The following is a 288,358-nucleotide window of genomic DNA, read 5'->3' as shown; positions in this document are numbered from 1 at the left end:
TGCGCATTTATATCTGTGGCGTTTCGTTACGGAGGCCCAAGAAAACATTAACCGTGGTCCGTGACTAATCTAGAGAGGTGCGACAATGCCGTGGGGGTGTAATTCATTTAACTGGAAGCTTTACCTCAATTGACATAATAGGCTTAAAACTGTAACACTAAGAGGGCTCTACCCAATTACCCATATCTCCATACCAAGAGAGACAGAAAGGTGGCCATACTTCAAGCTAAACGCTTCAGGTGGACAGGTCTCAGGTTCATTTGAGATGATGCTGTTTTGTGATGCTGTCACAAGGAGGGACAGACAGACATACAGGCATGCAAGCAGGCAGGCAGACAGGCAGACAATATGAAGTCCCCATGCAGTGAAGTGGAGCAAACAAAGAATCAATTACAAACTCAAGATAAAATTGTTGGTAGTGTTATATGACCTTGAATAAAAAAGTTTACCTTCCCATATTATTCAATTAATTTCAAGTGAACTGGATGTCTGAGGAAACATCCATTATATATGAATGTTTGACAACTTATCACAGTGTCTTTTTTCAGTCTCTTTTGACCTTTAATAGAAAAGAAAAGTGATATCCAAGACCCGCTCAGAGACAATAGATTTGCGTATATAATATTTTCCTATTCGGCATTGAGAGTTCCCAAAACTCTATAAAAATTATTTTGATGAGTTTAGTCATCTCATCCACAGGATTGAATGGTTTACATCGTTGCACAAGTTGTTCTGACATACTTGTAATGAAGCATATCGATTGACACTAGTTACTGCTGGCTTGTTGCATCTATCTAACTCACTCTGGATCCCTGTCAATGAAGATGCAGTGATGATATCCTCCTCTTTTCTCTTATTTTTGTATTCTCTACTCTACTCTTTTTATCTCTTCTTTTCCTCTCCTCCTCACACCTGTACTCATTATAACCATAAATAGATACTCAGTAAGAGTTTTTGTTTCTCTCACTCTCTTTGTCACAAACATTCTTCTATTTATCCAACCAGTATCAATCAAGAAGTCATAAAAACATGTTTTTTTTTACATAAAATACTGTACCTTGAAACTATGAACATGTATTGAGATCGCCAGATGGCTCTCATATAGAGTACCACAGTATGAGTCATAATACCTGTAAAAAAAAGTCTGTTCTCCCTTCTACCCAACTTTCCCTCACAGTCTCTTCAGTTTCCCTTAAGTCCCGTTAGTTTGGCTGCTCAGCCCACCTAAATTATCCCTCACCCATCATAGCCCTGCCATTCCCAACCAATCAGAGTGCTTGGAAATGTGCATCTGGACACTGCACCTGCCCACTCAGGTCAGAGTGCTATTGTCGTCCGAAGGAAGAAGATGCATGTTTCTGAGGACTTTTTATTTGTATTTGTAATCAACAATTGCGGAAGAGAGGGTCCAGATTGTCTAGCCCAGCTGATCTGTAGGGATCCAGATTTGGCAGCTCTTTCAGAACATCAGCTGTGGAGAAGTGGGGTGGGGGGGGGGGTGGGGGGGGGGGTGGGGGGGGGGCTAGTACTCTTATTCTCCATGGACTTCACTGTGTCCTAAAACTTTTTGGAATTAGTGCTGCAGGATGCACATTTCTGCTTGAAAAAGCTAGCCTTTGCTTTCCTAACTGACTGTGTGTATTGGTTCCTGACTTCCCTGAAAAGTTGCATATAGCGGGGACTATTCGAAGCTAGTGTAGTACGCCACAATGTGTTTTGGTGCTGGTCAAGGGCAGTCAAGTCTGGAGTGAACCAAGGGATGTATCTGTTCTTAGTTCTACATTGTTTGCAAGGGACATGCTTATTTAAGATGGTGAGAAAAGCACTTTTAAAGAACAACCAGGAATCCTCTACTGACGGGATGAGGTCAATATCCTTCCAGGATACCCTGGCCAGGTCAATTAGAAAGCCTGTTCGCAGAAGTGTTTTAGGGCGTGTTAAGCATATCCCAGTTTAGGTCACCTAGCAGTATGAACTCTGATGATAGATGTGGGGCAATCAATTCACATATGGTGTCCAGATCACAGCTAGGAGCTGAGGGGGGTCTATAACAAGCGGCAACAGTGAGGGACTTATTTCTGGAGAGATGGATCTTTAAAAGTGGAAGCTCGAACTGTTTGGACGTAGACCTGGATAGTATATCTCTACAGTAGATTGCAATTCCGCCCCCTTTACAAGTTCTGTCTTGACCGGAAAATGTTGTAATTGGGGATGGAAATTTCAGAGTTTTTGGTGGCCTTCCTAAGCCAGAATTTAGACATGGCTAGCACATCAGGGTTGGTGGAGTGTGCTAAAGCAGTGAATAAAGCAAACTTAGGGAGGAGGCTTCTGATGTTAACATGCATGAACCCAAGGCTTTTACGGTTACAGAAGTCAACAAATGAGAGCCAGGGCCTGGGTTAACCTCTACATCACCCGAGGAACCGAAGAACCGAAGAGGAGTAGGGTGAGGGTACGGCTAAAGGCTATAAGAACTGGTTGTCTAGTGCGTTGGGAACAGAGAATAAAAGGGGCAGATTTCTGGGTATGGTAGCATAGATTCAGGGCATGGTGTACAGACAAGGGTAAGGTAGGGTGCGAGTACTGTGGGGGTAAACCTAGGCATTGAGTGATGATGAGAGAGGTTGCATCTCAGGACGCGCCAGTTAAGCTGGGTTCGGTCTACGCATGTGTGGGGGGTGGGACACAGGAGCTATCTGAGGCATGATGAGCAGGACTAGGGGCTACGTAGTAAAATAAAACAATGAGAGATGCCCTAAACAACAGTATACAAGGCATATTGACATTAGAGAAAGGCATAAGCAATCACAGGTGTTGATTGGGAGAGCTAAGACAACAACTGGTGAGATAACAACAGGTAAAATGATAGGACAACAACAACGGGTATATGGCGATGAATGGGCAGAGAGGGTCAGTTAGCTACACACAGGGCCTGAGTTTGTGGCTGGGGCAGACAGATAAACAAAATTAAGTACAGTGTTAATGGACAGTCCAGCAGGCATCGGCTGTGTAGCAGAGTGATCATAGCAGCAATAGATGAAACAAGGAACCGTTTGGTAGTCGATTACTACGTTGAGTGAGCGGGAGACACGGCGTTCACGGAGCTAGCATGCCGGAGCTAGCAGATGGATCCTCACCAAAGATCAACAACGCAGAGGCCGGTTGAGATCACACCGGCCGAGTTATGACAGCAGACCAACAGACCAGTTGTGATGGATCTCGGGGCTCCGTGTCGAGAAAGGGTCCAGGCCAATTGGCAAGAGAAATGTTGTTGTTGGTATACTTTATTTGCTAGCCGGGAGATGGGCCTAGCTCGAGGCTAACTGGTGCATGCTTCTGGACAAGGGCGTTAGCCACTTGGTAGCAACTAGCTAGCTGCGAAGATCTGGTGTAATGGTCCAGAGCTTGCGGCAGGAATCCGGTGATGTAGTGGAAAAAAGCAGTCCGATATGCTCAGGGCTGGTATCACGCTGTGCAGACTGGCAGGTATTATCCGGGCTATCCAGGCTAAAGCGGCAGGAGTCCGAGATAAGGGTGAAGACCACTAGCAGAGGCTAACAATGACTAAATAGCTAGTAGCTAATTAGCTGGATAGCTGCTGAAGGAGGTTCTAGTTATAAGGTAAAAAAAAAAAAAATGGCTGATCCGTACCACATTGGGTGAGGCGGGTAGCAGAAAGCTATATTTAATTTCGAAAATTGAAAAAAAGGGATTGAGATGTATACAAACCCCCCCAAAAAAGACAATATTTACATGGGACGAAAACAAAACACGTCTTACTGCTGCACCATCTTGGATTGTCGACAGTGAAATTGAATTTTTGTCCACCCAGTTTTATCATTGGAATGTGATACAAAATGAGGAAATGGGGGGTTCTTTATTTAGCCATCTTACATATACAATTGTGAATAACTCACCACAGGTGAGCTTAATGAGAAGGGTGTGTTTGAAAGGATGCATATAACTCTGCAATGTTGGGTTGTATTGGAGAGAGTCTCAGTCTTAAATAATTTTCCACACAGTCTGTGCCTGTATTTAGTTTTCATGCTAGTGAGGGCTGAGGATCCACTCTCACATAGGTACGTGGTTGCAAAGGGCATCAGTGTCTTAACAGTGTGATTTGCCAAGGCAGGAGCTTGTGATTAGGGACATGGACGTTACATTATGACTGTTGGTGAAGAAAATGTATAAAGGAAGACAATAAAAATAGAACAAAACCCAATTTTATTTTATAAGAGAGTTGTTATAATTTTGTTAAGAAAGACTTAGTAAAGACTGAAGCTACCGTCTCATCGTGGAGGTATTTGGCAGCCTTGAGGATAGCCTAGCATCGTGCGACACAGAGAGAGAATTGCTTGGGAAAGATTAACGAGTTCATGTTCCCATGGGATATTGGTTACTGCTAAAGAGTACTGTCTGCATTGATAGCTGTGCTTGCTGTGGATCTTGTGAGGAAACCTGCAAGGAACTGCTATACTTCGCCGTCATAACGCTCAGGAAGGAGACACGTTCCGTCTCCTAGAGAGGAACGTACTTTGGGGCGAAAAGTGCAAATCGATCCCAGAAGAAACGGCAAAGGACCTTGTGAAGATCCTGGAGGAAACAGTTGCAAAAGTATCTATAACCACAGTCAAACGAGTCCTATATAGACACAACTGAAAGGCCACTCAGCAAGGAAGAAGCCGCTGCTCCAAAACTCCAATAAAAAATACAGACTACGGTTTGCAACTGCACATGGGAACAAAGATTGTACAATTTGGAGAAACGTCCTCTGGTCTGATGAAACAAAAATAGAACTGTTTGGTCATAAAGACCATCATTATGTTTGGAGGAGTAAAGGGAATGCTTGCAAGCCGGAGAACACCATCCCAACCGTGAAGCACGGGGGTGGCAGCATCATGTTGTGGGGGTGGCAGCACCATGTTGTGGGGGTGCTTTACTGCAAGAGGGACTGGTGCACTTCACAAAATAGATGGCATCATGAGGCAGGGAAATTATGTGGATATATTGAGGCAACATCTCAAGACATCAGTAAGGGAGTTAAAGCTTGGTCGCAAATGGATCTTCCAAATGGACAATGACCCCAAGCATACTTCCAAAGTTGTGGCAAAATGGCTTAAGGACAACAAAGTCAAGGTATTAGAGTGGCCATCACAAAGCCCTGACCTCAATCCTATAAAAAAATTGTGGGCAGAACTGAAAAAGCATGTGCTAGCAAGGAGGCCTACAAATCTGAGTCAGTTACACCAGCCCTGTCAGGAGGAATTGGCCAACTTATTGTGGCAAGCTTGTGGAAGGCTACCCGAAAACAATTTTTCATTTAAAAAAATGTTTTATTTACCTTTATTTAACCAGGTAGGCAAGTTGAGAGCAAGTTCTCATTTACAATTGCGACCTGGCCAATATAAAGCAAAGCAGTTCGACACATACATGTAACGCTCAATGAGTGTATAGGTGTGGAGTCAGGCGCAGAGAGCAAAAGGATGCGGGAAAAACACGCTTTAATGTCCAGAATAAATCACAGGAACAAAATAGAAAACAATAATGTGAAAAAATAAAGGACAGCGAGAAACCCGAAATGCAAACACAAACCACTCGAACACATACATACGAAAAAGCCCGCACAAACAGAAGCGGACTGAACGAACTTATATAACCCCACCCTAATAACCAAACAAGAAACAGGTGAAACCAATTAGACAAAACCAAACGAACACAGAACAAAGGATTGGTGGCAGCTAGTAGACCGGCGACGACGACCGCCGAGCGCCACCCGAACAAGAAGGGGAGTCACCTTCGGTAATATTCGTGACAATACAACAACACAGAGTTACACATGGAGTAAAACAAACAGACAGTAGAAAAATAAGTCTATATACAATGTGAGCAAATGAGGTGAGATAAGGGAGGTAAAGGCAAAAAAAGGCCATGGTGGCAAAGGAAATACAATATAGCAAGTAAAAACACTGGAATGGTAGATTTGCAGTGGAAGAATGTGCAAAGTAGAAATATAAATAATGGGGTGCAAAGGAGCAAAATAAATACATAAATAAATACAGTAGGGGAAGAGGTAGTTGTTTGGGCTAAATTATAGATGGGCTATGACAGCTGGTACTGACAGCTGGTACTTAAAGCTAGTGAGGGAGATAAGTGTTTCCAGTTTTAGAGATTTTTGTAGTTCGTTCCAGTCATTGGCAGCAGAGAACTGGAAGGAGAGGCGGCCAAAGGAGGAATTGGTTTTGGGGGTGACCAGAGAGATATACCTGCTGGAGCGCATGCTACAGGTGGGTGCTGCTATGGTGACCAGCGAGCTGAGATAAGGGGGGACTTTACCAAGCAGGGTCTTGTAGATGACCTGGAGCCAGTGGGTTTGGCGACGAGTATGAAGCGAGGGCCAGCCAACGAGAGCGTACAGGTCGCAGTGGTGGGTAGTATATGGGGCTTTGGGGACAAAACGGCTGGCACTGTGATAGACTGCATCCAATTTATTGAGTAGGGTTTTGGAGGCTAATTTGTAAATGACATTGCCCGAAGTTGAGGATCGGTAAGGATGGTCAGTTTTACAAGGGTATGTTTGGCAGCATGAGTGAAGGACGCTTTGTTTGCAAAATAGGAAGCCAATTCTAGATTTAACTTTGGATTGGAGATGTTTGGTGTGAGTCTGGAAGGAGAGTTTACAGTCTAACCAGACACCTAGGTATTTGTAGTTGTCCACATATTCTAAGTCAGAACCGTCCAGAGTAGTGGTGCGAGACAGGCGGGCAGGTGCAGGCAGCGATCGGTTGAATAGCATGCATTTAGTTTTACTTGTATTTAAGAGCAGTTGGAGGCCACGGAAGGAGAGTTGCATGGCATTGAAGCTCTACTGGGGGTTTGTTAACAAAGTGTCCAAAAAAGGGCCAGAAGTATACAGAATGGTGTCGTCTGTGTAGAGGTGGATCAGAGACTCACCAGCAGCAAGAGCGACATCATTGTGATGTGTACAGAGAAGAGAGTCGGCCTGAGAATTGAACCCTGTGGCGCCCCCATAGAGACTGCCAGAGGCTCGGACAACGGGCCCTCCGATTTGACACACTGAACTGTACCAGATAAGTAGTTGGTGAACCAGGCGAGGCAATCATTTGAGAAACCAAGGCTATCGAGTCTGCCGAGGAGGATGTGGTGATTGACAGAGTCTAAAGCCTTGGCAAGGTCAATGAATACTGCTGCACAGTATTGTTTCTTATCGATGGCGATTAAGATATCGTTTAGGACCTTGAGTGTGGCTGAGGTGCACCCATGACCACCTCTGAAACCAGATTGCATAGCGGAGAAGGTGTGGTGGGTTTCGGAATTTCTTTGACCCAAGTTTAACAATTTAAAGACAATGCCACCAAATACTAATTGAGTTTATGTCACTTCTGACCTACTGGGAATGGGATGAAAGAAATAAAAGCTGAGATAAATAATTCTCTCTACTATTATTCTGACATTTCACATTCTCAAAATAAAGTGGTGATCCTAACTTACCTAAGACAGGGCATTTATGTTACTATTAAATGTCAGGAATTGTGAAAAACTGAGTTTAAATGTATTTGGCTAAGGTGTATGACCGACTTCAACTGTAAGGTTCAAGGAGTTTCTCCTTTTCAGAGCTCTTTGGTAGTCATTTTTAAGAGCTTTTTGAGCAGAGCCTTTCTTTTTCCACATGGAAGGTTTATATGTCAGCCATCTCGACGTGTCGTATAGAGATCGAGGCTCATCCTCTGATTGTGCGGTTCCTGAAAGCCGTGCGTCGGCTCTAAGCCTATGGCACCGACCTGGCTTTGGTTCTAGACGCTCTGTGTGAACCCTCCGTTTGAACCATTGCAGTTTGTGGACCTGAAGGTCCTTTCCTACAAGACTGCCCTGCTCATGGCTTTGGCCAAGCATGTTGAGGATCTCCACTCGCTATCAGCGCACCCTTCCTGTTTGGAAACTCCAAAGGGATGTTATTACATCCGAATGCAGCTTTTGCTCCCAAGGTTATGCCTACTGTATGTCTGACATGCCCCTGGATTTCGAGCTGTTCCCTTTCTCACATCCTCTGTTTTCCAGTGAACAACGGAGGTTACTTGGCCTCGGTCCGGTGGGTGCTTTGCGCACGGCATCCATTTTTTAAATATATTTTTTAAATTTAACCTTTATTTTTCTAGGCAAGTCAGTTAAGAACAAATTATTATTTACAATGACGGCCTACCATCATTGTAAACTTCTTGAGTGTAGGTGGCAGGATTTTAGTTTTTGGCAAAAAAAATGTACCCATTTGAAACGGCCTATTTCTCAGGCCCAGAAACTAGAATATGCATATAATTGTCAGATTAGGATAGAAAACACTCTAAAGTTTCCAAAACTGTCAAAATATTGTCTGTGAACTGATATTGAGAACTGATATTGAGAACTGATATTGCAGTCGAAAACCTGAGGAAAATCAAACCAGGAAGTGCTGTTTTTCCTGAAAGCTCTCTGTTCCATTTGATGCCTTGCCTCCATTTAAAGGGAAATCAACCAGATTCCTTTTCCTATGGCTTCCTCAAGGTGTCAACAGTCTTTAGACATAGTTTCAAGCTTTTATTTTGAAAAATGAGGGAGAAAGATAACATCGCGTCAGTGGATAGCTGGGTGTTCGCAGAGTTTTGCTTGTGCAACAGAGTGGGGCAGCCATTGTCTCTCCCTCTCCTATTGAAAACCAACAGTCCCGGTTGATATATTATTGATTATATATTTTAAAAACAACCTGAGGATTGATTATAAAAAACGTTTGACATGTTTCTGTGGACATTACGGATACTATGTGGAATTTTCGTCTGCGATGTCGTGACCGCTCGAGCCTGTGGATTTCTGAACAGAACGCGCCAAACAAATGGAGGTATTTTGGATATAAAAATCATCTTTATGGAACAAAAGGAACATTTAATGTGTAACTGGGAGTCTCGTGAGTGCAAACATTTGAAGATCATCAAAGGTAAGCGATTTCATCTATTGCTTTTCTGACTTTCGTGACCAATCTACTTGGCTGCTAGTGTTTGTATTATTTTGTCTACTGAGAGAGATGTTCTTACATGCTTTCCCTGAAAAGCTGTATTGAAATCTGACACGCCAGGTGGATTAACAACAAGCTAAACTGTGTTTTGCTATATTGCACTTGTGATTTCATGAAAATTTAATATTTTTAGTATTCAGCGGGTGTTGATGAAAATGATCCCGCTAAAGGGATGGGTGCGTCAAGAAGTTAACTGCCTTGTTCAGGGGCAGAACGACCATTGTCAGCTCAGGGATTTTTTACCTTGTCAGCTCGGGGATTTGATCCAGCATCCTTTCGGTTACTGGCCCAACGCTCTAACCACTAGGCTACCTACCGCCCCATTGACCCGTTGGGCATGATTTTAGTTCTTCAGGTTCAGAACTGTATGTTCAAAAGCTGTAGTAATTTTGAAAGGAAAATGAAACACATGATTAGATAAATCCGGATTATATCCTGAAATGATTCCCATGGTAATTACCATTTGAAAGTCGACACATCATTGTTTCCAATTTTGATGAAACACTGAGATTAACGTTCATGTTGATTCATAATATAATATTATTATCACATACATTTTAATGTTTATTGCAAATGATCACACCTAATGTTTACCGAATCAACTCTGTTCTGAGGGCAGACTTGCCCTGGGACAGAGAGAGAGACTTCAGCCATTTTCATTTGCCAGGTGCTACATTCGATAGTCCAATATGATAAATGGTTTTAAGGAAAGTGTAAAACCATTTCAAACTCCTGAAAAGTTCTTTATAACCAGATGCCCTGAGACTTAAGTAAATTTGGGATGATAGCTCCTTGTGCCAAGTGGCTGGTGAAATGTCAATTAGTCCCCCTCCATCTCCAACCTGTGTGCCCCACATCCAAGGCAGTGGGAGGAGGGAGTAATTGGGCTAATCGCTCATCATTTGCCCTTGGTCTCTTTTCTCACTGGGGTAGTGTGTGAGTGTCCTCTTGGGTGTGTGTAGGGTTGTTTGGAACAAGCCTCTAGCCTCTAGACACCTAAATGCACGTCACATGCAGGCAGGCATTAATATGCACTCAAAAACACGCACGCACGCACACATGCATGCAAACGCACACACACCCACCCACCCACAAACTTACAAAAATGTATAACTGTCACCTACAGTAGACAGACTCAGTTGTCGTCGTAAGCGCTTAGACAAAAAACGTCAATATGTTACAGGTTGTATTTTACAGTGTAAATCACAGTCATGTTAATATATTACAGTACTGTCAGAAAGTATTTAAACCCCTTAACGTTTTCCACAATTAGTTGTGTTACAAAGTGAGATTAAAATTGATTTGTCTTTTTTTCCAATTATCTACACAAAATACTCTGCAAGTCAAAGTGGAAGAACAATTCTAACATCTGTAAAAAATTAATTAAAAGAATGTATGAAAAATAAAACACTAATATACAGTTGAAGTTGGAATATACATACACCTCAGCTAAATACATTTAAACTCAGTTTTTCACAATTCCTGACATTCAATCCTAGTAAAAATTCCCTGTCTTAGGTCAATTAGGATCACCACTTTATTTTAAGAATGTGAAATGTCAGAATAATAGTAGAAAGAATTATTTCTTTCAGCCTTTATTTCTTTCATCACATTCCCAGTGGGTCGGAAGTTTACATACACTATTTTTTCTGAGGTGTTGGCTGATTTTCTTTTGATTTTCCCATGATGTCAAGCAAGTCAAGTTTGAAGGTAGGCCTTGAAATACATCCACAGGTACACAGACTCAAATTATGTCAATTAGCCTATCAGAAGCTTCTAAAGCCATGACATCATTTTCTCCAGTTTTCCAAGCTGTATGTAAACTTCTGACCCACTGGAATTGTGATACAGTGAATTATAAGTGAAATTATCTGTCTGTAAACAATTGTTGTTAAAATGACTGGTATCCCGCTAAAGGGATGGGTGCGTCAAGAAGTGAACTGCCTTGTTCAGGGGCAGAACAACCATTGTCAGCTCAGGGATTTTGTTATGCACAAAGTAGATGTCCTAACCGACTTGCGAAAACTATAGTTTGTTTGAGTGGTTGAAAAACTAGTTTTAATGACTCCAACCTAAATGTATGTAAACTTCCGACTTCAACTGTATCTTGATTAGATAAGTATTCAACACCGTAAGTTAATACATGTTACCTTTGGCAGCGATTACAGCTGTGAGTCTTTCTGGGTAAATTCCTAAGAGCTTTGCACACCTGGATTGTACAATATTTGCACATTTTCAAAATTTGTCAAGCTCTGTCAAGTTGGTTATTGATCATTGCTAGATAGCCATTTTCAAGTCTTGCCATAGCTTTTCTCTAAGTCAAAACTGTAACTAGGCCACTCAGGAACATTCAATGTCATCTTGGTAAGCAACTCCAGTGTACATTTGGCCTTCATGTTATTGTCCTGCTGAAAGGTGACTTTGTCTCCCAGTGTCTTTTGGAAAGCAGACTGAACCAGGTTTTCCTCTAGGATTTTGCCTGTGCTTAGCTCTGTTCTGTATATTTTTATCCTAAAAAACTCCCTAGTCCTTGCCGATGACAAGCATGCCCATAATATGATACAGCCTCCATCCACCATGCTTAAAAATATGAAGAATCGTACTCAGTGATGTGTTGTGTTGGATTGCCCCAAACATAACGCTTTGTATTAAGGACATGAAGTTAATTACTTTGCCACATTTTTTGCAGTTGTGCCTTTTTGCAAACAGGATGCATGTTTTTGAATATTTTTATTCTGTGCAGGCTTCCTTGTTTTCACTCTGTCAATTAGGTTAGTATTGTAGAGTAACTTCAATGTTGTTGTCCTTATGGTGAAATCCCTCCGCAATTTCCTTCCTCTCTGGCTGCTGAGTTAGGAAGGACGCCTGTATCTTTGTAGTGACTGGGTGTATTTATGCACCATCCAAAGTGTAATGAACAACTTCACCATATTCAAAGGGATATTCATTGTTTTTGTTTTACCAATCTACCAATAGGTGCCCTGTTTTGTGAGGCTTTGGAAAACCTTCCTGGTCTTTTTAGTTTAATCTGTTTTTGGAATTCACTGCTTGACTGAGGGACCTTACAAATAATTGTGTGTGTGGGCTACAGAGATGAGGTAGTCATTAAAAAAATCATGTTATATACTATTATTGCACACAGAGTGAGTTCATGCAACTTATTATGTGACTTGTTAAGCATTTTTTTCTCCTTAAATTAGTTAGTTTTGCCATAACAATGTGGTTGAGCACTTATTGACTGAAGACATTTCAGATTTTCATTTTTAGTGAATTTGTAAAACAATTCTAAAAACATAATTCCATTTTGACATTATGGGGTATTGTGTGTAGGCCAGTGACAAATTTTATCAATTTTAAATTCAGCCTGTAACACACAAAAAAAGTCAAGGGGTGTGAATACTTTCTGAAGGCACTATAGCTATGAGAGATGATAGTGAACATTGATAACGAATCATTGATGATGATGACTATTACAACGACACTAACCATCCACCCGCTCCAACACTTGAATTATATCTATCTACATCATATCTGTGTGACAGAATGAGTCGAGAATTTGTCACCCGATTAGGGACAGGGCGAGGGGGACGAGGGACAGCCACCAAACCACAGATGTTGTCAACTAACCCAGACTGTCAGCACTGTCCTCCCACCCCTCCGACACACACTGATTACCTTATCATAGAGACATTGCTAAAGCGTAGCAAACTCACTATCCCTGATTCACTGCATGCATCCCAAATGCCACCCTATTCCCTATATAGTGCACTACGTTTGACCAGGGCCCATAAGGATTAGGAATAGGGTGGCATTTAGGACACAACCACTGTCTTTCGAATCCCTAGCCACCCCCACTTCCATATCCCCTTTAACCAATCATTAATGTCAATGCTAAAAATACCTGGCGAAACCTGACTTTTCAAAGACATTTAAGGTAATCTGGATGACTTTTTAACAGTGCGTCATCGGCAGGACATTGAAGACATTATCCGTGTTATTTTTGGCTATGAACTGTGGGTATTGCTCATGGCGCAGATGTGTGTAATGATTGATTCACCAGTGGGGGATCATTAGCATGGCTGTTGAGGGGTTTTGGTGAATGGTGAAGTGTGTGTGTGTGTGTGTGTGTGTGTGTGTGTGTGTGTGTGTGTGTGTGTGTGTGTGTGTGTACAGGGTGTGTGTATGTCATAAAAACCTGACTACGCCACCTGGTGGTGGTTTGGAGCACCAGGACTCAACTGTAAAATGATTGAGTGCTAGTGACCAGTTAAAAACCACAGTAACCATGAAACACAAGGAGGAAAGATTTCAGAAAGGATTAACATTTATTAATAAAAAACATGTAGATTGGAAATGTATCTAAAATTATGTGGGCCACCCACTAAAGGTATTAAGGTGGAATCGATTCCACAAAAATGAAAAATGGAAATGGGAATTTTTTTTCCTCTTTTAGGGGGTGGGGGAAAACCGGCAGCTGCCCGATCCGCTCTGCTCCGCATTTTACTCCTGCTCTGTCCAGTCTCTTCCGAATGGACCTGAGGCACAATGAAACAGTGAAAATATGTCTCAAACTGTTTGGTTCAATATTCACAAGGTTGAGGAATTGTTGCTCTCACCAAACTTTTCAGCCATTAGCTTTCAGCAACAAGGATCCACCATGCCTCTGTCATAAGGGTAACTAAGAAACCAGTGTCCATTAAAAATGTTGCTCGTCTCCTGTTAATGGAGACTTCGACATTGGGGGCATGTCCCAACTAGATTAGTTGTGTCGCTTCCTGTGCCCCCTGTTGTTTTGTTTTGTTTGTATGTGTCTGGTTTTAAGTAGCATGGTTTTTAAAGTAAAGGTATCGAGAAAATTAATTGCCGAAATAAACATTCTAACTGAATTGTGAAAACAAATTTACAATGTGCCCGAACTAAGAATGTGCTGAGACTGATTGAAAACCATGTCTTACAAAATAAATGTTGAAAACGGTCTTTTGTGTTCTGCCTCTGCTTCACGCTGCCTGCTCAATCCTAGACCTAGAACCTGTCACTTATCCACCTTGTGACATGTACGTGTGCATGTGTGCACATGTGTGTCTGTGCGTGCATGTGTGTGGCTAGCCTCTGAAAGGCCAGGGAGAGAGAGGTGTGTGCACTGACCTCATAATGGAATGACATTTGCAGGGCAGGAGACACGACAAGGACTCAAATGACAGGCATTTGTTTGACATATCATATCAAAACATGAGAAAATGCAAACATATCCTCTAGATTTGAATATGAATAGAGTGATTAATACTCAAGACTTAAGGCCATGTGACTTGACAAGGAAAAACTCTGGGTCCTAAGAATATCAACATTGTGCAACATAACACTGTAACATTTTCATACTGATTCTCATGAGCAACCATTGTAAATCTCATCTCATATCATGTTACCTCATGTCATGTCATCTCATTACTTTTCAATTTGTCCAATTGCGTCAATATACTAAGGTTGGCTTCAGGCACACACCACAGGCATGATGGATGTTAGTTAGGACATATCCAAACTGGTTTCACATACTGTTTGAAATCTTTCAGATTCTTGCTTTAGCCTGCCTGCACTTTTGGGACGTTTCTATTGGTTCAATTGCAACAGGCAAGTCCAGTCAAGACCAGCTAAAGTATGATTTCAACCCAGGTCTGCAATGGACCATGCATAGTTGGCTTCAGTCACACGCCACATGGATGATGTTCATTAGAGTTCGAACATATAGGCCTATGTACTCATTAGCCCCGCCCCTATAGCCACCCTAGCCTGCACTCCCAGTCCCAAATGATTACATCACAGCCCATGGTTCCATGAGGAATCTAAGGCCTGCTGCACTCCCTTCAAGCTACGGAAGGCCCTACATAACCGTGTGCTGAGTGTGACCTCTCTAGAGCCACCTTTTACAGAGATAAGGCTATTTTAACATGACAGAGACCTCCTTCAGTGTTAGTTCATGCTATTTTTATCGTATGTCTCTTAAAAAAGCCAAGTGGAGCTTTCAAAATTGCAAAGAAGTTCTCGTAATGTGAAATATATGCTACTGTATATTTGGATGCGTAGATTCAAATTTCCTATTCCTCCGAGAATTCCTGTTACAAGATTTTGAGGATTCTTCTGCTGAGAAAATGTCATAACCAATCTGATTTCCAACAATTCATTGAGAATTTCAACAAATAAATAAATAATAACCCGTTGATATTTGAACAATATCAAAACTACCTTGTCCTGGAATGTACCTTGAAATATTGGCAGGCCCACTCTTTGATGGTAAACACATATTTCAGAGTGTGGCTCAACCACCCAACAAAAACAACAACATAAAATATACATTTCAATGTACCACTTTTACAGTCGGTAACTTAAGACATTCTGCACCGGTGCACAAATCAAAAAAGAGCTACAGTAGCTTTACAACATAATTAAAATCTCTTTAGTGTCCAATTTATTCCCAAACTTGTAGCTCTCTGACAGATATCAATAACGTTACCCCAGGCAACAAGGGCCCTTGCCGTGTCTACTCACACCCCAGTGGTACTTTCAGACTTTTCAGGGGAGGGCTTTCTCCTTGGAGAGGGGATTCAGGGACAGTTGCGACAGACAGTTTGTGTGTTCCTGTAGTAACACATTGGGGTCTGGTATTAAGTAAACTTTTGTATTATGTAACCATACCAAACGTAACATATAGTAATTTGAGTGTCCCGGATTTTCGTTTACTATGTTACATCAAGTCTATGAGACCAGTTCCTGTGTTGGCACCCTGAGGCAGAGGCAGGGTGGTGTTTCGGCTCGCCCTATCTGCACCGCACCACTTCCATTTTTGGGGTGGAATGCTTCTGGCCCCTTTGTGCCAGAACGTCACACATGGAGCCTAGTGACTGGCAGGGCAGGGCAGGGCCGTCGATACATATGAGGACACAGAGGTCTGGACCTCTGCAATCTTTTCAAATGTCAAAATATTATAATAATACAATTGGGAACTCAGTCGGGATCTTACTGTTGAGAGTTAGAATAGTAGAATACACAGTGTGACATTTAAAAACTTGGTTGTGCATCAGTAGTTTTCCTCTTGCTATATTTCACTCACTGACAGTCAATCAATTTGCCCATGTCAGTAGAACATTTTAGATTGGCAAATTAGTTCGTCTAGCTAGCTATCTAAACTTTTAGTAATCATGGCCGAATTACCGACCAGTCACGTGCCCAGGGGCCATGATCTCCAGTGTGCCCCTCACTCAGATATCATATTATCATATTATCAACGTCATAAAACAACGTTGCCGCAGGAGAGGTAGACGGAGCAGCCTTCTAAGACATGCACACCACCCACCGCTTCTGAGCATATTACTGTCCAGTCTCTAATCAACAAGGTGGACAAAATTAGGGCAAGTGTTGCCTTCCAGAGAGACGTCAGAGATTGTAACATTCTCTGTTTCACAGAAACCTGGTTCTCTCGGGATATGTTGTCGGAGTCAGTACAGCCACCGGATTTCTTCATGCGTCGTGCCGACAGAAACAAACATCTCTCTGGTAAGAAGACAGGCGGGGGTGTATGCTTCATGATTAACGAGTCATTGTGTAACCATAACAACATACAGGAACTCAAATCCTTTTGTTCACCTGACCTAGAATTCCTTACAATCAAATGCCGACCACATTATCTCCCAAGAGAATTATGTTCGATTATAGTCATAGCCATGTCACAGCCATAACCCCCCACCAAAGCTAATTTGAGGGTACCTAAATTCTACCAGCACATTGACTGTAGCACCCGTGCGGGCAATACACTGGACCACTGCGACTCTAACTTTCGCAATGCATACAAGGCCCTCTCCTGCTCCCCCTTCTGCAAATCCGACCACGACTCCAATCTTGCTCCTACCGTCCTATAGGCAGAAACTCAAACAGGATGTACCCGTGACTAGAACCATTCAACGCTGGTCTGATCAATCGGAATCCCCGCATCAAGATTGTTTTAATAACGCAGACAGGGAAATGTTCTGGGAAGCATCAAAGAATAACATAGATTTATACGCTGACTCGGTGAGGGAGTTTATAAGGAAGTGCATTGGAGATGTTGTACCCACTGTGACTATTAAAACCTACCCTAACCAGAAACCGTGGATAGATGGCAGCATTCGCGCAAAACTGAAAGCACGAACCACCCTATTCAACCATGGAAAGATGTTGGGGAATATGAATATAAACAGTGTAGTTATTTCTTCCGCAAGGCAATCAAACAAGTAATATGTCGCAATTCAACAGCTCAGACACGAGACGTACATGTATGTGGCAGGGTCTACAGGCAATTATGGACTATAAAAAGAAAACCAGCCACACCACGGACACCAACATCTTGCTTCCAGACAAACTCAACACCTTCTTTGCCCGCTTTGAGGATAATACAGTGCCACTGACACGGACACTACTAAGGACTGCGGGCCCCCCCTCTCCTTCTCCGTGGCCAACGTGAGTAAGACATCTAAACGTGTTAACCCTCGCAAGGCTGCTGGCCGAGACGGCATCCCTAGCCGCGTCCTCAGAGCATGCGCAGACCAGCTGGCTGGTGTGTTAACAGACATATTCAATCACTCCCTATCCCAGTCTGCTGACCCCACATGCTTCAAGATGGCCACCATTGTTCCTGTACCAACTAAGGCAAAGATAACTGAACTAAATGACTATCGCCCCATAGCACTCACTTCTGTCATCATGAAGTGCTTTGAGAGACTAGTCAAGGATCATATCACCTCCACCATACCTGCCCTCCTAGACCCACTTAAGTTTGCTTACTGTCCCAATAGATCCACAGACGATGCAATCACCGTCACACTGCACACTGTCCTATCCTATCTGGACAAGAGGAATACCTATGTAAGAATGCTGTTCATTGACTACAGCTCATCACTCAACACCATAGTACCATCCAAGCTCATCATTAAGCTTAAGGCCCTGGGTCTCGACCCCGCCCTGTGCAATTGGGTCCTGGACTTTCTGACGTGCCGCCCCCAGGTGGTGAAGGTAGGAAACAACATCTCCACTTCGCTGATCCTCAACACTGCATGCTCAGCCCCTTCCTGTAATCCCTGTTCACCCATGACTGCGTGGCCAAGCACGCCTCCAACTCAATCATCAAGTTTGCAGATGACACAACAGTAGTGGACCTGATTACCAACAACGCGTAGACAGCCTACAGGGAGCTGGTGAGGGCACTCGGAGTATGGTGTCAGGAAAATAACCTCTCACTCAACGTCAACAAAACAAAGGAGATGATTGTGGACTTCAGAAAACAGCAGAGGGAGCACCCCCCTATCCACATTGACGGGATAGTAGTGGAGAAGGTGGAAAGTTTTAAGTTCCTTGGCGTACACATCACGGACAAACTGAAATGATCCACCCACACAGACGGTATGGTGAAGAAGGCACAACAGCGCCTCTTCAACCTTAGGACGCTGAAGAAATTTGACTTGTCACCTAAAACCCTCACAAACTTTTACAGATGCACAATTGAGAGCAACTTGCTAGGCTGTATCACCGCCTGGTATGCAACTGCACCGCCATCAACCGCAAGGCTCTCCAGAGGGTGGTGCGGTCTGCACAATGCATTACTGGGGGCAAACTACCTACCCTCCAGGACACCTACACCACCCGATGTCACAGGAGGGCCAAAAAGACCATCAAGGACAACAACCACCTGAGCCACTTCCTGTTCTCGTCGCTACCATGCAGGTCAGTACAGGTGCATCAAAGCTGGGCCCGAGAGACTGAAAAAGAGCTTTTATCTCAAGACCATCAGACTATTAAACAGCCATCACTAACACAGAGAGGCTGCTGCCTACATACAGACTCAAATCATTGGCCACGTTAATAAATGGATCACTACTCACTTTAAATAATGCCACTTTAATAATGTTTACATATCTTACATTACTCTTCTCAAATGTATATACTGTATTTTATACCATCTATTGCATCTTGCCTATGCCGCTCGACCATCACTCATCCATATATTTATATGTACATATTCCTATTCCATCCCTTTACATTTGTGTGTACAAGGTAGTTGTTGTGGAATTGTTAGATTACTTGTTAGATATTACTGTACTGTCGAAACTAGAAGCACAAGCATTTCTCTACGCTCGCATTAACATCTGCTAACCATGTGTATGTGACCAATACAATTTGATTTGATTTGATGTTAACACAAGTCATGGCAAAATGTGTAGAATTGCAGGAAATGTGCTTTTAAAACTGCAAACATGTCTCCCCAACCCATGGCAAAATGTGTCATATTGCAGGAAATTAGCTGTAAAGCAAACATTTGTTTACCTTTTGTTAATAAAATACTTTTTCTGCCAACAGGTCCCTCTGTACGTATTTGATTATAGTGTTTAAACCCGGTGCTGAGTTAATGTGTAGCGGCTAATTGTATAGCTAATAGGCTGTGTTTGTAGGTCGTCTGAGGTGAGTGAAGCTACAGCAACCAATGTGATAATGGCAGGAGTCATTTTTGTTTATTTTTTACTGTTCTCCAAATAGCATTTTTGAGTTTTTAAATTGAATAGAAATTCAGTAAATTATCTTGAACTTTCTTAACTGACCTCACTAAAACTCTGACCCTGGCTATGGCCCTGGTGACTGAAACAGAGGTCTGGGAAGGGAAAATAATACAACACTTCTGACACGTTTCTGACGTTTAGAAGAACAACTCCATTTTCAGAAGTAGAGAACCACTGAGATATGTATGCAGGGCATGGAGCACTGAGCATTGAGAAATTACACTGACATCCCCTGAACATGTAATACCTTCTCAAAAGTATCTAATGCTGGTTTAAGAAAACAAGACTCTCCTTTCTGATTGGACCCGTTTTCGAGAATGTACATGAAACAATATTATATCATGTAATATAAGAGTCATAGAATAATATTGCACAGGGGTGTGCATATGACTAGATGGCAGCGAGTTCTCTCTGAGTCAGTGCCAGGGGTTGAGAAAGAGAGACAAAGAGAGAGAGAGAGAGAGAGAGGCAAAGAGAGAGAATGACAAAGAGAGAGAGAGACAAAGAAAGTGAGAGAGAGAGACAGTACGACAAAGAGAGCACAGGAGGATGCTGAGGCGAGGGCGGAAGCCATGTGTTTGATGTGTTCGATACCATTCCATTGATTCTGTGCCAGCCATTACTATGAGCCCGTCCTCCCCATTTAAGCTGCCTCTGGCTGCCTGTGGTATAGAGGTAGTAATAGAGAGAGCAGAGAGAAGGCAGCACCTATTCATTGCTGTGCCGTCATCCCATTGTCCCCTTGTGACAGCGTTATTATCAGGGGAGGAATGCACAAGAGTCATTTCCACAAATGATCCCACCTGCTTCCACACCTCACGACAAGTGAGTGTGGCATGACATCCAGGCTCTCCATGGGAGTGTGTGTGTGATGTGTGAGAGAGAGAATGTGTGTGTTTGTGGAGGTGGATTGAGGGGGTGTAAGAGGGGGGGTGGGGGTGACTAGAGATGGGAAGGTAAAGGCCTATCTTGACCTTTTCTATCAAATGGCTTCATTATTCAAGTTGATCATTGGGACATGTTATTGTGGTATGAAGTAGTAGCATAATAAATAATAATAATAGGTGAACGTTTAGAAGAGCATGGATTGGATCATTTTTCTCTTCATCAACAGCAGCCGACATTACTCTCTGAAAGGCTGGTTGACACCCCTCCTAATCACTTATTTGTTTGCATGAAGAACGCAGCAGGTATGTTGACTGCTGTCTGTGATAAAGAACAAACTGTGGCATTTAAGTCATCTCCACTACTTCAGAGCAGGTGATAAGCGTTCCATATTATTTATCAACATTTTTGTCCACTGAAGCAGCATCCTAAGCTAAGCTGTGGAAGCACAAACAATCGTCCCCTTCCTCTATCCCATCACGTCACTACTGATTCACAACTGTTATTAACTCGTCACTAACCGCAGTCAAACAGCTTTCCCAGATAGAAGATACATGTATTATCTTTCAATATCTGTGACTGTGTCCAAATGTTTAACATATTAATACAAAATGTTTCACAAAGTTCCCAAAATGTCATACTATAAATCATTCACAAAAAAATGATTGCCAAAATCTTTTAGTCAACAATTTTGGATCAACATGTTAAATGATACTAACACTAAACTCCGACAGATCCCTATATGTCGCCATTTGGCAGGTTCCGTCAGCTATTGTCAGGCGTGGTGTTGTTCATACACCCCGCTCAATTACAGAGGTCAGAGGTCAAGTCTCTGACTGCTGCTAGCAGTAATTGAAGTAAATGACAAGCTTGGCATTCAAAATGGCCCCAATAGCTGCCAATTCACTGTTGGGCCATAGGACAAGAGCTTCTTGTAAATATTACCTCTCATCAGTAGGAGCGGCAAGTGTAGGACCAAAAGGCTCCTTAATTAAGGATCGGACCCTTTTCTTTCAATTTTCGCCTAAAATGACATACACAAATCTAACTGCCTGTAGCTTAGGTCCTGAAGCAAGGATATGCATATTATTGGTACCATTTGAAAGGAAACACTTTGAAGATTTGTGGACATACTTTTGGTCATGTAGTGACTAACATAATTTCACCCATGCTGTGGTGTTTTAAGGTAGGGGAAGTTATTAATCAATGATTAATTATTAGGGACACACATGGTCAGGTGATAAGGTAAAGTGGAACTCCTGGCCCTAATCATTACAAATGGGGACGTATGTATCCTATGTCCCCATCTTTGTTAACCCAACATTAACAGTGTCACTTATGGCTGGCCTAGACTGGATTGGTGCTACTGTGCCTCCGTGTGTGTGTTATGTGTGTAATTGTCAATAGGTGGTCTCTTGCCATTCCGGGCACAGTCAAAGTCACACGTCTCCCATCTCTCTATCTCTCTCTCTCTCTGGGTGTCACTCCATGGACGTGGCGAACACTTTCAAGTGTTTACTGCAGCACCAGTCATATGATGCCCCAGTCCCAGAAGCCTCTGGTAGACCTGACAAAGATAGCAGGGTCATATTCATTAGGAAGCAAACGGTCCTGAACAGTGAGGTACTATCTGAACTTGTCCAATATTCAACACTTGTTTATGTTTTCGGTTACACGCCAGTTGTAAATGCTTTGCTACTGTGTGCTCAAATGAATACCACCCAGGTAATTTTCCCTGAAACCAGCTAGCTCCAATAAATGACTCACCCTACAACATATTCTTAACCGACACAAGGCATCTTGGATGTTGAGCTCAAACATGCAAGGAGTATCCAATGAATGATATAACCAGTCCGTTTTCACTGTAGTCATTTTTTAATAATAGATATATAATATAATACATTCAAGTTCTTGACAACTTAGCTCCGAGTTTTAGACTTCTGTATGCAAAACTGTAGTCAGGATTGCTTGAACATGATGAGGTGTTAATGTGCACATGTAAATAAAAGTGTATTTCCATGTTGAACCCAAAATAATACTCTCGCATTCCTACTTTTATTTTGTTATTTTGTTATCTCTGAAAGTTTTCGCTTCAGGGCTGCTAAGGCCAGAATTTTGATAGAACACTGGGCTGCGGGCCAGAAGGTTGTGGGTTCGCAGACCACCATGGACAAGAGTAGGGGTGGAAAGATCTCCTTTATAGTAAAAGCATTGCATGAATCTATCATCATATTTCCAGGTCAGAGAAAAAATTGCCTTCTTTAAACATTTCATCCAATTCTACGTCATTTTACATATTAGCAGAATATTTTTTAATACCACACAAATTCTTAATGCATTTGACAGTTGTGTTGTGACAAGGTATAGTTGGTATCCAGAAGATAGCCTTATCTGGTAAAAGACCCAGTCCATATTATGGCAATAACAGCTCAACAGCTCATATAAGCAAATAAAAAGTACAGTCGACCAAAACTTCAAGACATGAAGGTCAGTCAAACCAGAAAATGTCAAGAACTTTTCTGTGAAGTTTTTGTGCAGCAAAAACCATCAAGCGCTATGATGAAACTGGTGCTCATGAGGACCACCACAGGAAAGTTACCTCTGCTGCAGAGGACAAGTTCATTAGAGTTACTAACTTCATAAATTGCAGTCCAAATAAATGCTTCACAGAGTTCAAGTAACAGACACATCTCAACATCAATTGTTCAGAGGAGACTGCGTGAATCAGGCCTTCATGGTCGAATTGCTGCAAAGAAAATATTGAAAATAAAGAGTAATATACAGTAGGGGTACTGTATATATATTACTTTTTCATTCTGCAGATTTTTAAGGGGTTGCTGCAGAACCCTCAGCACTCCTACTTCCCGTGGCTATTGTTCAAATTTCATCCTTGAAATTAGGCACTGGTCAAGGAGAACGTTTAGTATTTTTTTTTAAATCTAGTCCAGGGGAGGGTCATGTAATTTAATTTGTAATTGATAACATTTGTAGAGTTAGTTGCTTATTAGGCTATATCGAAGTGTGCCTGATGCCGCCCCTTATCTCTGCTTCTCCGCAATATCAAGTGTGCCTATAGGCTATTTAGTGTGGGCTCAAGCAAAGGATCAAATTAAATCAAATTGTATTTTTCACATGCGCTGAATACAACAATGTAGTTGAAAGAAAAATAAAATATATAACAAATAGTTAAGGAGCAACAATAAAATAACAGTAGTGAGGCTATATACAGAGGGTTCCGGTAGGCTACCAAGTGCATGCTCTGAGAAGCACAAAGCAAAGTTATATATTTTTAAGATAGCTGATGGGGTTGTGGGTTTGATTTCCATGTGAAAAAAGTATGACAATGTATGCCATCACTACTGTCAGTTGCTCTGGATCAGAGCGTCTACTAAACAGGAATGAATAGACCACTCCACTTTTCACATAGAAATAAGTTACATTTAAAAGTATTTCAAGAAACTGGAAAACATATATCAAGCAAGTATTTTTATATTCCACAAGTATTATCAGATTAAATGTTTTGTACAGATCACTATCAGACTCAAGTTACAAATGCTGGTAAGCACGGGGCCTTTACTAGTCCTGTTTTAGCAGACCAATATAGATGTTTTTTACTTTTTTAAATTCTGCAAATCGCAGCACCCCCGACCCCCAAAAGACTTCCCGCGGCTATGCCCCCTGCAGCCCTTGACTAGTGAAGCAGTGCACAGTAAACTTGTACATCAGCAAGGGGCTGACGTTTGATCAAATTGTGCCCCCTTGTGGCATATTGACAGAACACCTTACACTTGACAAGCTACATGATCCATACACAGTACCATTATTAAATGGTCCACCGACACGATTTCTGAACTCCAAATCCGCCCTTGGCCACTACCTGAAGCACTGCTGTAGATCTTTGGTTTAAGCTGGAGTATTCGCTCTGCCGTGATTTCTGACAGCGAGGGTGGACTTCTGGCCATTTAACAAGACAATACATACAATACAACTTTATTTTCCATGTTACAGCGAACAACCCCTGATAGCACGGTCTCTGGACAGCACACATCACATACAGTTGAGACAAGCATGGGGTTAAGCTGCTGTGCAGTGCCCCTGGATGGAGAGCATGTTGTGGGGGTAGCCCTTTACACTTGCACCCGATTTGGGCAGTTGTGTAAAGTACTTAAGTAAAAATACATTAAATTACTACTTAAGTCGTTTTTGGGGTATATATACTTTACTTTACTATTTATATTTTTGACAACTTTTACTTCTACTTCATTATATTCCTATAGAAAAGAATACTTTTTACTCCATACATTTTCCCTGACACCCAAAATTACATTTTGAATGCATAGCAGGACAGGAAAATGGTCAATTTCACTCACTTATCAAGAGAACATCCCTGGTCATCTCTACTGCCTCTGATCTGCTTCATTTGTAAAGTGTTGGAGTGATGGAGTGTGCCCCTGGCTATCCATCAATAAAAAATGAAATAAAAAAATGGTGCTGTCTGGTTTGCTTAATATAAGGGATTTGAAATTATTTTTACTTTTGATACTTAAAAAACCTCTACAGGATCGGTGGGTCCCCCTGCGGGACGGTTGAGCTAAAAAAGGCTAATGTGATTAGCATGAGGTTGTAAGTAACAAGAAAATGTCCCAGGACATAGACATATCTGTTATTGGCAGAAAGCTTAAATTGTTGTTATTCTAACTGCACTGTCCAATTTACAGTAGCTATTACAGTGAAAGAATACAAGGCTATTGTTTGAGGAGAGTGCATAGTTATGAATTTGAAAATGTATTAATATACCAATCAGGCACATTTGGGCAGTCTTGATACAAGAGTTTGAACAGAAATACAATAGTTCATTGTATCAGTCTAAAAGTTTGCACATACACTGCTGCCATCTAGTGGCCTAAATTGCGCCTGGGCTGGAATAATACATTATTGCCTTTCTCTTGCATTTCAAAGATGATGGTACAAAAAAATACAAAGAAGCCATGTTTTTTTTGTATTATCTTTTTCCAGATCTAATGTGTTATATTCTCCTACATTCATTTCACATTTCCACAAACTTCAAAGTGTTTCCTTTCAAATGGTATCAAGAATATGCTTATCCTTGCTTCGGGTCCTTAGCTACAGGCAGTTAGATTTGGGTATGTCGTTTTAGGCGCTGTATGGGTTTTGACTGACAGGCGTTCTGAACTTGAGCACTTTGTGTGACAAGAAGTTGCTCCCATCCCTCCTGCTAATCAGGCAACTTTTGCACATTATTTGTTATCTGAGTGAGGAAAATGTTGTAAATGAAGAGGACTCTATATATTTTGAAAGATAAGACGTTGAAGATTATAATAAATACAGCTTTATTTCCTGAGTCCAAATGTGCACTTCGCATATCCATAGCATAAAACTCATGTCATATACAGTGTCAACTTTTATGATCACTGTGTTTAATGTATTGTTACAAGATGACTTGGCGTCATACGCTTGGTTGTTCTGAAAATAATGAGCCTATGTTTGTCCGTTGTGAAGAAAATTCTCTGCAGCACACGCACCTGAATCCATTAATGACTCCTTTCTAGCATGCCAAAATTCAGTTTCTTTGAATTGAATTGTGAAAGCCTAACACTGTAATATAGAAATATATATTATAACGTATCTATAATGTTGGCAAAAGAACAAGCTTTCAAATGATTCCCACCTGACACAGATTGTGATTTATAATGGACCATTTTTGGATTGCTTAAACAACAACAGTAATTGTGTGATGGCGGGGATGCAACTTTCACAAAAGTTGTTTTAAAAAAAACAAGGCCACTGACTGTTAGAGATTTTTATAGTTCCATCCAAAACAACTACAAGTGTTCTCCTCAACAGCGCAGGTAGGAGAGCTCAAAAAAGCACTTTACAGTTGAAGACTCTTCTCTGAGTCATAAAAATCCATTGAAATGACTTAGGAACTATGCACACTTTGGAGAGCTGTGGCCACACCAGTTAGTCCTCTCACTCAAATATTGTTATCATGTTACTGAATGTATCCAGAGTATTTTCAGATTTCATTCTCACAAATGCATCGAAAAGTACACTAAATGCACTTAAAATCAACAGTGTAATGTTTGGTTTCAGTCTTGTGTTTAGTCTAATAATTTTCTCCAATTGTTACCATGGTTATACATACAGTGGAAGTCGGAAGTTTACATACACTTAGGTTGGAGTCATTAAAACTAGTTTTTCAACCACTCCACAAATTTCTTGTTAACAAACTATAGTTTTGGCAAGTCGGTTAGGACATCTATTTTGTGCATGACACAAGTAATTTTTCCAACAATTGTTTACAGACAGATTAATAAACGTATAATTCACTGTATCACAAATCTAGTGGGTCAGAACTTTACATACACTAAGTTGACTGGGCCTTTAAACAGCTTGGAAAATTCCAGAAAACAATGTCATGGCTTTAGAAGCTTCTGATAGGCTAATTGACATCATTTGAGTCAATTGGAGGTGTACCTGTGGATGTATTTCAAGGCCAACCTTCAAACTCAGTGCCTCTTTGCTTGACATCATGGGAAAATCAAAAGAAATCAGCCAAGACCTCAGAAATAAATTCTAGACATCCACAAGTCTGGTTCATCCTTGGGAGCAATTTTCAAACACCGGAAGGTACCACATTCTGAGTTTAAGTGTGTTTGGCTAAGGTGTATGTACACTTCTGACTTCAACTGTATGCTATTTATATTTCTTCTGTAAGAAACATTTCCATTTAGTTCTATCTGTGTATAAGCCAATTCCCACACGTGTAAAGGGCCTTGCTCATGGGCCAAAAGGTAGGGGAATATCTTTAGGATTTGATCCCAGCAGCCCTCCAGTTGCCAGATCAATTCCCGTTTTTCTCAGCTCCCGGCCCTGGATTCGAACTGGCCACATTTCGGCTACAGGTCCAACTACTGGGCTAATCATTTCTAATTTACAACGCCTGCATTCAGGAGCGCTGATCTCGGATGATTTTGAGATATAATGGATATCATTATATGGACAGTAAGGACCTGAGCCTAGATCAGCACTCCCAATCTGAGACACAGGAGTGTCTAGCCGGTATCCTCTAGAGATCCAGTTGGCATGTAATAACCCAGGCCTTAATACAGCAGCATGGCAAAAGCCTATTAGACTATTGAGATGTACTCTTCAAGAAGAGCGTGTCTGTCTTCTCCTTTGAGCAGTCTGTAATTGGTTGCGTTACCCTGCTCAGACGTTGCATGCGTTAACCAATGGTTGCATGCCACGTCATCGACTTGCTTTAACATATGTGGTTAGCTGATATGTAAAATACCTATCCAGGCATTGTAAGATCTGGCAGGCGTCAGCAACGCTTGAGCAAAGGAAAATGCCCTATATCTTCATTTGATGTCCGGGGTTTTTTACCCTTTGGAACGCTGCACCAATCAGGGCCTGTCTAACCAGAATGACCCCGCCCACAGATCTGCATATAATTGCACCCACTTCAACTAATTCGGCTATGGCGGTTGTGCCTTTGAAGACTGAACATTAAAAAGAATTCGCTGCTCATTTTAAAGGAGCTTTTATTCATCCACAGACGGTTTGATCTTAATAAAAAGATGGACAATGACAACACAATCTGTCCAAGGTTGATACAAAAACGTTTACTCTGTATATAAAAACACACACACACACACCCGCACACACACCCACACCAGATATCAGAGTAACAGTCTTTCTTTTATTCATTGCGGTTCTTTCACACATCCCTAAATATACTGTATTTACATCATCATTAAAATCAACTGAATCTCCACTCAAACAGCCAGAGGAAAAAACCATAGCAATATAGTTTTAGAGAAGTTTCTTGTCCCAGTCCATCCTACCATCCCAGCCCTCCATCACATATGAGGGATGGTTCCAGATCCAGGCAGCAGATCCGGTTTGTCTCCTCCCGTCCCCCCACAGGCTTTCCCCTCCCTGGGGCTCTCTAGTCCCTGGAGGCCCCCGATCATGGATCCCAGGGTGCCGAAGCTGCTGGCACAGGGCTCCACCTGGGCTGACACGGACACACACAGGGCCCCCTGCTGGGCCTTGGAGCCCTGAGGCACGGGAGTGGTAGCATTCTCACTGATGCTCTGCACTGTCACACAGGACTGAGTACAAGAGAAGGAAGGGGTAGAAGGATGGAAGGTAGGAAGGGAGGAAGGAGAGATGGAAGTGGGAGGAAGGGAGAGTGGCAGAGAGAGAGAGGGGAGGAGAAAGAAAGAAAGATAGGGGAGGAAAAAGTTGAGAGAGCTAGTTCCAATTTTGGGCTGATAATCAACAGGTGTAATACATTAATGTACAAATGCAGTTTGCCTAGGGTGTAATGCACTCACGTTCGCCATAGAAATGTCGCTCCCCACCAATGTCTTCTTTTTTCTGGCTAGATTGGGGTTCCAGTGGCACACAAGACTGTCGTTCTGAACACTGTAGTTCTTGTGTCCGATCAGCCAATATGTGTTCATTTTCCCTTTACCCTGGGAGAGAGGTGGATATAATACTTTAGATGATTTAGTATGCTCGCTTTATTTTAAGATTGCGCAGTAATGTATACTGAATCTTGAAATCAGCTTTAAGCACAACTTTTGGCTATTCATAGCCTTTAATATCCCTCCAGAAAAGTGGAGTAGCTCAGATAATGACTGTTGAACAACTCATTTACAATCCGACAGGATATCAGGATAATGAGGAAGTCAACTGTCATCACACCAACATAGAAGAGAGAAGTGGTGTGTAATGAACTGTAAATAGAATCATTTTCATTGAGTGCTGGTGAAGTGTTTAATTATGTGGAGTCGATCCAGACTCTAATTAACTAACAAGTTAAAAGTGACTCAAAGCCCTCAGTGTGACTCATTGACCCATTAGAGCAGGGGTGTCAAACTTATTCCAGGGAGGGCCTAATGTCTGCTGGTTTTTGTTTTTTCCCTTTCAATTAAGACCTAGACAACCAGGTGAGGGGAGGTCCTTACTAATCAGTGACCTTAATTCATCAATCAAGGACAAGGGAGGGGCAAAACCCTCAGCCTGCCGTGGAATGAGTTTGAGAAAAGGAGGATATACACTGAGTGTACAAAACATTAGGAACACCTTCCTAGTATTGAGTTGCACCCCCTTTTGTTCTCAGAGCCTCAATTCGTCGGAGCATGGATTCTACAAGGTGTTGAAAGCATTCCACAGGGATGTTTGCCCATGTTGACTCCAATGCTTCCCACAGTTGTGTCAAGTTGGCTGGATGTCCTTTGGGTGGTGGACTATACTTGATACACACAGGAAATTGTTGAGCGTGAGAAACCCAGAAGCGTTTTTAGTTTTAGATTTAACCTTTATATAACTAGGCAAGTCAGTTAAGAACAAATTCTTATTTACAATGACGGCCTATCCCAGCTAAACCCGGACGACGCTGGGCCAATTGTGCGCCGCCCTATGGGACTCCCAATCACGGCCGGATGTGAAACAGCCTGGATCACAGTTCTTGACACACTCAAACTGGTGCGCTTGGCACCTACTACCTACTACCATACCCTGTTCAAAGGCACTTTAATATTTTGTCTTGCCCATTCACCCTCTGAATTGCACACATACACAAACCATGTCTCAATTTTCTCAAGGCATACAATGATTGAAGTGGATTTAACAGGTGACATCAACAAGGGATCATATTTTTCACCTGGATTCACCTGGTCAGTCTGTCATGGAAGGAGCAGCTGTTCCTAATGTTTGTACACTCAGTGTAAGTGGTATGTATCAATCTGAGTGGTCATAACTTCAAAATCATATCTTATTAAACTGTCAAGAGGAGTGAAACAAGGTTGTTCACTATCGGCATATATATTTATTATGGCCATCGAAAAGGTGTCATTGTATGCTGATGACTCATGTTTTCTTTTAAATCCGCAATTTGGATCCCTGCACAGCCTCATAGAAGATCTAGATTATTTTTTATAAACTCTCTTAATTACCATCAAACTACGAAAAGTATTATAACTATGACAATAATATTATCATAGTTATCATACATATCATATTTACTTATGCTTACAACATTTTTTTAAAATTATACGGGCAAAACATATTCCACTTTATTTGGAACAGCAAGCCAAACTAAATTAAATGGGACTATTTATATAATGAATATGAATTCGGAAGGCTGACATTATTAGAAGCATTAGATCACTTGTTTTGGTACTGTAGCTTTGTATTGGTTGCAGGTTCAGGAATGGCTGAAGAATTGCAACATTTACCTGGAGCTAAGTCTGCAAATAGCACTGCTGGGTGACTTGAAAAGCCATTGTCAATCGATCAATAATATAATAATACTCCTAATAAACATGTTTATCTTTAATTTACAATCTGTAGAAACTATGAAAATACAAACTTTCTGAACTTTTCTTAACCATTACAGTACAGTTGAAAAATATATAGCAATTAGAAATCAAAACTGGATGGTTTTCAGAGATAGATGGGAGGGGTTGAGGGGAGCTGGAGGGCGATGGAGTAAAATTAAATAAAAACAAATAAAAAAAGGTAACTAATTTAAAATATACTGCGTCCGTAAAATGTATATAGTATGTACAGTGCATTCGGAAGGTATTCAGACCCCTTCCCTATTCCACATTCTGTTACATTGCAGCCTTATTCTAAAATGGATTAGCTAGAATTTGTAACATATTGTACGTCTTGCAAATACATAACATATAATGAACAAAAAAAGAAAGGTCCCTTTTTCAGGACCCTGTCTTTCAAAGATAATTCATAAAAATCCAAATAACTTCACAGATCTTCATTGTAAAGGGTTTAAACACTGTTTCCCATGCTTGTTCAATGAACCATAAACAATTAATGAACATGCACCTGTGGAACGGTCGTTAAGACACTAACAGTTTACAGACGGTAGGCAATTAAGGTCACAGTTAGGAAAACTTAGGACACTAAAGAGGCCGTTCTACTTACTCTGAAAAACACCAAAAGAAAGATGCCCAGGGTCCCTGCTCATCTTCGTGGATGTGCTTTAGGCATGCTGCAAGGAGGCATGAGGACTGCACATGTGGCCAGGGTAATAAATTGCAATGTCCGTACTGTGAGACGCCTAAGACAGCGCTACAGGGAGACAGGACGAACAGCCGATCGTCCTCACAGTGGCAGACCACGTGTAACAACACCTTCACAGGATCGGTACTTCCGAACATCACACCTGCGGGACAGGTACAGGATGGCAACAACAACTGCCCGAGTTACACCAGGAACGCACAATCTGTCCATCAGTGCTCAGACTGTCTCCAATAGGTTGAGAGAGGCTGGATTGAGGGCTTGTAGGCCTGTTGTAAGGCCGGTCCTCACCAGAAATAACAGGCAACAACGTCGCCTATGGGCACAAACCCACCGTCGCTGGACCAGACAGAACTGGCAAAATTGCTCTTCACTGACTAGTCTCGGTTTTGTCTCATCGGGGGTGATGGTCGGATTCGCGTTTATCGTCGAAGGAATGAGCATTACATGGAGGCCTGTACTCTGGAGCGGGATCGATTTGAAGGTGCAGGGTCCGTCATGGTCTGGGGTGGTGTGTCACAGCATCATCGGACTCAGCTTGTTGTCATTGCAGGCAATCTCAACACTGTGCGTTTACAGGGAAGACATCCTCCTCCCTCATGTGGTACCCTTCCTGCAGGCTCATCCTGACATGACCCTCCAGTATGACAATGCCACCAGCCATACTGCTCGTTCTGTGCCTGATTTCCTACAAGACAGGAATGTCAGTGTTCTGCCATAGCCAGCAAAGAGCCCGGATCTCAATCCCATTGAGCACGTCTGGGACCTGTTGGATCGGAGGGTGAGGGCTAGGGCCATTCCCCTCAGAAATTTCCGGGAACTTGCAGGTGCCTTGGTGGAAGAGTGGGGAACCACCTCACAGCAAGAACTGGCAAATCTGGTGCAGTCCATGAGGAGGAGATGCACTGCAGTACTTAATGCAGCTGGTAGCCACACCAGACTGTTACTTTTGATTTTGACCCCCCCTTTGTTCAGGGACACATTATTCCATTTCTGTTAGTCACATGTCTGTGGAACTTGTTCAGTTTATGTCTCAGTTGTTGAATCTTGTTATGTTCATACAAATAATTACACATGTTAAGTTTGCTGAAAATAAATGCAGTTGACAGTGAAAGGACGTTTCTTTTTTAAATTGTATCATATGAAATGGGTGATAGACATCTCAAATGTGTACATACCATACAAAACGTAACATATCATACTAAAAGGAGTGTCTTGGATTTACATAAAGAACAATACGAAATACTCTGAGACCAGATTGAGATAGATCATCCACTACTGGAGTGCTATTGTGAATTGGCAAGGATACATCGTAAAAGGTTATCTATCAATGGAGCTTCCTTCCCTTCATGTCCAATATGGAACAACTCCTTGTTTGCCACAGGTGGAAAGACACTGGCTAATATTACCTGGCAACGCCAAAACATCAGTCAGGTGGGGCAGTTTGTAAGGGACGGAAATATTATACCATTCCAACAGCTTATATCAGAGTTTAGCCTGAATAATATAGCATTTCTACATTATTTACAGCTCAATGCTGTGTATTTCCTCAATGGTTACTGATGTGGGATCTAAAAATGCTTAAGACAACAAACGGAGGGATGTTGCTATTGGTAAAGGACAATTGCCTAGATGTTCACTGGGACACTATCAGAACATGTAATCCATAGAACATAACCTAAATATATCAGTTCATAACCTAATGAATCAATAGTTTTTTATGTTGTAGATGCATGTATGCTGGTCCTGGTGTTTGTGGATGCACTCGCTTCCATGCCGACCGGGCGTCCGGTGGGGCCTGGTCCATTCCGTCTGTGGAAAATCGCTTTGGGCTTCACCCGGCCGACGACTCGGCACGGGTGGGGGGCATGTGCACCCACTGATAAGAGCAGCCATTCGTATTGAGACATCTTATCGAGCGTGCATAAATATGTCAGAGTCTAGATATGAAGTCATTGTTTTAGCAGTATCCAAATAGTTTTTAAACTACAGGAACAATAAACTATGGAACAATAAATCAGCACAATCTACTTTCTCGGTTTTTCAAATTGCTGTCGTCTTGGGAGCTAGAATTGGGATCAAGTGCAGTGCCTTCAGAAAGTATTCACACCCCTTGACTTTTTCCACATTTTGTTGTATTATGGCCTGAATTAAAAATTGATTAAATAGAAATTGTGTGTCACTGGCCTACACACAATACCCCATAATGTCTGAAATGTCTTGAGTCAATAAGTATTCAACCCCTTTGTTATGGCAAGTTTTAATTTGTTCAGGGGTAAGAATATGCTGAACAAGTCACATAATAAGTTGCATGGACTCTGTAAGTCAAGCAGTGAATTTCAATCATAAAGACCAGGGAGGTTTTCCTATGCCTCACAAAGAAGGGCACCTATTGGTAGATGGGTCAAAATAAAATAAAAATCCCTTTGAGCATGGAGAAGTTATTAATTACACTTTGGATGGTGTATCATTTCACCCAGTCACTACAAAGATATAGGTGTCCTTCCTATCTCAGTTGCCGGAGAGGAAGGAAACCGCTCAAAGATTTCAACATGAGGCCAATTGTGACTTTAAAACAGTTACAGAGTTTATTGGCTGTGACAGGACAAAGCTGAAAATGGATCAACAACATTGTAGTTACTCCAAAATACTAACCTAAATGACAAAGTGAAAATAAGGAAGCCTGTACTGTCACAACCTCCGCCGAAGTCGGCTCCTCTTCCTGTTCGGGCGGCGTTCGGCGATCGATGTCACCGGCTTTCTAGCCATCGCCGCTCCATTTTTCATATATCCATTTGTCTTGTCTTGTTTTCATACACACCTGGTTTTCATTTCCCCAATCAATCTAATTGTATTTAACCCTCTGTTTTCCATCATGTTTTGTGTGTAATTGTTTTCATGTCAAGCGATGTTCTTTAGAGCTTTACTTTATTTGTTACGTTTTTTTGAGCAAGTTTGTTTTGTTGTGCTCCCGGTTTGGAACTAAATAAAGTGCACTTTATTTATCATACTCTGCTCTCCTGCACTTGACTTCGCCTTCATACACACCTTGACATGTACAGAATATGCATATTGTTTGCAATAAGGCACTAAAGTAAAACTGCAAAAACGTGGCAAAGAAATTAACTTTATGTCCTGATGCAGCAAATCCAACACATCACTGAGTACCAATCTTAATATTTTCAAGAAATGCTGGTGGCTGCATCATGTTATGGGTATGGTGGTCATCGGCAAGGACTAGAACATTTTTTTAGGCTAAAAAGAAACAGAATCGAGCTAAGCACAAGCAAAATCCTAGAGGAAAACCTGGTTCAGTCTGCTTCCAACTTACACTGGGAGACAAATTCACAATAATATCTATGTGTGTTAAGCTCTTAGAGACTCAGCCAAAAAGACTCACAGCTGTAACCGCTGCCAAAGGGGATTCTAACATGTGGTGTGAATACTTATGTAAATGAGATATTTCTGTATTTTCAATAAATTTGCTAAAATGTCTAAAAACATGTTTTCACTTTGTCATTATGGGGTATTGTGTGTAGATGGGTGAGAAAAAATATAAATGTAATCTATTTTGAATTCAGGCTGTAACACAACAAAATGTTTAAGTCGAATACAGATACAAAAAAGTATTATGTTGGGCAATGTACAATATGGAAACTTTGTAAACAAGGAATTTGTGGAAAGTGCATGGAGGAAGCCATCTTTATGGCTGTCTAAACACAACCTTTCTCTCTATACAATAAGGCCAGTGTTTCTTAATCCCTGTCCTGGGGACACACATCTTTGTTTTTGCCCTAACACTACACACATGATTTCACTAATCAACTCATCATCAAACATTTGATTAGTAGAATAAGGTAGTGCTAGAGCAGCATTTCCCTAACTCGGTCATGGGGACCCGAAGGGGTGCACGTTCGATGTTTAGTTGATTATTTGAATCAGCTGTGTAGTGCTAGGGCGAAAGCCAAAATGTGCACCCTTTGGGGTCCCCAGGTGAGGATAAAGAACTACTGCAATAAGGCATTCTCAGCAGTTTCCTTATAGGATGTCACTTCTTGCAGCTGGGGGGGAAGTAATACATAAGGTGATGGGTCAGGTCATAGGTTAGGTTAGCCCTTTCATGTAGCATTGGAGTCATTCCACGTCCCTTTTGATTAGCTAAGGTGCAGTGGTGAAAGTAAGCCGGTACTGTCCGGGATGGAATACTGTCAAAATAAATAATGACGGTACACCGTACCGATTAAAGATGAGCCAATAGCAATAATAAGACCAAAGATTTCAATGAATCCGAAGGCTTCTACACTGGAATTTATCATTACGCATGCCGGCTGCATAAAAAGTTAGCTAATGGACGTGTGGGCTCGTCTCTGCCCGAGGACAGCAGTGGAAACATCAACCTATACTCAAGCCAGGTTACAAGTGTCTCAATCGCCAAACCTCATTACAATTTCTGGTGTTTTTCTAGCATTTGTATTTTTCCATTCATCAAATGGCTGGTGCGCTGTTGGACGCTGGAATTATTTTAGTGGATGAATGTGTGCAGGTAGCCTACGGAGCCTTCGAAGTGATTTGTTTGACAGTCAGATGAAAATGTTATGACTGGTTCTGCTTAACGGGATGCCACATATAAGCTGAGACCCCGATAGTCAATACACGGACGCAGAGCCCCCTCCTTCTTCTTCACAAAAAATAAACTCGAGGAGGCGGGTGAAGTGGAGGACCGAATGTAGCCCTGACGCAGGGATTCGGAGACATATGTTTCCATAGCCTCCGTCTCTGCCTGTGAGAGGGGATACACATGACTCCTGGGAAGTGCAGCGTCTACCAGGAGGTCTATCGCCCCGTCGATGATGTGGTAAATGAGTCGCCTTCTTTTTGGAGAAGGCGAGAGCCAAATCGGCATATCGGCCAAATCGGCACCAACGGAAACCCCTATACACCTACCTGAGTACTCTCGCGACCACACCGTGAGAGCCCTCTGTGACCAAGAAACAGTGGGGTAATGACAAGCTAACCAGGATAGGCCCAGCACCACGGGAAACGCAGGAGTCAATGAGGAAGAGACTAATTCTCTCTGTATGACTCCCCTGCGTCACCATGCCCAAAGGTGCGGTGACCTCCCTAATCAACCCTGACCTTAATGGTTGACTATCTAAGGCGTGAACGGGGAAGGGCACATCCACGGGAACGATGGGGATCCCTAAACTATAGGCTAAAGCGCTATCAATAAAATTCCCAGCCGCGCCTGAATCGATGAGTGCCTTATGCTGGGAATGCGTGGAAAACTCAGGGAACGTGACAGACACAAACATATGAACAACAGAGGACTCTGGGTGAGAGTGGTGCCGGCTCACCTGGGGTGGCGCCAGAGCGCCCTGCCTGCTCTTTCACTTCCCAGAGGAACCAACCCGGCACCGAACAGCAGTGTGACCTCTGCGGCCACAGATGGTACACGAATGTGAACCCCCTCCGGTCTCCCTGCGCACCTTCCCTCCCAGCTCCATGGGTATCGGAGAGGGAGTGTGGGAGGGTGGAAATAGATCAGTGATGGCTAGAAGGTCGGTGACGTCGACCGCCGAACACCGCCCGAACAAGGAGGAGACCGACTTCGGCGGAAATCGTGACAAGAGCACTCATGACCTCAGACTGGGGCGAAGGTTCACCTTCCAACAGGACAACGACCCTAAGCACACAACCAAGACAACGCAAGAGTGGCTTCCGTACAAGTCTCTGAATGTCCTTGAGTGGCCCAGCCAGAGCCCGGACTTGAACATCTCTGGACCTGAAAATAGCTGTGCAGCGACACTGCCCATACAACCTGACAGAGCTTGAGCGGTTCTGTAGAGAACAATGGGAGAAATTACCCAAATAAAAGTGTGCCAAGCTTGTAGTGTCATAACCAAGAAGACTCGAGGCTATAATTGCTGCCAAAGGTGCTTCAACAAAGTACTGAATAAAGGATCTGAATACTTATGTAAATTTGATTTCAGATTTTTATATTTAATACATTTGCGAAAACGTCTAAAAAACAGTTTTTGCTTCGTCATTATGGGGTATTGTGTGTAGGTGGATGAGAGGAAAAACCAATTTAATCAATTTTAGAATAAGATGTCATGTTAAAAAAATAATAATTTAAAGTCAAGGGGTCTGAATACTTTCTGAATGCACTTTATAGGACAGAGACTTCAACACTCCCACAAGTGTCATGGGACTCATCTGAAGGTAACCAGTACCGGTTTAAAAAAAACAAATGGATGTATGAAGGTAGTTTTGTGCCTACCCCCCAAAAAAGAGGTTAAATATGAATATAATATTAATATCAAAACGATAAAATAACACATATGGAATCATGTAGTTACCAAAAAATTGATAAACAAATAAAAATGTATTCCACATATTAACTTTTAACAAGGAGCACCTGTTAATTGAAATGCATTCCAGGTGATTACCTCTTGAATCTGGTTGAGAGAATGCCAAGAATGTGCAAAGCTGTCATCAAGGCAAAGGGTGGCTACTTTGAAGAATCTGTTTAACACTTGGTTACTTTGGTTACTACATGATTCCATATGTGTTATTTCATAGTTTTGATGTTTTCACTATTATTCTACAACGTAGAAAATAGTACAAATAAAGAAAAACCATTGAATAGGTGTGTCCAAACATTTGACTGGTATTGTATATCATTCACAAGTGATAGGCTAATATTGTCACTCATTACAGTATTCTTGATTTAATCGTGTCTTAATATATACTAAATAATATATGTGTGAAATTTGCTTTTGATTTAGAATGGACCATCATTATGCACCTGTCTCGAAACAGGGGCAGCGGAAAAAAATACTTGCACTTAAATAGCGAATGAAGAACAATTTTCCAGTGGGTTCATTTTCATGCTAGCCAGGTAGCCTATACTCCTGTTGTAAAGAGAAGCAATGTGCTTAATATTAGGAAAGATGAGAAATAAATAGGATATAGTAGGGCTAGTCTATAGAAAGTTGATGGGACTCTCCTCTTTTTCATAGAGGCCATCACTCTGTTCTCACGCAATTGCATAGCATGTAGAAATGTTGCGCAACATGAGCTCATGCTCTCATGAAGTGTTTGATTCGATTTTTGATTACATTTGCATTGATGTCAGAGTGATTAGAGGGACAATAGAATGCTGAGTGTCAGGCAGTTAGCAAGTTTGGTAGACTACTAATGACCATCAGCAGCATAAGAGCTTGGAGAAGCCTAATTACCGTGACTAAATGAATTTGACTGCCATCATGACTCGTGACCGCTGGTGTGGTAATACGATCACCGTAAAAGCCCTACTGACGACTCATACTAAATTCTTCCACTGCTCTGCCGTTTGCTACATACCTTAGTCCGAAACTGCCATCATCGTCTTTTGTGGAGGGGTATTGCACAAAAAGTCTTCAGCAATTGGATCGTCTCTAACCAATCAATGCCAATGACGATTTTTCAAACTAATGCTTTACCCATGTGTGTTCTGGCTCTGGCCTAACCCGTCGGTTTCTGGACCAAATGTATTCATACTCTGTGAAGTGCTCAGATCCAGACTCATTCCGGAGAAGAAACCGTGGGCATGGCGTAGTGTTTGGACAGATGAAGATGAAGCCTATTCCAGGACTAAAAATGGAAGTATATTTCCCTCTTAGAGAACTTCAGGGGTATGCTATATTCCCCAGTGTCAATAGAAGAGCCTTACCTTCACCTCGATCTCTCCTCTCAGCTGGAGCTCGTAGGCACCGTCCTTCATCAGAGCCAGGTATACGGCTGAGCTGGCGTGGATCCTCTGAGCTGACACACACACACACACACACAGAGAAAAGTGGAATGCTTGTACGAAAAGAGAGGAGAGTGTGTGTGTGTGTGCACGCATGCCGTACACCTACGCAGGCTGGTGGACTCCATTCTAGAGGCTGTGTTGACAGTATCTCCAAACAGGCAGTACCTGGGCATCTTGTAGCCGACAATACCTGCCACACATGGACCTGGGGCAAGGAGAGCAAATGAAGAGAAAGACAAGCCTGCTACACCATAATATACTCACTGATATTTACTTTGGTAATAACCCTAGGTTATAGATAGATAATCAGGTTATAGACTGAAATCAAACCTACCACAGCAATAAGTATGCAATATATAGTATATACACTGAGTGTACAAAGCATTAGGAACACTTTCCTAAAATTGAGTTGCACCCCCTTTAGCCCTCAGAACAGCCTCAATTGTTCGGACGATGGAATCCACAAGGTGTTGAAAGTGTTCCACAGGGATGCTGGCCCATGTTGACTCCAGTGCTTCCCACAGTTGTGTCAAGTTGGCTGGATGTCCTTTGGGTGGTGGACCATTCTTGATACACACAGGAAACAGTTGAGCGTGAAAAACCCAACAGCATTGTAGTTCTTGACACACTCAACCCAGTGAGCCTGGCACCTACTACCATACCCCGTTCAAAGGCACTTAAATATTTTGTCTTGCCCATTCACCCGCTGAATGGCACACATAAACAATCCATGTCTCAATTGTCTCAAGACTTAAAAATCCTTCTTTAATTAACCTGTCTCCTCCCCTTCATTTACACTGATTCAAGTGGATTTAACATCAATAAGGGTTCATAACTTTCACCTGGATTCACCTGGTCAGAGGCTATGTCATGGAAAGAGCAGATGTTCCTAATGTTTTGTACACTCAGTGTATATTACCACACATAAAGTTCCCTCTCAGGAAATGAAAATGTTTGAATTGAATGAAATATTGCTTGCGTACCCATGTCTGAAAACTCAAAGCATCAGCCTGTTAGGTGAGTTTATCAGGTACTTTTCCAGCACCTAAAACTATTATGTGATTTGAACATGGGTAAGAAAGGTGAGTGTGGGTGTGTGGTGTGTGTGTGCATGCGTAATGTGTGTGACCTCTCACCTGTGTGTATGCCTGCGCGAAGCTGCAGTCTCTTGTTGGGCATGTGGGGGATTGCCACCTGTCGAACTGCTGCCACCAGGTCCAGCGACATCTTGGCGATCTCATCAGCGTGCTTGTCCCCATTCCTTTCAGGCAGCCCACTCACCACCATGTAGGCATCACCTATCGTCTCCACCTGGGGGACCAAATAAAATGGGTCCACTCATGATAAGTGAATTTCAGATAGGTCGGAAACATCGCAATACTCACCACTATTTAGTATGAAGTGACTTATTGGCCATGCATACTAAATAACATGCTAGTATGTAGATTGGGACATAGGCCGTATCCGATTACACATAATTGTGTTTTAAATAGTAGGCGCTTTGAGTATGCAAAAATAGAACGTTTTACAGCTTTAAATGCCAGGATATCACACTTTGTGGTGGCTTATTTCTGTATTTACCAAATGAGGAGAAACAAATTTCACACACCAGTCAGAGTTATACTTAAACTACATTTTTAATAATAAGAGCTTTGCAATAGCATTTGACTTTCAATGATGCGCTATCTCTAATGAACCATTGAAAGTGACAACAGAAAATTACAAAGATCTTTTATAGCCAAGATACACCCCTCTCAACCTACATGACGAACCAAAGATCTTAGGAACAGTTCACAAACAAAGACTTTTACTTGAGAGAGAGGAGTATCCCATAGCCAGATAGCATTCACTATAAATTATCGTTCAGTTTGGTCCCTAAGACAAGGTTCTAATCTCGTTCCTGGTACTTCATAGCACAAAAACATTACCTCATGTTATCTGGAATGCTCTTTAGGTTTTATCACCCAAAGACATCGTAAATCTCCTCTGTCAGTTCTCTCATAGAGGGTCTTCCTCAGTGGAACACACACACAATAGTTAACAGAATACTCTATTCTGTCGAATAAAACAACCATTATAATGCAATACAAGCATTATAACATAATCTTGCAATTTTCCACGACAACTTACTTTGGCTTTTTGTCTAGTATGAATTCGCTGCACACTATTGAGTGGTCTTATCAGACCCACAGCTAGTAATCAGATAAGGGTATGGGCTGTATCAAAATTAAGGAATGGGGGGGGAACAACACCATTGCCAATTAGATGATGCCTTCTCAGTATGGATGAGCTTAGTATGTTGATATTTGTTCCGTTTTTGTTAAAAATAGTATGTAGTATGGGTAGTACAAAGTATTTAGTTTTAGTAAGTATTAGGCAATAAAGATTTTGGTCCAATCCAATCTCCATGTAGGCTACCCCAATTCAGTCTTACCTTGTAGACATCATAGGAGTCGATGCGAGTGTCGAAGCACATGTACAGGTTGTTCAGCATCTCCACGACTTGCAGAGGGGTGCAGGAGGCCGAGATAGTGGTGAAACCAACGATATCAGAAAAGAAAATAGTCACCTGTACAGAAAAACATTTTTAAGATGTCTCTCTTGGCCTCATTATATGTTAAATTGCAATTGCTAGTCAGTACATTGTAATTTTAGTAATTTCTCTCTTATTTATGCCCATAGGAGGATCATGTGCAAATGCCTCCTCAGATTTGTCTTGTTAATAACTTTTCAGATGTTAAATTAATTACTAAACAAGTCATAATTATTTATAAAAAGTTGTGTCAGGTGCGGAGGGGGAACACTAACTGGACCAGGCAAAGAGTACCCCCCCTATTCTCCCTAGTAAGATGGGCAGGACTCACAGGACGTGTGCTTGTAAATGAATTTGATCAAGCTATGTATGTTGACTGTTGATTCCTTCTTGATGAATAAATCAAATGAAAATCTTTTGTTGTTTCTCTGTAATACTAGCCACCTAGCAATTTTATGAAGTAACTACCTTCCAAGCCATTTCAGGCTATCAATCAAGTTAGACCAGCTTGTCTAACTACACTATATATACAAAAGTATGTGGACACCCATTCAAATGAGTGGTTTCGGCAATTTCAGCCACACCCGTTGCTGACAGCTGTATGAAATTGAGCATACAGCCATGCAATCTCCATAGACACACATTGGCAGAATAATTACCTTACTGAAGAGCTCAGTGACTTTCAACGTGGCACCGTCATAGGATGTCACCTTTCCAAGAAGTCAGTTCATCAAATTTCTGCCCTGCTGGAGTTGCCCCGGTCAACTGTAAGTGCTGTTATTGTGAAGTGGAAACGTCTAGAATCAACAATGGCTCAGCCACGAAGTTCACAGAACGGGGCTTCCGTGTGCTGAAGTGCATAAAAATTGTTTATCCCCGGTTGCAACACTCACTACTGAGTTCCAAACTGCCTCTGGAAGCAATGTCAGCACAAGGACTGTTCGTCGGGAGCTACATGAAATGGGTTTCCATGGCTGAGCAGCCGCACACAAGCCTAAGATCACCATGTGCAATGCCAAGCGTCGGCTGGAGTGGTGTGAAGCTCGCCACCATTGGACTCTGGAGCAGTGGAAATAGGTTTTCTGGTGTGATGAATCACGCTTTGCCATCTGGCAGTCTGACGGATGATTCTGGGTTTGGCAGATGCCAGGTGAACTTTACCTGCCCAAATGCATAGTGCCAATTGTAAAGCTTGGTGGAAGAGGAATAATGGTCTGGGGATGTTTTTCATGGTTCGGGCTAGGCTGCTTAGTTCCAGTGAAGGGAAATATTAATGCTACAGCATACAATAACATTCTAGACGATTCTGTGCTTCCAACTTTGTGGCAACAGTTTGGGGAAGGCCCTTTCCTGTTTCAGAATGACAATGCCCCGTGCACAAAGGGAGGTCCATGCCGAAATGGTTTGTTGAGATTGGTGTGAAAGTACTTGACTCTCCTGCACAGAGCCCTGGCCTCAACCCCATCGAACACCTTTGAGATTAATTGGAATGCAGAGTGCGAGCCAGGCCTAATCGCCCAACATCCAGTGCCCGACCTCACGAATGCTCTTGTGGCTGAATGGAAGCAAGTCTCTGCAGCAATGTTCCAACATCTAGTGGAAGGCCTTCCCAGAAGAGTGGAGCAAAGGTGGGACCAACTCCATTTTAATGCCCATGATTTTGGAATGACATGTTCGACGAGATTTTGGTTCGACATAATTTTGGTCATGTAGTGTATCTTAGCTGGCATGCTTGCTAGCAAGGATGTTATACTTTAGAAATGACTGAAATTGCTTTAATTATTTTGTTAGGATACTATATACCAGGGCGGCAGTTGTACTAATCTCATAAGGTATAAAAGTTCTTAAGGAATCAATGTAGGGCGGAGGTCAGAGACCTGGCCGGGTGGTGCCAGAATAACAACATATCCCTCAACGTATTCAAGACAAAGGAGATAATTGTGGACTATCATCGACGGGGCTGTAATGGAGCAGATTGAGAGCTTCAAGTTCCTCGGTGTCCACATCACCAACAAACTAGAATGGTCCAAACACACCAAGACAGTCGTGAAGATAGCACAACAAAGCTTATTCCCCCTCAGGAAATGAAAAAGATTTGGCATATGTCCTCAAATCCTCAAAAGGTTCTACAGCTGCAACATCGAGAGCATCCTGACTGGTTGCATCACTGCCTGGTATGGCAACTGCTCAGCCTCTGACCGCAAGGCACTACAGAGAGTAGTGCGTAAGGCCCAGTTCATCACTGGGGCTAAGCTGCCTGCCATCCAGGACCTCTACACCACCCCAGTCATAGACTGTTGTCTCTGCTACCGTATGGCAAGCGGTACCGGAGCGTCAAGTCTAGGACCAAAAGTCTTCTCAACAGTTTTTACCCCAAAGCCCCAAAGACTCCTGAACAGCTAATCAAATGGCTTACCGGACTATACATTGTGTCTCGCCCAAACCCCTCCAGCCCCCCGCTAACCCCTCTTTTACGCTGCTAATACTCTCTGTTTATCATCTATGCATAGTCACTTTAACTAATCCTACATTGACATATTACCTCAAATAGCCCGACTAACTGGTGCACCCGCACATTGACTCTGTAGCGGTACCACCTGTATATAGCCTTGCTACTGTTATTTTTTTACATTTAAAAACAAAAATACATATTTCTTTACTTATCTATTGTTACCTATTTTTTACTTAAAAACTGCACTGTTGGTTAAGGGCTTGTAAGTAAGAATTTCACTGCCAGGTCTACCTACACCTGTTGTATTCGGCGCACATGACAAATAAACTTTGATTTGATTTTGTGCATAATGTGCATAATTAATTAAATTGATAATTGAACTGTTAAAGAGGTATGCTTAGATAACTTATGTAAAAAAAAAAATAGACATATTTTTTACATAGAATTAGGCATTATGATTATGGCTCTAGATTTCAAGAAAAAGCTGTTTCAGGTGTTTAAAAAAATTCTAAATTCTACGACTTCCGATAACCCCCACTCCAAAATAATAGCTGCATGATGCCATTAGTTCACGCCATTGTGATTTCAATCTACAGTATTTTACAAAAGAGACAGTGATCCACGGTAAACATGAGCAAACCAATGGCGTGTCATTTGTAAGTGTACTGCAGTTATATTGTATACTTATAGTGTCTTTGTTAAGCACAATGAGGGTTCCCCAGGAATCTGTCTTATGGCCTTCACTGTTTAGCTTATATGACCTAAGACAGTATGACCTTCCTCACGTGTCATGATGTTGATACACAAATGTATGCAGATTATACTCTTGTGCCAATATTGTGTTCCATTTTCAGAATGTTCCATTGCTGGAACTCAAAGAAGCCTGTGTAAAAACGGACCACGTCCCCTTTGGTAGCTAATAGCCCTGAGCAGAGTGCTTTTGGCCCAGCTGCTTCAAGCACCTCAATGAGCTGGATGCAATTTACACCTGCGTAACCCGTTTTATCTCCTAATGAATATGGAACACCGTAATTATAGGCAATTACAACAACAATAAGAACAAAGAAACCAAATGCAGGGATCATTCAGCGCGTTGGTTTGGTGATCTTGCCAAAGTATTGCACCAATACGGTCCTCACACTAATTTGTTTCAATGCTAAAAGTGATGAGGAAGAGGGGGGGGGGGGGGGGGGGGGCATGAAAATAAACCTTGTGCCAGTGTCACAGAGAAAGTGTATAATCTTGCTGATATTTAAGTTGGTTATAGACATTTTAAAGAGTTTCTTCAACTTAAAAGTTGTGGTTAGAGTGTGCTATAAAGAAAACAGGATTCTTGAGAGGTTATTTGTTCTACACAAATAACCCTTTTCTCTTCCAAATGGTTCTTTATAATGTTGAGAGGGATTCACTGAAGGGTTGTGGCTCATTTTGAATTCCTAACTCTCCAGCATAACCAGATAGTGATGACCATGGGACATGGAAATGAAGACGCAGCAAGAAATGGAATTGATCGACATGATGGAACTGAAATCCCAAATCTGCTCAGATCAATCAAACCCACCTTCTCATAGCTCTCCGCCTCCACGTGCTTCTGCTGTCTCAGCTGCTTGGCTACGGTCTTGGGCAGCATCTGGTGCAGGAGGTCCTCGGCCAGCTGTCTCTGGCGCTTTAGGTCCTCTGTCCTATCCTGCAGGCTGCATGCATAGTTCTGGATCCACTCTGTCATCTGCTTGAAGGACACCAGCACCAGCGGATAGATCAGGCAGGCCAATGTCAACAGGGAGATCCGCATGCTGAGCCCTGAGAACATGGCCCTGGATCGGAGCTTCAGAGCTGGCAACGCCCCAGCCAGCAGGCACGCCTGGGTATCCCTCAGAGCCTGGATGCCAGTCTGAGAGCCTGTGAGGATGCCATCTGTTCCCACCGTGTCAACCGCTGGGATCTGCCAGGGGGTGGAGTCAAAGATGTATGGGTCGACTTTGAGGCTGTTGGTCAGGTTGAGCTTTAGGTGAACGTTCTCCACCCAGCAGTCCTCTAGCATTTCTGACAAGAGCTGGGCAAAGGCTAGACGGCTGAGGGCGTGGATCCACTTCTTGTGAAAGTCAGCTTGGGTTCCTACGGAAGGGAGTTCACTGAACTGGTGGTTGAGTTCCAGGAATGTGACCATCAATCTCAGTGAGAGGACATCTTTCCAGTCTGAAAACTGCTTGACCTGACTAATGTCCTGTTCCATGTCCCCCCAAATGTCCAGGAGTCTGACAATGGTCAAAGAGAACACGGACATGTCATTGTTGTCCTCAACTCCCCATGTTGTGTTCAGAAATTCTGTCAAATTTTCCCTAAGTTTCTGGGAGAATTCCACCAACTCCTCGCTGCATGGGTGACCCTGATTGTTTCTGTGGCCCTCCATATCAGTGCAAAGTCTAATAATCACTGGTAAAATGCTAGTCAGTGGACTTGTACACTTTTCTTGGTGTGTCTCGTTACTCCTGTACTTTCTGCATAGACTTCTGCTGTTTTGGAGTTCCCCTATGAGTTGGAGAATAGCAGTAGTCCTGCATGAAGTCAGCTCGGTGACAGCGGCCTCTGTGGCGCGCAGCAGGTCCAAGTTGGAGCTGAGGTCGACGGAGACTGAGCCGAGCAGAGCCAGAAACGAGAGCAGACAAGCAGTCAAGATGCGACGAACAGTGCGGTTACTGCCAAGACACACAGAGAGAGAGAAACTGCAATATATATATATACATACACACAGAAATAAGGATCTGATTAAATAATAGAAATTATAAAATGGATTTTCAATATGAAATATTATAAAAGTATACCATTATCATATAAAAACCTTGGAATCAAGGCTGAGTTGCTATTTATTGGTGAATTAATAGATACGTGTAGGATGTAAATGTTTGATTACACTTAGAAAAAAAGTTTCTGGACAGAACCAAAAAGGGTTCTATTGCTTGCTTCATACACTGAGTGTACAAAACATTAAGAACATATGCTCGTTCCATGACATAGCTTTCACCTGGTCAGTCTATGATTCCTTATTGATGTCACTTGTTAAATCCACTTCAATCAGTGTAGATAAAGTGGAGGAGACAGAAATCCCTTTTTAACCTTCACACAATTAAGACATGGATTGTATATGTGTGTCATTCAGAGTGTGAACGGGCAAAACAATATATTTGAATGGGTACGTTAGTAGATGCCAGGCACCGCGGTTTGTGTCAAGAACTGCAATGCTGCTGGGTTTTTCACACTCAATAATATCCCATATGTATCAAGAATGGTCCACCACCCAAATGACACCCAGTGCAAATCAGTACTAGGAAGGCATTGCTAATATTTGGTATACTCAGTGTATATGACATTTGTAGGGTTATTTGATCAGAACCCCATGGGTTCTCCACTGAACCAAAATGTGTTCCACATAGAACCTTTGGGCTCCATATAGGGTTCTGTATGGAATCAATTTCCTTTTTGTTTCTATCCAGAACCTTTCTTTCAAAGAATGTAGGCTAATAAATTAGTCCACTTACTCTATCAAATAGGCTATCTTTCTGCGAAAAGGCTCAAATAACGTAGCACTTTATAGGATAGGCCTACAAAAGTAAACTAAGATGTTCGGTTTGTAGGCTATTAACATTTATAAAACAATACACACAATTGACATACACACCTGCAAATATTGCAGCCGCTGTCTGTCTCTTCCTGTGTCTTTGGTGCGACTCTTCGTTTACGTCTGCTTTTCTGAATTTTGGTAAATGTTCCTTTCAGAGAAGCCGAGGACAGAGTCCCAGATGCGAAGCATTCCTTTTTCATGTACTCCAAAGATGACATGGACTCGTCGTTCGAAAGTAAATCGCGAATAAATAAAAAATAATAATTATGAAGAAATGTCAAGAGAATAAAATGTGAACATTGTGACCTATTATTTACAAAAATGTCTGTCATTTGGACCTGGAATATCGCATGTTCCAGCTATCAGATAGGACTCATAGAATGGTCGCAACTAGTGACGTGCGTTGGATAATTGTGAGGTTTAATTTCTGCCAAGGGAGGGAATACATGCCAATCAAATCTCACCTCGTTTCATCCAGGCTTTTAAACAGAAAAAAAGTAATACGTTATATTCAAATTTTATCATGCTTCTCTTTTAAATATTTTATTACATTTTCATATTGACATTTTTATTTGATGGCAATTTATAACAAGCACAATCAACAATTGCCCATCATCTTAAAATAGTTAAAATATCCTGTATTATTACACTCATTAACAATATTAATTCGTTTCATGTTTAACACGAATGGTTGAGGTAACAAAGTAAGCAGGCTTCTGTGCTCAAACTCCAAAATGATGGGCAAATCCTTATTAGTGTACAAAAATATCCTATGGACTCCAATTGTGTTGAATTTAATTATTTGATTTTCACTCATATCTATAATTGAGAGATTTTCCTTTATCGGAAGAGTTTGTTGAAAAATATGCGTTTCCACGAACGGGGGAATGAATTCATATTGCGTAATTGGTTTTGTTTATGGGACTCCATGACAGCTGTGTCCGTCCACCTTTGAGCATAGGCTTAGCCTATCGATATTTGAGACAGTCTAAATAAAGGGAAATACGGTCAATCTTTGTATGCAGAATAAGGACTGCAACAATAAGGGAACAAGGGAAATTGTAGGCATCCAGTTATTGATTTGCCAAATTCGGTGTCTGCTCCATAATAATATGAAAAAATAAGAAATACTTCTTGCCATGCGTTTAAACTCTGTTTGAATTACTGTTCATGGCTTATGTGAGTTTTCATCCTTTCTTGGAATTTGTTTTGGTGGGGTGAGAAAACGCAGGACATTACCTTAGCTTGGAACCAAAAACGAACGTATTTAAGGTTGATTACCAGTGCTTGACTTCCGATGAAAGAAGCGCAGGAACTGTCTTTTTCCAAGTCGGTTCATTAGACTATGTTCACCGAAATTCACAAACGACATTATGCTACCTCTGATTAGTCACTGTAAATGGTTCATACACATTTTCCATGACTTTTAACAACATTTTCATTATTATTATTATAGCCTACATGAAAAAGTAAGCATTATTGACACTGGAAAGCTGCTGTGTCTAATCCCATGTAGACCTACCACCTCCTGCCGTTGACCCTTTGATCAAGGCACTTAGTCCATGCATAGAACTGCACTGTCAGTCACATGTTGTCATAGCCATGGGAAGTAGTTTGGGGGTGGTGCAAATTGCAGAAAAAAAATGTTGCCTGGACTGAAGACATCTACACTACCAGTTTTAAACACCTACTCATTCAAGGGTTTTAAACAAATCAAAATATTTTTTTTATTTGCGATTCTTTAAATAGCCACCCTTTGCCTTGATGAAAGCTTTGCACACGCTTGACATTCTCTCAACCAGCTTCACCTGGAATGCTTTTCAACAGTCTTGAAAGAGTTCCCACATATGCTGAGCACTTGTTGGCTGCTTTTCCTTCACTCTGCGGTCCGACTCATCCCAAACCATCTTAATTTGGTTGAGGTCGAGGAATTGGGGAGGCCAGGTCATGCAAATGCAAACCAGATGAGATGGCATATCGCTCCAGAATGCTGTGGTAGCCATGCTGGTTAAGTGTGCCTTGAATTCTAAATAAATCACAGACAGTGTCACCAGCAAATCACCCCCACACCATAACACCTCCTCCTCCATGCTTTACGGTGGGAAATACAAATGCGGAGATCATCCGTTCACCCACACCATGTCTCACAAAGACATTGTAACCAAAGATCTCAAATTTGGACTCCAGACCAGAGGACAAATTTCCACCGGTCTAATGTCAATTGCTTATGCTTCTTGGCCCAAGCAAGTCTCTTCTTATTGGTGTCCTTGAGTAGTGTTTTCTTTACAGCAATTCGACCATTCACACGGTCTCTGAACAGTTGATGTTGAGATGTGTCTGTTACTTGAACTCTGTGAAGCATTTATTTGGGCTGCAATCTGAGGTGCTGGTAACTAATGAACTTGTCCTCTGCTGCAGAGGTAACTCTGGGTCTTCCTTTCCTGTGCCGGTCCTCATGACAGCCAGTTTCATCATAGCGTTTGATGTTTTTTGCGACTGCACTTGAAGAAACAATCTACAATGTAGAAAATAGTAAAAATAAAGAAAAACCCTTGAATGATTTAGGTGTCCAAACTTTTGACTGGTACTGTATATTTTTTTTCTCCAGATTTTTCAGGGGATTACCCCTACTTCCCGCGGCTATGCATGTTGTCAACCCTCCACCTGGAGAGCTCCTTGGAAATAATTTCATCATTCAATAAATCAAAGATCAAATGGATAAGGTAGGCTACATCAAAGCAGTAGAAGTAAGTGGATAAAAATCACATGGTAAAGCCAAGCCCACCCCTCCCCTCGAAAAAATAAAAGCCATATTACAACCTTTGTTGTGATAATTGTGTTGTTTGCTCTATAACCTATTAATTAATATGCTTTGTGACCATGATATATAGGCCTAAAGGCCGAGACAATAAGAAGACACAGTGGCAGAATAAATTCAAAACATATTTGTTTTATCACAAAACCAGACAGTGAAGTCCACAAAGCATATTGCAGGTACAGTAACAGATAGTTATTGTTTGACATTTTCGGACCACTAAACAACTATTGATTTAGAACCACAGGGAGATGTCGCAAAGAAAACAGGAGCTGCCTCCACTATTCCAGGACCATTTCAACTTAATCTAATACAGTGACAACTAAAAGATTACAAAAACTATGTAGTCCAATCAACGCAAGCTAAATATGACATGGCTGTCCATGGTTCTGATTTGTGTGTGTGTGTGTCAGCGGCGATTTTAGCATGTAAATCTTGGTGGGGCAAAAAATATATATATGTGGGATGCATGCCAGCAAAGCCACTACCCAACACTAAACAATACATTCATTCCACTATACCACTGCTACACCTGGCTATCAGCAGAGCCTTGTCTGGCAGTGAAACAGTTCATTCAGCCTCATTTACAGGCTTTAAAAAAACCATAGCCATATTAGCTGAATTGCTGAAACAAATGTGGTTTATACTGACAATTGAGATGTACAAACTATGGCATAAGGGGACGATAAGCGGATAAGAGGCAATCCGTCATTTCAATTAAGACATTAATGTGTGAGCTAGGAAGGACATAAGCAGACAATGAACGCTCTTACAATATTCAATGATGACAATTCTCAGAAAAAGGTTATAGGCTACATATGCGCCACCAAGTCAGAACAGTAGGTGAAATTAAGAGGTGAAAATAGACCAAATTATTAGCGCGAGGCACATGGGCCACTAACAGCTTACTACACAACATACACTTCATATTACTTTCTTTGCTACAGTATAAATATCTCCCTGGCATATTACATCATGTATGCAGTAGCATACAATACATTTTTGGACTCAACGTGATGAGCTCACTTGAACAGGAAGGTGGCACGACGGTCCTTCGTGGGCAAATTTTGTCATTAAAGTCTGGCATTCTCTGGATTTATGGTGCTTTCAAGACAACAGCACTGTAAAACCTTTCCCTGAAAGGGACCACAGTGGCCAGCTTAATACTATAATTTTGCTTTACAGCAGAGATGCTGTAATATGTTTTACAGTACTATTTTCCTTACTGTAAAAACATATTACAGCATCCTTGCTGTAAATGTACAGGGATGCTGTAATGTTTTACAGTAAGGAAAATAGTATTGTAAAGCAAAATTACAGTATTAAGCTGGCAACTCTGATGCCAGGATAATGCTGTAAATTTACAGTGATATTCTACCTGAAATCTAAATGAAAGAAAAATACATTTGTACATAAAAATACATTTATTCAAATTGGTAACATTAAACAATGAATTAACAGAATTGACAATAGAAGGAACAAGAAGTTAACACATATGTAACCAAATAAGAGAATCATTACAACACTAATGTAAAAACTATATTGTGTGCCTATGGGCTGTGGGGGAGAGAGAGACAAAGAGAGAGAGGGAGACGGAGTTAAAATTGGGATTGGGTACAATCCTAGATCTTCCGATTCAGAACTCCAACATGCAGAACTAAGTGAAATAAAACAATGAAAATGGTAATAAGAAAAATAGAAATAGTACTATATACATAATAACTGCAGCAGTGATAACTAAATGAATATCCATTGTGGCTAAATGTCCATTGAAGGGGGTGTGGGTGGGCCAAGTGAAATAAAACAATAATAATACAAATATACAGTACATACTGTATTAACTGCAGCAGTGTTGAATGTCATTGGGGTGTGGGGGGGCAGGTAGTGGTGGCTATTCTGCAGCCTGATGATCTAGGGGTAGAAATTGTTGGCCAGTCTTCGCCATAATACTCCTGTGCTACCCGCGTCTGATGAATAGAAACGGGGAGAACAGGCCATGGCTTGGATGGCTGAGGTCCCTGATGTTCTTCTTCGCCTTCCTGCGACACCTGGTATTTTAGGTGTCCTGGATGGCAGGCAGTGTGGACCCTGGACCCAATGGTGCGTTCGGCTGCGTGTATCGCCCTCTAAAGCGCCTTGCTGTCTGCGGTGGTGGAGTTGCCTTTACCAGGCTGTGATGCAGCCCGTTCTATGATCAGGGGCAACTCTGTTGGGTTAAGTGGGTCCAGAGGAGGTGAAACACACAACAGGACAGTTTGGGCCAGAGAGCATCCAGGAGAGAGAAGTCAGCGCAGCATCAGTTGTTCATGATGGGGCTCTTTAACAAACCTCCTCAATTATGATTTGTGTGGTGGCATTTTTCTGCTTTACCAAATGAGAAGAGTTAAACTTCACAACACCAGTCAGAGTTACACTTAAATTACATATTTTTTATTAAGAGCTTTGCAATAGCCTTTTTGACTTTCAATGATGCGCTATCTCTAATGAACCATTGAAAAGCACCAGAAAGTACAAAGATCTTTTAGAGCCAAGATACACCCCTCTCAACTTATATGATGAACCACAGATCTTAGGAACAGTTCACAAAGGTTAAGATTTGTATGAAATATACCTAGAAAACATAGCAGACAGTTACTGCTGTGTCAACAGTTCTCATTATAAAGACCAGTGTCTGGCCCTCTTCTACTCCAAACTGGAATCTGTCTTACCCTGGTACGGTATAGCACGAAAACATTACCTCATGTTATCTGGATTGCTCTTTAGGCTTTATTACCCAAAGACATCGTAAATCTCCTCTGTCAGTGCTATCTCAGAGGCCCATCCTCAGTGGAACACACACACACAATAGTTAACAGAACACTCTATTCTCTCGAATAAAACAACCATTCTAATGCAATACAAAGATTATAATATAATCTTACAAGCATTATAACATAATCTTGCAATTTCCCACGACATTTGTTAGCTCTTCTCACCCCTAGGACAAGCGTAGAAAAATAAAGAATAGACAGAGACAGAGAGCACCAGGGCTGTTACACTGTGGGTAAAAAGACAGGGGACAATGGACATATCAGGCTGGAGTTGTGAGTATCTGTACTTACCTCACTTGAGGTTTTCATTCAAACTCAGTGAGCTCTTGGAAGAATGGGGCAAGGTAGGGATTGAGAACAAAAAGCTGGCTTCCTCTGGACCACATTGTTATGCACATTGTTCCATCTTCAGGATGTATCCTCTTGAGTTGATTGAACATACAGCATATATCCAATCAGTGGTGGAAAAGGTATCCAATTGTCATACTTGGGTAAAAGTAAAGATACCTTAATAGAAAATGACTCAAGTAAAAGTGAAAGTCACCCAGTAAAATACTACTTGAGTAAAAGTCTAAATGTATTTGGTTTTAAATATACTTAAGTATCAAAAGTAAATGTAATTGCTAAAATGTACTTAAGTATCAAAAGTTTCAAATTGCTTATATTAAGCAAACAGCACCATTTATATACATATATATATTTTTACAGATAGCCAGGGGAACATAATTTACAAATTAAGCATATGTGTGAAATGAATGTGCCAGATCAGAGGCAGAAGGGATGACCAGAGATGTTCTCTTGATAAGTATGTGAATTTGACCATTTTCCTCTCCTGCTAAGCATTGAAAATGTAACATGTACTTTTGGGTGTCAGGGAAAATGTATGGAGTAAAAAGTACATGAAGTAGAAGTCAAAGTTGTCAAAATATAAATAGTAAATTACAGATACCACAAAAAACTACTTAAGTAGTACTTTAAAGTATTTTTACTTAAGTGCTTTACACCACAGTATCCAATATAGTTTATGAAATCAATTGAGGCATTGAACAAATACAAATAAGACAGCTAGATACACCTACTTCAAACCCTAGCAAACTAATACAACATTGCTATAGCCTACAAAATATCACAGATTATCTTACCAGACTCATAACATTTTCCTTTCTAGCTGTGCCACCAAATGGTTAGTCGGAGAGGCAATATTGACAATCCTGCCCCACAAAAATATGATTTATGTCGCGCAGATGAGTCAAGTGAACCGAATCACACAGGGTTGTGACAGCTAAAGGTTGTGACACCCAGTGTTTTTGCCATTTATGCTCTCCCCATTGAGTAGAATCGGTGACATCTAGATGGCTACCAAAATGACTTGAAATACTGTATAATCCTAGGAGGGGAAAATTCACCGCGTTACTAGTTTCCACCGCCGACACTGTGTTAGGCTACAGCTGACCAGCACTTTAGGTTGGCAGGCACCTCTATACTAAGGTGACCAGATTTCTGAAATGACAACCGGGGACATTTCCAGTTCGGCGGTCAATATATCATTAAAATATCCAATGTTACTTTCTATGAAATAAAAAAGGGGGACAATTCCGGTTTCATGTATTTAGTCTAACAGGCACATTGTGATAGAGAAAATAACTATACTATAGAAACACTACAGACAAGACAGAACTGATCTGAACAGCCATTCAGTGGTCCTGCTAGAATAAGAGCAGACGAAAACATGAGCAAAATTGAAAAAAACAGACAATAGTATATGTGAAGTACTTATCATAATAAAGAAATAAGATGCTGATGAGATTGGTAACCACATAATATACTTATACCAACCTAATCTGTATATTTCTCAGAAGAATGTATTTTCTTCAGGATTGCTCTGTCTTTGGCCAGCTTCTCCATGAACTCCTGGCAGTGGAGGTTAAAGTTTGTCTTCACAATAAGCATGGCCTTGATGGTAGGAACAGTGAACCTATTTCTTGCTGCTGTCCATATATCATTCATTTGGGAGAACACTCTCGACTGGTGCATTACTTCTAGGTAAGCACATGACAACAGACGCTAATCTAGCCAGGTTAGTGTGTGGGATGTCGTTCTCTTTGAAGTGGTTAACCACCGTGCTCCATCTCTGACTAAGCCGCGTCTCAGATGTTTTCCATTCTTCAAGCGATCCCCCCCTTTAGGAACTCTTGCAGGCCAGTAACCTCGTCAAACAATGCATCCTCATTGATGTTCACATTGGGGCATTTTTCCTGCAGTGTGTCTGCTGCCTTCTGGATGTCTTCACACAGAGGTTGCCTTTTTAAAAGGAGACAATGTGAATCTTTTAGATTATCTGTGTGCTTTCCCCATGCTTGCAAGTAGTTCACAGCCATAGTGAAGAACGATTGGGATGTTTTGAGAAAGCTCTCTTTAGACATGACTCCATTTCCCTCTAGCTCTCTCAGAAGTCCTCTGACCAAAACTGGAATGAAGTTGTCATCACGTCTTGCAGTCAATTTTGCCTCAACGTTTCTCAGAATTGCAGCGGAGTCCACAGCACAGTGGTCCTGGCCTTCAACCATCTTGATCGTGTCACTGAATACAGTCACGTTTCCATGGTCAAAGGCCAGCCAAAGTTCAGTCAGATCCTTCAAACATTGTTTGCAGGACAACAGGGCATTTGTCTTCAGAAATAAAAAAGGATTTCAATGGCACATTTTCAGCACTCTTTCTAGAACAGGGAGCATGGACATCCAGCGAACATTGCTGTGTCCTAAAATATTATGGTACTCCTGGCCAACAAACTCACAAAAGCCCTTTGGTCTTTCTACTCTGACAGTGAAAATAAGAACATATTCAAATATCTTTGTGAGCAGATACTCAACATCATATCCAAAGCTGTTCTGGCCATGTTATGAATGATGTGGGCAGGAAAACCTAAGACCTCCCCAGCCTATTCAGTCCTCCAAAGTTGGTATTTGTTGTCGGCAGAGAATGTTATACAGGTTATATTTTTGGATGACCACCAGGACCTCAGCTGCAATTTCCTCTGCTGTTTCTCCATTCAATTCAACAAAATCAGGCAGTTTTGTTTCCACAGATGTGCTGCTATCATTTATATCTGACTACTTTTGGCAGCAGCTTTACATGTCCATGATTGGATGCATCAATGGACAGGGACACAAATTCAACCTGGTCTAGGTCCTGTGTTACCAAAGTAGTTGCCCATGTTACTAACACGTTACTCACTATGGCGTCACATTTTGTCCTAGCACATGTCAACTTTGGCTCATAAAGGTTCCGTGTCAGTTGTGCTGTGCAGTCCATAGATCTGTAACTATGATTGTGTCGCATAGTGTGGTATGCAAAGACAACCTCCTGCACAGCTAAACCATATTCTTCTTGGGAAGGCTCTACCTTCTTGAAGAATGTGGTGACAGAGGACATACCAACACGGGCAATCAGAGAGGTTTTATGCTTTTTCGTCTGCTGATGTTCTACCACTGCCGTTCTTCACCGGCTGCCAATTGAAAGAGAGGATGCAATGAACCATTCTATCGTCTTGACCTGAGCGTATGAAATGAAAATTCTCTCATCATGTCTGCTCTTCTTCACTCTCCTTGTGCCACTCTTAATTACTCTCTTAACTTTTTATTCTCGTCCAATCTTTCTCCTCCTCTTTTCTTCACTCGTCTTCCTTTCCTTCTCTTCACCTTTCCACCTAACTCTTCTACACTCTCCTTGCTTCACTCTTTTTACTCCCTTCATTTTTCCTTCTCCTTCCTCTCCAATCTGTATTAATAAATAGCATACTATTAGATCACCAAAGTATTTTAACTTGTTGGGGACAGGGGGCAGTATTTTCACTTTGGATTAATTGCGTGCCCATAGTGAACTGCATCCTACTCTGTCCTAGATCGCTAATATATGCATATTATTATTAGTATTGGATAGAAAACACTCTGAAGTTTCTAAAACTGTTTGAATTATGTATGTGAGTATAATAGAACTCATAGGGCAGGCAATCTTCCAAACAGGATGTGAAATTCTGAATGCGGGTCTAATTTTAAGGCATCGCCTCTTCACTTCCAAACAAGATATGGTTCTGTTAGCACTTCCTACGCCTTCCACTAGATGTCCTCATTCAGTAGAACGTGGAATGGAGCCACTGGTGTGAACTTTGACTGAATGGGAGGGGAATGAGTTACTGTCCTGGCAGAATGCATTTTCCCTGTTGCGCATTTGTCTGTTGATATCACCATCGTTCCATTTGGCTGCAGATGAAAACGTGCGCTCCGGTTGGAACGTTATTGGATATACACTGCTCAGAAAAATAAAGGGAACACTAAAATAACACATCCTAGATCTGAATGAATGAAATATTCTTATTAAATACTTTTTTCTTTACATAGTTGAATGTGCTGACAACAAAATCACACAAAAATTATCAATGGAAATCAAATTTATCAACCCATGGAGGTCTGGATTTGGAGTCACACTCAAAATTAAAGTGGAAAACCACACTACAGGCTGATCCAACGTTGATGTAATGTCCTTAAAACAAGTCAAAATGAGGCTCAGTACTGTGTGTGGCCTCCACGTACCTGTATGACCTCCCTACAACGCCTGGGCATGCTCCTGATAAGGTGGCGGATGGTCTCCTAAGGGATCTCCTCCCAGACCTGGACTAAAGCATCCCCCAACTCCTGGACAGTCTGTGGTGCAACGTTGGTGGATGGAGCGAGACATGATGTCCCAGATGTGCTCAATTGGATTCAGGTCTGGGGAAGGGGCGGGCCAGTCCATAGCATCAATGCCTTCCTCTTGCAGGAACTGCTGACACACTCCAGCCACATGAGGTCTAGCATTGTCTTGCATTAGGAGGAACCCAGGGCCAACCGCACCAGCAATGGTCTCACAAAGGGTCTGAGGATCTCATCTCGGTACCTAATGGCAGTCAGCCTCTGGCGAGCACATGGAGGGCTGTGCGACCCCCATCTGTGGACGTCGGGCCCTCATACCACCCTCATGGAGTCTGTTCCTGACCGTTTGAGCAAACACATGCACATTTGTGGCCTGCTGGAGGTCATTTTGCAGGGCTCTGGCAGTGCTCCTCCTGCTCCTCCTTGCACAAAGGCGGAGGTAGCGGTCCTGCTGCTGGGTTGTTGCCCTCCTACGGCCTCCTCCACGTCTCCTGATGTACTGGCCTGTCTCCTGGTAGCGCCTCCATGCTCTGGAAACTACGCTGACAGACACAAACCTTCTTGCTACAGCTCGCATTGATGTGCCATCCTGGATGAGCTGCACTACCTGAGCCACTTGTGTGGGTTGTAGACTCCGTCTCATGCTACCACTAGAGTGAAAGCACCGCCAGCATTCAAAAGTGACCAAAACATCGGCCAGGAAGCATAGGAACTCAGAAGTGGTCTGTGGTCACCACTTGCAGAACCACTCCTTTATTGGGGGTGTCTTGCTAATTGCCTATAATTTCCACCTGTTGTCTAATCCATTTGCACAACAGCATGTGACATTTATTGTCAATCAGTGTTGCTTCCTAAGTGGACAGTTTGATTTCACAAAAGTGTGATTGACTTGGAGTTACATCGGACATATGATGGGTAGATTAACAAGATGTTTATCTTTCAGTTGCTGTATTGGACTGGTTAATGTGTGAAAGTTAAATATTTCTAAATAATATTTTATTGAATTTCCCATGCCACCTTTTCAGCTGAATGGTTAACAGATTCCCGTTGCTTGCCTCATGTTTGTATTAAATCTCAAAAACATTGTTTGGAATAATAAATTGGCAAGCTCTGTAACCATTACTTTTCCTCCTCCGTCTCCTTCTTCCTATCCAGTCTTCCTCCTCTCCTTCCTCTCCACTGCTAATGTTATCCATGAACACTTCTAACAATATTTCCAAACTACTTATTATAATGCCAAACCGTTAAAATTGTAATCTACAAAAATATTCTCAATTAATTGTGCATTCATTTAATACAATCATATTTTCAAAATAGCCCGTTCTCTGCATGTTTACATGTGAACGTTTTTTTAACCTATAACAGTAGCTAGCTAACTTTAGCAAGCATAAACTATTTAAAACCTTATACAGTGGGGCAAAAAAGTATTTAGTCAGCCACCAATTGTGCAAGTTCTCCCACTTAAAAAGATGAGAGAGGCCTGTAATTTTAAATCATAGGTACACTTCAACTATGACAGACGAACTGAGAAAAAAAATCCAGAAAATCACATTGTAGGATTTTTAATGAATTTATTTGCAAATTATGGTGGATTCTTTTTTTTTAAACGGGGACATTTCCAGCCGGGGACAGGCCACCAAAAATGGGGACTGTCCCCGGAAAACGGGGACGTCTGGTAACCCTACTCTATACAATATGGTGCACTGGTCATTTGCATCAGCTTTAGCGGCTCTCGAGTACGGCCCACAATGCGGTCCGTCAATCCCAACAATATGGGTCTACTTTTGAACTGCCAGAAACAAGCCCTTTTCTCTGTAGTAATGGTGGAAACATAACAGTCACGAATCTGCGTTCAGTTTATTCTCTATGGCACTCAGAGGCTGCGATACAGCTTATAATCACAATATTCTCTGGGTGATGTTTTTCTAGGTCGCACAGCTAGATATTTACGAGCAATTTAGAGCAGACCGAAATGGCTTTTGTCAACTTGAGCTAACGTTAGCTTGCTAGCAAACGTTAGCCAGCTATCTAGCTAGGTTAGCTAAGGAAACATGCAGTTATTCAACGTTGGCTAGCAATAAATATGCTTAGAAACCAGGCAAGGTAACGTTACCTACCCAGCAGTTGTTGAAAATATTATTCCACTTCAAAGCCGCTTCAAGAAGATATTTCCTAAAATAGTCTGAGCTTTATGTGTCTCACCCAACAGCATTAAGTTGGCGCCTGAAACTTATCATTTGAATCTACAGTAGGCATAAGCTATTACTGTAAAGCAATACAGTATGTTAGAGTAATTTTTACTGGAGGCTTTTGAATTAGGTAACAGAATTTTCCCGCATTTGACCCATAATGCAGTGCAATCTACAGCATGAAGGCTGTAAAACACATTCATGGTATTATACAGTAATGACCTGACTAGATCATAAAGGAACAATTGTCCAGACAGAGGATTGCGTTTACAAATGTACTGTTTATTAATCCAACTTCACATAGGCTACTGGTTGGCTGTAGCCCACGCCAAATAAAAGGATACCCTATAAAACAACTGTGACCTCTTGTGAAGTCCAGACGTAAGAGAGAGAAATGGCTAAACCTGGTCTTGACTTCCAATACTCCATCCCCCTGTCCAACCCCCCTCCACGCCACTCCGCCAACCACCAGGATGCCCGGCATCAGAACATTCCAGGCATTCCTGTGATTGGCAGATAGCAGGTTGGTTGGCATGTCGAACCCCGCGAACACTGGGTACTGGTAAGTACAACACAACCAACTAATACCCTAAAAAATAACACATAGCTGTCTGTGTGGGTCGCTGGGTGCATCCTACAGTGTTTTCCTGTTGAAATTACAGAAAGGTCTTAGTGTGGGAACTCGACAAAAAAAGGTATAATCATGACGTCAGTGATCTTCAGGTCGTAGCTCTAGGAAGAGGCCCGATTTCCTGATTTACAATTTCGAGGTGGATGAAAGTTCAAAACTTATTTTCCCAGTCATAGCTCGTTTTTCCAGAGTTCCCAGTTGTCAGATTTTGCAGTTAACAGTTGTTTTGAGCATGGCACAAATCATGCTTCATTGACATCATTGCCAATGTTGAATGTTTAGAATTTTAAACTAGGAAAAGAGACCCTTAATCTTAGAATTGGAACCACACAGCCACAGCCACTCCACTGAATAGGAGGCCAATGATTGGTTTGCTATGCTTCCAAACCACTCATTGTTGAATTTGCGATTTCCAACTTGTTGTGTAATGTTTATGTCCAATGGCCGATGAGCACCGATACGTTTTTTAAAATCTATAATTTGTCTTCGTTATTTCTCTTCATATGACAAGCATTGACGTTTTATAACTAGGGGGCAGTATTTTCATTTTTGGATAAAAATCGTTCCCGTTTTAAACGGGATATTTTGTCATGACAAGATGCTCAACTATGCATATAATTGACAGCTTTGGATAGAAAACACTCTGACATTTCCAAAACTGCAAAGATATTGTCTGTGAGTGCAACAGAACTGATGTTACAGGCGAAACCCAGATAAAAATCCAACCAGGAAGTGCCCCATTTTTTGAAAGCCTTGCATGCCAATGACTCCTTATATGGCTGTGAATGCGCTACGAATGAGCTTACGCTTTCTACGTATTCCCCAAGGTGTCTACAGCACCGTCTTTTTACGCATTTTTGTTGAAGAATAGTTGTAAGGGACCACATTGAGCAAGTGGTCACATGATGTCTCCCGCAGAAAATCTTGCGTAAAGTACACAAGTAGCCATTTTTCCAATCGCTTCTTATGAGAAACCAATTGTCCCGGTGGATATTTTATCGAATAGAGATGTGAAAAACACCTTGAGGATTGATTCTAAACAACGTTTGCCATGTTTCTGTCGATATTATGGAGCTAATTTGGAAAAAAGTTTGGTGTTGTAGTGACTACATTTTCCGGTCAATTTCTCAGCCAAACGTGAAGAACAAACAGAGCTATTTCGCCTACAAAAATACTATTTTTAGAAAAAAGGAACATTTGCTATCTAACTGGGAGTCTCCTGAGTGAAAACATCCGAAGTTCTTCAAAGGTAAATTATTTCATTTGATTGCTTTTCTTATTTTCGTGAAAATGTTGGCTGCTGGTAGCAGAGCCTAGCATAGCATTATGCCATGATAAACTTACACAAATGCTTGTCTAGCGTTGGCTGTAAAGCATATTTTGAAAATCTGAGATGACCGTGTGATTAACAAAAGGCTAAGCTGTGTCTCAATATATTTAATTTGTGATATCCATGAATAGGAACATTTTCTAGGAAGATTTATGTCCTGTGCGTTATGCTAATTAGTTTGAGGCAATGATTACAATCCCGCATGCGGGATGGGTAGTTTAACAAGGATTTGCCAGTAGATTGTTGACTTGATTCATGATGATGACTACTAGCTATGATTTTGAAAGTATAATGTTGACAAAATCAGTCCAATCAAAGCTACTGTACATATAACTTGATTTGACGTCATTTTATCTGTGGCCAATGACCTTGAGCCTTCTTGGATGGGCACTTCTAATGTAACTCTATGGCAGCACCAGAGGCAATAATTTTCACGGTCTACCCTTAGACTTGGCGGTGACGTAAAGTCCCCATGAGTGACAGAAAACTGAGCCAATCACAGAGCAACGTTGCTTATTTTCTGTTGGCTTGCCCCACCACCACAGAAAGCACTGAACTCAGCTGAAACACCTTTCATTTTGTAGCTGACTTACTCAAGAAAACAAAAAAAGAGACCATGTTTGTATGCAGCTTTATTAACTCAATATATATATATTTTGTACATTGTTTGCAAACTGATGTGACGCATATTAATACCAAAATAACTATACAAAAATGTGGGGCTCTGTCCCACCTGCCCTGAATGACAGGTCGCCACTGGTGTGCGCTTGCGCGTTCCTGTAAGTAGAAAAACATGTTTGACTCACCCTACTTGTAGAGAAACGCCAATGCCGCCATCCTCTCTTTCATGTTGACGAAACGGTCTATCACTCTGTCATACAGTACACGCTTTTAATTTTTGTTGTCCTTGACCACCTGGCTAAAATGCTTGCTTGCTAGCCTAACTGTCATTCATGAGCAACGTTAGCTAGTTAACATTAGCCTTCTACATCTAGCTAGGTATTGAATTTCCATCCTCTCAGGCCAGGGGCACAACAATGTACGAATTAATCATTGGATCAGAATCGCTGTTATTATGCTCATTGGCCTGTATGGAGAATTAAGTCAAAAGTCAAAATCCCTATCTCCATCCATGGATAATTTAGGAAAGGGACAATTTTAGCCACCAGAAGAAAAAAAACAATATACAATGAGATGCAACAATTCAAGTTTTTCCTATCAATTATTTATGCTCTTCAAAATCCAAGCTGGCTTCCCTTGACACTTTTTTTTGGTGTGCCAGTTTAAACTCAAAGCAGATCTTTTTATACTTTTTAAAATGATTATCAAGTGAGGCAAAATGCTCGCTGGCTTTCCTTGCCTTCAACGCTACCATACTCGTTTGGACCAGACAGCATCAGATAGATGACGTAGAGACAAAGGGGGCTCTGTTTCAATGCTCAGGAATCTTTCTCCTGAGAAATACATTCAGCTTCTTGCGAATTGAAGGGAAATTATGAAAACAGAAAGATGAAAGCAAAGTTATTTTATCTAAAAATAAAAAATTAGGATGTCTGGCTTCCCTTGGCGTCCATGAATACAAGCCACTGCTTTCAAATCAAGCTAACTAGACATGTTTTTATATGTAATGTTTCGGGGGAGATCTATGGACAGAAAGTTATTTGTCAATTACGCTATTCTTATATTTTTAACGTTGCAATTACATTACTATTTAATAGAGGGGAATCCCAGCTTTCCAACGGTGCATATTTATTTAGGCTCTACAGTGCCGGTGGAAAGGCAACCATTCAATGAATACTTAGTTCGCTATAATTAACTAGCGAGATAACTGCTACAATTACGTTTTGAATTGGTGATCTAGTTAGGTCTGTCATTATTTTCTACCTGCTGCTGAAACGTCGCGCTCCCTCTCCTCGACAGACATACACTGAAGGGCCATACCGAGAATGGCTGATATGTAGTTTATATTTATCATATTTAAAAGTGTGCTTTCATGAACTACATTAAAAACTATTATTTAACTCATGACCTTGCAAACCCTCATTTGACAACTTGGAACAGCGCGTCATGTCATTCAGTCTGGCACATTTTCAATATGCGTAATCTCGAACAACATACTGTCTTTCACAGATTCACATACTAGCGGCAAATACACCGGAACAAAGCGGAATGAGGAAATGAATGACCACTCTCCATTGCTATTCATTCAGCTCTGATCAGATTTTTTTTGCCTCGGTGTGTGAATCTGGACCAGCGATAGGCTACGTTGTGTTTACAGAGGAGCAGGTACTCAATTCCCCCAAAACTAGAAGTGAAGGTACAGCGTTCCGGGCAGCTCCGGCCCAAGTAAATCACTGTTGAATACAAATAGAACTTCATAGATTTGACAAAATAGTTTAACAATTTATCTGACAGCATACTTTAATTGAACAAATGTATAATTCAAAGTCTTTATGTATACATTTGTAATTTATCCAAATCAATTTACAATAACTTACACATTTTTATTTTCTCTCAAATTACATTATATTCAAGTACAATCCAACCAAACTGTAGGTGTAATCAGAATAAATTAATTTAAAAAAGGCACACTCAGTAGTTCCTTACAATCAAAATAACAGATTAAAAAAAGCCCTTAAATTCTATATGAACAAAGATGAAATACATGAGAACAATAAAACAATTCACACTTCACAACAAATCAGATTGGTAGACTCAGTTTATCTAGTAATTTTGGAGTATTTAAAACAACATTAAGCGCATAAATTCACTCAATCATGGTAGATTAATTTGCATAAGAGTCTAGAGCTTGATATCCTTTGTCTACTCTTATGGACTGCCCTCTTCAATTCATACCACAGGTTTTCAATGGGGTCCAGAGACTGCGATGGCCATTGCAATAAAACATTTTTGTGTTCAATTAAACATTTCTTTGTGTAATTTGATGTGTACTTGGGGTTATTGTTTTGCTGGAAGATCCACTTGAGGCCAAGTTTTAGCCTCCTGGCAGAGGAAACCAGGTTTTTGGCTAAAATGTCCTGATACTGGGTAAAGTTCATGATGCCGTTGGCCCTAACCAGTTGAAGCAAAATAGGCCCATAAAAAACACCCACCACCGTATTTTACAGTAGGTATGAGTTTTTTTCTGCTCATCACAGCCTTCTTTTGACACCAAACCCACCACTGGTGTGCGTGACCAAAGAGCTCTATTTTCATGTCATTCAATAAATGTAAATGCCTGGAGTTTGTTAAACGGCATTGGCACTGACTTGGATTGGAACCAGTGCTATGTTCAGATGACATGCAAATAAAGCTCTTTGGCCACACACACCAGTGGTGGGTTTGGTATTGAAAGGAGGATGTGATAAGCAGAAAATAACCCAGTACCTAAAAAGGCTCAGTGCTGTTATCCTCACAAGGGGAGGGTAACGGAGTATTGAAAACGGGTGCCAAAAATTGACCCATCTTTTATATATTTTGTATTACTTATTAAAAAACAAAAAATTCAGAGAAATTGTATTAGTATAAAATATAATTTCAACAACAAAAAATGCAAACACAATATACCATCTTTATGAAGGGTGGCAATCATTTCAGTCATGAGATGTCATGAAAAAAAGGGAAGGGAAAACTCACATATTCCAGAATTCTATATGGTAGAAACAGCACAAAGCAGTGACTAGAACCATATAAATTATATCCCTATTCTAGGATTCTACTTCTATGACTACTACATCTCCTGTAAAGGGACAGGAAAAGATCAGGAAGTAAATATATTTTGGTCACCGTAGCAATGTTTGGTGTTCAGAAGCAGAGGTCTTGAAGAAGTGCATTGAGTGGCAGACTCGAGCAATTCACCAATAAGACTCACTTTTTCCACTAGGAAATTAAGACCCAATGCACACTGCCGGACGGACCTGATAATTTAGCATCAGTTTGATATCAATGGGTCTTTAGACTAAATTGACACTTGCTCGGCACAAGCTGATCCTCAGATTTTTTTAATACTTAATTTTGACTATATTAAGCTTGGCAGAAAATAGACTACAGGGGTATTGGACATTGACCTGTTTAAATAATTAGAAAATCCATCCCCTGTAACAACAACACTGGTGAAAGCTAGATAGTGGAACCCTTTACCAATGCAATCATTTTAGACCATGTTAGACTTCCAAGTAAGAAAGCAAGGATGGATATTAACATTTACCAACAGGACCAATAATGTGAATGATGATGGTATTCATTCAAACCGACAGGTCGCCCTGCCAAAATGAATGGAAGCACTGTAAAGAATGACACTTTCACTTGCCTTGCCAATGAAAGACCTCATCAGGCAATGTGAGCTTTTTTCTCTGAATTCAGCTCCAACATGTCGAAAGTCAAATCAACACGTTGACCATCTCAACACAAATATCATTATCAAATAATGACCCCAATCAGATGACAAGAACAGTAACACACTTTATGGCAATGTAATTCACTGGCTGCTACTCTGCACCTGTGATGTCATGGCTGCTTCCTAAGCTTCCATTTCCTCACTTGGCTTCGTCACCTGGTGAGTTTAAAGGGGAGGGTTATAAACAGGAAGAGCAAATAGGAAATGCAAGACAAATCCATTTGAATTAAATCACTTTTTGATAGCACCTCTTTTGATTTGAACAAAACCTTCCATACATATTGGCCCATTGTAGAAGTGATCAGAGAGTGACCTTTCGGATATGAATACCAAAACATTCAAGAGATAAAGTGGCTCAAAGTTGACTGATTTCACATACCATAAGACATCCATGTCATTATCACTGGAAAAGATAAATGGTTGAGATGTATGTCATTTAAAAACGTACAAATAGGTGGTCAAACTGTTTCATAATTTATTTAAGAAAAATAATAAAAAAATAACAACCTTAAAAGTCAATTATCCAATAATGTGCAAACTCAGATTTTTGTCCTATTTGCATAGGTTGTAGCTTAGAGCCCATTTGACATCTGAGGTCTTTGTGTTGTTTCCGCCATCGGTTGAGACACAACATGCTCTTGAATACTATCTCCTGAATGTTTTGGCATTCAGGTCCAAAAAGTCACTTTCTGACCATTTTTCCATGGGCCAGAATGAATCAGTTGGACGGGCATTTGATTTCCATAGGCTCGCCCACTTTTTCCCAGGACCTCCTGTGTGTGCATGCGCTTGCACACATGTTCGAAATAAGTGTAATAATAAAGACCATACGCAGCTCGGGAGTTTCAAGTTTGAGGAAGCTTACAATTTATCCTACAATTTCTACCGATCTACATGCCAGTAATTAATGTGTGCACATTTTCGTGGAACAGTTTAATTTCCTTATACCTTTGTCTACAGTAGGTATGCACATGTGTGATGCACACTCAGGCATTACACAGGAACAATGTTAACAACAACCCTCTCTCTCTCTCCCCTCCCCCAATCATAAATTGATACAAATCTAAAAAGTTCAAACTCAACTATGGCTAGAGCACTAGCCTCTCTCTACCATATGGACACATCGTTACACTGTGATCCACTGGCGGCTAAATGGGCACTTTCCTACTGATGCATGCATTCTGGAGACGCACCATATCGTCGCCACACCCCTCTCCGCTTCTTCATGATGCAACATTTTAAATTAAATTACAGTGCCTTGCGAAAGTATTCGGCCCCCTTGAACTTTGCGACCTTTTTCCACATTTCAGGCTTCAAACATAAAGATATAAAACTGTATTTTTTTGTGAAGAATCAACAACAAGTGGGACACAGTCATGAAGTGGAACGACATTTATTGGATATTTCAAACTTTTTTAACAAATCAAAAACTGAAAAATTGGGCGTGCAAAATTATTCAGCCCCTTTACTTTCAGTGCAGCAAACTCTCTCCAGAAGTTCAGTGAGGATCTCTGAATGATCCAATGTTGACCTAAATGACTAATGATGATAAATACAATCCATCTGTGTGTAATCAAGTCTCCGTATAAATGCACCTGCACTGTGATAGTCTCAGAGGTCCGTTAAAAGCGCAGAGCATCATGAAGAACAAGGAACACACCAGGCAGGTCCGAGATACTGTTGTGAAGAAGTTTAAAGCCGGATTTGGATACAAAAAGATTTCCCAAGCTTTAAACATCCCAAGGAGCACTGTGCAAGCGATAATATTGAAATGGAAGGATTATCAGACCACTGCAAATCTTCCAAGACCTGGCCGTCCCTCTAAACTTTCAGCTCATACAAGGAGAAGACTGATCAGAGATGCAGCCAAGAGGCCCATGATCACTCTGGATGAACTGCAGAGATCTACAGCTGAGGTGGGAGACTCTGTCCATAGGACAACAATCAGTCGTATATTGCACAAATCTGGCCTTTATGGAAGAGTGGCAAGAAGAAAGCCATTTCTTAAAGATAGCCATAAAAAGTGTAGTTTAAAGTTTGCCACAAGCCACCTGGGAGACACACCAAACATGTGGAAGAAGGTGCTCTGGTCAGATGAAACCAAAATTGAACTTTTTGGCAACAATGCAAAACGTTATGTTTGGCGTAAAAGCAACACAGCTGAACACACCATCCCCACTGTCAAACATGGTGGTGGCAGCATCATGGTTTGGGCCTGCTTTTCTTCAGCAGGGACAGGGAAGATGGTTAAAATTGATGGGAAGATGGATGGAGCCAAATACAGGACCATTCTGGAAGAAAACCTGATGGAGTCTGCAAAAGACCTGAGACTGGGATGGAGATTTGTCTTCCAACAAGACAATGATCCAAAACATAAAGCAAAATCTACAATGGAATGGTTCAAAAATAAACATATCCAGGTGTTAGAATGGCCAAGTCAAAGTCCAGACCTGAATCCAATCGAGAATCTGTGGAAAGAACTGAAAACTGCTGTTCACAAATGCTCTCCATCCAACCTCACTGAGCTCGAGCTGTTTTTCAAGGAGGAATGGGAAAAATTTCAGTCTCTCGATGTGCAAAACTGATAGACATACCCCAAGCGACTTACAGCTGTAATCGCAGCAAAAGGTGGCGCTACAAAGTATTAACTTAAGGGGGCTGAATAATTTTGCACGCCCAATTTTTCAGTTTTTGATTTGTTAAAAAAGTTTGAAATATCCAATATCCACTTCATGATTGTGTCCCGCTTGTTGTTGATTCTTCACAAAAAAATACAGTTTTATATCTTTATGTTTGAAGCCTGAGATGTGGCAAAAGGTCGCAAAGTTCAAGGGGGCCGAATACTTTCGCAAGGCACTGTATATATGTGTGAAGACACATTATCTTCACACATATTTTAGACGCTTTTCACCGACAGCCGCAACTCAATCAACTAGACCTATTGCCATGCACCCTACCCAAATGGATGGCTAAGTCAAGCTCCTTGGTGAATTATTTAAAAAATATATTTTTAGACAGGAATAATTACATAATTTTGGCAAAACATCACTTTACTTTAGGGCAATCCAGCATCCTAACAGTGCCCTATGCACCCGCCAACTTTCCTTTCAAATTTGCAAGAGGCTGAAATCAGAGCTCTGTATATAATGATGAGATGCTCGTATCTCCGCCCTAACAATGGGAGTCTTTGTCCCAAAGTTGGGAAAGCTGGCGACAAGCTTAGGTCTGCATATTATTCCCATAGAAACGCATTGGACAGATTTTGTCAAGAGTGAGCCCTCTCACTTTGCCTCTCTCTCTGCTGAAACTACATCACTGGAGAAAGCATCCAAGCGAGTGAAACAGCGCCCCCCTGTCCCAGTATGTGTAGCCCGTGTATCTGATGCTTTCTGGACCAAAATAGTATGACATGCCATACTCTTTTGGTCCAGAAACCATCAGATACAAGGGCTACACATACTGGGACAGGGGGCTTTAACTGAGATTGATGCGTCTTTCTGTCTGAGCGCGTCTCGGTCAGATAAATGATCAATATTTCAATATTGAATTTGGACGGTTGAGGAGGTATAACGCCCAGCACTGCCATGGGCAAACATATATGCAAAGTTTTGTTTAAATCAAAAAGGATGCTGTCAAAAAGTGATTGAATTCATATTCAGAAGAGGACTGGCCACCCCACATAGCCTGGTTTCTAGGTTTCTTCCTAGGTTTTGGCCTTTCTAGGGAGTTTTTCCTAGCCACCGTGCTTCTACACCTGCATTGCTTGCTGTTTGGGGTTTTAGGCTGAGTTTCTGTACAGTACTTTGAGATATCAGCTGATGTACGAAGGGCTATATAAATAAATTTGATTTGATTTACCCCAATCCCAAATCGACCCAAGCTTGAGCTTCTAACCCCAGGGCAAATGTGATCTAAGAAGATTGGAAAGGTGTAAGAAATATGGCAGAAATTCCACCTGGCCTATCAGAAGACAATGTGGAGCTACTGGAACGGTCATCGAAATCTCTACAAGTGCCTAGGAGCTAGAAGTCGGTTGGGGATAGGATGAGTGCCTATACACACATAGATATGAGTAAACAGCAAGCTTATTGTTATATTGGTTATCAAAGAGAGAACAATTGAATTCCTTAATTTAATCAGTGAATCAAAAGAAAACACCATCCAAAAACTAAAAAAAATACACACAAACCAAAACGATGCCACACGGCGAAAAGGGATTAGTTGGCGGCGCTCAGTCATAGTTAATCAAAGCACAACCACTTACAGTAGAAATGTCCATCCTTCGTAGTGCCCATTATTTCAAACACACATCTAATTTTGCAACAAATACTGTAGATAGATGAGTATCAAGAAGCTTTTGGAAAATTCCCGGATTAGAACCACCTCGTTTAACCCCGTTAGCGTTTTCCAGTTTATGTCTCTCTTTGGCTAAATGCCCGATGGGCATATTTTCTTTCTCATTTTGAAACAAAGTCTAGAATTTCAGACCCCACTATATTTTACAATGACTAGCGTTTTAGGCCTGTAGTCTAAAATGAGACATGTACATTTGATTAGAACACTTGTGTGTCATTGAACGTATTAGGAGTCCTCATTTAAGATGGCGGACCACAAGAAGCTCAACCTTGGGTCGATCTGGGTTCAGTAATTTCTTGCTGAAATTATTATGCCGCGTGTCAAATCGAGGTGGTAGAAATTAGGATAGTACTGAAGCGAACAGAACTGAAAAGATTCAAAACCCACATTCGTACACTTGTTGATTGAGAGAAGACTTGAAGGCACCAGTAAAGGGATTGAACAAAGGGGGACAAAACACATCATTGGCTATACCAGAGGCTTAAGGTTGGGGGGAAACCTTGTTTGCATCCACACGGACAGGAAAAGCAGCTTACATTTGGAAATACGTATAAGGTCAAAGATAATGGATAAAATGACGAGATGCTTGTGTCTCCACTAACAATGGGATTCATTGTCCACAGAGGGAAACGGCAGGCTGTCAAGCTCCCGCCTACTCCCGTCTTTGGATTGGTGGATACATCTTATTTTATTTTTTTAACACCCGCAATAACACCGGCTAAATATGTGTATGTGACCGATAAAATTTGATTTCGATTTGATGAGGTGTGTTGACGTCAACCGCTTTTATTCAATGGAGAGTGAGATTCTATGCTTGCCTCGAATTTCAACCGGGACAACTCCGATTTAAAGTGTATTTTCTCAAAAAGTCACGTTATCACATTGATATCAGTACACTTGTAACAACCTAAGCATTACGAAACCTTATTAGATAAAATAAGATTCACACATGAATTTTAACTAGACTAAATTTGACACTGATTAGCCCTCATACAAAAACTCCACTTGATTAATAAATAATGATCTGCTTGACGTGGACAGATTTTGGGTGGAGTAAACCCACTCACGTCGCCTCATCCTCTCTGATAAGGTACAACAAAAGGAGGTTGCTTGCACTGTTTCTGAAATCGATGGACTAAAACAACTTGCGTCAGGAAACAAGTAAGACTATATTATTGATGCATTAGTGCGTGTTAGGGTTGTCACAACACCAGTATCCCGACACTACGATACCAGATCCATGGCAAAAAAGAAAACATGAAAAATATGAAACTATGGTCTTGAAAAACCTACTTATTTTGTGTTTTTTCAACATTAGGACAGTTATTCTGGAGAAATTAAGTCCGCTTCATGTTTTGTTTTTTCCTTAACACGATACTAGTATTATGACAACGCTAGTGCATATAGTTAAATGTTCAGTAATAGAACTGGGATTTTGTGGTCCGACATCTTAAATGAGGACTCCTTATACTGCTGTGATCAATGACATAGACGTTTTCTAATCAAATGTACATATCTCATATATAGGCTTAAATTAAAAGGCTAGTCATTGCAAAATATAGTGGGGTCCGAAATTGTTGACATCCTTGATGTAGATGAGCAATAATGACTGTATAAAATAAATAATTCAAATACTGAGTTATATTGGGGGGATTATATTATACGAATGCAACTTCTCTTACTCTGAGCAAATGTTTAACAAGTACAATTTTTTTTCGTTTCAAAGAGGTAGGGGTCAAAATGACACCCCTAATTATTCATAGAATTTTTTATTTGTAAAATATTTTTTACCTTTATTTAAGGTAACTAGGCAAGTCAGTTAAGAACAAATTCTTATTTTCAATGACGGCCTAGGAACAGAGCGACAGATTTGTACCTTGTCAGCTCGGGGATTTGAACATGAAACCTTTCGTTTACTAGTCCAAAGCTCTAACCACTAGGCTACCCTGCCGCCCCAAATAATAAATAAGTAGTCAAAAGTTTAGTATTTGGTCCCATATTCCTAGCACGCAATGATTACATCAAGCTTGTGACTCTACAAACTTGTTGGATGCATTTGCAGTTCGTTTTGGTTGCGTTTCAGATTGTTTTCAACAGAAATGAATAATAAATTATGTATTGTGTCATTTTGGAGTCACTTTTATTGTAAATAAGAATATGTTTCTAAACACTTCTACATTAATGTGGATGCTACCATGATTACGGATACTCCTGAATTAATCGTGAATAATGTTGAGTGAGAAAGTTAGAGGGTTAAAGATCATGCCCCAAACACGCTAACCTCCAGTTATTGGTGAGAGGTTAGCATGTCTTGGGGGTATGATCTTTGACCCTCTGTAACTTCATTATTCAATCAGGATTATCCGTAATCATCCACATTAATGTAGAAGTGTTCAGAAACATTATATTCTTATTTATAATAGTGACTCCAAAATGACACAATACATTATTTACCATTCATATTCTATTGGGCACAAAATAATCTGCAACACAACCAAAAAACAAACTTCAAATGCATCCAACAAGTTTGTAGATTCACAAGCTTGATGTAGTCATTGCGTGCTCGGAATATGGGACCAAATTCGAAACTTTTGACTACTTTATTTATAAGAATCTTTAGGGAAGTCAATAATTTTGCACTCATTTTGAGAGACTTGTGAAACAAAATCTCAGAGCAACTGTATTAATATAAAAATAATACAACCTCCCAAAGCTCCGTATTGGGAGTTATTTATTTTATACAGTGATTATTCCTTTAACGAGGGTTATCTTTAACAAGGGTGTCAATAATTTCAGACCCCACTAAATATTGTGCTTTACTTTCCAATTAGATAATTTGTCGTCAAATGACTTCTCAAAAATATTGCTTTCATCCATAGAAAAGACAACACACCAAATAATTTCTGGTTTGTACAGAGGAGAGCAGGAAAATGGGCGAGGGGGTGCACAGCAATTATGCAAATCCACTCCAAAGACAAAATCCCACACACACATCCAAACTATATCTCTGCTAAGACAGACAGATAGACACCCGAAAAGGCATTGAAGAAAAAGGGAATTCTCGCCACCACACAGAAAAAACAAATCGAGAAGAGAACAACTGACAGTTTAGTTGTTAATCAGTTCAAATCAGTTTGCTGTGGATAGCTTTTTGTTCATCAGTTCAAAGTAGTTGTGTTTGTGTTTTTATACCTTGCTCCTGAAGAGGGGCTTGGCGCCGGGGCCACAGTACTCATTGTAGATGAGCTTGAAGAGAAAGAGGTGGAAGAGGGTGATGAGCGAAGCCACGCTGAACCAGAAGAGGAAGGGCAGGCCCGGGTACTGCTTGGCCATGTGCTCCTCGTGTGCCAGGATGGCCTTGAGGTGCAGCGTGTGCCGCAGGTCCTGCAGGTGGCGAAGGTCCGTGGAGATGTAGAGCAGCGGCGTGATGGGCTGCGTCACCATCACAGGGAACACGTGGCCCTTGGCCTCCACCAGCGACGACGTCAGCTCCACCGGCTCGTTGAGGCAGCCCGCCTCGCAGGCGTACAGTGCCACGGGCTTCTCCTGGGGCTTGACTGACACGTGCAGAAATGGTTTGCCCTCGGAGTCCAGCAGCACAGCCAGGTTGATCAGGTCCTGGTTGTAGTGGATTCCCCGCAGCGCGTAGCTGTTGTGCAGCACGTCCGGGTCTGCCTGGAACTGAAGGTGGTTTTCGTTGAATGAGAGGCCTCCGAAGCTGAGCACGGCACCCTGCATAACGCCGTGGGCGCCCGCCGCCACCAGCACCTTGCAGCCCCTCTTCTGCAGGGTGAGGGTCCACAGGTTGACCAGCTGCAGGACTTGGGCCACGCTGCTGACCCGCTCCGGCCACAGGTTCTCAGCGTGCATTGTGGCATGCCCGCTGAAGCAGTGGTCGGCGTAGTTGAGGCTGGACTCCAGACGGGCGCGCTCCTCAGTGCCAAGACGGCGGTCCAGCAGGGGAGCCGGTGAGGCCGAGAGGACGTAGTAGAGCGTGGTGTTGACTGTGGCGCTGGATGGCGTGTGTGCGTCGGTGATCTTACGCATCTCCACCCCTGCAGGACAGATACACACACAGCAGATGTGGGAACAGAATATGTCAACATAGTAGAGCTGGGATGATCAACTGAAAAGTACCGACGTTCCAGAACATCTCACGGAATTGCGGGGACTGTGAAGGGGATACACACACAGAAACAAACACACACACAGACACACACAATTGTTGTAGTTGTAATATTTTTTGTTGTATTATTTGTATTTTGTATATCGTTGTATTTCAAATGTGTGGCTGTCCTTATCTATCAGTGTTTAATTACGTGTCATGTTTGGTGTTTTCTTTTTTTTGCACAACCCCCATCTACAGTGGAGAAGGTGGAAAGCTTCAAGTTCCTTGGCGTACACGTCACTGACAAACTGAAATCGACTGAAGAAGGCGCAACAGAGACTCTTCAACCTCAGGAGGCTAAAGAAATTTGGCTTGTCACCTAAAACCCTCACAAACTTTTACAGATTCACAATTGAATGCATCCTGTCGTGCTGTACCACCTGCAACGGCAACTGCTCCGCCTGCAACCGCAAGGCTTTCCAGAGGGTGATGCGGTCTGCCCAACACATTACCGGGGGCAAACTACCCACCCTCCAGGACACCTACAGCACCCGATGTCACAGGAAGGCCAAAAAGATCATCAAGGACATCAACCACCCGAGCCGCTGCCTGTTCACCACGCTATCATCCAGAAGGTGAGGTCAGTACAGGTGCATCAAAGCTGGGACTGAGAGACTGAAAAACAGCTTCTATCTCAAGGCCATCAGACTGTTAAACAGCAATCACGACCACTTTGGAGGCTGCTGCCTATAGGCATAGACTAGAAATCACTGGCCCCTTTCAGGAATGGAACACTAGTCACTAACAATGTTTATATATCTGGCATTACTCATATGTATGTACTGTTTTCTATACTATTCTACGGTATCTCATTCACTTAATAATGTTTACATTTCTGGCATTACTCATCTCATATGTATGTACTGTTTAGGACACCAATAAAATGTTATTTGATGCGCCCGATGAGCAGAGCAAAGTAGCCTAGGTCTAGCGCTGGAAAGTTTTTGTAGGACATCAGTCTAGACTTCCTGATATAGTCGGGATGTGGATTCGATACGAATCATCTAGATAAAATGGGCTCCGTTCCGACACAGGAACAATATGTTTTAGTTTAAACGATTCCGTTTGATTAGCGAACGAATCGGTGCAATTCGGTTCGATGCACTACCATTTGTTGCATAAACATATTAATGTTCCATTATAAATTCAAATCTGCTGATGGAGCTCATGGCCTCTCTGTGCTGACGTGTGTACGTGTTTGTGCGTGGGTATAAATAATGTATGTACTATGTAGGCCGCTTAAGGGAGACAAGGTATCTACCACCCCACTAACACTATCAGATTGTAGCCTATGGTTTTTGTCCCCGCACTTTGGTTCTGAAATCACCATCACCTACGAATTAACTTGCAATTTTGCAGATTAAGTGTTAGCTAGTAATGTATCAATATTTGTTTACAAATTAGCTATGACATAGGCAATGAATATATAGCACAACTTTGGATTTCACCACCCCAACTCAAAATCGAATGGTTTTGAACGTTTGGATGTTTTTACAGATTGATCTTCTCTTCGGCCAAGCAGTGCACCTTGCAAAAGTGACTTTTGTCCTTGCTATGACATTTTAAACTTGTACTTGTAACCTGTACATCTAAAAATGAACATATATTATTTCAAGCAAAACTACCAAAGCTATTGCTGGTGGAGAATCTAAATATATTGTAAGCCCCATTCAGCAGGTATAGCCAGATGAGAGTTGTCTCCGGTAGCTTACTTTTATTTTGCTGTTAGATTCTAGCTTGAAATGTACTTATTCATGTCACCATTCTCAAACTCATTAATACATTTACATGTGTAAGGAATGTACACTACCGGTCAAAAGTTTTAGAATACCTACTCATTCAAGGGTTTTTCTATATTGTAGAATAATAGTGAAGACATCAAAACTATGAAATAATGCATATGGAATCATGTAGTAACCAAAAAAAGTGTTAAACAAATCAAAATACATTTTATATTTGAGATTCTTCAAATAGCCACCCTTTGCACACTCTGGGCATTATCTCAACCAGCTTCATGAGGTAGTCACATGGAATGCATTTCATTTAATAGCCGTGCCATGTTAAAAGTTAATTTGTGGAATTTCTTTCCTTCATAATGCATTTGAGCCAATCAGTTGTGTTGTGACAAGGTAGTGGGGTAGTGATAAGGTACAGAAGATAGCCCTATTTGGTAAAAGACCACGTCCATAGTATGGCAAGAACAGCTCAAATAAGCAAAGAGAAACGACAGTCCATCATTACTTTAAGACATAAAGGTCAGTCAATACGGTTTTTGCAGTCACAAAAACCATCAAGGACTATGATGAAACTGGCTCTCATGAGGACCGCCACAGGAATGGAAGACCCAGAGTTACCTCTGCTGCAGAGGATAAGTTCATTACAGAGTTACCAGCCTCAGAAATTGCAGCCAAATAAATTCTTCACAGAGTTCAAGTAACAAACACATCTCAACATAAACTGTTCAGAGGAGACTGTGTGAATCAGGCCTTCATGGTCAAATTGCTGCAAAGAAACTGCTACTGGACACCAATAAGAAGAAGAGACTTGCTTGGGCCAAGAAACACAAGCAATGGACATTTAGAAAATGTGAGATTTTCTGTCTTTTTCAAACACGCATTGCAGAGCTGGCTACAATTTCATCCCCCTGAAAAGATAGAACAAATATTACCACAAATATTATGGCTGAACTCAAATTGATAAAATACCTGTATTTATGGGAAAGATGTTTGAAATTATTAAATTATATTGTAAATTGTAATGGTAAAGTTATGTCCTTCATGGAGTTATCAGAATTGTACGGGAAGGTCTGCTCAATCCAAGAGTACAACCAATTGATTACAACATTGCCCCAAAAATGGAGGAGGCGGGTGGCAGCGGGAGGAGGTGGGGAACTGGTCTGTCTGCCCAATATAAAGAATCAAAACTGGCGGAGGAATAAAAATAACATAATTAGGAAAGTTTCATTTGAGGACCAGGATGTTGACAACTGTGCCATACAGATTTTAAAATAGTTGGGAAGAGATTTTTGATGTACCGATTCCATGGTATGATTTGATATATGAAACAACGCAAGATTTAAAGACTTGCTTTTCAGCTAAAATTATTATATAGAATTCTTGCCACCAACAAAATGTTGAATATTTGGGGCATAAAATCATCGAAGTTCTGCAGATTTTGTTGTGAGGATACAGAATCAAGCATTTATTTTGGTATTGCCCTCAGGTAGCCTGTTTCTGGTCTCAGGTTCAGGAATGGCTGAAAATGCATAGCATTGATTTAAAATTGACCCTAGAAATAGTACTGTTAGGAGATCTGGAGAGACCGGGTCAGTCAATTACTAATACTCTTAGTAAAAGTATTTATCTTCAACACGCAATCTGTAGATTCTATTCGATTAGATAGATTGAAATTGTACGTTAAACATCATAGCATAGTTGAAAGATATGTGTTGCATAGAAACCGAAGTGGATGGCCAGCAGAGATAGATGGGATGGGCTGAGGGTTGGTATGTGGAATTGGAGACAAGTGGGAGTGGAGGTGCTGTGTGTGAGAGAGAATGATGGTCAAAGGGAAAAAAATATAAGATAAAGATAAAGGGAAAAAAAAGCTAAATAAAACAAAGTACATTTGAATGACACTAAGTGGCAGTGTTTTTACAACTAATGCCGGTTTGAGGCTGATGCCGTGCAGGTGTTTGTACACATGATTATACACACACTCTCATTCAAATAAACACATACAAGAACACACACATACATGTAATAGTGCCAGACATGCACACAAACATATACAGTTGGCATTGCTGTTATGATTTCAGTTGTCCTTCATGTCCTTTGTTTAAAATGTATTATTTTGTTTAATTTTTTTTTGCATTGTTGTTTGCTGTTTTCTTCTGTCTTTTCCTTTTTTCTCTTTAGTTCCTTATCTTGGTTGTTGGTGCATTGGGGGGTTCTTGGGGGTGGGGAATGGAATTAATTGTATTGGGGGGCCGTGCATTATCATGCTGAAACATGAGTTGATGGCGGCAGATGAATGGCACAACAATGGGCCTCAGGATCTCGTCACGGTATCTCTGTGCATTCAAATTGCCATCGATAAAATGCAATTCTGTTCATTTTCCGTAGCTCATGCCTGCCCATACCATAACCCCACCGCCACCATAGGGGTACTCTGTTCACAACGTTGACATAAGCTAACCACTCGCCCACATGCCGCCATACACGTGGTCTGCGGTTGTGAGGCCGGTTGGACAAATTCTCTAAAATGACGCTGGAGGCAACAGCTCGGGTGGACATTCCTGCAGTCAGCATGCCAATAGCACGCTCCCTCAAAACTTGAGACATAAGTGGCATTATGTTGTGTGACAAAACTGCACATTTTAGAGTGGCCTTTAATTGTCCCCAGCACAAGGTGCATCTTTGTAATGATCATGCTGTTTAATCAGCTTCTTGATGTGCCACATTTGTCAGGTCGATGGAATATCTTGGCAAATGAGAAATGCTCACAAATTATTTTATTTTAGAGAAATAAGCTTTTTGTGCGTATGGAAGATTTATGAGATCTTTTATTTCAGTCCATAAAACATGGGATCAACACTTGTATCGCATCGCAAATTTTTTCTTCTTTGATTTACCACGATATGGAATTTTGTCTATATCTCCCAGCTCTATTGTAATTTGATCTAGAACTACATCATTCATTAGCCTAGTCATTCATCATAATCAGGTAGCATGCAAATACCATCCAATAATTGTTTCATCCTGTAGTCTATGAGAAAGCATGTGAGAGTTATCTAAATACCACAACATCATTCTGCACTGCAATGCAAAAGGCATGGCATCTCAGCCTCGACTTTGTATTCACTCACCAGAGATGAAGAGGTCCATCCAGGCCTGTTGGTGGTCCTGGACCAGATCTTCTACGTTGGCCCTCAGCAGCTCTCCCAGTTCTTTCTTGGCTCCGTATCGGAGCCTGGTGAAGGTCTCCTCCAGCTTGGCCGACTCGATGGGCTCTGACATCCACACCACCGACAACACATTCTCGGAAAACTCTGACTTGGCAGCCGCCTGGATGCGGCTGCCCAGCTTATTGGTGGCCACCACCACCAGCACTATCTGGTTCTTCTCCGGCAGAACCACGCGGCCCGATGACAGCACAACCTCCTTGTCCTCCACCTTCTCTACACTGGCTGAGAACTTGCTCCCGAATGAGGGCATTTCGGTGGACACCTCCAGGGTGGCGGCCCGCTCAGAGGGGTTGTTGATGTGGATCCTCTGGAGGAAGACATTGGGCCGGCTGCGGTGGGCGATGAACTCTTCTCGGATGGTGAGGCAGTCACGGGCTGATCCGGAGCTGCCGGCTCCCCCTGGGAGGACGCAGCGGACGGACAGGACAGCCCCTTTGCGGAACCAGAGCATGGTGGCCCTCGCCTTGGCCCGCATCCCCGGGACGTGGATGCCCACTATGGGTGAGTACTCAGTCTGGTAAACTGGGGCCGAGCCGGGCTGGGAGGATGAGGCCACCCACAGTCTGTTGGAGTCAATGTCCACCAGGAAATGGCCGTTACCTGAGACGAAAGGCGTGACCGCTTTCTCCTGGGGAGTAGTGTAGATTCCCTCGCCCCGGTCCACCAGTGACTTCCACCTGTGGATCTCAGTCTGGAGGCATTGTCCAGCTGGCCCACCCGACTGGCCTAAGCCACTGAACAACCTCAAAGCGCCGTCTGAGCTAAGGTACCAGTAGAAGATTAGGAAAAACAGCAGTCCAATGAGCATTCTTCTAGCCCAGCTGCTTGACAGCAGACCTGGTAGGCCCTTTAGTCTTTGCTGGAGCCACATTGTATTTATGCTTTAGAGTCACTATAACTCAAGTTTGCAATTTGAGTAGTTAGCAATAGTACCTAATTACCAGTATAACAAAAAAAACAGGACCGTCAAAGGTGGTTCTCCATTCTCTCTAACCAATATCAACGTTAGATCAGGAGATGACTGCTTAAGTTTTGAGTTATTAGTGTAGGAAGTCTTTCCTGTTGACAACTATAGTAGCTAGCAATGCACACGGTAGTTAAGCTAACTTTACCTAGCTAGATAACGTTAACTAGCGATGCTAATAACCTGGTACTCAAATATTATATAGCTACTGTATGTTGCTATCCAAATAACAGCACCTTAGCTAAAATGTCCATGTCAAATCTTGATTGCTGTCAAACCTAACCAGTTAGCATGCTAACAAGCTAACCAAAACAAGTTAAGTGAGCTAACGTACCTAGCAAGCTAGCTAAGTTATGGCGGTTGCAAACTAGCATTGCGCTGCTAGTTAGGCGACACTTTGCATTTGTTTCTCACATCGTGGCAATAAATCCATTGAGTGCAATTGTTGCTCATTTGTCGCTTATGTCTAGCAGTTGGGATTTCATTCCTTTTTGAGCTGGAATACTTTTCAAGCAACTCACCAATCTATCGTTGACACTTCTGCATGGGTTTACTGAAATTACCGCAAATCACGTTGGATGATAGCACCGGAAGTGTCGGAATTAGTTGGGAATTTTTACGACACTGTGTTTTTTATTAGCTAGAAAGTTTGTGACTGAACTGATGGAAAAGTGAGAGAGAAGAGGTCTAAGAGATTGAGGGACGAAGAGGGTGAGCTTGAGTCGGATAGAAATTGTGGGGAAAAAGGGAGATGGTTTGTCAAAGAAGAATGGTAGACAGGGGAAGAAATGGAAGTGAATGAGGGTGAAGTATCGGAGGTGGTAGATGTGGTAAAGTTATCGGAGACCGTGGTATGCACCGAGGATCAGGATGAAGAAGAGTATGTGACAGTAGGAGTGAAGTGGAAAAGGTGGACTCTTACCTTTTGGCTGATCCTATTGTGGTTTCACTGTGGGGGTGTTGGGTCAGGTGGAATCGGTGAGGGTAACTAGAAGTTGGTCTAGTGATAATTGTTTGTGTTTCTGTTGGGCAGTGGAAGAATGCGCTCGAAGTAAAACGAATGGGGGCAAGGAAAGTGAATTGTTTCCTTCTCAAGAAAAGGGCACCAATGAAAGGAGTGGTACCTGGGGTAGCAGTAGATATAAACGTTGACTAGCTGTGGGAAAATATTCCCGGTGTATGTGATGCTCGTCGTTTGATGCAACACAGACAGGGGGGTGAGAGGGAGGAAACAGACGAGTCATTGTCTGTTCTTTTGAGTTTTAAAGTTGAGTTGCCTGGCAAAGTGAAGTTAGGATATATAAGTTATCCATTAAGATGTTACAGGTATCAAGCTTATGGGCGTGTGGGAGAGAGGGCCCAAGGTGTGAGACAAAGGAATGGTTCCTGTTTTTTTTTTGTGGCTAAACCAACTCGTAATTTTAGCAATTTATTCGTATTTATGGATTGAATACAAATTTGTTATTAAGGCACATGAATATTCACACTGTCGACTTTTTCCACATTTTCTTGTTAGTCTGAATTTAAATTGCATTAAAAAAATGTCACTGGCCTACAAACAATACCCCATAATGTCAAAGTGGAATTATGTTTTTTGAAATTGTAATAATTAATTCAAAATGAAAAGCTGAAATGTCTTGAGTCTAGGTATTCAACCTCTTTGTTATGGCAAAACTAAATAGGTTCAGGAGTTGAAATTTGCTAATCAGTCACATAAGTTGCATGGACTCACTCTGTGTGCAATAATAATGTTTAACATGATTTTTTAAATGAATACCTCATCTCTATCCCACACATACAATTATCTGTAAGGTCCCTCAGTCCAGCAGTGAATTTCAAGCACCGACTTAACCACAAAGACCTGAGAGGTTTTCCAATGCCTCACTAGGAAAGGCACCTAACTGGTCGATGGGTTAAAAAAAAAGATTGTCTGAAGTGGTGGCATTTACAATATACAGTGCCTTCGGAAAGTATTCAGACCCCCTTTTCTGCATTTTGTTAAGTTACAGCCTTATTCTAAAATTGATTAAATATGATCATTTTTTTGTCATTAATTTACACACAATACCCTATAATAACAAAGCGAAAACAGGTTTTTAGAAATGTTTGCACATTTATTACATATAAAAACAGAAATACATGATTTACTTAAGTATTCAGACCCTTTGCTATGAGACTCGAAATTGAGCTCGGGTGCATTGGACATGACATGATGGACATGATTTGGAAAGGCACACTCCTGTCTATGTAAGGTCCCACCGTTGACAGTGCATGTCAGAGCAAAAACCAAGCCATGAGGTTGATGGAATTGTCCGTCGAGCTCAGAGACAGGATTGTGTCGAGGTACACGTGCGCAAGGGTACCACAAAATGTCTGCAGCATTGAAGGTCCCCAAGAACACAGTGGCCTCATCATTCTTAAATGGAAGAAGTTTGGAACCACTGAGACTCTTCCTAGAGCTGGTCGCCCGGCCAAGCTGAGCAATCGGGGGAGAAGGGCCTTGGTCAGGGAGGTGACTAAGAACCCAATGGTCACTCTGACAGAGCTCTAGAGTTTCTCTGTTGAGATGGGAGAACCTTCCAGAAAGACAACCATCTCTGCAGCACTCCACCAATCAGGCCTTTATGGTAGAGTGGCCAGACGGAAGCCACTCCTCAGTAAAAGGCACATGACAGCCCGCTTAGAGTTTGCCAAAAGGCACCTAAAGACTCTCAGACCATGAGAAACTAGATTCTCTGGTCTAATAAAACCAAGATTGACCTCTTTAGCCTGAATGCCAAGTGTCACGTCTGGAGAAAACCTGGCACCATCCCTACTGTGAAGCGTGGTGGCAGCATCATGATGTGGGGGTGTTTTTCAGCGGCAGGGACTGGGAGACTAGTCAGGATGAATGGAGAAAAGTACCGAGAGATCCTTGATGAAAACCTTCTCCAGAGCGCTCAGGACCTCAGACTGGGGCGAAAGTTCACTTTCCAACAGGACAACGACCATAAGCACACAGCCAAGACAACACAGAAGTGGCTTCAGGACAAGGCTCTGAATGTCCTTGAGCAGCCAGAGCCTGGACTTTAAGCCAATCGAACATCTCTGGAGAGACCATAAAATAGCAGTTCAGCAATGCTTCTCAACTAACCTGACAGAGCTTGAGAGGATCTGTAGAGAAGAATCGGAGAAACTCCCCATATACTGGTTTGCCAAGCTTGTAGCGTCATACCCAAGAAGACTCCAGGCTGTAATCGCTGCCAAATGTGTTTCAACAAAGTACTGAGTAAATGGTCTGAATGCTTATTTATTTATAAAAAACTGTTTTTGTTTTGTCATTATGGGGTATTGTGGTAGATTGATGAGGATTTTAAATACATTTTAAAGTAAGGCTGTAACGTTAAAAAACATGTGGGAAAAGTCTAGGGGTCTGAATACTTTCCGAAGGCACTGTAACATGCATGAGTCTCATCACCAAGACCTTTTGGTAATGTCCATGTGGGCTGTGTTATGTAGGTAAAACCTCTTGTTCGCTCAAACAGAGAATTAGTGACCATAAAAGTTAAATCAGGAGAAATGACAGAGATTATCCAGTTGTAGAACATTTTAATGACCAAAAACATGACAATTCTACCTTTTTTTTTTGTGATTTTTGTGGCATAGAGAAAGTCAAGATATCAGATAGGGGAGGTGATATAATTAATGCTCTGAGCAAAAGAGAATGTTTTGGGATTTTCACCCTCCAGACATTGTTCCCAGAAGGTCTTAACATGCATGGGCATTTCATCATTATGTTGTAAATGGGAACATGAGTTAATGCTGCAACTTCAGATTACTCTGTTTTTTTCTTGTACTGTACCCAATGATTTATGAAAACTTATTTGAAAACAAAGGAGCTGATCGTGGACTACAGGAAAGTCGGGCCGAACAGGCCCTCATTAACATTGACGGGCTGTAGTGTTGCGGGTCGAGAGTTTCAAGTTCCTTGGTGTCTTCATCACCAACGAACTATCATGGTCCAAACATATCGAGACAGTTGTGAAGAGGGCATGACAAAACCTTTCCCCCCTCAGGAGACTGAAAAGATTTGGCATGTTTCCCCAGATCCTCAAAAACGTATACTGCTGCACCATCGAGAGCATGACTGGTTGCATCACTGCCTGGTATGGCAACTTCTTGGCATCTGACCGAAAGGCACTACAGAGGGTAGTGCGTACGGCCCAGTACATCACTGGGGCCAAGCATCCAGCTTCCAGTGTCAAAGGAAAGCCCATGAAATTGTCACACGCCAGTCACACAAGTCAGACTGTTTTCTCTGCTACAGCACGACAAGCGGTACCGGAGCGCCAAGTCTAGGACCAAAAGGCTCCTTAACAGCTTTTACCCCAAATCCATAAGACTGCTTAACAATTAATCAAATGGCCACCCGACTATATGCATAGTCACTTCAGCCCTACCTACATGTACAAATTACCTCAACTAACCTGTACCTCTGCACACTGACTCAGTACCGGTACCCTGTGTATATAGCCTCGTTATTGTGTTACTTTTGATAATTTGTATTTATTTTTTACCTTAGTTTATTTGGTAAATATGAACTCTTCTTGAACTGCACTGTTGGTTACGGGCTTGTAAGTAAGTATTTCACGGTAAGGTCTACGCTTGTTGTATTCGGCGCATGTGACAAAGTTTGATTTGATAGGTCGATGTCCTCATTGTGGTTTCACAGACATGTTTGATGTACACACTTTATTAGAATACTTTTGAAATGCACATTGTTATATTTGGTAACACTTGCTTATTTTCCCTCAACTCCAACACCCCTTGATGCATTGAATGGATGTGGGTGGAGCAATGTCTACATAAGGGTGCAAATTATAAACACTCACAAAAGCTCTGTACAGAAGACTTGAGGCCGATACGTAAAGCTTAATAAAGAGCAGTGATACTAGCAAGAGCAGTATGCAGGTTTCTTATTTTTTCTCTCTTCTTATTCAACTGTTCCCATGCACCTGCAGCAAAGATCGCTTGGATGTGCGAGTGCCTTTTTGAATATGAAATTACTCAAATGTAAAATGAGAAAATTGAGGATGGATCAAAAACATTATAGTTCATCCACAATACTAACCTAATTTACAGAGTAAAAAGAAAGAAGACTGTACAGAATAAAAATATTCCTAAATCCTGTTTGCAACAATGCACTAAAGTAACACTGCAAAAAATGTGGCAAAGCGATTAACCTGTTGTCCGGAATACAAAGTGATATGTTTGTGGCAAATCAAATACAACACATTAAGTACCACTTTCCACATTTTCAAGCTTATGATGCAGCCACCACTGTTATGGATACTGTGATGATCATCCTTATGTCCTCTGTCACCTCATCTAAAGCCAGGCCTTATTCTAAATAACCAAACATTGCAAACGGTTAATGATTTATGAGAAGCACATTTATTAATTGTATTTGTGTGGTTAGCAATGTCCTTTTGATTGAAGATCATCTGTGAAAGAGAGAAGAAATGTGTGTTCGAGTTTGTCGCACGCCCACAGTTGGTTTGTGTGTGCAAAACCTCTTGTTGTGCAGTGCCCAGTATGATGCTTGTTCTAATCATGTGTATATACTGGTCAAAATTTACAGCTACAATGTTTAACTATCATATCGTTAAGGCTAAGCAAAATAAATGTATATGTTTACCTTGTTTTCCTTGTTAATTGAAGAGTGTTATCTGTTCATTTCCAGGTCTGAGTTTTCACAGGCGAACAGTGGATGTGTTTGAGTGCTTTGTTCAAGGTATCGGTAATGCAGTAGTAGCTTATGCCAGGGGGACATACATGTTTAAATCCCTGGTTGTAGTAATGCGAAGATCAGGCCGAAGCACCTTTTTATTGATATGTGTGCTGGTATGAATACATACGGTGCCTTGCGAAAGTATTCGGCCCCCTTGAACTTTGCGACCTTTTGCCACATTTCAGGCTTCAAACATAAAGATATAAAACTGTATTTTTTTGTGAAGAATCAACAACATGTGGGACACAATCATGAAATGGAACGACATTTATTGGATATTTCAATTTTTTTTAACAAATCAAAAACTGAAAAATTGGGCGTGCAAAATTATTCAGCCCCTTTACTTTCAGTGCAGCAAACTCTCTCCAGAAATTCAGTGAGGATCTCTGAATGATCCAATGTTGACCTAAATGACTAATGATGATAAATACAATCCACCTGTGTGTAATCAAGTCTCCGTATAAATGCACCTGCACTGTGATAGTCTCAGAGGTCCGTTAAAAGCGCAGAGAGCATCATGAAGAACAAGGAACACACCAGGCAGGTCCGAGATACTGTTGTGAAGAAGTTTAAAGCCGGATTTGGATACAAAAATATTTCCCAAGCTTTAAACATCCCAAGGAGCACTGTGCAAGCGATAATATTGAAATGGAAGGAGTATCAGACCACTGCAAATCTACCAAGACCTGGCCGTCCCTCTAAACTTTCAGCTCATACAAGGAGAAGACTGATCAGAGATGCAGCCAAGAGGCCCATGATCACTCTGGATGAACTGCAGAGATCTACAGCTGAGGTGGGAGACTCTGTCCATAGGACAACAATCAGTCATATATTGCACAAATCTGGCCTTTATGGAAGAGTGGCAAGAAGAAAGCCATTTCTTAAAGATATCCATAAAAAGTGTAGTTTAAAGTTTGCCACAAGCCACCTGGGAGACACACCAAACATGTGGAAGCAAGTGCTCTGGTCAGATGAAACCAAAATTGAACTTTTTGGCAACAATGCAAAACGTTATGTTTGGCGTAAAAGCAACACAGCTGAACACACCATCCCCACTGTCAAACATGGTGGTGGCAGCATCATGGTTTGGGCCTGCTTTTCTTCAGCAGGGACAGGGAAGATGGTTAAAAATTAATGGGAAGATGTATGGAGCAAAATACAGGACCATTCTGGAAGAAAACCTGATGGAGTCTGCAAAAGACCTGAGACTGGGACGGAGATTTGTCTTCCAACAAGACAATGATCCAAAACATAAAGCAAAATCTACAATGGAATGGTTCAAAAATAAACATATCCAGGTGTTAGAATGGCCAAGTCAAAGTCCAGACCTGAATCCAATCGAGAATCTGTGGAAAGAACTGAAAACTGCTGTTCACAAATGCTCTCCATCCAACCTCACTGAGCTCGAGCTGTTTTGCAAGGAGGAATGGAAAAAAATTTCAGTCTCTCGATGTGCAAAACTGATAGAGACATACTCCAAGCGACTTACAGCTGTAATCGCAGTAAAAGGTGGCGCTACAAAGTATTAACTTAAGGGGGCTGAATAATTTTGCACGCCCAATTTTTCAGTTTTTGATTTGTTAAAAAAGTTTGAAATATCCAATAAATGTTGTTCCACTTCATGATTGTGTCCCACTTGTTGTTGATTCTTCACAAAAAAATACAGTTTTATATCTTTATGTTTGAAGCCTGAAATGTGGCAAAAGGTCGCAAAGTTCAAGGGGGCCGAATACTTTCGCAAGGCACTGTATGTTTATGAACTGAACATGTTGAGTTTCTTGCATTGTGAAGGTTAATTAATCATTGTGTCAGGTCGTCCTCCTATTGGCTGATGCATTGTGGGTATGTGTATTTAAACCCTGTTATTGTTTGGTGGACACGACTGAAACAGACAGGATAAGAGTGGCATGCTTCCGGGTTAACAGGCAGCATTGAGCCTGGGTTTTCCTTTGGGTTTATTAGGCCTACTTTTTGTTCATTGCGCAATCCACGTGTAGAAAGCTCTTAGAGACTTAGCCAGAAAGACGCACAGCTGTAATTGCTGCCAAATATTCTTCTACAAAGTATTGACTCAGGTGTGTGAATGCTTATGTTAATGTAATATTTCTGTATTTAATTTTCAATAAATTTGCTAAATATATATAAAACATTTTCACTGTCATTATAGGATATTGTATGGGTGTCTTAAAAAAAATGCAGGCTGTAGCACAACAAAATGTGGAGTAAGTCAAGGAGTATGAGTTCTTTCTGAAGGCACTAGATAATGCATTGATATATATATAGCTTGCTAAAATGAGAATAGCGAGAACAAACAATATAGCTGTTTGATAATGTACGTGTGCTTGTCCATCTGGAATCCGACACTGTTTCACTCAAATAATTTTGTATTTTTTTATTTCACCTTTTATTTAACCAGGTAGGCCAGTTGAGAACAAGTTCTCATTTACAACTGTGACCTGGCCAAGATAAAGCAAAGCAGTGCAACACAAACAACAACACAGAGTTACACATGGAATAAACAAACGTACAGTCAATCACACAAATAGAAAAAACATCTATGGCTGCTCTCACAAGATGCTGAACCTGGCTAAAACAAAGTCCACAAGGTGGTAGTGTAGCCTTGAGTATGTATTTTGTGAGAGCAGCCGTAGACTGGGCAATTTAGAGTTCCAGAGGATCTATTCAGTCTTATATTATTAAAATTTATCCTGCTTTATTTAGTTTTCATTACATCATACTGTCTCTCTCTTTGCTTTGCACGTGTGTGTGTGTGTGTGTGTGTGTGTGTGTGAGAGAGAGAGAAAATAGAGTGCAGTGGGATATGCTATTCTCACAGCAGCAGTTGATTGGCATTATCATTTCGAGGCCAGGTTATGGCCAGTATAAACTCCTAGCCCTAACATGAGCCCATAATACAATTCACATCCACCATCACATTAAAGTATGCTTCAACTGATTTTGTAATGTTTCTATGCTGACACTGATCTATAGGACCTAAATTAAATGGTGTGTGTACTTATGGGTCAGTGTGTGTATGTCCTCATGAAAGATAGTGGAGTATAAAATAATTTTGCAAAAAATGTGCTAAATCTATCGAATGTAAATGCTACGAGATATGATTGAGAGCACATTCATTAATTGGTAAGGTGACTAAAAATCTAGTCTAACTCTGAACACCTACATGTAATGCTTTAGTGGTTTTTTCTTTTTCTTCCACCCAGGGTGGTAAACTCAATACAAAAATGAAATGTAAAATCAATTATTTGGGTTCGTGCCCCTCCACCTCTCTTCCTCCTCCCAAAACCTACAGTGCCTTGCGAAAGTATTCGGCCCCCTTGAACTTTGCGACCTTTTGCCACATTTCAGGCTTCAAACATAAAGATATAAAACTGTATTTTTTTGTGAAGAATCTTTTGAAATATCCAATAAATGTCGTTCCACTTCATGATTGTGTCCCACTTGTTGTTGATTCTTCACAAAAAAATACAGTTTTATATCTTTATGTTTGAAGCCTGAAATGTGGCAAAAGGTCGCAAAGTTCATTTTTTTCCAGTAGTTTACACATCAACTAATCCTCCAAGTCAAAAAGTTGTAGGCTAGGTGCTTTTGGAGGTGGCGCACGGCACAACAGTGCACCTGGAAAACCTCTGCAATAGTGCAAATACGCAAACGTAGTATTTTTAAGGTTGGGTAAACTTTTGGACATTTGTTAGTTTGGACAATATCATGGCCACTACCGTTCAATGCATCGAATGGGGTATCAGTCGAGGGAAAATAAGCAAGTGTTACCAAATATAACAATGTGCATTTCATAAGTATTCTAATAAAGTGTGTACATCAAACGCATTAAACAAGTCTGTAAAACATCAATGAGGACATTGACCTATCAAGTAAGTTTTCATAAATCATTGGGTTTAGGAAAACGCCAGAGTTGTCTGAAGTGGCAGCCTTAACTCATGTTCACATTTACAACATAACATGCATGGGCATTTAATCAATCAAATGTATTTATAATGCCCTTTTTACATCGGCCAATGTCACAAAGTGCTGTACAGAAACCCAGCCTAAAACCCCAAACAGCAAGCAATGCTGATGTAGAACAACGATGGCTAGGAAAAACTCCCTAGAAAAGCCAGAACCTAGAAAGAAACCTAGACAGGAACCAGGCTATGAGGGGTGGCCAGTCCTCCTCTAGCTGTGCCGGGTGGAGATTATAACAAAACATGGCCAAGATGTTCAAATGTTCATAGATGACCAGCAGGGTCAGATAATAATAATCACAGTAGTTGTAGAGGGTGCAACAGGTCAGCACCTCAGGAGTAAATGTCAGTTGACTTTTCATAGCCAACAGCAGGTGCGATAGAGAGAGAGTCGAAAACAGCAGTTCCGGGACAAGGTAGCATATCCAATGACCAGGGCAGGGTTCCATAGCCACAGGCAGAACAGTTGAAACTGGAGCAGCAGCATGGCCAGGTGGACTGGGGACAGCAAGGAGTCATCAGGCCAGGTAGTCCTGAGGCATGGTCCTAGGGCTCAGGTCCTGCGAGAGAATTAGAGGGAGCATACTTAAATTCATACAGGACACCGGATAAGACATGAGAAATACTCCAGATATGAGAATACCCTAGCCCCCCGACAAACTATTGCAGCATATTGTGTCTTAATCATTAAGACCTTCTGGGAATGTCTGGAGGGTGAAAATCTCAAAATACATTTTGCTCAGAGTATTATTTATATCACCTCCCCTGTCTGATATCTTTACTTTCTTTTTGCCACATCTAAAGGTAGAAATTTCATGTTTTTGGTCATTGAAATGTACTGCAACTGTATAATCTCTGTCGTTTCTCCTGATTTGAACTTTTATGTTCCTTAATTCTGTTTGAGAGAACGAGAGGTTTTACCTACATAACATAGCCCACATAGACATTTATTAATGTAGATAACATAGATGGTCAGAAATTAATTTTGGACCTAGACCTGGCCGTTTGCCGTGTGGTAGCAGAGAGAACAGTCTATGACTTGGGTGACTGGAGTCTTTTGACAAGAAAGTTCAAATGGGAATACAATGTCAGATATGTTGTATTTATACAGCAACTTAAAATGTATGCGAAACAAAAACCATTGATTTGAAAGTTTAGCAAACCACAGAATGACTACTTTGAACAATTTACACAGAATACTTTACAAAAATACATTTACTGGATGAACTGTGCAGGTGCAAAGTTTGGTAACAGAATCATTTTTTATGCTACCATGTTTCCCAAAAACGGTTAAATATCTGTTCCAATTTAATATTCAAAGATGTCTGCAGAAGGAATGGGGTGTCAGCTATGACATGAAACCTAGGGGAAGTAGATTTACATCTAGCAACTGAATTAGGGTAATGAAATTGCATTATGGGTATAATATCCTTTTTCATATTTGGGTATTATACTACACACTGGCTAGTATTCTATTGAGCTTCGCCCCCAAACATGACCACACTTGGTTGATCCAGACCAAATCTGAATCAGTCATAGACATCACAGTACAGTAGATATGTTCAGTACTGTACAGTAGAGTAAATTAGAGTTCAGTACAGCAGAGTAAATTAGAGTACAGTACAGTACAGTACAGTACAGCTGAAGAGTACGGCAGTGGAAGGGAGGACAGTAGCAGGTGACACTATGAGCTGAACATAACAGTATACCAGTGGAAGGGAGGACAGTAACAGGAGACACTATGAGCTGAACATAACAGTACGCCAGTGGAAGGGAGGACAGTAGCAGGAGACACTATGAGCTGAACATAACAGTATACCAGTGGAAGGGAGGACAGTAGCAGGTGACACTATGAGCTGAACATAACAGTATACCAGTGGAAGGGAGGACAGTAACAGGAGACACTATGAGCTGAACATAACAGTACGCCAGTGGAAGGGAGGACAGTAGCAGGAGACACTGAGCTGAACATAACAGTACGCCAGTGGAAGGGAGGACAGTAGCAGGAGACACTATGAGCTGAACATAACAGTATACCAGTGGAAGGGAGGACAGTAGCAGGAGACACTATGAGCTGAACATAACAGTATACCAATGGAAGGGAGGACAGTAGCAGGAGACAAAGTGCATTTAAAGTTTAATTCAATTTATTCCTATTCTTTCATTTAAGTTTTTGTTTGAGTTGGATATTTAAATGATTCACATGTTGACAAACTGGATATTTAATTGAACGTGTATGTGAGAGTCTCACCTTTCCACAAAATGGTCACATTAGTGTGTAGCCCAAACTGTTGGGATGCTATACACAGAAGAGGCTGCACCAACTTCAGACGAGGAAAACGGAGAACACTATCGTGTTTGTGAGCGCCATCTTTCCGGAGTGGTTAGGTTATAGGCCAATTGAGAAGGCCGATTTTCGGGATGTCTCATGGTCAGACTAACGCCGCTCTAGCTCTGTCACCTTTCCACCCAGATGCAGAAGGGCCATATTGGTGGATGAGGTGGATTTGAGACGTAGCCCATACACAAAAACATACATCTCTAGCTTAAACAGACAGAATTAGATTTTCGTGGGGCCACGGAAATTGTAGGCTAAGGGTTCAAGTGAGAAATATGAGTGAAAGCATAATTCTGTTATCGTGGAATTGCCCAGAAGTAATAGTGACCAGTAGCAGGTTAAATACATAGATAGTAATTGCAAACAATATTCAAATTACAGCAGTGTAATGGTAATAATGAATTGAACCAATAACATTTTTAGCAGCATCATAGGTGTGAGGGTGTGTGTGAGAAATAATGACGGTGAAGGTGTGTGTTCTGAGTGGGTAGAGATGTGGATGGGCATAAAGTCAGTGTGGATAGTCTGGGGGAAAGCAGAGAGGGGAGCAGTAGTTATTAGCAATTTAACAGTCATGTTTTGAGAAGGAAAATACATTTTTAAAACACATTTACTGTTTTACAAAAGGCCACAGAGTTCTGTCTTGTGCACTGTATTCTGAAAATCGATAGCGTTGTTCCAGAAAATGCTTTTACGCGATTGAGAAGAACTGTAATGTTTCTGGACACACAATGTAGAAGCAACGTTTCAGTTAATGTGCCACCGTATTGGCATCCCAACCTATAGCTCACCCAGTGTGTGTTTTGTGTGTGTGTATGTCTTCAGGCCCAACATGTGTGTGTGGAGAGGGAGCTGACCCTAGTAGTAGACAGGCAGCCTTGTTAGTTTGTAAGGGTCCTTATCAAAAGACACTGCATAAACATCACTATAACAAGGCTGATTGAATTTCAGCCAGAGTTCTTCCAGTAGTTCATGTCATAAGAACTTGTGCACTCACCACATCCAGATTGTCCTTTCCTTCCTTTGCAGAGAGACAGCCACACAGGACGGTCAGACCCAGGCCACAGCTTCAAAACAATTTGGCACCCCTGAAATAGTCTTCCTTGTCAAGTCTATTGGAGAAACTTACTCCATGTTGGCAGTGCAAGTCTTATTGTGGAAGGAGATGCTAGGATTGCGTGGGCTGTTGTATCAACAGAACTGGCTATTGTTGACATACTCGGTTAGGAAACCAAAGCCCTTGGATTCTGTGAGATGAGACGGAGAGAAGGGTCTTATGTTTGTTGTGTGTTTTTTGCAAAACATTTGACCTTTTGGAGAAACATGTATTGAAAGTATAGGGAGCGTTACTTTTTTCAGAGCGACTGGCGATCAGAGTTTTTCCACCAATTTTCTTTTTTTACCACTACATCGCTGGGTGTGTCTGTGTGTTTGTCTCTGTGTGCGTCTGTGTGTGTGTGTGTGTGTGTGTGTGTGTGTGGTGGGGGACAGTGGTTTGAAACTGATCCCCTTGCTGTGGGATGGAAGGTTATTGGAGATCTCAGTATAGCTCTGAGTAGGGCTTCCAGAGCCGTGATCAGCGCCCAGGCCCCATAATGGCTCTCCTGCTAGGATGAAACACATTAAACTAGAAGAGAAAGTGCACAAGGAGGGAACAAAAGCTAAACTATTTGAGTACTGTGCCAGTAGTGCAGGACACTGTGTCGAGCATTTTGAAACTGCATAATGAAGCAATAAGGCAAGGACCTGGCAGTTGAGTTTCATGGGCAAAAAAACAGTGGAATGTATTTACAGTGCAGGCAGTGATGAAGAAGACTGGATCCAGAGAGGTATTTGCAAAATATACAGGGGATGAAAAATACACAACATACAACATTTTCAAAGATAAGTTACAGTTCATATAAGGAAATCTGTCAATTGAAATCAATTAATTTGGCCCTAATCTATGGATTTCACATGACTGGGCAGGGGTGGGCCTTGGAGGGCATAGGCCCACCCACTTGGGAGCCAGGCCCAGCCAATCAGAATTAGTTTTTCCCCACAAAATGGCTTTGTTACAGACAGAAATTCTCCTCAGCTGCACATTTTAAAGTGGCCTTTTATTGTCCACCTGTGTAATGATCATGCTGTTTAATCTGCTTCTTGATATGCCACACCTGTCAGGTGGGTGGATTCTCTTGGCTAAGGAGAAATGCTCACTAACTAAATTTGTGCACAGAATTTGAGAGAAATAAGTGTATTTAACTTTTGAAAAATAAAACGTGCCTCAAACATAGGGCAAAACACCCAGAAACTCACATCTGAGTAACAACAAGTAAATCTCCCTGAATGAGGATCCTGAAAGGACCCGCCACCCCTAACCTGGCATAGACAATTCACACCTTTAAACAGGTAGGCTACATTTTCAATAAACAGTAGGCTAGTTAACACACTTGACTGGCAATCCAATTCCACAATTTACATTCACCAACAATGGCCAATAGTTAACTTGTTAATTACCACAAAGGGATCATTTGCATAAGTTTATGCATTATGTTTCCATGAGTGTTTCTGATAAACAATGAAAACACCCCTTAACCAGGATAAACCAAATAGCCTACAGAGGGGCATGCAACATTTACCTAAAGCCGTGAACACAACCGCACACGCCTAGGAAACCAGTTCACAACTAAGGAGGTGAGTAGGAGGTTGACGATTCCAAACCAAATAAACAGGGACATTTCTAGGCATATGTGGGAAAAAAAGAATTTGATAATTTTAAGAACAAGGATGTAACGTAACAAAATGTGGAAAAGGGGCAGGGGTCTGAATATTTCCGAATGCACTGTATACAGTATATATAAATATTTATTAGACAAAAGCGATGTTGCCAAAAACAACATTGTAATGTGTAATGGAAACGGGAGATATAGGAGACATTTTCGAAAGATCAACATTTTTATCCTTTCAACAACGGTGGATTTTTATTTAGTCAAACTTTATTTATTGCGACAAATGATGATGGAAACAAGTGTTTTTCAAATAAATTATGATTGCAGAATAATTCTGAAGGTACATGATGTCATCACATAACTATAAAGCTAAGCATTTTTTTATTGGTAGTTAGACTAGCCAGCTAAACTTGTAGTAATCTTGGCCAAATACCGACCAGGCACATGCCCAGAGGCCCTGACCTCCAGGGGGCCCCCATTTGATTCTCACTCGGATACCATAATAACATGGCATAAGTCATTACAAAATGTGTAGAATTTCAGGAAATTTGCTTTAAAATGTCAAAAATATATCTCCACCCAATGACCAAATGGGTAGAATTGCTGCAAATTAGCTGTAAAACATACTTTATATCTCTTTGGCCCTTGGCAAAATGAGTAGAATTGCGGAGAACTTGTTTAAAAACTGCAACATTTTCTCCACGCCTCATGGCAAAAATGTGTAGATTTGCGGGACGTTCGTGTTTTTTACATGATTATAGCAAAGGGTTAAAAGGGATTAGCGAAAGCAAATAATCCGTCTGTTTTTGCGGGGAGACATTTCCTGGCTCACAGGCGCAGTCGTACAAAGGAGACCTTCATTCATATAGATATCACGGTTCAGGGGCCTGTTGTGCCTTATTGTTTCATAATGGGCAGTCACTGCAGCTATGCGATGCATACAGTAGATGCTTCAGAACATCTCCGTACATCATATCTTGGATTCACCTAGTCGTTTGAACATTAATATTGTTCTTTGTTACAGGATGGCCAACTAACACAGCCTACAGACTGACCTACAGACAGACCTACATACAGGACTAATGTCCTGGATGGACCCAGCTCCATGGAGAGGCAGGCTACCTGTATTGTAATTGTCCTATCAACTAACACACAGCTAGAAACAATAGCAAGACGGATTCAAGTTGATACTCCACCCACACCCATATGCACACATACTGTACACACATAGATGTACACATACAGACGTACACACACACACTTTGTTTCAACCAGAGGATTTAAGGCATTACACAAAACAGCAGATTCGACAGGCCACCCGCAAAGTTACTCTTTGGTCACCTCCCAAATTCCTGTCAGAAAGTGCCTGCCAGAAAAGAGAAGAGTTTTCCAACGATATTTGGAAATATTGTCATTACGGCTGATGCTCTTCTTTACTTTGGTCTCTGTCCATTTAGTATCTGTCAATCTCCCCATCATACACACATACACACATGTGCAGGCGTGCCACACACACACACACACACACACACACACACACACAGGAAAAGTATCCTACTGTGTTACTAACAGATCGACAAGGAATACACGCCAAATAGATTGTCAAGATGCGTTGGTCTGTGTGTGTCTGTGTATCAGGAATGCAGAAGACTCAATTCTCAAACGAGTGCATCATGTCTTGTATAACTACATGAGTCTATATGCTGTCTCCCACACATGTTTTGGTCTTTAAAGGCCTTTGCAGTCTGTGCTTCTGAAGCGGACCAATACAGGGCTTCGAGAGAGTGAAAGGGCCTGGTAAGCTGTCTGACCGTCTGTCTCTGTATATTGGTACAACCTGTTTGACAGGGCTCCTTTGGCAGAGTAGAGGGCAATCCATTAGAAAGCTGGGCAGGGGGGTGTTTGTTGAGCCCCTTGAGCTGGCTATGCCCATGGACCTGTGGAGAAAGTGTGTAAATTCAGACAGCTCTTTGGTGTTTTCCACACTTGTAACAAGTCTCTTAACACGCCCACACAGCTGCATTTTGATGACAGTTTAGATGGACCTTTTTTCTAAAGTGGAATGATGAAGTGGTGCGAAGAGAAGACCTTGAATGAATGTGCCAAACAAATTGGCTAACCAGGCCAGTTTTGTGCGTGGCATTGAGAAAATGGTGGGCGGTGGCAGGGATTGAGGGCTCCAGACAGTAGTAGAAAGAAAATTATACTTTTTCAACAAAGTAGAATAGTGAAATTGGATGCTTTCATAGGACATCGTGGAAAGGCATAATCTTATAAATCCCATCAGCAAGTAATAAAACCTGATCACAGCACAATACGTTTTTGTCTCATATATCAGGATTTTTGGGTGTTACATGGGTGCATGCCAACAAGCCTAAATGAGGCCAAGAGGACTTAAGTCTGCCATTGCCAGATAGTTCTTGAGGATGTTTCACTACATGTGGAAGCTTATGTGGCTAACACTGAACATTGCCAGCCAAACTCTTTCTATGATGTGATTGTTTTTTAAATGGATATTCTGTTTTTTTATCCTTCTCGAGTTGTAATTTTCCCATGATATCTTCACAAACACCTCTTTGTGAATGATAATTTCGCATGAAGCGACCAAATACAACAAATGTAAATATTGGTTGAGGAGAGTAAAGGGCTTTCCCGGTTTCCCCCTCAACACGGGATTCTCTGGATGTTACAAAGCTCTCTTGTTGCAACTCTCTTCAATGTTAAAGGACAACTATTGTACCAAATTGTCTCTATTTTGAACTATATAAGGACAAACTGTCTAAAAAATAATATTCCTGATATTTTGTTTGTTTGGTCTTATTCAATCAAAACTAGTGTTCAGATTTCCCTCCACTTAGTGAATACTGACTAGACCATACCTCTCTCTTAACATTCATTTCTAATATCAAGAGCCACATGGTGGTCTTTACAGCAATCCTCTTCTGGACATGCTTCCTGCATGTTCCACAGAGCATATTATGTTTCATGGATTGGATCAGGACTTGGCACACTGATCTGCATTGGTTCCTTTCATAACATTATGGCTAGTTTATGTGTGTGTCTCTGTATGTGTTCCAGGTGGTCCAGGTGGTACGTGGGTCACCTGGATTAGCAGTCAGATGAGAATCACACACACACACAGATTATGCGTCACAGATCAGAGGGATGGATTCTCATTGTCCCTGAACAGGACATCCTTGAAAACACCATAACAAACCTCTTCTCCTCTCTTTATTCTCCTCACCCTGTGACAAAGGGCAGTGTGTGTGTTTGTATGTACTGTATGTGTGCACGTGCATGCACGTGTCTATTATCTGATGCAGTGGCAAGCAAATTCAAATAATGGCTAGTTTCAAACAAGACTTCAATTAGTATTTTTACAACAGTTAAAGCAGAATATATTTAAAAATTCAAGACTGACAATGAATGCTTTCAGCCACATGACACTCCATTACAAACTGTAAAAATATGACCGCTTTTTAACATTTTCTAAATGTTACCCATCTGTTTGATTTGAGTCCAAGTCTTTCATTTCGGCTGGGGTCTGCTTCTGTATTGTAAATACACTGTTTAACTGTGTAAATCTATTTATAAACAGTACAAACAGGAAACCCTCATTAGTGATGGATTGTGTTTACGTTGAATGTTCATTGTTCAGAAGATGTGTTTAGGCAGCTGTGGATGGCCTCCCATTTGTTCTGGCCAAGAGCCTGGAAAGAGAAAAACTAACGATTAAATGTGGTTCAAAAAGCTGTACCTGCTGCCATGGCTCTGTCTATTCTAAAGTAGAGAATCGTGTTTTGCCCATAAGTCATAGTAAGAGCCTTGAGTTTTTCCTGGCCATGTTTCTGACCAGAACGTGAAAAACTCTGTGTCGTAGTTAGTTATGGAGTCAGCAGGAGAAAGTGCCCCGACCATTGAGGTGGAGGAGCGCGTCCAGGAGCATGCGGTTATGCTTCACCATTTTGGCACCGCCATGGATCGCGTTGTCCAGAAAATGGACCGCTGGGAGAGACAGGGAGTTCTTCCAGCGCCTCCACCAGCACAACCGGGGTCTCCCCTGGGTGCCCCTTTCCCGCCTGAACCCAGTGGGATCTGTCTCTCCTTTCCCCAGGAGTATGACGGGAGGGCTGCGAACTGCCAGGGGTTCTATTACAATTAGACCTCTATCTGGCCACCGTTCACCCGGCTCCATCGGGCGGTGAGAGGGTGTCCGCCCTCGTCTCGTACCTCACAGGGAGAGCCCTGGAGTGGGCCAATGCCGTGTGGAGAGAGGGAGATGCGGCGTTGGACCAGTTTGAGGAGTTCACCCGCCGTTTCCGGGCAGTCTTCGACCACCCGCCCGAGGGTAGAGCGGCGTGTGAGCGCCTCTACCATCTGAGGCAGGAGACGAGGAGCACCCAGGAGTTCGCCCTGGAGTTTAGGACCATGGCTGCCAGCGCGGGATGGAACAACAGGGCCCTGATCGACCACTGCTGCTGCAGTCTGCGCGAGGACGTCCGCCGGGAGCTGGCCTGCAGAGACACCACCCTCATGTTTGGGGGGGTTCCCGCTCTTGCACCATCTGTGGCCGCAGAGGTCACACTGCCGGTCGGTGCCGGGTTGGTTCCTCTGAGAATCGAGGCGGCAGGCAGGGCGCTCTGGCCATGTGAGCCGGGACCAATCTCACCCGGAGCCATCTGTTGCACATATGTTTGTGTTTGTCACGTACCCTGAGTTTTCCCCGCATTCACAGCATAAGGCGCTCGTCGATTCAGGCGCGGCTGGGAATTTTATTGATAACGCTTTAGCCCATAGTTTAGGGATCCCCATCATTCCCGTGGATGTGCCTTTTCCCGTTCACGCCTTAGATAGTCAACCATTAGGGTCAGGGTTGATTAGGGAGGTCACCGCGCATTTGGGCATGGTGACGCAGGGGGGATCATACAGAGAAAATTAGTCTCTTCCTTATTGACTCTCCTGCATTTCCTGTGGTGCTGGGGCTACCCTGGTTAGCTTGTCATAACCCCACTGTTTCTTGGCCACAGAGGGTTCTCACGGGGTGGTCGCGAGAGTGCTCAGGTAGGTTTTCCGTTGGTGCGCATTCCCATGCCTTCTCCATAAAGAAAGCGACTCAATTACCACCTCATCGACGGGGTGATTGTGCGATAGATCTCCTGGTAGCCGCTGCACTTCCCAGGAGTCATGTGTATCCCCTCTCACAGGTGGAGACAGAGGCTATGGAAACATATGTCTCTGAATCTCTGGAGCAGGGGTACATTCGAACCCTCCACTTCACCTGCCTCAAGTTTATTTTTCGTGAAGAAGAAGGATGGAGGTCTGCACCCGTGTATTGACTATTGAGGCATCAACCAAATCACTGTGAGGTACAGTTACCCTCTACCTCTCATAGCCAGTGCGATCGAGTCAAAGCACAGGGCGCGCTTCTTCACAAAGTTGGATCTCAGGAGCGCTTACAACCTGGTGCGTATCCGGGAGGGGGACAAGTGGAAGACAGCATTTAGAACCACCCCAGGGCACTATGAGTACCTCGTCATGCCGTACGGGTTGATGAATGCTCCATCAGTCTTCCAAGCCGTTGTAGACAAGATTTTCCAGGATCTGCATGGGCAGGGTGTAGTGGTGTATATCGACAACATTCTGTTATACTCCGCTATGCGCACCGAGCATAGCATAGTGTCCCTGGTGCGCAGGGTGCTTGGTCGACTGTTGGAGCATGACCTGTACGTCAAGGCTGAGAAATGTCTGTTTTTCCAACAGTCTGTCTCCTTCCTAGGGCACTGCATTTCCACTTCAGGGGGGGAGATGGAGAGTGACCGCATTTCAGCCGTGCGTAATTGGCCGACTCCCACCTCGGTAAAGGAGGTGCAGCGGTTTCTAGGGTTTTCCAACTACTATCGGATAAGGGGCTTTGGTCAGGTAGCGGCTCCCAATACCTCACTGCTGAAGAGGGGACAGGTGCGTTTGCAGTGGTCGGCTGAGGCGGACAGGGCTTTTGGTCAGCTGATGGCTCTGTTTACCTCGGCTCCCGTGCTGGCTCATTCAGATCCCTCTTTGGCGTTCATAGTGGAGGTAGACGCGTCCGAGGCTGGGATAGGAGCCGTGCTCTCTCAGCGCTCGGGTACTCCACCAAAGCTCCACCCCTGTTCCTTCTTTTCGAAGAAGCTCAGCCCGGCGGAGTGAAACTATGACTTGGGGGACTGGGACTTGTTGGCTGTTGTCAAGGCTTTGAAGGCGTGGAGACATTGGCTTGAGGGGGCTAAACACTCTTTTATCATTTGGACTGACCACCGCAATCTGGAGTACTTCCGGGCGGCGTGGAGACTGAATTCTTGCCAGGCAAGGTGGGCCATGTTTTTTTTTACACGTTTTGTTTTCACCCTATCCTACAGACCAGGTTCCCAGAACGCAAAGGCAGACGCAATGTCCTGGATATATGACACAGAGGAGCAGCCCATGGATCCCACTCCCATATTCCCGGCCTCTTGCCTGGTGGCACCGGAAGCGCGGGTGCTGGATGCGGACGTTGAGCAGGCGTTGCGTACAGAGCTCGCTCCCCTGCAGTGTCCGGCTGGGCGTCTGTACGTTCCGTCTGCTGGCCGCGATCGGCTGATCTATTGGGCCCATACGTCACCCTCCTCTGGTCATCCTGGTATCGGTCGGATGGTGCGCTGTCTTAGTGGGAAGTACTGGTGGCCCACTTTAGCTAAGGATGTGAGGTGGTGGTCGCACCTGTCGGTGGATTTCCTGACTGATCTTCCTCCTTCACAGGGTAACACCACGATCCTGGTCGTTGTGGATCGTTTTTCTAAGTCCTGTTGTCTCCTCCCTTTGCCCGGTCTCCCTACGGCCCTACAGACTGCTGAGGCTCTGTTTACACACGTCTTCCGGCACTACGGAGTGCCTGAGGATATAGTGTCTGATCGGGTTCCCCAGTTCACGTCGAGGGTCTGGAGAGTGTTCATGGAACGTCTGGGTGTCTCGGTCAGCCTTACCTCAGGTTTACACCCCGAGAGTAACGGGCAGGTGGAGATTAACCCCTCATTCCATGTGTCTCTCCTCAGGCCGGTGGGGGGGGGGTACTGTAAGTCGGTCCCTCTCCCTGTTCGGGCGGTGTTCGGCGGTGTTCGACCTTCTAGCCATCACTGATCTATTTTTCATTTTCCATAGGTTTTGTCTTGTCTTCCATCACACCTGGTTCCAATCCCATCAATTACATGTTGTGTATTTAACCCTCTGTTTCCCCTCATGTCCTTGCTGGTGATTGTTTGATTGTATGTTATGTGCAAGTTATGTTCTGGTGTGTGACGGGTTTTGTACCCACTTTTATTATTTTGTATATGTTGGTTTTCGGAGTTTGTGAGCACTTATTAAACGACTCCATTCATACCAAGTTCTTTCTCCTACGCCTGACTTCCCTGCCACCAGCACGCACCCATTACAATGTAATGGGTGCAACCCATTCTGTCAGCCTACCACTGAAGAAATACATTGAGTATACCAAACATTAGGAACACCTTCCTAATATTGAGTTGCAACTGCCCTTTTTGCCTTCAGAACAGCCTCAATTCGTCTGAGCATGGACTGTACAAATTGTGAAAAGCGTTCCACAAGGATGCTTCATCCTCAATGGTACACATACATAATCCATGTCTCATTTGTCTCAAGGCTTAAAAATCCTCCTTTAACCTGTCCCCCCCTTCATCTACACTGTTTGAAGTGTATTTAACAAGTGACATCAATAAGGGATCAAAGCTTTCACCTGGATTCACCTCGTCAGTCTGCCATGGAAAGAGAAGGTGTTAATGTATTATATATTCAGTGTATACAGTATGTTCCCCTTAGATTGGGATGTTCGGTTTGATAACATCAAAATTGTCAGTGCTTAGGACTTGGTTAGTGCTTTCAAAGTCAGGCATCCTCATAGGTCCTTTTACCAGTGACACGCCCTGGAACTTGACCTATCAAGGATTGATCATCAAACTCCCTTGTCAGCTTACAGAGGCCGATATCAGTTCTGCATCAAGCTAACAATGTTATCACTGTGAATGGTGGCAGATTTCTGTCCCCAACCAAGGTCAGAGAATGGATTCTGGAATACCGGGAATGTTGGAACAATGGAAGACACTGTCAGAAGTTCCGATGGCAAAGGCTTCGGAATGTTCTAGTTCCATTTATTGAGATGCCAAAATAAATCAGCTGAACCCTTAACGCCCACATTTTTACTTCCTTGATGTTCTGTCTCTGACCGTGGGTCTTCTTTGTAGATGGGACTGCTTATTGCTGTTAGCATGGGCCATTGCTTCCAGTCATCTTTTAGCTAATAATTTCTAAATTCTTCCACTTTGTCTCTTTTTCACTTTTTCACTTAGTCTTCCATTGACGTCAATACATGACAAAGTTCAAATTGGATACTAAGTGGGTGGACAGGCTGTTTCTTTTAAGTGGGATCTCACAGCTGTAAAGCATCTGTCGCCCTGAAAAATTATATTCTTATTCAGACAAATTCTTAACATACAGAAATTGAAAAGTTTAAACTGATTTATTATTTTTCAGGAAAACACATACACACACACACACACAATCTTGTTTCAGTAGAATGTTACTCAAACCATTGATCTATTATTGTTCAGCTAAGTACACATGGAGATAACAACATGCACTGATCCCAATAGTTCACCTCTTGACTCAGGGCAATTTATTTGTATTTTTTTATATATTGTTTCACCTTTATTTAACCAGGTAGGCTAGTTGAGAACAAGTTCTCATTTACAACTGCGACCTGGCCAAAATAAATCAAAGCAGTGCGACACAAAGAACAACACAGAGTTACACATGGAATAAACAAGCGTACAGTCAATAACACAATAGAAAAAATAAATTCTATATAGAGTGTGTGCAAATAGCGTGAGGAGGTAAGGCAATAAATAGGCCATAGTAGCGAAGTAATTACAATTTAGCAGATTAACACTGGAGTGATAAATGAGCAGATACTGATGTGCAAGTAGAGATACTGGTTTGCAAAAGAGGAGGATTAGAACGGTTGAAAAGCATGTATTTGGTTTTACTAGCGTTTAAGAGCAGTTGGAGGCCATGGAAGGAGTGTTGTATGGCATTGAAGCTCGTTTGGAGGTTAGTTAACACAGTGTCCAAAGAAAGACTTCTGGAACACCCCGAGATGTCTTTCCCAGCTCCGCCTGAAGCTGTTGCTTTCACTCAGTAGCTTACCTCAGGTCTGATATTTGCCTAAGACTTACTCTGTCAGACAAACAACTCCCTTCAATGTGTTTACCTGGAGCGTAACAAAATCAAATCAAATCACATTTATATAGCCCTTCGTACATCAGCTGATATCTCAAAGTGCTGTACAGAAACCCAGCCTAAAACCCCAAACAGCAAGCAATGCAGGTGTAGAAGCACGGTGGCTAGGAAAAACTCCCTAGAAAGGCCAAAACCTAGGAAGAAACCTAGAGAGGAACCAGGCTATGTGGGGTGGCCAGTCCTCTTCTGGCTGTGCTGGGTGGAGATTATAACAGAACATGGCCAAGATGTTCAAATGTTCATAAATGACCAGCATGGTCGAATAATAATAAGGCAGAACAGTTGAAACCGGAGCAGCAGCACGGTCAGGTGGACTGGGGACAGCAAGGAGTCATCATGTCAGGTAGTCCTGGGGCATGGTCCTAGGGCTCAGGTCAGTTGAAACTGGAGTAGCAGCACGGCCAGGTGGACTGGGGACAGCAAGGAGTCATCATGTCAGGTAGTCCTGGGGCATGGTCCTAGGGCTCAGGTCCTCCGAGAGAGAGAAAGAAAGAGAGAACGAGAGAATTAGAGAACGCACACTTAGATTCACACATGACACCGAATAGGACAGGAGAAGTACTCCAGATATAACAAACTGACCCTAGCCCCTCCGACACATAAACTACTGCAGCATAAATACTGGAGGCTGAGACAGGAGGGGTCAGGAGACACTGTGGCCCCATCCGAGGACACCCCCGGACAGGGCTAAACAGGAAGGATATAACCCCACCCACTTTGCCAAAGCACAGCCCCCACACCACTAGAGGGATATCTTCAACCACCAACTTACCATCCTGAGACAAGGCTGAGTATAGCCCACAAAGACCTCCTCCACGGCACAACCCAAGGGGGGGGGGGGCAACCCAGACAGGATTACCACATCAGTGAATCAACCCACTCAGGTGACGCACCCCCTCCAGGGACGGCATGAGAGAGCCCCAGTAAGCCAGTGACTCAGCCCCTGTAATAGGGTTAGAGGCAGAGAATCCCAGTGGAAAGAGGGGAACCGGCCAGGCAGAGACAGCAAGGGCGGTTCGTTGCTCCAGAGCCTTTCCGTTCACCTTCCCACTCCTGGGCCAGACTACACTCAATCATATGACCCACTGAAGAGATGAGTCTTCAGTAAAGACTTAAAGGTTGAGACCGAGTTTGCAAAATATATGAGAAAGCCCTGCCTCCAGCTGTTTGCTTAGAAATTCTAGGGACAATTAGGAGGCCTGCGTCTTGTGACCGTAGCGTACGTGTAGGTATGTACGGCAGGACCAAATCAGAGAGATAGGTAGGAGCAAGCCCATGTAATGCTTTGTAGGTTAGCAGTAAAACCTTGAAATCATCCCTTGCTTTGACAGGAAGCCAGTGTAGAGAGGCTAGCACTGGAGTAATATGATCACATTTTTTGGTTCTAGTCAGGATTCTAGCAGCCGTATTTAGCACTAACTGAAGTTTATTTAGTGCTTTATCCGGGTAGCCGGAAAGTAGAGCATTGCAGTAGTCTAACCTAGAAATGACAAAAGCATGGATTAATTTTTCTGCATCATTTTTGGACAGAAAGTTTCTGATTTTTGCAATGTTACGTAGATGGAAAAAAGCTGTCCTTGAAATGGTCTTGATATGTTCTTCAAAAGAGAGATCAGGGTCCAGAGTAACGCCGAGGTCCTTCACAGTTTTATTTGAGACGACTGTACAACCATTAAGATTAATTGTCAGATTCAACAGAAGATCTCTTTGTTTCTTGGGACCTAGAACAAGCATCTCTGTTTTGTCCGAGTTTAAAAGTAGAACGTTTGCAGCCATCCACTTCCTTATGCCTGAAACACATGCTTCTAGCAAGGGCAATTTTGGGGCTTCACCATGTTTCATTGAAATGTACAGCTGTGTGTCATCCGCATAGCAGTGAAAGTTAACATTATGTTTTCGAATAACATCCCCAAGAGGTAAAATATATAGTGAAAACAATAGTGGTCCTAAAACGGAACCTTGAGGAACACCGAAATTTACAGTTGATTTGTCAGAGGACAAACCATTCACAGAGACAAACTAATATCGTTCCGACAGATAAGATCTAAACCAGGCCAGAACTTGTCCGTGTAGACCAATTTGGGTTTCCAATCTCTCCAAAAGAATGTGGTGATCGATGGTATCAAAAGCAGCACTAAGGTCTAGGAGCACGAGGACAGATGCAGAGCCTCGGTCCGATGCCATTAAAATGTCATTTACCACCTTCACAAGTGCCGTCTCAGTGCTATGATGGGGTCTAAAACCAGACTGAAGCATTTCGTATACATTGTTTGTCTTCAGGAAGGCAGTGAGTTGCTGTGCAACAGCCTTTTCTAAAAATGTTGAGAGGAATGGAAGATTCGATATAGGCCAATAGTTTTTTATATTTTCTGGGTCAAGGTTTGGCTTTTTCAAGAGAGGTTTTATTACTGCCACTTTTAGTGAGTTTGGTACACATCCGGTGGATAGAGAGCCGTTTATTATGTTCAACATAGGAGGGCCAAGCACAGGAAGCAGCTCTTTCAGTAGTTTAGTTGGAATAGGGTCCAGTATGCAGCTTGAAGGTTTAGAGGCCATGATTATTTTCATCATTGTGTCAAGAGATATAGTACTAAAACACTTGAGCGTCTCTCTTGATCCTAGGTCCTGGCAGAGTTGTGCAGACTCAGGACAACTGAGCTTTGAAGGAATACGCAGATTTAAAGAGGAGTCCGTAATTTGCTTTCTAATAATCATAATCTTTTCCTCAAAGAAGTTCATGAATTTATCACTGCTAAAGTGAAAGTCATCCTCTCTTGGGGAATGCTGCTTTTTAGTTAGCTTTGCGACAGTATCAAAAAGGAATTTCGGATTGTTCTTATTTTCCTCAATTAAGTTAGAAAAATAGGATGATCGAGCAGCAGTAAGGGCTCTTCGGTACTGCACAGTACTGTCTTTCCAAGCTAGTCGGAAGACTTCCAGTTTGGTGTGGCGCCATTTCCGTTCCAATTTTCTGGAAGCTTGCTTCAGAGCTCGGGTATTTTCTGTGTACCAGGGAGCTAGTTTCTTATGAGAAATGTTTTTTATTTTTAGGGGTGCAACTGCATCTAGGGTATTGCGCAAGGTTAAATTGAGTTCCTCAGTTAGGTGGTTAACTGATTTTTGTCCTCTGGCGTCCTTGGGTAGACAGAGGGAATCTGGAAGGACATCAAGGAATCTTTGTGTTGTCTGTGAATTTATAGCACGACTTTTGATGTTCCTTGGTTGGGGTCTGAGCAGATTATTTGTTGCAATTGCAAACGTAATAAAATGGTGGTCCGATAGTCCAGGATTATGAGGAAAGACATTAAGATCCACAACATTTATTCCATGGGACAAAACTAGGTCCAGCGTATGACTGTGACAGTGAGTGGACAAAACCCACTGAGTCGATGATGGCTCCGAAAGCCTTTTGGAGTGGGTCTGTGGACTTTTCCATGTGAATATTAAAGTCACCAAAGATTAGAATATTATCTGCTATGACTACAAGGTCCGATAGGAATTCAGGGAACTCAGTGAGGAACGCTGTATATGGCCCAGGAGGCCTGTAAACAGTAGCTATAAAAAGTGATTGAGTAGGCTGCATAGATTTCATGACTAGAAGCTCAAAAGACGAAAACGTCATTTTTTTTTTTTTGTAAATTGAAATTTGCTATCGTAAATGTTAGCAACACCTCCGCCTTTGCGGGATGCACGGGGGATATGGTCACTAGTGTAGCCAGGAGGTGAGGCCTCATTTAACACAGTAAATTCATCAGGCTTAAGCCATGTTTCAGTCAGGCCAATCACATCAAGATTATGATCAGTGATTAGTTCATTGACTATAATTGCCTATGAAGTAAGGGATCTAACATTAAGTAGCCCTATTTTGAGATGTGAGGTATCATGATCTCTTTCAGTAATGACAGGAATGGAGGTGGTCTTTATCCTAGTGAGATTGCTAAGGCGAACACCGCCATGTTTAGTTTTGCCCAACGTAGGTCGAGGCACAGACACGGTCTCAATGGTGATAGCTGAGCTGACTACACTGACTGTGCTAGTGGCTAACAGCCTGCTGCCTGGCCTGCACCCTATTTCATTGTGGAGCTAGAGGAGTTAGAGCCCTGTCTATGTTGGTAGATAAAATGAGAGCACCCCTCCAGCTAGGATGGAGTCCGTCACTCCTCAGCAGGTCAGGCTTGGTCCTGTTTGTGGGTGAGTCCCAGAAAGAGGGCCAATTATCTACAAATTCTATCTTTTGGGAGGGGCAGAAAACAGTTTTCAAGAGGAGGATTCCACCTCTGGGAAATCCAATGGATTTGACATGATCTGTAAATATATATAAGGTTCCACAGTTGACGGTGCATGTCAGAGCAAAAAACCAAGACGAAGGAATTGTCTGTCGAGCTCCGAGACATGATTGTGTCGAGGCACAGATCTGGGAAAGGGTACACATTTTATTTTGGCAGCAGTGAAGGTCCCCAAGAACACAGTGGCCTCCATCATTCTTAAATGGAAGAAGTTTGGAACCACCAAGACTTTTCGTAAAGCTGTCCGCTGGGGCAAGCTGAGCAATCAGGGGAGAAGGACCTTGGTCAGGGAGGTGACCAAGAACCTGATGGCCACTCTGACAGAGCTCTAGAGTTCCTCTGTGGAGATGGGAGAACCTTCCAGAAGGACAACCATCTCTGTAGCACTCCACCAATCAAGAGTTTGTGGTAGTGGCCAGACGGAAGCCACTTCTCAGTAAAAGGCACATCACAGCCCGCTTGGAGTTTGCCAAAAGGCACCTAAAGACTCTGACCATGAGAAACAAGATTCTCTGGTTGGATGAAACCAATATTGAAGTCTTTGGCCTGAATGCCAAGCATCACTTCTGGAGTAAACCTGGCACCATCCCTACGGTGAAGCATGGTGGTGGCAGAATCATGCTGTGGAGGTGTTTTTTAGCGGCAGGGACTGGGAGACTAGTCAGGATCAAGGCAAAGATGAATGGAGCGAAGTACAGAGAGATCCTTGATGAAAACCGGCTCCAGAGTGCTCAGGACCTTAGACTGAGGAGATGGTTCATCTTCCAACAGGATAACGACCCTAAGCACACAGCCAAGACAATGCAGGAGTGGCTTCAGGACAAGTCTCTGAATGTCCTTGAGTGGCCCACCTAGAGCCAGCCTTGAACCTAATCGAGCATCTCTGGAGAGACCTGAAAATAGCTGTGCAGAAACGATCCCCATCCAACCTGACAGAGCTTGAGAGGATCTACACAGAAGAATGGGAGAAACTCCCCAAATACAAGCTTGTAGCGTCATACCCAAGAAGACCCGAGGTTGTAATCGCTGCCAAAGGTGCTTCAACAAAGAGTAAAGGGTCTGAATACTTGTGATATTGAATGTGATATTTGCTAACATTTCTATAAACTTGTTTTGCTTTGTCATTATGGGGTATTGTGTCTAGATTGATGTGGATTTCCATTTTTTTTTTTTTTTAGAATAAGGCTAAATGTCAAAAATATCAAAGGGGTCTGAATACGTTCCGAAGGCACTGTATACTGTATCTTATACTAGCATTCAAAATCCAACCTGTAAAATTCATGCCAGCAGTAGTTGGGCCGTGGTTAAGTAAATATCATTGTAAAAGACAATCACTTTGAAGACTTAATTAAAGCGATATTTTGGCTTTTAAGCCCTTTTTCTACTTAACCAGAGTCAGATTAACTCATGGATACAATTTCTCTGTCTCTACGTGCAGTTTGAAGGAAGTTGAAGGTAGAATCTTCGTTTGAGCCAGTTTACAGCAGAAAAATGTTGCTGCAGCAACAGGAAATGTGGATTATAATTTAATAGATATTTTTGTAGACGTCGATACATTATTCATAAGGGAAAATCAAGTCTGAAATGTCAAAGTGGAAATTAAATTTCAAAAGCCTTTTTAAACCTCAAATACACTACACATTTTACATTTCCTGCAAGAGGGCAATCAAATTAAGATCCTACATCTGTAGTTTAGCGAGCCATTGCTACCTAGCGTTAGCGCAATGACTGGAGGTTTACCAGTCATTGCACTAACGCTAGTTAGCAACTTCCTTCAAACTGCAATTGGTAATATCTAACACTATCCTTTTAAAAATCTTTTCGTGGAGATGAGGACCTCTAAAATCTTTCCAAAAAGCTTTTAGAAAGTGTGACTGTTGGAAGATGCATAGCCTACAACTTTGGTGTTCTGGCTTTAATTCTACACAAATCTAGTCTTCACATGGAGTGGAGAATCCTATTGAAGAAACTACTCTAGTCACTCAACCAATCACCATCAGCATGCGCATTTAGCGGACCGTCAATTATCAAAAGGTCCATTAGTAGACTAGCGTTCCATCAAATCTGAAAGCAGTTCAATTCAATTAAAATGTTATTGTCCCTGCAGGGGAATTCATTTTGCAGTCCAAGACATAATAAATACAGTATACATAACTCTAGAAAATATGGATCTCTGCACCATATTGAAACTCTCGAAAAGAAGCAAACTGAACAAATGTGTACCACATATGTTCTGTAAGGTTCCCTTGCAGCAGGCTTTGCGTGTACTCCGGATAGGTTTTAATGGGGTTATAAGGGTCAGCCTCCTTAGAGGACGCTGGTCTGTGTTTTCCCTGATGGGCTCTCTCTAAGAAAGGACAGCAGTGTGAGAAAGTGGTCCTGGTATGAAGCCAGGGTCTGAAGAGACAGCTTACTTAGCTCTTGGCTCTTGAAGTGCCGCCCTTTTATACTAGATAGGGGGGGGGGGGGGGGGGGGGGCGTTCTTTTATTCCACAGCTGCAAATCCTCACCAGATAGAGGGCGATGTGTGGGTGGGGGGGTGGATGGCTGATGGTGTGGCTGATGGATGGCTGATGGATTGTGTGTGTGTGGGTGGGTGGGGTTATGTTTGTGTGTGCACATGCGCGTTTGTGTGTACAATATAGTAAGGGGGTCGATGACACTACTGCACATGTGGAAAGGATGTGTTCTGTCAGTGTTCAATAGTAGTTACTGGCCTCAGATTCCAGCTTTAATGGAGTTACTCCATTGTTGCCCAAAACGGTCCTTGGGGACCCACCCAACCCACCCCCAGCGGTCCACATATTTGAACTGATCCAACACTAGCACATTTGATTAAACTAATCAAGCATTTGATATGTTGATTACTTGAATCAGTTTGTGCTGGTGCTGGAATAGTTCACATATGTGGAAAGGCTGGGGTCCAGAGGATTCACTTCGAGGTTAATCTTTCACTCTCTCTGATCCTGCTATATAGGGGACAGGATTTTTTTCCATGCACCATCTTCCAGGAATACAGGGACTACTCTGACATGGATCTCACCAGCTGCAGTCAGCTATCTCTGTCTGGTGCCATTGAATATAACTGACCCCATATTACCTTATTTTGGGGTAAACAAGTGGCATTTTGAAGTTGTGTGAAGCTGGACAGCACACAGTAAGATACACAGCCAGGCAGACAGACAGCGGTGCCACATTTCCGCTGTCACATCCGGGCCAGTAAGACTGTGACCAATGAGAGAACTCTTAAGGGGACTGGTAGGTTGTAATCAACAGCAATATTGAGAGAGCAGCTCAAGTAACTATAATCAGGTTTTTGGTTTAGCAACAAAACCAATGCATTCTCAACTTCGTGGCAAAACAGACAGGGTTGGCTTAGATTGTTGACAACAAACTATATTGCGTCTTCAATGTTTATTGAAAACATAAATACATTTGCACAATGAGCACTTGTCTCTGAAATACATTGTTACAGTTGTTTGTTCACTAGCTAGCGTATTTGAGCCATATTTGCATAACCGTGCCATCAATCCAAACACCTCAAAACAATACATGGTATCAAGAACAAGATAAAACTAATAACTCAGCTGCAAATGTATGGTTGGCATGGGGAATGGAGTGTGTCACAGTTTGTGAGGATTGAACAAGGATGCAGTGAACGACCCAGGGTCGTATTCTCAAGGCAACAAAACGTAACAACACAGCCTGAAACAGGGACTACCTGAGATAATTGTTTTCCTCTTCCTGTACAAAACATTTTGTTTTGGTGTGTGCTAATGAAGAGGGGTCCAATAGACATGAGTATGTTAGTGCCTCATGAGCATATTTCTGTCACGAGACCTTCCTCTGGTCTTCAAGGGTGTCAGTTGTTTATGGCGTATCATTTAATTAAAGTCTGCGAGGAAACTGATTTGATGCTCAGGAGCATAAACAATTTCCCACGACTTGTAATATTTCTTAGATGCTGCACACATTATATTTCACAGTATGTATCGGCCAAGTTGAACAGATTCACTGGATCTAGGTACCACTCGGAACAGATTTACAAGCATTTCCATACTATACGTCGTAGAGTTTTCGCTTTGGACTTGTGTCTGGCCACGTGAACTTGGCTCAACCTGAATCAGAATCAGAAGCAAGCATAAAGAGAACAAATCATTTTCGGGAATGTTTTGTATTGGGGTCTGAAATTATTGACACCCTTGATAAAGATTAGCAAAGTACGTGAGGATGGCTCGGTGGCTGGTCCGAAGGGGGGCTAGGCCCCCCAACCAGAAGTTGGAGAATTTTGCAACAGCTTTTTCCTGCAATCACTAGAATTAAGCATAATGATTATGGCTATGTAAACAAAATGATTGAAAGGAATGCAAGTCTTATTCAGTACATTTGAGGAGTTTATTTCCCCCCAAAATGTAAGTGTTTTTTCAGCAGAAATTATTGCTTATGGGTCATTTTAAGGATAGGACCCTTTTTTTCAATTTCCGCCTAAAATGACATACCCAAATCTAACTGCCTGTAGCTCAGGACCTAAAATGACATACTCAAATCTAACTGCCTGTAGCTCAGGACCTAAAATGACATACTGAAATCTAACTGCCTATAGCTCAGGACCTGAAGCAAGGATACACATATTCTAGATACCATTTGAAAGGAAACACTTTGAAGTTTGTGGAAATGTAAAATTAATGTAGGAGAATATAACACATTAGATCTGGTAGAAGATAATATGAGGAAAAAGTTGATGTCCTAACCGACTTGCCAAAACTATAGTTTGTTATCAAGACATTTATGGAGTGGTTGAAAAACGAGTTTTAATGACTTCAAACTAAGTGTATGTAAACTTCCGACTTCAATTGTATATGCATACAATCAGGGGTAAAGTGGCTGAGCAGCAGGATAAAAAAAAAAATAGTAGCAGCAACGTGTGTGTGTGTGTGAGGAGAGAGTCATTTGAATATAGGCACTGCAGATAGTGCTGATGACCGGTCCATCCTGGCTGCATAGGGTCAGAAGGATAGTAGATGGACCTGGCTGCATAGGGTCAGAAGGATAGTAGATGGGACCTGGGTCAGAAGGATAGTAGATGGGACCTGGCTGCATAGGGTCAGAAGGATAGTAGATGGGACCTGGCTACATAGGGTCAGAAGGATAGTAGATGGGACCTGGCTGCATAGGGTCAGAAGGATAGTAGATGGACCTTGGTCAGAAGGATAGTAGATGGGACCTGGCTGCATAGGGTCAGAAGGATAGTAGATGGGACCTGGGTCAGAAGGATAGTAGATGGGACCTGGCTGCATAGGGTCAGAAGGATAGTAGATGGGACCTGGCTACATAGGGTCAGAAGGATAGTAAATGGGACCTGGCTACATAGGGATAAAAGGATAGTAGATGGGACCTGGCTACATAGGGTCAGAAGGATAGTAGATGGGACCTGGCTACATAGGGTTAGAAGGATAGTAGATGGGACCTGGCTGCATAGGGTCAGAAGGATAGTAGATTGACTTGCTACATAGGGTCAGAAGGATAGTAGATGGACCTGGGTCAGAAGGATAGTAGATGGGACCTGGCTGCATAGGGTCAGAAGGATAGTAGATGGGACCTGGCTACTTAGGGTCAGAAGGATAGTAGATGGGACCTGACTGCTTAGGGTCAGAAGGATAGTAGATGGACCTGGCTACATAGGGTCAGAAGGATAGTAGAGATGGGACCTGGCTGCATAGGGTCAGAAGGATAGTAGATGGGACCTGGCTGCATAGGGTCAGAAGGATAGTAGATGGGACCTGGCTACATAGGGTCAGAAGGATAGTAGATGGACCTGGCTACATAGGGTCAGAAGGATAGTAGATGGGACCTGGCTGCATAGGGTTAGAAGGATAGTAGATGGGACCTGGCTGCATAGGGTCAGAAGGATAGTAGATGGACTTGCTACATAGGGTCAGAAGGATAGTAGATGGGACCTGGCTGCATAGGGTCAGAAGGACAGTGGATGGGACCTGGCTACTTAGGGTCAGAAGGATAGTAGATGGGACCTGACTGCATAGGGTCAGAAGGATAGTAGATGGACCTGGCTACATAGGGTCAGAAGGATAGTAGATGGGACCTGGCTACATAGGGTCAGAAGGATAGTAGATGGACCTGGCTACATAGGGTCAGAAGGATAGTAGATGGGACCTGGCTACATAGGGTCAGAAGGATAGTAGATGGGACCTGGCTGCATAGGGTCAGAAGGATAGTAGATGGGACCTGGCTACATAGGTTCAGAAGGATAGTAGACGGGACCTGGCTACATAGGGTCAGAAGGATAGTAGATGGGACCTGGCTACATAGGGTCAGAAGGATAGTAGATGGGACCTGACTGCATAGGGTCAGAAGGATAGTAGATGGGACATGGCTGCACACTCAGACAAGACAGTTGTTGCAGTGATGTTCTATTGAAATGGATACTTGCATACTGGAGTCTTTCGTTATGTTTTAATATGCGATACATTGCAAAAAAAAGCAGCGTTACACAGGTTACCCTACACATACTGACCAGCTCCAATAGACAGATGCATGCTATATGGCAGACCAATCCAAACTCATTTCTCGGCATGTCCAACCCACTCATTATCTCAGCCAATCATGGGTATTGGGAAGGTTGATTTCTTTTTCTGTGGCTTAACCAACTAGACTCTAGCGACTCCTTGTGGTGGGCCGGGCTCCTGCAGGCTGACCCCGGTCGTCAGTTGAATGGTGTTTCCCCCAACACATTGGTGCGGCTGGCTTCTGGGTTAAGAGGGTGGGTGTTAAGAAGCATGGTTTGGTGGGTCATGTTTAGGAGGACGCATTACTCGACCTTCACCTCCCGATCCCGTTTGATTGTAAACACTTCATGAGAGCTCATGTTGCACAATATTTCTATTGGCTATGCAATTGAGCGAGGAAACAGAGTGATGGCCTCTATTAAAAACAGGAGGATCCCATCAGCACCCTATAGGCTAGGCCTACTATGTTTATTTCTCAACTTTCCTAATATTAAGCACATTGCTGATCTTTACAACAGGAGTATAGCTGTTGTGGAAATTCTTACACAGGGACACTCAAAGTCAATCTTAAATGAATCATTGTTTATTATCAGCGCACTGGAGAGGTTCAAACAAACTCGATGCACCATAGTGAATGTCTGTCAGGAGCTCTAACCGGGCAGTCCCGTTAATTCCCTTTTATACTGCAGACAAGTCATATTTGCATGATGAACGTTTTGCTTCATTCATGTGACCGACCAATAGCTCATGAGGCTTCTTCTCTCTAAGCTGAGACCTTGAAACTGAGATATCTTTCGTTCTCAAAACAAGGTCTGGGCGTACTGCCAAATTATAGATAGCAATAAGTGACGATTTGTTCAATCAGTCACTTGCATGAACACATAAATTGGTTATTAGAACAGCACATAAATAGAACACAGAAATTAGTTATTAGAAAACAACAAGAATAACATTTCCATCACAGCCTACCTGGCTGGCATAAAAATTATCCACGGGAAAAGCATCCTCCGTTTGCTATTTAAGTTCATAGATGAGGTATTTTTTCCTCCTGACCCTGTTTCGAGACAGCTGCATGATAATGGTCCATTCTGAGTCAAAACAAATTCCACACATGTATTACATGTATTATTTAGTAAGGTGGTCAAGATCACTTTCTGAGTAAAAATGCAAGCTGAGATCTACCGCACTGATTTTTTATTAACATGACTTAAAAAATGTAAGCCTATGCAACATTAACCAATTAAAAACAGTTCTGTAGCAATGAGGCTTGTGCAGTAAGCTATAGGTCCAATACATTATTTTTATTTATTTCACCTTCATTTAACCAGGTAGGCAAGTTGAGAACAAGTTCTCATTTACAATTGCGACCTGGCCAAGATAAAGCAAAGCAGTTTGACACATACAACGACACAGTGTTACACATGGAGTAAAACAAACATACAGTCAATAATACAGCATAAACAAGTCTATATGCGATGTGAGCAAATGAGGTGAGATATGGGAGGTAAAGGCAAAAAAAGGCCATGGTGGCAAAGTAAATACAATATAGCAAGTAAAACACTGGAATGGTAGATTTGCAATGGAAGAATGTGCAAAGTAGAAATAAAAATAATGGGGTGCAAAGGAGCAAAATAAATAAATAAATTAAATACAGTAGGGAAAGAGGTAGTTGTTTGGGCTAAATTATAGGTGGGCTATGTACAGGTGCAGTAATCTGTGAGCTGCTCTGACAGTTGGTGCTTAAAGCTAGTGAGGGAGATAAGTGTTTCCAGTTTCAGAGATTTTTGTAGTTCGCTCCAGTCATTGGCAGCAGAGAACTGGAAGGAGAGGCGGCCAAAGAAAGAATTGGTTTTGGGGGTGACTAGAGAGATATACCTGCTGGAGCGTGTGCTACAGGTGGGAGATGCTATGGTGACCAGCGAGCTGAGATAAGGGGGGACTTTACCTAGCAGGGTCTTGTAGAAGACATGGAGCCAGTGGGTTTGGCGACGAGTATGAAGCGAGGGCCAACCAACGAGAGCGTACAGGTCGCAATGGTGGGTAGTATATGGGGCTTTGGTGACAAAACGGATTGCACTGTGATAGACTGCATCCAATTTGTTGAGTAGGGTATTGGAGGCTATTTTGTAAATGACATCGCCAAAGTCGAGGATTGGTAGGATGGTCAGTTTTACAAGGGTATGTTTGGCAGCATGAGTGAAGGATGCTTTGTTGCGAAATAGGAAGCCAATTCTAGATTTCACTTTGGTTTGGAGATGTTTGATATGGGTCTGGAAGGAGAGTTTACAGTCTAACCAGACACCTAAGTATTTGTAGTTGTCCACGTATTCTAAGTCAGAGCCGTCCAGAGTAGTGATGTTGGACAGGCGGGTAGGTGCAGGTAGCGATCGGTTGAAGAGCATGCATTTAGTTTTACTTGTATTTAAGAGCAATTGGAGGCCACGGAAGGAGAGTTGTATGGCATTGAAGCTTGCCTGGAGGGTTGTTAACACAGTGTCCAAACAAGGGCCAGAAGTATACAGAATGGTGTCGTCTGCGTAGAGGTGGATCAGAGACTCACCAGCAGCAAGAGCGACCTCATTGATGTATACAGAGAAGAGAGTCGGTCCAAGAATTGAACCCTGTGGCACCCCCATAGAGACTGCCAGAGGTCCGGACAGCAGACCCTCCGATTTGACACACTGAACTCTATCAGAGAAGTAGTTGGTGAACCAGGCGAGGCAATCATTTGAGAAACCAAGGCTGTCGAGTCTGCCGATGAGGATGTGGTGATTGACAGAGTCGAAGGCCTTGGCCAGATCAATGAATACGGCTGCACAGTAATGTTTCTTATCGATGGCGGTTAAGATATCGTTTAGGACCTTGAGCGTGGCTGAGGTGCACCCATGACCAGCTCTGAAACCAGATTGCATAGCAGAGAAGGTATGGTGAGATTCGAAATGGTCGGTAATCTGTTTGTTGACTTGGCTTTCGAAGACCTTAGAAAGGCATGGTAGGATAGATATAGGTCTGTAGCAGTTTGGGTCAAGAGTGTCCCCCCCTTTTGAAGAGGGGGATGACCGCAGCTGCTTTCCAATCTTTGGGAATCTCAGACGACACGAAAGAGAGGTTGAACAGGCTAGTAATAGGGGTGGCAACAATTTCGGCAGATAATTTTAGAAAGAAAGGGTCCAGATTGTCTAGCCCGGCTGATTTGTAGGGGTCCAGATTTTGCAGCTCTTTCAGAACATCAGCTGAACGGATTTGGGAGAAGGAGAAATGGGGAAGGCTTGGGCGAGTTGCTGTGGGGGGTGCAGTGCTGTTGACCTGGGTAGGAGTAGCCAGGTGGAAAGCATGGCCAGCCGTAGAAAAATGCTTATTGAAATTCTCAATTATGGTGGATTTATCAGTGGTGACAGTGTTTCCTATCTTCAGTGCAGTAGGCAGCTGGGAGGAGGTGTTCTTATTCTCCATGGACTTTACATTGTCCCAGAACTTTTTTGAGTTAGTGTTGCAGGAAGCAAATTTCTGCTTGAAAAAGCTAGCCTTGGCTTTTCTAACTGCCTGTGTATAATGGTTTCTAGCTTCCTTGAACAGCTGCATATCACGAGGGCTGTTCGATCCTAATGCAGAACGCCATAGGATGTTTTTGTGTTGGTTAAGGGCAGTCAGGTCTGGGGAGAACCAAGGGCTATATCTGTTCCTGGTTCTAAATTTCTTGAATGGGGCATGTTTATTTAAGATGGTTAGGAAGGCATTTAAAAAAAAATATCCAGGCATCCTCTACTGACGGGATGAGATCAATATCCTTCCAGGATACCCCGGCCAGGTCGATTAGAAAGGCCTGCTTGCTGAAGTGTTTCAGGGAGCGTTTTACAGTGATGAGTGGAGGTCGTTTGACTGCTGACCCATTACGGATGCAGGCAATGAGGCAGTGATCGCTGAGATCTTGGTTGAAGACAGCAGAGGTGTATTTAGAGGGCAAGTTGGTTAGGATGATATCTTTGAGGGTGCCCGTGTTTAAGGCTTTGGGGAGGTACCTGGTAGGTTCATTGATAATTTGTGTGAGATTGAGGGCATCAAGTTTAGATTGTAGGATGGCTGGGGTGTTAAGCATGTTCCAGTTTAGGTCGCCTAGCAGCACGAGCTCTGAAGATAGATGGGGGGCAATCAGTTCGCATATGGTGTCCAGAGCACAGCTGGGGGCAGAGGGTGGTCTATAGCAGGCGTCAACGGTGAGAGACTTGTTTTTAAAGTTCAAATTGTTTGGGTACAGACCTGGATAGTAGGACAGAACTCTGCAGGCTATCTTTGCAGTAGATTGCAACACCGCCCCCTTTGGCAGTTCTATCTTGTCTGAAAATGTTGTAGTTTGGAATTAAAATTTCAGAATTTTTGGTGGTCTTCCTAAGCCAGGATTCAGACATAGCTAGAACATCTGGGTTGGCAGAGTGTGCTAAAGCAGTGAATAGAACAAACTTAGGGAGGAGGCTTCTAATGTTAACATGCATGAAACCAAGGCTATTACGGTTACAGAAGTCGTCAAAAGAGAGCGCCTGGGGAATAGGAGTGGAGCTAGGCACTGCAGGGCCTGGATTCACCTCTACATCGCCAGAGGAACAGAGGAGGAGTAGAATAAGGGTGCGGCTAAAAGCAATAAGAATTGGTCGTCTAGAACGTCTGGAACAGAGAGTAAAAGGAGGTTTCTGGGGGCGATAAAATAGCATCAAGGTATAATGTACAGACAAAGGTATGGTAGGATGTGAATACAGTGGAGGTAAACCTAGGTATTGAGTGATGAAGAGAGAGATATTGTCTCTAGAAACTTCATTGAAACCTGGAGATGTCATTGCATGTGTGGGTGGTGGAACTAATAGGTTGGATAAGGTATAGTGAGCAGGACTAGAGGCTCTACAGTGAAATAAGCCAATAAACACTAACCAGAACAGCAATGGACAAGGCATATTGACATTAAGGAGAGGCATGCTTAGTCGAGTGATCAAAAGGGTCCGGTGAGTGGAGAGGTTGGTTGGGTGTCACGGCGATTTAGACAGCTAGCCAGGCCATCGGTAGCAAGCTAGCATAGGATGGAGGTCTGTTATTAGCCACCTCTTGCGTTCCGTCAGTAGATTAGTGGGATTCCGTGTGGTAGAGGGGATTAATCCAAATCACACAACAACAAAAATAAAAACAATAGATATAGTTATAGAGGCCCAAGAAGAAAAAAAAGAAAAAATAATAATAAAAATAAATAAAGAAATTGTCCGATTGTCTATTCAGATAGCAGCCGATAAGACAGCTAACGGTTAGCAGGCCGCAGATGGGCGTTCAGGTAACGTCGCGACGGAGGAGCCAGCCGGATAACTCCTTCAGGTAGATAACGTCGGCAGTCCAGTTGTGAAGGCCCGGTGGGGCTCCGCGTAGGCAGTAAAACGGGTCCGGATAGGTGACTGCAGCCCAGGAGTGATTGATGGAACTCTTCAGCTGGCTAGCTCCGGAATAATTGATGTTTGCTCCGGAATCGACGAAAGCCGATAGTCACACGGATAGCAGCTAGCTAGCTGTGAGATCCAGGTATGAATGTCCAGAGTTAGCGGTTGAAATCCAGGGACATGGAGAGAAAAATTGGTCCGGTATGTTCCGTTCCGAGCCGCGCTGCGCCGTACAAAACTGCCGATAGATTTTCGAGCTAAAGGATAGCTGATGACCACAAACCGTGGTTAGCTGAATACTAACGATTTGCCAGTAAAGAAGCTAACTAGCTTCTGAACTAGCTTCTGAACTAGCTTCTGGATTAGCTTCTGGCTAGCTTCTGGCTAGCTCCTGACTAGCTTCTGGCTAGTTTTTGGCTAGCTTCTTGGAGTTTCTGGCTAGCTTCTTGGAGGATTACAGATTTGAGGTAAATAATACTTTTTTATAAATATAAATTGGTAAGGCGGGTTGCAGGAGAGTGTTTTGAAGATGAGTTGATGGAAAATTTAAAAAATGTATGTGAAAAAAGTTGTAAATATATATATATATAATATATATATACGGGACACGACAAGACGAGGACAAAATACGTCTGAACTGCTATGCCATCTTCATATGGTCATTATCACCACATACCGGCTTTGCTTGAATTGACCTGCCAATGCATTGTTGTTTGGGACATTTTTTAAAATTATATTTCAAAATTTGAGGTAGGCTATATGATCACACTGGTAATAGATCCATTGTTTTATTACTTGTGAGGCACAACTGAGTGAGCATACATGTGCTTTTTATTTTACTGGGCTGATGGTTCCTGTCAGTCTTAGCGGAGAGAGAGAGAGAGCAGAAGACCAAGGGTCCTTCCCACTGACACTGACCAAAAAGGGGCACCGTCTTCCAGCGAAACTCAAGTTACACCGCATTATTTCTGCCCCATGCACACATTCATGTTGTTACTCCTATGAACAGAGAAAGTGAAATATTCCTTGATTTAAAAAAGACCAAGCCACTAATAATAGCAACAACGCAAGACGAAACATACTCTTTTCTACTCATTCAGTACTGCTGCACTGCTTGTTGTAGCGCTGAGTGGAAATAGGAAGAATGCGCATTTTATGGCTCATAAAAGTGTTCAAAACAAAGTTTTGACAGTGCTGAGTAAGAATTTAAACATGAACTCAGCTCTTTGCTGTATTCGTTGACAGTCACTCTCTGGTCGTGTTTTTAAACATTTAGAAATCTCATAGTACAGTGCCTTGCGAAAGTATTCGGCCCCCTTGAACTTTGCGACCTTTTGCCACATTTCAGGCTTCAAACATAAAGATATAAAACTGTATTTTTTTGTGAAGAATCAACAACAAGTGGGACACAATCATGAAGTGGAACGACATTTATTGGATATTTCAAACTTTTTTTACAAATCAAAAACTGAAAAATTGGGCGTGCAACATTATTCAGCCCCCTTAAGTTAATACTTTGTAGCGCCACCTTTTGCTGCGATTACAGCTGTAAGTCGCTTGGGGTATGTTTCTATCAGTTTTGCACATCGAGAGACTGAAATGTTTTCCCATTCTTCCTTGCAAAACAGCTCGAGCTCAGTGAGGTTGGATGGAGAGCATTTGTGAACAGCAGTTTTCAGTTCTTTCCACAGATTCTCGATTGGATTCAGGTCTGAACTTTGACTTGGCCATTCTAACACCTGGATATGTTTATTTTTGAACCATTCCATTGTAGATTTTGCTTTATGTTTTGAATCATTGTCTTGTTGGAAGACAAATCTCCGTCCCAGTCTCAGGTCTTTTGCAGACTCCATCAGGTTTTCTTCCAGAATGGTCCTGTATTTGGCTCCATCCATCTTCCCATCAATTTTAACCATCTTCCCTGTCCCTGCTGAAGAAAAGCAGGCCCAAACCATGATGCTGCCACCACCATGTTTGACAGTGGGGATGGTGTGTTCAGCTGTGTTGCTTTTACGCCAAACATAACGTTTTGCATTGTTGCCAAAAAGTTCAATTTTTGTTTCATCTGACCAGAGCACCTTCTTCCACATGTTTGGTGTGTCTCCCAGGTGGCTTGTGGCAAACTTTAAACAACACTTTTTATGGATATCTTTAAGAAATGGCTTTCTTCTTGCCACTCTTCCATAAAGGCCAGATTTGTGCAATATACGACTGATTGTTGTCCTATGGACAGAGTCTCCCACCTCAGCTGTAGATCTCTGCAGTTCATCCAGAGTGATCATGGGCCTCTTGGCTGCATCTCTGATCAGTCTTCTCCTTGTATGAGCTGAAAGTTTAGAGATACGGCCAGGTCTTGGTAGATTTGCAGTGGTCTGATACTCCTTCCATTTCAATATTATCGCTTGCACAGTGCTCCTTGGGATGTTTAAAGCTTGGTAAATCTTTTTGTATCCAAATCCGGCTTTAAACTTCTTCACAGCAGTATCTCGGACCTGCCTGGTGTGTTCCTTGTTCTTCATGATGCTCTCTGCGCTTTTAACGGAACTCTGAGACTATCACAGTGCAGGTGCATTTATACGGAGACTTGATTACACACAGGTGGATTGTATTTATCATCATTAGTCATTTATCTCATTTAGAGATCCTCGCTGAGCTTCTGGAGAGAGTTTGCTGCACTGAAAGTAAAGGGGCTGAATAATTTTGCACGCCCAATTTTTCAGTTTTTGATTTGTTAAAATTTTTTGAAATATCCAATAAATGTCGTTCCACTTCATGATTGTGTCCCACTTGTTGTTGATTCTTCACAAAAAAAATACAGTTTTATATCTTTATGTTTGAAGCCTGTAATGTGGCAAAAGTTCAAGGGGGCCGAATACTTTCGCAAGGCACTGTATCAATTTTGTTGTAGCTTTCTTTTATGCCTGCTACGTTACTGCAGACTCTGTCATCTGAGCAATCTGATTGGCCAGCGGTGGCATAGTGCACTTGATTTCCTCTCCATATATATCTTCTGGAGTTTAATTAGGGAGATTGTAACTTGTTAATCAACTTTTTCCGTGGTGCCCCAAATCCTAAATCCTAATCCTAATTGTTACATGATTCATTTAATCGACTAACAATTAAAAATAGTTAGTTGATTCGATACATAAATCATCAGATTAATGAAAGTCATGTCACGACAACCCCACGTAAAGCTGATTTAATGTGCTTAATTTTAAGAAGTTATTTGGCCACTTTAGTTGTGATACAACCCTTATCAATACATACAGATCTATAGGCTACAAAAGGCATTGTTTCTTGCCTTATGCCGGGTATCATTCACAAGTGATAATATATAATTCACAACTGATAGGCTAATATTTTCACCCATCAGACTATTGATTTATCTATCAAGACTATTGATTTAATCTTGTCTTTACATACAGTTGATGTTGGAAGTTTACATACACTTAGGTTGAAGTCATTTAAACTCATTTTCGAACCACTCCACAAATTTCTTGTTAACTAACTATAGTTTTGTGTTAGGTGGAGCAGCACAGGGAAACCCAAGAGCAAACTCAGACCAGGAAACATGGATGAATGATGGGATGAATGAACCAAGATATTTATTGCAACACAGGGAGAGAGGACTGCAGGCCAGACTAAGCTTGTGTGGGTTGTAGGAAACCAGATGTAGTGGCTGAGGTTGGAGTGAGCTGGGTTGAGACAGAGTAAACAGGTCTGGAGGGAAATCCAAGGGAGTGATGGTGAGCTGAATCCAGAACAGGGTAGCAGGGTGGTGAGATGTGGAACAGGAGACCGGTACCAGAGTCGGTGGCAAAACTGCAGTGAGAGGATAACAGAGTCAGGCAGGGAAACAGGCACAGCAGGGTAACAGAATCTTGAATAATAATAAAAAAGCTAGAAGCATAATTATGATCTGCCAGAGTGGAAGTGGCAGGACTGAGTATTTGTAGAGCTCGTGATTATGGAACGGGTTGCAGCTGTTGGGTACTGCAATGACTCCAGCACACCTGTCTCCAACCACACAATCACACACACAGAGAGAGGGAGAGGGAACTTGGGGAATGGCTGCAGGGCAATGAGACACCGGATGTCCACTAGGGGGGGTGGCAGGAGCAGATGTGACAGTTTTGTATTAAAAAAACTGTTGACCTACACAAGTCTGGTTCATCCTTGGGAGCAATTTCCAAACGCCTGAAGGTACCACGTTCATCGGTACAAACAATAGTACACAAGTATAAACACCATAGGACCACGCAGCCGTCATACCGCTCAGGAAGGAGACGCGCTCTGGTTCCTAGAGATTAACGTACTTTGGTGCGAAAAGTGCAAATCAATCACAGAACAACAGCAAAGGACCTTGTGACAATCCTGGAGGAAACAGGTACAAAAGTATCTATATCCACAGTAAAACGAGTCCTATATCGACATAACCTGAAAGGCCGCTCAGCAAGGAAGAAGCAACTGCTCCAAAACCGCCATAAAAATGCCAGTCTACGGTTTGCAACTACACATGGGGACAAAGATTGTACTTTTTGGAGAAATGTCCTCTGGTCTGAAGAAACAAAAATAGAACTGTTTGGCCATAATGACCATCGTTATGTTTGAAGGAGAAAGGGGGAGGCTTGCAAGCCGAAGAACACCATCCCAACCGTGAAGCACAGGGGTGTCAGCATCATGTTGTGAGGGTGCTTTGCTGCAAGAGGGACTGGTGCACTTCACAAAATAAATGGCATCATGAGGAGTGAAAATTATGTGGATATATTGAAGCAACATCTCAAGACATCAGTCAGGAAGGTAAAGCTTGGTTCCAAATGGGTCTTCCAAATGGACAATGACCCCAAGCGTACTTCCAAAGTTGTGGCAAAATGGCTTAAGGACAGCTAAGTCAAGGTATTGGAGTGGCCATCACAAAGCCCTGACCTCAATCCTATAGAACATTTGTGGGCAGAACTGAAAAAGTGTGTGTGAGCGAGGAGGCCTAGAATCCTGACTTGGTTACACCAGCTCTGTCAGGAAGAATGGGCCAAAATTCACCCAATTTGTTGTGGGAAGTTTGTGGAAGGCTACCCAAGTTAAACAATTTAAAGGCAATACTACCAAATACTAATTGAGTGTATGTAAACTTCTGACCCACTGGGAATGTGATAAAAGCTGAAATAAATCATTCTTTCTAATATTATTCATTCTTAAAATAAAGTGGTGATCCTACCTGACCTAAGACAGGGAATCTTTACTAGGATTAAATGTCAGGAATTGTGAAAAACTGAGTTTAAATATATTTGGCTATGTGTTCAACTGTAATTAACGGTCAATTACCGTGAGACCAACAGTTATTTACTTGACAATCACCGGCTGACAATTTTGTGACCGTCTCAGCTCTAGTTGTGGTCAGTTGTTATGTGGTCAGTAGTTGTATGGTTGTGGTCAGTAGTTGTTCCGCAGCAATGTTCCAACATCTTGTGAAAAGCCTTCCAAGAATAGTAGAGGCTGTAATAGCAGCAAAGGGGGGACCAACTCCATATTAATGTCCATGATTTTGGAATTAGATTTTTCGACAAGCAGCTGCCCACATACTTTTGGTACTGTAGTGTACACACACACACACACACACACACACACACACACACACACACACACACACACACACACACACACACACACACACACACACACACACACACACACACACACACAAAGTTTGTATTTATTAGGTTTAACAAAAGGGGAAAAGTTAAGGTAATTGTTGAAAGAAATAGGTTGCAACTTGAAATACGTTTATTAGTAATGAAATATAACAGTTGTAATTGAATCATACTGTATATTTGGTATCAACAACTGAGAAAACCTTAATTTTTACAGTGCAGGGAGACCAACATTGTATTAATTAAACATAGGGAGTCAGCCTGCACCTACAGTGCCTTCAGAAGATATTCACACCACTTGAATTTTTCCACATTTTGTTGTTAGAAAGTGAGATTAAAATGGATATAATTGCCATTTTTTTGTCAACAATCTACACAAAATATTTTGTCAAAGTGGAAGAAAAATTCTAACATTGGTAAAAAAAACAACAACTACTGAGTCAATACATATTAGAAGTGACTTTGGCAGCGATTTAAAGCTGTGAGTCTTTCTGGGTAAGTCTCTAAGAGCACAAAAAGGGAATTACTTTGCCAATTATTTTTGCAGTATTACTTTAGTGCTTTGCTGCAAACAGGATGCATGTTTTTGACTATTTTTATTCTGTACAAGCTTCCTTCTTTTCACTCTGGCAGTTAGGTTAGTTTTTATCAGATAGGTGTGGAGCCCGGTCTGGTCAGCTGCTGCAATAACCATCTGTGACAAGGACCGATTTAGTTATGCGTGCTAAGATGCAGTTCTGCACGCTACTGTTGTACTGCACCGTTATTTGAACCGGTAAAGGAATTGGGCCACCCCATGGCACTACAAACACTGAGGTAAAACAAGCTGCTTGTCGTGAGGTGAGGAAGGGAGAGGAATGGTGATTATCAGAGTGAGTTCAGGTGTGGTGAGTTGGCAGGAGAGGGGGCATGTCCAGAAAGTAATTATGGAATTCATGAGATGGCATGATCCTTCAGAACACTCTGTATCTTGGCCCCTAACACAGACACACGTGCACACATATCGGGAAGCACGTACATACACACACAGACTTTTTTCTCATCACTACAAGTGGATGTAAGTGTATGGCTTCAAACGAACTCCGTGCTGTGCTATTACTATACAATGATCACTTTGAGAGTATCACTTAAAAGGGATAGGAATGGATGACATGTATCAGTGTTAACAATGTTCTTTATGTCATTGAACATTTGTTTTATGTTGTTGAAATTGCTGAAGGATCATAGTTGTTGAGCTTTCCAGCTACCATATTATTTATATTACCATAGACTTACACGAAACAGACCAATCTGTGGATGACTCTTATACACTTACAGCTACAATGAGTCTGTCTAATGTTGGCTTGCTACGTCGGGTCTGGGAAAGCTAGCCATGATACATGTACAGCGAATCAATACCAGACTCCCCTGTGGACTTTCCGGTCCTGGAGCTCTTGGCTGTCGGCTAGTCTGTATCGTTTATCGCCTGCTTGAGCAGCTACAGAATGTAATTAGGAGAAATTGAGGAAGATGGCGCCTATAGGAAATATACCAGCGATTTGTCATGACATTAAGTCTGTATAGGCTAAGTTACTTCTAAAGAGTAGTCAACTGCTCTGTGGAGTCTAAAATACATTTTAGCTGACTTTCTTAGGTATGTCCCTGTTGCCAATGCCATATAGCATACTATAGCTGTGACATGATGGCAAAGTCACAGTACAGGAACATGTCGATTCAGAGTTTACTTCAAACAGTCCACTGAGACACCCAACACTCTCTTCCCACTCTTCTGCATTCACTCCATTTCCTCCTCATATCTGGTCCATGACTGTGCATGCAAGTCTGCCTCAGTTGTGCAATGGCCGACCACAGAGCTAACTACAGCCATCTCTGAGTTCCTGAGGGCCAGAGAAGACCAATGAGCCATGGAGGGGAACGTGTACAGAATCCATATGAGGAACTTCATTATTCCTCCTCCTCAGACCTCACCCCTCATCTAGTCAAGTCTCAAAACTGTACTAGTCAAGTAGGGTTTGAACTAGTGCGGAGATCTGAGGAGGAAGAATGAAAACATTCCTCATATAGATTCCCTAAAAGTGGAATGTTCGCTCACCTGTGGATACAGGCAGCACTAGGCATAGATATAAAATGTACAGCACAGACAATGAAAGTATAAGGGTAGCTGGTTATTTTGTGTCGTTTCATGGATTCAAATATGACCAATGAATTTAGCACTACTTTCGCAATGGAAATTGCAGTCTTCTATCTCCATCAAGGCTGTGCTCAATTCAGAATTTTGGAACTCATGAGTTGAAATTCAAAGTGCCACCCCACAGGATGTAGAATTTAAGTTTCTGTGCAATTCAAAGAAATTCCACTGAGTCATAGAACATAGAGTTTCATTGAATCTGACGTCACACTTCCAGATCCCAAAGAATAAATATAAATTTTCTCTGGTAACAATGTTCATAATCTTTAACCTTAGTGTTTAGAATAGCCAATTATATTTCCACTTCTCATTTAATTTGTTTGGCTACTTTTTGAAGGCTTTAGGGTAAACTTGAGAGTTAAGCTAATGCATTCTGGGAAATGTATCCATATTGAACTAAATGTAAGTGATTCATTAAATATAATTAACAATATACGCATACAGGTTCTGTTTTCCTTGATCATTCATTTTAAGAGTTTGTCCTGAAAATCAATCAGTTGATCAATATTTTATATGCATGTAACATGTTTTCTGTTTTATGTACAAAATGTACTGTATATTTATATTAGCTACAACTAAGATATACTAAATCAAAATATGAACGCAACATGCAACAATTTAATTGATTTTACAGAGTTAAAGTTCATATGAGGAAATCAGTCAATTGAAATAAATAAATTAGGCCATAATCTATAGATTTTACATGACTGGGAATAAAGATATGCATCTGTTGGTCACAGATACCTTTAAAAAAAATGGCCCTCACTATGGACCTCAGGATCTGGTCACTGTATTTTTGTGCATTCAAATTGCTACTGATAAAATGCAATTGTGTTTGTTGTCCGTAGCTCATGCCTCCCCATACCATAACCCCACTGCCATCATGAGGCACTTCACAAAGTTGACAAACCGCTTGCCTACACGACGCCATACTGCCAAATTCTCTAAAACAATGTTGAAGTTTGTTTATGGTAGAGATATTAACATTACATTCTCTGTCAACAGCTCTGGTGGACATTCCTGTAGTCAGCATGCCAATTGCATGCTCCCTCAAAACTTGAGACATCTGTAGCATTGTGTCACGTGACAAAACTACACATTTGTAAGTGGCCTTTTGTCCCCAGCACAAGGTGCACCTGTGTAATGATCATGCCATTTAGTCAGCTTCTTGATATGCCACACCTGTCAGGTGGATGGATTATCTTGGCAAAGGAGAAATGCTCACTAACATGGATGTAAACACATTTTTGCACACAATTGGATAGAAATAACACTTTATGCATATGAAAAATATTTTATTTCAGCTCATGAAACATAGGGCCAACACTTTACATTTTGCACTGCACTGCCTGTCAGTAGTGTCTTGTATCCTGAAGGGCAGACACGGACCTCCGGTGTTGCCACTATTGGGCTGTCAATGCAGCGTCAGTTTGACAGGAAGCAGAACACTTGTTTGATGAGATAGAGAGAGACTTGCTCGCTGAAGCATGTAAAGGGTGTGTGGGTGCTGTATGTAGTGTAAAATGTGTACATGATATGTATAAGTGTAAAGGAAAAGGTAATATACTGTAGGTGACACAATTGTATGCAATGCGCTGCAGAAAAATGCAATTTTAAAATGTGATGTTTAGCTCTCTCTAGTGGTCATGTTGAAACTTTGGAATTTCACAAATGTATTGTAGTGTATTGTGGGTTAATAAGAGACAATATGGCTAACAGCTAACCGCTTACAGTAATTTGGAAAACAGACAACCACAGAACTAAACTGAATATGATTGTTGAATTTATCAAGTTCCTCTCATCTCCTGTAATTTTGGCTACACCAGCATTTGTGGCTATTTAGTTTCAAGCAGCATGTGATTTATTATATGCATACTTGCAATGGGTGTTCTGCAAATAACCTACATCTTCCATTGGTTTTATATTACACAGTTACAACAGTTTCGAAATGAACTACATTAGTTGGAAAAATGTGATATATTTTTGCAATACATCACAAATGGAAAAAGCACATCAACTGAAGCTTAGTTTAAACCTGACTCTTGATCAATCAAATGTATGTATTTATACAACCCCACAGAGCAAGCAATGCAGATGTCGAAATGTTCCCACACTATGGTGACAAAGAGCAAGCAACGCAGATGTAGAAGCACCTCCACAAAACGGTGACAAATCCATCCTCTTGGTTGGATGAGAGCAGAATGGGCGGAGCTGCTATGTGTTGCCTTGGAGGCAGGGACAGGCTGCTTCCCAGTCCTTGATGAAGGAACAAAGGTCTTTTGTGCGTTCAATTAATAAAGCCTTTCTGCAGAAAGATTCAATTGCTTGACTTTTCAGCGCTCTGATGCTCATCTACAAAGTTGACATTCTATATTCACTCAAGCAGTGGCGGTTGAAATCCAAACCAACTGTCCTCTATCTCACAGCAGTCCAGTCCTTTGAGACCATGAAGGACTCTGAGCCACAGCAACTCCTCTTGGCCAAATCCTGACTCTGACATACAAAGGGAAACTGATTAATCGGCTTCGCTTGAAGGCCTAGTTGAGTGCTGATTGCCATCATTACGGCAATTGCCAGATCCCATTTCACTCTATTATAGCGCTTCCACTGGCTGAGCCCACTGGCAGTGCCCACAGTCCCCTTCATGGGACACTTACCAACAGGAAGCGTGCGTCAGGGTTGATTTGAGGTACAGGGAGAGAGGCGATACTTGGGATTTTAGCTGTGCCTGGGACAGGACTCCCCCCCCCCCCCCCCTTCCCAAAGTGGAGATGGCTCAGTTCAGCTTTCGATTGGTTGTAATTAAAAAATACCAAACAAACAACAAAAGGAATAGTTACATACTAAAATCATCTACTCAATTACTCACTACTTAAAATCTGTATTAATCATCGCTGCCATCTAATGCAAAAGGAGGGTTGGGAATAATTCCAGCTGCAAGAACAGTAGGTCTATTGTGATACAGTCAGGGTTGAAGGTACTGGCATATGGTATGGTACGACATGACTGCATATCAGCCCATGGAAAAAAATAGAGAATTGACTGGAAACCGGGTGGTATACGCTCCAAATTGCTTTGTGGTTTGAGGAGAACACTTTTTTGTCAAGGCGGGGATGATTGGCCTAGACGCTCACGGACAAGGCAGAGATGAGTTGCCGAGACAGAGCTCGTATGTGTTTTGTAACTGATGTCTCTTCCCATTCATCAAATTGCTGTTGCACAGTGCAGTGTTGGGGTTTGGATTACAGACCTCTACATGCTTTGTAAGTAGGAAAACCTGCAAAATCTTGTTCTCCCCACTGTATGTATATGGATATATGTATTTACCAAAAAAATATATGGGGGATTGGAAATGATGCAGACAAATACATTGATGGAAGCAACAATCTTTCTGCAATATTAAGGTGATCTACCCCTAATAGAAAAAAAAGGAAAAAAGAAACCCCTTAGCCCCTTCTCCCAGTATAACCTGAAGGAGACAAAATAAGCACCAGTTTAATGAATGTCAGTCTTTCCGCTTCAGTTTAATAACATTGAACCTAATGGTGATGTATTTACTCTCAATTGAATTAAATCATTTTAGAATTTTGTAATATTATTTAAATCTTGTATTTAAACGCATAGACTGTAGGGGAAACTGCTGGTTAGAAGAACAAAGCTTACCCCACTGATCCGTTTCTTGGATGATGGGGAAAACAAAATAATGAACAACATTACATTCCATAATGGGGGGAGCAAGATTGGCAGCCAAATATAAAACAATGTATGTCAGTATTACTGCTCCCATGCAACTTACATACTCGATACATTTGAGAAGGAGGCGAGGAGAAATGATGCACGGAATCAAGGAAAGATTCATTGGGATTGCATGTCTTCTCTCTCCGTTTTTTTCCAGTTACCTCTCCTTTCCCTTTTTTTTTACCTGGTTTTCTCCCAGGCTCACTGAATAAAATGAAAATGTGGTAAACATGGATGATTATGGGCCAGTTCTTTGGGCCAGCTATATACAATCAATGCATGGATCACACCCAGACAAACCTAGCTACTGTGTTTCAATACTATTCCATTGTATTTCTAATTTTAAATGGTTAGTTGAGTGTCAATTGCAAATGCAAGCAACTGCTTTTTGGGTGATGCACATACAGCTTGTTTCGTTGGGCCTGTGAAATAAGTTCCAAGTGTGGAACACTGTGAAACAGGATAAAACACACTGAATGTACAAAACATTGCCGCATTTAGACCCTTCTCAGCTAGTTAGCAAACGTTACATTAGTGAATAAGGGGGAAACACTAGCTAGCTTTACCACACTGTGTTAGTAGCTACATTTTACTTACTAAAATAGATATAGCTTGTTATGAGAAATGTGGAATTTAGTTTGAATGTTTTGAATATAAATCTTTGCTAAATCTATTCACGAAAACTCAAACGAAAAATGTAAATAGTAGGTGTCTGTGGTGATGTCCTTTGCAATAGTTTTCTGTGCTAGCTAGCTAACATTACATCTGGAAAATGTACGTAAATTATTCATATTTCCTTTTACATTCTGTGTTGTCTGTATTTCTCATAAGTGAGGTATGTTTGTAAATGCTTTATACATGGAACAATAGAAATGACAGTACATTGACTGCATATAATTTATATATAGATCTTTAATGTTAGTGTTATAGATCAGCGACAAACTGCACAGTTAATTACCATGAAGTCCTTAGGTATAAATGCTTTAAGAATGGAAAATGGAACGCTATAGGCTATATATAAGCCTAGTTTTCTAAATGCGGTTTGACCTTTTGGCATATTCACTAACACTGGTATGGCAGTGCAGAACAGCCATAATGATGAATACGCTGTCATTTTTATCTATTAAGATACCTAAATATGAGCTCTTGCATAGCATGACATGAATGCATTATGTAGATATGCTATGTATATGTTTCATTAACTTTTAAAAATGCGGTTGGGACCTGTTATAACAAGTTCATGAAATGCTTATAGACGTATAATAAATGCGTTATGGATATGTGGTCAACGTAAATCGTTACCAGAATTTCTCCAGAGCCTTGATATCATTGGTTTGCACTTACAGACTGCCCTCTTCAATTCAAACCACAGGTTTTTAATGGGGTTCAAGTGCCAATGCTGTTTAACTCCAGGCGGTGATATGGTCAGTCAGTGATATGGTCAGTTATGGGGTCATCTCAGTCTCAGGACTTGAACCCTATTTTATTGAGCATCCAATATAGCTTGAATTATTTATTTTACACATCATTTTTTGATCATCTTTATCATGGGTGCCAATCATTTTTTCGACCTGACTGTATATATTGTAAAACTATTTTGTATCTAGGACTAGTTCAGACTTTTTTTTGTTGTCAAATTAGCACCTTTGAAAGCCCCTTTAATATGATTTTAGAGCGAGACAACAATCTTGATAAATGTGATCGTCTGATAGGTTGAAACTTTGAAGTGAACCCAGGTTGTCTGGACACGACAAAACTGTGTTAGCCTGCTTTGTGTGTTTGCATGTACGTATTTCAGTCAATATTTTGGCGTGTGATTTGGCTTGGCTCTGCTTAACCTTGCACCGACCTGATAATGTGACACTGCTTTCCCCACTGGACTGGAGGAATATATTTTTGCCGGTCTTGGCCGGCATATGAGGTACATTCTGTTCCATTTGATTTGTGTGTGTGTCGAACACATGCGCGTATGTGGCTGTGTGTACGTGTGTTTGCATGCCAGGACTTGAAGACCTGTAAAGACAGCATACCAACATAACCCTGTCTCATTACATGTGTCCACCACTATCGGCCTGGGTCCTGAAGAACTGGCCGTAAGATTCACTTGTTCCCTTCTACAATGGCATTGTGGAATCTTTTATAGTTCAATGAAGAAGCAGCAGACTGACTAACAGAATGGTTTGGCCTGAATTGTCTGTGAACAGTTTACGCTTTAATCCAGTGAGTGTTGATGGACCTCATTCCTTATTGACTGTCTATAGTGATACCAAAGGGACCTTTGCTAGAAGCAGGGATACACAATGCCTTCAGAAAGTATTCACACCCCTTGACTTTTTCCATATTTTGTTGTTACAAAGTGGGGTTAAAATGGGTTCAATTGTCATTGTTGGTCAACAATCTACCAAAATATTCTAATGTAATGAAACATTTGAAAATTGTGAAAGATTTATGAAAAGAAAAACACTAATATATCTTGATTAGGTAAGTATTCGCCCCCTGAGACAATACATGTTAGAAATACCTTTTGTAGCGATTGCAGTTGTGAGTCTCTAAGAGCTTTGCACACCTGGATTGTACAATATTTGGCCATTATTCTTTAAGAAATTCAGGTTAGTTGTTGATCATTGCTATAAAGCCATTTTCATGTCTTGCCATAGATTTTCAAGCTGATTTAAGTCAAAACATTTAAGTCAGGAACATTCAATATTGTCTTAGTAAGCAACTCCAGTGTAGATGAGGCCTTGTGTTTTAGGTTATTGTCCTGCTGAAAGGTGAATTGGTCTCCCAGTGTCTGTTGGAAAGAGGACTGAACCAGGTTTTCCTCTAGAATGTAGCATGTGCTTAGCTGTATTCCATTTATCAATATCCTAAAAAAACTCCCTAGTCCTTGGCAATGACAAGCATACCCATAACATGATGCAGCCACCATGCTTGAAAATATGAAGAGTGATGTGATGTGATGGATTTGCTCCAAACATAACGCTTTGTATTGTTGCAAACCGGATGTTCAAAATGTTCTGGAATATTTTATTCTGAACAGGATTCCTTCTTTTCACGCAATCATTTAGGTAAGTATTCTGGCGTAACTACAATGTTGTTGATCCATCCACATTTTTATCACAACCATTCAACACTGTTTAAAATCACAATTGGCCTCATGGTGAAATCCCTGAGCAGTTTCCTTCCTCTCCAGCAACTGAGCCTGTATTTTTGTAGTGACTGGGTGTATTAATACATCATCCAAAGCCTAATTAATAACTTCACCATTCTTTACACATCTACCAATTGGTGCCCTTTCTTTGTGAAGCATTGTCTTTGTGGTTGAATGTGTGCTTGAAATTCACTATCTGACTAAGGGACCATACAATTATCTGTATGTGTGGGGTACAGAGATGGGCTAGAGTCGATACAACTTACAGTGAGCTCCAAAAGGATTGGGACAGTGTCATGTTTTGTTGTTTTGGCTCTGTATTCCAACACTTTCGATTTGAAATAATACAATGACCATGAGATTAAAGTGCAGACTGTCACTGTAACGGCCGTTGGCGGCGGAAGAAGGTGAGGACCAAGGTGCAGCGTGGTATGTGTCCATATTTATTAAATGAACACGGAAATAACAAAATAACAAAGAGAAACGACCGAAAACAGTTCTGGCTGGTGCAGACACACAGCAGAAAACAGAAAACAATCACCCACGAAACACAATAGAAAACAGGCTACCTAAATATGGTTCTCAATCAGGGACAACGATTGACAGCTGCCTCTGATTGAGAACCACACCAGGCCAAACACAGAAACAGCAAATCATAGAAAAACTAACATAGACAACCCGCCCAACTCACGCCCTGACCATACTAAAACAAAGACATAACAAAATAACTAAGGTCAGAACATGACAGTCACCTTTAATTTGAGGGTATTTTCATCCATATCTGGTGAATCGTTTAGAGATTTTTGTACATAGTCCCCCCATTTTAGGGGACCAAAAGTATTGGGACAAATTCACTTATGTGTGTTAAAGTAGTCAAAGATTTTGTATTTGGTCCCATATTCCTAGCAGGAAATGATTACATCAAACTTGTGACTACAAACTTGTTGGATGCATTTGCTGTTTGTTTTGGTTGTGTTTCAGAATTTTTTTCCCCAATATAAATGATTGGTAAATAATGTATTGTGTCATTTTGGAGTCACTGTCATTGTAAATAAGAATAGAGTATGGTAGCATGTGAATGTACCATGATTACGGATAGTCCTGAATGAATCGTGAATAATGATGAGTGAGAAAGTAACAGACGCACAAATATCATACCCCCAAGATATGCTAACCTCTAACCATTGCAATAACTGGGCAGGTTAGCATTTTTCGGGGTATGTTATTTGTGCATCTGTAACTTACTCAATTATCTAAACTTTTGACTACTTTAATACACATACGTGCATTTGTCCCAATACTTTTGGTCCCATCAAATGGGGGGACTACAGTTGTAAGTTTACATACACCTTAGCCAAATACATTTAAACTCAGTTTTTCACAATTCCTGACATTTAATCCAAGTAAAAATGCCCTGTCTTAGGTCAGTTAGGATCTCTACTTTATTTTAAGAATGTGAAATGTCAGAATAATAGTAGAGAGAATGATTTATTTCAGCTTTTATTTCTTTCATCACATTCCCAGTGGGTCAGAAGTTTACATACACTCAATTAGTATTTGGTAGCATTGCCTTTAAATTGTTTTACTTGGGTCAAATGTTTTGGGTAGCCTCCCACAAGCATCCCACAATAAGTTGGGTGAATTTTGGCCCATTCCTCCTGACAGAGCTGGTGTAAAGCTGAGTCAGGTTTGTAGGCCTCCTTGCTCACACACGCTTTTTCAGTTCTGCCCACACATTTTCTATGGGATTGAGGTCAGGACTTTGTGATGGCCACTCCAATACCTTGACTTTGTTGTCCTTAAGCCATTTTGCCACAACTTTGGAAGTATGCTTAGGGTTATTGTCTATTTGGTAGACCCATTTGCAACCAAGCTTTAACTTCCTGACTGATGTCTTGAGATGTTCCTTCAATATATCCACATAATATTCCTTCCTCATGATGCCATCTATTTTGTGAAGTGCACCAGACCCTCCTGCAGCAAGCACCCCCACAACATGATGCTGCCACCCCCGTGCTTCACGTTTAGGATGGTGTTCTTCGGTTTGCAAGCCTCCCCATTTTCTCTCCAAACATAACGATGGTCATTATGGCCAAACAGTTCTATTTTTGTTTCATCAGACCAGAGGACATTTCTCCAAAAAGTACGGTCTTTGTCCCCATATGCAGTCGCAAAACATAGTCTGTCTTTTTTATGGCGGTTTTGGAGCAGTGGCCTTACTAAGCGGCCTTTCAGGTTATGCCAATATAGGACTCGTTTTTCTCTGGATATAGATACTTTTGTACCTGTTTCCTCCAGCATCTTCACAAGGTCCTTTGCTGTTGTTCTGTACCCAAGTACATTCATCTCTAGGAGACAGAACACATCTCTTTCCTGAGCGGTATGACGACTGCGTTGTCCCATGGTGTTTATACTTGCATATTATTGTTTGTACAGATGAACGTGGTACATTCAGGCATTTGTAAATTGCTCCCATGGATGAACCAGAATTGTGGAGGTCATGGCTGATTTCTTTTGATTTTCCCATGATGTCAAGCAAAGAGGCACTGAGTTTGAAGGTAGGCCTTGAAATATATCCACAGGCACACCTCCAATTGACTCAAATTATGTCAATTAGCCTATCAGAAGCTTCTAAAGCCATGACATCATTTTCTGGAATTTTCCAAGCTGTTTAAAGGCACATTCAACTTAAGTGTATGTAAACTTCTGACCCGCTGGAATTGTGATACAGTAAATTTTAAGTGAAATAATCTATCTGTTAAAAATGGTTGGAAAAATTACTTGTATTTAATACCAGAGCTATTGATGTGATCCTTTCTGATTAGGCAGCTTAGACAAGTGGCAGAATGCACTGATTGAAGCGAACAGTTGCACTAATGTTTTAACTAACGGTTCAAAAAGACGAGCTGGAAAATGTTTGCTCCTAATGTTGGAAAGTTGGATGTGCACCGTGCAGCCATTTCGCTGTCATCTACTTTGAAAAGGTCAGGAGTTGGAGCCAGCGAAACTGGAGGTTGTGGTTTTTCAGATCTCTGTTTGTGTTTTCCATTGGCAATGATACGATTCTTGAAATATAATGAAAAAAAGGTTGAAGTAATTTGCCATGTTTGGAAGTTGTTTATGGAAGATGTTTCGTCCGTTATTTTCTGGCATTGGGCTGTTCGTGGTTACAGTACAAGATGTATCTGTTTGAACTAATCCATTTTCAAAATGGCCTCCAGGGATGTAGCAAATTTCCCTGTGAAATCTGCGGTAGGAAAGCCAGTGAACAAGGTTGAAGGCAGAGGAGTTGACCTGATGCACCATGACCACATGACTCAGCATAAAAATCCAATTAAAACATTTTGTCAGAAGTCTTATGGCCCATATAATGTATCCATTTTCCTAGTCAGGTCACATGGTTATAAAAGCTCTGGGCCCTACTTACAAACCCCTAAACCCCTCTTTCCCTCTCAGATATGAATGAGTGTGAGGAGACCAACGGTGGCTGTGAGACTTTGCGCTGCAACACCATTGGCAGCTTCTACTGCAAGTGTCCACTCGGCCAGGTGCTCAGGGAGGACGGCAAGACCTGCCAAGGTGAGTGCTGTCACGCGGTGATGTCACCTGTCACCTCACACTGGTCCCAGAAGCATCTGTGAATTCAAGCCTGCAGTATGACTTAAAGGAATAGTTCACCCAAATTGCAAAATTACATATCGATTTCCTCACCCTGTAAGCAGTTTGTAATTTTGCAATTTGGGTGATCTTTCCCTTTAAAACAGAATGGTAAGGGTTCACAGAATTAACAAAGAATACTGTATGGCAGGGGTAGGCAAGTAAATTCAGCCTCAGGCCTCTATTTGTCAGATGCGGATGATCGGGGGGCCGGAACGTAATTATAATAATATGTTCAAGATGAAAGGTTCTCCTCACCATAGCTTTAGCCACGTCATTAGTGCTTAGTTGTGGTGGTCTGTCTGATCTCAGCCAACCTTTTTGACGAATAGGAAGTGATTGCACAAAGCAGTGTTATTACAAGGGGATCTCTGTAATTAGTGTGTAGCGTTAATCTGCCATACATGCATGGTTGTCTTTGTGCCCTGATTCATTGCATACATGTATACTAAAAAGGATGCAAAGTTGATGTTGTTGAATCTTTTCAGGGATTCTGAAATTTTTTGACTCAAAAACATTTGCCAGGTAAAATCTATGGAGAATATCCTTTAGTCCTTTGGCGTATCTAGCAACATGGTAGTTTAGTGTCTAGCTAGCTACCTTCAAACCACACTAATTAACTCACCGACACACAGAGCCCCACAGTGAGTAGAGCTGGAGCAGAGGATCACACATGTACACTGTCTGATGCAACACATTTTGTTAGTCATTTTACCCTCACAAATATTTCCTCTTCGTCTTCAGTGTCAAATCCAGAGGCACTCGACAACGCTAATAAAACAACATTCCAGAGGACATTTAATTCATGCCTTGGAGAGAGTCCTCAAGTTAGTTTGTAATTTAATAAAGTATATATTCAACCTCTCACATATCCATCGGAAATAAATGAATGACTCTTTTAATCCTTTGAATGTTTATCGCACAACTTCTTGACACAAAGAATTCACTGTTGTTTTTACTTTTTGTCCAAAAGTGTTGGTCCCCTTGGGAGCTACATATTCTTCGGTCATGGCAATGATAGCTATTTTCTCTATTACACTAGGAATCCCAACAGCCGCCTATTGAAATGAAAAGAAGAGGCAGATGTTTGGAAAGTCATTAAGAATGAAGAATGTCCTGTCCGGTTTACATTAAGTCTTGGCTTTTCCCGGGTTGAAAGAACTGCTATGTTTTCTTTCCTTGGCCTCATTATTCATAAGAAGCCTCCAGGAGCTGTGTCCATGCCGTGCTGTATTACAGTAAGCAGGAGTGTAGGTGTGTAGATGTGTAACGTATGCACGAGCATGTTGGGAAAAATCTATGCTGAGCCGCAGAAATGTAGTGGTGCTACAATGATTCTGTGTGTGTATGTGTGTGTTTGCGTGCATGTTTGTGTGTGTTTGCATGTCCATGTGTGTGTTTGTGCTTGGTGCTCATGTGTGTCCTATTTAAGTCCAGACCTTTTGGCCTGAGGACAGTACCTATAAAAGACAGGAACAATTCATCCCAAGAGTCTCACTGCCATGGAAAAGACAGAGGATCCCTGAGGCAAAGCCAACATAAAATGCTCTCACTTCAAAGCAGGCCTTTAGCCTAGTCAATGGAGGTGCGTTCAGGAAAGTATGAACCACTGTAATGTGAACAGCCCAATCTCTTTCTAATCATGTCCGACTGGCTGCTGAACAATGTCTAAGGTGTCGCAGAGTGTCTGGTTTGTATCATAGACTTATGGCACAGGTACACGAGCCAAGTATTTTTTGTGGTACTGTACGGTATCCATATTAGGACAGCCTCAGGATGTGAGACATGACTGATACACCCCCACTGTGGTGGATGCTGCCTGCATGCTACATACGCAGCATCATCAACACAGCAACGTTTGAGGCTTGTGTGCCTGGATCGTCTTTTTACAGAGGTTATAATAGCCTTATAAAAATATATATTTTGTACACAATAAAGAAAATGTATTACGGGTAAACATCTAAATATTTCTCCCAGTGTTTATGAAAGCTCAGAATGCTTATATTCTTGATCTGACAGTTTTAATCGTATGTGACTATTTGTGAATGAGTGGAATCATCAACGGTGGTTTATTCGTAATGATTTCCTCTGTCCCCCGGATTTGCCTCACATATGTTATTTTTTAGCAGCACATTCACCACTCACTCAAACAGCAAAGTCCACCCTCTTGCAGTTCATGCCGAGGGCCTGATACGTGAAATGAACTACCCCAGAATTACCCCAGGTTGAGACTAGAGTGCAGTGTGTTCGCAAGATGCCGGACAAAAGGCAATTTTAGAACCGTCCCACAACTCCTGCTTTGTCTACAGACATCCCCCAAACAAACAATGCAGGAGGAATGTAGGAGGAAGCATATAGGAGGATGCAGAGGAGACAGATAGAGAAGCATCATTATTAATGCCTCGGAATACAAATTTGAATGGTATGGAATTTGAAGAAAAGAGATATCTATGTAAAGAGATTATGATTTTATGCAATTCATCGTTACAACTGACTGAACAAAAATCAAATTGTATTGGTTGCATACACATATTTTGCAGATGTTATTGCGGGTGTAGCAAAATGCTTGTGTTTCTAGCTCCAACAGTGCAGTAATATCTTATAATACACAACGATATACAGTCGCTACACAGTAGCGACTATACAGTGTCTTTTTTGATTGTTTTTTTCTGTTCTCCACATGACATTTTAAAGTGTTTTAAATGTATAGAAATGCAGTAAATGAGCTTCAACTTTAAAATTGTTTTACTTCAGGCTCTGTCATTCTATAGATGAGCTCACGTATGGCTTGCTTGGCACATCACTTGACCACACTATTACCGTGCTATTTCCCTCACTCAGCTGAAGTTGGCTATTCCCTCGCTGCTCCCATCCATGCACAGCAGTAGATGATTTAAATACATCAAGAACAGCCCTTGCAAATCCCACAATGCCTTTAATGTCCAAAATGACATTAACGTGTTGATTTATGTTGGGCTTATATCAATATACTTTGGATAAAGTTGATCGAGTCCATCATGTGAATAAATATGAGTTTTTAACAGTTTCATGTGTTGAAATGCTTTTATTGTGGTGTAATTCAATATCTTATGAACGTTCCTGTGTGGTTCAGTTGTTCGTGTTTCTCCGCTTCGAACTGTGCTTCTGTCATTGCATCTGAGGATGGAAGAAGGAGGGAGGGACATGGAGGAGGAGTGTGGACCTGTGTTCGGTGAATGGAGAGAGAGGAAGGGAGAATGAGAACAAGAGGAGGAGGAGGGATGAGGGAGGGTCTCCAACTAAAAGAGAGAAACATGCAGCATGTCTGTCAAAGCTGAGAGGAGAGAGTTAGATAGAGGAAATGCTGCCTGAAATAACAAAGAAAATTACTTACTATACTTAAACCCAGAGAGTCAACTGGTGCGGTCATCATACCTCCTTTGGGATACTATCAACAGCTTGGTACAAGTTCTACTATTCTATCTACAAATCTTCTAACTTCCAAGCTTAGTTATCTGTAGATACTTATCTCACACTTTCAGTGCTGTTAAGACCATGGCATCCCTAGGATGGGTCGTGGTGGTTCTAGTGGGCTTTTGGAGCCAGCTAAGCCCAGGTCAGGGAGCTAATAACGGGCCTGGCAGATACCGCTACCAGCGCAGGAACTGCTACACCTGCTTCTATGGATACAATGGCTACAACACGGGGCACATGAAAGGTGCAGGTGAGTGAGAAGTATGTGCTGTGTGCACAGTGCTCTACCATAGTACAGTATATCAGTCCCCGTTGTGAGCAAGATCATGTCATATCTGTCATCGTGTGTAGAATATGACATTCGACTTTGTCACTTGAACGTCCTGGAATGCAAGGGAACCTGTAGTTTTTATTGATTATATCTAAGAGATTATAATTCTGAATCAAGGCTTCTGTGTCTACTGACATCTGACATGTAGACACATTACCTCTGTGTGTGTGTGTGTGTGTGTGTGTGTGTGTGTGTGTGTGTGTGTGTGTGTGTGTGTGTGTGTGTGTGTGTGTGTGTTTGTTTGTTACAAATACAATGCAATGCAACTTCATTGTCCTATATAGGGCTGTAACCTACATTAATGGCTTAACCTGCATTTATTTGCATGTTTAAAATGGTAATGTGTGAGTGGAGTAATGGGACACGTATAAAGTACTTTGAAAGCAGTAGGGATCAGGATACACTGGTGCTGCAGTTAAGGGGAATATACTGGAAGATGAGCTCTATGAGCCCTGTGTAGAAATGAAAGCGAGCGGGACAGAGAGAGCGAGAGAGACCATGCAAGTCTATATCGAGGTTGGCCATCTTGATTACAGAGAGAATTACAAAATACAGGTACAGTGAAATGGTTACTTGCATAGTGGAGTCTTCTATTTAGACATGTAGCTAACTAACTAGCTAGCTAAACAATGAACCATAATCTTAACTCATAACTTTTCTACCCTGTTTGAATCTACAGGTAGCTAAAGCTAACCAACCAGGTTTAATGTTAGCTAGCTAGCTAACATTAGGCTATAACTAGCAATGCAAGTGGTTCTGAGATACAAATAATATTACTACACAGATGATACACATAACTTTAGCCAGTGAGCCAGCCAGCTAACGTTAGCTAGCTAGCTAACAGTATGCTTTAACTTGAAATGAAAATAACTTTCTGACAAAATTAGAAACGTATGATATCTGAAAATATAGCTAGCTAGACTCTCTTAACGGTATACATGGATGAACGCTTCTCCCTCTCTGTCACGGATGCCATGGTTGCCTTTAGTTTGAAGATGTAATCCAGAGACAGGAGTTCTTTACAACAGCCTTCTCTGTGTTCTCTTTTCAACTCCCTCCACATATTTGCAATCAAAATGCCTGAATTTTCTCCATCTCCTTAGCTATCATACTCTGCTTCTACCGGGCATTCCACAGATTTCAAAACTCGGTCCTCCAGAAAGTGGAGAGCATTAGCAACACTTTTGCAGTTCTTCATGATATCGTTAAAAAAGGCTGCTTTAGAAAGAATTACCAACATATACTGAGCAGCTCATGTTATAGACAGAAGCGTGCTACATAGCACACCAATTCAAACTCATCTCTCGGCATGTCCAGCCCATCCCCATCCATTCTCAGCCAATCATGGCTAGCGGGAAGGTTCCTGTCTTTTCTGCTAAACCATCTCGGCTCGTAATTTAACAATTTTATTCGGATTTACAGATGGCATACAAGTTTGCTATTACGGCACATTGAAGTTCATACGTTCCAGAAGGCATTTCTACCAAATGACGCATTTTGATTAAAAAAAATAGCTCATTCAAATACCTCTCCTGTGAAGTAGTGACGCTCGACATATGCCTAGTTTCCTGAAATGAGTCACATATACAGTGCCTTGCGAAAGTATTCGGCCCCCTTGAACTTTGCGACCTTTTGCCACATTTCAGGCTTCAAACATAAAGATATAAAACTGTATTTTTTTGTGAAGAATCAACAACAAGTGGGACACAATCATGAAGTGGAACGACATTTATTGGATATTTCAAACTTTTTTAACAAATCAAAAACTGAAAAATTGGGCGTGCAAAATTATTCAGCCCCTTTACTTTCAGTGCAGCAAACTCTCTCCAGAAGTTCAGTGAGGATCTCTGAATGATCCAATGTTGACATAAATGACTAATGATGATAAATACAATCCACCTGTGTGTAATCAAGTCTCCATATAAATGCACCTGCACTGTGATAGTCTCAGAGGTCCGTTAAAAGTGCAGAGAGCATCATGAAGAACAAGGAACACACCAGGCAGGTCCGAGATACTGTTGTGAAGAAGTTTTGGATACAAAAAGATTTCCCAAGCTTTAAACATCCCAAGGAGCACTGTGCAAGCGATAATATTGTAATGGAAGGAGTATCAGACCACTGCAAATCTACCAAGGCCTGACCGTCCCTCTAAACTTTCAGCTCATACAAGGAGAAGACTGATCAGATATGCAGCCAAGAGGCCCATGATCACTCTGGATGAACTGCAGAGATCTACAGCTGAGGTGGGAGACTCTGTCCATAGGACAACAATCAGTCGTATATTGCACAAATCTGGCCTTTATGGAAGAGTGGCAAGAAGAAAGCCATTTCTTAAAGATATCCATAAAAAGTGTCGTTTAAAGTTTGCCACAAGCCATCTGGGAGACACACCAAACATGTGGAAGAAGGTGCACTGGTCAGATGAAACCAAAATGGAACTTTTTGGCAACAATGCAAAACGTTATGTTTGGCGTAAAAGCAACACAGCTGAACACACCATCCCCACTGTCAAACATGGTGGTGGCAGCATCATGGTTTGGGCCTGCTTTTCTTCAGCAGGGACAGGGAAGATGGTTAACATTGATGGGGAGATGGATGGAGCCAAATACAGGACCATTCTGGAAGAAAACCTGATGGAGTCTGCAAAAGACCTGAGACTGGGACGGAGATTTGTCTTCCAACAAGACAATGATCCAAAACATAAAGCAAAATCTACAATGGAATGGTTCAAAAATAAACATATCCAGGTGTTAGAATGGCCAAGTCAAAGTCCAGACCTGAATCCATTCGAGAATCTGTGGAAATAACTGAAAACTGCTGTTCACAAATGCTCTCCATCCAACCTCACTGAGCTCGAGCTGTTTTGCAAGGAGGAATGGGAAAAAATGTCAGTCTCTCGATGTGCCAAACTGATAGAGACATACCCCAAGCGACTTACAGCTGTAATCGCAGCAAAAGGTGGCGCTACAAAGTATTAACTTAAGGGGGCTGAATAATTTTGCACGCCCAATTTTTCAGTTTTTGATTTGTTCAAAAAGTTTGAAATATCCAATAAATGTCGTTCCACTTCATGATTGTGTCCCACTTGTTGTTGATTCTTCACAAAAAAATACAGTTTTATATCTTTATGTTTGAAGCCTGAAATGTGGCAAAAGGTCGCAAAGTTCAATGGGGCCGAATACTTTCGCAAGGCACTGTAATTCCATTTACTGACACCTGAAGCCTCCACTCTTCAACTCAATATTTTATAACAATAAAACAAGGAAGTGAATTGTTGGAGCCAAATTCCCTTACTTTCAGTCTCATGATAAATGTTAACTAGAATCACGAAATATTGACGTATTGAATATAATTATGAATATTGCATTTAGAATTATGGAGTATGATTGATGGAATCATGTTTTTGAGTTTTCTATTACGTTATCATGGGTATTTGAAAGCAGTATGGAGCCTCACCTGGGCACACCCCTTTTTCCCTTGTTCCCCTTCCCTATACCTATTTAGTGGTATGGTATTATGGCTAAGCTAGGCCCCAGTTATGGAGGGGTGACATACAGTTTTTGACTACTACTACTACTACTACATGTTTAAATCAGATTGCTTATGCTTTGATCATGGATCGACTATAGCCTATGAAATTACCGTTGTTTGGAAACGTGAAACCTTTTGTTTGGAGAATCATTTTTTGTTTTTATACAATCAAGGCTTGTGAGACTCTCCTTTTTTGGTTGCTTTGGAAGCGGGTCTGACTGTGGCATCACATACCTGTAGCCTCAAGGCAAGTTTTGAATTGGATTACATATTGCCTTTATAACAATGTTTTACAGCTGTCAAAGCTTCATCCTCCTAAATTGGAAAAATCAACGGATACATTTTGGGAAGGTGATGGGATGGCCGTCATGGAAAAAAGGAAAGGAAAAACCATGTCCTTGGATGCTTTAAGCAAGTATGGTGTGTTTTTTGCTACGGCCACACTCAGAATACAGAGGAAATCGTATGACTTACATGAAAAAGCAAATTCTCCGACACAAAATCCCAGTGTCGGCACCCTAACTCTAGATGGTGTAACCCGCGTCAGCATCAGGGGAGGGTGATGCGAGAGTGTGAGCTGTATGTCTTAGATTAGAGATTATAAACTTCCTGGCATAGTCAATCTGCAGATGCAGCAGTTTCTCTGTTGTTTCTTTGACTTGATGAATTCCTGGGATCCTCCTGATTTATGACAGTTGGACTTTGTTGCTTTTTTTATGTGTCTTATCATTGTCCAGTAAGAGTATGGCAAGCACAGGAAGATCCTGGCATCAGATCACACATGCCGATGCATGGACACAGGCAAGAACACACGCACCCATGCACACACATTTATGTGCAAACGTACACACACACACAAACACATGCACACACGTACACATACATTCACACACACATATGCCAATATTACTTCCCAAAACCAAGGTTCTGCTGCACTCCATACTCCTAATCTTTAAACACTGAGTGATTGAACCACAGAAGACCACAGTCTTGTAACCACCAAGATACATACTCTATCATCTCAGCCAAGTGTGTTCATGGTTCCAGTTTCAATCATGTTGATGCTGGCTGGAAGTGTGAGAGCGACCCTAAGGCAGCTGTTTAGGACATTACAATTGTGTTTTGTTGTGCTAGTCTGTGTGAATTTCATGGCTGTTAATGAGAGTTCAATGAGCAGTGAATGACTGTGAGGTCAGGGAGAGAAGTTGGTCAGAGCAACAGGGGCCAGAGGCTGATTTCCTTGACGGATTGCTCACTTGCTGCAGTTGTTCTTTCTCAATTCAATAAAAAAAAAGGCTTTTATTGGCTTGGGAAACATATACATTGCCAAAGCAGGTGAAATAAACAATCAGAAATTAACAGTAAACATTACACTCATGAAAGTTTCAAAGGAATAGAGACATTTTAAATGTTATATTATGGCTATGTACAGTACAGTGCTGTAACAATGTGCAAATAGTTGAAGTACAAAAGGTTCTTGTGCTGACGTTGCTTCCAGAGGCAGTTTGGAACTCGGTAGTGAGTGTTGCAACCGGCCTACGCGCTTCAGCACTCAGTGGTCCAGTTCTGTGAGCTTGTGTGGACTGCCACTTCGTGGTTGAGCCGTTGTTGCTCCTTGACATTTCCACTTCACAATAACAACACTTACAGTTGACTGAAGCAGCTCTAGCAGGGCAGAAATTTGACAAACTGACTTGTTGGAAAGGCGGTGCCACGTTGAAAGTCACTGAGCTCTTCAGTACGGCCATTCTACTGCTAATGTTTGTCTATAGAGATTGCATGGCTGTGTGGTCGATTTTACACATCTGACAGCAATGGGGGTGGCTGAAATATCCAAATCCATTCATTTGAAGGGTGTCCACATACTTTTTTGTGTATTTTCCTTTTTCATCTGTGCTATGACTAAAGTACTGGGTTTTTTCATGTCGGGTCATGTGAATTGGAAACACTCGGTACTGCTTGCCATGCGGTAGCAGAGAGAACAGTCTATGACTTGGGTGGCTGGAGTTTTTTTTTAACCATTTTTAGGGTCTTCCTATGACACCGCCTGGTATAAAATTCCTGGATAGTAGGTAGCTCGGCCCCAGTGATGTACTGGGCCGTAAGCAATACTCTCTGTAGCGCCTTGCGGTCGGATGCCAAGCAGTTGCCATACCAAGATGTGATGCAGCCAGTCAAGATGCTCTCAATGGTGCAGCTGTAGAACTTTGAGGATCTGAGGCCCATAACAAATCCTTTCAGCTTCCTAAGCGAGAAGAGGTGTTGTCGTGCCCTCTTCACAACTGTGTTGGTGTGTGTAGATCATGATGGATCCTTAGTGATGTCGACACTGAGGAACTTGAAGCTTTTGACCCGTTCCACTACAGCCCCGTCGATGTGAATGGGTGCGTGCTCTGCCCTTTGTTTCCTATAGTCCGCGATCATTTCCTTTGTCGTAATGACATTGAGGTAGAGGTTTTTGAGAGGTTGTTGGCCCACCAGAGGTTGGTTCAACCTGAGCACTCACCGTAGGAACTGATTGCCTGTAAAATCCATATATTCAATCACTAAATCAAGTACTTTCAAAATGTTAATTGAAAATAATACCCCCCTTTTCATGAAGTAGATTTTACGGCATGTCACTCATTCTACTGCGCTCTATTCTAACCAAACCTGCATTACCAGTTCATATCAGTAGGTATCACTATGCACTGGCTTGTAGAAAAAAACTGATGATAGCTGCCTCTCTCTGTATTTGTGAACATTATGGTCAATTCTCTCTTTCTGCATTAGCCATCCATCTGTTATGGTTGAACAAATGTGTTCATATTGTTTGTGTAAACTGCTCTGTGGCAGAATTGGTAGGTTTTTTACTTTTAAGACAGTGACATGTGCGCCACCAACGATAGTGATTAATCACCTGTAGTGGAAATACAATTATATTACTGGAACATTACTGGACTAACATTTTTACATTTTCATTTTTAGACATTTAGCAGGTCTTATCCATACATTTTCATGCTTTCTTCATACTAGTCCCCCATGTTGACTGACTAACCTCTTCAGGAACTTCAGTCTCCCTTGACCTTGGGTAGCAGCAGGAGATCATTTCATCTTCTTTATCCTGTGCCAAACACATTTATTCAAGTCTAAATTGTGAACGTTAGCGGCTGGCTGCATGATTGCATCAACCTAGTTAGCTAATGTTAGCTCGCTAGCTAGCTATTTAGCTAGGCTACTCTAAAGCTAATGTTAGTCGTTTTCTTAGCTAGCTATAGATTAGAACATTCTAGCTAGTTTTAGAGGATGACTGCTTTTATTAACTGCTTTTATTAACACACCTTGTTTTCCATGAACATGTGTGTTCACTCTCTCATGAGGCAAGCAAACAAGCAGACAGGAGAGGAGGGTTTCCACTAAATCACAGCCACAAAGTCAGATTCTACTGACGGGAGAGGAGTGTGAGCGAAGAAAGAAATCAAGTTAAACAACAAGGTGTTTGTGCAGCTAAACTAGTTGTTAAGAGGTGTGGTTGATGAGGCTCTGTAGGCTGTAGCTAGGAGACCACTGTGACTGACAAGTGAATTCACCTGTCGCAGTGAGCGTGGGGGTTACCACGTGAAATGACAGGGAGAGGGTTGCATCCACTAGGCAAAACTGAGGCGAACAAGCTAAAATTGGGAGAGATGCTGTATGTAACTTGTCCAGTAAGAAAAACCTGCTTTCTTTTCCATTGCAAAATGTTTTTCAAAGTTTTTCTATGACCTGAAATTAAGTAGTATGTCTGGTAAACGCGTTCAGTGTTTTGAAAGTAGTGTGACAGCGCCACACCAGATGAAAAAGCATTGGGGCAAATGCTGTCTCACCACATGTTTTCCGGCTGCTCTGGTGTCAAGTATTTGTCTTTTGGTTTTTTCATGATTTGGTTAGGTCTAATTGTGTTGCTGTCCTGGGACTCTGTAGGATCTGTTTGGGGACTCTTCTCTACGTTAATCTCTCTGTAGGTGAGGGCTTTGTTATGGAAGGTTTGGGAAACACTTCCTTTTAGGTGGTTGTAGACACACAGTGTGTCAATTGAGCCTCTTGTCAAGATTCTTTGCAGATCTGTCAGGGGGGTCCTCATCAGCCTGTAGTGTCTGCATGTGTTCGATTAGTACGCTGTTTGGGAGGCTCACTTTGTATACACTGTAAATGTAAATGTGTAGACTATGTACTGTATACAGTGTAAAATAATGTTCTTTAATGTACTGAAACTGGAGGCTATTCTGCACAGACACAGATAAGCAAATACACAGTGTGTTACTGTAGCGCCCAGAGAGAACAGATTTTGATGGAAATGGGCTGTTTTCTGTTCCTTATTCTCCTGCTTTATTAACAATTCTGAGGTTGGATTGTGTGTGTGTGTGTGTGTGTGTGTGTGTGCGCACGCACCTGAGTGTGCGTGCTTGTGAGAGCTTGCCAGTGTGTCAAAGCAGCATGATTGATGAAACAATGATTATTTTTCAAATTGAAATGCATACTCCCCACTTTGTTGTGGAGTCAACGTTCACGACCCGTGAACGGCCATTTTGTCTGCCATCGTTTCATACGAGAGTAATCTTCACCTTCATGCTTCACCCTGTAATTATCAAGAGGATATAAGGTTGTGGAGCTGATGCTTAGACCAGATTCTGTTCAGTTGTAATGTGAATGAAAAAGTTAACGCTGTTAACCTCCCTCTTAAAAAAATTACGGATGCCTTTGACCGTTGGGGTAAGAAACATATCGTATGTCAAAGTGCCTACCCCCTTAAGACAATGATTTGCAACCCAGATATCTTGCCAACAGAATGTTAATATGGTTGCCAGCGCAGTGAGAAATACATTAGTAGCGCCTATTGTACAGTATTTAATCACAGAGAGGCTGCTGGCCATTTAAGTTTGGTGGCCAACCGGGGGTCAGACATAATTATTTATCTCATGGAGGAGAATAGGCAGGCCTTTAATCATCATCACAGGAGTACTACCAAGTCCTGAGTGCAATCAGGCCCTTTTATCATGGGCAGCCTCAGAGAGTGTGCCAGACTGTCTGATGAGCTGTCTGGACAAGTCTGCCTTCCTTCTTCAGAGAGAGACTGACCTCTAATCAATGCTGCAGTCAAGTGCTCTTACACCCTACCTTACCCTCTACCTTACAGCACCCCATGGGGTGGTCTGGCACTGCTTTGTGTTTATCAAGAAAGGCCACCCATTCCATCACTGTTAAAGGGCAATATTTCAGCACTTTTCAACCTCATAGTTTCTATCTCCAGCGCCATAGCATTATCTACATATGTGAAAACAGTCATTTGGGAAGAACCATGATGTTATTTGGTTATTTTTTTTCTTAACCATAATTGGTTTCTGTATACTGTACATATACAGTTGGTAATGTGTCATTCACTTGAAATATGAGTGTTTCACTTTGAGTAATGCTGCTTTTACATGGTACGAGGTAGACGGTAGACGGCAAACCAGATGTCATTGTTTTCAATGAGAGAACGATTGTAAATGCCATTGAGGCTGGCTGGCGGTGAATGCCGTCAGCCACCACGGTAGATGGGACTTGCCACCAGAGTTAAAATATTTCAACTTTTGCCCTCTGCCATAGTGTTGTCCTCTACCGGATGTGTGTTTACTGAAATCACCATAGCAACGCATACTGTAGTGCTGGCTTGCTTTTGCCATCATTTTCTTTCTTGCTTTCTTGTCCTGATATCCCGACTGGTAGGACGTTTTTTTGCATCCCTCATCTAAACGCAGCATGACTCTTTGTTTGGCTCCTGGCTGTTAAAGCAATGAAACTAAGACCCCTGCACCCTTAATTTCTAAGCTTCATCGTGGCGTCCTTCTGCTTACATCTCTTGTTGTTCCACAAATTTCTGTGTTTTTGCTTTCACTCTCTTCATCCAGTCAGACCCTCCAGCAGTAAATTGTCCCTTGGCTGTGAGAAGTAGTAACATTTTCAAATCCTTATAGCATTTACATGCTGCATATGGGAACAGCTGCGTCTGGGAACAGCTGCGTTTGGGAACAGCTGCGTCTAGGAACATGGAATGTGTCTGGGAACAGCTGCATCTGGGAACAGCTGCGCCTGGGAACAGCTGCGTTTGGGAACAGCTGCATCTGGGAACATGGAATGTGTCTGGGAACAGCTGCATCTGGGAACAGCTGCGTCTGGGAACAGCTGGGTCTGGGAACAGCTGCGTTTGGGAACAGCTGCGTCTGGGAACATGGAATGTGTCTGGGAACAGCTGCATCTGGGAACAGCTGCGTCTGGGAACAGCTGCGTTTGGGAACAGCTGCGTCTGGGAACATGGAATGTGTCTGGGAACAGCTGCGTCTGGGAACAGCTGCGTCTGGGAACAGCTGCGTTTGGGAACAGCTGCGTCTGGGAACATGGAATGTGTCTGGGAACAACTGCATCTGGGAACAGCTGCGTCTGGGAACAGCTGCGTCTGGGAACAGCTGCGTCTGGGAACAGCTGCGTCTGGGAACAGCTGCGTTTGGGAACAGCTGCGTCTGGGAACATGGAATGTGTCTGGGAACAGCTGCATCTGGGAACAGCTGCGTCTGGGAACAGCTGCGTTTGGGAACAGCTGCGACTAGGAACAGCTGCGTTTGGGAACAGCTGCGTCTGGGAACATGGAATGTGTCTAGGAACAGCTGCATCTGGGAACAGCTGCGTCTGGGAACAGCTGTCTCTGTGAACAGCTGCGTCTGTGAACAGCTGCGTCTGTGAACAGCTGCGTCTGGGAAAGCTGCGTCTGGGAACATGGAATGTGTCTGGGAACAGCTGCGTCTGGGAACAGCTGCGTCTGGGAACAGCTGCGTTTGGGAACAGCTGCGTCTGGGAACATGGAATGTGTCTGGGAACAACTGCATCTGGGAACAGCTGCGTCTGGGAACAGCTGCGTCTGGGAACAGCTGCATTTGGGAACAGCTACGTCTGGGAACAGCTGCGTTTGGGAACAGCTGCGTTTGGGAACAGCTGCGTCTGGGAACATGGAATGTGTCTGGGAACAGCTGCATCTGGGAACAGCTGCGCCTGGGAACAGCTGCGCTTGGGAACAGCTGCGTCTGGGAACAGCTGCGTTTGGGAACAGCTGCGACTAGGAACAGCTGCGTTTGGGAACAGCTGCGTCTGGGAACATGGAATGTGTCTAGGAACAGCTGCATCTGGGAACAGCTGCGTCTGGGAACAGCTGTCTCTGGGAACAGCTGCGTCTGTGAACAGCTGCGTCTGTGAACAGCTGCGTCTGGGAAAGCTGCGTCTGGGAACATGGAATGTGTCTGGGAACAGCTGCGTCTGGGAACAGCTGCGTTTGGGAACAGCTGCTTCTGGGAACGTGGAATGTGTCTGGGGTTCATACAATTTGAGGATGAAAATACAATTTGAGGATGAAAGGGACAGCTTCGTAAATAAAGACATTTGATTTACAAACAGTTTGTTTTGTCTGTTAATGGACTTTCAGATCATTTGAACTGACGACCTTGACCTCACCCAGACACAACACTTGATTAGGCTATTTGGCCCAGTGCCTCATGAAGTGCAGTTATTCCCGCATATGTACATTATATAAATACCGCTGGCCAACTCTCTGCTCTGACACACAAACAAAATCTTCAAATGTTTCCCTCCTCTCAATAAATAAATTGAGTGTTGCTGTAACACTCCAAACCCCTCATGCTACTGAGATAAATCCACTGGTACGATCAACAATACAATACACACTAAATCCCCGGCTGATTACCAGGCATTTACTGCTTATCACACAGCCCAGTTTTAATGGCCACTGGGCCACTCTCCACTCCTGGGCCAAAGCCAGACCCTTCCTTTTGCCTTTTATAAATTCCTCTGGTGGCTCATTCAGGCGCATGCCCCCACATGGACCCTAATATAGCACCAGATGCAAAAACAACAGAGGACATCTGAGTTTAACAACGTTTGTGTCAAAAGCCAAATACCTTCTATTTCTTGTTCTGGCTTTCATGGTTTTGTTTTGGTGCTCTCTGGTCATGTTGACGTTGGAAGTTTAGTGGATGTCTGCATGTCAGATGGTTTTTCATAGGCTTGAAATGCAAGCCTCGTGACCACAGTGTCTTGAAATGATAACAGTAATGCGTGTCAGTGTCGTTATGGAATGCTGCTTGACATTGTGGAACAATGTCTGTTTATCAAAGAAACTGAGGAAAACATGTTTGTTCTTCAGAAACCCCACATGGAGAATAAGCTTTCGTCTTACTTAGAAAATGTCACTTGATGGTTTTGATAAAGTCAACAACAGAGACATACTGTACTTGTCGTGACTGCTGTTTGCTGCCACGTGTGTCTTGTTGATTGTATATATGTGGCTCCTTAAAGGTTAGCTTATAGAGCAATATCCACTGTGCTGGGAAGAAACTGTTATGTTGTTGATAGGCTCAGGTTTGTGCTGAGCATGTACATGGTAGTGCTTTTTGAAGAAGTATTATCCAAAATAGAGGACCTTCATACGGGTCCCTGACGGACACCTAATGTCATAGAGGCCCCTGGATAAAGTATAGAGGCATAGAGAATCATTGACCTTTAACCTGTTAAGGATAGATCAAGCTTATGAAGAGGAACTGGATGACATGTTTACAGCCTTTGAGGAGGCTTGGATGGGCCCTATGTTCATTTTCCATTGCCATTCCTGATCCAGGGAGTAATGCTAACTTTTGTTGAAATAAATGGGATAGATATACTCCATTGTAGTGGTTGGTTGTCAAGATGCCATAAGCTTTCTAACTTTTGATGGAATTTTCTCAGGTTGTCTGTCGTTAGACTGGCTGGTTTTGTGTGTGTGTGTGTGTGTGTGTGCGTGTGCGTGTGCGTGTGTGTGTGTGTGTGTTTACTGGCCCTCCAGTGCTTGCTTTGCTAATTGTTCTGGCCTTTGTCCATCTGTCTCCTGTTACCACCTGGCCCCGATGAGATTGGCATGCGACTGTATTTCTTGCTGATTCCTCTGTGTGTCTAAGGCTTCTCTATAAGAAGCTTGTAGGGCTTCTGGGGCTTAGGCAGAGCTTTTCCACTGCAATACACTGTATAGCGAGAGCAGGGCTTCTGTGGTACACTGTACAGTAAGAACTCTTCCAATATAATACATTGTACAGCGAGAGCTTTTCCACTACAATACACTGTACAGAGAGAGCTCTTCCACTACAATACACTGTACAGCGAGATCACTTCCACTACAACACACTGTACAGCAGAGCTCTTCCACTACAATACACTGTATAGCGAGAGCTTTTCCACTACAATACACTGTACAGAGAGAGCTCTTACAATACAATACACTGTACAACAGAGCTCTTCCACTACAATACACTGTACAGCAGAGCTCTTCCACTACAATACACTGTACAGCGAGAGCTCTTACAATACAATAGTGCACAGCGAAAGCTCTTCCACTACAATACACTGTACAGCAGAGCTCTTCCACTACAATACACTGTACAGCAAAGCTCTTCCACTACAATACACTGTACAGAGAGAGCTTTTCCACTACAATACACTGTACAGCGAGATCTCTTCCACTACAATACACTGTACAGCGAGAGCTCTTCCACTACAATACACTGTACAGCAGAGCTCTTCCACTACAATACACTGTACAGCAGAGCTCTTCCACTACAATACACTGTACAGAGAAAGCTTTTCAATTACAATGCACTGTACAGCAGAGCTCTTCCACTACAATACACTGTGCAGCAGAGCTCTTGCACTACAGTACACTGTATAGCGAGAGCAGGGCTTCTGTGATACACTGTATCGTGAGAGCTCTTCCACTACAATACACTGTACAGCAGAGCTCTTCCACTACAATACACTGTAAGGAGATAGCTCTTCCACTACAATACACTGTACAGCGAGAGATCTTCCACTACAGTACACTGTATAGCGAGAGCTCTTCCACTACAATACACTGTACAGCAGAGCTCTTCCACTACAATACACTGTACAGCAGAGCTCTTCCACTACAATACACTGTACAGAAAGAGCTCTTCAGCTACAATACACTGTATAGCGAGAGCTCTTGCACTATAATACACTGTACAGCAGAGCTCTTCCACTACAATACACTGTGCAGCAAAGCTCTTCCACTACAGTACACTATATAGCGAGAGCTCTTCCACTACAGTACACTGTATAGCGAGAGCTCTTCCACCACAATACACTGTACAGCAGAGCTCTTCCACTACAGTACACTGTACAGCAGAGCTCTTCCACTACAATACACTGTATAGCGAGATCTCTTCCACTACAATACACTGTACAGCGAGAGCTCTTCCACTACAATACACTGTACAGCAGAGCTCTTCCACTACAATACACTGTACAGCAGAGCTCTTCCACTAGAATACACTGTACAGAGAAAGCTTTTCAATTACAATGCACTGTACAGCAGAGCTCTTCCACTACAATACACTGTGCAGCAGAGCTCTTCCACTACAGTACACTGTATAGCGAGAGCAGGGCTTCTGTGATACACTGTATCGTGAGAGCTCTTCCACTACAATACACTGTACAGCAGAGCTCTTCCACTACAATACACTGTAAGGAGATAGCTCTTCCACTACAATACACTGTACAGCGAGAGATCTTCCACTACAGTACACTGTATAGCGAGAGCGCTTCCACTACAATACACTGTACAGCAGAGCTCTTCCACTACAATGCACTGTACAGCAGAGCTCTTCCACTACAATACACTGTACAGAAAGAGCTCTTCAACTACAATACACTGTATAGCGAGAGCTCTTCCACTATAATACACTGTACAGCAGAGCTCTTCCACTACAATACACTGTGCAGCAAAGCTCTTCCACTACAGTACACTATATAGCGAGAGCTCTTCCACTACAGTACACTGTATAGCGAGAGCTCTTCCACCACAATACACTGTACAGCAGAGCTCTTCCACTACAATACACTGTACAGCAGAGCTCTTCCACTACAATACACTGTACAGCAGAGCTCATCCACTACAGTACACTGTATAGCGAGAGCTCTTCCACTACAGTACACTATACAGCAGAGCTCTTCCACTACAATACACTGTATAGCGAGAGCTCTTCCACTACAATACACTGTACAGCAGAGCTCTTCCACTATAATACACTGTACAGCAGAGCTCTTCCACTACAATACACTGTACAGCGAGAGCTCTTCCACTACAATACACTGTATAGCGAGAGCTTTTCCACTACAGTACACTGTACAGCAAGAGCTCTTCCACTACAGTACACTGTATAGCGAGAGCTCTTCCACTACAATACACTGTACAGCAGAGCTCTTCCACTACAATACATGGTACATCAGAGCTCTTCCACTACAATACACTGTACAGAGAGAGCTCTTCCACTACAATACACTGTGCAGCAGAGCTCTTCCACTACAGTACACTTTATAGCGAGAGCTCTTCCATTACAATACACTGTACAGAGAGAGCTCTTCAACTACAATACACTGTGCAGCAGAGCTCTTCCACTACAGTACACTGTATAGCGAGAGCTCTTCCACTACAATACACTGTACAGCAGAGCTCTTCCACTACAAGACACTGTACAGAGAGAGCTCTTCCACTACAGTACACTGTATAGCGAGAGCTCTTCCACTACAATACACTGTACAGCAGAGCTCTTCCACTACAATACACTGTGCAGCAGAGCTCTTCCACTACAGTACACTGTATAGCGAGAGCTCTTCCACTACAGTACACTGTATAGCGAGAGCTCTTCCACTACAATACACTGTACAGCAGAGCTCTTCCACTACAATACACTGTACAGCAGAGCTCTTCCACTACAATACACTGTACAGCAGAGCTCTTCCACTACAGTACACTGTATAGCGAGAGCTCTTCCACTACAGTACACTGTACAGCAGAGCTCTTCCACTACAAGACACTGTACAGAGAGAGCTTTTTCATTACAATGCACTGTACAGCAGAGCTCTTCCACTACAATACACTGTGCAGCAGAGCTTTTCCACTACAGTACACTGTATAGCGAGAGCAGGGCTTCTGTGGTAGACTGTATAGCGAGAGCTCTTCCACAACAATACACTGTACAGCAGAGCTCTTCCACTACAATACACTGTATAGCGAGAGCTTTTCCACTACAGTACACTGTACAGCAAGAGCTCTTCCACTACAGTACACTGTATAGCGAGAGCTCTTCCACTACAATACACTGTACAGCAGAGCTCTTCCACTACAATACATGGTACATCAGAGCTCTTCCACTACAATACACTGTACAGAGAGAGCTCTTCCACTACAATACACTGTGCAGCAGAGCTCTTCCACTACAGTACACTTTATAGCGAGAGCTCTTCCATTACAATACACTGTACAGAGAGAGCTCTTCAACTACAATACACTGTGCAGCAGAGCTCTTCCACTACAGTACACTGTATAGCGAGAGCTCTTCCACTACAATACACTGTACAGCAGAGCTCTTCCACTACAAGACACTGTACAGAGAGAGCTCTTCCACTACAATACACTGTACAGCAGAGCTCTTCCACTATAATACACTGTACAGCAGAGCTCTTCCACTACAATACACTGTACAGCGAGAGCTCTTCCACTACAATACACTGTATAGCGAGAGCTTTTCCACTACAGTACACTGTACAGCAAGAGCTCTTCCACTACAGTACACTGTATAGCGAGAGCTCTTCCACTACAATACACTGTACAGCAGAGCTCTTCCACTACAATACATGGTACATCAGAGCTCTTCCACTACAATACACTGTACAGAGAGAGCTCTTCCACTACAATACACTGTGCAGCAGAGCTCTTCCACTACAGTACACTTTATAGCGAGAGCTCTTCCATTACAATACACTGTACAGAGAGAGCTCTTCAACTACAATACACTGTGCAGCAGAGCTCTTCCACTACAGTACACTGTATAGCGAGAGCTCTTCCACTACAATACACTGTACAGCAGAGCTCTTCCACTACAATACACTGTGCAGCAGAGCTCTTCCACTACAGTACACTGTATAGCGAGAGCTCTTCCACTACAGTACACTGTATAGCGAGAGCTCTTCCACTACAATACACTGTACAGCAGAGCTCTTCCACTACAATACACTGTACAGCAGAGCTCTTCCACTACAATACACTGTACAGCAGAGCTCTTCCACTACAGTACACTGTATAGCGAGAGCTCTTCCACTACAGTACACTGTACAGCAGAGCTCTTCCACTACAAGACACTGTACAGAGAGAGCTTTTTCATTACAATGCACTGTACAGCAGAGCTCTTCCACTACAATACACTGTGCAGCAGAGCTTTTCCACTACAGTACACTGTATAGCGAGAGCAGGGCTTCTGTGGTAGACTGTATAGCGAGAGCTCTTCCACAACAATACACTGTACAGCAGAGCTCTTCCACTACAATACACTGTAAGGAGATAGCTCTTCCACTACAATACACTGTATAGCGAGAGCTCTTCCACTACAGTACACTGTACAGCGATCACACTGATTTGTATATTATTTGCAGTATGTTTCTCACCCTCTGCTCTTTGTCATTTCTTGGCCACAGATGTTGACGAGTGTCAAGTCCACAATGGAGGCTGCCACCACCGATGCGTCAACACCAGAAGCTCGTTCTACTGCGAATGCAACCCAGGCACCCGCCTGCACACAGATGGCCGGACATGCATTGGTAAGGAGTAGTGTGAAATTGCCTTTAGACCAGTGGTTCCAAAACTATGGGTCTCCTGTTTCACATGGGGTCACCTGATATGAAAATGGGGACGCAGGAACATTTCCAAAATCCCCCCCCAAAATGTTTTTTTATTTTTTATCGTTGTATCTCAAAATCATTGTAATGTGGTTACCCTTAAAAATCTAAATGATGATTGTTGAAATCTAAACGATAAAATTCGTGGGAAAAGGCCGCACTTGACTGATGCGCTTCAATCGGAATGATTCAAGTGCAACAGTCAAGTGTAGCCTTTCGTGCTGTCATGTGACTGAATGCTGCAGTCTAAGCATTCACGGGTCATTACGGAGGAGTTTTGGTTACTGACTCAAAGGGAATACCATGTTGTCTCCTTCAGAGCATTAAAACTTTTTTTATTTATTTAACTAGGCAAGTCAGCTAAGATCAAATTCTTATTTACAATGACGGCCTACCCCTGCCAAACCCGGGCGACACTGGGCCAATTGTGCGCCGCCCTTTGGGACTCCCAATCACGGCCGGATGTGATACGGTCTGGATTCAAACCAGGGACTGTAGTGACACCTCTTGCACTGAGATGCAGTGCCTTAGACCGCTGCGCCACTTGAGAGCCCATGGTGCCCTTCGTCAGCTCATATCTGTGTGAAGCTGGATTCAGCAGTGGTCTCGTCTGCGTTAAAACCAAATATTGATCCAGGTTGGATGTGACAGCAGTGATGAGGAGGGCACTGTTGACCACACCCCCTGACTTTGAGAAGCTCCGATGCAACATGCACCAAGCACACCCATCTCATCAGCGGTGGTGAGATAAGAGATAATGTCAGACTCATTTGCAATTGGCTGTATAGCTCCACATTAAAAGTATGTGATCGTGAGTTGAGAAAACAATCAGAAATACTGTTAGAATGTTTTGCAATTGCCTGCCATAGCCCCAAATAAAAAAGTAAACTTTGGCTTTTAATTGCAATTTATTTTGTGGTTGGGGTCATGAGAACTTTCAGATATCAAAACTGGATCGTGGACGAAAAAAGTTGGGGAACACCTACCCTAGACACTGACCTTGGGTCAGTTTTGCATTTCCCCACTAATGGTTAAGGTTAGGCTTGGAGGAGGGGAAGCTGATTCTAGGTCTCTACTGTACCTTGGGGAACTTCACCCTGGAGCCATCAGTGAGACCTAAAGGGAGGGTGGAGCTGTGGAGGGGCACCTAAGGTCAACCAAGGTCAGGGGGAGGGGTTTGGGAGTGATAGGGGTTTGGGATGAAAGAGGTGGATCTGGTCCAACGTGCTGGCTGTATCCCATTGTTGCCCTCGCCATCTGGAAACTACGCTATGGTAGAGGCTGGGACTCACATCAAAGCAGGGAAAGGGGTCTTCACCTATTGCTTGTGTCAAAAGGGGGAATCAAAGAGTCTTTTGTCCTGCAAAAGAGGTGCTTTCCTACTGTTCTCCAGCAGCCCTTACAGAGCAGGTTCGTGCCTGGGCGTATATACTGTAGTAGCGCAGTTTCTGCCTCTGGCACACAACAACAGCATGTCAGGTTAACTCAAATCAAATCAAATTGTATTTGTCATATGCGCCGAATACAACTGGTGCAGACTTTACCATGAAATGCTTGCTTATGAGCCCTTCCCAACAATAAAGAATTTAACCCACTTGAGTCGATTGATGCAACGGTGTGTCAATCTAAGTAACATTATAAAAAAAAAACATTTAAAATCCGTCAGTTTAAGGTAGAAATATATTTGTTTGCTTTGGATGCATCTCAATCCACTGCATCTGACAATGTTTCACTTCCGCATCTGCAGTCAAAAGTGACATCCTGAAAATCTGTCTTCTCACTAAAACATCTGTAGAGTCCAAACAGTTTGACATACAAACTACTATGGAAAGGGGAGACTCTCAGGTACATGAAGGTGTTCTCCGTTTTGATCACCACAAGTGGCAAGGGACTCATCTGAAGTCGATACCGTTGATGTGCTAACTTCTGTTTGTAGCTTCCGAACCGTTTGGGCTACAAACTAATGTGACCTCACTGTGGAAAATGGAGATTCTCACGAATACGATGATCATCTACGTTTTACTCTGACCCGCACAAGTGTCACAGGACTCGTATGAAGGAAACTAGGACCCTTGAAAAAAATAAATAAATTGAAGTATGAAGGTAGTTTTGTGCCTACCCAAATTACGAGTAAAAATAAATATATACACTATCGTTCAAAAGTTTGGGGCAATTACAAATGTCCTTGTTTTTGAAAGAAAATCAAATTTTTTGAACATTGAAATAACATCAAATTGATCAGAAATACAGTGTAGACATTAATAATGTTGTAAATGACTATTGTAGCTGGAAACGGCAGATTTTTTATGGATTATCTACATAGGCTAACAGAGGCCCATTATCAGCAACCATCACTCCTGTGTTCCAATGGCATGTTGTGTTAGCTAATCCAAGTTTATCATTTTAAAAGGATAATTGAACAATAGAAAACCCTTTTTCAATTATATTAGCACAGCTGAAAACTGTTGTCCTGATTAAAGAAGCAATAAAACTGGCCTTCTTTAGACTAGTTGAGTATCTGGAGCATCAGCATTTGTGGGTTCGATTTGTGGAGGGGTTGAAAAACTAGTTTTAATGACTCCAACCTAAGTGTATGTAAACTTCCAATTTCAACTGTAGATATTCCGTTAAAAGATCTACTGTTTCCAGCTACAATAGTCATTTACAACATTAACAAAGTCTACACTATTTCTGATCAATTTGATGTTACTTTAATGGACAAAAAAAAAAGTTTATCTTTCAAAAACAAGGACATTTCTAAGTGACCCCAAACTTTTGAATGGTAGTGTATATACACTGCTAAAAAAAATAAAGGGAACACTTAAACAACACAATGTAACTCCAAGTCAATCACACTTCTGTGAAATCAAACTGTCCACTTAGGAAGCAACACTGATTGACAATAAATTTCACATGCTGTTGTGCAAATGGAATAGACAACAGGTGGAAATTATAGGCAATTAGCAAGACACCCCCAATAAATGAGTGGTTCTGCAGGTGGTGACCACAGACCACTTCTCAGTTCCTATGCTTCCTGGCTGATGTTTTAGTCACTTTTGAATGCTGGCGGTGCTTTCACTCCAGTGGTAGCATGAGACGGAGTCTACAACTCACACAAGTGGCTCAGGTAGTGCAGCTAATCCAGGATGGCACATCAATGCGAGCTGTGGCAAGAAGGTTTGCTGTGTCTGTCAGCGTAGTGTCCAGAGCATGGAGGCGCTACCAGGAGACAGACCAGTACATCAGGAGACGTGGAGGAGGCCGTAGGAGGGCAACAACCTAGCAGCAGGACAGCTACCTCCACCTTTGTGCAAGGAGGAGCACTGCCAGAGCCCTGCAAAATGACCTCCAGCAGGCCACAAATGTGCAAGTGTCTGCTCAATCGGTCAGAAACAGACTCCATGAGGGTGGTATGAGGACCCGACGTCCACAGGTGGGGGTTGTGCTTACAGCCCAACACCGTGCAGGACGTTTGGCATTTGCCAGAGAACACCAAGATTGGCAAATTTGCCACTGGCGCCTTGTGCTCTTCACAGATGAAAGCAGGTTCACACTGAGCACATGTGACAGACGTGACAGAGTCTGGAGACGCCGTGGAGAACGTTCTGCTGCCTGCAACGTCCTCCAGCATGACCGGTTTGGCGGTGGGTCAGTCATGGTGTGGGGTGGCATTTCTTTGGGGGGCCGCACAGCCCTCCATGTGCTCGCCAGAGGTAGCCTGACTGCCATTAGGTACCGAGATGAGATCCTCAGACCCCTTGTGAGACCATATGCTGGTGCAGTTGGCCCTGGGTTCCTCCTCATGCAAGACAATGCTAGACCTCATGTGGCTGGAGTGTGTCAGCAGTTCCTGCAAGAGGAAGGCATTGATGCTATAGACTGGCCCGCCCGTACCCCAGACCTGAATCCAATTGAGCACATCTGGGAAATCATGTCTCGCTCCATCCGCCACGTTGCACCACAGACTGTCCAAGAGTTGGCGGATCCTTTAGTTCAGGTCTGGGAGGAGATCCGGGGCGGCAGGGTAGTCTAGTGGTTAGAACGTTGAACTAGTAACCGGAAGGTTGCAAGTTCAAACCCCCGAGCTGACAGGCAGTTAACCCACTGTTCCTAGGCCGTCATTGAAAATAAGAATTTGTTCTTAACTGACTTGCCTAGTTAAATAAAGGTAAAATAAAATAAATAAAAATCCCTCAGGAGACCATCCGCCACCTCATCAGGAGCATGCCCAGGCGTTGTAGGGAGGTCATGCAGGCACGTGGAGGCCACACACACTACTGAGCCTCATTGTTACTTGTTTTAAGGACATTACATCAAAGTTGTATCAGCCTGTAGTGTGTTTTTCCACTTTAATTTTGAGTGTGACTCCAAATCCAGACCTCCATGGGTTGATACATTTGATTTCCATTGATCATTTTTGTGTGATTTTGTTGTCAGCACATTCAACTATGTAAGGGTTAGGGTTAGGGCAAGCAAGGAGTCCTACAAACCTGACTCAGTTACACCAGCTCTGTCAGGAGGAATGGGCCAAAATTCACCCAACTTATTGTGGGAAGCTTGTGGAAGGCTACCCAAAACGTTTGACCCAAGTTAAACAATTAAAAGGCAATGCTACTAAATACTAATTGAGTGTATGTAAACTTCTGACCCACTGGGAAAGTGATGAAATAAATAAATGCTGAAATAAATCATTCTCTCTACTATTCTTCTGATATTTCACTATTATTCTGACATTTCTGAAAATAAAGTGGTGATCCTAACTGACCTAAGACAGGGAATTTTTACTTGGATTAAATGAGTTTAAATGTATTTGGCTAAGGTGTATGTAAACTTCTGACTTCAACTGTATTTCCTGAGCTTTCTTGTATCTCCTAGATATCGGACAAACAATTAAAAACCATGTTTCTTATGATACGTTTGACTGTCTTTTTTGCTATTTATGAATGTGTTATTCAATGTGTTTCTCTGGGCTATACAGTAGTAGTAAATGCCAAATTCAATAATTTTTCAAATAGTTTTATTTTTTATACCTAAAGAGGTCCTACAACCTAAAATCAATTAGCTAAATGATCCGTAGTATGACCATAGTAAAACAATTCCAGTCCGCTTATAATTAAGAATTGAAAATATATGGTAACAAGTGGAATAAAATAAAATACACAAGAATGGAGCTACAGTATGACCACACCTCCTGACACCCCCTGGGAATAAGAGGGCCCATGCCAAATCTTTTCAGCCTTCTGAGGGGGAAGAAGCGCTGCCGTGCCCCCTTCACGACTGTGTGGGTGTGTGGACCAGATTAGGTCCTTAGTGATGTGAATGCAAAGGAACTTGACACTCTCATCCCACTCCAAAACAGCCCCCCCCCCCCCGCTCCACAACAGCCCCTCTTTATCCTATAGTCCACAATAAGCTCCTTGGTCTTACTGACATTGAGGGAGTGGTTGTTGTCCTGGCATCACACTGCTAAGTTTCTGACCTGCTCCCTGTAGGCGGACTCATCGCTGTTGGTGATCAGGTCTACCATCGTCGTGTTATCGGCAAACTTGATGATGATGTTGGACTTGTGCTTGGCCATGCAGTCGTGGGTGAACAGGGAGTACAGGAGAGGACTAAGCACACACACCTGAGGTGCCCCTGTGCTGAGGGTCAGCGTGGTGGAGGTGTTGTTGCCTACCCTCACAACTTGGTGCCGGCCCGTCAGGAAATCCAGGATCCAGTTGCAGGGGAAGGGGTTTAGTCCCAGGGTCCCTAGCTTGGTGATGAGCTTGGAGGGCACTATGGTGTTGAACGCTGAGCTGTAGTCTATGAACAGCATTCTCACATAGTTATTTCCCCTCTTGTCCAGGTGGGAGAGGGCAGTGTGAAGTGATTGTGTCATCTGTGGGTCTGTTGGGCCGGTATGTGAATTGGAGTGGGTCTAGGGTGTCCAAAAAACAGGTGCTTTCATGCAAGGCACAGTGTTATATTCCTCGAAGCGAGCATAAAATACAGTTAGCTAATTTGGGAGTTCTGCATCGCATGGCTGGGTTTCCTATTATAATCCGTTATCGTCTGCAAGCCCTGCCACATAGCACCCCTAGTGGCGCAGGAGACATGTTGCTAGAAGTGAGGTGGAACGGTTCTAAGTCTACCCGTGCTATAGTCTCCACACACCAGAAATGCTGCCTCTGGGTGAGCCTTTTCTTGTTTGTTTATCGGCCCATACAGTTCGTTGAGTGCCAGAGTGTTTGTTGTTGGCTTGGGGTGGGATAAACTTTGATTTGATGTAGACCGCTGTGATAATTACAGATGAGAAATCTCTTGGTAGATAAAAGGGTCTGCAGCTTACCATGAGGTATTCAGGTGAGAAAGAGCTAGAGATTTCCTTCACACTTGAAGTAGCACACCAGTTGTTTTTTTATTTTTAAAAACACTACACCTCCTTGCCACTTCTACAAAGCCTCTGTACGATCCTGCCTCTGCATGGAGAATCCACCGAGTACTACTTGCATAGCATCATCATCCAGCCACGTTTCAGTAAGACATACATATAACATCCAGCTTTCCAAGTCTCTCTGATAGGAGATGTTACGTTCTCACAAGACAAACTCAATATATCGCTCACGGAAAGGGGACTAACAACGAAAATGACTTTGATAACCAAAACAAAACAGAAAGGGGTTCAAACAGGTTTCTGAAAGGCACCCATGTGGGTTCCCACTGAAAGTTGGCAAAGCCGCTAGTAAGACACCCACCGTGGATTCCCACTAGGTTTGCCTCCAAAAAGACAAACTACAAGAAAAACCCACAACAACTTCGGATAGGGCGTAAAAAGAAAAAGAGTCTTCTTTCAAACTTAAGAGGTTGAGCTCAAGATCGCACCTCAGCTGACATGAAATGTAGCTCTCATAACATCTCTCAAGCTCAACTGGAGCACTGAGCCAGCCACTCTTAAATATCACCTGGGCTAGCACAGGTGAAACACCTTCCGACTAACGAAATGGACAAGCCAGCACAGCTGTAACACATACTTACTAACAAGGTGACACCAATTGGTGTGCCCTACGTGCTAACGTGATATCTCAAAATAAAAAAAATCTGTAACAGAGAGACTCAAACGAAGATCATCCATCTTATTCTCGAGTGACTGGAAATTTTCCAATAGAATGGAGGAGAGCACCGTTTGGTTTTGTCTTTGCCACAATTTCACCAGGAATCCACCTTGTCTCCTGTGTCTACACCTGTGGCGTTTTTTTAGCCCAGGGAACACAGAAATAGGATCGGGTATGAACAGTCGAATAGCTCAGTCGGAGTTGAAGTCATATTTTAAGTCCAAATTAAGGTTAGTAACTGTCGATCTGATGCCCAAAAGTGGCTGGAGGTCATGTGATAATAGTATGATCTTTCTGTATCAAAAAAGTAAAGATAAACATGATAAGAGTCACTATATAGCAAAGTTGTTACTCTTCTCTTGTCTGTGTGATTGATTTAGGACTGTTGCCTCGCAGCGGGCCATGGGAAGCCCCCGAGGCCTGTCGAAACATTGTTGGCTTTGACCAGGGCCCGTTTGAAGGAAATGTTACAGCTTGCCTACAAATAACCTGATTTGTGTATTTTTATGAGTAATCACCACAGAGATGGGAACCCATTCATATTATTAACATTTTCATGGAAATGGGCCCCCAATTACACTACCTCAGTTTGTGATTTATAATTATTAATTCATTGATTCATCCTTTTCCTGGAGCGCTACGAGTGTGCAAGGTTTTGTTCCAGCCCTGCACTAACACAACTGATTCAGCTAACCAAGGTCCTGGCAAACAATGAATTAATAAAATCAGGTGTGTTAGAGCTGGGCTGGAACATAAATGTGCACCCCCTGTAGCTCTCGAGTGTTGGCCACCTCCAAAGCCACCACCTCCAAAACTACAAATACTTTTAACCCCATTGCTGTTCCTATTCACCACTGAGAGGTAGAAGATGTGCTCCGACACACGCACTAATCTTAGATTCCCTCTTGGTGTCTGCACAGCAACTGCGTGCAGTCCAGAAGCGCATCTTCAATTTAGTTATTTATTTAGATTTTAATCAGGCTACTTTGATGTCATGGAACCCTCTGATGGCATGATGTGTCATACAAACCATCTCATTTTTCTCATGCTGTTGTTTTTTTGCCAGGCCTTGTTTTCCTCCTTTAAATTAAAGGCAGCTTACAAACTCAAGGCTGTTCCAAACAGTAGAGCAAAATAAGACACCATACATAAACTATGTGACATATGCTTTAATGAGAAACGTATGACTGACTGACCACACCCTTAGAGTGTTCCTACGTCACAAAAGTTTTTTTTTTATCAAAGACTCAGATTGAGCTCGATTTATTTAAATTAATTTCTCTATTTCCCTGAAAAAAAGTATAGACCCTGTGCTGTAAATTTTTAATGTTTGTGATTTTATAATAACACATTTCTGTGTTCTAATCATATGCTTTTCTAATAACAGTTTTCTGTGTTCATACAAGTGACCATATTGAACGAATCCTCACTTATCAGTATCTGCAATTTGGCAGTACGCCCACACCTTGTTTGAGAATGAAAGATATCCCAGTTTCAAGGTCTCTGCTTAGAGAGAAGAAGCCTCGTGAGGTATTGATCGGTCACACAAATGAAGCAAGCATTCATTATTTATGAATGATGAATAAGCTAAATCATGCAAATAGGACTTGTCTGCAGTATATAAGGGAATTAACGGGACTGCCCCGTTAGAGCTCCTAACAGATGTTCACTATGGTGCATCAAGTTTTTTGGAACCTCTCCAGCAGGCTGATAATAAATAGTGATTCATTTAAGATTGATTTTGAATGTCCCTGTGTAAGAATTTGCATGACAACCCACGTATATGTGTCTGGCCTTTTGGATTATTTATGAGCCCTAAATAGTCTCAACTGTTCCCTAGCACAGAGTTTCCCAAAAAACTCTTTACACCGGAGTTGTCTCGAGATGGCTATGCATATTCATGGCATGAGCCTAGTAGCATAGCGGCTCTCTCCATTGAATACAGGCGGTTGACGTCAACAACCCTCATCGGATATTTAAAAAAGGATTACAATAATGAGATGTGTCCACCAATCCAAAGAACGGATTGGCGGGAGGTATATAGCCCGCCGTGCCACTTTGTGGACAACAACTCCCATTTGTTATGGTGGAGAGACATGTATGTTGTCAGTATATCCATAATCTTTGCTCTTTCTTCCCCATGTCATTCTTTCACTCTACATCTCATCTGGGTTCAGGCTTAGCACAGCCGAAGGAGCCAACTCATCCATCATTGGGAAAATTAACATTGCTATTTGAGAATTAGTATGAAATGTGGACCAAAATTAGACCTAGTTGGCTCATATATTGGTCATGTGACGTTTTGGGTGATTTACTATTGATGGAGAGCATATAGGCAATTTACTTGCCAAAGCGACCCTGTCAAGTGAGTCATTATGGCTTCCCGGGGCACGTTGTCTGTCAGGGGAAGACCTGATACTTTCCACTGAAGATCTCACAGCTTTCCTGAATAAACATATGTCAGACACAACCCCCTGCTCCTATACCACTCTAGGCACTAGATCTGACAGGATAAGATAGGTGTGGGAAATATTGCAAGTTCCACCTAGTGGGCAAGGTTGAGCAACTATCATATTGCTTATACCTATCCAGTCCTTTCAGATATGCATAACGTTCCTAGGCTCTAGAGCAGGGGTATTCAACTCTTACCCAACGAGGTCTGGAGCCTGCTGATTTTATGTTCTACCTCATAATTCATTGCACGCACCTGGTGTGCCAGGTCTCAATCTGTTCTTGATTAGAAGGGAACAACGAAACCAAGCAGTGGAACTGGCTCCGAAGGTCCAGAGTTAAGTTTGAGGGATCTAGGGGTGAGCGGCAAGGGTTGTTTCTAGTCAAGGTCCACTGCAATGAGCCACGTATTGTAAGTACCCTGCTGTCCGCAGGCTTATCGGCCCGAATCAGATGTCTCGCGAATGGATCAGCAAAAAAAGCGTTGTTATTATTGGGCCTCTGTCCTGAGATGGCAATTGAAGAGAAAACAGAGTGGAGCGGAGTGGGGTCAGCGCCTTCATCATTTTCCAAGATCGGAGTGTAGATGGGGTTCATGTTTGCTTTTGTTTTGAAACTGGAACTCCTTTTTCTGAGTTCCTCCAACTGAAAATGCAGGAGCTACATCTCATCTTTGAGATACAGTTCACCTTGGGTTATGCGTTAGCATAAATCAAATTTTTGAAACGATCTGGGGGTGTCTTGCACTTTGTGAGAACATATAGACAAACACTTGCTCGTGCTGTCAGAGCGAGCAGACCTACTGTACATGTAATTTCCGCGAGTTTATCCTGCTCGCATTAACAACTATTTGCCTGTGTCATTGTAGATAATCTGAATTTAAAAAACAATAGTAGTCAAACATGTAACTTTGAGAGTTTCTAAACAGGTACTCTTTCTTCACATGATAATCAATCAATTACATTTGTGTACTGTACATCACCTTTAATTGTTGATCTATCATGTCTCACTCTGTGTGTTTCTCCCCAGCCGTCCACTCCTGTGCTGTCAGAAATGGAGGCTGTGAGCAGGACTGTGTGCAGCTGTCCCCGGATCACTACCAGTGTCGCTGCAGACCCAACTATCATCTTGCAGAGGACATCAAACACTGCAAGTGTAAGTGCCACTAGTCGGCCATTTAAAGGAAAAACCTGTGAGTGCTTGTTTGCAAACTTCTCAGTCCATCCTTTTTATGCCATTTTGGCAGACACTTTTATCCAAAGCGACAGCCTATATGTTCCCAGTGCGAATCGAAACCCACATTGTTGTTGGCACTAATATTGTGTATATACAGTATATATTATATTATAAATACCTCACATGTGACTCATAATAAGATGAAGCAATTAGCACATCTAATGAATTATCCGACTCCATAAAGATTATTTTGCAATATGCAAGCACACTATAGTTGAGTTACAGTAATAGGCAATTAAGAAATGTCTGAGAATGGAATTCTACATACAATTATTATTGAATTACTTTGAAAAAACAATGATAACATTATACAAGACATCATACCCTGAAAGGCCATGCCCCAAAAGTCCATGGTGTGGAGAGAGACAGAAAGAGAGAGATTGTATCTCACCACAGCAGTTCAGGCACAAAAAAGAGAAAGAACAAGGAATCTAAGACCCTTTTATAAGCATCTGAGCTGTTTGGATTCAAAATCTGCGGTGTTGACCAATAGTATTACTGTCACGTTAACCTCCAATCAGATATCAGACTTGCATGATGTCACCTCTGCTTCTCAGAGGTGAGACAATGGGGGTTGGAGACATAATACAGAGAATGCTGATTCCCTAAAATGACACAAAGGAAATTATTGCATTCAGTTGATCAGAAGAGTTACTTCGGGGGCTGCCCTACAACAACGCTGGTGATTCTAGCTGATGCGAACTGATGCTGAGCCATGCGGCACAAACCTATTTTTCTTTGTTTTTCATGACTGGGAATAACAAAATGCTTACTGTGCTGTGTTGGCTGCATTCGCTGTATTGGCTATGCTTCAACAGTTCATTTTCTGCCTGTTTGATCTGTCGTGGGGCCAAAGAAATCTAATGTCATTCTATGACTATGAATCCATCCTGGTGTTTAACTTACCAGCTCCGCTATGTTTTCTCCAACAAAGCCCATGAAAACCATGAACAAATACCGCAGCCTAATACAAGTAACACATTAAACAAACTCAATTGCACTTGTGGCCATTGTTGTTTCCCATGCCCATTTGGTATGACCCCCTAAAGGAGTTTGGCAGCCTTGGCCTGCGGTGAATTTGAAATGCAATAAAACACAATTATGTCTTCTTAAAGGCTGTAGACTGCACCGATTCTATCCATTGTAACTTGCTAGCTTGTGTTAATGACCACTTGCCCAAGCTCTAGTGCCCAGATTTCTTCCTGCTACAGATACAGTAGATGGAGTATACATTTTATAGTCCAGGCAATATGTGCCAAATCTTGAAACTTGGTACACTTGTACAGTTTGGGGCCCTGAAAATGTTCAGATGGAGGCATCGCAAAAACACCTCCCGGCGGCTGTGGTGGACATTCCGCCATAAACAAACAATGCATTGTGCGTCATATCTTATGAACCAAACATGTTAACACAGAAAATATGATGTCTACCTCTCTATGTTGATGGTCAAGGATTACAGTAATGCCATGCACAACATAAAAAATGCCCCCTGGTATCCATGGTGGCCATTTTGCTATTCCGCTATAAGCGGACAGTGGATTTTTCCCGTCATATCTGCTGAACTATACATAATAACACAGAAAAGGTCTGCACCAATGTTTTGATGGTCAAGGATTACAATTGTGCTATGTACAACATCATAAATAGTTAAGATTATTATAAAATGGTGGACTGCCACTGGGCGAAAAAGCATCCATATCAGGGGATATCTTTATATTACACGTTTTTAATATTCTAAAGAATACAGACCATTTCCAAAGCAATTTTGGAGTTTGGTGGATATACACTACATCCTGACAAATTCTAAATTCAGATGTGTCTTTTAGACATACAGTTTATTAGGTACACCACCCTGTTCATGAAAATGGTTCGCTCCTACAGACAGTGAGTCACGTGGTATATAAAGCAAGCAGACGGACATGGAGGCATTCAGTTACTGTTAGATTGAACGTTAGAATGGGCAAAATGAGTGACCTAAGGGACTTTGAGCGTGTTATGATCATCGGTACCAGGAGCGCTGGTTCCAGTATCTCAGAAACGGCTGGCCTCCTGGGCTTTTCACGCACGACAGTGTCTAGAAGAAGAATGGTGCGACAAACCAAAAACATCCAGTCGGTGGCAGTCCTGTGGGTGAAAACAGCTTGTTGATGAGAGGTCGAAGGAGAATGGCAAGAATCATGCAAGCTAACAGGCAGGCCACAAACAGGCAAATAACAGCGCAGTACAACAGTGGTTTGCAGAACGGCATCTAGCAATGCACAACTCGTCGGTTCTTGTCACGGATGGGCTATTGCAGCAGACGAACCCACCGGATTCCACTCCTATCAGCTAAAAACATGAAGTTGCGGCTCTAGTGGGCAAGCGATCACCAACACTGGACAATTGAGGAGTGGAAAAACATTGCCTGGTCTGACAAATCCGGGTTCCTGTTGGCGTAAGGATTTGGCGTAAGTAGCGTGAGTCCATGGCCCCATACAGTGGTGTAATGGTGAAAGGAATGTTTTCCTGGTACACGTTGGGTCCCTTGATACTGTTTCCACGCCCTGAAGAATTCAGGCTGTTCTGGAGGCAAAGTTGAGGTACGACCCTGTACTAGATGGGTGTACCTAATAAACTGTGGGGGCAGAATCTTTCTTGCTCGTACCTTAGCATGGTGTCAATGATACATTTTCAGTAAAGCAGAATAAAAAATGATTGATTCCACATTGCCCCCAAACTAAGCTTAACCTAAAGTATAATATTTCTCAAAAAATAGTTCAATCAAATTTTCAAATCAACAACAGAAATAATATTATAAAATCAAATCAATTTTTTTGTCACATGCACATGGTTAGCAGATGTTAATGCGAGTGTAGCGAAATGCTTGTGCTTAGGGCAGTGTGCAGTGTGATTGCGATTGCGTCATCTGTGGACCTATTGGGGCGGTAAGCAAATTGGAGTGGGTCTAGGGTGTCAGGTAGGGTGGAGGTGATATGGTCCTTGACTAGTCTCTCAAAGCACTTCATGATGACGGAAGTGAGTGCTACGGAAGTGAGTGCTACATTGACATTGAGCAGGTAGCCTAGTGGACCAGTAACCAAAAGGTTGCTTGATCAAATCCCTGAGCTGACAAGGTAAAAATCTGTCATTCTGCTCATGAGCAAGGCAGTTAACCCACTGTTCCCCGGATGCTGACGATGTTGATTATGGCAGCCCCCCCACACCTCTCTGATTCAGAGGGTTAAATGCAGAAGACACATTTCAGTTGAAGGCATTCAGTTGTAAAACTGACTAGGTATCTCCCTTCCCCATTGTCAGAAACTGAGATTTCATTGGATTTCTTTCCATTGTTTACCACAGCAGTCCACCATTATATAATAATCTGAACTGTTTGATGTTTTATGGGATATAATTTTATTCATTGACCATCAACACATAGTTGTAAACATCACCTTCTGTGATATCATGACATCATTCAGTAGATATGACGGAAAATACATTGTCCGGCTATGGCGGAATAGCAAAATGACTGCCACTGCCTCTAGGTTGCGATTTGATGTTGTTCATAGTACCATTGTAATCATTGACCATCAAAACATAGGGGTAAACATCACCTTCTCTGTAATAGCATCCTTGGTTCAGGAGATAGGAGAAATAAATACCTTATTTGGTTATGGAGGAATGGAAAATTGCAGGAGTTTTTCCGATGCCTCCATATCGAAATGTTCAGGGCCCCAAACTGTACAAGTTTACCAAGTTACATGCTTTTATGAAAAAGTAAACAGAATTTTCACAAATCCCCTGCACTATGAGCTTAGCTGAACTACACAGCTGTGCTGGAGTGGTTGGCTTCAGATTTCGTTGCTGGCAGTCCTCAGTCCTTACCCAAAGGCCATTGGCAGCCTGGATCCTTACTTCTGAATTAAACTTCAGATGGTTCTTATTGTGGTCGACACGTAGATCTCAGATACAACATGTCGTATTTTATATATCAAGACACATGTAATATTGTTGGAATTTTACATTTAAACATCAAAAGACAAAAAAGCCTTCAGAGAAATGTCAATTATGTTTACAATCCAATTGGATATTTAAATGGTTTTGATAAAATAGAGGGGAAAATACAATTATAGTAATTTACGAGGTTATAAAGCAGAGCTTGCAGCTGTTGGGAAGTGTGAACTGTAATAACAAAAAATGTTTAAATTACTGTCCACTTTGGCGAGCTTTAAAATTCCTCTAGTCTTCTATCCGACTGCGAGGTCCTTGACAGAGACCGGTTGGCTTGGCGAGACTTGCCATTGGCTTGGCGACCTCTGACCATTGGTCTGTCTGGCCAGCAGACTGACTGGCCAATACACATTAACTGAGTCTTACCAGAGGCTCACTGTTGCCTTGGTTACCAAAGCACCATCCAAGAGTGCAATGCATGAAATAGTTATACCTAGGGTGGATTTCAAACAAACCGGCATTGTGGAAAAGTTACATTGTTACTGTTGTATCAATTCTATCTTTGGGCAGATGTGGAAATCTTGTACCTTTTACTGACTTTGTTTTACTTTACAATGAATTCTCTGTTTCCTGCTTAGCTAGATGTGCACTGTCTTCCATGCATCGACAATAAGTAGCTACCAAGAAATAAAGGAAAGCCTCTTGATTCCTAATACGTGTAGCCACTTGGAAATTCACCTCTCAAGGGTCCAGACATGGAAGTAATTATGGTCATATCTGCAGGGAGAAAGTAACCAGACTCCCATTTAACCCCATTACCCTCTTACTCCCTCAAAACCACAAGGGAGAGTGCCGGCAAGAGCATGTGTGTGTGTTTCTGTCAGTCTGTGTGTGTACGTGTACGTACATTATTGTACTCATTCTGTGTTACTGTGTTCCAGTGAGAAACCCGTGTGCAGACAGAAATGGAGGCTGTGTGCACACCTGTAGAAATGAAGGAGGACGATCTCAGTGTGACTGTCGTCCTGGATATACACTGGCACAGGATGGCAAAAACTGTGAAGGTAAACTTCCGAATTGACTATGCTTCTAGGGATTAGTCTATTGGTGGTAATGGTGATTACAATGATTTAAGGTGTGTGTGTGTGTGTGTGTGTGTGTGTGTGTGTGTGTGTCTCAGACATCGATGAGTGTGAGACAGGCCAAACTGCCTGTGCCCACGGTTGCCATAACACCCAGGGTTCCTTTACCTGTGTCTGTAACCCAGCATACAAGTTGGGTGCCAATGGCAGGAAATGCTATCGTAAGTCAACTTTCATTCACTCTCAGTCAACTCCCATTTACTCACTGAGACATTACCAATTATCCGTGATGTCAAAATAGCATTACACATTTACACTTTTATTATAGCATTTTTACTGGCATGAATCATCATCCATATTCCCCTTTAGGGATGTTGGAGTGTAGAGTAAAATACAACAAAGGCTATTACAAATGTTTTGGTCAGACTAAAACATTAGTGCCACAAGAAAAAGGGATTATTTGCAAGAAAATATTGTGTATGTTTGTCTTGGAACAACAGGTGTCCACATTTGTCTCTCCTCAGGTATCGAGATGGAGATTGTGAACGGTTGTGAGACTGCCAACGGAGGCTGTTCCCAAAAGTGCCAACACTCCGCCCTCGGACCTGTCTGCAGCTGTAACCATGGTTACCATCTGGACGATGACCTCAAGACATGTGTGGGTGAGCAAAGAGCAGTTTGGAGAATAATATAATCAGTTTTGATCGATATGGAGTGATTTTAGTGCCAATCATTTTGAATTTGGCATGAATTCAAAACGATTGAACTGACAAATTATTGGCACTAAAGTCCCTTCATAGACAGACTTGTCAACAATGGCCGTGTGTGTTTTAGACTTGGACGAGTGCGAGACGGGAAGCTCGTGTTGCGAGCAGGACTGTACGAACTATCCCGGGGGTTACGAATGCTACTGCGGGGCTGGCTACCGTCTCAACTCGGATGGGTGTGGCTGTGATGGTATGGTCCATTTAGCAGGACCTCCTTGATCAAATGCTATCAAAAATGATCTTAAATGATCTATCTACACAATGGGTCGACTTCCTGTTTACAGAATAAAAGTCAGTTTGCTCTTACCCCGTCCCTTTGCATGCCTCAAGGAACGGGGTAAATTGGAAGACAATAATTGTAGTCTTGGCAGATTTAAGTTCTGTTGTTGATGTCTGTAAGCATGAAGACTCCCTTTGCTTACAATGATGTAATCTCTTTGAGCCTTATTAGTGTGTTTGCTGCAGCTTGAACTCTACAATCGCGGCAAGCACATAGAATTTCTTCAGGACATGTACCATTTCTAGTTTTGGTTGTTGATGTTGCAGATGTGGATGAGTGTCTGGTAGACAACGGAGGCTGTGACCATACCTGCCAGAACACAGCCGGCTCCTTCCAGTGCTACTGTCGCCTCGGACACCGGCTAAACGAGAACCGTCTCTCCTGTATTCGTAAGTGGATTGAAAATGAATCCTGTCTGGGCGGTAGTCAGGTCAAAATAATACTTAGGGCCAGAAGTTTATCCTGACTTGACCAAAACTCTGAGCCTTAGTGGTAGGCTATGCCAGGCAGTAGACGTTATCGGCTGTAACTAGGCCTCAGAGTTTATTCAAGTGGCATGCTAAAGTGGATATTAGACACAAGTGTGCAGAGACAGAGACAATGACTGTTCTACTTTCTCCCTCCAGCCCTGGAGCGGGCAGTAGAGCTGTTGGAGTGGAGCGGCCGCATCGCGGTGAAGCTCCCTCCACCCCAGTTCACCCTGCTGAATGACAACTTCCAGCCGCTGGAGCGCTATGACGACTATGAGGAGGACGGCCTGGGAGAGCTCCGGGCCCAGAGCACTCTCACCAAGACCTTTGGTATACATACACCTGTAGCAACACCCACATAAGGCATACATGAGACTGTTGTAATAACCAGATAAGGAACTCGTAACACAGATGTAAGCAGCTTATAAACAGCTTGTTTGCACATATTTTTTTTAGATTGCAAACAAAGTCAAAATTGGCTTTACTCCTTTACTATATATATTGTACCTCATCTTCCTCTTCCTGCTCTTTCTCACCAGTGTGTCTAAACGAAACGTTTGGCCATGACTGCAGCCTGACGTGTGACGACTGCTCCAACGGTGGTGTGTGTGACCTGGAGGAGGGACGTTGTGACTGTCCTGATGGGTGGACAGGCCTTGTCTGCAACCAGAGTGAGTCTCTTCTGCACCTGATGCCATGCAGAGAGAACAAAATATACACTATATGTACAAAAGTATGTGGACTGCCCTTCAAATTTGTGAATTCGACTATTTCAGCCACACCCGATGCTGACATGTGTATAAAATCAAGCACACCGCCCGCCATGCAATCTCCATAGACAAACGTTGGTAGTAGAATGGCCTTACTGAAGAGCTCCGTGACTTTCAAGGTGGCACTGTCATAGGATGCCACCTTTCCAACAAGTCAGTTTGTAAAATTTCTGCCCTGCTACAGCTGCCCCAGGGAACTGTAAGTGCTGTTATTATGAAGTGGAAACGTCTAGGAGCAACAACGGCTCAGCCACAAAGTGGTAGGGTACACCAGCACACAGGGCGGGACCGCCGAGTGCAAAAGTGCGTAGCACATAAAAATCGTCTGTCCTCGGTTGTAACACTCACTACCGAGTTCCAAACTGCCTCTGGAAGCATTGTCAGCACAAGAACTGCTCGTCGGGAGCTTCATGAAATGGGTTTCCTTGGCCGAGCAGCCGCACACAAGCCTAAGATCACCATGCACAATGCCAAGCTTCGGCTGGAGTGGTGTAAAGCTCGCCGCCATTGGATTCTGTAGCAGTGGAAACGCGTTCTCTGGAGTGATAAATCACGCTTCACTTTCTGGCGGAGGTCGACGGACGAATCAGGGTTTGGTGGATAGCAGGATAACACTACCTGCCCGAATGCATAGTGCCAACTGTAAAGTTTGGTGGAGTAAGAATAATGGTCTGGGTCTGTTTTTCGTGGTTCGGATTAGGCCCCTTAGTTCCAGTGAAGGGAAATGACATTCTAGATGATTATGTGCTTCCAACTTTGTGGCAACAGTTTGGTGAAGGCCCCTTCCTGTTTCAGCATGACAATGCCCCCATGCACAGAGCGAGATCCATATAGAAATGGTTTGTCGAAATCGGTGTGGAAGAACTTGACTGGCCTGCACAGAGCCCTGACCTCAACCCCATCAAACACCTTTGTGATGAATTGGAACACCGACTGCGAGCCAGGCCTAATCGCCCAACATCTGTGCCAGACCTCACTAATGCTCTTGTGGCTGAATGAAAGCAAGTCCCCACAGCAATGGTATAACATCTAATGGAAAGCCTTCCCAGAAGAGTGAAGGCTGTTATAGCCGCAAAGGGGGGACCAACTCCATATTAATGCCCATGATTTTGTAATGAGATGTTTGACAAGCAGTTGTCCACATACTTTTGGTCATGTGGTGTATCAAAACATTAAAAGGGTTTAATCCTCAAAGTCACATTTACATTTACTGCGGCTCAAATTAAGATCCTGCATCTGTATATGTGTTTGAAGGGAATCTTACATTATGTCAGACATAATCATCCAACAGAAATGGCCTATTTTGATGACGTATCCAGCTTTGATTGAGAGATTTAACGCCATACACGTGTCTATGCTTCTCTCACCCTCTCTCTCTCCTTCCCTCTGCTCAGCTTGTCTAGAGGGCACATTTGGCAGGAACTGCCTCTTCAGCTGTAAGTGTAAGAATGGTGCCACCTGTGACCCTGTGAGCGGGCACTGTCGCTGCCCACCTGGAGTCAGTGGGGATCTGTGCCAGGATGGTGAGTTGGCACACATTAATGTTATCATGCAGACCTGGATCAAAATAACATTGTTTTCTCTTTAAATGGTACATATGATTTGGCTTACCTAGAATTTGAATTATTTCAAAAGTGCAAATACCAATATTGGTGCACATTATAATGTGCTATAATGTACTCTCTACTCTTCTCTATGTGTCTCTGTGCTCCATAGGCTGTCCTAGCGGCCTGTATGGGAAACTTTGCAATAAGAAGTGTAACTGTGCCAAAAACGGGCACTGCCATCGGACCTACGGAGCCTGCCTGTGTGACCCTGGGCTCTATGGGCGTTTCTGTCACCTACGTGAGTGGCGTGACATCTCACTGACTCTCTACTTTCTGTTTCCTTTCTGTCATACATTCACTCCCTGTAGCCATTTATTTCAATTGCCAGACCCAGTGACTACCTCAAGGAAAGACTAATTTCTTGTACGTCAGGATCATACTGTGATCAGGGGCTGTCAAGCGGCAGGGTAGCCTAGTGGTTAGAGCGTTGGCCTAGTAACCGAAAGGTTGCAAGTTCATATCCCCGAGCTGACAAGGTACAAATCTGTCGTTCTGCCCCTGAACAGGCAGTTAACCCACTGTTCCTAGGCCGTCATTGAAAATAAGAATTTGTTCTTAACTGACTTGCCTAGTTAAATAAAGGTAAAATTAAAAAAGCATCTCAGAGGATTGCTGATCGAGGATCAGGTCCCCTCTGTCCATGTAATGTTATTCAATGTGATCTAAATGGCTAAACTGATCATAATCATAACCCCAACAATGAGATTATTTATCAATACGGGCCCTGGACCTCTTGCCCTGCACAACCATGTACACAGTCAGGCAGTATCCCTGTGTGCCCTATCAGGCCTGCAGTCCGGTTTAACCCTTTGGTGTGCCGTCTCTACCCAGCGTGTCCTAAGTGGGCATACGGCCCTGGCTGCTCGGAGGAGTGCCAGTGTTTCCAACAGAACACCCTGGAGTGCCACCGCCGCCATGGCTCCTGTGTCTGCAAACCAGGCTACCAGGGCAAGAACTGCCAGGAGGGTCAGTGGTTCAGGAGATGTTCTGCACACACACACACACACACACACACACACATCAAGGAATGGTTCTATCTGGGTCTGGGAAACTGTCCCTAAATGTGTAACCAGCACTTTTAACCCACTTTTGCGCCTCTTCTCTAGAATGTGACAGAGGATACTATGGCCTTGCCTGCAAGAGGACATGTGGGTGTCCATCAGGGGTACCCTGTGATCGTGTGACAGGGGAGTGTCTGCGCCAGTGCCCACCTGGTTTCCATGGGGACAACTGTGACCTAGGTGGGTACAGTGCATGGCGTGCCAGCCCAGACCAATGCAGAATAGTACTTCATTGTCCATTTATTGGAAACAGAAATGGGTATTTACACTGAACTAAAATATAAATGCAATGTATGTATGTAAAGTGTTGGTCCCATTTCATAAGCTGAAATGAAAGATGCCAGAAATGTTCCATATGCACAAAAAACATATTTCTCTAAAATGTGGTGAAGACATTTGTTAACATCCCTGTTAGTAAGCATTTATCCTTTGCCAAGATAATTCATCCACCTGACAGGTGTGGCATATCAAGAAGCTGATTTAAACAACATGATCATTACACAGGTCCACCTTGTGCTGGGGACAATAAAAGACCACTAAATTGTCACACAACACAATCCCACAGATGTCTCAAGTCTTGAAGGAGCGTGCAATTGGCATGCTGACTGGAGAAATGTCCACCAGAGCTGTTTCCAGAGAATTGAATGTTTATTTCTCCACCATAACCCGCCTCCAATATCGTTTTAAAGAATTTGGCAATATGTCCAACCGGCCTCACAACTGCAGACCACGTGAAATCACGCCAGCCCATGACCTCCACATCTGTCTTCTTCACCTGCGGGACCATCTGACACCAGCCACCTGGACAGCTGGTGAAACCAGTTTGCACAACTGAAGAATTTCTGTACAAACTGTCAGGAACCGTTTCAGGGAAGCTCGTCTGCGTGCTCGTCATCCTCACCAGTGTCTTGATATGACTGGTCACGACCCTGGTGTTCGGCGTATTAACCGACTTTAGTAGGCAAATTATCCCCTTCGATGGCCACTAGCACGCTGGAGGAGTGTGCTGTTCACGGATGAATCCGTGTTTCAACTGTACCTTGCAGATGACATTGTGTATGGCGTCTTGTGGGCAAGCAGTTTGCTGATCAACGTTGTGAACAGAGTGCCCCATGGTTGCGGTGGGGTTATGGTATGGGCAGGCATAAGCTACGGACAGCGAACACAAATGCATTTTACCGATGGCAATTTGAATGCACAGAGATACTGTGACGAGATCCTGAGGCCCATTGTCATGCCATTCATCCGCCACCATCACCTCAGCCCCATGTCGCAAGGATCTGTACACAATTCCTGGAAGTTGAAACTGTCCCAGTTCTTCCATGGCCTGCAAACTCACCAGAGTATAACCCATTGAGCATCAAATCAAAATCAAATCAAATTTTATTGGTCACATACACATGGTTAGCAGATGTTAATGTGAGTGTAGCAAAATGCTTGTGCTTCCAGTTCAGACCATGCAGTAATGTCTAACAAGTAATCTAACAATTTCACAACAACTACCTTGTAGTGTAAAGGAATGAATAAGAATATGTACATATAAATATATGGATGAGCGATGGCCGAACAGCATAGGCAAGATGGTATAGAGTACAGTATATGAGATGAGTCATGTAGGGTATGTAAACATTATATAAAGTGGAATTGTTTAAAGTGACTAGTGATACATTTATTACATCCAATTTTTCCATTATTAAAGTGGCTAGAGTTGAGTCAATGTGTTGGCAGCAGCCACTCTATGTTAGTGATGGATTTTTAACAGTCTGATGTCCTTGAGATAGAAGCTGTTTTTCAGTCTCTCGGTCCCAGCTTTGATCCACCTGTACTGACCTCGCCTTCTGGATGATAGCGGTGTGAACAGGCAGTGGCTCGGGTGGTTGTTGTCCTTGATGATCTTTTTGGCCTTCCTGTGACATAGGGTGGTGTCTTGGAGGGCAAGTAGTTTGCCCCCGGTGATGCGTTGTGCAGACCTCACTACCTTCTGGATAGCCTTGCGGTTGTGGGCGGAGCGGTGATACAGCCCGACAGGATGCTCTTGATTATGCATCTGTAAAGGTTTGTGGGTGTTTTTGGGGACAAGCCGGATTTCTTCAGCCTCCTGAGGTTGAAGAGGCGCTGTTGTGCCTTCTTCACCACGCTGTCTGCATTTCAGTTTGTCCGTGATGTGTATGCCGAGGCACCTAAAACGTTCCACCTTCCCCACTACTGTCCCGTCGATGTGGATAGGGGTGTGCTCCCTCTACTGTTTCCTGAAGTCCACGATCATCTCCTTTGTTTTGTTGACGTTGAGTGTGAGATTTGTCCAGATGGGTTAGGGCAGTGTGCAGTGTGATTGCGATTGCGTCGTCTGTGGACCTATTGGGGCGGTAAGCAAATTGGAGTGGGTCTAGGGTGTCAGGGAGGGTGGAGGTAATGTGATCCTTGACTAGTCTCTCAAAGCACTTCATGCTCTGAGGACATGGCTAGGGATGCCGTCTGGGCCGACAACCTTGCGAGGGTTAACATGTTTAAATGTTTTACTCACATTGGCTGCGGTGAAGGAGAGTCCGCAGGTTTTGGTAGTGGGCCGTGTTGGTGGCACTGTATTGTCCTCAAAGCGAGCAAAGAAGTTGTTTAGTTTGTCTGGGAGCAAGACATCGGGGTCCGTGACGGGGCTGGTTTACTTTTTGTAGTCCATGATTGACTGGAGACCCTGCCACATTCCTCTCATGTCTGAGCCGTTGAATTGCGACTCTACTTTGTCTTTATACTGACGCTTAGCTTGTTTGATTGCCTTGCGGAGGGAATAGCTACACTGTTTGTATTCAGTCATGTTTCCGGTCGCGTTGCTCTGATTAAAGCAGTGGTTCGCGTTTTCAGTTTTGCGCGAATGCTGCCATCAATCCACGGTTTCTGGTTCGGGACGGTTTTAATAGTTGTCGTTGGTACAACATCACCGATGCACTTGCTAATCAACTCACTCACCGAATCAGCGTATACATCAATGTTGTTGTTCGACGCTGTCCGGAACGTATCCCAGTCCACGTGATCGAAGCAATCTTGAAGCGTGGAATTAGTTTCTGTCTATAGGCTGGGAGCAGCAAAATGGAGTCGTGGTCAGATTTGCCGAAAGGAGGGCGAGGGATGGCTTTTTATGTGTCGTGGAAGTTAGAGCAACAATGATCCAGAATTTTCCCATCCCGGGTCGCGCATTCGATTTGCTGATAAAATTTAGCCTCAGGATATGTGGTTTCCAGTTTACATAGAGTCCAATTAAGTTATTTCAGGGCCGTCTAGGTGTCTGCTTTGGGGGGGATGTACACGACTGTGATTATAGTCAAAGAGAATTCTCTTGGTAGATTATGCGGTCTGCATTTGATTGTAAGGAATTCTAGGTCAAGTGAACAAAAGGATTTTAGTTCCTGTATGTTGTTATGATTACACCATGACTCGTTAATCATAAGGCATACACCCCGCTCTTCTTCTTACCAGAGACATGTTTGCTTCTGTCGGCGCGATGCGTGAAGAAACCAGGTGGCTCTACCGACTCTGATAAAGTATCCCGAGTGAGCCATGTTTCCGTGAATCAGAGAATGTTACAAACTCTGATGTCTCTCTGGAAGCAACCTTTGCTCGGATTTCGTCTAAATTGTTGTCAAGAGACTGGATGTTGCCTCGGTGGGCGACGTGCCCGTTAACGAGCCTGACCAGAAGACCGCTCCGCTCCTTCTGCGGCGCCTTTGTTTTGGGTCGCCTGTTGGGATCCGAACCATTGTCCTGGGTGGTGGACCAAACAGAGAATCCGCATCAGGAAAGTCGTATTCCTGGTCGTAACGTTGTTAAGTTAACGTTGCTCTTATATCCAATAGTTCCTCCCGGCTGTTTGTAATAAGACTTAAGATGTCCTGGGGTAACAGTGTAAGAAATAATACATAAAAAAACTAAATACTGCATAGTTTCCTAAGAACGCGAAGCGAGGCGATCATCTCTGTCGAAGCCGACAGTCGGCGCATGTTTTGGATGCTCTGGATGGACGAGTACAACAGCGTGTTCCAGTTCCCGCCAATATCCATTAACTTCGCACAGCCATTGAAGAGGAGTGGGACAACATTCCACAGGCCACAATCAACAGCCTGATCAACTCTATGCGAAGGAGATGTGTCGCTCTGCATGAGGGAATTGGTGGCCACATCACATACTGACTGGTTTTCTTATCCACGCCCCTACTTTTTTTTTTAAAGGTATCTGTAACCAACAGATCCATATCTGTATTCCCAGTCATGTGAAATCCATAGGTTAGTGCCTAATGAATTTATTTTAATTGACTGATTTCCTTATATGAACTGTGCTAACAATCTTTGTAATTGGGTCAATTAGAATTTAAGTAATTCAATTTAAGAAATAAACTGCAATACCAATTCAATAATTAAAAAAATTGCATCCATTTTATATGATTTCTCAACAAACTGAAAAGGAGAAGCTAATCACTTCCTGAATTTAGTGACTTAAATTCCAAGGGACCACAACCTTGCACAACACGCACATGCACAGTTTGGACATCCATCTTTTTTTTCTCATGGTGTTTCTCATGGACCCACACAGTCTTCCACGCACATGGTAGTTCCAGCTCTTTATGAGTTCATACTCTTATTTTAGATGAGTTACTCAACACTGTTCTTCTGTTTCCCTCTCTCTTTCTGTTTGTGCTGAGCAGTTACACAATAATCAACAGGAGGTTGGGGGGGGAGGGTATTAGCTGCACATCAGGACCTTGATGATTTGAAACAGGTGTGTAAGTGCTGGGGTGGGAAGAAAAAAGCCTGTACACCCTGTAGTCCCCCAGGACAAGAGTTGGAGGCCACTGTATTGGAGCCATTAGGTAAGAACAGAAGTGTTCATTAAAGGGTGACATTTTGATCATGAGGATAAAGGAGAGCTCACTGCAACCCCTGCATCAACAGACAGCACCCCAGCTATGAGCCAACCATGTGATTCTCTGCCCAGTCTCCCCTACTGCATCATTCTATAATACCAACACGTTAAAACACTTCTCCAGACATTGTAAAAAATCTGATAATTCGCTTACAATGGCTTTTGGTGTATCTGGAACCCGTGTGCGTGTGTGCGTGCATGCGTGCAAGAGAGAGAGAGACCATGTGGCGGAAGGAGATGCTGGAGATGGTGTGTGCGAGTGGGTCTGGGCAGGTGCGATGTTTGTATTATGTTGTTGTTTGTATGTGTATGTTCTGTATTGTTTATCAAGTATAATATTTAAAAAAACAAAAGACTAAAATGTAAAACATTTGTGTGTGTGTTACACTGCAGTGTTTTGGCCACACTGACAGGCAGCTGTGTGAATGTGTGGGAGGGAGTCTTCTTGACCTCAGAGGGTGATGTTCTCGGAACCGGAGCCATCCTTTGGGTCTGCTTCCTCCATCTATGCCTCCCTCTATCTTTAGTGTCTGGCTTTGGACCTAGCAGGATGGTCATTGTGTGATGGATATACTCAAACTCTGTGGGAGATAGAAGTGTTTGTGCATTTCCAGACACGCATACTTGCGTCCATGAGAGTGTGTGTGTGGGGAGGTGAAGTTACTGCCTAAGTAACTACTGTTCGTGTCTGCATGTGTATGTAGCTATGCATGTGTGTGGTTGTGTGTGTGTCCATAAGACGAAAATAACCAGAATAGTTTCACTGAAACACAAAGTTGGCGTTGAGTTGCTTGTCATCTGGAAGCCATGAATCGACCAGAGCCTTGCATCTGCATTCAATTAGGAACATTGGGGAATCGTGCCGGGTTTTTTGTTTTTCTCTCCCTCTCTCCCTCCCCAATTCAATTCGCTTTATTGGCATGACGTAACAATGTACATATTGCCAAAGCTTACTTTGGATATTTACAATATGAAAATCATAAGAATCAAAATTGTCAATGGGACAACAATAACCAAGGGTCAAAATAACCACACATTGAACAATAAGCATACAGTAGAGGACATGTGCAGGTTCATTGGTCTGTCAGACAATGTTCCTCATCTTATGGCAGGCAGCTCTCTGTGTCCTCCCCCAACAGGACGGGTAGCCTACTCTCATCCGAGAGGTATTTGAAACCTTGAATAAGTGTTTCAAATTTGGGGAAATTACACTCTCTAATGGTTATATATTTTTGACATTTTGTCAGGAAATGCAGCTCCGTCTCAGGTTCTGCTGTGGTGCAGTGGTTGCATAGCCTTTCCAATACAGGGAGCCAGGTTTTCCTGTCTACCCGTCTCAATGGCAAGGCTGTGCCCACTGAGCCTGTACGTTTTTCTAAGGTTATGATCAGTAACCATGGTCAAATAGTTTCCCAATAAGCAATGCAGTTTTGTTTTGATTGTGTTGTAATTTGTTTTTATTCGGATTGAATCTGGTCCTGAGGCTTTAGTGTGTTAGTAGAACAGGTTTGTGAACTCAGCCCCAGGACCAGCTGGATGAGGGGAATCTTTTCTTTGCTCAGCTCTTAGCATTGCAGGGCTTGGTAATGATATGAGAGGGGGTCACTGTATTTTAGGTGTTTCCAGAACTTAATTGCTTTTCAAAAAAGTGTTTATTATTACTGGATATTGGCCTAATTCTGCCCTGCATGCATTGTTTGTACTTTTCCTCTGGACATGTAGGAGAATCATACAGAACTACATGCAGGGTTTCAATGGGGTGTTTGTCTCATTTGGTGAAATATTATTTTGCCAGTGGACCCCACACCTCGCTGCCATGAAGTGTAATTGGTTCAATGACACATTCAATTAGTTTTAGCCACATTTTAGGTATTTCAATTTCTCTGGAAAATCATTATTTGAGTATTTTTGGGGCTTACTGCCTGGTCTGGTCTGGCAGTACTGCTCTAGCAGGTCCAGGCCCTGCTGTAGGCCATGTGCTGTGGGTGACAGCAGGTATAGCTCATCTGCGAAGAGTTAGCATTTAACCTCTGAATTGTGGTGACTAACACCAGGGGCTGAGGATTTTTCTAGAACAGTGGCCAATTTGTTGATGTAAATATTGAGTGCAGGGCAGGGCTCAGATTGCAACCCTGGCGAATGCCCCGCCCTTGGTTAAAGAATTCAGTTAATTTCTTGCCAATTTTAATGCTGCACATATTCTCAGTATACATTTGATTTAATTATGTCATATGTTTTAGCCCCTACACCACTTTCAATAACTTTGTAGAACAGTCCTGTTTGCCAAATTGAATCAAATGCTTTTTGGAAGTCGATACAGCAAGCGTATATTTTGGTGGACATGTTATCTATCAGGATGTGTAGGGTGTAAATATGATCAGTCGTGTGATGTTTTGGTATAAATCCAATTTGGCTTTTGCTCAAGACATTGTGCTTATTAAGGAAATTAAGAACTCTTCCATGTATAATACTACCGAAAACCTTCCCCAGGTTACTGTTCACACAAATGCCTCTGTAATTGTTAGAGTCAAAATTGTCTCCGTTCTTAAATATTGGAGTTATGAGTCCTTGATTCCAGATGTCAGGGAAATAACCTACACTCAGGATCAAATTAAACAGTTTTAATATAGCCAATTGAAATTTTGCACTAGTGAGTTTGAGCATCTCATTTAGGATGCCATCAGGTCCATATGCTTTTTTACATTTGAGGGCCTGAAGTGTCTTATAGAGCTCCTGGTCAGTAATTGGGGAGTCCAATGGATTTGAATTGTCCTTTATAGCCTTTTCTAATCCATTCAACTTCTCATGAATTTGCCGTTGTTCTGTGTTTGTGTCAGTTTGAATGGTGTTGTAGAGTGTTTTAAAATGGGTTGTCCATATGTCACCATTTTGAATCGCTAATTCCTCGTTCCGATTTTTTTTTTTTCAAATTTTGTTTGTTTATGGACTCCTCAATTAGTGTCATTTTGGGTTCTGAGTGTACATTTATAGAGTTTTAAAGTCTCACAATAATGAAGCCGTAATTCACCATTATATGGGTTTCTGTGCTTTTGGTTGGATAGTGTTCAAAGTTTTTTCCTCATAATTTTACAATCATAATTTTACTGCTAGATTGATGCCTTCTTTACTATGAGTGAATGTGGTATCCAGAAAGTTATCTATGTCACGCCCTGACCTGAGATATCTCTGTTTTCTTTATATTTTGGTTAGGTCAGGGTGTGACTAGGGTGGATACGCTAGTTTTTGTATTGTCTAGGGGTTTTAATCATCTAGGTTTTTTGTATGTCTAGGGTTTTGTAGGTCTAGGTATTTGTATGTTTATGGTGGCCTGATATGGTTCCCAATCAGAGGCAGCTGTTTATCGTTGTCTCTGATTGGGGATCATATTTAGGCAGCCATTTTCCTTTGTTGTGGGTTCTTGTTCTATGTTTAGTTGCCTGTCTGCACTATTCATATAGCTTCACGGTTCGTTTTGTTATTTGTTTGTTCAGTGTTTCATTCTTTAAATAAAGAAGAATGTATGCATACCATGCTGCACCTTGGTCTCATTCGTATGACGAACATGACAATCTAAGAGTGTTTGGTTATAGGTTGCTTTTTGGTATTCTTCTGTGCTGTTTTGGACCCATCTGTATGAATTTCTGATGTTGTATAACTTACTGGGCTGTGAATGTGTGGTTGTTTCCATGTCTGTTCTTTTGAGGAACAAGGTCATTTGGCTGTGATCAGACAGAGGTGTTAGTGGCTTGACAGTGAATGAGCTGAGAGAGAAAGGATCAATGTCTGTAATCATATAGTCTACTGTGCTGTGGCCAAGAGGTGAGCAATAAATAGGTGACTCTCCCCAAAGAGTACCCCTGTAAACTACCATTGACAAAGTACAGACCCAGGCTTCTACAGAGCTGCAACAGATCCCTTCTGTTTTTGTTGATGGTGCTGTCACTGTTGTTGCTATGGGGGAGATTAAGGCAGTTAAACAGTATGGCCTGTAATAAAGCTGTCCCCTCGTGTGGTCGTTAGATCAGGTAGTGTTCCTGTGTGAGCATTTGTGTCCCCACAGATGAGCACATTTCCCTGGGCCTGGAAATGGCACATCTCTTCCTCATCTGAGTAATATGGGAATTGGGGGGGGGGGGGAATATATTGCGCAAAGGAACACATATTTTTCTGTCAGTACAAGTTATTTTTCAGTTTTAACCAAATGTAATATTTACCAATTTTGAGGGGATCAATTAGATTTTGCAGTTCGGATTTGTACCAAATGATCAGTCCTCCAGAGTCTCTGCCTCTATTGACAGAACTGGGTTTCTGTGATGGCACAATTACCTCTTTGTAGCCTGTGGGACAGTGAGTGACAATGTCAGCCTTACACTGTCTCCTGCAGAATGATGACGTCAACATCTTTAAGATTTTTGTTGAACTCCAGTGCTAAACTCTTCAATCCAAAGGTTGATGAGTTTAGGCCCTGAATGTTCCACATGCCAACTGATAGTGATTTCATGATGCAAAAAGAAGGAATAGCAGTCAGAAATACAGTAACTACTAACTAGTAAGTTGTTAAGAGTGAGATAAACAGGATAACAGCTAACATTTTTTTCTGTTATATATATATATATACAGTTGGGCAAAAAATATTTAGTCAGCCACCAAGTTCTCCCACTTAACATGAGAGGCCTGTAATTTTCATCATAGGTACACTTCAACTATGACAGACAAAATGAGAAAAAAAATCCAGAAAATCACATTGTAGGATTTTTAATGAATTTATATACAAATTATGGTGGAAAATAAGTATTTGGTCAATAACAAAAGTGTATCTCAATACTTTGTTATATACCCTTTGTTGGCAATGACAGAGGTCAAACGTTTTCTGTAAGTCTTCACAAGGTTGAAGTGTACCTATGATAAATTACAGGCCTCTCTCATCTTTTTAAGTGGGAGAACTTGCACAATTGGTGGCTGACTAAATACTTTTTTGCCCAACTGTATATATACAGTGCCTTGCGAAAGTATTCGGCCCCCTTGAACTTTGCGACCTTTTGCCACATTTCAGGCTTCAAACATAAAGATATAAAACTGTATTTTTTTGTGAAGAATCAACAACAAGTGGGACACAATCATGAAGTGGAACGACATTTATTGGATATTTCAAACTTTTTTAACAAATGAAAAACTGAAAAATTGGGCGTGCAAAATTATTCAGCCCCCTTAAGTTAATACTTTGTAGCGCCACATTTTGCTGCGATTACAGCTGTAAGTCGCTTGGGGTATGTCTCTATCAGTTTTGCACATCGAGAGACTGAAATTTTTTCCCATTCCTCCTTGCAAAACAGCTCGAGCTCAGTGAGGTTGGATGGAGAGCATTTGTGAACAGCAGTTTTCAGTTCTTTCCACAGATTCTCGATTGGATTCAGGTCTGGACTTTGACTTGGCCATTCTAACACCTGGATATGTTTATTTTTGAACCATTCCATTGTAGATTTTGCTTTATGTTTTGGATCATTGTCTTGTTGGAAGACAAATCTCCGTCCCAGTCTCAGGTCTTTTGCAGACTCCATCAGGTTTTCTTCCAGAATGGTCCTGTATTTGGCTCCATCCATCTTCCCATCAATTTTAACCATCTTCCCTGTCCCTGCTGAAGAAAACAGGCCCAAACCATGATGCTGCCACCATGTTTGACAGTGGGGATGGTGTCTTCAGCTGTGTTGCTTTTACGCCAAACATAACGTTTTGCATTGTTGCCAAAAAGTTCAATTTTGGTTTCATCTGACCAGAGCACCTTCTTCCACATGTTTGGTGTGTCTCCCAGGTGGCTTGTGGCAAACTTTAAACAACACTTTTTATGGATATCTTTAAGAAATGGCTTTCTTCTTGCCACTCTTCCATAAAGGCCAGATTTGTGCAATATACGACTGATTGTTGTCCTATGGACAGAGTCTCCCACCTCAGCTGTAGATCTCTGCAGTTCATCCAGAGTGATCATGGGCCTCTTGGCTGCATCTCTGATCAGTCTTCTCCTTGTATGAGCTGAAAGTTTAGAGGGACGGCCAGGTCTTGGTAGATTTGCAGTGGTCTGATACTCCTTCCATTTCAATATTATCGCTTGCACAGTGCTCCTTGGGATGTTTAAAGCTTGGGAAATATTTTTGTATCCAAATCTGGCTTTAAACTTCTTCACAACAGTATCTCGGACCTGCCTGGTGTGTTCCTTGTTCTTCATGATGCTCTCTGCGCTTTTGACGGACCTCTGAGACTATCACAGTGCAGGTGCATTTATACGGAGACTTGATTACACACAGGTGGATTGTATTTATCATCATTAGTCATTTAGGTCAACATTGGATCATTCAGAGATCCTCACTGAACTTCTGGAGAGAGTTTGCTGCACTGAAAGTAAAGGGGCTGAATAATTTTGCACGCCCAATTTTTCAGTTTTTGATTTGTTAAAAAAGTTTGAAATATCCAATAAATGTCGTTCCACTTCATGATTGTGTCCCACTTGTTGTTGATTCTTCACAAAAAAATACAGTTTTATATCTTTATGTTTGAAGGTCGCAAAGTTCAAGGGGGCCGAATACTTTCGCAAGGCACTGTATATAACAGAAAAGAATGTTAGCTGTTATCCTGTTTATCTCACTCTTAACAACTTAATAGTTAGTAGTTACTGTATTTCTGACTGCTATTTTTTCTTTTTGCAACATGAAATCACTATCGTATTCATTGATCAAGTAAACTTTTAGTACAATAGGTGTGTGTGTGGTGTGTGTGTGCATGCATGTGTCCGTGTGTGTGTGTTTAGTGCAGACGTATTGGAGGAGATGTTTAATCTCACTCAATCCTACAGGGTCCTCTTGTCCTCTGACGACCTCTGCGTAGCTGCGCTGGTCCTGCTGTTGGGCCCTGTGGAGTGGAGGGGGGCCAGGTCTGGGCCGTGGGGCTTCCTCTCTGGTCTGGTAGAGGTGGTGGTCTGGTGCGGGGTAGTAGGCTGGGCCCTGTCCAGTCTGGATAAGCCGATGGAAGTGGTGGTGCTCTGGTGGTGGGTGGGGCCTGTGGGGTGCACTGGGTCGTTGAAGGGGCCTGGGGCTCCTTGGTGGTGCAGTGGTCTGGTAGGTCCTCTATCATGTGCGGCATGGGGTGTTGTCTACCAAATGCCACGTCCTTTAGAGACTTGGCAAACATCCCTACTGTCTGCTTCCTTAGGTGGTTGTGGTCGTGCAGATGCTCTGGGGTGATGAACAATATTCTCTCTCTCTCTCTCTCTCTCTCTCTCTCTCTCTCTCTCTCTCTCTCTCTCTCTCTCTCTCTCTCTCTCTCTCTCTCTCTCTCTCTCTCATTCTTTCATTTTACTAGAGAGTGCACATTGCTGGTTTCCCATGTACATCAACATTACATATGTGGGATCTTAAATTGTTTCTGAGGTTTAAAAGAGCTTCTACGCCACCTCCCTTCATGTTTCTTTCTTTACTCCTCTTGGTGAACCATGATGATGTAGGCTGTTTTTGAACATTACATTTGCTAAAGAACATTACATTGCTAATTAGACTGAGTGTATTTGTGTGTTGCCTGTGTTTGATATGCTGCCTACATGTACAGAAATCTCAGTATTTAACCAAATCGGGTTTCCATAAAATTGGGTACAGCAGCTGCTCCGTAATTATAATCCATAAAATAATTCACATTTCCTGTTGTGGCAGGATTATTTCCTGCTGTGAGAAACGGGTCAAATGAAGATCCTACGCCTGTAGCAAATTGGTAGTTAATGGACATGCGGTGCTAGATAGATCCAACTTTCAAGAGAAACTGATGCAGGATAAGCAGATGGTGTCCAACACACATCCACACATATTTCCTACATGTCAATCCAATCGAAACAAATTCATCCAAATTAGTTCAATTGAGGGCAGCCAAACAGTTGTGTAAGCATAAATACTTTTGTGTATTTTTCATCTGTATATCATCATACTATCTGTCAATGAATCATGAATGTCTGTGTGTGTGTGTGTCCTCTCTTACAGACTGCCTGAAGGGGCGCTACGGGGCTGGATGTAACCAATCGTGCCACTGCTCTGGCGCTCCATGTGACAAGGTGACAGGACGGTGCCACTGTCTTGACGGTGTGACTGGACAGCACTGTGAGACTGGTAAAGACGGGGGGCAACATGCTAATAGGGCAGTGGGGAGGAGGAACAGGGATGGTTGGTGGAGTGGTTTCCAATCACTACATCCAAAATATTTGTTATATCGCTGCCTTTTCTCTTATGTGTACTACACAAACATCCAAGGACATTTGTCAGGCACATGGAATCTAGAGTATCAACAGTGCACAACATAGAGCTGTCACAGAAAACCTCAAACTCCAAGGTGTTTGAAAAAAAAGGAAAACTAGATAGAAGAACCAGTACTCCTAGAACCGGAGCCCATCCTCATCTGGCTGGCCCAGGCATAATGACAAATCCAATAGAAATATCCTGGCATAACGGCATGGAAATATCCCTGTGCGCCAATATCGGCCATGGTCGACCCTCTTTAAAAGCCCTCTTCAAATCAACATGGGATGGGCTGACCATAGACGCAGCAGTATGTGTGTTACATTCAACAATGTGACCGCACATCTCTCTCCAACGGCTAACCATAGTAAAACTATCCAAAAAACATTTTGTGATTCCATCTCTGATGTCTTTCATTCGGGTCCGTTTGAGCTTCTCTTGGACACTGTTGTGAATACGAGCTCCTTGGAGGAGGAGATGGAACTGAGTCTGGCGGTTTTAGAGAGAAGTGAGTGCTTAAGTTCCACACTTGCTTGTGTCCCAAATGGTACCCTATTCCCTAGTGCACTATGTGCCAGGGTTCTGCCATTTGGGATGCATCGAGTGTCTTTACTCAACCTTGTTCACCTCTGGCTGAGGTCAACTTGAACCGAAACGTCACGGAAAATGATGGGGCAGCTAAAGCATTGGAGCATCATTCACTGTTTCGCAGGCAGAGTTGTGTCACAATATGGACCCATAAAAACAATGTTAACAAAAAAAGGCTTGTGCACCCATTACAATACACATGTGAGAGATGGAGAGTGAGTGAGAGAGAGAGAGATCAAGAGTATTTGTTGTCAGGAAAACCCTCTGTAGAGAGTTATCAGCGGCAACCCACCAACATTCAAGCCCCCTTGAGGTGCTGCCATAGAGTTACATTAGAAGTCATTGACCACAGATAAAATGACGTCAAATCGCGTTATATCTACAGTAGCTTTGATTGATCATGTCAACATCATATTTTCAAACTCTTTGCTAGCAAGCTAGCAGTCATCATCATCAAGTCAACAATCTACTGGCAAATGCTTTTTAATCCTTGTCATATGAAGAGAAATAATGAAGAGAAACTATAGATAAAACGTATCGGTGCTCATCGGCCAAATTCAACGAGTGATTTGGAAGGAATTAGTGGCTAAATGCAAGCATTGCAAAGCAATCACTAGCCTGCTATTCCGTGGATTTGCTGTGTGGTCCCAAGTCTGGGTTTAAGAGTCGCTTTTCCAAGCTTAAAATTATAAACATTTCACATTGTCAATCCAGCATGATTTCTGCCCCGCTCAAAGCCACTTATCTCGGAACTGGGAAATCTGACTTCAGTGAGTTCGAGACAACTGGGAACTCGAGGGGGAAAAACGAGCTCCGACTGGGAAAATACGTTTTAAACGGTCATCCAACTCAGAATTGTAAGTCGAGAACTCGGGCCTCTTTCTAGAGCTACAACCTGAAGATCACTGACGTCATCATGATTTGTTTTTTTTTTCTGAGTTTCCAATTGTCTTGAAAGCACCATAAATCCAGAGAATGCCAGATTGATGACAAAGTTTGATGACAAAATTTGCCCACAAAGGACCGTCGCACCACCTTCCTGTTCAAGTGAGCACAGCACAACAAGGGAAATCCAAAAATGTATTGTATGCTGCTGCATAAATTATGTAATATGCCAGGGAGATATGCAAACTCTAGCCTATAACCTGTTTTAGAGAAATATGATTATAAAATATTGTAAGAGCTTTCATTGTCTGCTTGTATGCCCCTTTATTTATCCTACAATTATGACTTGGTGTACAGGGAGAATACTGTATGAATGGCCCATGTTCTGACTTCTGTCGCTGTATATTTCAAAAGTGCTGAACAAATAGTTACATTGACTACAGTACGTCCGTCCTAGCTCGCTCATTAATGTCTTAATCAAAATGACGCATTGACTCTCGTCCGCTTGTAGCCCCTTATGCCATATTTTGGACATCTCAATTGTCAGGAGAAACCACTTTTGTTTAGGCAAGTCAGCCATATCAGCTGTTTTTTTTAAAGGCAGTAAATGAGGCTGAATGAACTGTTTCGCTGCCAGACAAGGTTCCGCTGATAGCCAGGTGTAGTATTGGTAAAGTGTTGGACTCTGTTGGGACAGCTTTATGTTGGCCCTAACAGTTTGTAGGCACCATTTGTCACCATTATAGTGCAATTCATGTATTGCTTAGTGTTGTGTTGTGTAATGGCTTTGCTGGCATGCATTCCACACAAATACATTTGTTTTGCCTCAACAACATTTAGATGCTAGAATCGTCACTGCGAGTTATACATATTTTAAAACAGCACTTTATCAAATTTGATTTTCATAGAAGACATGAGAAACACTACTCTGTTCATTCTTTCGCCATGGAACACTGGTCAGAATAATAATGCTTAATAGTATTAGCCCCATATGGAGAATAGAACAATTAATTCACCTTGTAGTCTTTCTCTCTCGCTCTCACATACTTTTTTTTCTCTCTCTCTCTCTCTCTCTCTGTCTGTTTGTTTGTTAGAGTGTGAGGAGGGTCGATGGGGTGTGGGCTGCTCAGGCTCCTGTCCTGACTGTCAGAACGGGGGAGTGTGTGACAAACACAATGGAACGTGCCGTTGCCAACCTGGATACATGGGCACCCTTTGTCAGAGTGGTGAGAGACACGTGCACACACACACTAGTTACCACTCCTCAGACTTAGTATAATTGTAAGGGTGGGGGAAAAATGTACACAGTGGAGTATCGCAATATAATTTTTGATAATTTAATATTGACACTGTGACCAAGTATCAATTAGTAAAAATAAATAACTAATATACAGTGCCTTGCGAAAGTATTCGGCCCCCTTGAACTTTGCGACCTTTTGCCACATTTCAGGCTTCAAACATAAAGATATAAAACTGTATTTTTTGTGAAGAATCAACAACAAGTGGGACACAATCATGAAGTGGAACGACATTTATTGGATATTTCAAACTTTTTTAACAAATCAAAAACTGAAAAATTGGGCGTGCTAAATTATTCAGCCCCTTTACTTTCAGTGCAGCAAACTCTCTCCAGAAGTTCAGTGAGGATCTCTGAATGATCCAATGTTGACCTAAATGACTAATGATGATAAATACAATCCACCTGTGTGTAATCAAGTCTCCGTATAAATGCACCTGCACTGTGATAGTCTCAGAGGTCTGTTAAAAGCGCAGAGAGCATCATGAAGAACAAGGAACACACCAGGCAGGTCCGAGATACTGTTGTGAAGAAGTTTAAAGCCGGATTTGGATACAAAAAGATTTCCCAAGCTTTAAACATCCCAAGGAGCACTGTGCAAGCGATAATATTGAAATGGAAGGAGTATCAGACCACTGCAAATCTACCAAGACCTGGCCGTCCCTCTAAACTTTCAGCTCATACAAGGAGAAGACTGATCAGAGATGCAGCCAAGAGGCCCATGATCACTCTGGATGAACTGCAGAGATCTACAGCTGAGGTGGGAGACTCTGTCCATAGGACAACAATCAGTCGTATATTGCACAAATCTGGCCTTTATGGAAGAGTGGCAAGAAGAAAACCATTTCTTAAAGATATCCATAAAAAGTGTCGGTTGAAGTTTGCCACAAGCCACCTGGGAGACACACCAAACATGTGGAAGAAGGTGCTCTGGTCAGATGAAACCAAAATTGAACTTTTTGGCAACAATGCAAAACGTTATGTTTGGTGTAAAAGCAACACAGCTCATCACCCTGAACACACCATCCCCACTGTCAAACATGGTGGTGGCAGCATCATGGTTTGGGCCTGCTTTTCTTCAGCAGGGACAGGGAAGATGGTTAAAATTGATGGGAAGATGGATGGAGCCAAATACAGGACCATTCTGGAAGAAAACCTGATGGAGTCTGCAAAAGACCCGAGACTGGGACGGAGATTTGTCTTCCAACAAGACAATGATCCAAAACATAAAGCAAAATCTACAATGGAATGGTTCAAAAATAAACATATCCAGGTGTTAGAATGGCCAAGTCAAAGTCCAGACCTGAATCCAATCGAGAATCTGTGGAAATAACTGAAAACTGCTGTTCACAAATGCTCTCCATCCAACCTCACTGAGCTCGAGCTGTTTTGCAAGGAGGAATGGAAAAAAAATTCAGTCTCTCGATGTGCAAAACTGATAGACATACCCCAAGCGACTTACAGCTGTAATCGCAGCAAAAGGTGACGCTACAAAGTATTAACTTAAGGGGGCTGAATAATTTTGCACGCCCAATTTTTCAGTTTTTGATTTGTTAAAAAAGTTTGAAATATCCAATAAATGTCGTTCCACTTCATGATTGTGTCCCACTTGTCGTTGATTCTTCTTCTTTGCCTGAAATGTGGCAAAAGGTCGCAAAGTTCAAGGGGGCCGAATACTTTCGCAAGGCACTGTATATATTAGTTATTTATTAATATTCATATTTTTTGCTAAGTTGTTAAGTTAGTCAGCTTTAGCTGTGCTCAAGGTATTTCTCAGCCTATAGCTTGTTCTCAATGTTCTAAATGGTGTGCCAACATGTTTTGAGAACTTACAGTGCCTTCGGAATGTATTCTGATCCCTTAAATTTTCCCCGTTTTGTTATGTTTCAGCCTTATTCTAAAATGGATTAAATAAATAAAAATCCTCAGCAATCTACACACAATTCCCCATCATGACAAAGTGAAAACAGGTTTTTAGAAATGTTAGTAAATGTATAAATAAAAAACAGAAATGAGCAATGAGACTTGAAATTGAGCATCCTGTTTCCATTGATCATCCTTAAGATGTTTCTGCAACTTGATTGGAGTCCACCTGTGGTAAATTCAATTGATTGGACATGATTTCGAATGCCACACACCTGTCTATATAAGGTCCCACAGTTGACAATGCATGTCAGAGCAAGCCATGAGGTTGAAGGAATTGTCCGTAGAGTTCTGAGACAGTATTGTGTCGAGGCACAGATCTGGGGAAGGGTACAAAAACTGTCTGCAGCATTGAAGGTCCCTAAGAACACAGTGGTCTCCATAATTCTTAAATGGAAGAAGTTTGGAACCACCAAGATTCTTCCTAGAGCTGGCCGCCCGGCCAAACTGAGCAATCGGGGGAGAAGGGCCTTGGTCAGGGAGGTCATAAAGAACCCGGTGGTCACTCTGACAGAGCTCCAGAGTTCCTCTGTGGAGATGGGAGAACCTTCCAGAAGGACAACCATCTCTGCAGCACTCCCCAAAGCAGGCCTTTATGGTAGAGTGGCCAGACGGAAGCCACTCCTTAGTAAAGGCACATAATCTCTGGTATGATGAAACCAAGATTGAACTCTTTGGCCTGAATGCCAAGAGTCACGTCTCGAGGAAACATGGGACAATCCCTATGGTGAAGCATGGTGGTGGCAGTATCATGCTGTGAGGATGTTTTTCAGCGGCATTGACTGGGAGGCTAGTCTAGATCGAGGCAAAGATGAACGGAGCAAAGTACAGAGAGATCCTTAATGAAAACCTGCTACATGACCTCAGATTGGGGTGACGGTTTACCTTCTAACAGGAAAACGACCCTAAGCACACAGCCAAGACAACGCAGGAGTGGCTTCGGGACAAGTCTCTGAATGTCCTTGAGTGGCACAGCCAGAGCCCGGGCTTGAACCCAATCTAACATCTCTGGAGAGACCTGAAAATAGCAGCAACGCTCCCCATCCAATCTGACAGAGCTCGAGAGGATCTGCAGAGAAGAATTGGAGAAACTCCCCAAATACAGGTGTGTCAAGTTTGTAGTGTCATAATCAAGAAGACTCGAGGCTGTAATTGCTGCCAAAGGTGCTTCAACAAAGTACTGAGTAAGGGGTCTGAATACTTACAGTTGAAGTCGGAAGTTTACATACGCTTAGGTTGGATTCGTTAACTAGTTTTTGGCAAATAGTTTTGGCAAGTCGTTTAGGACATCTACTTTGTGCATGACACAAGTAATTTTTCCAACAATTGTTTAGACAGATTAAATGACTTATAATTCACTGTATCACAATTCCAGTGAGTCAGAAGTTTACATACACTAACTTGACTGTGCCTTTAAACAGCTTGGAAAATTCCAGAAAATTATGTCATGGCTTTAGAAGCTTGTGGTAGGCTAATTGACATCATTTGAGTCAATTGGAGGTGTACCTGTGGATGTTATTCAAGGCCTACCTTCAAACTCAGTGCCTTTTTGCTTGACATCATGGGAAAATCAAAAGAAATCCGCCAAGACTTCAGAAAAATAATTGTAGACCTCCATAAGTCTGGTTCATCCTTGGGAGCAATTTCCAAATGCCTGAAGGTACCATGTTCATCTGTACAAACAATAGTACGCAAGTATAAACACCATGGGACCACGCAGCCTTCATACTGCTCAGGATAGAGATGCCTTGTGTCTCCTAGACATGAACGTACTTTGGTGCTAAAAGAGCAAATCAATCCCAGAACAACAGCAAAGAACCCTGTGAAGATGCTGGAGGAAACGGGTACAAAAGTATCTACAGTGGGGCAAAAAAGTATTTAGTCAGCCACCAATTTTTATCATAGGTACGCTTCAACTATGACAGACAAAATGAGGGAAAAAAATCCAGAAAATCAGATTGTAGGATTTTTTATGATTTTATTTGCAAATTATGGTGGAAAATAAGTATCTTTCCGAAGGCACTGTATCTCCTAAACTCGTTTCCTCATGTCTCTCTCTTGTTCCTCTTCAGTAGACATATACAGTAGTGAGCAATATACGTTTAGAATATCGAATCACAATAAAATTGTAGTATCGAATTTCAATACATGATACGTGTAGAATCGCAATATATATCTTATCGGCACCTAAGTAATGTGATAATATCGTATCGTGAGGTCCCTGGTAATTCCCAGTCCTATATATTTTACCATACTGTCTCTGTCTCTTAGTCTGCCCGTTGGGTAGATTTGGCCTGGGTTGCCAGCTACGCTGTCGGTGCGATAACGGTGGGCGCTGCCACCCGTTGACGGGCCGCTGTGCCTGTCCTGAAGGATGGACTGGACCCAGCTGCAGTAGAGGTAAGGCTGACAGTGTGTGAGCCATAATTAATACTGTAGTACTTTATGATCCTCCTACCACTCAGACCTGGGTTAAAATAAAATATTATTTCAATCTGATTGAATTAATTGAGGTTTCCCTGGCACAAGGGAACCATTAGAAGAGTCGAAAAATGGTAAAACCTACACATCTGGCTAAAGCAATCGTATTTGAAAGACTTCATATAGTAGTTGAAGCCAGCTTGCAACAATAGTGATAATAACCCATAAGAGTCTAAACCCTGTCTAATCCGGGGGAGGGGGTTCTACTAAGCTACAGTGCCTTCAGAAAGTATTCAGCCCCCTTGACTTTATCCACATTTTGTTAAGTTTCAGCCGTATTCTAAAATGGATGAAACGAAGAAAAAAAAAACTCAGCAATCTACACACAATACCCCATACATAATGAAGATAGTGAAGCGAAAACAGTTTTTAGAAATGTTTACAAATGTATATAAAAGAAAAAACAGAAATAGCTTATTTACATCAGTATTCATACCCTTTTCTATTAGACTCAAAATTGAGCTCAGGTGCATCCTGTTTCCATTGATCATCTTTGAGATGTTTCTAAAACTTGGAGTCCATCTGTGGTAAATGCAATTGATTGGACACGATTTGGAAAGGCACACGCCTGTCTATATAAGGTTGACAGTGCATGTCAGTTGACAGTGCATGTCAGAGGATAAACCAAGCCATGAGGTCGAAGGAATTGTCCATAGAGCTCCGAGACAAGATTGTGTCGAGGCACAGATCTGGGGAAGGGTACCAAAAAATGTCTGCAGCATTGAAGGTCCCCAAGAACAGTGCCCTCTCACATTCTTAAATGGAAGAAGTTTGGAACCACCAAGACTCTTCCTCGAGCTGGCCACCTGGCCAAACTGAGCAATCGGGGAGAAGGGCCTTGATCAGGGAGGTGACAAAGAACCCGATGTTCACTCTGACAGACCTCTAGATTCCTCTGTGGAGATGGGAGAACTTTCCAGAAGGACAACCAATCCTGCAGCACTCCAACAATCAGATATTTTGGTAGAGTGGCCAAAGCCACTCATCAGTAAAAGGCATATAACAGCCCTCTTTGAGTTTTCCAAAAGGCACCTAAAGACTCTCAGACCATGAGAAGCAAAATTCTCTTGTCTGATGAAACCAAGATTGAACTCTTTGGCCGGAATGCCAAGCGTCACTTCTGGAGGAAACCTGGCATTGTCCCTACGGTGAAGCATGGGGATGAGAGCCTCATGCTTTAGGGACGTTTTTTAGCGGCAGGGACTTGGAAACGAGTCAGGATCGAGGGAAAGACGAATGGAGCAAAGTACAGAGAGATCCTTGATGGAAACCTGTTCCAGAGCGCTCAGGTCCTTAGACTAGGGTGAAGGTTCACCTTCCAACAGGACAATGACCCTAAGCACACAGCCAAGACAACAAAGTCTCTCTGAATTTCCCTGAGTTACCCATCCAGAGCCCGGACTTGAACCCTATTGAACATCTCTGGAGAGACCTGAAAATAGCTGTGCAGCAACGCTCCCAATCCAACCTGACAGAGCTTGAGAGGATCTCCAGAGAAGAATGGGAGAAACTCCCCAAATACAGGTGTGCCAAGCTTGTATCGTCATACCCAAAAAGATTGGATGCTGTAATCGTTGCCAAAAGTGCTTCAACAACAATACTGAGTAAAGGGTCTGACAAACTTTTTTTTGCCTTGTCAATATGGGATATTTTGTGTAGATTGATGAGGAAAAAAACAATTTTATACATTTTAGATTAAGGCTGTAACGTAACAAAATGTGGAAAATGTCAAGGGGTGTGAATACTTTCTGAAGTCCTTTATATGGAATTGTTTTAAGAAAGTCATACCAAGGATCATTTAGCTATTTGATTTTGAATTTTAAGACACCTTGAAGTATAATTTATTTTATTATATTTTTTTTATGAAACATTTTTTGTGCTTTATGCTATTAGCCAATACAAACACATTGAATAACAGATTCACTACATTGAGCAACAGATAGTCCCCCCAAAAAATCTAAAGGAAGTTTGTTCTAAAGTGTCTGTCCTATACATGTATCTGAGAGATATAAGAAGGATCAGGAAACAGCAGTTATTTTTTTTATACATGTACTTAACCCCTTATTTTTGGCACTAACAAGTGTGCATATATACACTGAACAAAAATATAAATGCAACAAGTGTTGGTCCCATGTTTCATTAGCTGAAATAAAACATCCTAGAAATGTTCATGCACAAAAAGGTTATTTCTCTCAAATGTTTGTGTGTTTACATCACTGTTAGTGAGTATTTCTCCTTTGCCAAGATAATCCATCCACCTGACAGCTGTGGCATATTAAGAAGTTGATTAAACAGCATGATCCTTACACAGGTGCACCTTGTGTTGGGGACAATATAAGGCCACTTTAAAATGTGCAGTTTAGTCACACAACACCATGCCACAGATGTCTCAAGATTTGAGGGAGTGTGCAATTGGAAAGCTGACTGCAGGAATGTCCACCAGAGCTGTTGCCAGATAATTGAATGTTCATTTATCGACCATAAGCTGCCTCTAACGTTGTTTTAGAGAATTTGGAAACCGGCCTCACAACCACAGACCACGTGTAATCACGCCAGCCCAGGACCTCCACATCCGGCTTCTTTACCTGGGGGATCGTCTGAGTGGGAGTGGGGGGTTGCTGATGACTATCTCTGTCTGGAATAAAGCCCTTTTGTGGAGAAATACTAATTCTGATTGGCTGGGTCTGGTTCCCCAGTGGATGGGCCTGACTACCAAGTGGGTGGACCTACCATAGTCATGTGAAATCCATCTATTAGGAACTAATTAATTCATTTCAATTGACCGATTTCCTTATATGAACTGTACGCTGTAATTCCATTTTAAAAAATGAACTAGTCCCGGGGGACCTTCAGACGAGTGTTGTGAGGCCTGTGGGCGTCCAAGAGCCAACCAACCGACATGTACTGTACGTGTTTGTGAGAGTCTCACCTTTCCACGACGAGACACAAAACAGAGAACCCCATGATGTGCATGAAAGTCCGATCTTTCCATAGAGGGGTCATAATAGTTTGTAGGCTAAACCGTTCAGACGTTACAGAGTATTTTGTGGGAAGACCAATTTTCGAGATGTCTTATGGTCTGACAAACAGTGCTCTAGCTCTGTCACCTTTCACCGCAGATGTGGAAGTGCAACATAAGCGGGTGTCGTGGATTGAGACGCATCCAATGCCAAAAACAGATATCTCTAGCTTTAACTGACAGGTTTTTATGGGGATATTTATTTTGCTATTTAATTTTCTGAGGGGGCGCAGAAATAGACCTTAGGGGATAACACTGTACTTCATTTGTTGGTTCCTTTTTTGATTTGGAGAGACATTTGAAACCGTGAAAGGTCTTGTGCGTCTGAAATGGCACTCTATTCTCCCTTTAAGCCCCCCACCCAGTTGTGGAGGTCATGACTTTTGACCTCTGAACTCTGTCTCCATGATAGTGTGTGACGCCGGGCGCTGGGGGGTGGACTGTGCCAACGTGTGTGAGTGCCCGGACAACGATGGCAGCTGCGACCTCATCACGGGACAGTGTCGCTGTGAGGCGGGCTACACAGGACCACGCTGCCAACAGAGTACAAACATACAGTGCCTTGCGAAAGTATTCGGCCCCCTTGAACTTTGCGACCTTTTGCCACATTTCAGGCTTCAAACATAAAGATATAAAACTGTAATTTTTTGTGAAGAATCAACGACAAGTGGGACACAATCATGAAGTGGAACGACATTTATTGGATATTTCAAACTTTTTTAACAAATCAAAAACTGAAAAATTGGGCGTGCAAAATTATTCAGCCCCCTTAAGTTAATACTTTGTAGCGCCACCTTTTGCTGCGATTACAGCTGTAAGTCGCTTGGGGTATGTCTCTATCAGTTTGGCACATCGAGAGACTGACATTTTTTCCCATTCCTCCTTGCAAAACAGCTCGAGCTCAGTGAGGTTGGATGGAGAGCATTTGTGAACAGCAGTTTTCAGTTCTTTCCACAGATTCTCGATTGGATTCAGGTCTGGACTTTGACTTGGCCATTCTAACACCTGGATATGTTTTGAACCATTCCATTGTAGATTTTGCTTTATGTTTTGGATCATTGTCTTGTTGGAACACAAATCTCCGTCCCAGTCTCAGGTCTTTTGCAGACTCCATCAGGTTTTCTTCCAGAATGGTCCTGTATTTGGCTCCATCCATCTTCCCATCAATTTTAACCATCTTCCCTGTCCCTGCTGAAGAAAAGCAGGCTCAAACCATGATGCTGCCACCACCATGTTTGACAGTGGGGATGGTGTGTTCAGCTGTGTTGCTTTTATGCCAAACATAACGTTTTGCATTGTTGCCAAAAAGTTCAATTTTGGTTTCATCTGACCAGAGCACCTTCTTCCACATGTTTGGTGTGTCTCCCAGGTGGCTTGTGGCAAACTTTAAACGACACTTTTTATGGATATCTTTAAGAAATGGCTTTCTTCTTGCCCCTCTTCCATAAAGGCCAGATTTGTGCAATATACGACTGATTGTTGTCCTATGGACAGAGTCTCCCACCTCAGCTGTAGATCTCTGCAGTTCATCCAGAGTGATCATGGGCCTCTTGGCTGCATATCTGATCAGTCTTCTCCTTGTATGAGCTGAAAGTTTAGAGGGACAGCCAGGTCTTGGTAGATTTGCAGTGGTCTGATACTCCTTCCATTTCAATATTATCGCTTGCACAGTGCTCCTTGGGATGTTTAAAGCTTGGGAAATCTTTTTGTATCCAAATCCGGCTTTAAACTTCTTCACAACAGTATCTCGGACCTGCCTGGTGTGTTCCTTGTTCTTCATGATGCTCTCTGCGCTTTTAACGGACCTCTGAGACTATCACAGTGCAGGTGCATTTATACGGAGACTTGATTACACACAGGTGGATTGTATTTATCATCATTAGTCATTTATGTCAACATTGGATCATTCAGAGATCCTCACTGAACTTCTGGAGAGAGTTTGCTGCACTGAAAGTAAAGGGGCTGAATAATTTTTCACGCCCAATTTTTCAGTTTTTGATTTGTTAAAAACGTTTGAAATATCCAATAAATGTCGTTCCACTTCATGATTGTGTCCCACTTGTTGTTGATTCTTCACAAAAAATTACAGTTTTATATCTTTATGTTTGAAGCCTGAAATGTGGCAAAAGGTCGCAAAGTTCAAGGGGGCCAAATACTTTCGCAAGGCACTGTAAATATCTCCTTTCTAGTGTGTGTGTGTGTGTGTGTGTGTGTGTGTGTGTGTGTGTGTTTTGTGAGTGTGTGTTAATGGAGGCTGGTGACTTGAAACATTTGGGAGAATGAGAGACCCACGGTATAGGCACTGACTGCTCGGAGATGACAGAGTGTTTCAAAAAAAATCAAGGGACAGCAACCAACCAAGACTAATAGTTTCCCGAGCAAGATTATTTATCATCCAATATGATTGCGTAATACCTGTATTGACGGTATTTAACTTGCCTAGTTAAATAAAGGTTAAATAAAAACATTTAAAATAAAAAAAATAAGTGAGAAGCTAGCTAGTTAAGCGAGCTACCTAGCTAAGCTAATGGAGACTGCATGCGCTTTCTTGCCCTACACAGTTACAAACAACTGCTTTCAGTTAGGGGAAGTGATGAGCTCTATAGCAGTCTCACAACTCAATCGCTGGTTGAAAAACGTTTTCTGCCCCTCCCAAAAGATAGAATTTGTAGATAATTGGCCTTCTTTCTGGGACTCGCCCACAAACAGGCCAAGCCTGGCCTCCATCCTAGCTGGAGGGATGCTCTCATCTTATCTATGAACATAGACAGAGCTCTAATTCCTCTAGATCCACAATGAGATAGGGTGCAGGCCAGCTTAGTGGAGTCTGCCACTAGCACAGTCAGTGTAGTCAGCTCAGTTATCCCCCATGAGACTGTGTCTGTGGCTCGATCTAGGTTGAGCAAAACAAAACATGGCAGTGTTCGCCTTACCAATCTCACTGGAATAAAGACCTCTTCCATTCTTGTCATCTCAAAATATGGTTACTTAATGTTAGATCCCTCACTTCCCAGGCAGACATCGTCATTGATCATAATCTTGATGTGATTGGCCTGACTGAAACATGGCTCAAGCCTGATGAATTTGCTTTGTTAAATGAGGCCTCTCCTCCTGGTTACACTAGTGACCATATCCGCCGCGCATCCCGCAAAGACATGTGTTGTTAACATTTGACAGCAAATTTCAATTTTCCTCCCCTCACAAAAATTACTTTGTTTTCGTCTTTTGAGCTTCTAGTCATAAAATCTATGCGGTCTACTCAATCACTTTTTATAGCTACTGTTTACAGTGCCGTATATAGCGTTCCTTACAGAGTTCCCTGAATTCCTATCGGACTTTGTGGTCATGGCAGATAATATTCAAATTTTTGGTGACTTTAATATTCAAATGGAAAAGATCACAGACCCACTCCAAAAGGCTTTTGGAGCCGTCATCGACTCAGTGGGTTTTGTCCAACATGTCTCCGGACCTACTGTACTCACTGCCACAGTCATACCCTGGATCAAGTTTGGTCCCGTGAAATAAATATTGTGGATCTAAATGTTTTTCCTCATAATCCTGGACTATCCGACCAACATTTTATTATGTTTGCAATAGCAACAAATAATCTGCTCAGACCCCAACCAAGGATCATCAAAAGCCGTGCTATAAATTCCGCGATGAACTGCCCTTGATGTCTCTGCCTGGCCGGCTCCCCTCTCTCCATTGTGATTCTCTACCTCTGACCCTATTACAGGGGCTGAGTCACTAGTGTTCTTCCATGCCGTCCCTAGAAGGGGTGCGTCACTTGAGTGGGTTGAGTCTCAGACGTGATCTTCCTGTTCGGTTTTGCACCCCCTCAGGCTCATGCAGTGGAGGAGATCTTCGTGGGCTATACTCAGACTTGTCTCAGGGTAGTAATTTGGTGGTCTGTTGATATCCCTCTAGTGGTGTAGGGCTGGGGTTATGTAGGGTTATATCCTGCCTGGTTGGCCCTGTCCTGGGGTATCGTCAGACAGGGCCACAGTGTCCCCTGACCCACCCCTGTCTCAGTCTCTAGGATCTATGCTGCAATAGTCTATGTGCTAGGGGGCTAGGGTCAGTCTGTTATGTCTGGTGTAATTATCCTGTCTTATCTGGTATTGTGTGTGAATTTAAGTATGCTCATTCTAGTTCTCTCTCTCTCCCTCCCCTCCCGGAGGACCTGAGCCCTAGGATCATGCCTCAGGAATACCTGGCGAATGTTATCAATAAAAAATAAACTATGACAATACATTACATATATTATAAGGCCTTACATATTGGCCTAGTTGATGGCCTAGTTTTACCCTAACACAGTGGTGTTAGGAAACTCCTGATTTACAGGCACATCAGGCCTGCAAATCACATTATGCTGGCTTGGAAAGTGATGAGCAATTCCTATTGGAATCCAGCCAGTAAGGATATCTAACAGTTGGAATTATTATTCACCCACTACCTGCATTCAGAACGACTGTCAGGGCTAGGAAACCATTTAAACCGGAACAACCATTTCAATAAATTGAACTAACTGATTGGTTTAGAAACATGTATGTTATTTATCTTTGTGTAGTATAATACTAATCAATCAATCAATGTCCATGCAAAACCACAGAAAATATCAACAATCCTGAAAAATCGACCTGCATTAGAGCATGCTGGGAAATATGATAATGATGGGTGTGGTTTTGATGAGACTATTTTACTCTCCACAGTGTAAAACAGTAACTCTGGTTATCAACACCAACACACAAACATATATTTTTTATCTTTATTTCACTAGGTAAGTCAGTTAAGAACAAATTCTTGTTTACAATGACGGCCTACCCCGCCCAATGGGAGTCCCAGTCACGGCCGGATGTGATGTGTCTTAGACCACTGCACCACTCGGAAGCCCTACATAGTGTGCTTAATCTAATAACACACACATTATTGTATTGTTCTTGTCTATATTGAATACGTAATTTAAACATTCACAGTGTAGGTTGGAAAAAGTATGTGAACCCCTAGGCTAATGACTTCTCCAAAAGCTCATTTGAGTCAGCTAACCTTGAGTCCAAATATAAAAAACACTCACAAAATTTGAGTTTGCTATTCACAAGAAGCATTGCCTGATGTGAACCATGCCTCGAACAAATAGATCTCAGAAGACCTAAGATGAAGAATTGTTGACTTGCATAAAGCTGGAAAGGGTTACAAAAGTATCTCTAAAAGCCTTGATGTTCATCAGTCCACAGTCAGACAAGTTGTCTATAAATGGAGAAAGTTCAGCACTGTTGCTACTCTCCCTAGGAGTGGCCGCCCTGCAAATATGACTGCAAGAGCACAGCGCAGAATGTTCAATGAGGTTAAGAAGAATCCTAGAGTGTCAGCTAAAGACTAACAGAAATCTCTGGAACATGCTAACATCTCTGTTGACGAGTCTACGATACGTAAAACACTAAACAGGAATGGTGTTCATGGAAGGACACCACGGAAGAAGCCACTGTTGTCCAAAACACAACACTGCTGCATGTCTGAAGTTTGCAAAAGTGCACCTGGATGTTCCACAGCGCTTCTGGCAAAATATTCTGTGGACAGATTAAACTACAGTTGAGTTGTTTGGAAGGAACACACAACACTATGTGTGGAGAAAATTATTAATTAATCCTAGGCAGCCTGGTCAAATTGGAATATAAGCCACATCCGATCACATTCACATGTTCTCCTCACACAAACAAATGGACTTTAAATACATAGTTATGAATTTGTTTACCCTGACCAGATGGACAGGACGCATAGGCTGTATGCAGCTGCTGTTGTTAGTAGCCTACAGTTGATCAGACTGAGAAACTGTCTTGTTTTCATCCCATAAAGCATGTCAATATCACTAATGTTTAGGTGGAGCCTAGGCTGCTATAACATTTATGTTAAGAGTTTTTATTTTGTCTGTCGGGAGTTATGATGTGTTATCATTCCGTTTGCTAAATAAATATCGGAGCAAAGTGGAAAGTGCCCTCTGCGTCAACCTACCCCTGGGCACAGATGTCAATACATTGTCTATTCCATGTTGGTTCAATGTAATTTTGTTGAAATTACGTGGACACAATGTTGATTCAACCAGTGTGTGCCCAGTAGGCTTTTTTTAAATATAACTTTTAATGGATGGTGCGATGGAAGCTATGAAATCATTTTTAATTTATTTCTGCAGCAAGTGAAGCATCGTAACGTGCAATTACCTCTGCAAGCTCCTTGTAGTTTCCCTTGTTTCCCTCTCATTGTGCCAACTCTTACATAGCCAAACATGCAGTATTGTCGATAAGCTGCTTGAGAACATCCCTGTTTCACCTTACCTTCTCGTAGTTTGAATATGCAGACCTTCATCCATTACATGATCGATGTGGCTTTTTCCTAGAAGCTTGAATCTGATGTGGGCAATGAAAGGGGTTTTTCAACAAAAAATCCACTACATTGTAGTTGGCGTTCGCCATTCTTGCAGAGAAAACTGCACTCTGCTTGCTAGCTAGCTACGTGCTACTGAAGTTGGCAAGGCAAATTTAAATAAATGACACTAACACGACAGAAAAATAAAGTTCTAAAAACAAGAAAACAAGATATAATCTACCTCTTCCGTCACCTAGTGTGAACAAACTAATTTCAAATGAATAATATCCTAAAGACTATCTCAATCTCAATCTATCCAACAATGTCACCAACTAACAAAAATCGCACATGCTTGGTGCTATGTTCATTCTCTGATCCTTTGATTAGATGGACAACATGTTCATTCATACTGCAAAAGCTTTGATTGGTTGGAGGATGGAAGGGGTTGAGGAGCATGATCCTCCTAGGTTTTGTATTGAAGTCAATGTAGCCAGAGGAGGCTAGAAAATAGCTGTCCTGCGGCTACACTATGGAGCTACTGTTGAGACTACTGTAAACATTCATTGCACAAGTGTGTTTTAATCAGGTATTTGGTGACATTATTATATTTAGTATAGTTTTATCTGAAAGGACAATGTTTCTGAAATTCCTCCCCTTTCTTCCTCTGAGGAGCCTCCACTGGTTTGTGTGTCAGTGTGTGTGACTGTACATAGACTAGCTGGGTTGGGTCCTTCTCTGCCTGACACTGTTTAATAACAAAGTCACTAGCAGGGAAAAGTGTTTTACTTTCTCTCTTAGCTCTTTCTCTCTGTCTCTACCCTGGCACTGAAACAGAGTGCCCAGAGGGCTCCTTCGGCGCTGGCTGCAGACGCAGGTGCCAATGTGCCAATGAGGCTGACTGTGAGCATATGGGTGGAGCCTGCACCTGCCTGCCTGGTTGGACAGGCACCTACTGTGAAAAACGTAAGTGTGTGTTGGATAACCAATTAGAGTATGGTTGTGTATGTATGTGATGAATGCCCACATGGTATGTTTGGAATGTGACTGTGTTTGTGTGTGTGTGTGCGCGCATGCGTGCATGCATGTGTACATTTCGATACATTTACATGTGTACATTTCGATACATTTACATGTGTACATTTCGATACATTTACATGTGTACATTTCGATACATTTACATGTGTACATTTCGATGTGCCGTTTGTGTTTGTGCAGCGTGCCCTGAAGGATTCCATGGGCTGGAGTGTCAGCAGCAGTGTCAGTGTTCTAATGGGGGGAGATGTGACCACCTGACAGGGGCCTGCCACTGTCCAGACGGCTGGGTCGGATCACAATGCAACACCAGTGAGTCCTATTGGCCTATTCACCCATCCATCCATCCATAGAATTTCTGTAGCCGCTCAAAAAAAGAAAAGAGAAACCGGTAAACAGGTGGAAGTAGATTTAATGAAGCGACTACACCCCACTGTGTTATTTCTCTCTGTGTGTGGTGCATTAATACTCATGTTCCTCGTTTGTATGTGGCATTGCATATTACCCTGGATCAACATAGTCATTTTTCAGTTCTAACTGGTAACGGGGCAGGAGCAGGGCCCATTCCAAAGAAACGTGTGTGTGTTTCCTGCAGTAGTGCCTGTATTGTGTGGAGAGCTGAGCATTTCCAAAACTATGTCACTTTGTATCTGTGTACAGTTACAGTACAGTGCCTTCAGAAAGACTTTTCAATTTTTGTTACGTTACAGCTTTTCTCTCAAATTGATATAGTTTTTTCCCTTCCTCAATCTACACACAATACCCCATAATGACAAAGCAAAAACAGGTTTTTAGAAAATGTTGCTAGTTTATTAAAAATAAAACAACTGAAATATCACATTTACCGAAGTGTTCAGACCCTTCACTCAGTACTTTGTTGAAGCACCTTTGGTAGCGATTACACCCTGGAGTCTTCTTGGGTATGACACTAGAAGCTTGGCAAACCTGTATATGGGGAGTTTCTCCCATTCTTCTCTGCAGATCCTCTCAAGCTCTATCAGGTTGGATGGGGAGCGTTGCTGCACAGCCATTTTCAGGTCTCTCCAGAGATGTTCGATTGGCTTAAAGTCCGGATTCTGTCTGGGCCGCTCAAGGACATTCAGAGACTTGTCCTGAAGCCACTTCTGCATTGTCTTGTCTGTGTGCTTAGGGTCATTGTCCTGTTGGAAGGATAACCTTCACCCCAGTTTGAGGTCCTGAGTGTTCTGTAGCAGGTTTTCATAAAGGATCTCTCTGTAAATTGCTACGTTCATCTTTCTCTTGATCCTAACTAGTCTCCTAGTCCCTGCCGCTGAAAAACATCCGCACAGCATGATGCTGCCACCACCATGCTTCACAGTAGGGACGGTGCCAGGTTTCCTCCAGATGTGACACTTGGCATTTGGGCCAAAGAGTTTAATCTTGGTTTCATTAGACAAGATAATCTTGTTTCTCATGATCTGAGAGTCTTTAGGTGCCTTTTGGCAAACTCCAAACGGGCTGTCTTGTGCCTTTTACAGAGGAGTGGCTTCCGTCTGGCCACTCTACCACAAAGGCCTGGTTGGTAGAGTGCTGCAGAGATGGTTGTCCTTCTGGAAAGGTATCCCATCTCCACAGAGGAAATCTAGAGCTCTGTCAGTGGGTTCTTGGTCACCTCTCTGAACAAGGCCCTTCCCCTGATTGCTCAGTTTGGCGGTGGCCAGCTCTAGGAAGAGTTTTGGTGGTTCCAAACTTCTTCCATTTAAGAATGATGGTGTTCTAGGGGACCTTCAATGCTGCAGACATTTTTTGGTACCCTTTCCCAGATCTTTGCCTCGACACAATCCTGTCTCGAAGTTCTATGGACAATTCCTTTGATCTCATGCCTTGGTTTTTGCTCTGACATGCACTGTCAACTGTTGGACCTTATGTAGACAGGTGTATGCCTTTCCAAGTCATGTCCAATCAATTGAATTTACCACAGGAGGACTCCAATCAAGTTGTGGAAGGATGATCAATGGAAACAGGATACAACTGAGCTCAATTTCGAGTCTCATAGCAAAGGGTCTGAATACTTATGTAAATAATGTATTTATGTTTTTAATTTGTAATATCATTTCTAAAAACCTGTTTTCACATTGTCATTGTAGGGTATTGTGTGTATTGCTGAGGAAAATGTTATTTAATCCATTGTAGTGTAACAAAATGTGTAACAAGTCAAGGGGTCTGAGAACTTTCCGAAGGTACTGTATCTTATGTCTGTTTTTGTTCCCCCTAACATTCTGCGCCCTGCTCCTGTTGTAGCATGCCAGGCAGGGTGGTTTGGCAGTGGGTGTCAACACACCTGTGAGTGCTGTAATAATGCCAGCTGTGACCCTGTGAGCGGGCAGTGCCAGTGTATGCCAGGCTGGACCGGCGCCAGCTGTGAGAAAGGTACTGTCAGTGTGCATGTTTGTTAATGTGTGTGTGTGGGGGGGGGGGGGGGGGAGGGGGGGGAGAGCAGTGGACCATTAAATATGAAACAGGATAAAATATAGCAATGCTAATATATCTTCTCGTAGATGGAAAGCCTTTCCCAAATACCTTCTCAATGAAATGTTAACTAGCTACAATTTAACCTATGCCTACCTGTCAGAATAATATCATGATTATTTGCATCAATTTAGTGGGCATTCGTTTTGTGAACTCCATCACGTGTGCTACAGAACTGCTGCTAACCAGACAACAGTGCTAGGTGCATGCTCACTTGCGTTAAAGTGTAACTACACTCAAAAATATTTAAAACATTCTTAGATTTTCCCCACGCCTCAAAAGTGTTCTCCTGATGCAGTCTAAGCATTGTTGTGGACTTAGAACATCTATATTTTTTTACTTTTAGATTCAAACTAGAAGCACAGAGAGCATCATTTTGAATTCATGAATTTTAATCTACTGTTAATCTATGAATCTACTATTTGAAGTCATGTCCCCCAGTCCTTCACTTTTCCTAAATAAGTATATTAACACATGTACAGTGGAGACCAAAATGATTGGATCCTTTGATAAGGATTATATATATTTTATACTAATACAATTACTTGGAGAAAAAGACAAGTAATAAATATAAAAAACTCAAAAAGATACAGGTCCATATGATTGAATGCCCTGTTTTCAATACTCCAGCTCCCTCACCTTGCAAGGATAACTGAGCCGTCTTCCTATCAAGGCAAAACCCACCACTGGTGTGTGTGGCCAAAGAGCTGCCTTTTCATGTCATCTGACCATAGCGCCGCTTCCAATCCAAGTGCCAATGCTATTTAGCAAACTCCAGGCATTTACATTTGTTGGTTGACATGAAAATAGAGCTCTTTGGCCACACACACCCGTGGTGGGTTTTGCGTCAGAAGAAAGATGCATATGCAGAAAATAATTCCATACCTACTGTAAAATATGGTGGTGGATTTTTATGTTAAGGAGCTATTTTGCTTCCACTGGTCCTGGGGCCCTTGTTAAGGACAAAGGTCATTTTAGCCAAAAACATTATTGCCTTTGCCAGGAGGCTGAAACTTGGCTGCAAGTGAATCTGGCAGCAAGACAATAACCGCAAGAACAAATAAAATCCACCAAAAACTCAAATTATGGACCACAAAATCAACATTTTGCGATGGCAATCTTAGTCTCTGAACTTGAACTCCATTGAAAACCTGTGGTTTGAATTGAAGAGGAATTACCACCATTCCATGCACTCCCCACGTGAGCACTTGCAACACTCAAAGCACAGTAATGTATTTAAACTCAAAATATACCATTCTGATCTTTTGAAATGCATTTTCTTAGTTTAATAATGTTCCTTAAGACATGCCTAAACAAATGAATAATGGATGATCTTTGTCATGGTGTTTGATTTGAGGTGTGTTTGTGATTTTTCATTTGTGTATATATAGCCTACAGTTACATAAAACACATGTTCCGGAACATCTTTTTTAAACCTCCCGCTTTGGGCTGGATGTGTCAATGTGTAGTTCATGCATGCATAATTTATGAGCATTTTACCTCAATTAGCCATGAAATCCCTAGTTTGAAGCAACTGTTTTTCTGGAACCTATTCTGCACCATTTTACCTACATTTTCCCCCAGGTAGGCCAGCCTAGCAATTCGAGTTCAACCAATGAGTTTCAGCACCTCACAGTATGAGTGACAGCTACAGCAGAGAGAGAGAGAGGGAGAGAAATGACGTGGTGAACAGTGCACATATCTCACGGAGTACGCAATTTTCAGGGACCACTTTTGGCTCGGGCACTACTTTCTGAACTACTGGCTAAAAAGTGTACAAAAGTATACTAATAAAATGCTATTGTGTTGAAATACATTTTCTTTGATATTCTAATGTTACCTTCATCAACAACCAAAGCGTTATTATTGTGATGAAATGTATTTATTAGACTGCTAGAATGTTAACATCAAAAAGACGTTTCATTTGCTTAGAACCGAGGTATCGAGGACCCGCATTTTAAGTGTTAAAAAAAGTGTGACTTTGAGAGCGAAAACCTGAAAAAACTGGGAGACATCCGAAACCTGAACAACCCACCCCTCCTTTCCCTTTCGCGACCCTTTCTACCACTGATAAAATACATTATTGTGGAAACACTTATGTGTGCATGCATGCATTCATGCACACACTTCCGGGCATGTTTGTGAAAGAGAGTCCTGTGTGTGTGCACATGCATGTGTGCGTAGGTGACATAGAATGTATTATTTTGCCTCCAGTAACTCACGGATATAATTGGGAAGTACATTTGCAAAAGTGGACTATACTTAACTGCTATTCAATACTCCACATTTGTACACTTCATTCCCTTACCTCCCCTGCAACAAGCCCCATTAAGAAAGAGCATCCCTAATGCTAGGTAATGGTAGCATTTTTCCTCTTTCTAACCACTGCACTCAGAATCACTACCATTCTCCCTAACGTGTGCACTCATTCACTCCCCCTAAAGGAGTGAAAAGGAACAGACTTTTCATACAAAACAGATGATGCACTCTAATTCTCTACCCTACCCCTGAGGTGTGCACTCGACTTGTTCACTCCCCCTCATGGATTTAAATAAAACTGACTGATGTACGTATGAAAAATGGTGAAATCTGTCTCCTGCTTACAGCGATGTGTATCTCTCTTTCAGAATGTCTAGAAGGCTTCTATGGGTCAGACTGCCTGCATCACTGCCTGTGTCAGAATGGTGGTGTGTGTGATCGTTTCTCCGGGGGATGCTCGTGCCCCAGCGGGTGGACCGGGGCGGCCTGCGAACTGGGTAAGTGATGGATCAACCAACAGGACCAAATGGGAAAGAAGGGGGGTTAGGAGATTTGCAATGAACTTAGTCCCTGTAACAAAGGTTAATGCAGTAACGCCGGATAACGTAGTACATTTTTACTGTATAGTGTCATAAAACTGGTTAATGTAATAACTTGACAGAGAACTTGACAGAGAACTTAGCCCCGGTGTTTGACAACTTAATAGTATAACTTGACAGAGAACTTGACAGAGAACTTAGCCCCGGTGTTTGACAACTTAATGTAATAACTTGACTGAGAACTTGACAACTTAATGTAATAACTTGACTGAGAACTTGACAGAGAACTTAGCCCCGGTGTTTGACAACTTAATGTAATAACTTGACTGAGAACTTGACAGAGAACTTATCCCCGGTGTTTGACAACTTAATGTAATAACTTGACGGAGAACTTGACAGAGAACTTAGCCCCCGGTGTTTGACAACTTAATGTAATAACTTGACGGAGAACTTGACAGAACTTAGCCCCGGTGTTTGACAACTTAATGTAATAACTTGACGGAGAACTTGACAGAAGTTAGCCCCGGTGTTTGACAACTTAATGTAATAACTTGACGGAGAACTTGACAGAGAACTTAGCCCCGGTGTTTGACAACTTAATGTAATAAGTTATGGCGAGTAACAACATTTGTTATAAATTATACAATAACTTTAACAGATCATGTAATAATATACCATAATCACTGTCTTTATGATTCATTAAATTCATTTCAAGCATCATGGCTCTTCATGTCTTTGGGGCAGAAAAAATTCTGTTGGGCATATGATTTGGTGTGGAAGAGTCAAGAGAGTCTGGCAACACTGAATAGCTTCTGTTGAGATATTCCTTAGATGAAAAGTGGACAAAAATCGATACTGAATAACCTGGATTCAGGTTAAGGACTTTATTATCATTGCCTCAAGCGCATCAAATATGGGCTGGCGGCAGGGTAGCCTAATGGTTAGAGTGTTGGACTAGAAACCGAAAGGTTGCAAGTTCAAATCCCAAATCTGTCGTTCTGCCCCTGAACAGGCAGTTAACCCGCTGTTCCTAGGCCGTCATTGAAAATAAGAATTTGTTCTTAACTGACTTGCCTAGTTAAATAAAGGGAGAAAAAAAATTACAATAAAAAAAATTGCTGCATAACAAAAAACTATCTAGGCACAGAAGATGGATAATCTTGATAACAATGCCTTATTGTTCATAATTTTGTAATATGAGAGGACAATTTGATTATGAAAATTACATTTGCCCGTTTTGTAAATAACCTACAAAAATGAAAGGCAGCTTTGCAGATTTTTTATTTTTAACAAACTGCAAGGTGTAAAGGCTTTATATGCTGTACATAAAGTCTTCATACACACTAGATGCTTCACAAATCTTCACATTGAATAAAGGGTAAGGCTTTTTATCAGTAAGATGAATTTGTTGGTAAATCTTTTGGTATTAGGGAACTACTTCTCATAGACAGAGCAGTGGTAAGGCTTCTATCCAGGTTGTATCCGCTGGTGTACTTTTGAATGATATTGTCCAGCAAATCTAGCTCCTAAATCAGAGCAGTGGTAAGGCTTATCTCATGTGTGTATTTTCTTGTGAAATTTTACGTTTTTAGGATCAGAGAAACTCTTAACGGTGTCAGAGCAGTGGTAAGGCTTCTCTCCTCTGTGTATTTGCTTGGGATGTTTTAAGACGCTCAATTGAGACTTCCCACAATCAGATTACTTCCCACAATCAGAGCAGGAATAGGGCTTCTCTCCAGAGTGTGTTTTCATGCGTCTTTCAAGATGTGATGAGAACTCTTCTCACAATGTGGGCAGTGGGGAGACCTCTTAGGTTTGTGAATTTCCTGGTTTTGCTCTTTGGATGCAGAAGCTGGTTGAACTTTGTCAGAGGCATAAGGTCGTTCTCCTGTGGGAATTAAAACAAAAGGATAAGCTGGAACAAGTGGCTAAGAATCTACTTATTTCACTGATTAATTAATAAAATCATACGTGTAACATGAGATCATTCTACCTCTCAATTTGAAAAGAGAGAGACTAATTTGTGGAAAATGTTAACCTCCTCTTACAATGAAAAATCAAAAGTCCCAGTCTTCTCTTCATCATCTCCCCCTTTTAATGTTGACGTTCAAATCCAGTGTTGGACTGCATTCTTTCAGATTCACTGATGCCACCTCTGGATCCTGGACCTGAAGATGTCTCTCCTGTGTGAATGACATCAGAATAGCGAGTCAGTTGGTGCTATATACAAATGAATGCTTTTAAGTTAGCTGTACATGACAAAAGGGAGATCAATACCAATCATATGTTGTCATTTCTTACCATGTTCAGTTAGCTAAACAATAATTTCACAAGACTTGATACTGTCTGAGTAAACTCCGGACATCCATACACTGAATAATACAAACAGTAGCATTGACAATGTTGATGCCAAACCATGCAGGTCTCCATGCTGTGAAATAACATCTCACACAATTGGTCACCTTGACAATTAAACCTTTAGTCTGTCCTAAAACTATGCCATGGAGAATCCAGTAGATGATGGTGTTCTGGGTTACACAATGAGAGATGAAAACTTGAGAACACCAAACAACTTTAGATGAAACTTGCTCTTACCATGGTCCAATACCCCAATCTTTTCCTCATCCACTTCATCTTTAATGTTAATATTCAAACCCGTTGTTTGACTGCAAAGGTTGCTTACATGTCTACTGATGTAGCACTCTCATGATTGCCTCTTGAGCACAACGTCTTCTTTCATCACTCAAATTTGTCAAGACAGAGACGACATGTTGTTCAAAATGGGCACAATTCTTCTGCAATTCAGTTCTTTATGAAACGTCTAGTTCGTCAAACATGTTCTCCTGCAAGGCAGCTGAATCAATGACCTTGTCCTTCTGGCGTTTACTTTTGTGGCCTGAACGCTGCTCCTCTTCTTAAATTTTAATGATGACATTCAGCTCCAATGTTTTACTAGTCTTCCAGGTTCACTGATGCCGTCTCTGGAACCTGATGTAAACCTACACAAATGGCCCCGTTGTCACAATCAGGACACATTGACGCTATAGGTCTGGTCTATGACTCAGTTCTTTTTATCTGCTTGCTAGAGCTAGATATAAAAGTCTCTAGATAGAATAAGTCCTAAATAGAAGTCTGAGTTCAACCTCCTGGTCTCCCCTGTGTGTGCCACTCCCCCTCCCATTGAACTGTATGAGTACATTTCAAAGAATAGCTACAATAAGTGCTGTGGGTCTTACACACACAAAAGGAAAGGTTGTGGAACTTGTGGTAGATGTGAGGCACTGCAGGTCAGTTCACAATGCTTACAACCTTAGCATTTATATCAAAACATTTATTTATATAATAAACTGGTTAATTGATTTACCACTGGTTTCAGTGCCACTTAAAAATGTAATGGCCTGATTGTTGCCAGATAGGTCTGTTTCCTGCCTAATTTATTGACTTTTTACATAATTGGTCTTGCAAAATGGTGTTGGGGGTGTGTTAATTTGATTGGGAGGGTAAGAGTCAAGAGAATCTGGCTACACTGAATAGCTTCTGTTGACACTTTAAATTAAGAGGACCAAAACCAGGGGGACTTTCCCACTGACTAAACTTGTTGCCCACGTTGCCTTCCACAGTTCACCAAATGTTAAACTTTTCTCTTTTAAACACTATATCCTTACATTAGCCTTAAATATGATGTGGTCGAAGCCACAATCATTCTTCATATGTGTAGCATAATGTAAGCACCATAGAACAAACAAAATAATGCCCACTATTCAAACTATACAGAAGCTTCTCAACTAATATTGCACATAATATTGCACTCTTAAGTAATACAACCACCCAATTGTTCTCACAATAGAGAAAGGCAACTTAGAATTTTTTTCTAAACAAAGCTACAACTGAAAGTCTTCATATGCATTAGATGCTTCACAAATTATCACACTGAGAGTTGAGGTAAGGAGTTTTGCAAGTATGTTTTTTTGGTGAATTGTTAAGCTTTTATGAGAGAAGATCTTCCCTCAGTTAGAGCAGTGGCAAGACTTCTATCCAGTGTGCATCCGCAGGTGTACTTTTAACGGATCTTGTCTAGCAAATCTATGACCACAATCACAGCAAAGGTAAGGCTTTGTGTTTTTGTTTGTAAAGTTTTTAGGCTCAGAGAAACTCTTTCCACAGTCAAAACAGTGGTAAGGCTTTTCTCCAGTGTGTTTACGCTGGTGTACTTTTAATTTATATTTTCTAGTAAATTCAGCACCACAATCAGAGCATTGTTAAGGCTCTTCTCTTGTGTGTATTCGCTTGTGGGTTTTAACACTTTTAAATTTAGTGAAATTTGTGCCACAATCAGAGCAGTGGTAAGGCTTCTCTCCAATCTGCATCTGCTGGTGTACTGTTAACTTGTATAATATATATATAGTCTAGCAAATCTAGCTCCACAATCAGGGGATTGATGAGGCTTTTATCATGTGTATATTCACATGTTGTTTTTTAAGCTATACATTGTAGTGAAACTCTACCCACAGTCAGAGCAGTGGTAAGGCTTCTCTCCTGTGTGCACTGATGGTTAATCTGATAACTTGATGGCTTTAGGAAACTCTTCTCACAATGTGGGAAGTGGTGAGACCTCTTCCTGCAGTTGCTCTTTGGATGGAGAATTCTCTGACTTGGTCAGAGGAGTTAGGTTGCTGTCCTGTGTGTATGACAACAACAAAGAGCAGCTGAAACATGTGCCTACGAATCAGAATCACTGACTAATGAATAAAATGTTTCACCCATCACAAATGTAGCGTGAGAAACATTTACTTTGTTATTTGATAAGGAGATGATAATGTATTGAACTTGTCTCTCCTACATGGTCTTACCATGAGAAACAAAATCGCCAGTCTTCTCTTTCACATCCTCTTCATCTTTAATGATAACATTTTGACTGGGGTCTTCTAGCTTCACTTATGTCATCTCCGGATCCTGGACTTAAAGAAGTCTCTTCTGTGTGAATGACATCAGAATAGCAAGTCAGTTTGTGGTATAGATATCAGATCTTAATTCAGAACAGGAAAAATAAGACCAGTTCAGAACAGGAAAAATAATTCTGCAGCAACAGGAAATGTGAATAGTTATGTGGATAATAAGTAAAGGACATGTTTGTAAGGGTTGATACATTATTCGTTAGGCAAATCACATCTGAAAGTGGAAATGACAAACTTTAGAAGCCTTTTTAAACCTTGAATACAGTACAAGAAGAATTCTCACACAACAGTGTGATCAAATTAAAATCCAATACCTGTAAGAAGTAGGATCAAATTATTTTCACTTACCAAATCACTTACCATAACATGGATTATTAGTTACACACTCATTTCATAAAACATAAAATATTGTCTGAGTAAACTCCAGAGAGCCATACACTGACTGAAACAATATGGCATTGAGAATGTTGATACCAAACCACTCAAGTCTCCATGCCATGAAATAGCCTCTCTCACAGTGGGTATTCTCTCATGAACACCTTGACAATAAAACCTTGAGTCTGTCCTAAAACTAAGCCATGGAGAATCCAGTAGATAAAACCTGCTCTTACGATGGTCCAATCGTTTCATCTTCCTCTTCATTTTTAATGTTGACATTGACTGTATAGATTGCTTTCGCTGTATTGCTTACACGTGTATTGATGTAGCTTGCGCATCCTCGTAATTTCCTCTTGTGCACAACGTCTTCTTTCATCTCTCAAAGTTTTCAACATAGGCTATATTTCAACTAACTTAATTAATGCAATGGTAAATCTTAGCGCTGGCGGTAGGGCTATAGGTCCAGGGGTGTGTCAGATATATTGGAAATTATTGGCAGAGTAGCAGGCGGTGACTCGAAAGAGGTGGGTTTTGATAAATAAAACATTTGGAGGCTTGACCGTTCGCTGGCCAATCAGAACGTGCTCCATGGCTAGAAATGTGGTTGTTTCTAGTGTTGTATTTATCTTTTTGTATGTATTGCGTTTGCATTGTCATAAACTGCCATTTGAATGTTAGTCCATTATATCCTTGTTTGTTAAATAGCCTACAGAAACAAAATAACTAAATGTGGGCCTATCCCATTTTTGCTAAATACATTGAACATGCTTGCAGTCCACATTGTTCTAAATAATTGCATGACTTCAATATGGAAATATATTGTTAATAAACATAACATTCACACTGATGGGGCTAGGCCTACTATAAATTGCATAATGGCTGAGCCATGGACATGTCAAGCTTATTTGATAAGCAAAATTGCATGAACTATTGAGGCCTAAAGAGAGTGAATATTTGTAATCAAATTCCAATCAAAACAACTTGTTTTAAATAGGCTATATAGTTTAAATAAAGTTACAGGCACCCTAATTGCTACCGTCGGCATTTAATATTGGAGGGTTTTATGCACATACAAACTTTTCACAGATGCTGGACAAAGATCCAATATAAAGAGAATATCCATTGCTCCCAAAAATAATGTTTTATAAACATAATGGAACCATCATACAGATTGCATTCCCACTGGGCACACACTGGTTGAATCAACGTTGTTTCCACTTCATTTCAAAGAAATTACATTGAACCAATGTGGAATAGACGTTGAATTGACCTTTGTTGCCCAGTGGGTTCACACTTCTCCAGAAATAGCAGGCTTAAATTCCCTTGCATGCGAGCTGGATGTTCTCATCATTAAGCCAGGACGATGAATCATTCTAATACGTAAATCCTTTTTTACAATAACCATATTTCTAAAAGCTTTTGGGATCAGAATCATGATATCGTGAAATTGACATGAAAAAAGACACAACTAATTGCTATTGAACCAGCCTTCCGTATAGCCTAAAGTGCCTTCGGAAAGTATTCAGACAACTTGAGATTTTCCACATTGTGTTATGTTGGACTTATTCTAAAATGGATTAAACAAAAATAATCCTCAGCAATCTACACACAATACCCCATAATGACATAGTGAAAACAGGTTTTAGAAATATTTGCTAAATTATTAAAATGAATGCTTACATAAGCATTCATACTCTTTGCTATGGGACTCAAAATGGATTGTTTCCATTGATCATCCTTGTTGTTTCTACAACTTGACTGGAGTCCACCTGTGGTAAATTCAATTGATTGTACATGATTTGGAAAGGCACACACCTGTCTATATAAGGTCCCACTGTTGACAGTGCATGAAAACCAAGCCATGAGGTCAAAGGAATTCTCCGTAGAGCTCCAAGACAGGATTGTGTCGAGGCACAGATCTGGGAAAGGGTACTAAAAACATTTCTGCAGCATTGAAGGTCCCCAAGAACACAGTGGCTTCCATCATTCTCTTTATTTATTTTTATTTCAAGTTATTACGTTTTCTTGTTTTTTCAATCAACCAACAAAACACATTCCACTTTTACAGATGTGGCAGACATAAATAATAAAATTAAATATCAAACAAACAAACTTGCAGCAGCACTGTCAGCCTTCCTATTACTTATTTCCAGCCTTAGCTGAGACAACGAGCAAATCATTCGTTTTTACAGCATCTTACACCCTGACTACACCGCTCGCTCGTGTGCGAGCTTTGCAAAAGAAATGTAAGAATCTATGTTATTCAATTATTGCACCCACAAATCAAAATCAAATCAAATTTATTTATATAGCCCTTCGTACATCAGCTGATATCTCAAAGTGCTGTACAGAAACCCAGCCTAAAACCCCAAACAGCAAGCAATGCAGGTGTAGAAGCACGGTGGCTAGGAAAAACTCCCTAGAAAGGCCAAAACCTAGGAAGAAACCTAGAGAGGAACCAGGCTATGTGGGGTGGCCAGTCCTCTTCTGGCTGTGCCGGGTGGAGATTATAACAAAACATGGTCAAGATGTTCAAATGTTCATAAATGACCAACATGGTCGAATAATAATAAGGCAGAATAGTTGAAACTGGAGCAGCAGCACAGTCAGGTGGACTGGGGACAGCAAGGAGTCATCATGTCAGGTATTCCTGGGGCATGGTCCTAGGGCTCAGGTCCTCCGAGAGAGAGAAAGAAAGAGAATTAGAGAGAGCATATGTGGGATGGCCAGTCCTCTTCTGGCTGTGCCGGGTGGAGATTATAACAGAACATGGTCAAGATGTTCAAATGTTCATAAATGACCAGCATGGTCGAATAATAATAAGGCAGAACAGTTGAAACTGGAGCAGCAGCACAGCCAGGTGGACTGGGGACAGCAAGGAGTCATCATGTCACGTAGTCCTGGGGCATGGTCCTAGGGCTCAGGTCCTCCGAGAGAGAGAAAGAGAGAAGGAGAGAATTAGAGAACGCACACTTAGATTCACACAGGACACCAAATAGGACAGGAGAAGTACTCCAGATATAACAAACTGACCCTAGCCCCCCGACACATAAACTACTGCAGCATAAATACTGGAGGCTGAGACAGGAGGGGTCAGGAGACACTGTGGCCCACTCCGAGGGTACCCACACTGCTCGCACCCTTCAACGAGCGTCTGCGTTGCCAAGGGCTAAAATAGAAGTCAGTTCTATTTGGGACACAGATCGAGCTGCAAGTCCTGCCTCTCCCATCTCCTCATTGGTTTATAGAAGCAGGTACCCACGTGCCATGTCCTCATTGGTTACATCCATGTGGGTGATTGACCGGTTGTCGTGGTAATACTACGAAGTTTAGATGCCAATCACCATATAAGTTCAAAGATGAAAAAGCCTGGAAGGAGGAGAGATGACTAGAAATGATTCGGTTGACTGTTTTATGTGTGAAGTAGAGGACCTTGTGCATTTCAGGTAAAATAACAACCTAATGTTGATATCCCAGGACAAATTAGCTAGCAACAGCAAGCTAGCTAAATAGGACAAATTAGCTAGCAAGTGCAAGCTAACTAGCTAAATTGCCATAAATGTTTAATGCTTTTCGAACTGTCCCAAAATGAATGTCATTGGTTCAGAGATTGTTTTGATATTTTAACCCGTGTGTCATGGTCGCTGTTACGTAGAGTAGGCCAGAAGGCTAAACTGGATAACCTAACCTCTATCAAAATAAAAAGATGGCGGAGCCGCAAAAGTTCTTCTGTGCAAAGGTGTTTATTTACAAGTGATTCCGGAACAAAACACAACAGTACTGCCATCAACGTCTACCTTATGGGACAGCTTAAAAACAATGCTGCCCCATCCACAGCTCAATCCAAAAATGCCTCTTTAGAGACTGGAGAGAGGCTCCTTTTGTAGGGCTAGCCCCTCCCCTCAGAACAATTAACCCTAATTAATTAATCAATTAACAATACAAACCTACATTTTCCATGAACTAAACATACTAAAGGATATACATTGCAACACGGTTTTAAACAATATCACAACATAACATTTACAACATTACATCACTACTGACAATATCTTTCAATATGCCCATATGCATTAATGAGCCATTTGGGACAGGCACTATAAAGCCAACCCAATTCCCTTAGCTCGGGTCCTTTTCCAGCATACCCGGGAAGCTACAGAGATGGAGAGAGAGAAACAGAACAAACAAACAATGCGCTCATCCACAACATTGATAAGTATAATAATTATTGTATCTCTAAAATATGAACATTGACAAGTGTGAAATGCCTGCACCAAGACAGAAGTTAATTTGTGTGTCGACCCACATTGTTAACTTAATGGCGCAGGGAGGAGTGATGAATATGTGTGTGCGTTAAAGAACCAAAAGCTGCCCGCGGCCAGTGACGGACTTCTACGTCACAGTCGCGTTTGGTGTAGGGGGGCAAAATACATTTATATAGCCGGTTTGGGTTCCGTGTTACACAACATGTTTCTGCTCATTTCCCTAATCACCCCATTCACTCTGTCCAATTTGAAATATAGTTGAGTAGTGGAGACCAGAGTCTGTCAAACTTGGGCTGTCTCTTGCGGAGGTCATAAGTGAGCTTTTCAAGAGGAAGAAAGTCAACAATATTGTATTAGAAGCCCACAATAGAATAATACATTTCTTAGCAAAGTATGTGATAGTCATAAACACATTTTCTCCGTCAGGATCAAGAACAAAGTCCTGTTGTGCATTAAGAAGATAGATACACAGGGTTATATTAAACTATACATCTAGTATTTCCTGTGCAGCAGTAATGTATAGATTGCCAACATCTTTCTACAACTCCAAAATACATGCATATAGGTTCCACTTTCAGAGGTACAAATTTTACAGTAAGGAGAAATGTCTGTATTCATTCTATGGAGTCTCACTGGGGTGTAATAGAATGTGTACAACAATTTGTAATTAGATTCTTTCATTTTTACATAAGTAGAGGAGCAGTATACCCTGTCACAAAAATCCGCCCATAACTCATCACTGATAGTCAGACCAGGTCCTTTTTTCAAATTAGTAAAGAAGGAGCCCCCTTTCTCAGAAAGGACTCTATAGATATGAGATTTTGCCTTTGATGGATTGTGCTGTAGCAAGAAGGGTCTCAACTGCATTCAGCTGAGCTCTAAACCTCCCCTTGGAAGTAAATTAGGAAATGACATGTCTAATTTGAAGATATTTTACAAAATTGGATCTTGGCACATTGAATTCACTGCAAAGCTCTTGAAAGGATTTCAGTGTAGTGGTTTTCTGATGAAACAGATCTGAAAATGTCCTGATCTCTAGAGGATGCCAAAGATGAAAGTTGGCATCACTCAGGGCTTTTGGCAATTCTGGGTTGCATACTATAGGCAAGTGAAAGCAATTTCTTACCGTCCCTCCATGCTAGTAGGGTGCTGTAAATCACAAAGGTTTTGACTATGTTGCCCACTTCACTAAAGTTATTAATGAATATAATTGAGCTTAGGGGCAATGAACCATAGGATTGGGCTTCTATCTAAGTCCATATTGAGTCTTGTCTGTTTGTGATCCATGTTAGCATGTTGCGGATTTGGGCAGACCAGTAGTGCAATTGAAGGGAGGGAAGGGGAAGAACACCCTTAGATTCAGGTTTTGATAGAGGGGAGAACTTGATCCTAGGTTTTTTATTGCCCCATATACATTTGGTGATGCTTTGATTAGTCGTATTGAAAAAGGAAACTGGGAGATAGCATGGGAGCATCTGAAATAAATAGTTCAATCTAGGGAGGATTTTCATACGGATAACATTCATTCTTCCTACTAAACTAATTGGGAGGGAGATCCAGGTTTGGAGATCGTTCTTGATTCGATCCAGGAGTGGTAGATAATTTTCCTTGAAAAGTCTATTCAGATCTGGTGTTACAAAGATCCCAAGGTATTGAAACCCCTGTGTCTTCCATTGGAACGGACAGAGTGTCTTCATAGAGCTGTTGCGTGTAAGATTGAGAGGGCAAACAGTGGATTTGTTCAAATGTATCTTATGTCCTGTACTGAGCAATTGAGTCTAAAATGGGAGGGATTTCTCAGGGTTGGATATGTAGAGCAAGACATCATCCACGTATAGCAAAATCTTGTGCTGCAGGCCGCCTGCAGAAACACCCATAAAACTGGATTGCTCCTTGTCAACTCTGCCAAAGGCTCCGCCCCCAACAAATAGAGCACGGGGACAGCGAGCATCCTTATCTTGTGCCACGTCCCAAAGGGAATCTATCAGAATTCAGACCATTAGTAGTCACCATGGTATTTGGATGACAGTATAGGGACTTCATCCATTTAATAAAGTTTGGGCCCATGTTGAACTTTTCTAAGACTGAGAACAGAAAGCTCCACTCCATCCTGTCGGACACCTTCTCAGCATCTGGTGAAGCCAGCAGGACAGAGGTCTTCTGTGCGTTTACTTGATCTATAATATCAAAAAGACGGCGAATGTTATCAAAAAAGTACTTGTCCAATTTGGTTCGCTTTTATTATTTTGGGAAGAAGAGTTTAGTCTTTTAGCGAGTAATTTGGTAATTATTTTTTTGTTGAAATCCAACAAGCTTATGGTCCGGAAGGACGAGCAACACTGTAATTGCGGGCTGTGAGAGCTCAGTTTTTGCAAAAAAATCATCAATCAGCCATTGGCATGAAAATAGGGCTAAACTGGGGCCAAAAAGCGTTGTAGAACTCTCTGGGAAATCCATCTGGGCCTGGGGACTTGTTAGGAATGGAGTTATGCATCCGTATGTTTTCTCTCAGAAGTATATAGTTTGCAGTAAAAATCATGAAAGTAACATTTATCTTATTTGGATCAAATGTGACCTCATCATCTGCTGTTCGGAGAGCCATGATTTTACGCTCTGACTTCTCTTTCAATCTACTGGGCCTATTGCTATACGCGTGGTATTTTTGTTTAGTAAATACAACTTTTTTTTTATCTCCCGAGTATAGTGCAAGTTCAGTTTGGCTTTGGCTGCTTTAAGTTGACTCCAGGAGGCGCTGTCTGTGGGTTGTTTATGTACTTTTTCACAGCGTTACAGCTCCCTCTCAAGATCTAATCTGTGTGCCTCCATTGCTTTTTTTGTTAGAGGAAGCATATGCAATTAGATGACCTCTTAGTGTGGCTTTGGCAGTGTCCCACATTGTGGCCGGAGAAACAGGAGAATCTTTGTTGTCTTGTGTGTAGTTGTCTATCCATGTAGTAACCAATGTATGGAAAGCTTTGTTTGATAACATGGACGTGTTAAATTTTCAGCTCTTTGACCTCGGGATGGTCAAAGTGGAGGTGGACAAAGGTGATCTGAAAGTGCTATGGGTCCGACTGTAAAAATGTAAACTATTCGAGATGGACGTTAGAGTAGTATGTATAGTCCATAGATGAGATATTAGTCTCTCTCCAGATATCTATCAGTCCCATCTCTTTAGTAAGAGTTCAACATCAGATCTAGGGTTTGTTGTGGGGGCTTTAGATGATTTTTCCAGGGTTGGGTTGAGGGTACATTTAAAATCTCCAGCCACCACGCCAAAGGAAACACGATGCTCATTGAACAGGGTTATAATTTTTGACATGAAAGCAGGAGTATTAACATATGTAGCCTGAAAAACAAGGTCCATGAAGTCAATAACTTGCTTGTAACAGATTACATTCATCTCACTATCTCTGAAACTCACTTAGATAATACCTTTGATGATACAATGGTAGCAATACAGGGTTATAACATCTACCGAAAAAACAGAAATGCCAACGGAGGCGGTGTTGCGGTCTAGATTCAGAACCACATTCCTGTAAAGCTTAGAGACGATCTAATGTGAAATACTGTTGAAGTAATATGGCTACAGGTTCATCTGCCTCACCTAAAGCCCATTATTGTGGGAAGCTCCTATAGGCTACCAAGTGCTAACAGTCAGTATCTGGATAATATGTGTGAAATGCTTGATAATGTATGTGATATCAACAGAAAAGTATATTTTCTGGGTGATTTAAATATTGACTGGCTATCATCAAGCTGTACACTCAAGAAAAAAATTAAAACTGTAACCAATGCCTGCTACCTGGATCAGGTTGCCAGTAAATCTACCAGGGTAGTTACAAACAGGACAGGAATTAAATAATCAACATGTATTGATCACATCTTTACTAACACTGCAGATATTTGATTTAAAACGGTATCCAAATCCATAGGATGTAGTGATCACAACATACTAGCCATGTCTAGGAAAACCAAAGTTCCAAAGGCTGGGCCTAATATAGTGTATAAGAGGTCATACAAGAAGTTTTGAAGTGATTCATATGTTGATGATGTAAAGAATATTTGCTTGTCTATGGTGTGTAGTGAGGAGCAACCAGCACTGCACTTATTTATGAAATGACTCATTCCAGTTACTAATAAACACCCACCCATTAAGAAAATGACTGTAAAAACTGTCAAATTCCCTTTGATCGATGAGGAATTGAAAAATTGTATGGTTTAGAGGGATGAGGCAAAAGGTATGGCAATTAAGTCTGGCAGCCCAACTGATTGGCAAACGTACTGCAAATTAAGGAATCAGGTGACTAAACTAATTAAAATAAAAAAATGAACTACACTATGAAACAAAGATAAATTATATACAGAATGATAGTAAAAAGCTTTGGGTCACCTTAAATGAAATTTTGGGAATATGAAGCCAACTCGGCTCCTTGAATCAGAGGGCTCATTCATCACAAAGTCCACTGATATTGCAAACTACTTTTAATGACTTTTTAATTGGCAAGGTAAGAAAACTTAGGGATGACATGCTAGCAACAAATGCTGACACTACACATCCAAGAATATCAGACCAAATTATGAAAGACAAGAATTGTACTTTTGAATTCCGTAAGTCAGTGTGGAAGAGGTGATTGTTGTCTATCAACAACAAGCCGCCGGGGTCTGACAATCTGGATGGAAAATTACTGAGGATAATAGCAGACGATATTGCCACTCCTATTTTCCACGTCTTCAATTTAAGCCTACTAGAGAGTGTGTGCCCTCAGGTCTGGAGGGAAGCTAAAGTCATTCCACTACCCAAGATAGTAAAGCCCCCTTTTACAGGCTCAAACAGCCTGTTACCAACCCTTAGTACACTTCTGGAAAAAATGGTGTTTGACCAGATACAATGCTATTTCACAATAAACAAATTGACAACAGAATTTCAGCATGCTTACAGGGAAGGACACTCAACAAGCACAGCACTTACACAAATGACTGATGATTGGCTGAGAGAAATTGATGACACAATAATTGTGTGGGCTGTCTTGTTAAACTTCAGTGCAGCTTTTGACATTATCGATCATAGTCTGCTACTGGAAAAACGTATGTGTTATGGCTTTATACCCCCTCTATATTGTGAATAAAGAGTTACTTGTCTTACAGAACACAGAGGGTGTTCTTTAATGGAAGCCTCTCAAATTTAATCCAGTTAGTATCAGGAATTCCCCAGGGTAGCTGTTTAGGCCCCTTGATTTTTTTCAATTTTTACTAACGACATGTCAGTGACTTTGATTAAAGCCAGAGTGTCTATGTATGCGGATGACTCAACACTATACATGTCAGCTACTACAGCGACTGAAATGACTGCAACACTCAACAAAGAGCTGCAGTTAGTTTCAGCAAAAGCATTGTCTTTGGATGAAAAAACACTCACTAAACCCTAAACCTCAACTAAATCTTGTAATAAATAATGTGGAAATTGAGAAGTTGAGATGACTAAACTGCTTGGAGTAACCCTAGATTGTAAACTGTCATGGACAAAACATATTGATGCAGTAGTAGCTAAGATGGGGAGAAGTCTGTCTATAATAAAGTGATGCTCTGCCTTCTTAACAACTCTATCAACAAGGCAGTTCCTACAGGCCCTAGTTTTGTCGCACCTTGTCTACTGTTCAGTCGTGTGGTCAGGTGCCACAAAAAAGGACTTAGGAAAATTGCAATTGGCTCAGAACAGGCTGGCCCTTGGATGTACACAGGGAGCTAATATTAATAATATGCATGTCAATCTCTCCTAGCTGAAAGTGGAGGAGAGATTGACTTCATAACTACTTTATTTATGAGAGGTATTGACATGTTGAATGCACCGAGCTGTCAGTCTAAACTACTGGCAGCTCGGACACTCATGCATACCCCACAAGACATGCCACAAGAGCTCTCTTCACAGTCCCCAAGTCCAGAACAGACTATGGGAGGCACACAGTACTGCATAGAGCCATGACTACATGGAACTGTATTCCACATCAAGTAACTGATGCAAGCAGTAAAATTTTGTTTAAAAAACAGATTTAAAAAATAGTATGGAACAGCAGGGACTGTGAAGCAACACAAACATTGGCACACACACACACACACACACACACACACATATACACACACACACACACACACACACACACACGATAACGTTCACACTATACATACACTTGGATTTAGTACTGTAGGTAGTGGTGGAGTAGAGGCCTGAGGGCACACAGTGTGTTGTGAAATCTGTGAATGTATTGTAATGTTTTTTAAATTGTATAAACTGCCTTAATTTTGCTGGACCCCAGGAAGAGTAGCTGCTGCTTTAAATACAAATACAAACATGATTAAACATCTCTGGAGAGACCTGAAAATAGCTGTGCAGCAACGCTCCCCATCCAACCTGACAGAGCTTGAGAGGATCTGCAGAGAAGCATGGGAGAAACTCCCCAAATACAGGTGTGCCAAGCTTCTAGCATCATACCCAAGAAGACTCAAGGCTGTAATCGCTGCCAAAGGTGCTTAAACAAAGTACAGAGTAAAGGGTCTGAATACTTACGTAAATATATTTCCTTTTTTTAAAATAAATTAGCAAACATTTCTAAAAACCTCTTTTTGCTTTGACATTATAGGATATTGTGTGTAGATTGATGAGGGATTTAAAAAAATAATAATTTAAGAATAAAGCTGTAACGTAACAAAATGTGGAAAAAGTCAAGTGGTTTGAATACTTTCCAAAGGCAATTGTTACAGGATAATAAGTTCTAAATACAAGGGTCACCAGCATCATCTCATCTCTCATTTATTGAGGGGCATATGGACAGATGTAACCTACGCAGAGTTTTTTTTTACGCACAACCAAAATGGGAGCTGGCTAAAATAAGAAATAAAATAAACCAAAAAAAATAAACCACTACTAGGCCTACACAAAATGGGATGTCTGCTCACTGTTTTGCTGCTCCCAAACATAATATTTTAATAAAGCTTTGGTGATTAAGATTTATTTCAAAGCAGTCTCATGAGTCAAACCCTTTAATGATAGACATGGCTACTTGGTGAACGCATTGGGCAGGACAAGACAATTGTCTTCATTGAGGGGAGGCTAAATGCTTGGTTTTTAATCAAATGACACCAAATGGAGAGAAAAAAATCATTTTGTCTATTTATTAATACGAGGGTTACCGGTACAAAAAAACACATTTCCTTTCTTGTTCCATGAGAACAAGGGCACCGCGTCACAGGTGTCGCTTCCACTCACAAAATCCATTCCATTACCAACCGTGTTACCAATAAGACCTGCTTTTCTTTAGTCTTAGATCTCCTGATATGCATGAAATGGTCACTTTTGAGCTTGTTTTCAAGGACACACCTCAAATATTGCCAGCCCCCCACCTCAGCCCAAGCGAACTGATATCCGACAGGTAAATTGCTGAACCTGGCGCATGGGGTAGAAAAACTGCCAGAGTGCAGGTTTTTACAAGCTAAAATTGCAAACTAATGTGCGTTTGGCACTTGCACTACCTTAGAAAATGCTGTTAAGCTGTTATGGAGCCTATTGGACATAGACTTGGTGCTCCGGTACCCCTTGTGGTGTGGTAGCAGAGAGAACAGCCTATGACTTGGGTGACTAGTGGCTTACAGCAGGATGGCTTATATAATGTCTTCAAATGCACTAGATGTTTCACAAATTGCCTCATTTAGAGCAAAGGTAAGGCTTTTTAATGGTAAGGAGTCTCTTCTGTATACACTCTCTGATGAACTGTTATAAATATGAGGCGTTGAAGCCTTAGGTGTCTGTCCTGTGTGAATTCGATGCTTGTGATTTTTTAACTTAGCCAATTGAGAGAATCTCTCGCCATGGTCAGAGCAGTGGTAAGGCTTCTCTCCAGTATTTTTTTCACTGATGTACTTTTAAATGAACTTGTCTAGCAAATCTATTTCCACAATCAGAGCAGTGGTAAGGATTATCTGCTGTGTATGTTAGCTTGTGATAATTAACAAACCCAATTGAGAGAAGCTCTTTCCACACTCAGAGCAGTGGGGAGGCTTCACTCCAGTGTGCACTCTGATGAGAGAACAGATTAATGGAAGTTGTGAAGCACTTCCCATAATCTGAGCAGGAGTAAAGCCAGTGTGTATTTGTTGGTGTACTCTTGAATTATATCGTCTAGCAAATCTACCTCCACAATCAGAGCAGGAGTAAGGCTTCTCTCCACTATGCATTTTCAAGTGTCCTCAAGATGCCATGAGAACTGGAAACTCTCACAACAAATGCAGTGAGACCTCTTAGCGCTGTGTTGCTCTTTGGATGGAGATGCCGCCTCCACTTTGTCAGAGGAGTTAAGTGGCTCTCGTGTGTGAATAACAACAGAAAAAAGAGCAGCTGAAACACGTGGCAAAGAATCAACTTATTTCACTCCTAAATGATTCAAACAGTTGCATCTATCGCACATCGTACGAGTAGCATGAGATAAATGTACCTCTCTCATTGAATGGCAAGATAATAATTGTTTACTCCCTCATACGTGTTCTTACCATGAGAAACTAAATGATCACTCTAACCTTTCTCCTCCTCTTCATCACCTTCATCCTTTAATGATGACATTCAAGCCCAGTGTTTGACTGCAGTCTTCCAGCTTCTCTGATGCCACCTCTGGATCCTGGACCTGAAGATATCTCTCTCCTGTGTGAATGACATCTGAATAGCAAGTCAGTTGGTGTGATATACAAGTGCATTTACTGTAAGTGGGCTTTACATGACAAGGGAAGCGGGTTATTGGGGGAGGCAAAAGAAAGCGATAAAAAAAAAACATATGTTGACATTTCTTCCCATACCGATATGGTAATAAATGTAAACTACCGACTGCCATACAGTGAATAAAACAAGTATTGGCTTCGAGAAAGTTGATGTCAAATCACAAGTCTGTGACAGGAAATAGGTTACCAGCTCACACAATGACAGGTGGAACTGGAGAAAACCAAACTGCTCTCGATAAAACTTGCTCTTACCATGATCCAATCCTCCTATCTTCTCACTTTCCTCTTCATCTTTAATGTTGACATTCAGCCCCAGTGTTTGACTGCAGAGGTTGTTTTCAGTGTATTGCTCAGACCAGTACCAATATAACAATCTCAACATTTCCTCTTGTGCGTGACATCTTCTTTCGACACTCAACATTTTCAAGAGAGAAGCTACATATTTTCCAAATTGGTCACAATGATCAGATGATTCATTTCTTTCTGAAAAGTATAATACGTCGAACATCTTCCTCTACAAGGCACCATTTACATAAGTATTCACACCCAAGTCAATACTTTACAGAAGCAGCTTTCGCAGCTATTACAGCTGTGAGTCTTTCTGGGTAAAGGCCTCCTCAAGCTTCCCAGCCAAAACAGTGGAAGAGTGCGTGCACAACATTGTTTCTAGAGGCAAGCCGGAGTCTACGCTCCTTCGACAGTGATTGGTCAACAGTACAGATTCTTCAATAAAGTCTTTGTTGTCATTCAACGAGAGACAACTCGTTTTCATTTTTTTTTATTCATTGAGGAATACTGCCCCAAACATCTTTGTTGGATGTAAAATTCTGCGACTAAAAACGTCAAAATGTATGACAGATTTCTTTAGTTATTTTAGATTTATCCTGATTATTTTGAAGAAGCGTATACTGGCTACGGTGTCTCAAAATGGACAAACAGTACCATTGCGAAGGCCTTTTAAGGGAGTATGCGAGCACACTTGTTCGGTTCGGCTAGGCGCCAGACAAACTGAAGCATGGTGAAGCCTTAATTTGAACTTCTACGGGATTGGTGTCCCTATACCGGGACGGTTGAGTTAACGTGCACTAATGTGATTAGCATGATCCTGTAAGTAACAGCAAACTTTCCAGGACATAGACATGTCTTATATGGGCAGAAAGCTTACATTCTTGTTAATCTAACTGCACTGTCCAATTTAGAGTAGCTATTACAGTGAAAAAATACCATGCTATTGTTTGAGGAAAGTGCACAACAACAAAAAATGTTTATCACGGTGATAACAGTGATAACCAGTGATAACAAATCTCAATTGAACACATTTTAAATTCAGGCTGTAACCAAACAAAATGTGGAAAAGTCAAGGTGTATGAATACGTTCTGAAGGCAGTGTAACTCTAAACCCCTCTTCACCACACAGAAATGTATCAACTCTTCGACAGTTAAGTCTACAAAACAGGAATTTGGCTCGAAACGTCTGTCGTATACTACAATAGAAAAGGAACATAACTATTGGTCGAACTTTCTTTTACTGCACAGAAATAAGTGTAATTAACTTTACTGAACAAAAATACAAATGCAACATGTAAAGTGTTGGTCCCATGTTTAATGAGCTGAAATAAAAGATCCCGAAATGTTCTATACCACAAAAACCTTATGTCTCTCAAATTGTGTGCACAAATGTTTACATCCCTGTTAGTGAGCATTTCTCCTTTGGCAAGGTAATCCATCCCCCCGACAGGTGTAGCATATCAAGAAGCTGATTCTGGGGACAAGGTGCAGTCCTTCTTGTCTTCCTGTCTCTCTTTCTCTAGTTCACTCTACCTATTTGTATATAATGTATGTTAACTCTGTGTAAACTCCTGTCTGTATTCTGTCTCTAAATGTTGTCTATCACTAGCAGTACCATATCACAAAGTTACATTTTGAGTATGTGTAAATGTATTTGGTGAATAAAGGTGATTCTGATTCTATCCCCAGAGTGTGCCCATGGCTGGTTTGGGGCGGACTGTGCTCAGCCCTGTGCGTGTCTGAACAGTGGTGTGTGTGACCGTCACAGTGGAGAGTGCAGCTGTGGCCCAGGCTGGGTAGGACAGCACTGTCAGACAGGTAAGGAACAAGAATCTTAACCATGTTGCCCTAAGACCTGTACTTTCTTGTACTCTGACCTGACTTACTGAGTGTGTATATGTGTGTTTTAGTATGTCTTGTCAATGTTGTTGCATGTGTATTTATGTGATCAGGGTTGGGTTGTAACAGATTATATAAAAATCTGGATTACATAATCCCATTACAAAAATTAAGTAGCTATAATCAACCTGGATTACTTTCTAAAAAATTTACTCTGATTACAGTTACTTAATTTTTGTAATTGGATTATGTAATCCTGATTTATATGTAATCTGTTTAAACCCAACCCTGATCAAATTCTGACTAAATTTAGATGAAATCAGATGTTTTTAGGAATGTAACTGTGATCCAAGTACACTTTTTTTTTTAAAGTAATCCAGGTTGATTACAGTTACATTCCTAAAAACATCTGATTTCATCTAAACTTAGTCATAATTTCAGTTGTTTAGTGCACCCTCAATTCTTGTCACATGTTCTCATCTCCACAAGATTCCATTGTCCTGCTAATCACCCATCAAGGGTGGACGGCTTCTTTTGTATTCAGACTGGTTGAATGAATAGGTGGCTTCCAAAACATTTCTATATGGCCCACTGGTCAATCAGAGAGTTGTCTGGACTCCACTTCTTGCTGCTTTGTAGCCTATTGACAGTTCACTTCCACTCTCTCTCCTTTGTGTGCTCGAGTAGTGGGAGAGAAAAATGCTTTCTGGTTGCACAACATTTCAAAATGCAATCGTGGGAAAAACATTGTTTCAAGCAAACCAATGTTGCTACTGTTGAAGAGAATACTGTCTCCGCTTTCTGTAGGTCTATATTTTATTCATCAGCTCTTATTATTGAGGGAAGGACACTTACGCCATTCACAGTGAGTTCATAAACCTGTACATAAAATGTATGGTTAGATATCAATTACACAGCTAACTATCAGCCAAAGTTGACTTAACAACCTAGCCAACTACTTTCTCAGACATTGCCAGATGTGATATTCCCACCAACGAGCACTTGGTGGGCAGAGTAATAGCTCTGCCTGTCAGCTAAACAGATAGAGGGCCCACGACAGGATGCTTTTAGTCACACCACAGCTGCCCCTTGGGGCAAGCCGCTTTACTCAGCGTCAAGCCAGAGGCATGCCTGCTCCCCATCACAGATTATTATTATATTTTCTATATATTGGATGTCATGGCAAAAGCATGAAAACGTGTTTTTGGAAAAGTACTTTAAATGATTGTGTGGGCAAAATGATTTCAGGATCTGGGTCCACAGGCGACAACAAATAAATGAAATCAAATTGTTTTCGTCATATACAACTGGCAGGCTTCTCACACAATGTAATAGTGACAAAAGTGAACAATCAAATCAGTGACAGTAAATATAAAATATAGTAATACTACAAATATTATTTTTTTAAACACTAAAGAAACATGCTAATAAAATAGAATAAGATAAAAAAAAAGACCATGTTTATTCATGCGCATAGTGAGTGGGGTAAAATTATAAAATACAGCGCAGTGCATTAGTAGCAGCATAGTTACAATTATGAGCATGTACAGGAGTTAAGATAACATGACTATTGCAGTGGTCTGGTACACTATAGTAATTCCAGTGTGTACAGAATATGATTAATACAGTGAAATGCTTACTTTTACAGGCTCTAACCAATAGTGCAAAAAGGTGTTAGGTGGACAATAGGTAAGAAAATAAATAAAACAACAGTAAAAAGACAGGCTATATACAGTAGCGAGGCTATAAAAGTAGCAAAACTACATACAGACACCAGTCAGGCTGATTGAGGTAGTATGTACATGTAGATATGGTTAAAGTGACTATACATACATGATGAACAGAGAGTAGCAGTAGCGTAAAAGAGGGGGTGGTGGGTGGGACACAATGCAGATAGCCCGGTTAGCCAATGTGCGGTTGGTCGGCCCAATTGAGGTAGTATGTACATGAATGTATAGTTAAAGTGACTATGCATATATGATAAACACAGAGTAGCAGCAGCGTAAAAAGAAGGGTTGGGGGGGGCACACAATGTAAATAGTCCGGGTAGCCATTTGATTACCTGTTCAGGAGTCTTATGGCTTGGGGGTAAAAACTGTCGAGAAGCCTTTTTGTCCTAGACTTGGCACTCCGGTACCGCTTGCCATGCGGTAGTAGAGAGAACAGTCTATGACTGGGGTGGTTGGGGTTAAAGTTCTGTGTGTGCTTACAAGTTGCTTCTGTTACGTTCTTAGCTGCTTGCCTACTAGCAAGCTGAGTCCTTAGCTTTAGGTTTTCCTCAGTCAGTCTTCTCATTTCCAGACAGATACTTTGCATTTCTACCCTGACAAAAATCACCAGGTTTTACTACATTACACTGGGACTAATACAATTATGTGTGTACAGTACAGCTGGGTTTTGCCATGGCACTAAATTAAAAACAAATCAGATTACATGAACAAATGGGCATGTTTCTCCTCTCAATGCAGATATAGTCATATTCCAACATAATACAGGAAAGAAGATGTTTAAATTGAATCTGTCTCCAGAAGGCTTCTTAGGTCTTTAGACAGGTTTGGATGATCCTTGGGGGAAATGTTCAATAGCTTTGAGTGTGCATTGTGGGAAATGATGTTGTCAATAGCCCACCATGTCAATTTGATCTCCTCTTCACTATCTTCTTTAGTGTTTGAGGGTAAGTCATAACAGGGCTCACAGTCAGCCTCTACTAAAAAGGAGTTGGTTCTTTCCTGTGGCACAGGAGTTGCAGTTTCCCAGTTGCCTGTTGTATCCATGCCATGATTACTTGAAACAGCATCAGACATTGAAGCTGCAATTTCCTGCTTATCCCTCTCAGCTCCCTTCACGATTCTCCTCTTTTTACTCCAGTAAGTTGACATGGTTAACGTATCTTTCCGTGAGGCACCAAAAAGTAAGGCTTGTCTCTCAAGATGTCTGTTTTTTTTTTTTTTTTTAGCAAAAGTGGTAAAAAAAAACTATGATCAAAAGTTATTGAACATGCAATGGTCAGTTTAAAATGATGACTCCATTATGAAATGTCCAAAGAACAGACACAGTAGGGTCTATCCCAAATCCAAATGTGTCACAGGTGAAATTGCATTTAAAGCAATGTTTTTAAATTAGTTTAAAAACGATTTGTTTTTTCTTTTCTGGTTAGTCAGGAACTCAAAAGTGAAAGAAAACAAACTTCTCAAAAACGGGACTAGAGCCCCCTCAAACCTACTTCAAATCAAATCAAATCAAATTGTATTTGTCACATACACATGGTTAGCAGATGTTAATGCGAGTGTAGCGAAATGCTTGTGCTTCTAGTTCCGACAATGCAGTAATAACCAACAAGTAATCTAGCTAACAATTCCAAAACTACTACCTTATAGACACAAGTGTAAGGGGATAAAGAATATGTAAGTGAGTGATGGTACAGAGCGGCATAGGCAAGATACAGTAGATGGTATTGAGTGCAGTATATACATATGAGATGATTATGTAAACAAAGTGGCATAGTTAAAGTGGCTAGTGATACATGTATTACATAAAGATGCAGTAGATGATATAGAGTACAGTATATACATATACATATGAGATGAATAATGTAGGGTATGTAAACATATTAGGTAGCATTGTTTAAAGTGGCTAGTGATATATTTTACATCATTTCCCATCAATTCCCATTATTAAAGTGGCTGGAGTTGAGTCAGTGTGTTGGCAGCAGCCACTCAATGTTAGTGGTGGCTGTATAACAGTCTGATGGCCTTGAGATAGAAGCTGTTTTTCAGTCTCTCGGTCCCAGCTTTGATGCACCTGTACTGACCTCGCCTTCTGGATGATACTTCTATTGCATTCAGTGCCAGCACAAGCTACATCACAGATTTGTTGAAATTACAGGATACATTTGAGACACATTTATATGTAGCTTTCAATAACATTTGTTTTAAATTAAATTTTGTTTTAAAACTACAACAAATAAGGGAAGCTGTACAAACAAGTCACATTTATAAAGCATTTTGTAGTCTAGTGTTATTCTTCAGCTGGGCTTATCCTGAGATGTCCAAAAAAATCAGCAGTTGGCACACAACACTGGAGATGTAGACCTTTTCCTTTCTTGGTGGTAACATCCCTCTGAGTGGACACGATTTGCAAGCAGCATGCTCCTGGATTGGATGGGGTTTTGCTCAAGGACCAATGGAATGTCCAAAAATGTACTTAACTTAACTTAAAGAATGTAGCATAGTTTATAGATTTCTTTGAAAGGTTTAAGGCTATATTTGTCCGTCTCTTGCTCTGTTGATTTTGAATTTGTGTTAGCCTATTTGAAAGCTGACAGGCACTTTGTTTTGCAATTCTAATATCTTTATGATGTTGCCTTCTGTTCTCGTTTTTATTTATCGATAAAAGACAGTAATCAGAACAGTGGATGTGTTTGTGCATGCTTAATCATAACAGCGTAATTAATAAATCATGTTTTTTTGTGGTGTAACCTACAGAAGGATATTGGCTCCAATCCAAGGGGGAAGCGCTCTGTCAAGCGGTTGAATACGAGAAGCCACAGTGCAGACGAGAAGAAGCACTTTGATGACAGCAGTTAAAAATGTTTCTGTTTTTTGTGCGCTTGTGCCCTACACAGCATGTGAGGCTGGCCTGTTTGGCCCAGGGTGTGAGGAGCAGTGTCGATGTAAACATGGGCCCGTGTGTGACCACGTCAGCGGAGTGTGTGTGTGTCCTCCTGGCTGGAGGGGACCTCTATGTGATAGAGGTAAAGTCAGATTGTTGACCTAGGATCAGATTAGCCTTTTAGATCATAATGAATGAGATTACATGAACATGGGGAGACCTGATCCTACATCAGCGCTCCCACTCTGAGGCTACTATAACTGCATTGAACCTATTTATCACAAGGGCCTGTACATACTGTAAATTATAAGCAACAGACCACACGCATTGACTTAATTGAATGTATGTGATTTCCACATTCCCCACAGCCTGTCTACCTGGCTCCTATGGGAAGGACTGTGTGCTACGTTGTAACTGTCCCCACGGCACTTCCTGCAACCACGTTTCCGGCGAGTGTGGCTGTCCTCCTGGATACACTGGCAACGGCTGTGAGCAGAGTGAGTGACTTGGAACAGACTAGTCTAGCCTGGAAGCCCGAGGGATAGGAGAGTAGAATAACACAGAATGATTCCTCCCGTCCTTGGTTCCTTGAGGTTAGCACCGGTCTATAAGAATCTTTGTGATACTTTCCCCAATCCAACCATTTCAGATCTGTGATAACCCCAAGGAAGGAAGGATATGTTTCTGAAGTATTAGAAAAAAGGGCCCGAGGTAGATATGCAGTATATGTATTGGGGTTTCTGAATGAAACGATAGTAAATCTACGTACAGTTTCCTTATTACTACTATCCAACATGTAGGCACACCTTTTTGTGTAGCCTACTGAAAAAGTGCATATATCAGTATGGGAGCCAACGTATGTTATGTGTTTCTCTGCCAGTATGCCAGCCTGGCACATATGGGCTGAACTGTAACCAGGTGTGCCAGTGCCCTGGCACCAACCAGCTATGCCACCCTGACACCGGCCTCTGCTACTGCACCCCCGGTTACCATGGTTACAACTGTAATCAAGGCAAGCACCCCATCACACACATTAACGCACAGACACACACTTCCTGAACCAATGTCACAAAGGAATTCCATTGTTGAAAGTTTAACTTACTATAGTCATAGGTAGGCCCAGGAGATTTTCCACAATGTGACCTGATCAGTAAACACTCTTGACTTTAGTTATGACCTCACCTGATTAGAAAAAACATTGATGTTTAAACACAGCTGTGTGTCCTGTGTGTGTTTGGCTTGACAGAGTGTGACATAGGACGGTACGGCCCAAACTGCGAGCGGCTGTGCCAATGTAGGAATGCTGGTGTGTGCCAGACCACCACAGGCACCTGCCAGTGCCTGTCTGGCTACATCGGAGCAGACTGCAACATCAGTGAGTGCCAGCGTGTGCCAAGGGCATGGGCATATCCATAGGCTACAGTTTGTTATTTACCAAGTATTTATTGTAACATTAAAAAGTAAAATGGTAATTTTCATTCATTTTTCATCCTATAACACAAGCACTACCAAGTAACATTTTGTATGGTCTCCTCTCTTTCCCTCTGGTTCTACCAGCTTGCCCATCAGGGCGTTATGGGCAGGACTGTGCCAAGGTGGCTTTGTGTGGGGAGGGGGCAAGGAGTGACCCAGAGACGGGCAGGTGTGTGTGCAAGGGGGGCCAGCGGGGAGAAGACTGCGGACAGGGTAATACACACACTAACAGACACAGTTGATTCCTGCTCCACAATGAGTGTCATATGTAATTATCCATCCAGTCATGTTTTATTGACAATCTATGCCGTTTGTGCGCTTGTGTGCGTGCTGGTGCCTGCGTGTGTTTCTCAGGTTGTGCCCAGGGTTGGTATGGGGTGGACTGTGGCCAGCGCTGTAACTGCCGTAACAGTGGTATGTGTGACCCAGTCTCTGGAGGCTGCACCTGCGGACTAGGCTGGACCGGACCCAGCTGTGACAGAGGTGACCTGACCAGACCTGGCTATAAATACCATTCTAAATCTTTAAACTACTTTGAACATTTGCTTTAGCCTGCCTGGAGTGCCAGGTGGGCATGGTTTTCACTTTTGCGTCAATTCTATAGGTTAGATTGCAACAGACAACCTCAATCAAGCACAGACACATTATTTGAAATGATTTCAAATATTATTTGAACCCAGGTCGTGGCAACCATGGTCAACAGCTCACATTTCCCATTCTCCTCATTGTGTTGTGAATTGATGTGAAGACTCCATTTAAGTGCCCCTGATATCATGATGAGCCCATGACACAATTCCATTGCGTACCCGTTATAAGGTGTGTGTTTCTGTTGCTCTGTCATTCAGAGTGCCCCTTAGGGAGTTACGGGGCCAACTGCAAACTGCGGTGTGATTGTAATAACAATGGGACGTGCGATAGAGTGACGGGAGAGTGCCGGTGTGACCCGGGATACTACGGTCACCTGTGTGAACACGGTAAGTCAGGGCCATTCAGTTACTGCTGCTTTCAGTGGATCAATGAATCATCAAATTGATCATGTGAAATAACTCAGTTTGAAGAAATCAATGAATCAATGTATTTCGCTACACCCGCTGAAATATGTGTATGTGACCAATACAATTTGATTTGAATGTAGATAAAACAGTTAGTATCAGAGTTTAGGTTTGAAGGGTTCGGTTAGGAGAGTGCGAAACGATGTAAGAAAGCTATTCAAGGCGTTTTTTGAATGCTCTTTCAGAGGTTCTAATGTTTTACTATCCTAACTTCCTGCTCTATGATCTGTCTAGCCTGCCCTGCTGGTTTCCATGGCCACCGCTGTCAGTTCCAGTGTAAGTGTCGAGGTCACGCCCCCTGTGACCCCAGCACAGGGCACTGTCTCTGCCCTCCTGGTTACCATGGATACCGCTGTGAGAAAGGTGAGAAGGATTAAGTTGAGATTTAGTAGATACAATTGCTTAATAATGTGGTTGTAACTGTTGATAAAGTGTGACTGTTACATGCCCCAGTCATAATTACTGCTAAGATGTTGTCTCCTGTGTCAATGTGCTCCCCTCCCTCTCGTTCCCTGTCCCTGTCACAGAGTGTGAGCAGCGTCGTTTCGGGGTGGGCTGCAACCAGTCATGTGACTGCGAAGGGGACACCCCATGTGACCCCATGACCGGCCGTTGTCTGTGCCCCCCAGGGAAGATGGGCACGCATTGCGACACAGGTAGTAGATAGATAGTTGTTTGCATCTTTTTATTTAAGTAGTATGGTTCATCAACATCTGTTTCCTCAAACGACTATGTGGCGAATCCTAACTTCCACTTACTGCAAGTCCAATTTTCACTTAGTCTCCCACTAACGTCAAAGTAAGGATTCACCCCTATAAGCTAAACAGCACCATAATCTAAAAGTGTTCTCACAATTCCCGTTTCCCTGTCTGGGCTTTGTCCAGATTGTCCAGTGAACCGCTACGGCCAGGTAAGTGTATTGATAAGGAAGAAGGGACAGAGCATGGACCATAGAATGAGGAATTAGAATACTGGAATGGACATTAACATTAACCTTTTTATTTTGGTAAATGGCTACGGCCAATTTTCACTTAGTCTCCCACTAACGTCAAAGTAAGGATTCACCCCTATAAGCTAAACAGCACCATAATCTAAAAGTGTTCTCACAATTCCCGTTTCCCTGTCTGGGCTTTGTCCAGATTGTCCAGTGAACCGCTACGGCCCGGACTGTTCTGAGAGCTGTGAGTGCAGGAATGGGGGGTGGTGTGACCCACGGAACGGCCGCTGCATCTGTCTACATGGCTGGATAGGGCCCACCTGTCAGGAAGGTAAGTGTATTGATAAGGAAGAAGGGACAGAGCATGGACCATAGAATGAGGAATTAGAATACTGGAATGGACATTAACATTAACCTTTTTATTTTGGTAAATGGCTGACCATTTTGGATAAAGGTCAGCCATGTAGTTAGTCAACCATGGTTTGACAGTGCTATGATAAGATAGAGTAAAATAATGCATTTGAATCATTTATCTGCACCGTATGTTAGCTATCTAGACAGACAGTTTTAGAGGAATGATTCCATAAATGTTTCTAACGAACTGCCAATAAGCCAACATTCCATTCAAACAATGCAGCCAATCAACAGCCATACACTGGCTGAATTCAGTTGATGATAGGCAGGAAAGAGAGGAAGGCTCCACACCACTCTCTCACTTTAGTATCTTACCTAGTTATTTTATGATTATCACATTTTTGCTCTTTTGTAGCTTTGGCAACTAGGTATGTGTTTTCTATACCAGTTCACTCCTCTACCTGTAGGCTTTACAGATGCAGCGTTTGGAACTGCCGATCTGCGGTCAAGAACGGCAAGTTCATCTCAGCCTATGCTGCTCTTTAGTCCCTTGACTTTTTGGTCCTGATGGAGACATGGATCACCCCAGAGAGCACTGCTACTCCAGCTGCTCTCTCCTCATCTGACTATATTAGTCATAGTCCAAGAGCATCTGGCCATCATTGTCGTGGCACAGGTCAACTAATTTCTCCTAACTGGAGATTTTCTCTTTTCTCCCTCTCTAACCTGTCCATTTCCTCATTTGAATTCCATGCTATCACTGTCACTAGTCAACTGAAGCATAACATTGTTTTCATCTATCGCCCACTAGGTGCCCTTACAGATTTCCTCAATGAGCGTGACACCTTGATAAGCTCATTTCCTGATGATGGCTCACTGCTCTTCTACTTGGCGACTTCATTTCTTTCCAACTCTCTCTTTCCCCTCCCTGTCTCTTTTGACCCCACCCTTTCCCAAACCCGTCCAACTCACAAGGCAGACAATATGCTTTACCTCATCCTTTCCCAAACCCCTCCAACTCACAAGGCAGACAATATGCTTTACCTCATCCTTTCCCAAACCCCTCCAACTCACAAGGCAGACAATATGCTTTACCTCATCCTTTCCCAAACCCCTCCAACTCACAAGGCAGGCAATATGCTTTACCCCACCCTTTCCCAAACCCGTCCAACTCACAAGGCAGACAATATGCTTTACCTCATCCTTTCCCAAACCCCTCCAACTCACAAGGCAGGCAATATGCTTTACCTCATCCTTTCCCAAACCCCTCCAACTCACAAGGCAGGCAATATGCTTTACCTCATCCTTTCCCAAACCCCTCCAACTCACAAGGCAGGCAATATGCTTTACCCCACCCTTTCCCAAACCCGTCCAACTCACAAGGCAGACAAAATGCTTTACCTCATCCTTTCCCAAACCCCTCCAACTCACAAGGCAGGCAATATGCTTTACCTCATCCTTTCCCAAACCCCTCCAACTCACAAGGCAGGCAATATGCTTTACATCATCCTTTCCCAAACCCCTCCAACTCACAAGGCAGGCAATATGCTTTACCTCATCCTTTCCCAAACCCTTCCAACTCACAAGGCAGGCAATATGCTTGACTTCATCTTTACTAGAGCCAGTTTGCCTAATAATCTCACTGCAACCCCCCTCTAGGTCTCTGATCACTACTTTGTTTCCTTTTCTCTCTCCTTTTCCTCCAACCCTAGCCACTCAGCTCCTACCCAGATGGTCATGCGCCTTTCCGCATCCTCTGACTCGCACTGTCCCTTTTTTTTCTTCCCGGCCAGCTAGGCCCTCCCATCGTGCTCTGTGGCTGAGTGACTCATTGCGAGCTTACAGAACAAGGCTGCAGGCAGCTAAGCAAAAATGGAGAAAAACTAAACTTCCAGCGGACCTATCATATTTTCAATCCCTCCTCTCCACCTTCTCTTCCTCTGTATCTGCTGCTAAAGCCACTTTCTATCAATAAAAATGTCAAGCTTCTGCCTCTAACCTGAGGAAACTATTTTCCACCTTCTCCTCCCTCCTTAATCCTCCATCCCCTCCCTCCTCCCTGACTGTGGACGACGTTGTCAACCACTTTGAAAAGAACATCCACTCCTCATTCACTCAACCTACTGGGTCCACTGGTCCCAGTCACACAGAACTACCCTAGGCCTTTTTCTGCCCTCTCTGTCCAGATGAAATCCTGCAACTGATGAGGTCTGGCTGCCCGAAAACATGCCCGGTCGACCCCATCCCCTCCTCCCTTCTCCAGTCCATCTCTGGAGACCTTCTCCCATTCCTCACTTCCCTCATCAAATCATCCCTGACCACTAACTTCGACCCCTCTGATTTCAAAATGGCCCGAGTCGCTCCCCTCTTCAAGACTCATCTGACGTCAAAAACTATAGACCAGTACCCCTTCTTTCTTTTCTTCCAAAACACTTGAGCTTGTGTCACTGATCAACTCTCTCAGAATGATCTTCTTGACCCTAACCAGTCAGGCTTCAAGACAGGTCACTCAAGTGAGACGGCTCTTCTCTGTGTGCCAAAGCGGACTCTCTCCTCTGTTCTCATCCTCCTAGATCTATCCACTGCCTTCGACACAGGGAACCATCAGATCTTCCTGTCAACCCTCTCATGGCTGGGCATCTCAGGTTCTGCACTCTTGGGTTGCATCCTACCTGGCAGGCCGCTCCTATCAGGCAACGTGGAGAGGATCTGTGTCTGCACCACGTACTCTCACTACTGGTGTCCCCCAGGGTTTGGTTCTTCTGACACCCAGGTGGTGACACACATGTCTGCATGCCTGGTAGATATCTCCGCTTGGACGCTGGCCCACCACCACAAGCTCAACATCGATACGAAGGAGCTGCTTTTCGTCCCTTTTCATCCCCTGCACGCTCAGAGACTTCTCCATCATGGTTGGCAACTCCCTCCCAGAGTGCAAAGAACCTTGGTGTGACCCTGGACAACACCCTGTCATTTTCTGCAAACATCAAAGCAGAGCAGTGACTCGCTCCTGCAAGTTCATGCTCTACAACATCCATATTGTCAGACTCTACTTCACACAGGAAGTGGCGCAGGTCCTAATCCAGGCTCCTCTGGACACCCCTGGCTTCCAGTCGAGACTTGCATTCACTACAAGACCATGGTACTTGCCTGCGGACCAGCAAGAGGAACTGCCCCTCTCTGCCTTCAGGCTATGCTCAAACCCTACACCCCAACCCGAGCCCTCCATTCTGCCACCTCTGGTCTCTTGGTCCTCCCACCCCTAAGGGAGGGTAGCTCCCGCTCAGCCCAATCCAAGCTCTTCTCTGTCCTGGCACCCTAATGGTGGAACCAGCTTCCCCCTGAAGCTAGGACAGCAAAGTCACTGCCGATCTTTCCAAAGTACCAGAAACACTACCTCTTCAAATAGTATCTTAAATAATCCCCCTCCTCACCTCGAACCCCTACCCCTCCTCACACATACACGCAAGAAATGTTCTTAACCCAGCACTTGCGCTTGACCTCCCCCTTTCTAGCTCTGACTTGGCTGATAGATACTTTATTGAGGAAAAGCGTACTGTGACAAACCTGTTCAAGATTAGGAGACTTTGTCACAAATTAAGCGGGAAACCATCACTAAAATCCCCCCAGAATGAGAGTTCTTTCGAACAGGACAGTACCTGTGTGTTTGTTTCTCCATCTTGGTCCACACAGGCCACAGGCAAAGTCAAGGATGGCAGGGTTCGGTACACAAATCGGGTTCTCGGTAGGTCCAGGTCCAAACGCCAACAGGTCCAAACAGTCCAGCTCATACACGGTAAATCCTAACGATATATATATTGTCTCTTTCTCTATGGTTCACAGATCCTTCCAGCCCCTCCACTCTCTCTTCCTGGTTTGTCCTGACCCCTTATCTGTGGGTCGGCCCCACCTTCGGAGCGTTCCCCTTGCTTCTGGGAATTGTAGTTTTGGCAGTCGGCCATTTTGTGATCTGTAGTTCTGATCGGGGTGGCCATTTTAGTGAGAGGGCAGAGCCCATTTATTAGTTCTGCTCTCACATATCTGCCATTTATCATTCGACCCCCTTCTTTGCCACAGTACTTACTATGCCTGTGATATGTGGTTGTCCCACCTAGCTGCACTACACGACTAAAGGTATGTGGACACCTGTTCGTCGAACATCTCATTCCAATATCATGGGCATTAATATGGAGTTGGTCCCACCTTTGCTGCTACAACAGCCTCCAGTCTTCTGGGAAGGCATTCCACTAGATGTTGGAACATTGCTGCGGGGATTTGCTTCCATTCAGCCTCAAAAGCATTAGTGAGGTTGGACACTGATGTTGGGTGATTAGGCCTGGCTCGCAGTCGTAGTTCCAATTCATCCCAAAGCTGGGGTTGAGGTCAGGGCTCTGTGCATGCCTAGTCAAGTTCTTCCACACCAGTCTCGACAAACCATTTCTGTATGGACCTCGCTTTGCACACAAGCTGAAACAGGAAAGGCCTTCCCCAAACTGTTGCCACAGAGTTGGAAGCACAGAATCATCTAGAATGTCATTGTATGCTGTAGCATTAAAAAATGAAAACTGCCCCAAACCACTATTCCTCCTCCACCAAACTTTACAGTTGGCACTACATTGGGGCAGGTAGCGTTCTCCTGGCATCCACCAAACCCAGATTCGTCCATCGGACTGCCAGATGGTGTAGCGTGATTCATCATTCCAGAGAATGCGTTTCCACTGCTCCAAGAGTCCAATGGCAGCGAGCTTTACACCACTCCAGTGGACACTTGGCATTGCTCATGGTGATCTTAGGCTTGTGTGCGGCTGCTCGGCCATGAAAAATCATTTCATGAAGCTCCCGAAGGAACAGTTCTTGTGCTGACATTGCTTCCAGAGGCAGTTTGGAACTAGGTAGTGAGTGTTGCAACCGAGGACAGATGATTTTAACACGCTACACACGTCAGCACTCTGCAGTCCCGTTCTGTGAGCTTGTGTGGCCAAACGCTTCACGGCTGGTTTGTTGTTGTGCCTAGTTGTTTCCACTTCACAATAACAGTACTTACAGTTGACCAGGGCAGAAATTTTACAAGCTGACTTGTTGGAAAAGTGGCATGCTATGACAGTGCCACGTTGAAAGTCACTGAGCTCTTCAGTAAGGCCAATCTACTGCCAGTGATTGGCCATGGAGATTGTATGGCCGTGTGCTCGATTTTATATACCTGTCAACAACGGGTGTAGCTGAAATAGCCAAATCCACTAATTTGAAGGGGTGTCCACATACTTATATATATTGTATCTTGAGATGAATCCGCTAATTGTAAGTTGCTCTGAATAAGAGTGTCTGCTAAATTACTCAATGCAAAATGTAAATGATAGGACTTAGACAAGTTGTAAATGCAACATGTACTGATATTGCATCATATAATAGCACTGACAGCTTTCCAAGAAAACAAAAACTGGGACATTTATGGTAATTTAATAGGATCTCTATGGCTGGGACGGACGGAGCAGTGCATTATGAGTACAGTAGTACATCATGCTATAGAGCATGGAGGAGAACTAGGAGAAATATCCCCCTGGTTCAAGTGCTATACAAATACAATAACATGTAAAGAGACATTTAAGATAATATCTAAGCAAACTTCCAACACACTTTACAATAAAGCTATAAAATGTTAGATAAAAAACATGCGAGATGTAATAGAGGCTAAATAGATTACTAAAACAAAACAGATAGCTTTAGACTGAATTCCTATAAAACAGCTTTCACTAAGAATGCTCTCTCCTCTCTCTGTCTTCTCGTCTGCAGGAGGGTCCCTCACGTCTCCACAGCTGGGCAACAGAAATCAAGAAAAGAGTCACTCACACACTGTCCCAGTATAGCACCCCCTACTGACCTACCCCCAGCCTCATACAATTGCGGCCTACTGGTCACCTCTAGAGATCACAGTGCTCAAAACTGAACTGAAGCACTCAAAACAACAACAGACGGAGAAGGGAGTGCTATGGCAGGGCCTTGGTGAACTAAAGGGACTTCTGAACTGGAGATGCCATTTTGCAGCGGTGTCTGATCGCAGACTTTTGGAGTTCAGATAACACACTACCCTTGACATCACGGGGATGACTGTCCTATACTCCATCTTACAAGGTGGACTCTTAAATGTACTCCAGAGTTAACAGGCTGGGATAATTGTTTTTGCCTGCCCTGGATAAGAGGACATTTCTGGGTCAAATGCCAAAAAGGATAAAGTCATGCGAGGTTTACAGAATTATTTACTGTAAAATACAGTTGTTGAATATCATGTACCATGCTTAACAGTTGTGTATGTTGTGTGTATGTAAATGTGTTCATGTCTACAATTCAATCATGTTGTACGTATACTCACGATATGGTCGTACCGCATTGGAAGTCGGTATTTCTTTGAACATTGAGGAGATTTGCTTTACGCTCATAGCATCTTTTAAAGTAGTTGTAGTCATCCTTACTGGCTTCTCCAAAAACAATAGGCTACTCACACACATGGTCCATTTGATTTGTATCTTTACAGCCACCAATGCACTATACAGACTCTTATGGCACAGTTGATTTATAAATCAGAAACCATTCAGGATCGTTTTCATCTGAATGAAATGCTCTACAGTATTTGGGAAACCTGGAATGGTGATGATGACTTGCCCACAGGTCAATATGCCTTAGTCTATACACCTTATTTTACATGTACAGTGGGGCAAAAAAAGTATTTAGTCAGCCACCAATTGTGCAAGTTCTCCCACTTAAAAAGATGAGAGAAGCCTGTTATTTTCATCATAGGTACACTTCAACTACAACAGACAAAATGAGAAAAAAAATCCAGAAAATCTCATTGTAGGATTTTTAAATGAATTTATTTGCAAATTATGGTGGAAAATAAGTATTTGGTCAATAACAAATATTTATCTCAATACTTTGTTATATACCCTTTGTTGGCAATGACAGTGGTCAAACGTTTTCTGTAAGTCTTCACAAGGTTTTCACACACTGTTGCTGGTATTTTGGCCCTTACCTCCATGCAGATCTCCTCTAGAGCAGTGATGTTTTGGGGCTGTTGCTGGGCAACACAGACTTTCAATTCCCTCCAAAGATTTTCTATGGGGTCGAGATCTGGAGACTGGCCAGGCCACTCCAGGACCTTGAAATGCTTCTTACGAAGCCACTCCTTCGTTGCCCGGGTGGTGTGTTTGGGATCATTGTCATGCTGAAAGACCCAGCCACGTTTCATCTTTAATGCCCTTGCTGATGGAAGGTTTTCACTCAAAATCTCATGATTCATGGCCCCATTCATTCTTTCCTTTACACGGATCAGTCGTCCTGGTCCCTTTGCATAAAAACAGCCCCAAAGCATGATGTTTCCACCCCCATACTTCACAGTAGGTATGGTGTTCTTTGGATGCAACTCAGCATTCTTTGTCCTCCAAACACGACGAGTTGAGTTTTTACCAAAAAGTTATATTTTGGTTTCATCTGACCATATGCCATTTCCCAATCTTTTTCTGGATCATCCAAATGCTCTCTAGGAAACTTCAGACAGGCCTGGACATGTACTGGCTTAAGCAGGGGGACACGTCTAGCACTGCAGGATTTGAGTCCCTGGCGGCGTAGTGTGTTACTGATGGTAGGCTTTGTTACTTTGGTCCCAGCTCTCTGCAGGTCATTCCCTAGGTCCCCCCGTGTGGTTCTGGGATTTTTGCTCATCGTTCTTGTGATCATTTTGAACCCACGGTGTGAGATCTTGCGTGGAGCCCCAGATCGAGGGAGATTATCAGTGGTCTTGTATGTCTTCCATTTCCTAATAATTGCTCCCACAGTTGATTTCTTCAAACCAAGCTGCGTACCTATTGCAGATTCAGTCTTCCCAGCCTGGTGCAGGTCTACAATTTTGCTTCTGGTGTCCTTTGACAGCTCTTTGGTCTTGGCCATGGTGGAGTTTGGAGTGTGACTGTTTGAGGTTGTGGACAGGTATCTTTTATACTGATAACAAGTTCAAACAGGTGCCATTAATACAGGTAACGAATGGAGGACAGAGGAGCCTCGTAAAGAAGAAATTACAGGTCTGTGAGAGCCAGAAATCTTGCTTGTTTGTAGGTGACCAAATACTTATTTTCCACCATAATTTGCAAATAAATTCATAAAAAAATCCTACAATGTGATTTTCAGGATTTTCTTTTCTCATTTTGTCTGTCATAGTTGAAGTGTACCTATGATGAAAATTACAGGCCTCTCATCTTTTTAAGTGGGAGAACTTGCACAATTGGTGGCTGACTAAATACTTTTTTGCCCCACTGTATGTAGATACTATATGAAGTGACAGCTTCTCGGAGAAATGGAGGGAAAACTGTTTCAGTTTTCAATAAAAAAAATATTGATTATATGTGTACTGCAAAACACAACATTAGACCACATTTAGTAATTAGACTGCATTTGCTACATATCAAGCAAATGTTAGCAAAGAGTAAAGGGGTCAGTCATATGTCAAACCCTACAGATACTATACATTTACCAAGCCTTGTCCCAGATCTTTATGTACATTAGAAAACTCCTCTGATTGTATGGTGTAAGAGTCTTTTTTAGTGGTTTGCTAAAGCATATACAGGTATCAAATTGACCATCTATATAGAAAATATTTTAAAGTAATAACTTGGTCATCGCCAGCTTGTGTGATCAAACTGCATCGTAAAGTCATGTATGAAGTCAAGATATTCTACATTCTTCCCTGCATAAGCCTCTGTCACCATCTTCTGGTGGTGGTGGCTCTCCACATTACATATTGTGATCTGCCCAGCTTCATATGTGAGGGCAGTTAGTTGTAGCCATTGTTAGAGGACTACTGGTCAAAAGTTTTACAACACCTACTCATTCATGGGTTTTTTCTTTATTAATACGATTTTCTACATTGTAGAATAATAGTGAGACATAAACTATGAAATAACACATATGGAATCATGTAGTAACCAAAAAAGTGTTAAACAAATCAAAATATATTTGAGATTCTTCAAATACCCACCCTTTGCCTTGATGACAGCTTTGCACACTCTTGGCATTCTCTCAACCAGCTTCACCTGGAATGCTTTTCCAACAGGTCCTCTGATACAGCCTGGAGGTGTGTTTGGTCATTGTCCTGTTGAAAAACAAATTATCGTCCCACTAAGCCCAAACCAGATGGGATGGCGTATCGCTGCAGAATGATGTAGTAGCCATGCTGGTTAAGTGTGCCTTGAGTTCTAAATAAATCACAGACAGTGTCACTAGCAAAGCGCACCCACACCATAACACCTCCTCCTCCGTGATTTAAGGTGGGAAATACACATGATGAGATCATCCGTTCACCCACAACATGGTGGTTGGAACCAAAAATCTCAAATTTGGACTCCAGACCAAAGAACAAATTTCCACCGGTCTAATGTCCATTGCTCGTGTTTCTTGGCCCAAGCAAGTTATTTTTTTTTATTGGTGTCATTTAGTAGTGTTTTCTTTGCCTGATTCACACAGTCTCCTCTGCACAGTTGATGTTGAGATGTGTCTGTTACTTGAACTCTGTGAAGCATTTATTTGAGCTGCAATTTCCGAGGCTGGTAACTCTAATGAACTTATCCTCTGCAATAGAGGTAACTCTGGGTCTTCCATTCCTGTGGCGGTCCTCATAAGAGCCAGTTTCGTCATAGTGCTTGATGGTTTTTGCGACTGCCCTTGAAGAAACGTTGAAAGTTCTTTAACTTTTCCGTATTGACATACCTTCATATCTTAAAGTAATGATGGACTATCGTTTCTCTTTGCTTATTTAAGCTGTTCTTGACATAATATGGACTTGGTCTTTTACCACATAGGGCTATCTTCTGTATACCCCCCCCCCCCCCCTACCTTGTTACAACACAACTGATTGGCTCAAATGCATTAAGGAAAGAAATTCCACAAATTAACTTTTAACAAGGCACACCTGTTCATTGAAATGCATTCCAGGTGATAACCTCATGAAGCTGGTTGAGAGAATGCCAAGAGTGTGCAAAGCTGTCATCAAGGCAAGGGGTGGTAACTTTGAAGAATCTCAAATATAAAATATATTTAGATTTGTTTAATATAACTGGATTGAGTAGGTGTGTCCAAACTTTTGACTAGTGCTGTAGATATCAAGTCATCAATGAAAGAATCAATATTGAAATGTTTACATTGTCTTAAACAAATCAATTTTGTGGTGCTTTAGGAATGCTCCCTGAAGGATTAACACCTGGTAACAGAATAACTAACAGAATGACATCATAGGTCCCTGATCTGTACTAGCAAGAAATTCATAATTATACATGACATTCTCTTTATGGTGATGTATCCTGAATAGGTACACAAAGGTAAAAAAAAATGCAATATTCTCCTTCGTATGTTTGGCTATTATTCTACTGAGCCCTGCCCCCGAACAATATCATTTTTTGACCACAGATAATCACAAGTCACAATCACAAGTTTGCCACACAGTACAGCACTGTAGAGTACAGTATAATTTGGTACAGTACAGTTTTTCAGAGTCAGTATAGTACAGTAGAGTTCAGTACAGTAGGCTACAGTACAGCATGGTTTAGTACAGTACAGTGAACTACAGTACAGTAGAATACAGTAAAATGATACTGTGCTCTACAATAGTGTGTGCTACTGTACTCTACTGTACAAAACTGTATTGTACTGACTTATAAACTCAGCAAAAAATGAAACGTCCTCTCACTGTCAACTGCGTTTATTTTCAGCAAACTTAACATGTGAAAATATTTGTATGAACATAAGATTCAACAACTGAGACATAAACTGAACAAGTTCCACAGACATGTGACTAACAGAAATTGAATAATGCGTCCCTGAACAAAGGGGGGTCAAAATCAAAAGTAACAGTCAGTCTCTGGTGTGGCCACCAGCTGCATTAAGTACTGCAGTGCATCTCCTCCTCATGGACTGTACCAGATTTGTCGGTTCTTGCTGTGAGATGTTACCCCACTCTTCCACCAAGGCACCTGCAAGTTCCCAGACATATCTGGGGGGAATGGCCCTAGCCCTCACCATCCGATCCAACAGGTCCCAGACGTGCTCAATTGGATTGAGATCCAAGCTCTTAGCTGGCTATGGCAGAACACTGACAGTCCTGTCTTGCAGGAAATCACGCAGGGAACAAGCAGTATGGCTGGTAGCATTGTCATGCTGGAGGGTCATGTCAGGATGAGCCTGCAGGAAGGGTACCACCTGAGGGAGGAGGATGTCTTCCTTGTAACGCACAGCGTTGAGATTGCCTGCAATGACAACAAGCTCAGCCCGATGATGCTGTGATACATCGCCTCAGACCATAACGTACCCTGCATCTCCATATCGATCCCGCCCCAGAGTACAGGCCTCGGTGTAACGCTCATTCCTTCGGCGATAAACGCGAATCACCCCTGGTGAGACAAAACTATGACACGTCAGTGAAGAGGACTTTTTGCCAGTCCTGTCTGGTCCAGCGACAGTGAGTTTGTGCCCATGGGCGACGGTGTTACCGGTGATGTCTGGTGAGGACCTGCCTTACAACAGGCCTACAAGCCCTCAGTCCAGCCTCTCTCAGCCTATTGCAGACAGTCTGAGCACTGATGGAGGGATTGTGCGTTCCTGGTGTAACTCGGGCAGTTGTTGTTGCCATCCTGTACCTGTCCCGCAGGTGTGATGTTCGGATGTACCGATCCTGTGCAGGTGTTGTTACATGTGGTCTGCCACTGCGAGAACGATCAGCTGTCCGTCCTGTCTCCCTGTAGTGCTGTCTTAGGCATCTCACAGTACGGACATTGCAATTTATTGCCTTGACCACATCTGTAGTCCTCATGCCTCCTTGCAGCATGCCTAAGGCACGTTCACACAGATGAGCAGTGACCCTGGACGTCTTTATTTTGGTGTTTTTCAGAGTCAGTAGAAAGGCCTCTTTTGTGTCCTAAGTTTTCATAACTGTGACCTTAATTTCTCTACCGTCTGTAAGTTGTTAGTGTCTTAATGACCGTTCCATATGTGCATGTTCATTAATTGTTTATGGTTCATTGAACAAGCATGGGAAACAGTGTTTAAACCCTTTACAATGAAGATCTGTGAAGATATTTGGATTTTTATGAATTATCTTCCAAAGACAGGGTCCTGAAAAAGGCACAGTTGTTTTTTTGCTGAGTTTACTTTTGTGAACTTCTATGTAGTCCAAACTTGGGAAAAACAGACTCGGACATGCGGTAACGCAGACACATTTCTAAAAAAATGCTTTTGAGGTATGTTTGCTCCCATTTGGTGTGTGTGGCGACGTGTAGCCTGATTAATATGGGTGTGGTCATTAGAAATTGCAAAACGTGTTCAGCACGCCATACACAATCGCCCTATGGTCGTTCAGTACAGTACCGTTTCCATTGAATTAAACTCTCTACACTATTCAGTAGTACTGAACTCCCACCTGATCTACACAGAATTCGCCCATCAAGACTATTTCTTTTTAGTAAAAGTCTAAAAGCATTTGGTTTTAAATATACACAGTGGCAAGAAAAAGTATGTGAACCCTTTGGAATGAACTGGATTTCTGCATAAATGTGTCATAAAATTTGATCTGATCGTCATCTTAGTCACAACAATAGAAAAACACAGTCTGCTTAAACTAATAACACACAAATTATTGTATTTCTCTTGTCTATATTGAATACATAATTTAAACATATGTTGGAAAAAGTAGGCTAATGACTTTTCCAAAAGCTAATTGGAGTCAGGAGTCAGCTAACCTGGAGTCCAATCAATGAGACAAGATTGGAGATGTTGGTTAGAGCTGCCCTGCCCTATAAAAAACACTCACACAATTTGAGTTTGCTATTTACAAGAAGCATTGCCTGATGTGAACCATGCCTCGAACAAAAGAGATCTCAGAAGACCTAAGATTGAGAATTGTTGACTTGCATAAAGCTGTAAAGGGTTACAAAAGTATATCTAAAAGCCTTGATGTTCATCAGTCCACAGTAAGACAAATTGTCTATAAATGGAGAAAGTTCAGCACTATTGCTACTCTCCCTAGGAGTGGCCATCCTGCAAAAAAACTAAGAACACAGTGCAGAATGCTCAATGAGGTTAAGAAGAATCCTAGAGTGTTAGCGAAAGACTTACAGAAATCTCTGGAAGATGCTAACATCTCTGTTGACGAGTCTAAGATACGTAAAACACTAAACAGGAATGGTGTTCATGGGAGGTCACCACGGAAGAAGCCACTGCTGTCCAAAAAAAACATTGCTGTACATCTGAAGTTCGCAAAAGAGCACCTGGGTGTTCCACAGTTCTACTGGCAAAATATTCTGTGGACAGATTAAACTAAAGTTGAGTTGTTTGGAAGGAACACACAACACTATGTGTGGAGAAAAAAAAGGCACAGCACACCAATATCAAAACCTCATACCAACTGTAAACTATGGTGGAGGGAGCATCATGGTTTGAGGCTGCTTTGCTGCCTCAAGGACTGGACAGCTTGCTTTCATTGCCGGAAACATGTATTCCCAAGTTTATCAAGACATTTTGCAGGAGAATGTATGGCTATCTGTCTGCCAATTGAAGCTCAACAGAAGTTGGGTGATGCAACAGGACAACACCCCAAACACAGAAGTAAATCAACAACAGAATGGCTTCCGGAGTGGCCCAGTCACAGTCCTGACCTCAACCTGATTTAAAATGCTGTGGCATGACCTCGAGTGATTTACACCAGACATACCAAGAATATTGCTGAACTGAAACATTTTGGTAAAGAGGAATGGTCCAAAATTCCTCCTGATCGTTGTGAAGGTCTGATCCGCAACTACAGAAAACGTTTGGTTGAGTTTATTGCTGCCAAAGGAGAGTCAACCAGTTATTAAATCCAAGGGTTCACATACTTTTCCCACCCTGCACTGTGAATGTTTACACGGTGTGTTCAATAAAGACATGAAAATGTATAATTGTTTGTGTGTTATTAGTTTTAAGCAGACTGTATTTTCCTATTGACTCAAATCAAATTTGATGTCCAATTTATGCAGAAATCCAGTTAATTCCAAAGGGTTCACATACTTTTTCTTGCCACTGAGTATCAAAAGTAAATGTAATTGCTAAAATATACCTGAGTATTAAAAGTAAAAGTAAAAATAATTTCAAATTCCTTATATTAAGCAAACCAGACGGACACATTTTCTTATTTTTTTACGGATAGCCAGGGGCACACTCCAACATTCAGATGTAATATTGTGTTTAGTGAGTCTGCCAGATCAGAGGCAATAGGGATGACCAGGGATGTTCTCTTGATAAGTGCATGAATTTGACCATTTTCCTTTCCTGCTAGCCATTCAAAATGTAATGAGTACTTTTGGGTGTCAGGGAAAATGTATGGAGTAAAAAGTACATTATTTTCTTTAGGAATGTAGTGAAGTAAAAATTGTAAAAATATAAAAAAAATAGTAAAGTACAGATACCCCAAAAAACTATATAAGTAGTACTTTTAACTACACCACTTCCTTCAGGAACAGGTTTGGATGACTAACGATTGGAGTCAGAGGGATGTTGGTCACTTCTCGAAGGAATGGAGAGAAGAGAGAGAGAAACCCACATGAATACATATAGATATAAAATACTTTTTGGAAGCAAGCCTATATCCTGCTTGAGATGCGTGCTTAGTCCCCTCCTGTACTCCTTGTTCACCCACGACAGCGTGGCCAAGCACGACTCCAACACCATCATTAAGTTTGCTAATGACACAACAGTGGTAGGCCTGATCACTGACAACGATGACAGCCTATAGGGAGAAGGTCAGAGTCCTGGCAGTGTGGTGCCAGGACAACAACTTCTCCCCCAAAGGTTTTACAGCTACACCACCGAGAGCATCCTGACCGGTTGCATCACCGCCTCGGTATGGCAACTGCTCGGCATCTGACCTTAAGGCGCTACAGAGGGTAGTGCGTACGGCCCAGTACATCACTGGGGCCAAGCTTTTTTTAAATGGAATTTAACTAGGCAAGTCAGTTAAGAACAAATTCTTACATAAAATGACAGCTTACCCCGGCCGAACCCTCCCCCAACCCGGACGACGCTGGGCCAATTTAGTTTATTTTGTAAATATTTTCTTAACTCTATTTATTGAACCCCATTGTTGGTTAAGGGATAATAAGTAAACATTTCACTTTACACCTGTTGTATTCGGCGCATGTTACAAATAACATTTGATTTGAATTGAGATTAATTTTGGTTTAATGGAAAGCGGTATATGATATGATAGAGTACGCAGTGAAAGCCTTTGGAGAGGCAGGAAGGGCTAGTTTTGAATAACCCTTCTACGTTTGCACTACTCCCACTTACATCCAAAGACTACATCAATCAAGAGGTTACGTTCCAAATGGTTCAATATTCCCTACATATTAAACTACTTCAGACCAGCAACCTATAGACCGTGGTCAAAAATAGGGTAGAAACACCGTAAGGCTCATCGGTAATGTTTCCCTTGTTGCACGGATGGATAACGTTGTCTGAGCAGTAGACTCGTTGTCTCATCTGCTTGGGGTTTCCCCCCAAACTAAAATTGGCTGGTCAATCTCACAGGAACCTGTGAACCATTAGCTAGCTATTCAATGGAAAGAACGACAACAATATGAGCTAGTCATGCGGCCCTGCATGGTGAGTAAAATTCAATAACTAACAACAAGTGAGTGTTCTCCAGTCCAAAGTTTTAGATAGCTAACGTTAGCTAGCTAACAACTGTCCTTAAGTTAATGTTACCATTACAACGCCGCAGCACAACATTGATTTAACATTTTAATCTAATCTGTGCGATAGTTTTCTAGCTAGCTGCCATTAGTTTAGCTATAGCTGCAAATTAATCTAACATTACCGTTAGCTTTAGGTGACCTGGTGGTAGGGTAGCTAGCTAGCTACAGTAGATGATACAACATTAGCTATATTTTAACATTAATGTTAGTTAGCATTTACAACCATTTAGCTAGTAGCTAGTTCAATCCTGTGACAATTAGATGTAATAAGATAGATAATTACCCAATATACAGTTAACGTTAGCTGGCAAACCAACAGTCAAATCATTTTGAGCCTTGCTAGTCTGCGCGAGCTAGGTATAATTCATGTTTTGCTTGCTGTGATCCATGTAACGTTAGTCTCTCGCACTAGCTTTGATCATGGCTGTCTCGCTTGAGAATCCTGTTTGAGAACACATTGACTTCTCCAAAGTGTTAATCATTGTTATGAGAAGCAATGTGGATGGATGATTCAGTGATTTAATTACACATTGCCAACTCATCTCTTCAGATTTATCATCTTCTACACAGTAGAGGTGGCCACTTGTTTTATGATTTGCCGAATTGACACCTGCGCTTTAATCTTATGGGAACCTGGGACGGTAGAGTCCCACCTGGCCAACATCCAGTGAAATTGCAGAGCGTGAAATTCAAAAATACTCCATTCAAATATTTAACATTCTTAAAAATGTGTTATACATCAAAATAACGCTTAACCTCTTGTTAATCAAGCCGCTGTGTCAGATTTCAAAAAAGCATACCATGCGATTATCTGAGCACTGCGCCCAGCACACAAAACATTTCATACAGTTACCAGCCAAGTAGATTAGTCAACAAAAGTCAGAAATAGCAGTAAAATGAATCACTTACAGTGCCTTGCGAAAGTATTCGGCCCCCTTGAACTTTGCGACCTTTTGCCACATTTCAGGCTTCAAACATAAAGATATAAAACTGTATTTTTTTGTGAAGAATCAACAACAAGTGGGACACAATCATGAAGTGGAACGACATTTATTGGATATTTAAAACTTTTTTAACAAAACAAAAACTGAAAAATTGGGCGTGCAAAATTATTGAGCCCCTTTACTTTCAGTGCAGCAAACTCTCTCCAGAAGTTCAGTGAGGATCTCTGAATGATCCAATGTTGACCTAAATGACTAATTATGATAAATACAATCCACCTGTGTGTAATCAAGTCTCCGTATAAATGCACCTGCACTGTGATAGTCTCAGAGGTCCGTTAAAAGCGCAGAGAGCATCATGAAGAACAAGGAACACACCAGGCAGGTCCGAGATACTGTTGTGAAGAAGTTTAAAGCCGGATTTGGATACAAAAAGATTTCCCAAGCTTTAAACATCCCAAGGAGCACTGTGCAAGCGATAATATTGAAATGGAAGGAGTATCAGACCACTGCAAATCTACCAAGGCCTGACCGTCCCTCTAAACTTTCAGCTCATACAAGGAGAAGACTGATCAGAGATGCAGCCAAGAGGCCCATGATCACTCTGGATGAACTGCAGAGATCTACAGCTGAGGTGGGAGACTCTGTCCATAGGACAACAATCAGTCGTATATTGCACAAATCTGGCCTTTATGGAAGAGTGGCAAGAAGAAAGCCATTTCTTAAAGATATCCATAAAAAGTGTCGTTTAAAGTTTGCCACAAGCCACCTGGGAGACACACCAAACATGTGGAAGAAGGTGCTCTGGTCAGATGAAACCAATATTGAACTTTTTGGCAACAATGCAAAACGTTATGTTTGGCGTAAAAGCAACACAGCTGAACACACTATCCACACTGTCAAACATGGTGGTGGCAGCATCATGGTTTGGGCCTGCTTTTCTTCAGCAGGGACAGGGAAGATGGTTAAAATTTTTGGGAAGATGGATGGAGCCAAATACAGGACCATTCTGGAAAAAAAACCTTATGGAGTCTGCAAAGGACCTGAGACTGGGACGGAGATTTGTCTTCCAACAAGACAATGATCCAAAAAATAAAGCAAAATCTACAATGGAATGGTTCAAAAATAAACATATCCAGGTGTTAGAATGGCCAAGTCAAAGTCCAGACCTGAATCCAATCGAGAATATGTGGAAAGAACTGAAAACTGCTGTTCACAAATGCTCTCCATCCAACCTCACTGAGCTCGAGCTGTTTTGCAAGGAGGAATGGGAAAAAAATTCAGTCTCTCGATGTGCAAAACTGATAGAGACATACCCCAAGCGACTTACAGCTGTAATCGCAGCAAAAGGTGGCGCTACAAAGTATTAACTTAAGGGGGCTGAATAATTTTGCATGCCCAATTTTTCAGTTTTTGATTTGTTAAAAAAGTTTGAAATATCCAATAAATGTCGTTCCACTTCATGATTGTGTCCCACTTGTTGTTGATTCTTCACAAAAAAATACAGTTTTATATCTTTATGTTTGAAGCCTGAAATGTGGCAAAAGGTCGCAAAGTTCAAGGGGGCCGAATACTTTCGCAAGGCACTGTACCTTTGATGATCTTGTTATGGTTGCACTCACAAGACTCCCTGTTACACAATAAATGTTTGTTTTGTTCGATAAAGTCCATCTTTATATCCAAAAATCTCTGTTTTGTTGGCGCGTTTTGTTCAGTAATCCAATGGCTCAAAGGCAGTCACAACAGACAGACGAAAAATCCAAATAGTATCCATAAAGTTCATAGAAACATGTCAAACGATGTTTATAATCAATCCTCATGTTGTTTTTGGCCTAAATAATCGATAATATTTCAACCGGACAATAGCTTCGTCAATATAAAAGAAAAACAAGAAAGGCGCGCAGCAAACGGGCCTGGTGACTTCCCAGGGTCCACTCACTCAAAGTGGTCTTACTCCCTCATTTATCAGACTACAAGCCTGAAACAATTTCTAAAGACTGTTGACATCTAGTGGAAGCCATAGGAAGTGCAATTTGAGTCCTAAGTCATGGGATACTGTATAGGCAGTCAATGGAAAACTACAAACAAAAAAATCCCACTTCCTGGATGGGTTTTTTGAAGGTTTTCGCCTGCCATATAAGTTCTGTTATACTCACATACATTACTTTAACAGTTATGGAAACTTTAGATTGATTACTATCCAAATCAACCAATTATATACATATCCTAGCTTCTGGGCCTGAGAAACAGGCAGTTTACTTAGGGCACGCTTTTCATCCGGAGGTGAAAATAGTGGCCCCTTACCCTAGTGAGGTTAAAAACATTTTTTTAAGTCGATAGGCTTTCTACATATTTTCTGATGATGTGAAATGTGCCCCCTGCAGGTGAGGAATGATTATGCATTGAGAGAAGGTAGCTTTTCAAGCATTGTGACACTCGTCCCAATTTCGATGTCTACACGATGTACGGCCGACTCTGATGCTGAGCGGCCATGTGACGGTGCATTGTGCACATATTTCGACCTACTACACTAACAGCCGCCCTCCCACCGACGTTCTAAATGGAACACGATCTACTAATGATATACCGCTATCCAGTCCAACATCGGCAAGATGTGTGTGTTCTGTTTGGGTAGCTAGCTAGCTAGCTGAACAATGAACCGCAATAATCTCATCTCATACTACTAACGTTACCAATACAAAACTGATTGTCATAGCTGTAGTATGAATCTTCAGGTAGCTAAAGTTAACCAACTATGTTCAATGTTTGTTAGCTAACATTAGGCTATAACTAGCCATGCAAATGGATTCTGATTCTAATAATATTACTAGCAAGATAATGTTTTCTAGCTAGCGAACAGTACGCTTTAACCTGTTGGTGTTAGGGGGCAGTATTTTCATTTTTGGAAAAAAAACATTCCCGTTTTAAACGGGATATTTTGTCAGGAAAAGATGCTAGAATATGCATATAATTGACAGCTTTGGATATAAAACACTAACGTTTCCAAAACTGTAAAGATATTGTCTGTGAGTATAACAGAACTGATGTTGCAGGCGAAAGCCTGAGAAAAATCCAATCCGGAAGTGCCCCAGGTTTCGAAAGCGCTGCGTTCCAATGACTCCCTATATGGCTGTGAATGTACCATCAACGAGCTTACGCTTTCTACGCATTCCCCAAGGTGTCTACAGCATTGTGACGTAGTTTTACGCATGTCTGTTGAAGAATAGCCGTATGGGGGCACATTGCGTAAGTGGTCACATGGTGGCTCCGAGAGAGATTGTTGCGTAAAGTGCAGAGGTAGCCATTACTCCAATCGGTCCTAGAGAAAAAGGAATTGTCCCGACGGATATATTATCGAATAGATATTAGATAAAACACCTTGAGGATGGATTCTAAACAACGTTTGCCATGTTTCTGTCGATATTATGGAGCTAATTTGGAAAAAAATTTGCCGTTGTGGTGACCGCAATTTCCGGGGGATTTCTCAGCCAAACGTGAAGAACAAACGGAGCTGTTTCGCTTACAAAAATAATATTTTGGGAAAAAATGAACTTTTGCTATCTACCTGGGAGTCTCGTGAGTGAAAACTTCCGAAGTTCATCAAAGGTAAACGATTTAATTTGATTGCTTTTCTGATTTCCGTGACACGGTTGCTTGCATCTAGCAAGGCATAATGCTATGCTAGGTTATTATAAACTTACACAAATGCTTGTCTAGCGTTGGCTGTAAAGCATATTTTGAAAATCTGAGATGACAGGGTGATTAACAAAAGGCTAAGCTGTGTTCCAATATATTTAACTTGTGATTTTCATGAATAGGAACATTTTCTAGGAAGATTTATGTCCGTTGCGTTATGCTAATTAGTGTAAGATGATGAAAACGGTCCCGTTCACGGGATGGGGTGTCACTAGAGGTTAACTTGCAATGAAAAAGGACTTTGACAAAATTAGAAACATATAATATCAGAAAATGTAGATAGACTCTTATCTGTATACACGTGTATACACGCGTACATGTATACATGTATGAACACTTCAGGGCAGACTGGAACCATTTAATTGCATTTTGTTTGTAGCTACATCTTGTTCTGCCAGCATTGTGTCAAGTCACTCCGGTTCACATTGACCATGGCGTGTGCAGAAAGTAACTGATCTGTCTATAGTGCCTGCTAAATTCAGGGCATCAATGTTGTTGAGAAAAGTAGCAAAACGTTTGTAGTTCTTGATGGCTAACTTTATATCTTTCAAAAAAGACATGTTAGAAAGGATTGTCAACACATACTGAGTAGCTCACGTTATAGACAGAAGCATTCTGCATGGCAAACCAATCCAAACTAATCTCCCAGCGTGTCCAGCCCATCCATTATCTCAGCCAATCATGGCTAGCGGGAAGGTTCCTGAGTTTTTCCGTGGCTAAACCAACTAGGCTTTTAATTTAACCATTTTATTCATATTTACAGATGGAATATAAGTTTGTTATTAAAGCACATGAAAAATAACATGTTCCAGAAGGTATTTCTGCCCAAAAATATATTTTGATTTTAAACAATTACGACGTTCAAATACATCTCCTGTGATTTAGTGATTTGCGACATACACCTTTCCTGAAAGGGGTCATATTTTGAAGAATGGCTGCCACTCCCCTCAGGGTCCAAATCTGGCGTGGCTCTATATCTAGAACGTTTTGGGTGGGTCAGTAGCCTAGCGGTTAAAAGCATTGGGCCAGAAGGGTGCTAGTTTGAATCCCAGAGCAGACAAGGTGAAAAGTCGATGAGCCCTTGAGCAAGGCACTTAACCCTATTTGCTCTGGATAAGAGTGTATACTAAAATGTTCAGATTTTACATTAATTTATATTTGTGCCAAATTTGGTGCTTTTATCACAAAATGCACAATTGTTCCACATTTTTCAGTTTAGAAGCTTGATGAGAAGAGTCAGGGCCATGCATATGGGTGGCATATGCTTGAACCAAAAAAATGGCACCACGAAAATCAAATGTCCTGCAACAGTGGTCGCAGACCAGTTGAGAAATTACAAAAAAGGGGAAAGCAGCATCTTACAGTAAAGTACTTATCAAAATTATTTTGAAATGGAATAAATTATGCACTTATTGAAACACAATTCCAGTCAAAAAAGAAGATTGATTGTAAGAAATGCTGTAGCCTACCATTAGGCTACTATATCCAACCCAACTCCAAATGTTGCCTGTTATTATAGCCATAAAGGTGATGCATTTTCAAAACTCAAGATAGGCTACAGAAATAAACGTATTTTTACACATGCATTTGGAGTTGAAAGTCATTCATGTTAGTAGCCAATATGAATTAGGTATAGGCCTACATCATGTCGTATCTCTGGAATCCGGAGCAAACTAAATCATACAACCATACACCCTATACTTGTAGCAGAGGTTGCAGGATCGGGTGGAAAGCATGTTCTGTCTGCACGGCGCCATCAGGTTGGAGGGCAGCCTGCGCGCCGAGTGCTCGTTGCTCACAAATTTATCATAATACATTCGCCAGAATTAATATTATCCATAATGTTGAAGACAGTGCGATGTTAAAGCTGTTTATCTTTAGACACGTAGCCAGCAGCCACCCAAAGGCCTATCTGAGATATGAAAATGATCAATGAAATCGTCAGGTAGCCTATTGTTTTGGCAATCATGAGTCAGTAGTCGATTGATAAAATGTATTTTAGTAGATGGATGATAAACGTAGGCCTAATCTGTTTTTGACAGGCAAAACTGGAGGGCAGGAAACAAGTTATTTCTGATCACTGATCTGGATAAACACGCCAGCCTTTGCGCGCCAATGCTGATAACTGGACATTGACATTGACCAGATATCAAGACGCGCGGTGCGACTTGTGGTTCTAAAGCGTAGATTAGAATGCAGTGGCGATTTTAGGCACTTTAGAGACCGGAAGGGTAAGGGGCCTGTGCGCTGCACAGATAGAGCCCAATCTGTGAATGTACCAGAGAATATTCAATATTTTAACATTTGTTTTATATAATGACGCCGGGAGACCTGTTATTTACGTCTGGTTTGAGTCAGTTAGGAAGGCGTTAGGCAAAATATGACCAAAATTTCATATTTTGTGTCTAAAAAAAATACGTCTTAAAATGGTCATATTTTGGTCATATGATGTCGTGACCAGAATGTCGTGTGCCCGTTGGGTTATAAGGACCGTCATTGGAACATCCTTTCCCCTGCATAGGGCTTCCATCAAATATGTTGTTGGAGAGGAGGACATTCCCCAAACTCTTTCAATAAATTTGATATTGAAATTTAGTCTCTGTTGTTCATTTAGATTCAAATAACCAACTCAATCACCCAGCTTTAATTATTTCAATTAGCTGTGTAGTGCTAGGGCAAAAAAAACAAAACCTGAACCCAGGGGTGCCCTGGGACCGAGTTGGGGAAACCCTAATGAACAAACCCCTAATGAACAATAGCCATAATTAATGTAGGCCTAATAAATAACTGTATTTGTAAATTGCAAATGTGAAGACACAAAGATCCATATGGGAAAGCTGCATTTGGTTGATTAAAGCTACCTGGGACTGGTAACAAAAAATATGGTATAGGCCCCGCCACTGTTTTGGTGTATGGGGATTGGGCTGGGAAAATGTATCCTCTCAAATTCATAGACAGCGCACTAGATGCAAGGACTGACAGTGTATGAGACCCACATGATAGTTTTGATCAGAAGCTATGCATTGTTTGTTGAATTGTTACTTGCTCACAATTAAGTTATAAAAACGTATATTGTGTGTTATTATAGGGTAGGAGGAGGACAGAGCTCACGAGTGAAGTATAAATTGTTGAAGAATAAATGGGTAGGCCTATATATACACCGCATAAATAATGGCCATTGAACAGATTTTGAACTGTTAGTCCCTCTGACTAGAAGTTCTATGTTCATTAAAAGATGTTGAAGCTATGTGTTCCAGAAGAAAATTTTTGTTCCAGGTAAGGGGAAGGACATTTTTTTTTACTTGGACTATACTACATATTGGCTAAAATGTAAGCTGTAGCTTGTCTATGACGACTTCACCAACAGGAATATAGATTCCAAGGAGTATTTGAAGGCAGAATACTGTAATACTGTGAAGTGCTGGAGACTGTACAGTACACATGCCTTATCCTCACAATAAATGTTTCAAATTTGACCACATGGTGGCACTATATACACAAATGCGGTAATCTCCATTCACAATGAGTATAATTCTATTCCATGCTATTGTAGCCTGTCTTTTGAACAAGAGGCCCGGGTTTTATGGCACATGTGGGCCAAGTGCGCACGCACGCACGCACACACACACACACACACAGTTTCATAGTAATCGGATCAATCGGCAGAATTATAACCTCGGGTAGGTCTAGTATGCGCAATTCCACTATTCTTGCACGATATCAGGATTTGGGTGTCACTAGTCAAGATGATCAATTCCTATTGGTTATCAGCCAATACAATCTAAGCATTTATAGGCCAATGAACAGTTAAATGATACATTTTGAAATAAATATATGTATTTGATGGTGACTCAACATACAACATTTATGTTCCAAAATTTGAAACAGTAGCATTTAGACCAATGCATAGCCAGACCTCTGGTATTTGGATAGATTAAACACACATTCAATGAACGTGAAAGATTAGTTTATTTGAAACCATGGTTAGTCAATAGGCCTACAGGTTAATCAAAAAACCTGCATGAATTAAAATAATATGCCTGCAATTTGGCAAGAGGACACATGCACCTCAAATATTACTTTTAAACAGTAGGCTACAATATGTTTTAGCTAATCAAACCATTGGCCTCTTTCCCCATTCTGATAACTTGATAAAATTTATCCCAGCCATGTTTGAAAAACATTGGATCATAGGACTACAAACAGGATATAAAGATTGTTTGTGCAACCCAAAATAGATGAGGCAATATTGATTCAAAAATAACATTTTATTGAAATAAACGAAGATGTTGGATACCACACATTCCACATTCAATGAACTTATAACGATTCCAAATGCCTCGAGTTGAAAATCGAGAGGAAAACTTCAATAATAATTTATTAAACTGTTTTACCGGGCATATAAAAGTGTATAGGCCTACACTAGAAAACGGAATATACATAACATTTACAACAAACACCTACAGGCCTAATAGCCTACCTGTAACAAAGAAGCATGATACATTTTCTTTGAAATTGACTCAATTATTTGGGGAAGAACAGGTCTATCTCCATAGGCCTACGTGTCACCCTCCGGACAGCAGAAGACATGAATGTCCACAATTCATGTCCAATGTTCCCACCTAACGGGACACTGTAAATGCATATTTGAATAGCATGAACATCTTAACACAATTCAGCAGATTGACATGTTTATTTAGCCAAAAAACGTATTTCGTTGATAAGCTCTAAAATTTCTTCGCACATGTCAAAACAACAAGCTGTCTGTTACACTAACTGGCTATTTTATTTTATGAATGACAGCTGAAAAACAGGCGTTCAAGCGCTCGAGTCCAACATTTCTACTCAAATGAGTGCGCAAGTGGCATTTCTGGTTGTATGGCAAAGGAGAACTGGGGGTAGCACGCTTGGGAAGTCGAGCCTCCGCCGGGGCTCAAAGGCTGGGTCATACCACCACAGGGGCATCCGTTATGTGGCATCACGACGGACGCATGTCGGTGGTAAGCACTGTAGGTGGCGTGGAACTGATGGTTGTGGTAGTAGGTTACAGGGGAGCTGGCGTATCCATTTGGGGACACTGAGTGCACTTGTCCGTTGATGGGCTGCGACTGGGGGTAGCTGTATGAGGTGGCCTGAGGTGAGTTTGGCTGGGAGAGGGTCCAGGGGTTACTGACAAAAGGCGCCTGTACATAGACTGGTTTCTGTTGCAGATAGAAGTGCTCCGGATAGTCCACGCAGGTGGTCCCCGCTATGTAAGGAACGGTGGCAGGTCTGTAGGGTCTCCTCACCCTTCTTCGGCGTCTGTAGTTCCCTTTCTCAAACATGTTCTCAAATGCAGGATCCAAAGTCCAGAAATTCCCTTTTCGGTCACCTCCGCCCTCCCTGGGTACTTTGAGAAAGCACTCGTTGAGACTGAGGTTGTGCCGAATGCTGTTCTGCCACCCCTTCTTATTTTTCTCGTAGTAGGGGAATTTTGAGATGATGAACTGATAAATTCCGCTCAGGGTCAACCTCTTTTCTCGGCTCTCCTTGATGGCCATGGCAATGAGGGCGACGTAAGAGTATGGGGGCTTCTCCGTTTGACCCACTCTGGCCTTGTCAGTCTCATCCACACCCTCCGCTGCGCTGTCTGCGCTGTCTGCGGAGCCCTTGCTCTTGGCCATGCCGGAGGACGAGTCGGTTAGATCCAATATGTCCAATTGCTGCTCACCGTGAATGTCCTCTTTGTCCATCTGATCATGTAGTTTAAATCTTCCTCGGTTTAGGAGCTGCAGTGTCCAACCACACGGGAAAAGTTTTTGACAATAGTGTTCACAGGTGAGACGCGCATTCCGCTACTGTTTTAAAACCCTCCCATGGGGATGTCTGCGCTGGCTGGGACACCCTTTCATATTGCCGCTTTTCCCACACTGTTGCTGGGTTCTTTAGGGTCAACACTTATTTGTTTAGGTTGAAAATGAGGTCGCAGACATGTTGTCTGTCTGTTTATCGATATTCGTGAAGTTTTACAGTACCATTAAGCCCTTTGAAACGCATAGAACAAGGTGAACTATAGATTGTGTGAGTGCGTTCAACTGATGTGTCAAGCGATGTTTGTAAGCATGGACGAGTGATCTGACTTTGCTCTTACTGCAAGCTATTATATGAACTATTTGAACTGTAGACTACCAACCGACTACACCATCCAGGCCAGACAGCCTTACTGAAAATATTTCCACCCTCATTTTATAAATTATATTAATCCTTCTATAATGTCATTTATATAGGTCAACGACATGCATACGAATAGTCCATTAACATTTCACATCATACATTTCGTTTTCGCTTTTCAGGTTTTGTCACCAATTTAATTCGAAAGATAAGACATTTAAAAATACATGTTTTAAGCACAATTAAGACAAACTTTATAGCTATATAATATTATGTCAACACGAAATATGACAAGAATATTTTCAGTAAATGGATTGAATGACAGATTAGGCCTAATGGCCTGACACTGTAGTGTTGCAACATGGAAATTCCCTTTTTTCCACACAGTGCATTCTACAGTTCACCATGAATAGCACATACACATTTTGAAACACACACTGACTTATGCCCGCAGGCACGCAGGCAGACACACACACACACACACACACACACACACACACACACACACCTCTACCTGTATTATATTTCTTTATTGATTCATACAGACGTTTCTATTCCATCCAGACCGGTAAGTATAGTTTTTTTCTGGACTATTTCATGGCAGAACATTGTAAAACCATAGGTGACGTGATACCATATCTGCTCACATGCTGGGGGGAAAAGGAGAGTAGGGGGGCAGGTATAGGGTCACGGATCGAGGATGGGCCCGAAAACATGCCTGAACCACCTCTGACCTTTTCCCATTGGGGTGAACTAATCTGGCAGCGTGTGCCATGGTAAGGCCTCTGTTTACCAAATGGTCATTGACGATGGCCCGGACTTCATTAGACACAACAGTCCACTGCCGTCTGTCTCCCTCTCTTTGATGTCCACCTCTTTGTGTTTGTATTTATTATGGATCCCCATTCAGCTACTCTTCCTGGGGTCCAGCAAAATTAAGGGAGTTGTACATTTTAAATAACAGATTTCACAACATATTAAGTGTGTGCCCTCAAGCCTCTACTCTACTACCACTTATCTGTAACACAAAATCCATGAGTACGTGTGTGTGTGTGTGTGTGTGTATAGTGCGTATGTTATTGTGTGTTTGTATGCATGTGTCTATGTTTGTGTTGCTTCACAGTCCCCGCTGTTCCATAAGGTGTATTTTTATCTGATTTAAATCTAATTGTACTGCTGTACAGAGTTCCATGTGGTAATGGCTATATGTAGTACTATGTGCATCCCATAGTCTGTTCTGGACTTGGGGACTGGGAAGAGACCTCTGGTGCCATGTATTGTGGGGTATCCATGGGTGTCCGAGCTGTGTGCCAGTAGTTCAAACAGACAGCTCGGTGCATTCAACCTCTCACAAATACAAGTAGTGACGGGGCCCATGCCCACCTCTCTGACGGGTCCCTTGTCTACGAGCTCTTTGGTTTCTTCCTCTCCCTGGTTCACACACACCCTTTTATATGGTGACCAATTGTGGTTACCACTATGTGAAATCAATTAGGAATAACGAGTAGTCCTTATGTATGGTTATCATGTATCATACATACATGTAATTTAAGGGTTTATACTTTACAAACACACATTTGATTTCTGTAGTTCTCAAAATCCATACATAGTAGACAAACCAGTTTAACATCTGTAGGTTTACCAAACGGTTAAGTGATCAACCATTAAGCACAGTTGGATTAAGTAATGGTCAAATGTATTTAAACAAATGAGAGGAGAATCATATGAAAAGTATTGTGAGCATTGCATTGTGAAAGGCAATTGCTTTATATGAAAGGTATTATTGTTTAGATGAAACACGGATTAGGTTTGGTGAAAAAAATGACTGTGTGATTGTGTATATCAATTGAAAATGTGCTTAAAGTTTTGAAAAAAACTGCCTTTTTGATGATTTGCTTTGAGTTTTGTACTAAGAGTTTCCACATAATTGTGAAAATAGCACCAAAGCGATAAAAATAACTATCATTCGAATAGGCCTTGATCTAAAATACCATCCAACTTAGGTTAGAAATGAAATTGTCATTGACAGTAATTCTTTAAATGTGAGGTTTGTGAATACATGCTTCTATAATAGGCTAATGCCCTTGGTGGTGGAGAGACACAGGGGGAGAAATGCTGAGTAATACAACATGGCCAGGCGTAGACACCATAGACACCGTAATCACTGCTACCCGTAGAAATAGAATGGCCAGAACAAACATTCCCATTCAAGTCGATGTCCCGTGATGGGTGGACCTTCAGCCATATTGAGTGTACCTACAGTCAAGTTGCTGTGGTGTGAAGAAGGGCTTACTCGTTCTAGTCATTTTATTTTTATGCCACCACCCACATACAGTGAGGCATGACCAGCGGACCTGTGGGAGACAGGTGATAATGATCACCTGCTCTCGGGAGACAGACTGTCTCCCCTGAGTGACTGATAGGGAAACAGACAGATCTCTGAGTGAACTAGCTCACTGTGTAAAGGCACCTGTGTGACGGTTGTTTTCAGCTCAAACTAGCTGACTCAAGGCATTGTAGCAGGATGACCATTTGAACAGTTGATACAGATGTAATAGCTAGTGGCACATTGATACATTTAACAACTTACCCAAACTGAAGAAAGTTTTACAGTATCTCAAAAATATGTAGGCTACCTCATAATTCTACTGGGTGACAGTAGATATTTGCTTAACAGAAGGAAGTGAAATTAGGTACAATTCTGTAAAATCACCCATGCCCTCAGACTGCAATCTCCACATTCTGACATTCTATCAGAGATAATGTTATTAAAGGGAGCTCAGAAAGTCTCCCCGTGCTAGACTTACTGACTGATGTCATGAGAGCAAAGCAAGGCGCCAGATAAAATACAATATCTCTACAGAACAACCATGCAGCAGCCCAAGCCATTTGAGACCAAACAAGAATGCAGCACAGGATAGTGCCAAAACCAAAAGAAAGACCAGGCGTAGTGCATGTAACATGATTTGGATGTACAAATACTCCTATACTCTTATATGTAAACAAAGAGTTGTGTAAAGGATATTTGTTGTGTGTTTACTAGGGCTATCTCTATTAATACTCTACATGGAACTGTCCCTCCAAATTGGTTGTTTTTCCATGATAATTCTGAGGAGATCTATTAATTACATTTCCACCGTAGGCAACGCCGTCTCCCATCCTAGATTCTCGGGCCAATTAAGCACCTTTCACAGCCCAGCTTGAAAGGATTATCAGATCAAACGTTTGTATTTGATCCTCTCCAGTTTGTTACATTTGAGGAGAGACAGTTCCAGTTGTAGAGAATGTACATTGTAACAATGTTGCTATAGTTCAGTAGTTGTGAAGGTCTTTGCCTGTGGGATTGTGGGAATTGCATCACATAGGATTAATAAAAGAAGAACACATTTCATTCTGGAGAAAACAATTCATACATAACTTTTCTGCTAAAAGTTTAATCCAAAACTAAAACAAACCATTTTTTAAAAATTAGCACTGCTGGTACATAGTCAGATCTGGGGCCATAGGTATCAAGCATCTCAGATTAGGTGAGATGATCTAGGATCAGTTTGACCTTTTAGATCATAATGAACAAGATCACATGGACAGGGGGGACCAGATTCTAGATCAACATTTCTACTCTAATACACTTTATGAATATGGGCTCAGGTGTTCACGGATTCTTAAGATGCATGGAATAGTTGTGAGACGGAGGGTGAATGCCTTTAAAGATGTAGGAATCTGAAGGGGTAAGGGATCACAAAGGTGCTTGGTACAGTAGCTACCTCTACCACCTGCATTGGCTATCTGTATGCTGGATGGCATTATGTACATTACATTATAACAAACGCACAAACTAGCACAGCAGTGCCATTTCTATTTGTAATATGATCCAGTGAGCATAAAAATATTTGCCATTCATTACAAAATATTTATGAATATGGTTTTAATTGGGGGGGATTTCATAACATGTTTACATTCTGACATAAAGAACATATGTTCAACATAATTTTAAAAAACTGTTTTCCAATCTCAAAAATAAGTGCCAAATAAAACAGCAGGGTGGACTGTAACAGGGTTGACAATATAATCTTAAATGTGCCATGAATCCCCTTTTGACAAGAGGAATAGAAGCTTTTTCTGTCAACACGGAGTGGCAATAAAATGCAAGTTTACATTTTTCTAAATTGTTAAAACACTTCTAGTCTAGGGGTAACAGGGTTGACATGTTTTATGCTAGATCTGCACAGTTTTTCATCACAAAACACCAGAAAATGGCAAAAAGAGTATAACCACTTCACCTGCTTTTACATTATGATTTGACTATTAGATGTTCAATGCTTCTTTAGATTTTTTTTAAGGAATAGTTCAGTTCACTAACAGGATTGACCTTAAAATGAGGGCCATGTCACGTATTAACAAGGTGGGTGGAATCAGGCGCAGAGAGCAGGTGCAGTGAGTCGAATGTTTATTCTCCGGAACCAAACACGGTCAACCCAAAATACAGGGTGAAATAATCCAACACAGGATTAAATGTATCGGAGCAAATAACACAATACGTATTCACGAAAACACATGAAACCAAAACAATCCCGCACGAAACAAGGGCGGGACAACCTACTACATATAAGGACGTCAATAAACTAAAATACACACAGGTGAAACTAATAAGACAAAACCAACAGACAAACGAAAAAGGGATCGATGGTGGCTAGTAGGACGGTGACGACGACCGCCGAGCACCGCCCGAACAGGCAGGAGAGCCAACTTCGGCGGAAGTCGTGACAGTACCCCCCCCCCCTGACGCGCGGCCCCCGCAGCGCGCCGCCACCGTCCTCGAGGACGACCCGGAGGACGAGGTGCTGGGCGATCCAGGTGGAGGCGGTGGAAATCTCTCAGGAGAGAAGGGTCCAAAATGTCCCTCACCGGAACCCAGCATCTCTCCTCCGGACCGTACCCCTCCCAGTCCACGAGGTACTGTAGGCCCCCCACCCGGCGTCTCAAATCCAGAATGCCCCGAACTGTGTACGCCGGGGACCCCTCGATGTCCAGGGGGGGCGGAGGGACCTCAGGCACCTCACCTTCTTGCAGGGGACCAGCCACCACCGGCCTGAGGAGAGACACATGAAACGAGGGGTTAATACGGTAATACCTAGGAAGTTGTAACCTGTAACACACCTCGTTTCTTCTCCTCAGGACTTTGAACGGCCCCACACACTGCGGCCCCAGCTTCCGACAGGGCAGGCGGAGGGGCAGGTTCCGGGTCGAGAGCCAGACCCTGTCCCCCGGTGCAAATACGGGGGCCTCACTGCGGTGCTGGTCAGCGCTCCTCTTCTGCCGTTCGCCCGCTAACCGTAGTGAGTCCTGAACGGCTTTCCATGTGTCCTTGGAGCGCTGTACCCATTCCTCCACCGCAGGAGCCTCGGTCTGGCTCTGATGCCATGGGGCCAGGACCGGCTGGTAACCTAACACACACTCAAAAGGAGACAAGTTAGTTGAGGAGTGGCGTAGTGAGTTCTGAGCTAGTTCAGCCCAGGGAACATACCTTGCCCACTCACCAGGCCGGTCCCGGCAATAGGACCGCAGAAACCTGCCCACCTCTTGGTTTACGCGCTCCACCTGCCCATTACTCTCGGGGTGAAAACCTGAGGTTAAGCTGACCGAGACCCCCAGTCTCTCCATAAACGCCCTCCATACTCTGGACGTGAATTGGGGACCCCGATCAGAAACGATGTCCTCAGGCACCCCATAGTGCCGGAAGACATGGGTAAACAAGGCCTCAGCAGTCTGCAGGGCCGTAGGGAGACCGGGCAACGGGATGAGACGACAGGACTTAGAAAACCGATCCACAACGACCAGGATCGTAGTACTTCCCTGGGACGGGGGAAGGTCGGTAAGAAAGTCCACCGATAAGTGTGTCCACGGCCGTTGTGGAACGGGGAGGGGTTGTAATTTCCCTCTAGGCAGGTGCCGAGGAGCCTTGCTCTGAGCACACACGGAGCAGGAGGAGACATAAAATCTCACGTCTTTAGCTAGCGTGGGCCACCAGTATCTCACTCTCAGACTCCGCACTGTCCTCTCGATGCCAGGATGACCCGAGGAGGGGAGAGTATGAGCCCACCGAATCAGCTTGTCCCGGACCCCCCTCGGTACGTACTGGGTTCCTACTGGACAGTTGGGGGGGGCCGGCTCTGACCGTGAGGCCTCCTCTATCTCCGCGTCCACCTCCCATACCACCGGTGCCACGAGACATGACGGTGAAATGATGGGAGTTGGCTCAACGGGCCGCTCCTCGGTATCATAGAGGCGGGACAGCGCGTCGGCCTTGGTGTTTTGGGAGCCGGGCCGGTATGAGAGGGTAAACCGGAACCTGGTAAAAAACATGGCCCATCTAGCCTGACGTGGATTTAGTCTCTTCGCTGCCCGGATATACTCGAGATTACGATGGTCAGTCCAGATGAGAAAGGGGTGTTTAGCCCCCTCAAGCCAATGTCTCCACACCTTCAGAGCCTCGACTACAGCTAACAACTCCCGGTCCCCCACATCATAGTTTCGCTCCGCTAGGCTGAGCTTGCTCGAAAAGAAAGCACAAGGGCGAAGTTTGGGTGGCACGCCCGAGCGTTGGGACAGCACGGCTCCGACCCCAGCCTCGGACGCATCCACCTCCACTATGAACGCTAAAGAGGGGTCCGGATGCGCCAACACGGGCGCATTGGTGAACAGCTCCTTCAAACGAGTGAATGCTCTGCCCGCCTCTGCTGACCAGCGCAAGCGCACCGGTCCTCCCTTCAGCAGCGAGGTGATGGGAGCAGCTACCTGACCAAAACCCCGGATAAACCTCCGGTAGTAATGGGCAAACCCTAAAAACCGCTGCACCTCTTTCACCGTGGTCGGAGTCGGCCAATTACGCACGGCTGTAACGCGGTCATCCTCCATCACCACCCCAGAGGTGGAAATACGATATCCCAGGAAGGAAACGGACTGTTTGAAAAACTCACATTTCTCCGCCTTGCAATACAGGTCATGCTCCAGCAGTCGCCCAAGTACCTTACGCACCAGAGACACATGCGCCGCGCGTGTGGCGGAATAGATCAAGATGTCATCGATGTACACTACCACTCCCTGCCCGAGCAGGTCTCGGAGAATCTCGTCTACGAAGGATTGGAAGACGGCTGGAGCATTCTTCAACCCGTATGGCATGACGCGGTACTCATAATGACCAGATGTAGTACTAAATGCAGTTTTCCACTCATCTCCTCCCCGGATACGCACCAGATTATACGCGCTCCTCAGGTCCAGTTTTGTGAAGAAGCGCGCCCCGTGAAATGATTCCACCGCCGTAGCGATGAGAGGTAGTGGGTAACTAAACCCCACTGTGATGGAATTTAGACCTCTATAATCAATGCACGGACGCAGACCTCCATCCTTCTTCTTCACAAAAAAGAAGCTCGAGGAGACGGGTGATGCGGAGGGCCGAATGTACCCCTGTCTCAGCGATTCAGCAACGTATGTTTCCATCGCTACCGTCTCCTCCTGGGACAATGGATACACGTGACTCCTAGGAAGTGCAGCGATCTCCAGAAGGTTTATCACGCAGTCCTCTCGACGATGAGGTGGTAATTGGGTCGCCTTCCTTTTACTGAAGGCGATAGCCAAATCGGCATATTCAGAGGGAATGCGCACGGTGGAAACTTGGTCTGGACTCTCCACCGTAGTCGCACCAACGGCAACTCCTCTACACCTACCTGAACACTCCTCTGACCACCCCTTAAGAGCCCCCTGTCGCCAGGAAATCACCGGGTTGTGTTGAGCTAACCAGGGAACCCCCAACACCACCGGAAACGCAGGTGAATCTATAAGGAACAGACTAATCTGCTCCTTATGATCCCCCTGCTTTACCATGTCCAGTGGCACCGTAGCCTCCCTAATCACTCCTGACCCTAATGGTCGGCTATCTAAGGAGTGGGGAAAGGTTGGTCTACCGACACCAGGGGAATCCCTAGCCTTAACGCAAGCCCACGATCCATGAAATTCCCAGCTGCGCCTGAATCGACTAGCGCCTTATGCTGTAGAGAGGGAAAAAACCCAGGGAAAGAAGTCAAAACATACACATGACCGACAGGAGGCTCTGGGTGAGTCTGGTGCTTACTCACCTGGGGTGATCGAGCAGTGCTCCGCCTGCCCTCCCGACTCCCAGACGAGTTCCTCCAGCACCGGTCTGACGTGTGCCCTCGTCGACCACAACTGGTGCAGGAGGACACTCCTCCTCCGGTCTCCCTCGAAGCTGCCCCTCCTAATTCCATAGGGATAGGGGCAGGAGGGCTGGGAAGTGGAAACGACAGGGCCTGATCCGAACGCCCGCGGGCAGCCAGCAGATTGTCGAGACGGATAGCCAAGTCAATGAGCTCATCCAGTGTGCAGGTGGTGTCCCGACATGCCAGCTCCCTGCGGACGTCCTCCCTGAGACTGCATCTGAAATGGTCGACCAAGGCCCTGTCGTTCCATCCTGCTCCTGCGGCCAAGGTCCTGAACTCCAGAGCAAAGTCCTGTGCGCTCCTCGTCTCCTGCCGCAGGTGGAACAGCCGTTCACCCGCCGCCCGACCCTCTGGTGGATGGTCAAAAACAGCTCGGAATCGGCGGGTGAACTCTGGGTAATTATCCCTTGCCGAGTCCGGACCATTCCATACTGCGTTGGCCCACTCGAGGGCTCGCCCAGTCAAGCAGGAGACGAGGGCGCTCACGCTCTCCGCTCCAGAGGGAGCAGGACGCACGGTAGCCAGGTATAGCTCCAGTTGAAGGAGGAAACCCTGGCACCCAGCCGCCGTTCCGTCATACTCCCGTGGGAGTGTCAACCGCAGAGCCCCGGAGCCAGATGTGGTCGCAGGAACAGGAGGTGCTGGAGAAGGGGGTGCTAGCGATGATGTGGGAAGACCACTCCTCTCCCATCGATCCATCCTCTCCATCATTTGGTCCATGGCAGAACCAATCCGATGGAGCACGCTGGTGTGGTGGAGGACTCTCTCTTCCATCGATGGGAGAGGAGACGCGGCTGCTCCTGCTGATTCCATTGGTGGTGCGGGATTCTGTCACGTATTAACAAGGTGGGTGGAATCAGGCGCAGAGAGCAGGTGCAGTGAGTCGAATGTTTATTCTCCGGAACCAAACACGGTCAACCCAAAATACAGGGTGAAATAATCCAACACAGGATTAAATGTATCGGAGCAAATAACACAATACGTATTCACGAAAACACATGAAACCAAAACAATCCCGCACGAAACAAGGGCGGGACAACCTACTACATATAAGGACGTCAATAAACTAAAATACACACAGGTGAAACTAATAAGACAAAACCAACAGACAAACGAAAAAGGGATCGATGGTGGCTAGTAGGACGGTGACGACGACCGCCGAGCACCGCCCGAACAGGCAGGAGAGCCAACTTCGGCGGAAGTCGTGACAGGCCAGACATAAACAAATCACTAATCACATAAAATAAAATATTAATCAGACATAAATTACTTTGTCAAAGCAACAAAATAACCATGGCTTTGCAATGAAGTTGAAAACTTGGAGAAAATGCAGAATATTGGCACTTCAAGTCTTTATTCATATAAAAAATCTGATGTATTGAATTCTGTATGTGGTCTATATTAAAGGGTACTTCATTTAATATAGCAGGCTTCTAAAATGCAATATTGGTTCACAATTTCTATTTAAAATATCAAAGGGACGAAAAGGTACTCTTTGTGGAACGACCCTGTTATTGCCATAGAAAACTTTTAATGTATTATACAGTAGTTCAGGACATATACAGTGCCTTGCGAAAGTATTCGGCCCCCTTGAACTTGAGACCTTTTCCCACATTTCAGGCTTCAAACATAAAGATATAAAACTGTATTTTTTTGTGAAGAATCAACAACAAGTGGGACACAATCACAACAAGTGTGTTAAATTTTGCACGCCCAATTTTTCAGTCTTTGATTTGTTAAAAAAGTTTGAAATATCCAATAAATGTCGTTCCACTTCATGATTGTGTCCCACTTGTTGTTGATTCTTCACAAAAAAATACAGTTTTATATCTTTATGTTTGAAGCCTGAAATGTGGCAAAAGGTCGCAAAGTTCAAGGGGGCCGAATACTTTCGCAAGGCACTGTACATTCAATACAAATAACTTTATCAACAAAGTGATATCAATAAACTTATGAAAGCGAAAAAAAAAAAAAGAAAATATATATATATATATATATATATATATTCCCTGTCCATCATGCATTGATAAAAGTTTAAAACAGTAAAGATTGGCCTGTGTTCACTCAAAATGCTAGAACATTTCCTCCACGCTAATCTGTTCTGCCTAAACTGAAAACTATATCCAGAGATCTTTACCAGCATCAGTGTGTAGCAATCCAAAGGTTGCGAGTTCAAATCTCAACTTTAGCTAATTAGCAACTTTTCAACTAACTACACATTTTTTGCTACTTTGCAGCTATATACTTAGCATGTTAGCTAACCCTTCCACTAACCCTAACCGTTTTAGCTAACCCTTCACCTAACCTTAACCTTAGCCCTTTAACCTAACTCCTAAAGTTAACCTTAACCCTAATTGAGCTAGCTAACGTTAGCCACCTAGCTAGAATTCGTAACATATCATACGTTTTGGAAATTCGGAACACATTTTGCATATTCGAGACATGTAATATGAATTATAATTCGTAACATATCACTAAATTGAACGTCTCAGATTTATGTAAAGATGATGATTAACAATGACAAACTTCTGAGATTCTGAAGCAACCATTCCAAGAGTACCTTCCAGTTGCAGATTGTGGCAACTAAACTGCACTATTATAAAATGCCCATCCCCTTCTCAACAGCTCAGGTGGCTCAACGCCTTATATCTTATTCCCCTCCTTTAGAGGTGGTATGAGTGTGAAGGTTGTGGAGAGTGTGTTAAATGGCTGCAAACAGGCAGATCTGCTTCAGCTCAATGAGGGTAATATGATACTATGATGTTTGGAAGTGAGATGAGTGATGTCCAGCTGCTGCTATTGTTTGAGCGCAATGGTTTTAGTCCTCCAGACCATTTGAGAATGTCACTGAACAGCACACCCGCATGCATGGATTACAGTGCAAGCACATCAACCAGAGGAACCAAGAACATGCTAAGCAGCTTTTTTATCAAGCATGTGCAATTGTCAACCATGCACTGCAATCATCACCAACAATTCCACCATTCAGTATTATTTGAATACCCTAAATACCGTGAGGAATTGTGCATGGTGAACCTTTTCCACAATACATTTTTAATTATGATGATTATTGTTATTTATTTATTTTCTGTTCTGAGTTGTGGAAGCTGGAGATACCTATATTTTTTGTGCAAAAGAGTGATACATAAACCACTGTGACTCAACTGAGGCACCTGTCAAGCTGGCATAAGGGATGAAAGGAAACGATGGTGTGTTGTGGCTTTTATCTAAATACAAGTGCATGGAGCAAACCACGGCCCTCTCCCAGCCATACAATACAGCAGTCATTTAGGCACCACTCCCAAATCCCCCTAATCTAGAGATTACAGGACTCCACATCCCCTCTGTTACTGTGTGTTCTATTTCTCTTGCATTGAGGTAGAGTACATACCAGTACTTTACCTCAATGCAAGAGAAATACAACACACCGATATCATTATCAGAAGATATATAAAACAATACCCACAGTATTTCTAAACTATGACCTGGAGAGGATTGCAGGATAGAAATGTCAGAAGTGTCCCCCTACCTACACATTTAAGTGGAGAACTATCAATGTGATGATGACTTCTCTGGGTTAGTTCAAGCATTCAGTAATGAAACAGCATGAAACTAAACAAAGAGAGTAAGATAATTTGTTTAAATAGAGGACCTAACGACTTCTCTTCGAGTCAGTTTGCCTTGGCTGAATTCTCATGCGAGGTGCAGCTCTGCCTGTCTCAAGTGATGAGAGAGTTCCCTGTTCAGTTCAAAGCCAGTGACCCGTGCCGATTCCCACAATGCACCGCTTTGCAGGTTCTACATGACAGCACTTGGGCCTGTTCTCTGCCAGTCTGGCCCGCAGCCCACAGCTCTGCAACTCACAGCAGAGCAGCCAGCTGATCCCCTCCCAAGACAAGCCTCTCTCTCTATTGTTGACTCTTGCAAAATTGTGAGTGTACTATTAGGTTACTGTGTGCCATTGTTGTAATTTAGCCAACACTTAGATACAGTGTTTTTTAAAACTTAAACAGATAAAGTATATTCACATGCTAACCATTATCTGAAATTGACACTCAGTATGTTGTGTGTTGTTGCATGCCCGGTTAGTAAGGATGTAAATTAGCTTTATAGCTTACTCTGGCACATTTACATTGATGTGTAAACGGACATGATGATTAATGTGAACTGTCACCGTCAAATAAATGCATAAATACATTTTCATTAGTTACTGCCTTCCCTGTAATTTTCATCAATAATCAGTGCCTGATCATTGCCATTGAGTGGAAACAAACTGTCTGGATCACTTCTGTGGTAAGATGTTCAACAACAAGTATGTACTCAGCAACTGTCAAATGTAGAACTAAGCCCTGCCAAGATAAAGTTAACAAATATTTTTCTGTCACATTTAAAGATGTTCAAAGACAACTGGTTGTCTTCTCATCTTAATGGATAGTGATGCAGGAGTGGCAAAAATCCCTAATTTGTCATCCATGTATTAGGGTGGCAGGTAGCCTAGCGGTTAGACCAGAAACTAAAAGGTTGCTGGTTTGAATCCCATACGTAAAAAATCTGCCGATGTGCCCTTGAGCAAAACACATGACCCTAATTGCTCCTGTAAGTTGCTCTGAATAAGAACATGTGCTAAATTACTTTTTTTTTTACATATACAATGTCGTGGACTACATAATGTTAATTTGCACAACACTTGGTAAATACAATACAGGAGCAGATCAGAGATAACAAGCAGGTTTTATATCATGTCAAGTTCAGTGACAAATGATGCAAATCAACCGGCTTTCCCTGGAACCTTACTACCGTTGTCATATTGAGGTCAGATTACATGATTGGGAAACAGAGCCTTCCACCATTTTGTTTCTAGGCAATGACTTCGCTAGATGTTAGGCTAGATTTGACTTACTGTGTGTTATTTCTTGTTGACTGACTGTTGAATCATTGCTAAGGCCATATTCATTTCTGAAAAGGTATACAAGAAGAGACATTTGGAATTGTTTACCAGTTCTTCTGTCACTAGCCACTCCTCTAGTTTGATCCCAAATTTCATGAAAGCACTTTACAGAGTGCATTGTTGTTTGTGATGAAACACATGTGAAGGCCATAACTAAACAGCAGAGGCTTGTTAGCTTCTCAAATTTAAATTGGACATTTTGGATTACGCTAGCGAGCCTCAGTTTTCACTGTTATTATAGTGGCTAACCTAGTCAAAATGTCCTAATAGCCACTCTAGCACAGGTGGGACTGCAAATGTTAATGTACTCTCTTAATTTGATTAGTGGAAATTACAAACTTGAGAAGCCTTTTTAAACCCCAAATACACTACAATTTGCATTTCCTGCTCCACAGGAAAATTCTCTGTGACAAGTGAGTGATGAAATTAATATAGTACACCTGTAAATATAGAACACATAACTGCTTTCCAGAAGTGGATCTTTTGCCCATTTATTAGCAGCAAAGTTAAAACATACCAATACTTCCATACAGGCTGATGTAATTGCCTTATCTTAGTTCCATAGTGAGCATGGTCAGAACTGTATGCTGCCCATAGTGGTAGTTAGAGGACTCAACTTGGATATAACCCATTTTAGCATGGGCACTGCCATTGAGTGCTTCCACCATTTTAAAGTATTCAAAATGGGTGAGGATTCCTATGGGTTTGGAGCAATCAGCCAATGATCAGAGCATGGTCTTATTTTTCAAATTGGGTGCTAAGTTTTGTAAATGGCTTTAAGCTATATCACAGCTATCTAGTGGCCACAATAAATGAATCACACACAACATTTGGATCAGGACTCCAGCACTGCTATCACCAATATTAGCTTGACAATTTATTCAAACATAAAAGACGAAGAAAATGTACTACTTTAAAATGGAGCATGGACAGCACCATTGAGGCTACAACAGATGCCATAATAGCACAGATACAAAGATGATACCTCTTTCCATCTCTATGATGCTGTACATACCTGTGCATCCCCACTTCCTGGTCACCTGTGTGCCTGTATCATAGACTTAGTTAGACAACATGTCTTTGTGTCTGTGAACGCATGAGCAGTGCCATTGAGGACTTCTACCATTTTAAAGTAGTCAACTGGTTTGGACATCCCAGCCATTGAATTACACTTGTGAGTAAACATTCCAAAACTGCAGGTGGCAGTAGGGATCTCTATCTATCTCTAAGGGATGTATACGTATGACCAGTCACACTTGACCCAACACAATGCTACGCAATCCAAGATTGCGTAGCAGTCAGACGTCTTTGTCCTGTCGTGTCCCTTGTATATATCGTTTTACATATTTTTTGTCGCATATCCTTTAAAATATTTTGCTAAACCTCAACATCTAAATACTCTCCTGCAACCCGCCTCACCGAATGTGGCGTGGATCTGCTTTTTGTTCCTAAAGTATTTATATTTACTTCAGATCTGGAACCTCTCAACTGAAGCTAGCCAGCTAACTACCAGCTATCAGTCAGCAAACCATTGTCAGCGGTCATCAGCTAACCTTCAGCTCGGAAAGCTCTCGTCAGTACGAACAACGTGACTCTAACCAGAGCATAACGGAACTGTTATTTTTATCCCCGGATTCCTACCATAAACTGAACATTTTCATCTGGATCTTCACAACTAGCTAACCGCAATCCCGGATGACTACTCCTGGCTAACGTTTCCATCCCAGAGCAAGCACCAATTAGCTTGAAGCTAGCCCGGCCAGGGCTCCTGTGCTACCACCGA

At 42.2% G+C, this 288,358-nt stretch overlaps 5 protein-coding genes across 5 annotated transcripts in view; 1 reads left to right on the top strand and 4 right to left on the bottom strand.

Moving 5' to 3' along the window:
* nppal (natriuretic peptide A-like) overlaps positions 1-176 on the bottom strand; it is a 1,332-nt gene extending 1,156 nt beyond the window's left edge. The window contains exon 1 of the mRNA XM_021564418.3: positions 1-176. This exon is cut by the window's left edge and continues 177 nt beyond it. Within this exon, the coding sequence (XP_021420093.2) occupies positions 1-48 (48 nt within the window). The 5' untranslated portion in view covers positions 49-176.
* Positions 177-28,074: 27,898 nt separating this feature from the next.
* On the bottom strand, positions 28,075-48,292 carry LOC110491840 (uncharacterized). The gene is made up of 9 exons (XM_036946737.2): positions 48,054-48,292; positions 47,807-47,813; positions 45,941-47,102; positions 41,829-41,963; positions 40,531-40,705; positions 39,501-39,599; positions 39,314-39,405; positions 28,887-29,027; positions 28,075-28,661 (listed from the first exon to the last, which is right to left on the bottom strand). Exons 1-9 carry the CDS (start codon positions 48,214-48,216, stop codon positions 28,407-28,409), a joined length of 2,229 nt encoding a protein of 742 aa, XP_036802632.2. The 5' UTR covers positions 48,217-48,292; the 3' UTR covers positions 28,075-28,406.
* Positions 48,293-64,864: 16,572 nt separating this feature from the next.
* On the bottom strand, positions 64,865-81,906 carry kiaa2013 (KIAA2013 ortholog). The gene is made up of 3 exons (XM_021565632.3): positions 80,249-81,906; positions 74,406-75,268; positions 64,865-67,013 (listed from the first exon to the last, which is right to left on the bottom strand). Exons 1-3 carry the CDS (start codon positions 81,216-81,218, stop codon positions 66,981-66,983), a joined length of 1,866 nt encoding a protein of 621 aa, XP_021421307.1. The 5' UTR covers positions 81,219-81,906; the 3' UTR covers positions 64,865-66,980.
* A 61,368-nt stretch (positions 81,907-143,274) lies between these two features.
* On the top strand, positions 143,275-253,433 carry LOC110491041 (uncharacterized). Its single transcript, XM_090202577.1, has 34 exons — positions 143,275-143,737; positions 160,934-161,056; positions 171,709-171,834; positions 176,787-176,909; positions 177,026-177,148; positions 177,452-177,589; positions 177,762-177,884; positions 178,241-178,363; positions 178,601-178,774; positions 178,984-179,115; positions 180,609-180,737; positions 180,931-181,059; positions 181,653-181,787; positions 181,928-182,062; positions 194,809-194,934; positions 197,628-197,759; positions 202,025-202,153; positions 205,666-205,797; positions 212,448-212,576; positions 212,829-212,957; positions 214,908-215,036; positions 217,763-217,891; positions 238,272-238,400; positions 243,046-243,174; positions 243,401-243,529; positions 243,913-244,044; positions 244,279-244,407; positions 244,590-244,718; positions 244,860-244,988; positions 245,351-245,479; positions 245,792-245,920; positions 246,085-246,213; positions 246,697-246,825; positions 252,639-253,433. Exons 1-34 carry the CDS (start codon positions 143,569-143,571, stop codon positions 252,710-252,712), a joined length of 4,413 nt encoding a protein of 1,470 aa, XP_090058703.1. The 5' UTR covers positions 143,275-143,568; the 3' UTR covers positions 252,713-253,433.
* Positions 253,434-272,084: 18,651 nt separating this feature from the next.
* On the bottom strand, positions 272,085-272,975 carry foxl2l (forkhead box L2-like). The gene has a single exon (NM_001124484.1). The coding sequence runs from the start codon at positions 272,973-272,975 to the stop codon at positions 272,085-272,087; it is 891 nt and encodes a 296-aa protein (NP_001117956.1).
* Positions 272,976-288,358: the final 15,383 nt, after the last annotated feature.

Source organism: Oncorhynchus mykiss, chromosome 16 (genome assembly GCF_057628025.1).
Source record: "Oncorhynchus mykiss isolate SJ-2025 chromosome 16, ASM5762802v1, whole genome shotgun sequence".
Taxonomy (NCBI): domain Eukaryota; kingdom Metazoa; phylum Chordata; class Actinopteri; order Salmoniformes; family Salmonidae; genus Oncorhynchus; species Oncorhynchus mykiss.
This window is presented reverse-complemented; position numbering and strand designations above follow the sequence as displayed.

Excerpts from the sequence above, each read along its gene's own strand:
- LOC110491840 (XM_036946737.2), bottom strand. The coding sequence starts at position 48,216 with ATGTCATCTTTGGAGTACATGAAAAAGGAATGCTTCGCATCTGGGACT. Across the intron at positions 39,406-39,500 it reads AATGGAGTCCACCAGCCTGC|CTCAGAGGATCCACGCCAGC; the intron begins GTAGGTGTACGG and ends TGTGTGTGTCAG. Across the intron at positions 29,028-39,313 it reads GAGGAGAGATCGAGGTGAAG|GGTAAAGGGAAAATGAACAC; the intron begins GTAAGGCTCTTC and ends CCTCTCTCCCAG.
- kiaa2013 (XM_021565632.3), bottom strand. The coding sequence starts at position 81,218 with ATGTGGCTCCAGCAAAGACTAAAGGGCCTACCAGGTCTGCTGTCAAGC. Across the intron at positions 75,269-80,248 it reads GATGGACCTCTTCATCTCTG|GGGTGGAGATGCGTAAGATC; the intron begins GTGAGTGAATAC and ends TCTGTCCTGCAG. Across the intron at positions 67,014-74,405 it reads AGCCCCTCTTCAGGAGCAAG|GTGACGAAGCCAAGTGAGGA; the intron begins GTATAAAAACAC and ends TAAACTCACCAG.
- LOC110491041 (XM_090202577.1), top strand. The coding sequence starts at position 143,569 with ATGGCATCCCTAGGATGGGTCGTGGTGGTTCTAGTGGGCTTTTGGAGC. Across the intron at positions 143,738-160,933 it reads GGGGCACATGAAAGGTGCAG|ATGTTGACGAGTGTCAAGTC; the intron begins GTGAGTGAGAAG and ends TCTTGGCCACAG. Across the intron at positions 178,775-178,983 it reads CACTCTCACCAAGACCTTTG|TGTGTCTAAACGAAACGTTT; the intron begins GTATACATACAC and ends CTTTCTCACCAG.
- foxl2l (NM_001124484.1), bottom strand. The coding sequence starts at position 272,975 with ATGGACAAAGAGGACATTCACGGTGAGCAGCAATTGGACATATTGGAT.